This window comes from Vitis vinifera, chromosome 5, assembly GCF_030704535.1.
Source record: "Vitis vinifera cultivar Pinot Noir 40024 chromosome 5, ASM3070453v1".
Lineage (NCBI taxonomy): Eukaryota > Viridiplantae > Streptophyta > Magnoliopsida > Vitales > Vitaceae > Vitis > Vitis vinifera.
The window spans coordinates 22,529,427-22,745,051 of record NC_081809.1 but is presented as its reverse complement, the minus strand read 5'-3'; the positions used below and the strand labels follow the sequence as shown (position 1 = coordinate 22,745,051).

At 36.3% G+C, this 215,625-nt stretch overlaps 8 protein-coding genes and 2 pseudogenes across 15 annotated transcripts; 7 read left to right on the top strand and 3 right to left on the bottom strand.

The window, feature by feature from the left end:
* The first annotated feature begins 20,755 nt into the window (after nucleotides 1–20,755).
* On the top strand, nucleotides 20,756–28,528 carry LOC100244603 (protein SAMBA). 2 transcript variants are annotated; one of them, XM_002272830.5, is made up of 3 exons: nucleotides 20,756–21,082; nucleotides 25,701–25,811; nucleotides 28,079–28,528. In XM_002272830.5, the coding sequence occupies exons 1-3, from the start codon at nucleotides 20,935–20,937 to the stop codon at nucleotides 28,138–28,140; spliced, it is 321 nt and encodes a 106-aa protein (XP_002272866.1). In that variant the 5' UTR covers nucleotides 20,756–20,934; the 3' UTR covers nucleotides 28,141–28,528. The 2 variants fall into 2 exon arrangements, with proteins under 2 accessions (XP_002272866.1, XP_059593086.1); XM_059737103.1 differs by lacking the exon at nucleotides 28,079–28,528 and adding an exon at nucleotides 27,380–27,432 and having other exon boundaries at nucleotides 20,830–21,082.
* A 2,087-nt stretch (nucleotides 28,529–30,615) lies between these two features.
* On the top strand, nucleotides 30,616–56,273 carry LOC100244691 (plant UBX domain-containing protein 11). Of its 5 annotated transcripts, none has more exons than XM_059737102.1 (10): nucleotides 30,616–30,721; nucleotides 32,884–32,983; nucleotides 41,386–41,438; nucleotides 41,549–41,630; nucleotides 48,348–48,413; nucleotides 48,532–48,599; nucleotides 49,825–50,043; nucleotides 50,177–50,690; nucleotides 52,453–52,728; nucleotides 55,750–56,273. In XM_059737102.1, the coding sequence occupies exons 2-10, from the start codon at nucleotides 32,884–32,886 to the stop codon at nucleotides 55,998–56,000; spliced, it is 1,629 nt and encodes a 542-aa protein (XP_059593085.1). In that variant the 5' UTR covers nucleotides 30,616–30,721; the 3' UTR covers nucleotides 56,001–56,273. The 5 variants fall into 5 exon arrangements, with proteins under 5 accessions (XP_059593085.1, XP_010650479.1, XP_002268984.1 ...); XM_010652177.3 differs by having other exon boundaries at nucleotides 50,174–50,690; XM_002268948.5 differs by having other exon boundaries at nucleotides 30,618–30,721; nucleotides 32,864–32,983; nucleotides 50,174–50,690.
* A 3,615-nt stretch (nucleotides 56,274–59,888) lies between these two features.
* On the top strand, nucleotides 59,889–105,840 carry LOC100249820 (2-isopropylmalate synthase A). Its single transcript, XM_002268906.5, has 12 exons — nucleotides 59,889–60,796; nucleotides 70,355–70,568; nucleotides 70,656–70,736; nucleotides 87,760–87,852; nucleotides 87,948–88,034; nucleotides 91,664–91,764; nucleotides 95,265–95,298; nucleotides 95,398–95,472; nucleotides 102,347–102,430; nucleotides 102,531–102,665; nucleotides 105,170–105,315; nucleotides 105,395–105,840. Exons 1-12 carry the CDS (start codon nucleotides 60,093–60,095, stop codon nucleotides 105,525–105,527), a joined length of 1,887 nt encoding a protein of 628 aa, XP_002268942.2. The 5' UTR covers nucleotides 59,889–60,092; the 3' UTR covers nucleotides 105,528–105,840.
* Nucleotides 105,841–114,285: 8,445 nt separating this feature from the next.
* Nucleotides 114,286–119,910, top strand: LOC100249750 (PTI1-like tyrosine-protein kinase 3). 3 transcript variants are annotated; one of them, XM_010652176.3, is made up of 8 exons: nucleotides 114,286–114,518; nucleotides 115,556–115,749; nucleotides 117,824–118,077; nucleotides 118,212–118,338; nucleotides 118,445–118,718; nucleotides 119,052–119,184; nucleotides 119,319–119,405; nucleotides 119,503–119,910. In XM_010652176.3, exons 2-8 carry the CDS (start codon nucleotides 115,656–115,658, stop codon nucleotides 119,620–119,622), a joined length of 1,089 nt encoding a protein of 362 aa, XP_010650478.1. In that variant the 5' UTR covers nucleotides 114,286–114,518; nucleotides 115,556–115,655; the 3' UTR covers nucleotides 119,623–119,910. The 3 variants fall into 3 exon arrangements, with proteins under 3 accessions (XP_010650478.1, XP_010650477.1, XP_019075746.1); XM_010652175.3 differs by having other exon boundaries at nucleotides 114,506–114,518; nucleotides 115,575–115,749; XM_019220201.2 differs by lacking the exon at nucleotides 114,286–114,518 and adding an exon at nucleotides 114,676–114,802 and having other exon boundaries at nucleotides 115,575–115,749.
* Nucleotides 119,911–128,479: 8,569 nt separating this feature from the next.
* LOC104879429 (uncharacterized) lies at nucleotides 128,480–129,934 on the top strand. Its single transcript, XM_010652200.3, has 2 exons — nucleotides 128,480–129,356; nucleotides 129,726–129,934. The coding sequence occupies exons 1-2, from the start codon at nucleotides 128,480–128,482 to the stop codon at nucleotides 129,932–129,934; spliced, it is 1,086 nt and encodes a 361-aa protein (XP_010650502.1).
* Nucleotides 129,935–134,649: 4,715 nt separating this feature from the next.
* LOC100260062 (uncharacterized) lies at nucleotides 134,650–157,710 on the top strand. The gene is made up of 4 exons (XM_002268828.5): nucleotides 134,650–135,765; nucleotides 138,729–138,966; nucleotides 155,734–155,911; nucleotides 156,946–157,710. The coding sequence occupies exons 1-4, from the start codon at nucleotides 134,769–134,771 to the stop codon at nucleotides 157,504–157,506; spliced, it is 1,974 nt and encodes a 657-aa protein (XP_002268864.3). The 5' UTR covers nucleotides 134,650–134,768; the 3' UTR covers nucleotides 157,507–157,710.
* Nucleotides 157,711–158,483: 773 nt separating this feature from the next.
* Nucleotides 158,484–159,397, bottom strand: LOC109122685 (fatty acyl-CoA reductase 2, chloroplastic). Its single transcript, XM_019220217.2, has 3 exons — nucleotides 159,286–159,397; nucleotides 158,802–159,193; nucleotides 158,484–158,722 (listed from the first exon to the last, which is right to left on the bottom strand). The coding sequence occupies exons 1-3, from the start codon at nucleotides 159,364–159,366 to the stop codon at nucleotides 158,557–158,559; spliced, it is 639 nt and encodes a 212-aa protein (XP_019075762.1). The 5' UTR covers nucleotides 159,367–159,397; the 3' UTR covers nucleotides 158,484–158,556.
* Nucleotides 159,398–159,399: 2 nt separating this feature from the next.
* On the bottom strand, nucleotides 159,400–161,386 carry LOC100265271 (fatty acyl-CoA reductase 2, chloroplastic-like; annotated as a pseudogene).
* Nucleotides 161,387–183,901: 22,515 nt separating this feature from the next.
* Nucleotides 183,902–191,621, bottom strand: LOC100242978 (fatty acyl-CoA reductase 2, chloroplastic-like; annotated as a pseudogene).
* On the top strand, nucleotides 191,516–215,246 carry LOC104879428 (uncharacterized). Its single transcript, XM_010652199.1, has 9 exons — nucleotides 191,516–191,562; nucleotides 199,558–199,711; nucleotides 206,387–206,444; nucleotides 208,033–208,227; nucleotides 209,348–209,424; nucleotides 209,512–209,550; nucleotides 214,170–214,256; nucleotides 214,373–214,434; nucleotides 215,012–215,246. The coding sequence occupies exons 1-9, from the start codon at nucleotides 191,516–191,518 to the stop codon at nucleotides 215,244–215,246; spliced, it is 954 nt and encodes a 317-aa protein (XP_010650501.1).
* The last annotated feature ends 379 nt before the right edge of the window (nucleotides 215,247–215,625 follow it).

The following is a 215,625-nucleotide window of genomic DNA, read 5'->3' as shown; positions in this document are numbered from 1 at the left end:
GGAGGAATGGTTCCATAAGTCTATGCCCCGAAGTTCACTTAGGGGCACCATATCCCTCTTTGAAATACTCCCAAGCATTTGGCAGTGATGGCATGCCTTACAATGGTTGTGGGCATCCTTAAAAATGGTTGGCCGATAAAATCCACAATGAAAAACCTTTGCATTTGTTTTCTTGGAGGAAAAATGACCTTCACAGGCATCCTCATGGCAAAAGGCTAGCACATTAGGAATATCTTCCTCAGGTACACATTTTTTTAAGTATTTGATTGGGATAATATTTGAAAAGGTACGAATCATCCCAAAAGAAATTCCTCATCCCTAAAAGGAACCTTCTCCCATCTCGAGTGTTCTAATTTTGAGGCACGTAGCCTGAGGCTAGGTAGTCCATAATATTTGCAAAATAAGGAAGTATTGTCCTTGCAAACAACTACTCATCCAAAAAATTATCCTTCATAGGCGTTTAAGTCTCCTTTTTCTTCAAAGTTGAATTGAGATAAATGATCCACAACTTCATGCTTAACCCCCTTGTTATCCTTGGTTTCTATCGAATTCTTGGAGCAACAACACCCATCTAATCAAACCTTGGCTTGGCACTTTCTTGGCCATCAAGTGCTTCAAGGCTGAATGATCTGTGAACACCGCTATAGGCCAAACACCACAGTTAGGAGCTTCTTCTTAGTGGTAGTATAGTGCATTTGGGCATTGTCAAGAATACGATTAGCATAGCATATTACATAAGGCTTTTTCTCCTTTCTCTACCCTAGAACAACTCCAGTAGCGAAGTCACTTGTGTCACACATCAACTCCAAAGGCAACCTCTAATCCGGAGGTTGCATAATGGGTGTAGAAACAACCTTCTCTTTCAGCATGTCAAAGGCCTCTTTATAATTGGATGTCCATTCAAAAGGGGTGTCTTTGGCCAACAACTTGGACAAGGGCCTAGCAATGGCACTAAAGTCTTGAAGGTGATGTCCTCTTGGTCCTCAAGAGATAATTCAATCTAGTTATACCCAAAATTATCATAATAGAGCCTTTAAAAGTATGACCTAATGCAATAAATTTGGAATTTATTATTTACTTAATTATATTTCAATTTCACTTTTATCTATTCATATTTCATGCATTATATTTTGTTAGTATTTTGTCGGATAGCTCTTGTATTATACATGACTTAGATGCAATAAAAGTTGTATGGAAGATCTAAGTCATGGGTCCCTAACAAGTTGATGATTTGTTCATAACCAATTTGTGGACTTAGGCAAATCCATTTGAGGTTTTAATGCATTATCTTTTTAATTAGATGAATGATTGATTTTGGCCATTGAGATGGGGTTCTCATGGTGAGTGCACTAGTGTGTATGGTTAATTACACATTGGACAGAACCTACGATGAGTCATGATGTTAGGTTATCAGATAGTCATGATTTTACTAAACTACTATATAGTATTATCTCTCAACCGTAAAAGAATATTAAGTTTATGTTAAAGTTAGTTGTGACTTTAACTTATAGATGAGATCCTAGAGTATCCATATATTCTTCATAGATTGGATCATTGTTGATGGAAGTTGGTAGCAACATGTATTTTCAATAAAAATATTATGATATTTTATAGACTATGAGACTGTTTCCTTAGGTGATATTAAGGACGTGTATTCAAGGATTGAAAAATAGAGAAACGTCGCCGATATTTCGGAGAAATATCGGATATCGGACGGCGCCGAAACGATAATCGTCACCAATTATCGATCGACGGAAAAATCGACAAAAAATCGGCAAAATCGCCGATATATCAACGAAATATCGTTGAAGCATCGATTTATCGGAGAAAAATCGTGAGTGAATCTGACGAGCGGAGCAACCGGAGGAGAATTTTAAAAAATGGTCGAAAATATCGCTGATATTTCGGTATTTTTACAGATTTTTCGGAAAATTTCCCGATATTTTCCTACCAGTCCAGCCCGCGCACAGGATACAAAATCTGGCTCAAAAACCGTGGATTTAGGGTTCGTGAAATTTAAATCCAATGGCACAACAGCAAAGAAACCCTTAAAACAGATCCAGAAAACACAGGGAGCAAAAGAAAAGCAAATTTTTTGGTTTTCTTTGGGGGTTTTGAATGGATTTTCTCGGAAATCAAACGAGAATGAATTTTCCCGGAAATCAAATGGGGGATGGATTTTCTTGGGAATCAAACGGGGGTTGCAAAAAAAATAACATCAACGTGATTAGATTAGTACCTGCGAGGATTGAGAGTGGCAGAGGAAGATAGGTTTTTTTTAGGAACTCTCTCGGCTGGAGGGCAGCTTCAGAAAAGGGGAAAGGGGAATTCTCTCGGCTGGAGGGCAACTTCAGAAGTGGGTGGCCCTTTTAATTTTTAGATTTAGTAGAGGTAAAAAAAAAAAAACAAATCATGAGAACAATTTTCCTCTATCCATATAAATAATTATAAATTATTGAATTTTATTTTGATTATTAAATAAATTAATATTAATAAATAAAAAATTGTTACTATATATTTTTAATAAAATTTTAAAAATTAAATCTCAAATAAAATATTTATATAAATTAATTTAATTTTCATTTAAAATATAATAAAACATGTTTTAATAAAAGTATTTTAAAATTTTTTAAATAAATATTATCTTCAACAAATTGGGTCATCTTCATCTAACAATATAATGAAATCACATCGATCTCTTCCTTAGTATAAGGACTATTGTAATATCATATGTATTATATTTATGTATAAATTGTTTTTATTCAATAAAATCAAATATTTTTTAATTCAATTCTAACTCTATATACTTTCAAAATTCATATATATTATTTTTAAAATTCAAATATCGAATCTACCAATATATCTTTGTTTACGATATTTTTCTTCTTAATTATATATATGTCAATTACACTTACAAGATAACTTTAAAATGTGTATTTTTACTTATTTTATCATTTTTTGAAGTTTTTTCAAGCATTCCTATTAATTTTAAATAATTTTCACTTTATCGATATTTGTGAAAAAATATCCATTGATATTTCTCCGATATTTCCGATATATCCGTAAAATCGAAGTACCGATATATTCGTAAAAACCGATATTTCAATCCTTGCGTGTATTTAAGTAAATTATGATATAGTGGTTTTTTAAATAGAACTTGACATTAACTCTTAGTGAGCTAAAACTGTTGGGAACTCTAGATTACGTTGTACCTTGACCCTAGATCTACTAGTGTGCATGCATCAACCCTAAACTTATCTAGAAAATAACCCTGATGGAAACATGACTTCAAAAACCATTGAGATTAACAAATCTAGAGAAGAAAGTAACTTTTTTTTTTTTTTTTTACTTAATTATTATTTCAAATTGAACTGCTTCATTGATAATGCAAAAAATTACCTAGTAAATTCTTGGTGTCATTGAAAGTTACAAGTCTCATATATTATGCAGAGTAGATTGTATATCTAGCAAAACATGGGCTACAAGATTTCTTTTTTTAATTTATAGATCAATCTTTTGTTATATAAAAATTTGTTTTGAACAAAGTTCAAAACACTATAACAACACACTGTAGATTTTGTAAATTTATTATTAATTACTTATATATATGTTTTGTTGTTTTAAAATTTTCTCAAAATTCAATTTTTTTTCATTATCATTATCATATCATATTTTGTTAAACGTAAAATATGAGTGACCCACCATAGTTGAAATAAACAAATCCCGGATAGTGTTGTAGAAGGTCCCCAACAACATTGCAATAGGTCCTAATGACATTTTTTTTAGAATTAAATTTTTTATCGTGATTTTTCTTAGTCATTAGCAATTATGTATAAAATATATAAGACAATTTTCAAAATAGTCATTATATAATTATAATGATTGAGAAAAATATCTGGTGAGCATGAAAAATAGTTATTAACGAATAATAATGACATGTTAATGGACATTATTAAAAGAAGATGATCAAAAGAAATATGTATCATTAAAAGATGATCGAAATAAACTATTAATGAATGAAATAATGATAGTTAAAAATGGGCATTTTTAACAAAAGATGAAATTGGAAAGAATAGACATCATTAAGAAAATATAGCCAGAAGAAACAAACATCATTAAAAAAAGATGCCTCGAAGAAATAGTCGACAAGGCCATTGATAATGGCAAGAAATATGACTCTTTTTTATAAGAGTTATCCTTAACAAAGATGACTTGTTTTCCCGGTCATTGTTTCCTTTTTTCCTTGTCGTGAACGTGGAGATGAGGAAGTACTTCCTATCACGGACTAAGCACTTCATTTGGGATACTCGTATTTGGATAAGTAATAACCAGACTAGATCATACGAAGTTGTGTTCTTAAGGAGGAAGAATGCATGCAATATTTTGAGGATGTGCCATGAGGAGGTTCGAGGTGATCATTTCGCCGCAAGGGAAACTTCAACAAAGACATTAAAGAATTAAGTCTACTTTGTTTATGGAGTTGTTGAATATTTATTTGGATTCATATGATGCATGTTGTTGAATGATAAAATTGATCCTATTTGGGGATGGTTCGTTTGCTGGTGGATTGCATTGTTTATATTGTTAGGAGAGTGCTAATGTAGCCATTATTGCATGTGGTTTTGATTGTTAAAAATATTGGAAGAGTAAAAAAAAACATAGGGTTTTGATAATCTTTCTTTGGAACCATGGATCTCTAAGTCGATAAAAACAACTGTTCACCCTCGGGTGTAATTCCTAACTAAGATTCAATGATTCATTCACAATCGAGCATCTGAAATCCCTGAGTGTAGACCTGACGAGAATGTAAACATCATTACAATTTAAATGTGAGTTCCAAAGCCGGACTTCAGGCCCCCGTAGAATGCAATAAACATTGCAAACAAGCCACAGTAGGTTAATATAAATCCAGTAAATGAGAGGCACTTGACGATAGCCAAGTTCTTCCTGATACCCACGTTCTTGTTATGTAACGCCATTACAAAGTATGAGAGAACGGCTAGAACAGAGAACGACACGGCCAATACATCAGAATAATAAAAGATGTAAAAAAATATTTGCCTTTCTGAATCCCAGCCCATACTGTCCTTGTACCCATCAGCCATTGTGATGCCCTGGTCCTTGCCTTTCTTTTCATTATAAACATCAGGCAACTTGAAGCCATTTGCAAAGGTTACAGATGCTACGAGTACGGCCACTACCAAATGAATCTTAGCTGTGTCCATGATAAGTGATATTTTTTCCTCTCTTTTTGTTCTACGGCCCTCAATGTCTTCCTCGATGACTTTCTGCCAGCCCAGTGGCCCACTACTAGCTTTGGCACTTCTCAGTCCTCTTAGAATTGGACCCTGAAATTTTATCAAATAATAATTTTTTTTTAAAAAAAAATAGAAGATGAATTAATATCTCTAGCCTCCCGACTTAGTCTTGGAATAGCTTGGCTTCAAAAGAATCCGATTGTTCACTGTTGTTTATACTGTAGCGTCAAACTAAATTCTCCCAAGTGGTTAATTGTCAAAGCTAAATTTATCTTAATTTGGCAACATTTAAAAATATCAAATAAAATAAAGGAAGCCATTGATGCTCAGAAAATGACGTACTCTTGGCATGCATGCAGTTGTTTTTACCTTTTTTCCATAGAGGTCCTCGGCCGACAACATTATGTCCATAGGAGTTGAGTTTTCATTGTCAAGTACCATCTTATCTACCATTTTGTGCTTCATGAACCTTCTACAACCAAACATCTGGTAATCTGCAAGCAGATGGAGAGGCGTTTTCCCTTCAACATTCTTTTCATTCATAAGTCCTCTGAAACTCATCCAAGGAAAATTTAACAATCCAGAACAAAGAAAAATTCCTCTTTTGATCATGATCAAGTGAAGAGCATTATTGCCATTATCATCTACTTGCTCGCAACAATCTGGATACTGTGATACTAGCAACCTCACTATTCCCGTATGGCCACGGCTAGCTGCAATGAGAAGAGCTGTCTTGTTGTGATCATTTTTGACAGGAAGATATACAACGCATTCCTCAGATGTCTCTAGTAATTGCCTTGCTATTGAAGTATAACCCAAATATGCAGCACAATGTAGCGGAGACCATCCATTTTCATCGACTTCTTTGGTTAGATGTGACTTCCACTCCAATATTTTCTTCGTCATTTCTAACAATTACATAAAGATGGATTAGCTCAAAAAGTGACAAAAACAAAAGACGAATATCTATGCAATCCACTGAACATTGTTCAAGATTTATGAACCAAACAGATAATTATCTTTACAAAATATTAATGCTATGTTTGGCTCTTAAAAATTTGAATGAAAATGTGAGGAAAAGAAAATAGAAAGGAAAAGTGAAATAAAAAAAAAAGATTTAAAATTAATAAATTATTTTTATATATTCCTTTAAACTCAGTTAATTTTTTTTTTTTCATTCTTTAAAGATTAAATAATTTTAAATACATACATTTCTAATTAATTTTAATAATATTTTATTTTATTTGGTATTTTTATGAAACGAAACGTGAGAAAACCATTTTTTTTTTAATAAATTTTTTTTTTCTTTTCTTAGTACTTTCAAGAACCAAATATAATTAAAATGTTGATAAAAGAATTAATTTGTGAATTAGTTGGTCCCTTGTTTCATTGAGACGTGCAATTCAACACCTATATTAATTATACTTGTTAAACTAATTGGGGTGATCTTTCACAACCAATTGAATGGATAATAAATTAACAAAATAGCAATCTAGGTTCCAGAAATGAATCAGCACATACCTTCATTGTTGCAGATTACGGCAGCATGCAGAGCTGTCCTACCCGTGAGGCCACTATGAGCTGGTGAAGTGCGAGTGTTGTCTATGATTATTTGCACCAACTCATGGAATCCTCTTTCGGCAGCCATATAAAGAGGGGTTCCACCAGAAAAGTTAGCACCATAGATGAAATCTGGATCTTTCAGGATCAATAACTTCACCACATTAGAGTGATTATATCGCACTGCCTCGTGCAAGGCTGTATCATTCTCATTATTTGTCATCCTTAGCATCATCTTATCTGCTCCAATCCCACTTCCACTGGGAAGTGCTTTTGCAGCTTCAATAAGAGCTTGTGTGACCATCCAGTAGCCTTCCCTTGCTGCAAGGTGAAGAGGAGTATCCCCTTTCAGATTAGGTTGCAGCAGTAGAGATGACAATGGACGAAACTGAAGGATCCAATTAACACAGTCGATTTGACCAAATTGGGCTGCAATGTGGAGGATTGTGTTCCTTTTAGGGGTTAATTTATCCCGCATATAAACAAAGGACATATTCCATAGTATGTTCATATTGCCTTCTGCGGCAGCCTCGTAAAATCTAGCATCCATGTGTCTGATGTCAGTCCCAGTACCATCTTCAGCTGCCGTCTGGTTTGAGATCTCAGTTTGGCTAATATTGTCACCTGCAACCTCTTGCGTGATCTCGGTTTGGCTACCACCTTGAGGAGCATCCTGGTTTGAGATCGGGGTTTGGCCAGCATCTTCAACCTGATTGGAATTGGAATCAAAGTTAAGGGTACGTGATTCTATAGCTTGAGCCATCCGTCTTCTGAGCAATACCACCTGTTGGGGCTAGCATATTTATCTTGTGCATCGAGTAAGTCAAGGAAGGTTTGAAAGTCACTTCGATCCATTATGTCTTAAATTTTTTAACGAACAACATAATTTTCTTTGTTCAACTTGAGAAGTTGGCTATTGTTTAATGCAAACCATGTGGCTATCCACCAAGTCAATAAAGGTTTGAAAGTCACTTAGATCCACTAGGTTTTAAATTATTTCACTAACAACTACGTACTTTTCTTAGTTCAACTTGGGAAATTGGTTATTGTTTAATGCAGACCATGTGGCTGAATGTTTATTTGTTGATGCGAGTGAAGAGTCAAAATCTCTTCCATGTTCCATGGAGTTAATGTTGCATCATTCTCCTAACTCTAAAAAAGAACTTGCCCTTGTGTTTGATTTGACAATGTTTATAAATTAGAACTAACCTATATGACTTGGGAAAATCTTTTAGGCACATCTGTCTTATGGATTTGAACTATTGTTAGCCTTAATCATTTTGTGCCGCTAGTAAAATTTGTATGTATAATTGAATGTTCTACGCTATGTTCCTCTATCAATAGAACATGATCTTCGAGATAGAGATGGAATCTTGTAGAGAAATGAAAAATAGGAAGCTTCCTTTTCAAATTAACTATAGGTTGTGGAATAATTAATAATGTGGGTGTAAATGCCCCCACCCCATAATAATGTTGAATTAAAGGTTGTTTATGATTAGAATATTAAGAGTGACTTAATATTTTTATATATAATTAAGTGATAAAGAATACCCTTTGTCTTCTTTGAAAAGTTTTGTATAAGACTTTTCCAAATCAATGGAATCTTGGGGTCAAGCATTAATGACAACAACAACCTTTCATCCATTGTTTATGCCTCCTTGCCATCAAAAAGAACATATTTGTGAGTATAGTCAACTTGAACATTATTTAGCATTTTTGCTAATAATGTTTTTTTAAAAAAGAACTTGAATGGACAATCCATCTGTCAACTGTCATAATAGAAATTAGATTCAAAGAGTTTTCACATGGTATAGGATACCTTGAATAAAATTTTTGGGGGAGAAATCAAATTGTGTCAAAAATACTAGTTATGTTCAACCTTTTTTTAATAATAATTGAATTTTCATATATAAGAAAATGGAACCTGGTATACTAAGTGGATGTTTAGTAAACCAACTTAATAATTTAATTTAAGTTATTAAGTAAATTAAGTATATTTGATAAAATAATTTAATGATATGATTTAAAGTAAAAAAACTATTTCAAATAATAAGTAAAAATTAACTTATTTTTAAGTTCATGTTTTCATTTTACCTTTTTACCCTTATTTGTTTTAATTACTTTTATGATCTTCTTTATTATTTCACCTCGTTTACTCTAATTATAATTTATGAAAATAAATATATCAATTTAATGATTTAAAATAAATTTTAATTTAATTTTATCAAATAACTTTAATATTAAAATAAAAATTAAATAATAAATTTTAACTTAACAACCGAAGTGTAATTTAACTTAAAAATCAATTTACAATTTAAGTTATTAAATAATAAATATTAAGTTCTACCGGATACTCAATTTAGTCAGCAACAATGTTGAATCACTCGTGAATCTGACCAAATGCTTGATTATTTACTCTACTTGAAGCAAAAAAAATTGGAACTGGTAAAGAATTTTGCTTTTTCTTTCCGTCATTCACTCGGTAGAACACTGCAGCCTCCAAAACCTTTGGAGAATGGTCAATATGTGAAGTATTACCTCAAGTATCATATGCCTATCAAGTGCCCCAGAACACTATTGTAGGGACCCCTCCCCTTGGGAAACACGTGGCACGCAACTCATAGTGACGCGTGGCACGTGTTATCAGCCGGACCATCATCATCCGGATTCCCCTAAGGATATGCATGGTGCAGTTATCCTATCCGGACCGCCTCAAGGAAAGGCAAATGACGTTTCAGCTTCTCATATCCAAGGAAGAGCAAACGACGCTGGCAGAGCGTAGACATCCGGATAATCTCCACAACACATCCGGATAATCAGCATGAGTCACCCGGATATAAATCGTCTGAATGGTCAAATAAAGTAAAGCGAGTCTTACACGCAATCACAACAAGCAGCCATGGCCCACATCTTGTCACCTGTAGAGTGAGAAGACAAGAGGAAGCGACAGCAAGTCACTTCCCACGATCATTCTACATAACCTCTTCCCACGATCTCTGACAACCGCATCACCTACCATGGTCTCTGACAGCCATTCGTAGGATGATAATGCTCCTACTGACACCTATTATCATCATTACAACATAAAATATCTCCTCACCATTAATGAAAGGAGCAGTACCCCTGAAGTTGTATATATATGTCTTCACACGCGGAAGAAGGGATGGCCCCTGGTAACCTTTTGATACTTAGTAAAAGGCCAACTGATTTATATATCTCTCTCTGACCATGGCTAACAAAACCATCGGAGGGTGTGTCCGGACACCCTGTCCGGATGCCTTTTTGTAGGTACAACCGCTGAATCAAGAACCCCTTGTGTGTTGAGAATCACGTGTCCATCCATCTAGCAGCAACGTGGACCACCGGATACGCGAGGCGACAACATTGGCGCCGTCTGTGGGAACCTTTACTTTTTATTTTTGATTCAGTCACTAGCAAAGATGGCCACACCTTCCCAAAGTCGATCATCCGGTAGAGGGGAGGAAAATAATCTCGAATGGCGTCAGGCCATCGAAAAAAGACAGTTGGCGAGCGAAAAACAGCTAAGAGCTCTCCTTCAGGAGACGGTGAGGTTAAGGGAAGAAAACGTTGTGTTACGCATTCAAGCCTCAACGTCAGGTCCTCCTCGTCGTCAGCGTTCAAGAGGTCAGGTGGCAAACTCAAGGCCAGAGCCAGAATCAATATATCCTGGGTCAACAGGAGCTGTCCCAGGAGCATACAACGCAAGGCCCCATAAGCCACGTACACCTATGCCTCGAGCTCCCCGTGAGGAAAGCTCAGATTCCACTCATTTTTCAGCAAAGAGACAACGTGATAGAAAATCACAGTTGTCAAGTTCTATGCGCGCAAGACTAGGCCCACAAGAGCTTGGGAGATCAAGGCCACCAGTAGCCACAACCCGGGCACCACGCCCCGATCCTATGATCGCTCCCATGGTGCAGAACGTACCTCCGCATCGTGACCCCATGGTCACCCCAGCGATGCGGAACGTTCACTCACACCTAGCGGAACGACCAGCTGGGAGAAACCTCCCAAACGAGCCACCCATTGGCTCCATCAGCAAAAGGTTGGATGACATGCTCTCCACGCCCTTTTGCTCTCATATCACCCATTACGAGCCCCCAAGGGGATTCCTCGTACCAAAGTTTTCCACATACGATGGGACCAACGACCCCTTCGATCACATCATGCACTATCAACAGCTTATGACGCTCGATATTGGCAACGATGCATTGCTATGCAAAGTATTCCCCGCCAGCCTTCAAGGGCAGGCCCTCTCATGGTTTCATCGCCTACCTCCTAACTCTGTTGACAATTTCAGGGACCTCTCTGAAGCTTTCGTGGGACAGTACTTGTGCTCTGCTCGACACAAGCAGAATATCAGCACCCTCCAGAACATAAAAATGAGAGACAACGAATCCTTGAGGGAATTTGTGAAACGATTTGGCCAAGCCGTACTTCAAATAGAGGCTTGCAGCATGGATGCTGTCCTACAGATCTTCAAGAGAAGCATCTGTCCAGGCACTCCATTTTTCGAATCGCTGGCCAAAAAGCCTCCTACAACGATGGACGATTTGTTCAGACGTGCTAACAAATATTCAATGCTCGAAGATGACGTACGTGCAGCCACTCAGCAAGTTTTGGTTGCCGGACGGGCTTCTAGAGATGACGCGGACAGACATGCCAAACCTCCGGACCGGCCAAAACCAGTTGACCGGAGGAAGGACGGGCCGAGTCGTCCGGATAGGCCGCCCATCACACCCCTATCCGTGTCATACGAAAAACTTCTTCCAATGATCCAAGGGTTGTCCGACTTCAGGTGGCCTAGACCCCTCGAAACGGACCCATCCATGAGAGACCGCAGCAAGAAATGCGCCTTCCACAAAGACCATGGTCACACAACAGAGACATGTCGGTCCCTCCAGTATCTGGTTGAAAGGCTCATCAAAGCAGGGCATTTAAAACAGTATCTCAGCTCAGATACTGGAGGAAGGGACGCATCTCAACATCATAACTCTGGGGCCCCGAGGGCCCCAGTCGCCCCCAAGGCTGTCATAAACTATATCAACGGGGGCCCATCTGACGAGGAATACGATTCCAGGCGGAAAAGGCAGAAATTGCTGCGAGCCGCGTCAATACGTGAACGCATTAATTCCATCCGGCCAGGTCTCACTGGAGAGGGCCCTCATTTTCCCACCAGTAGATCCCACCCGGACGCTACAGCCACATCGCGACGCCCTCATCCTCTCCCTAGAAATAGGGGATTTCGATGTAAGACGTATCTTGGTCGACCCAGGCAGTTCAGCCGATCTGGTGCAAGCATCAGTCGTTGGCCACATGGGACATAGCCTCGCAGGTCTCGAAAACCCCGGAAGAATCTTATCCGGATTCAACGGGTCATCAACCACATCCTTAGGAGACATTATACTGCCGGTCCAAGCTGGCCCAGTCACTCTCAACGTGCAATTCTCGGTGGTACAAGAGTTATCACCCTTCAATGTCATCTTGGGACGCACATGGCTTCACTACATGAAGGTCATCCCTTCCACATATCATCAAATGGTGAGTTTCCTCACCAACGAAGGGCAAACTGACTTGTATGGCAGCCAGTTGGCCGCTCGACAGTGCTATCAAATAGCACGAGAAGCGGGAACTAGCCAGGAGGATGCATCTCCCCCTGAACCCAGCATTGCACACGACCAATAGCAATTATTGGGTCCGGCGGACAAAGATCCCCCGGTAGCAGATCCCTTACAAACAATCCAAATTTCGAAGGAAAGCGATCACCTCACGAACATCAGTTCCCTCATGACACAAGAAGAAACTCAGAGCATACAAAATATCCTTCGAAGCAACCATGACATCTTCGCATGGACACATTCGGATATGAAGGGAATTCATCCCTCTATTGCCTCTCACAAGCTTAACGTCTTTCCAGCAGCCAGACCCGTTCGACAGAAGATTAGACGCTTTCATCCGGATAGACAAAAAGTTATCCGAAATGAAATTGACAAATTGCTGGAAGCCGGATTCATCAGAGAAGTATCTTACCCGGATTGGTTGGCAAATGTAGTGGTGGTACCAAAGAAAGAGGGCAAATGGCGAGTCTGTGTTGATTACACCAATCTCAATAACGCATGTCCAAAAGACAGTTTTCCATTACCACGAATAGATCAAATTGTGGATTCCACTTCCGGGCAAGGGATGCTCTCTTTCTTGGATGCCTTCTCCGGATATCACCAGATTCCCATGTCTCCTGATGACGAAGAAAAGACAGCATTCATAACACCACATGGCCTCTACTGCTACAAAGTCATGCCATTCGGACTCAAAAATGCTGGCGCCACTTATCAAAGATTGATGACTAAAATCTTCAAACCTCTGATAGGCCACTCAGTAGAGGTATATATTGACGATATCGTGGTTAAAAGCAAAACTCGAGAACAGCATATCCTTCATTTGCAAGAAGTTTTTCACCTCTTACGAGGGTATGGCATGAAGCTAAATCCTTCTAAATGCGCCTATGGCTTGAGTGCTGGAAAATTTCTAGGATTTATGGTCAGCCAAAGGGGCATAGAAGTCAACCCGGATCAAGTCAAGGCAGTTATGGAAACACCTCCTCCCAGGAACAAGAAGGAGATACAACGTCTCACAAGCAAGCTCGTTGCATTAGGACGTTTCATAGCCCGCTTTACCGATGAGTTGCGACCCTTCTTCTTGGCAATACGAAAAGCTGGAGCGCATGGGTGGACGGACAGTTGCCAAAGCGCTTTGGGAAGGATTAAGCATTGTCTTATGCAACCACCCATCTTGAGCAGCCCCATCCCAAAAGAGAAACTATACATGTATCTGACAGTGTCAGAATGGGCAATCAGTGCCGTTCTATTCCGCTGCCCATCACCCAAGGAGCAGAAGCCCATCTACTATGTCAGCAGGGCATTGGCAGACGTAGAAACCAGATATTCAAAAATGGAGCTAACAGCCTTAGCCCTTCGAAGCGCTGTCCAAAAGCTCCGGCCCTATTTTCAAGCTCACCCGGTGATCGTGTTGACTGATCAACCCCTTCGCAACATTCTGCACAAGCCAGATTTAATCGGGAGAATGCTTGGGCCATCGAATTAAGCGAGTTTGGAATTGAATTCCAACCAAGGCTATCCATGAAAGGCCAGGTAATGGCTGACTTCGTGCTAGAATATTCCCGAAAACCCGGCCAGCATGAAGAATCAAGTAAAAAAGAATGGTGGACTCTGCGAGTTGATGGAGCCTCACGTTCATCAGGATCTGGAGTCGGGCTCTTATTGCAGTCCCCAACTGGGGAACATCTGGAGCAAGCCATCCGGCTGGGGTTCTCCGCGTCTAACAATGAAGCAGAATACGAGGCCATCCTGTCCGGATTGGACCTCGCCCTTGCTCTATCCGTCTCCAAACTCCGGATCTACAGAGACTCGCAACTAGTGGTAAGGCACGTCCAGAAAGAATATGAGGATAAGGACGCACGCATGGCGCGATACTTGGCCAAAGTAAGAAGCACCTTACAGCAATTCACCGAGTGGACAATCGAAAAAATTAGGCGAGCTGACAATAGGCACGCTGACGCTTTGGCCGGCATAGCTGCTTCCCTCCCTATCAAAGAAGCCATCCTACTGCCCATACATGTGCAAGCCAAATCCTCTGTCGCAGAAGATTCCACTTGCAACACCATTGAGGCAAACCAAACGGATGATCAAGAATGGACGCATAATATTGCAGAATATCTCCGGGCAGACACTTTACCCGAAGATCCTAAGCAAGCGCACAAAGTCCGGGTGCAAGCTGCCCGTTTCACCCTGATTGGGGGGCACCTGTACAAGCGATCCTTCACAGGGCCCTATCTTCGCTGTCTTAGGCATTCAGAGGCCCAGTATGTGCTAGCTGAATTACATGAAGGAATATGCGGAAATCATACGGGAGGACGATCCCTGGCACATAGAGCTCATTCACAAGGATACTATTGGCCAACAATGAAGAAAGACGCGGCAGCATATGTCCAAAAGTGTGATAAATGTCAACGATACGCTCCTATTCCACATATGCCATCAGCAGCATTGAAATCGGTCTCAGGTCCATGGCCTTTCGCGCAGTGGGGCATGGACATAGTCGGACCCCTCCCAGCAGCACCTGCCCAGAAGAAATTCCTCCTTGTCGCCACTGATTACTTCAGTAAATGGGTAGAAGCTGAAGCATATGCAAGCATCAAAGATAAAGATGTCACCAAATTCGTATGGAAGAACATTGTTTGCCGCTTTGGAATTCCCCAAATCATCATAGCTGACAATGGTCCACAATTTGACAGCATTGCATTCAGGAATTTCTGTTCGGAACTGAATATCCGGAATTCATACTCCACGCCGCGTTATCCTCAAAGCAATGGGCAGGCGGAAGCCACAAACAAAACTCTAATCAATGCCTTAAAGAAAAGGCTTGAGCAAGCCAAAGGGAAGTGGGTGGAGGAGCTGCCCGGCGTCCTGTGGGCCTATCGAACCACACCCGGACGGCCAACAGGAAACACTCCTTTCGCCCTCACATATGGAATAGATGCAGTCATTCCCACTGAAATAGGTCTTCCTACTATCCGGACCGATGCAGCAAAACAAGAAGATGCCAACACGGAACTAGGAAGAAATTTGGACTGGGCAGACGAAGTCAGAGAAAGCGCGGCCATCCGGATGGCAGATTATCAACAAAGGGCATCAGCGCATTACAATCGAAAAGTCAGGCCCAGAAACTTCAAAAATGGTACGCTAGTACTTAGAAAAGTTTTTGAAAATACTGCTGAAGTAGGCGTTGGAAAGTTCCAAGCCAATTGGGAAGGACCCTACATAGTGTCTAAGGCAAACGAAAATGAAGCCTATCATTTACAAAAACTAGATGGCACTTCGTTACTCAGACCATGGAATGTGTCCAATTTAAAGCAGTACTATCAATAAAAAGTAGACACAAGCGCAAATGAGAAAGAAATATGTTTTTATTGATATGAATAAATGTAATTACAAAGAGATCTCCAGACCACAAAAATACAGAAGGAAAAATTACAGTAGAAAAATTGCAAAAAGAGATAAACTATCAGGGAGCGGGCTTCTCGTAGAGCTTCTTTTCTTCACCCGGAGGAATCGAAGGGGTATCTCGCTTGATACCGTTCTTCTTCATACAGCAGCGATACCCAAAGATAAACGTATCATCAACTTGTTGCTAGTAATCCGCTGCAAGTTCCTCCCTTTCCACAGCAAACTCCCGTTCAAGTTCTTCTTTTTGCACATCCAGGCGCAGCTGCAAGTCTTCCTTCTGTTTCTTTTCATTCGAAACTTCTGTCCGGAGTTGACTCACTTCATCCCTTAGCCGGGCTGCCTCACCTTCCGCCTCATATAGGCGGCCCGCAGTTGATTCTTCTCGACTCTTTGCCTCAGCCAACTCCACTCGGAGGGCTTCATTTTCCTCTCGCATGGTGGATAGATTGGCCTCAGCCTCTTCCATTCTCAGACGCAGCTGATTTTCAATCTCTTGGCGCCGAGACGAGAAGGTCCTCATATAGTCTGCAGTCTGCAGCAGCTGAGTAAAAAGATCGTGTTGTCGAGCCATGCCGCGGAGGCCCCTCACCAGCTGACACGCAAACAAGGAAAGCAAAAGACATAAATCATACTACAACAAACACATCAGCGCAACAAAGAGTAAAAAAGCAAAAGCACAAGACAACGGTATACCGTTTCTATCATATCAAACATCTTAGCAGAGGGCTTGATGGCTTTCCAGTCGGGTGTAATCTGTTTTAGCTTAACTTCCAACTCCGCGTAGCTGAAAGGGCTAGCAGGAGCTGCATCGTCAGCAGGTTCCTCCTCAGATGAGGAAACAGAAGGTGACTCTTGTCCCGGATTCGGGACCTCCACATCTTCGTCCGGACTCATCTGTCCGGATACATCTTCAGCCGGAATTATTATCGGGGCGGCCGAAGTCTCAGTTGCCATCTCCACCTCGCCTCCATCCGGATGAGCGTCATGGGCAGAAGCGCAGCTAACTTCAATCTCTTGCTGCCGCTCTTGAAGCCGCCCAAGGAGTCCGGACCGTAGATCGCGCGTCGAACGCGGCTTCTTTGAAGGAGGCCCTTTCACCGAGACTATGGCCAAGCGATCCGGGTCGTCGGAAGGCTGACTTTGGCTCTCTGCCCCCGCTTCCTCCAACGGGGCCGTTTCAGCTGCATCAGCATCCGGATTAAGGTTGCCCGGACGGTTGATAGATGCAGCTTCCTCAGCCACGTTAGCCAGACGAGCAATCGCGGCCAAGGAAGTGCCCGAATGGTTCAACCCCGAGATGTGTCCGGGGCCGCTTGAGATAGAATGCGGAGCAGCGTTTACTGGCTCCTCTATCATTACTTCCCCCTCATAGGTAATTTGCGGGGGAGGAAACTCCTTGGGAGGAGTGGGTTCCTTCACATCCTTCCCACTCTTCTTCACCAGCTTCCTCCTTTTTGCTGGAGCTTTCTTTGGAGGAGAATCCGGACCCCGCTTCTGTCCGGGAGCCTTCCGGATAGTTCCTTCATTTTTCCTCTGATCTCGATCCTCCAGGAGCTTTCGCCGTCTCTCAGCATCAGCCTCTTTAGCTTCCTGATAGAGGGGGAGCTCCTTCAGAGTATAATGCTCCCCAGGCACTATCTCATCCTTTGCCAGTTTCCTGGGGAGAATATTGATAACATATTCCTGGGACTCCCGGACGACCGCTATCAAATTTCGCGCGGAAAGCAATGTCTTGTAGGCCCTCTCCTTGGGATCTATCTCGAATAATTTGCAGACACAGGCGAAGGACGCCTTTTCCACCCAATCCACAAGATGGCCCCTCAATTCCAGACCTGCATTAACAGCAACAAAAGGTGAGAATTCCGTCCGGGAAAATCAGCAAAAAAAATCAGCAAAGTAAAATCCGGACAAATAATCGCAAAACAAGAATACCCGGAATTTTTAAGGTATAATTTGGAGAAAAGGGCCTCGACGCACACTCCGGTAGCCCCGCCCATCCACCCCGGACCGCCACCAGCCACCAGCCCCTCCCTTTGTCGAATCTGGCAGCTCCGTCACCACTTGAAGGGAGGGCAGGTGCGCGGACACACTGAAGATATCATTTTTTGCTTTCTTTAGGGAATAGACAAAGAACACTTCCAGTAGCGTAAGGTCGAGGCTGTACAGCATGTTGATGATGCTGCATCCCATCAGCACCCGGACAAGGTTGGGATGAATGAAGATGGGTGGAACCTGAGAGAAGTGGAGGAATTCCTTGAACAACGCCGGCAGAGGAAACCGGAGCCCCGCGTTGAATTGTTCCTTTGTGAAGAGGATAACGTTTTCTTCACCTTTCTCAGTAGGCATAGCCGCCTCCTCGTTCACCAAGTCTGTAGATACGTCATTTGGGATGCAGAACCGCTCCCGGAATTCCTTCACATCTAATTTGTCTATCGCCTTTTCGCCAGCCTCGCTAACCCCGGCAGATGAAACAGTCTTTTTTGGAGCCATTTCTTACCACAAAGCCAAACCAAAATCTACATACAAAAGCAATGCAACGATTCAAACCAAGCAGTCAGAAAATACACAAACCCTAACCCAAAGCAGTCAAAAAAACCCCTCAAACCCCCCCCCCCCCCCCCCCCCCCCCGAGCATCAACAAAATACCAACATTCAACAACAATTGCAAGCGACTTGTCCAAAACAATGCCCAAGCAAGCCAGAAACCAAGTTTAAAAAACCAGCAAACGCAACCAAAGGAATGACAGTAGCAAAGAGGTACGTACCAAATAAAGCTCTGAAGAAGAAGAACGGTTATTGTCTCGGTACAAAATCACCAGCAGCAAACAAACGAAGTCGCGATACAAAAACACCGGTACAAAAGAGCTTTCAAAGTTTTTTCTCAGAGAAGCAAAGCGCGCAGGAAAAAGCAAGAAGAAGAAGAGGCTCTCAAAAGAATGCAGTAGGAAAAAATGCAAAAAGAGGTACAGTGCCCTATTTATAGCAAGACAGTCATGTTATCATTGAAACGACATATTGCCTGGGGATACACAGGGTCGACGGCTCGTTATAAATGCCTTTTTGGCTTCCGCACCCCCACTCGCCACGTGGCCCAGTCAGACAAAGGGACCTCTTCAATTTTCAAAAGCCAGTTATTTTTAACCCGCCCATTTTTCGGGCAAAATAGGCAAGTTAAAAAGGGGGGCAATGTAGGGACCCCTCCCCTTGGGAAACACGTGGCACGCAACTCATAGTGACGCGTGGCACGTGTTATCAGCCGGACCATCATCATCCGGATTCCCCTAAGGATATGCATGGTGCAGTTATCCTATCCGAACCGCCTCAAGGAAAGGCAAACGACGTTTCAGCTTCTCATATCCAAGGAAGAGCAAACGACGCTGGCAGAGCGTAGACATCCGGATAATCTCCACAACACATCCAGATAATCAGCATGAGCCACCCGGATATAAATCGTCTGAATGGTCAAATAAAGTAAAGCGAGTCTTACACGCAATCACAACAAGCAGCCATGGCCCACATCTTGTCACCTGCAGAGTGAGAAGACAAGAGGAAGCGACAGCAAGTCACTTCCCACGATCATTCTACATAACCTCTTCCCACGATCTCTGACAACCGCATCACCTACCATGGTCTCTGACAGCCATTCGTAGGATGATAATGCTCCTACTGACACCTATTATCATCATTACAACATAAAATATCTCCTCACCATTAATGAAAGGAGCAGTACCCCTGAAGTTGTATATATATGCCTTCACACGCAGAAGAAGGGATGGCCCCTGGTAACCTTTTGATACTTAGTAAAAGGCCAACTGATTTATATATCTCTCTCTGACCATGGCTAACAAAACCATCGGAGGGTGTGTCCGGACACCCTGTCCGGATGCCTTTTTGTAGGTACAACCGCTGAATCAAGAACCCCTTGTGTGTTGAGAATCACGTGTCCATCCATCTAGCAGCAACGTGGACCACCGGATACGCGAGGCGACAACAATTATGTGGCGACTAATGTGTTCATAACTGGCTTTTTGATGAACCAAATGTACAGGATTTTGTGCTAGAGTCTGGACCACTTGGACTTCATAGTATTACCTGCGGCATCAGACTGCAGTAACCGGGCATCAGCCAGTGATTTCGCCTGGCTCTTACTCTTAGCAGTAGCAGCACAAGAAATGGAAATAGCAGGGACGATGCCAGTGGCAACCAAGGCAAAGATATGTAACAAAGCAAGTGGTGCCCGCGAATAACTTGAAACCATCTGACTCTACTGAAGATGATTCCGTTGGATATTCAAAATGAAGCCTAAATGGTATATCATCAACAATTTTTAAAATCTCATTTGGATATTTTAAAACAAATAAAATATTTAAAATTATTATTATTATTATTATTATTATATATCAATAACTTTAGTCTCAAATATTTTTAATTATTTTTTATAAGTATTATTCAATGAATAAAAACAATTGATATTTTTTAATATATAAAATCAAACTACTTAAAATGAAGAAAATATAATAGCCTGTTTGAAAACTGTCTTTTAAAAATAATTTTTTGTTCTCCAAAACAAAAAATACCATTATAAACATGTCTATAGCAAAAAATTATTTTGTGTTTTTTTATATTATTTTTTATTATTTTTATTTGTTTTCAAATGGTTGCTCTAAAAATTAAGTTTACAAACATGTAGAATAATTAAAAATAAAACACTATATATAAAAATTATTTTTAAAATATTTTAGGTTTTTAAACAAATTTTTATTTTATAAAAATCAAATAATAATTTTCGAAAATAATTTTAAAAGACTATTTTTTAAAATTATTTTCGAAAATAGCTATCAAATAGAAGATATTATTACAATTAGCTAAGAATGAAGAAAAATTAAAGGAAAATTTTTAAAATATTTTTTAAAAAGTTCTTTCATGAAAAAATAGTTGAAATAAGGGAAGAGAAAAAAAAAACTTGCCATTATTATATTCAATCTTCAACGCAACCACTATCAAGGAAATAAATGATAAAACCATTTTGAAACTTTCTGAAACTTCATAGTTTTCCTGGAAAAGTAAATGCGATGAATAGTACATCACCAGCTCACTCTGTGATATCAGGCTCGGCTGTTGTAGGAGGAGGAAGTAGTAGTACTGCTTTGGCATCGGAAGATTTCCCTCTCCCTTCCGACCCCATCTCCATCCAAGATCGAAAGGACGAGGCCCTACTCGGTTAGTTCTTGTCACACTTCGATTTGTTGAAGTATTTATGTGAATTTGTTTAATTTCGGGTTTCTGGGTTCTTTAGTCTCTCTGTAATCTTTGTGGGTTGTAATTTGTTTATGAATTGTTTATCTAGAGTTTGTAGTCTTGGTGTTGGGATCATTATTGTTTGGCTGCTGAGAAAACTAGGAAAAGGTGGGAATTTGGCAAATGCTCCTGTTCTTAATCTTGTTATGATTTAAAATCGAGCAAACAACCTGTTGCTTTAATTGAGGTGAGATTACATTTTTTGAAATTAAAAGAATATAACAAATGACATTCAAGAATTTATTTACTTATCTTTTCCTTAATTATTTTCCCAGCAAACTAATAGGGGGTTAGAGGGTATTGTAGTGGTTTATTTCAATGTTTTATGTGGTCCGTTCATACGCGTGCCTCCAGAGCATTACAGGTTTCTAGAGATAAATTTACAGCTATTTTTTTTCAGATATCATTGTGGGTTTTCGGGAAGATGAATTAATAGAAAGAATAAAAACTATGAACTAACCAGACCAAAGAGCCGTGACAAGCCAAATTGGGATAAGATTGTCTATCTATAGGGGAATTCTAAGTTGAAGGGCTAAAACAAACAAGCTAAGAACCGACGAAGGTCATTGTGAGCCTCTCTAGACCTCAGAAAATGGGTCAAAATGTTTCAAAACTTATAACATTTTAAAGAAGGAACAATATTCGTGTTTTCAAACTATTGACAAAACCCGCACTATGACATGTGACAGAACATGAGTGGTTTTGATTTCTTACTTCAACTTGAGCCATAAACAAAATAAAGATGTGTGCTCTTTTTGAATTTTCAAAATTTCTATCGTATGTATATTCTAAAAGAATTTTTCATGCCTAGTCTCCTTCCCAAACCCAGAATGCTGATTTCTTATAATTTAAATTCATATATTGGTGTTCATTAGTAAATTCCATGTTGTTTGGACTCTATGACACACAAAGGAACATACTTTAAACACATTCTGCATAACCAAAGTGTCTTCCATCATCTCCCTATTTCAATTACCACATAATACCATTACTCAACCATCTTCAAACTACAGCATACTTAATGAAGAGAATAGTAAAGGACTTTCTCCAGAAACCCCTTTAAACAGTGTGTAAACACCCAACTTGTAAAATAGGAGATGGGCTAAGCCTATCAATAAACGAATAAATAAGTAAACTTTCCAACTTCTCATTGCAATAGGTATATATTAACTGGTAGGAGTCTTAACTACATGTGCAATGCACATGTCAAAAATTCTACATGGCAAAATGGCAAGCATTTTGCACGTTTTCAAATAAAAGTTGCAAACTTAGATTGCATAAGAGCAGCCCTACATATGTGTGATCTTTTAATGATTCATCTAAAATTTTGTTATTTTTTTCAGTTTCTGTTTTTTCATTTTTCTTTCCTGTTTTCATGAGTGGGATTTTTTATATAAAAAGTTGGCTGAGGATGACAACACAAGATAATGCAGAGCATGATAACAAGAAAGTGAAAATCGAGTTTATTTGGGAATTGGCTTAGCTTTGTATTTGAAATAGTACAATCCAAAATTAGTTAGGAGTCAATATTAGTAGGTTTGGGCAAGTTTCATTGAGAAGTCTGATAGCAGCAGTATATTAATATGGTTATATTTTTATTTTTATTTTCTTGTGATTTCTACTTTGATAATTAGAATCTTTCTTGGATTGCAAATTAAAGACTAGGTGTTTGATAAACCTTTTATTTGAAGATTTTCAGGGCTTACTGGTCATTCTATTGGTTAATCTTCTTCTAGGACTTGTAAGGTCAATATTTCCAAATAAAATAGGGAATTTTTTGAATTAAGAAAAAAAAAGTTGTTTATTTCTATGAGTTTTCTTGTCTCGGAAATACTAGAGTTTATTTCTACGAGTTTTCTTGTCTTGGTAATACTAGGATTGCTTAGTTACCGTCTCTTTAATATTTTTTAATAGGATATTTTGTATGTAATCTTATTCCTCTTTTCTCAGTCTTCTCTCAAGGGACCTCCCACTTACACTCTTGCTAAACCTCTCTCCTTATTACACATAATTCACTACCTTCTTTTTGCAAGAGAGCCATTAACCTCTAGTGTTCAGAGGTTGTCCTACATTATTTTTAATGCCAAAGGCCTTTCTCACCTCTCCAGCACTAAGATAAGTTGATGGTGCTTGTTGTACATGCTCTGTGACTTGTGGCCTGAGAGAAGTGTGATTAATATTTGGGTTTGAGGTCCCTGAAAGGAAGGATTGCCATCAAACTTGTTATTACATTAGCCAAAACTTGCTTTGTGCCCTGCTAGAATTGTCTTTTATTATGATTAGGTCCCATACTACTGTAGGTGATCACTGTTGTGTATATTACCTTTGCTATGTAGTTATTAAAGTGTTTGCAGTAAGCTCTAAGGGGAGGTTAACCGTGTGCAAGAACAAATATTTCAGCAGTTTTCTGGTATTTCTGTTCCGAAGACACATAGACATGCTGAAATTCTATTTTTTAGCATGTTATCTATATTGATAAAATAATTTCAATATATTGATTTGTCAGTATACTCATAAATATCCCCAAAAATATGGTCTCCAAAGAGATGTATGGGATGTATCTTTGATATTTGCTAATACATGCCAAGGCGAACTAGATTATAGGGTTTTTCAATCCATTGATTGGTCAATAATGGAGAAATATGCTAAAAATCATGGTCTATCCAGAAATATGTGAGATATATCACTGATATGTCAATGATGTATCATTGATACATAACCAAAGAGAGAACTAGATTAAAAAGTTTGGAAGAGAGGGAGTTCAAGCCTTCAATTATGATGCTTTCTTAAAGAATGAAGTGTGAATAGTGAGAATATAGAGCATTCTGTTCATAGACTAAAGATTCCTTCCTTTGTAATCTTTGGACTTGGTCTAAGTTGTTTTTAGTTTCTAGTCCCTAGTCAGTAGTAGATTTTGTAGACTGGTTGGCTCATTTTGAGGAGGGCGGTGTTTTTGTTGCCTCTTTTTGGGAGGCGCCTTGAGGCGGTTGTTGTATATGTCCCGTGTACTTTAGGGTGCTTTGCAAGCGTCTTTTGTTTTTAATAGATCATGCTTTATTCATCAAAAAAAAGAATGAAGTGCGAATAGTGAAGGAGCTCTTTTGAGAAACATGGAAGAAGTGTCAAATAGGGAAGAGAGACAAAAAAGAGACAATAGTGAGAAGTTTGATGGATTTCTCACCAAAAATAGTTATGATGTATTGCATGATACCATAACGATTGTGTATGGCCCATCCAAGAGTACAAATATATTAGAAAAGGAATGAAAAGTGATTGCATGCAGATTGCTTTTTTTTTTTTTTTGGTGGCAATTGTTTAATAATTCAGGATACATTATTGTTTTATTAAAAATTCTCAAAGTCCATTTCAAATTTCCATTTTTTATAGAAATTTTGTATTTTTAAATAAAAAATGATATTGATATTTTATCAATATTTCCACATATATAAAAGATCGATATCAATATCCTCATCATTGCCCATGTGGATGATGATTGGTGATGTCTTGGCTTAAGGAGAGGAGAGTGACCTAAGATGAGGATGAGATAAGGGTTAATGGCAGTAGACTACGAGGGAAGAATCTCTAGTCTCAAGTTTCCATTGCGAGGTTCCCAAGTATTGGCTGATTAGAGCTCCCTGTATACTTTGTGGCTTTTTGGCCTCTTTTCATTATATTCAGCGCTTATCTATCAAAAAAAAAAAAGTATTGGCTGATTAGAGCACTTCTTATGTGACCTATTATGCTTCTATAGGGTCATGGAATTTGCAAGCCAGTCGGGATGTAGGCTTCAAGCCAATGAACACTCTTTAGGATGCCTGATGTGTACAAAGCATGCAAGCCCAGTGGCTGAAGCATGTAATCCTCACCTGATGCTGATTGGTTAACTACCTATCAATATAGCAGTTCATCAAATTGAGGTGACACATGTTTAAATGGTAAGTAAATATCCTGGCTTCCCTTCCCCTTAAGTTGGCTGAGAGGGTTTGATACAGCTCATACTCGTGTGATCATGCCCACCACCAAGCCAAGATCCTTTATCTATTCTAATAACTTGACAGTAAGAACCTGACTCTCACATTGGCAAGAGTGGAGCTTTGGTCAAGCTACCTGAGTTTTCAGCACCATCAAGAGGTTTCTTTGAGGGCTTTGAACCAGTAAGGCTGTAACCATCCTTGGAATGGGCTTCCACTATAGTAGGAATTTGCATTGAAGTGTCTTTAGACATGATTCCTTCCTCAATGATAAAGCTTATGTGGCTCATGCAGCTCATGCCACATGTTGAAAATATACACTACATTTTATAATACTAATGGTAATTGTTGAAGTAGGACACACAAACTAACAATTTTGAAGTTGCTTAAACATGCCTGTAAAATTTTAATTTTTGTTTATGCTTAAGGAAATTTTTATTTCAGTTTAATAATTAATAAAAACCCCTGCTATTTGGAAGTCCCAATTTTTAAACCCAAAACTAGTGCACTTCATAGGTAAACACTCTGTTGTGTTCATGACCAAAGACTGGTTGGTTTCTGCATTACAGTTCTGAAATCTGATTTGATGGCTGCACTTAACAAGGAAGTTAAATCCTTGGATGAAGATAACTGGAAGTTTGATGGTCCTCGCTCCCGTATTCACCTTTTATCAAGACCAGGTTAGTTCTTCAACCTGCAATTGCTACCTGTTGCTTTTCGGTTTTGTGGAATTTATTTTTTCCTTCGTTTCGGCGCATGGCATAAAGTTTCTTTCAGGGAGGCTTTTTTTTTTTATTTATTACATCCTTCTTAATTCTACGAGTAATTGACCAATCAAAAAAAGAATGAAAAGAAAAAACATCCTATCACCTACTTGCATGAGGGCCTTTCAAAACATGGATCAGAATATATTTACCGATACTGATTATCAGTAGGGTGGGACTGGCAGTGGCTGCAGGCAGGAGAGCACTCAACCATAACCAACTTGATTACATTCTTATTGAAATTAATAAACTTCGAAACAGAAGAAGGAAAAAAAATCCCAGTTTTTCATTTCAAAATACTTGTATTTCTTAATTCTACGAGTAATTGACCAATCAAAAAAAGAATGAAAAGAAAAAACATCCTATCACCTACTTGCATGAGGGCCTTTCAAAACATGGATCAGAATATATTTACCGATACTGATTATCAGTAGGGTAGGACTGGCAGTGGCTGCAGGCAGGAGAGCACTCAACCATAACCAACTTGATTACATTCTTATTGAAATTAATAAACTTCGAAACAGAAGAAGGAAAAAAAATCCCAGTTTTTCATTTCAAAATACTTGTATTACCATGCATGTATATATATGTAATGGCAAATTACTTATATTATGGTTCTATATTATTGTTGAACCTATTATTATTATTATTTTTTTTATTAAGTGATTATTGTCAAACCTATTATGCTTATCATATTTTCATTTTCTGCGTTGTGGTAGCAATAATATGGAACTGATAAACTGGTAATATCCTCTCAAAATACTCTTGTCTACTTCCTTTCCATAACATGTGAAATTAACAATGTAAAAGTTCTGTTATGAAGTAGACAATATATGCTTAAATATAGGCCATGAGAAATGTTAGCATTGACCATAAAATGTGTTTCTTCTATCTTGTTGCTTCCAATTGTAACTTACCTTGAGTTACTTGAATGTGTAAGTTATTGCATGTTAAAGGTTCTTAAACAAGGGGAAAGGAAAGGGTTGAGGCCAACAAGGTTGGTCATAAAAAGTTTGAAGTTCCTTTTTTCCTTAGCATGCTTTAAGCTTGACAACATTTGTTAAAAAAAATCCTGAATCTAGGGCATTTAACCTATCCGTCTATGGGAAAACTTCTTTCTATTTTTATGCTTCTTCTATCATTTATTTTGTTTTTATTATTGTAATTATGTAATTGTTATTGTGTTTACTAATTATTGGAGTGGCTCCTAGAGAGAGAGAATGTTTATATATCATAGAAAACATTTCCTAGTTTCAAGGTAATTACATGATGTTCTATGAAAATTGCAATTACAGTTACAACAGTATCTCTAGAAGATATGCACCCAAAGTGGACCGATAATTGTCATTCTAGTTTTATCAAGTTGTTTCCAAATGCACCCTAATGTGATAAAAACAGGTTGATTACACATGCAGCCCTGATGTAGAAAATAAAGAAAGTTTGCAAATGCATTTTTGACTTTCATGAATATTGAGTTGGTGCAGGTGGAAGGTGTTTGATGGTAGCACGGGGAAGGCCAAAATGACTTCATTTTAAAGTAATTAAAAGAGATTAAAAATGTGCATATCTAGCTTCTAATCATGGCTTTTGAGCTTTGGTGAATTGAGATTCATGTTGCCTTTGTCAAATGCTTACACTTGCAAATGACATAAAGAGGAAAATTAGGCACTTCATAATACAAGAACCCACTAGTCTCTCTGTGCATGACCAGGGAAAACCGGGATGCCGAACCCATTTCCCAATGCCAAGACTCAAACCTGGGATCTTTTGATCCTGGGCAAGAGTGCATGCCAGCTGAGCTGCCTGTTGGGGGGGCTCTGAACGCTGTATAATAATAATTATTTGTTTTGTTTGATTTTCTATTTTTGGTAAATCATGAGTAATGTCTCATGGTATAGTTTTATTATTTTTAGACAGGCTAATATGAGAGGGCTTTGAATTCCAGGTCTCATAACATGAGATCACATAGTAGGCCTGAGATTTCATTGAGCTAGAAGGCTCATGGTCTCTTTGAAGATTATTTTACTAATTAGTATCAAAATCCAAGTCACATCTAACATCAACTTGTACCCTTTTCTAAAAATCTATGTAAAAAATTCCACATCTCTGCTTTTTTATTTCTTTTATTTATCTGTATCATACTAATTTCAGTTAATTGTTTGCTCTTGTTGATTTCAATTCAGGTGGTGTTCTCCACAAGCGGGTGGAAAGTACAAATCATCGCAACTTCCCCTTCCCAAAATGATTGGAAGTTCTTCAAATAAGCAGCATCTTAGATGTGTGGAGTATCATTAAGAGGTTCTGCTTCTTTGACCATCAGAAATTGATCCTAGCTACTCATCTGGTGGGTTAATCTTAAGTAGCATATGGCTGTAGATCGTTTTAAGGACTGAGACCTTTGGGTCTGTTGCTTTCATACAATTTCATGAAAAGTCTCCTCCCTTTTCTTTTCTTTTCTTTTAATTATTTGGAAAAAGTGAGTAAAACTTATCAAGAAGCAAATTGGTCAATGTCTAATTTTCTGCTTCTCCTGACTGTTAATAGCATACATTGTTATTTTGTATTGACAGACAGACATCTAAAAGAAAAAAAAAAAAATTGTGAAACACAATGGTCTGTTACATTTTGGACAATTTGCTGAAGTGATTGCATCACTTTATATTGCTCTTGACCTACTTTGTTACTCTGCCTTTTGTCCATTCTCCCCCCAAGTGTCTGGGAACTCATGCCATTGTGCTACTAATGGAAATAGAGCTAGTAGAGGGCAAAGAAGGCCTCCTTTTTGGGGGTCCAAGCCATCAGTGAGATACCGCTCTAGAAGAGCTAGAATTCTAACCTTCTCTTTTTTTGTATATGTAATATTTGTATTCTGGTCTCATAAAGTCTTATTCGTAATTTATTTCGGCTTCAATTTTGTTCTTTTTTGTTTCTAGCTTTTGAAAATATATATTTTCTTTTACCTTTTTAGGAAAAATTTAAAATTATCATATTGGTATTTTCTTTTTTTATCATTTTTAAGCTCCATTTTCTATAAAATGAAAATAAAAAAATAACATCAAAATATGTTGATAACAAAAACAGCCCAAAAAAACATGAGCCAATGATACAAAAACCACCATCATTCATATGTTATTATAAGAGTCAGTAGTGATTTTACAAAGCATTTTTAATCTATAAAATTTTTGTGAAAAAATGTTAGATGTTTGGTAAAATTTAAGAAATACTTTTAAAATTTTTAAAAATCACTTATAATATTAAAAAATCATTTGGTTGTGTTTTCAAAAGAAACATTTCAGATTTTATTCTCTTAAAACCACTTCTTGAGAAAACATTTTTATTAAAAACATTAAAAAAAAAAAAAACAATTTCAAACGCATTCTAATAGTATGTTTGATGGTGATTTTAGAAAACGTTTCTAGTTTTTCTAATATTAAATGATATAAAATTTTAAGTGTTAAAAAAGTTATAAATATTTCCTAAAATCATTGTCAAACGAGCTTTAAATATATTTTGTAATGATTCTATAAAATGTTTTTAACATTTCAAACACCTTAATGATTAAAAATTTTAAGTATTAAAAATATTATAAATACTTTTTAAAATTACTGTAAAACAGGTTCTAAACCTCAACCTTTTACTATAAAGTTTTCCTCATACATTATTATAATAGTATCAAAAGTTTTTTTTTTTTCTTTTTTTTTTCTTGTGAGTATAAATATATAAGATTGGATATAAAGAATTAAATCATGCTACAAAGTAATGATATCGAGGTACAAAGCAAGAAGATTGATAGAGTTCATTTGATAGTGATTATAAGAAGCGATTTTAGTCTAAAAAGTGTTTTTTTTTTAATTTAATTGATAAATTTAAGGAAACACTTTTAAATATATGAAAAAAATAGTTTGTTGTGTTGAAAAATTATTTGTAATGTTTTGTGAAGAAACACTATTACTATATTTGGTTCTTGTAAAATTTAATGGAAATTGCAAATGAAATAAAATATAAAGGAAAAGTAGAAGGAAATAAAAAGTAAATAAAATAAAAAAGAAATTAAAATTGATAAATTATTTTTACTTGCTACTTTAAACTCATTTTACTTATTTGAACTCATTGATATAAAAATTAAATAATTTAAAAATACATAAATTTCTAACTAATTTTAATTATATTTGATTTTCTTTAATATTTTTCATAAAACAACCAAACATGAAAAAATCATATTATTTTATAATTTTTTTATTTTCTTAATATTTTTTGAGAACCAAACATAACCTATAAATATTTAAAAAAAAAAACATTTCCAAATAAAACACTTGTATTATAAATAACTTGAGTATAAATATTATCAAATGTACTTTTAGAGTCCATTTGACAATGATTTTAGGAACCATTTGACAATGATTTTAGGAAACATTTTTAATATAAAAAATATTTTTTAAAAAATATTCAATATTTGGCAAAATTTAAAAAACACTTTTAAAATTTGTAAAAATCCCTTTATAATGTTATTATATTGTTTTTTGAAGAAACATTTTACAAACAATTTTCTTAAAAACACTACCCAAGAAAACATTTGTAATAAAAATGCTTCGCAATGTTTAAAATAATAATGTGATTAAAGGGTGAAAAACAAATTTATAGCCTTTAGATACTGTTAATGATGAAAGTGTTTTGATGAAGTGGGACCCACTATTTTTCTATTTTTAATTTTAACGATTCGGTTTTAAACATCACGAAGTAGAGAATTAATACAAATATCTAAATCCAGAGTCTTCTGCAGGAAGAGAAGCCTTTTTCAAGACTTCAAAATTTCTTCGTTCTCAAAGGTAAAATCTCTTACCTCCGTGATCTTTCTGGTTTCTGATGATACGTTCTGTTTGGTTTCGGATGATACCTTCTGTTTGGTTTCATAGAAAAGGTCTGGAAAATCAAAGAAGCCTTTTAATTTTCAATTGCAGTGTTGTTTTTGACTGTCAGGAGAATTAAACCGAAAGAGAGAAAAAAAAAAGAAAAAAAAAGAAAAGGGAAAAAGAAAATCATCATCTATGCAGCCTTGTCTTGCTAGGCTTAATTGAGTGCGGGTCTTTATTTTCTTTGGAGAAGTCTGAGATTCAAAATTTTAATTTGTGTTTTTTCCCTGAATTTCATCAGTAAAAAACGGGTGCATTAGGGTTTAATGTTGCATATTATCGACATAAACTCCTCTTCATAATTCTCGTGATTTATTTAACTCTAGGGTTGAAAATTTCCAGCGGGATTTCTGGTCTTACTGAGTGGACTAAGAATTTGAATGGATGAGTTGGAGAACATCCAATTGACAAGAAATGAACATATTGGGACGCTTAATTTCTGATACTCGAAATTGTAGTTCATTGTCTTCTTACATTTACCAACAAAAGGATAGGGTTTAGTATTGCACTGTGGTTGAAAATTTCCATCCGATTTATTATTCTCTAGTAGGTGGACTAAAAATTGAATGGATGTTCCTAAAGTAGAGAAATGTGAATCATTGAAAAGAAATTGGGACTTTTCAGATAGTTTGGACAAATGGGTTGGATTTAGGCTGTAAATTATTTGCATTATATACTTCACAGACTTAGAATAACATGCCTTCAAATTAGGCGACCTATGAAGTAATTTTCTTTTCTCAGTCTTCCCTTGAAAAATTAATTTTTCAGTGCAGTTGCAATAGGGTTTAATTGATCTTTTGACAACTGCATGAAGTGGAATTGTTTTTAATTTGGATGTTTTCCTACCTTTCTGTTTTTTCTTAATTGAATAATTAATTATTTATTTATTTATTTATTTTTTGTAAGACAAAGTTATGTAAGTTTATTTCTAGGAGATGAAATAAAAGATGCATTGTTTCCCCTTATTTTAAAAGCTTGGATCCTTTTGAGGATAGGTAAGTCTGGTATCTATGCCATGAGGAAAACAATTCAAATAAGAAATCTGTCCATGCGGTATACATGCAGTGGAAGATATCTTAAAAAATTCAACAAATTCAAGAGAGGAAATGATCTGGGCAAGTTTCACCCTTTCCCACTAAAGGACAAAGGTATCTAGCAAACACATGACATGCACATGCAACAGGGTTTTTCTTTCTTTCTTTTCCTTCCTTTTTAAGTTGGCCGTTCTGCTGCTCTGTAGAGCAATTATCCTCCATTAGATCCTTGCTTGCCCAACTATTTATGTGTATGATAGGCATTTTCATCACTTTAACTGAAAGGTGGATTCTATTTCTTTCCGGATATGCTAGAATTTCTATGGGCAGATGATGATTCTGATCAGTTTTAGAATGTGCATGTTATCATTATGACATGGCTCTTAATCATATGAATTGATGCATAATTGCTGCTTTCTTCGAACCACTAGCAGGGTCAATGCATGCCCAAGAGGGGCAGGCCCCACACCCCCTCCTCTTCTCAAGTCATTTTCTGCCTCCGCTACTGCTTTCAAACAATCAGTTTTTAGCTTCAATTTCTCTGCAGCTTGAAATTATTAACTGTTCCTGCATCAGCAGGTCCTCTTCAGGAATTAATTCCCAGGAACTAATTTGGGGTTTTTCTTTTTCCTAGTCCTTAGGCTTAGGCAAACTAGGCTAATTTCTCGATATTTGCTTTGTCCTCTTTCATATGTTGCATTGGAAGTAGGTATGAATCGTATGATGACTTGATCCCATGTTTCCATCTATGATTTGTTTCAGAATAAACATTTAGTATGCTCATTGGAGCCTTATCCAGATTATTTTTTAAAAAAAAAAACCCCAAAAAAAAAAAGAAAGAAAGAAAAGAGAATTATGTTCATTGGAGTTTTGGTTGCATGCCTTCATTTAACAAGTGTTCAAGCTTATTGATATTGAAATTTGGATCTTATTTATGTAAATATGCTTCTTAGGTCAGTTACTGCTTAAATTTGAGCTTCATATACGAATGCAATGATTTTTCTTCTAATCTAAGTTTTGGCAGCAATTCCCTATTTCAAATAGATGGAAAGGTCTCTCCCTTCTCTCACATTCAAAGGCTCTATTTCTGAAGCAATTGTTGAAGCCAAAAGGCAGAGGAAACTTTTTGTAGTCTACATTTCAGGTAAATGCTCTTCATTGGGTTTATATTATTTTTTTGTTGGAAGTCCAATACCTGTGTCTAATGCATGCTTCATTGATACTTTTCTTCCCATAATAAGTTTTAAAGAGAAGCACCCTGGTGAAGAATTCACTCTTATTTAGTTTTTTATCCTCATGGACATAATAATGGAAAAGCATCTTGAATTCAAATCCTTCCACGGAGTAAGAAAAACGTAGGGAATATGGAAGGGTGAAATGCTTGGAATTAGTAATAATGAGATTCCTTATTGGTTTCCATTTCTGGATTTAAATGTTATAATTAGTAATTTGTGGTTATGTCAATGTCTTTCTCGTTGAAGAGTTGCTCAAGAATTTCCGTTTTATGTACTCCTTTTCTTTCCTTTATATTTGATGCTAATGGCTCCTTTCTGATGAATAACATATAGGCATTCCCGTATTTTTTTCTTAGGTTAATTTTTTTTATTTTTCCCTTTTATTCCTTTTCCTTTCTTTTGTCTCTTTATCTTTTTTCAACAAGACTTCCAAAGTTTAGTAGTTAATGGTGAGGGAGTCCTTATCTTTAGTTAGGGTACCTTTTGTAAATCAAATTTGGCATCTATTAACCATTTACTTATTCATTTTTCTGGAATAAGAAACTGAGGAATTTTAAAAAAGAAAAGGAATAATCCAGCAAAGGATGGACAATCCTTTTAAGTAAATGAAAGAACAAAAACATCCAAGTCCTAGACCCCAGCCAAAACAAATACATCATTGTGAAGCCACAAACCAGAAACCTGGTCCTAGAACATTTAGAGGGAAATATCCCCAACACACTCAACAAAGGATGAGGCTTCCTCTTAGTCAAGTGATCAACCTCTCGATTTGCCAACATTAGCAATTAAATGAAGGATGGAATCATGCCCTTAGACAAATTTTGAAACCCTTACATCCTTTGATGTATCTCCAAGGCTCTCTCCTATGGTCCCACCCGTGGATTCTCAGGAGATAGTAGTTGTGGAGCCCTTTCCGCCAAAAGGTTTTTTTCATCAAGATAGGGTTTGAAGTATTGGGCGAGTCTGGTACGCCTTGGCCTTATCATATTTGCCTCGGCTAGGTCCAAGATGATTCCAATACCCAAATTACGATTTATAGCATTGAACATTGATTTGGTGCTAACTCATTTTGAATCGTCTAACTCACTGTTTTTTTGAATAAAAACCTGTTTGACTTGACCAAGCTTCGGATTCAACCCCAATACCCCAAGTTATGTCACAAATCCCTCATCTTCTTCTTCATCCACAAAATTGCCCTTCTTCTTTGCCTGCTAATGCTATTGTGGCAATTGAAAGTTAAGAAGCAACGATCCGACGCTAATGTTCTCTCTTCCTTCAATTATTGTCTTCAAATTCTTTTTGCTATTGGCTACATCTTCAACAATTATGTGGATTTTTTGCTAGCGACGACATCTTAGTGGTGCCTTCATTTTTCTTGCATAGACATCTTCGACTATACTTCATGGACCTTGAAAGCTTGAGAACAAAGATTCACCCTTAGTTGGAGAAGAAGATTCAGATTTGGGAAAAGAATGGGTATTGGGTATTTTTTTACATACCAATAATATATATATATATATATATATTTTTGATAAGTAAACAAGATATGCATTAGAAAAGGCTAAACGCCACAAAGCATACAGGGAGTATACAAGACGGCTACAGCCTCAAAAAGAGAAAAAGGACCAAAAAGAACTACCTCCCCTTAAGTGGAAGCTATCCACTCCAAAAAACCTATAAGGGAGAAAGACTCCTCACCTAAATACACTTTGGCCCAATTCCATAAGTTACAGACAAAAGAATTCTTTAATTTCTGAATATTCAATGCACTCCCCCTAAAGGCTAACCTATTCCTCTCATTCCAAACCGTCCAAAAAATACACAACGGAATGGATTTCTAAATCTTTTTCTTTTTCTTCCCTACAAAAGAACCCCTCCAGGAGATTAAAGCTTCCTTTACAGTTTCTGAGAGGACCCACTTAATATCTATCAACCCAAAAATAATATCCCATAGGGGGCTCTAGTCACTATACAGTGTAAAAGAATATGATTTACATTCTCTTCTTCACAACCACACAAAAAGCAACAATTTGGGAGTTGCACCCCTCTTATCTGGAGTCTATCCAAAGTGAGCACCTTCCCCCACGTAGCCTCCCAAGCAAAAAAGCAGACTTTAGTTGGCACCCTATCCACCCATATTCTCCTTGTGGGAAACACTGTGGCATTAGGCTTGTCCAACAGCCTGTAAGCTTCTTTAACCCTGAAAAGACCATTTCTTCCCTGCCTCCACTTAACTGAATCATCCTCCAAGGAAGGCCTATGACCCCTCAAAGTATGGAGCAAATCACCAACCATATCCATCTCCCAATCATTGAAGTCCCTCACAAAAACAAGATTCCAATCTCCTTGGCCCGAATCTTGGTCCCACATCTCCTCAATCGTAGCGTCCCTATGCGCGGCAAGGACAAAAAGATGATTGAAGCATTGGGACAACGGAGTGTCAATGCACCAACTATCTTTCCAAAATTTGATTTTGGAACCCTTCCCAACTAGAAAAGCCAAATTTTCCCAGCACCATTCAGATTATTTCATAATCTCCTTCCAGACCCCTACTCCAGCCGCCCCACTAGCCTTCTTTGACCTCCAACCATATTCCTCTTGCCCATATTTCGTAGTAATCACTTGTTTCCAAAGGTTATCCTTTTCACAAGCAAACCTCCAAGTCCACTTGCCCAGCAAGACTCTATTCAGAGTGGCTATTCTCCTTAATCCTAGCCCTCCATTGAGTTTCTCTGTACAGACCACATCCCATTTAACTAGATGAACTTTTCCCTCCAAGTTTCCTCCCCCCCATAGAAAATCTCTTTGGGTTTTCTCCACTCTTTTAGCAACGGACTTGGGCATTCGGAAGATAGACATTTGGTAAATTGGCATGCTAGCCAAGGTACTTTTTATGAGAGTGATCCTCCCCCCTTTGGAGATGTACTGTCTTTTCCAAAGCACAAGTCTCCTCCTGACCCTCTCTTCCACTCCATCCCACATAGAAGTAGCCCTATTGGGGACCCCTAAGGGGAGACCCAAATAGTGAGAGGGCAGAGACCCCACCCTGCACCCTAGCTCAGCTGCCATCTAAAGAATCTCCTCCACTTCTCCAACTGGAATGATTTCGCTTTTGGCTAGATTAATTCGAAGACTCGAAGCCGCTTCAAACCAAAAAAGAATCCAGCTTAGATGAGAAACTTGCTCTTTGCTCGCCTCACAAAACACAATTGTGTCATCAGCAAAAAAATAGGTGGGAGATATTCAATGAAGTTCTACTACCACCCCGAATGTTGCATCCTGATAGATATCCCCCCTCCACCGCTCTCCTGATAAGGACGTCCAGAATCTCCATTCCCATAACAAAGAGGTAAGGGGATAGAGGATCCCCTTGACGAAGCCCTCTAGTGCTAGGGAAAAACCCAGCTGGCACTCCATTAACAAGAATAGAGAATTTAGCAGAAGACACACAGCTCCACATCCATTCCACTCACTTGGTCCCAAAGTCCATTTTTTGAAGGACCTTCATTAAAAAATTCCAATTGATGCCGTCATAAGCTTTTTCTATATCCAATTTGCAAATAAGGCCCTTTTCTTTTCTCTTTTGCCATGAATCTATCACCTCATTAGCAATTAAGGACGCATCCAGGATTTGTCTTCCCATTACAAAGGCATTCTGAGCAATAGAGACTACCTTACCAATCACTTTTTTTAGCCTATTAGCTAAGACTTTAGCCAAAAGTTTATAGAGCCCCCCCAACAGACTGATAGGTCTAAAGTCTCCCAGATCCTCAGCCCCGTTTTTCTTAGGTATCAACACCAAAAAAGTATTGTTGAGGCTCCTAACAAAGGAATTATACTCATGAAATTCTTTAAACATCTCCATGATCTCCTCTTTGGTAAAATCTCATGCGTTTTGCCAGAAGGCTACAGTAAAACCATCCGGACCAGGGGCTTTATCCCCATTCATCTCCATCAACGCCGAGTGAATCTCAATCTCTGCAAATGGGATTTCCAGACTCTCTGCTTCTTGCTGGCTGATGCAACCCACCTGAATTCTACCAATATCCACCTGCCAAACCATATCTTCAAAAAGCATCTGCTGAAACGAATTCACAACTCCTTCTCTCACCTCCTGCTCCTCTACTAGCCACTCCCCATTAACCTTAATTTTGTCCATAGCGTTGTTTCTTCGATGAGCACTTGCCATTCTATGGAAGAACCCTGTGTTTCTATCCCCCTCCCTTAACCAAATCTCCCTTGAGTGCTGTCTCCAATGGGCTTCCTCCAACAGGACCCATTTCTTAAAGGAGTCTTTAGCTTCCTTTTTTAATTCAGCTTCCTCCACAGTCAAGATTCTCTCACTTTCCACCCGATCCCAAAAATCTACTTGTTGTAAGGCTGAAGCTTTATTAGTTTCCAACCTCCCAAAAACCTCTTTGTTCCAAACTTTCAGATTCTTTTTAATTTCCTTCATTTTAACAGCCAATCTGTAGCTAGCGCTGCCCCTGACTTCAATTCCCTGCCACCAGGTTCTAACAATGTCTTTAAACCCCTCGACCTTCAGCCACATATTTTCGAATCTAAACGGGGTTGGGCCTCTTCTAATTCCACCCCCCTCTTAACACGATTTGGAAATGATCAGAAATTGGCCGAGACAACCTGCTCTGAGTGACTCCACTAAACTGATCTAACCAGCTAGGGGAAACTAAAAATCTGTCTAGTCTCGCCCACGCCTGATTATTAAGCCCCCCATTCCAGGTGAAGTCTCCCCCCTGAAAAGGCAGGTCCACCAGCTCTAGATCCTCCACAGTCTCTGCAAATCTCCTCATGGCTGAGCTGATTCTTCTTTGGCTGCTCCTTTCTTGTTGAAACAGAGTGATATTGAAATCCCCACCGAGACACCAGGGATCATCCCAAAGGCCTCTTATCGCCCCAAATTCCTCCCACATACCCTCCCTTTCCACTTTGGTAAAAGGACCATACACTCCCGTAAATACCCAAGTAGCCCCATTTTCTATAGTCTTGAATCTACAAGACAATGAGAAATGACCCTCCTCCCAATCCAAAATATCCAAGACCCTCTTGTCCCAGCATATCAAAATGCCACCCGCAGCCCCCTCCGCATTTAGGGCTCTCCAATCTATAAATCTCCCCGTGCCCAGGCTTCTCACAATATCCTCCGACATCTCCTGAATCTTGGTTTCCTGAATACACATTAGATCCACCCTCTGGTTCCTTATATAGTTCTTAATAATTTTCCTCCTAGAGCTGTCATTAGCTCCCCTCACATTCCTACTTATAATCTTCAGCTTCATTAGGCAACTATCAACTGATTCCCTTTGCCCTGTGAAGGACCTTTCTGCTTATTCCCCCCCCCCCCCCCCACACATAATTGACAGAGCATTCCAACCTCTTTAGTTCCCTTTCAAACTTGGACTTCTCCAAGAGCTCTTTGCTGTGTATCTTTTCCCGCCTCTTTCTGATTTTAATCAGAAAATTCAATATCTCCTTTTCCAGCTCCTTCGTAGAGAATCCCAGAAATTGGCTAAATTTTGCTAAGCTACAATCCTCCCATAGTTCCTCTTTCTCATTTTCGGTATCTTGAGATCCAGATGCACCAGTATTCCCCTCCTTGCCCCTAACCTTGTCTTTGTTTTTGTTGGCCTCTCCCAACTTCCAAGATCCATTCTCGTTCTCAACGTTCCCCTCATAGACTGTTAACCAAGTTGACTTGTCCCCCTATAATTCCTCCTCTATTCCCCCTAGACGATCGAAAGATTCCCCCTCTAGAGCCCGATCAGAATTAGAAGAGAGAGGAAGAGATGTCCCCATAACCCGATTTCCTTTAGGATGGGAATTCAGGACATACCTCTTAGCTTCCTCTTCAAGCGCTCGGTCAGTCATGGAGAAGCCATCATCCCTTTGTTCCCTTCTAATCTCCTCTGGCACCCAGCTCGTCAAGGGATCCTCTGGAATGGATCCTTTTCTGGAGATAAAACGGCCCAAAAAACCAGCCTTCTCTTGGGTAGCAGTTGGGCCATCCCTTTCCAAGCCTTCCACCTCAACTAAAGGATGGCAGCCCAGTTCAGCAGCCCAATTACTAGACGATGGGCCTACCTCTGACTCACCAGCCACCTTTGACTTATTTTTTAACTTTCGGCCCAAAGGCCCGTCTATCTTAGCCAGCCCACCATCCTTCTCCAGCTCTTTAAGACCCATATTTGGGCCATATGAGGTCGACCTAGCCACTTTTCCATCTAAATGGACCCAATCCCGGGGCATCGGGCCATGGATCTGGTTCCTGGGCTCTAGACCCAGCCCATTCTCCTGTAGAAGCCTCCCATCATCTGGCATATGCCTTTCCTCGGTTCCTGCGACTATCAGTTCCTTCCCCACACGCTTCTTCGCGCGTGAGTACGTGTCACCCCTGACCTCGGTTCTCCTTCTGATTTCCGCCGCAGAGAAAATCTGTCTCACCACCGGCCTAATCTCCCACCACAGCGCCAAAGTGTAAACCTCCTCCTCTACCTCAATTTCTAACATACTCGGTCTAAAATCACCTCTTATTTTGACCAGTATCCTAGCCCATTGAATCTCCCCCATCGACCTTGTCCGCTCGTCAATTTCAACAAATCCCCCACATTCCTCCCCTATTTTCTTCAGAATCACCGGGCTCCATAACGAAATTGGAAGACCGAAAATTTTAACCCAAGCTTCCTGTACCATCTCCTCCTCTACCCAACAACCCGACTTTGGATTCCAGAGATCCAACCCTAAGTGGGCTCCTCCCATCACTCTGCTCCCCGATGAGACCACACGGTGAGCCTCTCTTAGATCTTCAAATTCCAACAATGCCCTACCTCGTTCCAACTTGGCCAGCCCTAACTTGCTTTTTAGGCCCCAAGAATTCGCCCAAAGACTTCCCAGCCTCTCCAAGTCTTCTTCTTCCTTTTTGTTGGACTTCCAGCTCGCGACGAGGCAGTACTCCAGCTTCTGTAAGTTTCCAGCAATCTCCTCCCTAGTAATCTTCATCTTGATTGCATTTGAGCCTTTCCTATTTGTACTCATGACTGCTTCTGCGTATGATTTCGCCGGAGTAGCTTTTCCGCCGACCCTTACTTCCTGCAAATCTGTTCTTCTACCAGCCAGCTCTTCCATTTGACGAATCATCTCCACCATAGTCGTCCATCCTCTTTTGTCCCTCCTACCTCTCGGTATGAAGATACAGAACCTTTTTCGTTCCAGATCCACAACCCCCAACCTTAAAAAGCCACCCGCCCTATTGAATCCCCAAGCCAAAGTGTACCGCTTGCCTCTTTCTCTCCACTCCTTTTCCCATCTCCCTTCTTTTTCGTCTCGTATACAGTGGATTAGCCCCTCCTTGAAAAGCCCTAAGCTTTCCAGCCCTAATCGAACCCATGTCGAGACCCCCCGCTTCTTCTCCACAATGAGGATCTGACGTTTCCCTTTCCTTTCATCCAGGTCAAGCTCGAAAGTCTTGGATTCCACCGTGAAGCTTCGCTTTCTACTCGCCTCGCCGGTCTCATCGTCATCGTCGTCGCACGCGCTTTCACTCTCCCTAATGCCCTCTCTCTCTCTCTCTCCCATCAGTCCACTTAAAGTGCTCAAGTCCCCAAGTGTTTCCTTCTTTCCTTCACACCTTTTCTCCTTTCAGCCCCATCTCCACGTTTTCCATTAAAGATCTACAAATATTTATAGAGTTCCTAATACATTCCTTATTTACATACCAATAATATATGGTATTATATTATAGTATTATCTGGTATTATGCATTATTGATTAGATGTATGGCCCGAAGATGGGATTTCAAAAATATATATTGAAGGTAAATGAGGATATTTGTATGGCTATGGGCATAAAGGTAGGAACATGAATATTTATATGGTTATAAATATAACGGTTGATAGATTAATTGATTTATAATTGAGTGTATTATACTTATAAATTGAGAAAAATAATTAAAAATGATAAATTTCAATATCAATTAATATGTTTTACTAATTAATTAATAAAAATATAATTGTTTTATCATATTGATTAATCATTATTATTATTTTTTTTAATTTTTTGAGCTACTAAATTAACTTATTTGTGTATTGTTTGATATCAATCCGAGTTATTGACACCGATGTGCTTTGGTACCTTTTTGGTCAATGACTGATACTACGACTTTTGAATCATGCAACAAGATGCTTATTCTATGACTAACTTTGATCAAGTACTAATTTTTAGTGAATCACATCAGTTTTTTTCTCCTTAAATCATTGCCCTTTTCTTCTTTGTTTTTTTTTTCAATCTGCATTTTCAGGTGAAGATGCAGAATCAATTCGTTTAGAAAATTCAACATGGGCAGATCTGAATGTAGGTTTTTCTATTTTACAATTATTTCCTTATCTTCTTCTTCTCTTTTGTTTTTTCTATTAGTCATGACCAGAATGACCATGATGTTTATTGTCATATCTTGCCTCCAGGTGGCAGAAAAGCTATCAAAGTACTGTATTCTATTACACATCTTGGAGGGAAGTACTGAGGCATCACATTTTTCTGCAATATGTATCCTCTGCTTAAATAATGTTTCTTGACATATGAAAATGACACTTTCCAATTATCACAATTTTTCACGGGATATCAATCATGGGGTATCCTCTATGGCAATTTGGCATTCAGCTCTACAAATATCATATATTTAACATGCCAAGGTCTAAAGATACTAGTTATGGTAGTGTGCAGTAAATTTTGTTTGACTTTTATTTAGGGTGTGGGGTTTTGTGCATCGTTAATTTTCTGAATTGCTATGTTGTACTTATTGTCAAGGTGATTGGTTAACACTGCAAGCATTTTCTTTTTTCTTATGCACAATTTGTATGGAGAATACATATATTTATGATAATCTAATTTATGTACTGTGGGCATCACCTTTTAGGAATTAGCATGGATGGTGTTTTGCCTCTAGTTTTGGTTTTTCTTTTCCATATCTTTCCTTCAAGTATTGTAGGCCCCAATCTTTGTTTTTCTTTTCCACAGCCTTGCTTCAAACCATATTTGGTTATCTCTTTTACACTCCTACCATTGTGAGTTTCTAGAGCAATTAGAAATGGGTTTTCCCTATATTTTCTACCTTGGAGTTTTGGAGCTCAAATATAATTTTGATTCTTTTATTGCAACCAATAAAATGCATGTGCTGGAAACCTAAGTTTGTTTTTGTGGTTGGATTCCCAAAGCGTAGCTGCAAAGAATTATGAGCTATGTGTCTTGGACTTAGTCTTTTCCTAAGCTCGTGCGACACCTAGACAAGCCAAGACCCTTGATCTTGCTAAGTCAGCCTGATGGGGGAAAGCCTTTTAAAGTTTATTCAAGGAAGAAAGGGAAGACCTAAGTAAACTTTAAGTAGAATTAATATTAATTAGAATTGAATTGGGATTAGTCTTTGTTGGGGTCTAATTAGGATTAGCTAGTTGAGTTATAATATAATTAGAATTTGAGTCATGATAGGTTATTAGAGTCTTAGTAGACTTTGGATGTTATAATTAGAATTAAAATTAGAATCATAATAGGTTATTAGAGTCCTAGTAAACTTTGAATTTCTTAGAGAAGCCTATAAATAGGTTAATCAATGTAAATCAAAGGGATGAATTGATATGAATAATATTATATTTTCTTTCATTGTAAGGTTGCAACTCTCAATGGTGAGACTCCATTGATTTTCTTCTAGGTGAGACTCCTAGAAGGCCTTAGTGAGACTTTAAGGTTTTCCATCTTTTCTTCATTGTTTCTTCTTTCTCTCTATTTCTTATCATATAATTTTCTCTACCATAAAATTTATTCCTTATTCCTCTCCTTACACCCTAAAAATAAAACCCTAGCCCACCTACCCTTGAATGTAGGCAACCATCCTAGGGTTGTCCTACATCACATCCTTACTCCCGATACTTAACTTGTCAGGCTAAGATGCACACGGCTTGGAAGCTTTAGAAGGTATAATAGGCAACTCTTGAAGAATGAAAGCTTTCATTACTCAAAGGAAGTTTTACAAGTGCTTTGGAACTCACTTACTTGGTGTCTTAGCCAAATGAGACCCTCCACCAATGGAACTCTTTGGGACCTTAAGGGGTTCCTTACAAATCATGAATATTCTAGAACACCCTATACAATTCTATATACAAGTCTATGTATATACAAGAGATCTCTAGAATTCTCTAGAAAGCCTTGGACTCCTCTCATGCTTTCCACCATAGTGTAGAGATGTGTGGACATCTCTAGGCATCTCTAGAACCTTCCACACTCTTCCCACCAATGGTTAAGTGTAGGAGTATTCAAAAGCTTCCTGGGCTCTATATAAACCCACGGGGAGGCTCACTTGAAGCATCTTGTGACATATGACTTTATTTTCCTGTTGGAATGAGTAACCATTTGCTCTTATGTATGTTTAATTTGCTATTGATAATGTCTTTGTTTCAGTTTTCCATCTTCAAAAAAATTCAATTTCAAGTTTTCTTGGTAAAATAAGTCCCTAAAAAAAATTTCAGATTTAGCTTATCCAACTGTGCATGGTAAGCTAGAACAGTGATTTCAATAGTGTTATTCCAGTTTTCTTCTCTTAAAAAAAATTGGAATTCCTAGTTATTAAGCTCTCCTTCCTGGTTTCCTATGGAATCCAATAGCATTGTGTTGAATGCCTAATTATCGCATTCTCCTTTCCCTTGAAATACCTCCATCCTTTGCCCAAATTGGAAAGGTAAGGACCTGTTTGAGAACTTTTTTTTTTAGAATAGTTTTCTATTCTCCATAATAAAAAATATAGAAAAATGTTTTACAACCAAAAATTGTTTTCTATTTTATGTTCTTAAGAACAGAAAACAGGGTGTTTTCAAATAATATCTTTTAGTTGTTTTCTATTATTTTCACTTGTTTTTTTAGGGCTGTTTTAAGAAATAATTTTATAAACGTGTAAAATGATTATAAAAAAAACACTAGATATAAAAATTATTTTTAAAACATATTTAAAAATATTAAAAAACAGGTTAAAAATATTTTAAGTTTTCAAATAGACTTTTATTCTACAAAAACCAAAGAATAATTTTCAAAAATTGTTTTCAAAAACTATTCTTCATAATTGTTTTTGAAAATAGTTACCAAATAGGCCTTAAATGTCCATGAGGCATTTTGATTATGTGATGAATGGTTGAACTTCAACTTGTAGTAGCATCTCTTCTATATTTGCTACGTGGATAGACATGTTTGCTTTGTCCATAACAAGAACTTGTGCACATAGGGAGAGGGTTTGGGCTAGTTACCACATAAAAGTTACAAACAAGTCTTGGGCACATGGGAGTGGTCACTTTAGTGCAGTTATGAAAATAAAGTCATATTGAGGGGATGATTTTAGACATATCATAACGACATATAGGAATGGAGAACAAAAAGTGGCATGGCTTAATTTTTTTTGATAGGCAAAGAGTCTTCTAGAGGTAAAAGTGCCTAATAAAAAGGGACACGCCCTAAGAACAAGTGGGGGCATAAAGGGTGCTAAAATGGTGGAAAGAATAAAAAACAAACATCCTCAACAATAAATCGCCATCTAAGCTCTAGACAATTAATGAAGTCTAACAAAGATGAAGGACCATCAATAAAAGGTTGTTGAGACCATTAGGAGAAGTGGCTAATAAGGGAGTTCTTGAGCAATTAATTTGAGCACTCAACACCACTAAAAAAATATATAATTGCATTAACAATCGCAAAGGGGCTGCTTTCTAATCTTTCTTCCTCCTCTTCCTTACGGAACTCCCATTCTAGCCATGAAGAGACTCTCTCATTGAATTGGGGAGAATCTAAGAGATACCGAAAAGAAAAACCAAATAAAATACCATAATCTTCTTGCTTTCCCATAGTGGATGAGGATATGATTAGTCGTTTCTTCTTTTTTCTTCCACTTGTAGCAACAATTTGTAATAGGTCACCCTATTCTTTTAAACTAATCTAAGGTTTGCAACCTTGCCTCAATGGGATCCCATGCAAAAAAAAAAAAAAAAAAAAAAAAAAGACAAAAAAGAGGTCCACCTTGGAACGGGGTTAAAGATCTCCAAACCTCCTCCAAGGTGAAAGCCTCTCCATCACCCAACACCGAAGCATGATAAAAGGATCTAATAGAGAAATTCCTGCCCTTATTACCTTCACAAACTAACCTATTGTCATCTTCTTTGAGACTTTTTCTTCTCAGGAAGGCTTTTAAGCAAATCATCGTCACCGTTCAACTCTCAATCATGGAATGCCTTAAGAAGTATGGGTTTTAAAGCCCTTGCCCACTTGTAGCCTCCTAAACAGAACACAAAAAAGGGAAAACATCCCCCAAAATAGAGTTGTCACCTCAAATATCTAGGCAAAACATCACTTTCCTCTATTGCTCACCTTGAAGTTGGTTTTAACATGGAACACCCTTTATTGTCTTCTTATTTGTTTCCATAAACCAACACCATAGTCCTCCCTTTCTTTGTAGGATTCAAGAAAGCCAACCTCCCAACTCTTCCTTATACCTTCCTTTAATGACTTGCCTACAAAATATGTCCCTTTTCAAAGCAAATCTCCAATACTATTTTTCAAGCTAGACTTTTTTGAGAGTAAATGAGGCTTCAAAACCTAGATTCTATTTCTTTTTATACCTTTAATACTCGCCTACAAAAGATGTCCATTTTCACAGCAACCCCAATACTATTTTTCTAGCTAGGCTTTTTGGGGAGTAGACGGGGCTTCAAAACCTAGATTCCATTTCTTTTTATCCTTACAAATGGATGACCACTTCACAAGGTGGAGTTCCTTCTCAAGGACTCCGCTCCCCTATGGGTAGTCTAATTGGATTTTTTCCAATCTCAAGGCCATCGTTAAAGGGATAATGAACAAGGACATGAAGTAAATAGCTAGACAAGAAAGAATACTTTTATGTAGAGTGAGTTTCCCACCCTTTGATAGGTATGTCGCCTCCACCTTGACAACTTTTTATGAAATTTCTCCTCCACTACATTCCAAACTATCAAAGACTTAACGAGGCTCCTTGAGGTTGACCAAGTACTTGGCAGACAAGTTCCCTACCCCATTACCCACCAAGGAAGCTAGGTCCTCTATATTAGGGATCTTGCCACAAAAATTAATTCACTTTCTCCAAGTCAACTTCCACATGATGGGATCCAACTCAAATATGTCAACAGTTTTGAGCATGGCTCATAGAAGAGGAGGGTATCGTTAGCAAAAAGGATGTAGGAAACATCCACTCACTCTCTTTCCTTCCTACCTTGAAAATTGAAATAAAACTACCTTCCTTGCCTTCCCTAAAAGAAAATTAAGAGTCCCTATTAGGGGTGGAACTTGGACAGGTTGGCCTGACCTAACCCAAACCCAACTTTATGTTTGGACGGGTTTGGGCAAATATTTTCAACATTTGAGTTTAGGTTAAGTTTTCTCGACCTGTACTTAATTTGGGTTAAGCTCAAGCGAAGGTTTGAAAAACCTGAACCTAACCCAAACTCGATTTGATGTTTTTATAATACTTATAATGTTTATTATTGTATAATAATATTCATTTTCTTTTTATATTTTAAAGAAAGAATATCAAATTATAAGTATATCATATGTTTTCTTATTTTTTTAGAAGGATATATAAGTTCGTTTTTACTTTTTTATTGTTATCTTGAAATATGTCTTATTATTTAAATTTTGGTATAAATTTATAGAAAAAGGTTTTTTAAAAAACATTATGGATGGATTTTGAATCATGCAATCCAATCAATCCGATCAACTCGAGTTTAACCCAATCAATTTGAGTTTAACCTTACCAACCCAAGTTTAACTTGACTAACTCAAATTCAACCCAAGTTTTAAATAAAAAAGGTTGCATTAGATTTGAGTTCGGGTTAGAGGTCGGGTTGGTTTGAACTTAGGTTGATTGTTTCTTAATTCAGGTATGACTTGAGTTAGCCATCAAACCAACCAACCCACCCAAGTTGCAACCCTAGTCTCTATCACCAAGACAAACAAATAAAGAGAGAGGGGTCCCTCTTGCTTTAGGGCCGTTGAGCTTAGGAAAAAACCTATAGGGGTGTTGTTCACTGTGACAAAGTACCTCACTGTTAAGATAAAAAATTGAGTCTATTCAATCCACTTTTGCCAAAGCCCATTTTACTTGACACCTCCAAATGAAAGCCCTAGTTAACATAGTCTCTAATTTACAAAATATACTACCACTAGAAGTCCTCATCCTTGCATCAATGGCTTCGATGGCAATCAGAGCTGCAATTGAAATTTGCTTGCCCTATATATGCATTATAAGATTCTGACACTACTTTCCTAACCACTTTTACCAAGAAGCTTCTACAAACCCTCCACTATAGTTGTTGCTGTGTTTCAGCTCTCCATTCCTTCCTTTGGAGCAACCCCAAATAAAGTAGCATTCAAACTCCTCTCAAACATCCATCACTCCTCTATGACCCCTAAATAACTCTAGCATGCCACCCTTAAAAAAATCGTAACCTGCCAAAGTGCCATTGAGAAACTATGGCCTAGGGGGCTTTACACCCCCCTAATAGTGGAGCATGAACTTCCTTCTCACAAAAAGGCTCCAAATTTAGAGAGTTGTCTCTACAAAGTCTTAAAAATGCAATCCACTAGTGCTAGGTCTTGAATCAGTGGACCTGTCAATAAAAGTTGGAAGCAGTTCACTACCCCTATAGGACTTCCTTAGCCAAGCCCTGGTTGCCCTCAGCCTCCTAAAGAGATTACACCTTTGGTGAGCAAATGCCATCCTGTGGAATAACTTCTATTTTTGCCCCATTCTTTGAACCACAGTTCCCTCAAAATCTACCTCCAAGATGTTTCTTCCAAAATAGCCCAGTTGCTGAACTCTATCAACGCTGTCTTTCTTGCCTCCTGATCATCTAAAGACAATGGGCCTTCTTGTTTTACTATAATTGTTTGTTTGAACAAATAGTGTAACAGATATTTAGCCTTGTGGCTCTTGGTAAAATTTCTCCTTGATGCTAGTTTTCTTCTCCCTCTCATGCCCATAATTTGACCATAAAATTCTGACATATTGTTCTTATTGCTCTTCCTTAATAGACTTCAACTTGGGTTTATTATGGAGTTTTGTTCATTTAGAATTTCAACTCGTACTTACTCACTTTGTGACACTTGTGTTGCAATTGTAATGTTTTTCTTGTTCAGTAGATAGCTAATTCTCTCTAATATATGATGAAATCAAGAATGTCCTTACATCAACCTGTACAGACCCGCAGAAACCTGCCCCTTGTATAACAGTTATTGGGTACAATGGCGTGCAACTTTGGCAGAATGGTACAACATTTGCATGCATAGGATATATATATATATATTTATTTTATGGAAAGCATAAATGGCAACCTGAAACATATTCTAAATCGTTAGTTATTTTTCTTTCTACTTGAATCTCCAGAAGGCTTTGTTGCTGCTGAAATTCTGGCATCAAATCTTGAAAAGACATGGCTGAGTCTTCATATTCAGGTATAGTAGAACAGGTGTCACTCACTATGCATTGACATAATACCAACATTCCTTTATCATGGGAACTACTCCTTTCTTCAATCCTTGTGCTTCTATCTTTGCTCAGATGCTTCAGGAGCTGATATTTGTTCCGACCTTTTTTTATTAATTGTAATTATCATTCTGGTTATAAGCTAATAAGACATATGCATAATAGATATACTGCGTACGTATGTCAAAGAACAATGGTTTTATTTTTTTTCTTTAAATGTTGTTTCGGTTGAGAAGCTCCAAATTTCATCTAAACCATATTTGGAGTACCAAAATTCTGGAGTTTCAATGTGTTTCCCTGCATTCTGATAAGTTTTATTGTGTTTCAACTGAACAACATTGTTTAAAGGAGGAAAATTGAGCAGAACTATATATATAACCAATGGCAGGAGTTAATCTTAATTCCAGTTATGAATCTGGTTTTTTTCTCCTCTCAGCATCAAACTCATAGAAAGTGATATCCATCATAGAAGGGAGATTGCATGTAAAATTAAGGTTTAAATTGAAGAAATGCATCTAGAGTTTGTGCGATTGTTGAATTCCCATGAACTTACAAGCTAAAATTCTGAGGCTCTAAATGCTATGTAGTTAAAACTTAGAACACATGTTAACAAATGAACCTAGGTGAAATAACGGCATTAAGATGGATGAGTGGTAATCATTCCTCTTGGAGGGGGCACAGGGTTTTGAGGATGAGATGAGGAAGAATTGTGTTGGATTATATGGACGGGTGCAATGGAGACTAATGAATGTACCAGTGAGGAGAAGTTACTTAAGTTGAAGATGCTCAAAGGACGTGAGGAGGATAGAAAAGATCAAAGTAAGCTTGTCTTCGGTAGTGGTAAATTACATGTTGGTGTGTCATAATGGAGGACATTGCCCTACATAAGACTGAATGGTAGACAAGGATTCATGCAGCAATCTCTAAATAGTTTGGATGTAAGGTTTTGTTGCTCTATATTGATGTAATTGATAAGTGTGCTTTTCATAAGGTTTTGTGCAATCTCAAAATAGATTATTGAGTGTAAATTTACTGTTTTGGTACTTGCATAAAAATATACATCTTCTGAAGCACTCTGTAGTTTCCATCAATTTAATGCTCTGGAACTCCAGTACCTGCTTCATGATATTGGCACTGGAGCATATCCTGAACTTAACTCTTTCAATTGTTGCATTTATTTATAATGTGTTGCAGGAAACAACAGCAACTGTCTTAACTGCGGCCCTTGCATCGAAGAAATCTGATCCATTGGCTTCTGGGGCTCCTAATATTGCCTCACTTCAGCCAGGAAGTTCTTCAAGCATGGATGTTCCTTCATCTTCAATAAATAAAGATGTTAAATCCTCAGAGGCTAGACCCTTAGTTGCTTCTGAGATAATAGAGGAAAATAAAAGTTGTGAACACCCAGTTAAGGTAACTTTAACTGCAGCATTCAGTCCTTGAATATTTTATTCAGAGTTTTTTTATGGTATGGTTGGCCTATTACAACATATATTTAGCCAAAAAAGGATATTAGCCTATCATGTGTATTTTTCATGGTCAGGAGAATATTGAAGTAGGTGATGCCACATCCTCAAAGGTTCTTCATGCCAATGAGTTGGACAGTGGTGAGAATGAACAGCCAACCTCTTTGAATGCAACAGCAAAAGAATTGCTTCCTATAACAGCAGATCACAACAATTCTGAAGGTTGTCCTATATCTCCCACCGTTAAAGATGGATGTCCTGTCCCAGAAGAAAACAGCAATTTCACCAATCCTCATCTAGAAGTTTCCGAAGGATCTTCACAGTCTATTCCTACTGAAGTGAATCAAGCTGTAGTAGGTACAAAGACTGAAAATGTAGAAGATCAGAAGGCTGGTACATTGGATATTTCTACAAATAAATCAACTGATGTTCATTTGAACATCCGATTGCCTAATGGCAATAGTCTACAAGAGAAATTTCCTGTGACAAGCACCTTGAGTATGGTTAAAGACTTTGTGGATCAAAACCAAGCAAGTGGTATCGGCTCTTATGACCTAGCTGTTCCTTATCCTCGGAAGGTATTCAAGGGTCAAGGTATAGTAAAACTTCAGTAAATTAATAACCTCATTTAAATAATAAAATCTTTTGGTCCTGATTCGGGTCAATTTACTAAATTAATAACCTTGTTAAATGTATAAGATAATAAATATTTTAGAAATCCTTAAGGGGCTAAGGAAATATAAATTAATAGTTGATGACATACATAACAAAATAGCAAACAAAAATTCATGATACAATAGAACTTTTTAGGACTTTTATTTTCTCAATTCAACTCTTTCTCAAAATATGCATGTCTACCTTTTCTTTGTACCTAAACTGAACTCAACCTCAACCTTAATTTTTTGTAATGCATACACTACATTTGGTATTTTTTTTAATGTACAAGTACAGTAATAGAAACATGATGCTCTTTGTAAATTGATAAATATTCATTTATTGATAAATTAATAGATTATTTACTTATTGATAAATCAATTACCCCGCTAAGATAATAATTTCTTTTGGCCCTAAGAAATGTTATTTTATTAGGGTTTTATTGTATGAATATTGCATACTTAGCTTGCCTACTTGTTTTGATGGGTAAATTAGCTTGACTGATTTAACATTGACCAGCATTACCCATTCTTTTATAGGCAAAGATATCCTTGTTATTCCAATTCACTGCTTTCTTTTACTAAATTCTTTTGCATTCATGAAGGTTTTTATGGATAATGTTACTTCAGACAATCAATATTTGTGGTTCATAGTACACCATTATGCTATAGGTTACACATATGTGGACATGATGGAAACATATATTAGTTTTAATGCAAGTAATCCTATTTGATTGGAAAAATATTTTTTTTGTGTCACAATAGATTATGCCTCTAAAAGTAGATTTTCAAGAGATGAAAGTAGCCTTATTTAATAGATGGCCCATACCAATTTTTTTATATTTTTGTTATCAAAAACAAGCATACTCTTTGCAATGAAGGGTAAAATACAAAGAAGGGTGACCAATGTTAAGGAGCATGATATGTATATTGAGCCTAAATCCTATAAGTTTAAGCTTTTAGTACAATTGGTAATTCAACATAGTATTAGAACTTGGTTTGGCAAGAGGTTCTAGGTCTCCAATTTGCATTTCCCTTGTTTGTTGTTTGTTGGATATGAATCTAAATTTTGCCTATCTCTGTCGGTTGAATATGAATCCAAATTTTGTCTGTCTCTCCACGTACGAGTATGGGGCTGCATGTGAGGGAGGGTGTTAAGGAGCATAATATGCATATTAAGCCCAAATCCTATAAGTGTAAGCTTTTAGGAAAATTGGTAGTTCAACAACCAATCCTTCCAAAATGTGCAATTGTTGATCACAAAGTAGAAATGTATACTATGTTCCATATAAAACTTAAACGATCTCTATAAACTCCAGATAAAAAAAATTAGTGTACCTACACTATAAATCTTCTATATGTTTAGGGAGGAAAAAAGCCTCCAACACAAGAAATTAGGTTCTTTTCTTTTGCTCTTGCTTGGTTAACTTGTCTGTGACTTGATTAGCTGAGTAAGGAACATAAGAGAAGGAGCATCCCACCTCACTAGAAATATCTATAATTTTGCACAGCCAACTATTTAAATTCCAGCTCCTTATTAGATACTTGAGAAATAACGACAGCAAAATCTCCTACATTTAGGTTGGATAGACACAATGTTTTCTCTCTATAGTATGAACTCATTCAATTCACATGTTGATGAAAAGAATACTATTTTATTTTTTGTGATTCATGACTTTGTCTTGCTTTCAAAATTGGTGCAGATCTGAGCAAATCATTATCAGACTTGGGATTGCTCAATAGACAAGCACTGATGGTGGTTCCACATCAACGAGCTGTGGCTCACCGTAGAGGAGTGTCTTCATCCAGAGATCTAACAAATTCTACCAATGATTCTGGTTCAGCAAATGACAGCAATGGAGGATATTTTGCACTCTTGAGAAGTTTCCTATCTTACTTGAATCCTCTCTCCTATCTTGGTAGTACTGCCAATTCATCAAATTCTGAACAGGAATCCCAAAACAGCATGTGGGAATATCGTGAGTTTCAATATCCCATCATACCATTAGTTAATTTGTGCTGGATTTAAAACTTACAAGTTGATTACTTTCGATTGCAGCTTAAGATTAGTCCCATAATTTCTCCTAATGATTTTTCTGATTCTGCCAATAACACATTCAATATAAACTAAGATGGTGTTTGTTTTTTTGGCTTTTTACCGAAAACAATTTGTTTTCAGAATTTAAATTGATTGTTTTTCTACTTTTTTATAACTTATTATAAACTTTTTACTAAATATAAAGAACCAAAATATATAGCTTTTTCTAAATAGAAAAAATAACATATTGATTTTTCTTTACTTTTTAATACTTAATATAAATAAAATACTACAAAAACAAACAACCTAATATTTAACACTATTAAGCATTAAGGTTCTATTTAGAATTAAGTAAAAAAACAAACACCACCTAAGTTTAAGTACTGTAGCTACTTTTTCTTGCTCTAAAAACTACTACAAGGAATTTTGTCTAGCATTAGTCAATCCCCTGTTTTCTTAATTTCCTGCTATCTTAAACCTTCAGTTGTGTATTACCTGCTATACTAAATCTTTAGTTCTTCAAATGAATTGGAAACTTCTCTTTTTTCTTTTTTTCAAATCTTTTTTTGGTGGGGGGTAGGTTGCAGAATGGTATTGATGACATCTCATTTTAGACATCTTTGTCAGGATGGATCTTAAATCAGTCCAGACATCCCTGTGTTATTCTTCTTTACTTGAAGTCATTTCAGTTTGAAAGTAAATACAGAGAAGAGCTTGATTCCGGTTTGAGGAAGTGGAGAATGTTGCTAGAAGAGTTTGTTGTTGGGTTTTAGGACCAGTTCCTGTCTGCCTATCCACCTTGTTTTCCTACTGGGGTTTCATTTGAGGGGAAGAATGTTTGGAATGCAGTAGTAGAAATCAAGGAGGCTATCAGAATGGAAGAGAAATATCTTTAGATAGAGGGGGATCAACTTCAAACAAAAGCACTTTATTGATTGTCCCTACCATATGTTGCTTTTCAAAATCCAATATTTGGTTGAGAATGGGCTTCTAAAGATTTATAGAATTTTTTTGTTGAAAGAAATGGAAAAGAAAAGGAAATGCCATTTGATGGGTTACAATGAGATATGCTCTCTAATGATGGTAAGAGTCTTGGAATTAGAATATTTGTTGAATTTGAACAAAGGTTTGATGGGTGGGTGGTGTTAGAAGTCTGCTACAGATAAGGAGTGTCCATTGAGAAGAGTCATAAGGGACAAGTTTATAAATAAAAAAAAGTACAACAATAAAATTGGGGGATGGTTTTTTGAGATGTGTGGGATTCATATGGAGTTGGAGTTTAGAGGATATTGGGAGAATGGGAGGATTTTTTGAGATCTCCTTGTTGTTTAGTAGGGAGGGGGGATTGAATGCACTTTTGGAAGGATGTTTGTGGTTGGAAAAGTAACTTCGAGATTTCAGCTTCCTGGTCTATAGATTTTGTGATAATGAGGTTCAGGTGGCAAACTCTCAGGAGTAGAATAGGGACTAATTGACAGATTCATCTAGGAGCATAACACCTTCCCTTCAAAGGAGGTTTGGATTCTATCGGCATTTGATTTCTGTTCATTTTGCCAGTTTGGGAGAAAATTCTTACATGTGATAGATGCGTTAGCAATATGGGAAGCTAGACAGATGGTTTCCCATGTAGGAGATTTTATTCCTTTGTGAAATGTGGCTAAATTTGACTTTTTGAACTGGTATACAATTGTCTGCTTTTTTATCAGCTGTAGAAAAAAAAAATTGTAGGGAAGAAACGATGAAGTTTTGGTGGAAGACTCTTTGCTTGATGTGGTCCATTTGAAAAAGTGTGATGGAAGATGTTTCGAGGGAGGGGAGAACTTCAAATTGGTTTTATGAAATTTCTTTGTCCATTCTTTATACTCTTGGTCTCCTCTGATCTTAGATTGTAATTTCTGATCCATTCTTGATTTATGAACGATACAAGGACTTAAGGTGACCTTTATCTTTGCCTTGGCACTCTTTGTACACATCTTGTGTACTTGTACTACACCCATTTTTCCATGTTTAGGAGGGGGGATACTGGGCAGCTCTTGGAAGGTATCAGGTGAGGGGGAGATGAAATCAGGTGGTAGTTGTCCAGATGAGGAGCAGTTGTTAAATATCATTATTGGCCTTTATGCCCTAGTGTAGAGGTTGGATATAGGTGTCCTTCAAAGAAGATTGAAAGCCACAGAGTGTCTTTGCACTGGCACATGCTAAGCATTCAATTGTGTAGAGGAAAAATAATTCCTAATTAATGCTGCATGTGTAGGAAGATCAGGAGGCAGCAATGCTCTGCATGTTAAGTAGTCAGTTGAATCTGTTGCCTTCATGCTACAGTCAATAGCGTGCTTTTTTTGGGTTGGGGTGGGTGGTAACAAAGTCAGTGTTTATGGTGTGTGATAGGAAGCATGCATGAGTGATGGTGCCTTGTATGTGATGGGTTGTAATTTAGAGGCAAATAATTAGGAGAAGCTTTCAAGGAGAGGAGCTTTCTATTCGAAAAGTTGAAGCAAATGATAATGAATTTGGTTCTCTTACTGGCCACATGTGAGTAGTTCAATGCCTTCCCTTAATTGGGCCTTGTTCAGCTGAGATTTGGGTTGTTTCTGTTCTTTCGGATGTAGCTTGGATGGTTCACTCGTACATGGGTGATGCTCCCTTTGGCTATTCCAATGTTATTTCCTTTCCTGCCAAAAAGAGAGGAAGCAAGGGAAAAAGTGCAAAAAAAAAACTCCCACATTCCTGTTTGCAATGCTTATTCTATACTTAATTTCTGTTTTTTTTCAAAATGTGGTTGGGATTTGTTCCTCTGATTGGTACTACTTTTGTGGCTTCTGGTATTTGAGTCTCTTGGTTTATCCATATTATTAATGCCTGAGCAGCATGAATTAGTGATTTTGCAGTTATTGTCTTCGACTTCTTTAAACAAGGATATCTAGTTTTCCGTTCTCACCTATTCTGTTTTTGACTTTTACAGGACCAAACCCTGCACTTCAGAACAACCTCAGAGCCAGAGGAACAGAGAGACCCTTTACTCGCCCCTCCCCAGATCAAAGCGGTTCTACCACCAGCAGAAGTGATGAAAGGAGCAAGCAACCAACAGCCTCCAGGTATGGGAGCAACATTCACACATTGAAGCATGATGAGGATGATGATCGGTTCAGTGACAGAAACGCCTTCTGGAATGGGAACTCTACACAGTATGGTGGCAACAACAACGACAACTGAGATGTCAGGAAAAGCATTCTACACAACCTGCCCTTTTTTTCTTTTGCTCTTCCTCCTCTCCATCTTCTAACCATGAAACTTATTCCAATCCCAAAAAAATGAAGTCGATATATTATCAACTAGAAATGAATAAATCCTGGTGGATATCAACACATAGCTTTGTTTTTGTGATGCATAATCGGCTTTTGCCCATCGAGGGAATGGTAAAATGCTTCATTACAATCTTGATGTATGAATTTCATCCAGTTTTATCATGTAAATGTGCTTCCATAATTCTGTGTTTGAAATGTGTATCTCACACATTTCCTTGGGCCATGTCCTTTAGTTAAACAATGCATCTTTCATAGTACTTATATTTTATTGTTTAGTCAATCATGAAAATAGTTCTCAAAACAAGTTTTTGAGAATTGTTTTGAAAATATTAAATACAATATGGGACAGTCATCCTCTCTTTTTAGTCTAACTTTCCTCATCTAGGTATCGCCCTCGTCTAATTAAGATTGCAGCTAGAAGGGAATGCATCCACCAAACTATTTGACGAAGTGGTAATCTTTGAAACAAGAGGTAGTCCAAGGAACATCTAGTTTTAAGATAGGATTGCTAATTATTTAAGGTTTTGTTCACTTGATAGGATATGATAAGATAAGATACAGGGGGTGTTTGGTAAAATTTATTATTTATTATTTAATGATATAAGTTGATTTTAAGTTAAATTATATTTAAGTTGTAAATTTAAAACTTATTTCTTAATTTTTATTTTAAGTATTAAAGTTGTTTCTATAAAATTAATTTAAAACTTATTTTAAATCATTAAATTGATAAATTTATTTTCATAAGTTATAATTAGAGTAAGGTAGGTTGAGTAACAATAGAGATTATTGAATGGTAAAGGAGATCATATATGAGAGTAAAAAATGTAAAATGAAGATGTAAGCTTAATAATAAGTTAATTATTTCTATTTATTACTTATATTAAGTTATCTTACTAAATAACTTAAATTAAGTTATTAAGTTATTTTAAGTTATTAAGTTGGTTTACCAAACAATTATATAAAGTCTATCTTAAGAAATCGTTTCAAGCTTAATAGGCATATTATATTCAATGAGATATATTATACCATGTTCGAGTTTGGTTTGTATAAAGAGTAAAAAATGAAATGAAAAACATATTATACTTTGATATTTGATATTTTTTGAAATGAAAATTATATTGCATCATAATATTTGTTATTACACAAATGAAATATCTCTTATATTTAATATTATTTGAAATTCTTCTATTTAAAAAATGAGTAAAACAAAAAATTAAAATTAAAGAAAATGGTGATAAAAATAAATTTATAATAAATGATATATGTATACTTCACACATCAATTTAAGATCATATAGTGGTTATAAAAAAAAAAGTTGATAATGTATTCTATTACCTTGAAGAGGATAATATATCTTACTAATGCTTAAAAGCAATTATTTTGTGACAATTGATTTATGTTATTTTTCTAAATAAAGTGAGTGATAGGCTCTTTGGTAAGAGATGTACTTTTGAGGTGACATGAATCTCTTTCTCGCAAAAGAAGAAAAAAAATGGAGGGATTCTCATTTGTGCTTTCTAAACAATTTGGAGGAAAATAATTTGATAATACTGAAAAAGTCATAGACCAAACAAATAAACAAATTGTAATGAATGATTTTTTTGAGCAAGTCAAAGTATATATTAGAGATTGTTTCTTGTCCATGATAAACTTCTTAGAATTCATTTGACTATGATTCTAGCAAATGTTTGATAATACTAAAAAAGTCAACCAAACACATAAATAAACTATAATGATTTTTTTTTTAGTAGGTCATGGTGCATATAAGATATTGTTTTTTTTTATCTATGATGAACTTTTTATAATTTGTTTGATAGTGATTAAAAGAAATGTTTAATGACGCTGAAAAAGTTGTAGAACAAAAAAATAAATAAATCATAATGAATAATTTTTTTGGAATATATCAAAGTGTAAACAAGATATTGTTTTTAGTCCACGATGAATTTCTTAGAGTCTGTTTGCTAGTAAATATAGGAAATGCTTCTAATATTTCTAATATTTAAATTTTTTTATCTTTTAAGTATTAAAAAAAAGATAGAAATGCTTTTTAAAAATATTGTCAAAGACACTCTTGACTTGTTAAGTTCTAAGTGTGAGTGGTGTTTTTGTGGAACTTGTGGTTTCATTTTGGCCGGATAGTGTCCTTATAGGCTATCCCATGTTAAATTGAATATAAGATGATGGATAACTTATCATATTTCATTATTAACAAAGTATGGTATAAGAAATCTTATATCTCATACTATATTTAATCAATTAACATGTAAAGCTACATTTGTTTAATGAGATAATATATAATGAGGTATCAACTACTTTTTTTGTAATGAAAAATAAGACTTCTAAATTACCTTCTAAAATGTCAAAGAATCTTGATTGATTGTTTCGCAAACCAATTTTCTTATTTTAAGTCGTGAATGGAAGTACGAATACAAGAAATATTTTTTTTCTCATAGTACAAAAGTCTTGACATTCGTTTTTACATAGAAAAACAAGAAAAACTTCGAGAAAATACTTTTTTTTTCTTAGAAATAATATGTTTCTTTTGTATTCAAATAGAGAAAAAAAAAACGCATCTCTCTCTCACACTTTAGTGTTTTATAGGGAAAGACAATTCTCTAAGAGAGAAAAATTATTTTTTTCTTTTTATTTAATGGTGGCAATGGGTAGTTTTCGAATTCTTATAAATTGTTTCCCTTATTTCTCCTATTTATTAGGTCAGGTTAGCCTATTTGGGCACTCAAACCCAACTTCAACATTGTGAAAAAATATTTTTTATTATTTTCCTAAAAATTCTCATCTCATATGATTTGATTAATTTTTTTAATTCTAGGTAAATCTTAATATATTATAGGAACTTAATGATAAGTGTTATTTCTTTGGTAATAATATTTATATTTTTAGTCATTTAAAGAGGGGCAAAATTTCCATAATGATATTTATTTTTCTAAAATTTCTTAACCATGTAAGGGAATTTTTTTATTTTATTGGAGATTTAACATGCTCATAAGCATTACATGTTGAATATAATATTCTTAATATTTATTGAATTAATTGGTTAAAAGGGATGTCCCTATATTTGTGGATTTAACATCTTTTATGCTTTTGCTTAAAGAGTAACCCATTTTTTTTGACATAAACGTCCTTAACTATTTTAATATTTACATATAGGTTTTAAAAGAAATGATTATTTTTATAAGAAAAGAATAAAAATATTTTTATCAAAATGTGATCAAAAAATGATGAAGGATTAGATTTCCATTCCCCAATTGCCCAAGTTAGAAAAACATTTTAATCAAATAACCCATATTTATTCTACCTTCTCTCCCCGATGACTAAATATGCGCAAGTTTAGGTATTGAAGATAAAGATTATTTATTTATTTATTTCTATCAATCATTTTGTTTTCCATTAAAAAAATAAATAATCCTAAGGTTGGGAGACATCACATTATATTGCCCAAGTTGGAGAAACATTTTATGATAGAATAGGAGTAAATTGTCATTCAAGCAAAGGATTTTGCGTCACCTACAATGATTTTAGAATTAATTGATTAAAAAATATAAAATAATGATCGTATTTATAAATTTAATCTTTTGTTTAAAAAATAATATATAAATATTTTTAAATTTTAAAATATTTATATATAAATTTAAGAAAAAGTTATTTTTATGATAAAATAATAAAGATATTTTGGTCAATACGACAAAAAAAAAAAAAAAATGATGGGGTCAAAATTTTAAAATGGTTTTCAATTGTTGTTTTAATAAACTAACCCATAATTTGATGGTTTCCAAATATTGCTTTTTATAATATACATTTTGTTTGGGCAAGTGTTCAGAGAAATTCCGTGACGCTAATGGTGGCGGCTGGCCCTGACAGGGTTAAAAGGCCAATATTGTCTGGGCCCACTTTGGTATTTCAATTTTATCCGTGTACTCTCTGCCAGTCCTCCTCTCTGCTCTAGGGTTTAAGCTCTTCTCTCTTTCTTCAATCTTTTTCCATGGCCTCGATCTTGTTAAACCCTACCTTCTCCACCACCACCGCTGCTACCACTACTTCCAAGCTCAACCACCCTTCCTTCTCCACCACCCCCATTTCCTGTTCCAAAGGCATTCTCAAAGCCCCCATTCCCTCCACCCTCTTCTTTAAACCTCCTTCCCACTCCCTAGCCACAAAAGTCCTCTCTCACAGGTTGCCAGTCCGCTCTGCTCTCCGCCCCGAATACATCCCCAACCGCATCGATGACCCCAACTACGTTCGCATCTTCGACACCACCCTCCGAGACGGCGAGCAGTCCCCCGGCGCCACCATGACCAGCAAGGAGAAGCTCGACATTGCCCGCCAGCTGGCGAAGCTCGGCGTCGATATTATCGAGGCTGGGTTTCCCGCGGCGTCGAAGGATGATCTTGACGCGGTGAAGATTATCGCGAAAGAGGTGGGCAATGCGGTAGATGAGAATGGGCATGTGCCGGTGATTTGCGGGCTGGCGAGGTGTAATAGAAACGATATTAGCACGGCGTGGGAGGCAGTGAAGTATGCGAAGAGGCCGCGGATTCATACTTTTATTGCGACGAGTGAGATTCATATGAAGTATAAGCTGAAGAAGAGTGAGAAGGAGGTGATAGAGATTGCAAGGGAGATGGTGAAGTATGCCAGGAGTTTGGGGTGTGATGATGTCGAGTTCAGTCCTGAAGATGCTGGCAGGTTTGATTTTATGTCTTGAATTTTTATTGAAAATTGGTGTTTGTTTGGATCTTGAGACAATGTAGGAAATTTGAAGAAACTTATTCCTCGTTTGGTAGTGCAATCATCATTGTTTCAGAGAGAAAAAATTTTGGGCATTTACTTTTGGGTCTTTATGGTTAGGAGCCTGAATTTTTATGAAATTAGGGATATCAAATTCTACAAGACATCTAAGTTTTAGGATTTCCTTTTGGAAAACAGTTGACATTCAAGATACTTTTGGAGACTGCTTGAACATTCCAGAGTTTCTTACAAAACTCTGGTGATGGGCATTTCCATTGATTCTTGCTGAGAAATTGTAAGAAAATAGGAGAAACTCATTTCTTGTTGGGTAGTAAAACATCATCATTTCAGAGAGAAAAATTGTGGGTATTTACTTTTGGGTTCTTTATAGTTAAACTGCTAGAAATATGAATTTAAATAGAGGTATAAATGCAAACATCTCATTTTTAGTGTTTTCTTTTGACAAACAGTTGGTGGTTTTAGCATTCCAAATTGTTCTGGACAGTGCTGGAGCATTCTAGGGTTTCTTGTGAAACTCTGGTGGAGGGCATTTCCACTCTTGCAACTTTGGTGGCCTGATTGTGACAATCGGGAATGGGGTCTAGTGGACAAAGAAAGAATGGGAAGAGAAAAAGAGGTGGGTGAGGGGAAGGAGGGACCTATCCTTATGACTTTCTGTGTTATTTGGTTGGAAAGGACCAGGATCTTTGAAGGTAGCCCAACGGCAGTGAATGCCATCTTTCTGGATGTTAGCTACTAACTAGTTCTTGGAAGCTCCCTTTAGCATCATGTAACAAGAAGATTGGATTTCGTTTTGCCTACCAGATAGGAGACCTGTGGATATATGGGTTGAGTGGGTTGCTCCACCAGTTTCTGTTTCTAAATCTCAGTTTTAATGGGTGCTGCTTAGGCAATTCAGGTCACAGAGGGGCATTGGTGGACTGATAAAGGGCCTTTTTTTTTTTTTGATAATCAAGGAACCTTCCATGGGAACCTAAACCTCGGGGTGTTGACCCTCCTGCAACAACCAACATCGGGTAAATTCGGGGTATCATCAGTGGTAGGATTCAAACCCAAGACCATGTGCTACTTACTGGGATCACACTTCCCAATGTTCATTTTGACCAACTGGGCTTCCCTAGCGGGTTGTTGGACTGATAAGAGACCATGAGTGAAACCATTTGAGCTTTCTCAAAGAAATTCAAGTTCTGACTAGTTTTTTAGGAGAAAAGTACTTGCTTAAGGGTTTCAAAGTTGGAAGAGTTAAGTATGACAAATTTACTTGTGGAGGGGGAATTTAACCATGTTCTTTTCTTGGTTGCTAGCAGTTCTGGATCTTGGAGATATATGACCATTGGGTACAGAGGATTGTGGACCTTGGAAACCTTGATCAACTAATCGGAAATGTAATTGGGTTGCTTTGTCTTGTGGAGCATAGATTGACAAACTAGAAAGATACACTGCTTCCATTAGGGTGCAAAGCCAAAGGTTTGGTGCTGTGGGGACTTTTTTTTTTTTTTTTTGATCAGAAACGAAGAAAAATATATTAAAAGAAGAAAAGATACAAGAGAAGGAAGAGATACAAGAGAAAAAGAAGAAATAAGAGAAGGATGAGAGACCATTCCCACAAAAACAAAACTGAACAAAAGAGAAAACACCCAACTTTAGAAAACTAAATACAAAGAAAAACCCCAACACTCAAACTTTTGAAACGTAAACTATAGTCCAGTTGAGTTGTAAAACACTAAGAGGAATTCCACTAAAAGCTGTAGTACAAGAGGCCCAAAGAGAGGAATAGAAAAGAAGCAAGTCCCATAACATCTCTTCCGTTCTCCCCTTATCCTAAAAATTCCTATTGTTTCTCTCTTGCCACACCATCCATAACAAAGTGAGGTAAACGATTTGCCAAAGTGTCTTGCCTCTTAATGAATTCTCAAAACCTTTAAAGGCAATAACCATTATGTCCACAATACTCCTTGGAGGGACCCAAGCCAACCCTGCTAGATTGAACAACTTGTGCCAGAGTCCAATGATAATAGGACAATGAAGAAAAAGGTGGTCGATCGATTCTCCATTTCCTTTGCAAAGAATGCACCATTGAGAACAGAGAGATTTGTAGGGTCTTCTCAATGACAACTTGTCATTGGTGTTTACCTTCTCATATACTACTAACCAAGTGAGGGCCTTAACCTTTGAGGGGGCTTTTGAACTCCACAAAAACTTGGCCGGAAGGAACAAGATAGGATTTGAGACTTTTTTTTTGATAAGTAAAAAGATATGCATTAATAAAGAGGCAAAAAGCCACAAAACATACAGGGGGTATACAAGGCGGCTAGGACCTAAAAAAAACAAAGACAAAAAGAAACACCTTCCCTTAAGTGGATGCTACCCACTCCAAGAAGCCTATAAGAGAGAAAGCCTCCTCACCTAAGTACAATTTGGCCCAACTCCACAAATTACAGACAAAAAAATTCTTTAACTTCTGAATATTCAACACACCCCCCTTAAAAGCTAATCTATTCCTCTCTTTCCATACCGTCCAAAAAATATACAACGGAATGGATACCCAAACCTTTTCTTCCTCACAAAGGAGCCCCTCCAGCTAATTAAGACTTCCTTTACAGTTTCTGGAAAGACCCATTTAACATTTACTAACCCAAGGACAATATCCCACAAAGCTCTAACCACTATACAATATATAAGAATATGATTTATATTTTCTTCTTCACATCCACACAAAAAACAACAATTCAGAAGTTGCATCCCTTTTCTTTGGAGTCTATCCAAGGTAAGCACCTTCCCCCATGTCGCCTCCCAAGCAAAGAAGGCGACTTTAGTTGGCACCCTAGCCACCCAAATACTTCTTGAAGGAAAGCCGGTATCATTAGGATTGGTCAACAAGCTATAAGCTTCCTTGACCCTGAACTGACCATTTCTTCCTTGCCTCCAAATAACTGAGTCTTCCTCCAAAGAAGACCTATGACCCCTCAGCACATGGAGCAAATCCCCAATCATATCTAGCTCCCAATCATTGAAGTCCCTAAAAAAATTTAGGTTCCAACCTCCTTGACCAGAATTTTGGTCCCACATTTCCTCAACCGTTGAACTCCTTTAAACAGCCATGACGAAGAGATGAGGGAAGCAATGGGACAGCGCTGTATCAGTACACCAAACATCTGTCCAAAATCTGATCTTGGTGCCCTTCCTAGCTTGGAATATCATGTTATCCCAACACCAATCTGATTCCTTCCAAATCTCCTTCCAAACCCCTACTCCAACCGCCCCATTAGCCTTCTTTGGCCGCCATCCAAGACCCTCTTGCCCATACTTCACCGTAATCACTTGTTTCCAAAGATTATCTTTGTCACAAGCATACCTCCATATCTACTTGCCAAGCAAGGCTTTGTTCAACATGGCTAGCTTCCTAAGGCCTAACCCACCTTTTTCTTTGTCTGTACAAACCACCTCCCAATTAACTAGATGAATTTTCCCTTCCAAATTTCTCCCTCTCCACAGGAAGTCCCTTTGCACTTTCTCTAGCCTTCTAGCAACAATCTTGGGCATTCTGAAAATAGACATTTGATAGATTGACATGCTAGCCAAAGTACTTTTTATTAAAGTGATTCTTCCCCCTTTGGAGATATATTGCCGTTTCCAAAGCGCAAGTTTCCTCCTTACTCTCTCTTCCACCCCATCCCACATATAAGGAGTTCTATTAGGAACCCCTAGAGGAAGTCCCAAATACTGAGAGGGTAAGGACCCCACCCTGTAGCCTAACTCAACAACCAACTCTTCAATCTCCTCCACCTCTCCAACTGGGATAACTTCACTTTTGGCTAAGTTAATCCTTAGACCTGAAGCCGCTTCAAACCAAAGTAAAATCCAACTTAAATGAGTTAGATGCTCCATACTAGCCTCACAAAACACAATCGTGTCATCAGCAAAAATAAGTGGGAGATGTTCAAAGAGGATCTGCTGCCACCCCTAATGTTACACCCTGATAAAAATCCCCCCTCCATGGCTCTCCTAATAAAAGCATCCAACACTTCCATCCCCATGACAAAGAGATAAGGAGATAGGGGATCTCCTTGTCTGAGACCCTTAGTGCTAGGTAAGAAGCCAACAGGCACCCCATTAACCAAAACTGAGAATTTGGCTGAAGACAAGCAACTCCACATCCACCCCAACCACTTAGACCCAAAGCCCATCTTTTGCAAAACCTTTAACAAAAACCTCCAATTGATGCTGTCATAAGCTTTTTCTATGTCCAATTTGCAAATAAGGCCCTTTTCTTTTCGTTTCTGCCATGAGTCTATCACTTCATTTGCAATTAAGGAAGCATCAAGAATTTGTCTTCCCATCACAGAGGCATTTTGAGAAGTGGATACCACCTTTCCAACCACTTTCTTAAGCCTGTTAGCTAGCACTTTAGCCAATAACTTATAAAGCCCCCCCAGAAGACTAATAGGTCTAAAATCTCCAAGGTCTTCAGCCCCACTTTTCTTGGGAATCAAAACCAGAAAAGTATTGTTGAGACTCTTAAGGAAGGAGCTATGCTCGTGGAATTCCTTGAACATTTCTAGGATCTCCTCTTTAACAAAGTCCCAACAACTTTGCCAAAAAGTCATAGTAAAGCCATCCGGACCAGGGGCTTTATCCCCATTCATCTCCATCAAAGCCGTATGAACTTCATTCTCTATAAAAAGACTCTCCAGATTCTCCACTTCTTGCTGACTTATTTGATCAAGCTGAAGCCTCCCAATGTCCGCCTTCCACCTCGTATCTTCTGAAAGCAGCTGATGAAAAGCATTAGCAATTCCTTCCCTAACCTCCTGCTCCTTTGAAAACCAATCCCCATTGATCTTAATTCTGTCCAAAGAATTGTTTCTACGATGAGCACTTGCCATACGATGGAAGAAACCCGTGTTTCTATCCCCCTCTCTCAGCCAGATCTCCCTTGAAAGCTGTCTCTAGTGAGTTTCCTCTAGAAGCACTCACTTTTTGTAATTTTATTTTGCTTCTTTTTTTAACTCTGTTTCCTCCATAGTCAGGCTTCTCTCGCTTTCCATCCAGTCCCAGAAATCCACTCGTTGCAGGGCTGAAGATTTGTTGCAGTCCAGCCTCCCAAAAACTTCTCTATTCCACACTTTCAGCTTCTACTTGATTTCCTTCATCTTGGCAGCCAATCTGAAGCTAGCACTACCCCTGACTTTTATCCCTTGCCACCAACTATGTATAAGATCTTTGAATCCCTCAACCTTAAGCCACATATTTTCGAATCTAAATGGAGTCGGACCTCGTCTTATCCCACCCCCCACTAGATTGATTGGGAAGTGATCGGAAATCGGCCGAGGTAGCCTACTTTGAGTAACCCCATGAAATTGGTCTAACCAGCTAGGGGACACAAGAAATCTATCCAATCTTGCCCCAGCCTGGTTATTGTGGCCCCCATTCTAGGTGAACTCTCCCCCCTGTAAAGGAAGATCCACCAGCCCTAGATCATCCACAATCTCAGCAAATCTCCTCATCGCTAAGTTTATTCTCCTCTGACTGCTCCTTTCCCTTTGGTACAGAGTGATGTTAAAATCCCCCCTAGGCAGCACCAGGGGTCTTCCCAAAGGCCTCTAATCGCCCCAAACTCTTCTCATAGTTCATCCTTTTCCACTTTGGAGAAAGGGCCATAAACTCTCGTGAACACCCAAACAACCCCATTTTCTACATTCCTAAATCTACAAGATAAAGTAAAATGACCTTCCTCCCAATCCAGAATGTCCAGAGACCTCTTGTCCCAGCAAATTAGAATTCCTCCTGAAGCCTCCTCCGCATTTAGAGCTTTTCAATCTAAAAATCTCCCAGAGCCTAAACTTCTCACAATACCCTCCGACATAGATTGAATTTTTGTCTCTTGAATACAAAGTAAATCCACCATCTAGTTCCTTATAAACGCCTTCATAATTTTTCTTTTGGAGCTATCATTTGCTCCCCTCACGCTCCAGCTCAGGATTTTTAGCTTCATTGGACAGCTACAATTTGACTCCTTTTGCCCTGTATCGAGCCTTTCTGCTTACTCCCCCCCTCATAGTTTACAGAACACTCCAACCTCTTTAACTCCCTTTCGAACTTTGACTTTTCCAGAAGCCTTTTACTATGTATCTTCTCTCGTCTCTTTCTGATTTTAATCAAAAAACTCAGAATTTCCTTTTCCAATCCCTCCGTCGGGAATCCCAAGAAATGACTGAATTTTGCCAAACTACTCTCTTCCCATTTTTCCTCAGGCTCATTTCTCACTGCTTGTATTTCAGGTGTGCCAAAGGCCTTCTCCGTCCCCCTGACTTTATCACTGCTTCTCTTGGTTTCTCCCGAGTCCCTACAGCCACTGACCTTCTCCTTGTATCCCTCATACACTGTTAACCATAGTGTTTTATCAACCCGAATTTCCTCCTCTATATCCCCAAAACGATCGTAAAACTCCCCCTCCAGAGCCCGATCAAAATGAAAAGGAATAAGATGAGAAGCCCCCAAAGCCCTTTCTCCCTTTGAACAAAACCCCGACCCATACCTCAAGGCTTCCTCTTTGAGCGCCCTGTCTGTCACTGAATAACTAGCCAAAGTTTGCTGCTTCCTTAGATCCTCTGACTCCCATGCAACAAAGGGCTCTGTCTCTGAGGAGTTCCCGTTTCTAGAGGTGATGCCTTCCAACAGATAGCCCTTCTCCTGAGAGTCATTGCTTGAGGCTTGGGCTGCTGTTGAGACTGGGCCAGCCCTTACCTTTCCTTCTAATTCAATCAACTTTTGGCAACCCATTGAAATAATTGGGCCTTTGCTTGAGGCTTAATCTTTTGACGTGACTGGGCCTTTGCTTGAGGCATGGCAACCCAGTTCTTCAGCCCACCTCCTTGACGATGGGCCTATTTCTGGTCCATCCTCTCTAGTTGCCACTCCTTTCAGCTTTAAGCCCAATGATCCATTAGCCAGGCCAAGCCCACCAGCCCTCCTCGCCTCTTTTGGGCCTAAGGAAGACGACCTAGACAAATAACTCACCGGTTGAGACTTTTGACAAGGCCAAGAAAAAAGATTTCACTGAAAACAAGCCTGATGATGACAAAGACCAATCTCTTGAATCTGCCAAAGAAGGAGAGAAAAACACTGAACTAAGGGAGGACATGATTCTCTGAAGGAGATCAATTTCTGTATCAGTAAGATTACGACGAAAATTAAAATTCAAAGACAGTGGAAAGGAATTGCTAAGGACATTTGAGACAGTGAGGTTTTTCACAGAAATAACTCTATAAAGACCAGCAAATTGAGAGCACAAAGTTTGGTTGCCCAACCAAAGATCTTCCCAAAAACGGATTCTCTTCCCATTCCCCACCACTAGGCGGACAAAAGGGGAGAAATCCTGGAAAACTTGAGCAATAGCCTTCCAAGGACATTTATGTGACCATCTAACCACCATGTGGGCATCCCATCCATTAGGATGTGTCCCATAAATACTTGCAATAACCTTATGTCAAAGACCACTCATTTCTCTAGGGAACCTACAAAGCCATTTCCTTAAGAGAGCAATATTTCTCAAAGAAGTCTTCCCGAAACCCAAACCTCCCAACTCCTTTGGCCTACAAACAACATCCCATTTGATAAGATGATCCCTTTGCAACTTCTCAATCTTTGAGGCTATTGATACTGGGATTTTGAAGAGGGAGAGGAAGTAGCTAGGGATGTGAGACAGACTTGACTGAATTAAAGTAATCCTCCCTCTCAAAGACAAAAAGGCCTTTTTCCAACCATCCAGCCTCTTCGATATTCTCTCAACCACTAGATGATCCCAAAAGCCTATTGTCTTTGGGTTCCCTCCCAATGGAAGACCTAAATAAGACAAAGGCCACTCTGACACTCAGCAATAAAAAATCAAGGCCAAACTAGACAACAACTCCTGCCTTGTATTAATACCTGAAATTGTGCTTTTTTCTAAGTTGATTTTTAATCCTGATACTTGCCCAAAAACCAAAAGGATAATCTTGAGGTTTTGAAGATGTTCCAGAGAGGCTTTAGAGAAAAAGCTGGTGTCATCTGCAAACTGTACCAAAGACACTCTAGTCCTGTCCCTTCCCACAAAGAAGCCCTCAGTTAGCCCAGTTTCCTCTACTGTGATCATCAACCTACTTAGAACATCTGCTACTAAAGTAAAAAGGAAAGGAAAAAGGGGGTCTCCTTGTCTCAAACCTTTAGAGGCCTTAACCCAACCCTTTGCATTCCCATTAACTAGGATTGCAAAACTTGATGAAGACAAACAACCCCTCATCCAAGATCTCCATTTCGGGCTAAACCTCTTCCTTTCTAGCACATGATCTAAAAAGCCCCAATTCATGTAATCATAGGCCTTCTCAAAATCGATTTTGAAGACCACCCCTTCCTCTCCTGACCTTCTTTTCTTATCCACCACTTCATTAACTATCAACACAGCATCCAGAATGTGTCTCTCTTCAACAAAGGCTCCTTGAGAGCCAAAGATTGTTTCATGGAGGACTTTGCGTAAATGCCCTGATAAGACCTTAGCAATTATCTTATATAAACTTGTAACCAAGCTAATAGGTTTAAAATCTGAAATTTTAATGGTTTGGCTTTTCTTAGGCACTAGAGCAATGAAGGTCGCATTTGTATTTTGATTTATTATCCCATTGGTGTGGAACTCTAGAAACACCCTCATGAGGTCCTCTTTGATCACATCCTAACACTCTTGATATACTGCAATAGTATAACCATCAGGACCAGGGGCCTTTTCCTTATTCAATTGGAAAACTGCCAATTGTACCTCCTCTTCAGAAAAAGGCTGTCCAGTCAAACCGTACTCTCTCTAGAAATAGGGACCCAATCTAACCCTTCAACTCTCCAAGAAGCACCTTCAGGTTTGGATTAGAGTTTCCCAAAGAAATTTACAATCTCCTCTGAGATAATCTCAATGTTGCTTAAAGTCACCTCCTTCTCAGAGATCAAAGACTTAATGAACTTCCTGCTTTGCCTTCCATTGACCATTCTATTTTTGATTTTTCTTTTTTCTTTTCTCTTGGTGATTCTCCTGTGATTTGTTTTCTCTTTGTCAAAGATTTTTAATCATTCTTACTTTTATATAGTGTTGTTTCTTATAAAAGAAAAAAAAAAGGGTAGTGGAGAGGTAAAGATAATTTTTTGCTTCTAGGGTGGAGTGATCTTCCATCTTTTAGTTTTCAAACAAAAAGGAATTGATATTCCATCTTTTTGGCCAGTGAAATAGATGGTTTCTATTCAGTTTCAGACAATTCAATTATGTTAGCTCTCAGTGAACAAAGAAAGGGAATAAAAATCTTGTAAATTGATTTTTGTTTTACTGGCCTTGTTTTCCATACATTATTAATTGATTAAATCATGAAATTTTATCCCCACTGAATATTGGGCACTTGCAGTGAGAGAGACATGAACTCTATTGCCTATCTGCTTCTAGTTAACTCAATTGTTTCTTATTCTTTTGGTTCTTACCAGATCTGAAAGGGAGTTTCTCTATAAGATTCTAGGGGAAGTTATCAAGGCTGGTGCAACAACACTGAACATTCCTGACACCGTGGGTTATACCGTGCCTAATGAATTCGGACAATTGATTGCTGACATAAAATCCAACACCCCTGGAATTGAAAATGTGATCATTTCAACGCACTGCCAAAATGATCTTGGGCTCTCTACTGCTAACACAATAGCGGTGCGCCATGGGTTTTCTGCTTTTCCAATTTACTGCTTAGGTCACCTTAATCATTTTGAACTCACATAGTAGTTTGTCTATATTCAGGGGGCATGTGCAGGGGCAAGACAAGTAGAAGTAACTATTAATGGAATTGGTGAAAGAGCTGGAAATGCTTCACTGGAGGAGGTGTGTTTAATCTATAGACTAGCTCCTGGATTGTATATGTGAATTATGCAGAGTTAAAACATAAAATTAGTTTTCTTGAACATAATACGGTGTGTATGAATGAATATGACTTTATATCAATTCATCTACTTTTTTTGGTGTTTTTTCTGCGAAGAGCCATAATATAATTTTTTATCAATTCATCTACTGTGGCAAAATGCTTGTATGGCTTTGATTTGGGTTGTGTGGCGTGAAAGAAATGCCAGAATTTTTGAGGATTAGGCAAGGACTTTAGAGGTTCTTTGGGATACCATTCATTTCCTTGCTTCTTTTTGGGCAACTTGCATCACAACTTTCAAGGGCATTCCCCTTAATGTGATCAAACTTGATTGGTTGTTGGTGTGTAAGTCCAAAAGGTGTGGGCTAGTAAGGAGAGGTTGTTTTGTGTAATTGCCTTATTGAGTATAGGTTTTTTTTTTTAGTATTTTGGGGGTGCCACTTGTTTAGTTCTTTGTTTTTGGGAGGATTTCTCATCTTTCCTTTGTACCGTTTAATCTTTATTTAATATATTACTATGTTGTTTCTCATTTTTTTTTTTAAAAAAAGCCTATGTGTTTGTTCAAATATTCTTTTTCCATACTTAAAAATTTAGATGTTAGAGCTTGCATTGCTTAATAAAATTTTCTTTGCCCATCGAAAAGGAAATATTGTTAAATGTTTGAGTTTAAATATCACTGCCAATATGAGCCCAAAAAACATCGAGAGATGTACAGATACACAACTTAATGGAGTCATAAATCTTAGTATGAATTTATGTTCACTACGAAGCTCTCTCTAGTACTATGTCTTTTATTAAATTACAAGCCGTCTCTTTGTAGTCGCATCCTTAACACATGTTACATTTACTCTTCCTTTTGTCCTTGTAGTACCTTGAACTTTTATTCTGGTGCATTCAGTTGGTGTGATTGTGCATGACATGACTAAAACTACCTTTAATACTATGAGCGAGAGAGCGAGAGAGCGAGAGAGAGGGTTAGTGTGAGAGAGGGTGAGAGCGATGGAAGGGAGCGAGGTGAGCGGCGAGCTCCAGAAGGGCTAGAGGGCGAAACAAGGTTAGATGCAGAAGGCGACGGTTTCGTGGGGGTTAGGAGCAGGGCCAAAAAGGGAAGCTTTGGAGTGGAGTCGAAATGGTTTGATGTAGAGGTGAGGGAGCAGAAAGGCAAGGTACAAGCCTCGATTGTAGAAAGGAAAGGAGGTGTCTCCTCGTGGATCAGGTTGGGACTGGATAACATTGGGTGCTTCATTGATGGTCTGGAGTCTTGTATTGAGAACGCAGGATCTGGAACCTGGGAAAGGAAGTGGAAGGACAGTGGGAGGTCTTATCTTATGGTGAGGGATCAAAATAAGGGGGGGCTGTTCATACAGTTAGGGGTTACGGGTTTGGAAAAAAAAGGTTTAGCATTTATATCCCGAAGGGCAGAGGAGACAAGAGTGGCTGGGTGTTAATGGCGGAGATGCTACGTCGTCTGGGGTGTTATGTCAGAGAAGAGAGCTTACAAAAAAAGGGCACGATGTTGTTGAGGTCATCAATGGGGAAAACCTATGCGGAAGTAGCGATGCAGTCAAAAGGAAGAGAGACCGCAGTGGTGAGGGTGGAGCTATGCAAGAGGGAGTTGAGCCGGAATATGGAGAAGCTGGATCACTGCTTGGTGGGGAGCTGGAACCCTAGCTGACCTGAGGGGTTGGGGGACAAACTTGGCAAAATTTTGGAGTTTGAAGGGTAATTTAGGAATAGCGATGCTGGAAAGGGGCAAAGTCCTATTAGAATTTGAGGTTCTGGCTGAAGCAGAGAAAGCCCTAAAAATTGGGGGTTTCTTGTGCGCAGGGTCTCCTCTCAGTCTGGAAAAATGGAGGCCTGAGAGGGGGTGTCTGCTGGAGGGGGAAAAGAGGAGCGAGGCTTGGGTGCGTATCGTGGGACTGGCAGTCTCACTATGGGAGCGGGATATTCTGAGGAGAATAGGGGATGCCTGTGGGGGGTTTCTCGATATCGACTCTCAGACAGAGACGTTGGAAGATTTGCAGTGGGCAAGGATCTTGGTGAAGCTTAACGAGGAGAGGCCCCCTAACGTAGTGGAAGTTTGGACCGAAGAGTTTTGCTATGAGCTTACTCTTTGGTGGGAAATCAGACTTGCTGTGAGAATGGAAAGGGAAAGAAAGGGTAAAAACAAGCTTGTCTCAGAGGGCGAGGTTGGGGGTGAAGTCATTGCACGTGCGGGGGGGCGCATGAGGGGGTTGGTAGGTGGTCCAAGTCTCGAGGTCCGGCTGCAGTCTAACGATGGGACGAGGGGGCAGTCCTCTGGGTCGGGTCCTGCTGCGGATCCGGACTCGGGCTTGGTGTTGGATGGGCCCCACGAATCTTGTGGGTTGACGCCGTAGTGGGCCCTTGGGCCTTTTGATGCCTCTGGGCCCTTCCCGCCCACGGCCTCTCCTCGCGACTCTGGGCCGTATCATCTTAGGCTGACACTTGATTATGGGCGGGCCTCGAAGAAGCTGATCGGAGGGGCTGGGCTGGGGGTTCGAGGCCCGGACTCGTCTATGGACTTTAACGTGGACGACGCCCATCTGAGGGGGGCCCGTTCCCTAAATGGGTCAGGCCCAAGCTCTGTGGGGGGCCTTGATCAGTCCTGGTCGTTTATACTGGTGATGGAGGGACTGTGGAGGCCTTCGGCTGAGATGCAAAGCTTGGAGGAGAACTCGAAGACAGATGACGCTCTAATGGAGGAAGCCTTGAGGTATGGGAATGCCTCTAACTTCTTTGGGCCGTTGGTGTGTGTTTCTCCTTCTCCCCTTTCTTCTTTTTCTGGTCGGACTCCATCGGGGGAGTATTACGACCGTTCTGGGGCGGTTTTGAACGCATCCCAGAGGGAATTTCTGGACCGCAGGATGATTGGAAGGATGTCTTCAGCGCTGAAGACTGTGGACCGCTGGGAGCTATTGGAAGATAATAATGGTGCGATTGGAGGGAGGCCAGTGGAAAGGATCTCTGTCTTGCTGGTGAGTCGGTTCCAGAAGTCAGGGATTGGAGGGAGGCCAGCTGGGAGGAGAGTGAGTTGGCAAGGTTCAGTCAGTTCTTGGGGTTTTCAACAGTGGGATTAGAGATGGATATTTTGGATTTCATGGTCAAAATCAGAAAAAGAAGGGAAAAAGTGCACAACAAATCTCTTTTAGAAAATTCAAAATTTGAGAGGGAACTGAAGAGACTTGAATGTTCCATCAATTATGAAGGGGGGAGGAAGCAGAAAGGTATTGTGCAAGGAAGAGGGGGCCAGTCTCCAGCTGTCTTATGAAGTTAAGATTGGTGAGTTGGAATGTTCGGGGAGCTAATGATAGCTCCAAAAGGAAAGTGATCAAGGCCATGATCAGGAGTCAAAGGGGTTTGTATACAGGAGACGAAAATTCAGACTATGACAGAGGGGGTGGTGAGGAGTCTGGGTTCTGGGAGGTTTCTCAATTGGGGAGCTATGGGAGCCCAAGGCTCAGCGGGTGGTATTTTGGTTTGCTAGGATAAGAGATCTTTAGAGCTGTTGGAGATGGAGGTGGGTAATTTCTCTATATCGTGTAGATTGAAGAATGTTGAAGATGGATTGGTTTGGATCTTTACTGGAGTTTATGGGCCGTGTAACAGGAAGGAGAGGGAGGCTTTGTGGGAGGAGTTAGGAGCGATAAGGGGAATATGGGACGAGCCTTGGTGTTTAGGAGGGGACTTTAATGTCACTTTATCTCAAAGGGATAGGAGCAGGCAGGGTAGCCTTAATGGAGCAATGCGTAGGTTTGCTCAGGTGGTGGATGATCTTGCTCTCATTGATCTTCCTTTGCAGGGGGGTGTGTTTTCTTGGAGCGGGGGCAGGAGCAACCAGACTTGGGCTAGATTGGATCGCTTCCTGGTAACCCAGTGTTGGCTAGATATTTTCAGGGGGGCTGTTCGGTGTAGGCTTCCTAGGCCTACCTCTGACCACTTCCCCATATTGTTGAAGGGGGGCGGGATGAGTCGGGGACCCTCTCCGTTCAGGTTTGAAAACATGTGGCTCAAGGTGGATGGGTTTAAGGAGCTCATTCGGGAATGGTGGCAGGGAGGGGCAAGAGGAGGAAGGGCTAGTTTTAGAATGGTTGCTAAAATGAAGGAGATGAAGGAGAAAATTAAAGTGTGGAACAGAGATGTTTTTGGTAGAGTGGAAGTGAACAAAAGCTCAGCCCTTCAGCAAATTGAATTTTGGGATAGGGTGGAAAGTGGTAGGGACCTCTCAGAAAGAGAAACGGATCTGAAAAATGAAGCTAAGGAGAACTTCAAAAAGTGGGTTCATTTGGAAGAAGCCCATTGGAGACAAGTGTCTAGGGAGTTGTGGCTTAGAGAAGGGGATAAGAATACAGGGTTTTTTCACAAGATGGCTAGTGCCAATTGGAGAAATAACTTTTTGGACAGAATTAAAATAAATGGGGTGGAACTGGTTGAGGAGCAGGAGGTGAGGGAGGGGATTGTGAAGGCCTTTCAGCACCAGCTAAGGGAAGACCCAGGGTGGAGAGCCGACTTAGAGGGTCTGCATCTTAAAAGTCTTGACCTTAGTGAAGCTGAAGCTTTGGAGGTCCCCTTTACTGAAGAAGAAATATTCTCTGCTTTGATGGATATGAATGGCGATAAGGCCCCAGGCCCGGATGAGTTTACCGTGGCCTTTTGGCAAGCTTGTTGGGACTTCGTTAAGGAGGAGGTAGTAGAGCTATTCAAGGAATTTTACGATCAGAAGTCTTTTGCCAAAGGTCTGAATTCTACATTCTTGGTCATCATTCCAAAAAAAGGTGAGGCTGAGGATCTAGGGGAGTTTCGGCCTATCAGTCTATTAGGGGGGTTGTACAAGCTTATGGCCAAAGTGTTGGCCAATAGGCTGAAAATGGTGTTAGATAAGGTGGTTTTGGCTGATCAGAACGCGTTTGTGAGGGGGAGACAAATTCTAGACGCCTCTCTTATAGTTAATGAGGTGGTTGACTATTGGCAGAAGAGGAAAGAGAAGGGGCTGGTGTGTAAATTGGATATTGAGAAAGCCTACGACAGCATCAGCTGGAGCTTCCTTATAAAGGTCTTGAAAAAGATGGGCTTTGGGTCGCACTGGATGGAATGGATGTGGTGCTGCTTTTCAACGGCAAAATTTTCTGTCCTTATTAACGGGGTACCAGAAGGCTTCTTCTCCAGCTCTAAGGGCCTGCGTCAAGGAGACCCAATTTCTTCTTATCTTTTTATCTTGGGCATGGAAGTGCTGAGTGTACTCATTAGGCTGGCAGTGCAGGGGAACTTCATTTCTGGTTGTAGGCTAAGAGGTAGAGGGGATGCGGAGATTATGGTGTGTCATCTGCTCTTTGCAGACGACACTATTCTCTGCGAGGCTAGTAAGGATCAATTAACTCATCTTGGATGGATTTTGGCGTGGTTCGAGGCGGCTTCTGGGCTTAGGATCAATCTGGCCAAGAGTGAGCTTATTCCAGTTGGGGAGATTGATAATATTGAGGAAATGGCGGTGGAATTAGGCTGCAGAATTGGAAGCTTTCCGGTTAAATATTTGGGGTTGCCCCTTGGGTCCCGGCACAAGGCCTTGTCCACGTGGGACGGGGTGGAGGAAAGAATGAGGAGAAGACTTGCCCTTTGGAAAAGACAATGCTTGTCTAAGGGCGGGAGAATCACCCTTATTAAGAGTACCTTGGTCAGCATTCCCATTTATCAAATGTCCATCTTTAGAATGCCTAAGTCAGTGGTTAAAAGGCTTGAGAAATTACAAAGAGATTTTCTTTGGGGAGGGGGAAGCACGGGTAGGAAAATCCATTTAATTAATTGGAAGGTGGTGTGTACTCAAAAGGAGAAGGGGGGTCTTGGTATTAGGAGGATGGGGTTACTGAACAAGGCCTTATTGGGCAAGTGGATTTGGAGATTTGCCGTTGAAAAGGACGTCTTGTGGAAGAAGGTGATCGGGGTGAAGCATGGGTTGGAGGGTTGTGGTTGGAAATCTAAGGAAGTTCGGGGGCCCTTTGGAGTGGGAGTTTGGAAGGAGATTTTGAAGGAGATGAGCTGGTGTTGGAATAACATGAAGTTCAAGGTGGGGAGGGGGACAAAGATCATGTTCTGGACTGATCTTTGGTGCGGCAACGAAGCGCTGTCCCAAGCGTTTCCCCAGAGTTTTGCCTTGGCAGTGTGCAGTAATGAATTGGTGAATAATGTGTGGGACCCAAGGCTTGGCCAAGGAGGGTGGAATCTCAGATTGGCTAGAGATTCTAACGATTGAGAGCTGGTGTTAATAGAAGACTTGCTCTTCTTGCTAAGGGACATCAGGGTAACCCCAGAGGAGGACTCAGTGCTTTGGAAAGGAGGGGATTCTGCCAGTTTTCGGATTCGGGTGGCTTACAATCTGCTGGCAGCCCCTAATCCTCTCGTCTTTCCGGGAAAAAATATTTGGGTGGATAAGGTCCCAACCAAAGTGGCTTTTTTTGCGTGGGAGGCTACTTGGGAAAAAATCCTCACGTTGGATAGGCTGCAAAAGCGTGGGTGGCAGCTTCCAAATCGTTGTTTTTTGGGTGGTTGTGAAGAGGAAAATGTAAATCACATTCTTTTACACTGTACAGTGGTTAAGGCCCTATGGGAAATCGCCTTTGCCTTATTTGGGGTTCAGTGGGTGTTTCTAGAGAAGGTCAAAGAGGCGTTGTTCTGTTGGCGGGGCCCTTTTGTGGGTAAAAAAAGGAAGAAGATATGGAAGACCATTCCGTTATGTATTTTTTGGACGATGTGGAAGGAAAGAAATAGGTTAGCTTTTAGAGGGGGTTTTTTGGCTATTCAGACTCTTAAGAATTCTTTTGTTTGTAGTTTGTGGAGTTGGGCTAAGTTGTATAGGGGAGATGTGTCTTCTTCACTTTTAGGCTTCTTGGAGTGGGTAGCAGTCCCCTAAGGGCTGGTGAGGTGGTCCTGTTTTTGTTTTTTTGGCCTTGTGGCTGCTTTGTATACTTCCTGTATGCGGTGCGGCCTTTTGGCCTTCTTTAATATATATTCTGCTCTCGCTTATCAAAAAAAAAAAAAGACTAAAACTACCTTTACTTTTATTTTTTATTTTTAAAATTCTCTTCTGTGCTACTACTCATTCCTCTTAACATGCTAATCTTTGACTACTTGTTTGTGGATGTTGTTTCTTGATTATTGTAAAATTCTCTAATGAAGAATTAGTGAACTCCTAGTTGTACTACTAAATTTTCCGTTTTATTTTTGTCACAAGGTTGTGGAAATCTAGTCAAGTTGCAGATTCAGGTAGTGGAGGAAGGAAGGTCTCTTAGATTTTGTTGTAGGAAGATAAAGAATTTATTTAATTGGTTTAAAGCAAGTAGAAATGTAACATAAGATGATCGTCTTTTTTTTTTTTTTTTGATAACTAAAAAGCAAATATAATTAAAGTGCAAGAAAAGGTGCACTAGGTACACATGAAGCATACAAGGAATGCCAAAAAGCAAAAGAAAGAAAAAGAAACAACAAGCCATCCCAAAACTAGGGGCCCAAAACAAGGACAAAGCTTGTGAGACTAATAGGCTCCCAAACTACTTAACCTAGTCCAAAGCATCAACTACTTGCTTCACCAAGGACCACTCCCCCAAGCCTCTACCTAAGGCAGATGCACAAGACCCCTTGCAAAACAAACCAAACTACGAAACCCTTACAAGTAGTAGTAGACAATGAGAAAACAACCTCTTCCTTTCCACCTACCTCTCCACCTTCCAACCCCTCACCTTAGCACTAGCTAGGACACTCAAAGACCAACTCCTACCCACCCTTCCTGCAATTGCTCCCTTTTCCACTTAACTGATTGAAATTAATGGAGCACTTCGAAGCTCTCGTTCAGTGTGAGAGGCAGAGGAAGGTTTTCTCTTAGCAGTTGATTCCACCACTTTGCGACCTTTGTTTTTTTTGATAGGCAAAGACACAGAAAAAGTATATATTAATAAGAAGAGGGTGCCTAACGGACAACCCAAAGCATACAGGAAGTATACAACAACATACGCCAAAAGACAAAAACTAAAGAAAGAGGGGTTCAAAAAAACACACTTGCCCTCAACTAGAGCTCAACCAGTCAAAAAAGTTGATTAAAGAATTAGACCCTTCATCTATACACGGCTTAGCCCACAACCAAAAGTTACTAACAAAAGAATATTTCAACATTTGAATCGAGAACTACTCATTTTCAAAAGCAATCCTATTTATTTCCTTCCAAACCATCCAAAAGAGACACAAAGGGGCTGCTCTCCAAACCTTTCTTCTCTTCTTGCCCACAAAAGAGCCATGCCACCAAAGGACCTCTTTAACTGACAAAGGAAGAACCCATAACACACTAAAAAGGGTAAACAAAAAGTCCCACAAAACCTTAGTCTTGGTGCAGTGAATTAGAAAGTGATCAATGGTCTCTTCAGCAGCACAACAAAGGAAACATCTATTTGGGAGTGACCAACTCCTCTTCTTTAGTTGATTCAAGGTTAAAACTTTACCCCATGGGGCTTCCCAAAAAAAAAAAGAAAAACCAACCTTAGGGGCAGCACAAGAGCTCCAAATAATGCTGTTCGGAAACGGGACTATACTGCTGCCCTCTAAAGTGCTATAACAGGCTTTAACAAAAAACAAACCATCCTTGGCCTCTTTCCACTAAACCCTATCCTCCATATTAGTGTGCACCTTCTTCCCTTGTAAGGTGACAAGGAATCTCTCCACCGTCTCCAACTCCCAATCATTAAACGGCCTAGAAAAATGTGGATTCCAGCCCTCCTCCTCCCCCGAAGCATCCCACAACGTTGCCACCCACTCCTCTTTAAATGCCACCAATGCAAACAATGAAGGGAAGGAAAGGCTTAATGTGTCATCACAACATCACCTATCCTCCCAAAATCTCACTCTTCTACCATACCCCACGGAGAAAACAAGATTGCTCTTCATTAAAGGAAAGTTCAGTGTTAAATCTTATTATAGGTCTTTAAAGGTGGAGAACAACCCCTTATTTCCAGCAAAGGAGGTATGGGGTTTGTGTGCCCCTTTAAGAACTCGTTTTTTTGCTTGTGAAGCTGTTTGGGGTAAAATTTCTATTGTTGATATGTTAATGAGGAGGGGTTGGTCTATGGTTAATAGATACAATCTTTGTAAAGAGAATGAGGAATTGGCGGATCATATTCTAATTCATTGCGGTAAGACAAGGGAGCTTTGGACTGTGGTGCTCTCTTCTTTTGGGGTGGTGTGGGTGTTCCCGAACTCAGTGAGAAATTTGCTTCTTGAATGGAAAATTAAGGGCCTAGAAAAGAAGAGGAGTGTAGTTTGGAAAATGACGCCTATTTGTTTGTTTTGGTGTATTTGGGGAGAGCGAAATAGAAGAGTGTTCCAAGAAGAAGAGAAGTCAGATATGAGCTTGAAGAATCTCTTCCTTCGGTCTCTTCTTGAATGGTCTCAACAGTTCATGGACGTGGACTATCTCTCTTTTATGAATGTGTTGGGTGTTTGATTTGTTGGTCATCTTTAGCATTTCTAGGTTTTTGTTTCTCCTTTGTTGCCTTGGGTGAGGCTTTCTTTGTATACTGCCGGTGTACATAGGGAGCACCCCCTATTTTGGCGTGTTTTAATATGAATTCTTCTCTTGGTTTATCAAAAAAAAAATTCCTTCCTTATTTCTTTCCAAAACCCCACACCATATCCCTTCCTTACTTCTTGGGTACACCACCCCCCTTCTTCCACTTCATACTTCCTACTAATCACTTGTTTTCATAGAGTCCCCCTTTTTTCCGTGAAACACCAACTCCACTTACCCAAAAGGGCTCTATTGAGGTTATATAGATTTCTAACATCCAAACCACCCTTCCTTTTATCAAAACAAACAATCTCCCACTTTACAAGATGAGGCTTCTTCTCCAACCCTCCCCCACCCCAAAAAAAGTCCCTTTGAATTTTCTCTAGTCTCAATCTAACCACTTGTGGCATACGCAAAAGGGACATGAAATATATGGGCATACTTGACAAAGTGCTCTGAATGAGGGTGATCCTCCCTTCTTTAGAAATAAATTGTCTTTTCCACATGACAAGCCTCTTTTGGAATCTCTCCTCCACCCCATCCCAAACCATCGCTGATTTATGAGCAACCCCTAAGGGGAGCCCCAAGAAAGAGGATGGCAGTGCCCCCACCTTGCAGCCAAGTTCAAGGGCCAACTCCAATACATTCTCAACCCTTCCTACCAGAAGGATTTCACTCTTGTCCAAGTTGATTTTCAGCCCTGAAATGGCTTCAAACCACATTAAAATCTAGCTCAAAAAGACCATTTGCTCTGTGGAAGCCTCACAAAACACCATAGTATCATCAGCGAATGCCAAGTGGGTAACTTGAAACCCCTCTCCTACCCATCCCCTAACCCTGCAGCCTGATAAGAATCCCCTAACCACTTTGCGACCCTTTCTAACTTTTGGCTTTCTCAAAAGGGACTCAACTTCTTTCTCGAAGCCTTCCATCGACAACCCCAGAAACTCGCTGAAGGAGACGAACTTTTGGAAAGATTGATTGTTAAGACTTTCATTGGACACAACCTTCACACCCTCTAAATCCTTGTTGGGCAAGCCCTCTCTTAAAAAGATCCCCTTCATTACACAAAGTTTGGTTTGCTCCCTTGACGCTCTAAGAAAGAGACCTTGGGGGAATTGAATCCAAACCCTTATTGGGAAACAAACCCACACACCCATCACCTTTGCCCTTAACTGAAATCCCCTCGATCAAGTCCCTTTGCGAAGCAAGGCTATTAGCCACAACCAGGGTAACGCCCCCCTCTTTGATCAAAGAAGAAGAACAAGATGGAAGCAGAAGATTTTTCCCTCACCACCAATGCACAAGATGGAGACTTACCTTCAAAACCATTCGAAAAGTCATCCGCTTCCACCAAAAGAGTTATCTGCAAAAGGCGAACCTATCTCAAGGCTCTGATCTTTTGATAACTTGTACGAGTCTAGAAGGAGCCCTTGGAGAACCTTAACCTCATCAGTTGGCAAAGTGGGCCTCTTAAAAGTGCTCCTAGGAGGCTAGGACCGCTAGCACAAGAAACCTCAATTGAAAGCCCCAGGCCCAAAATAGGGAGATTTTGGCCCAAAGAGGATTGGCCCAAAGAGGATGGGCCAAAAGAATCAAAGCAAGGCCTATTGTTCATAGGGCCTCCCACCTCTCAACCCAAAGAGTCAAGAGGGCTCGACTCTTTGCCCACTAACCCAACAAGGGCCAAAGGAAAATAGTTAAAGGCCAACTTCTCTTTTAACCCCACCTTGACCAACCTTTTTTTTTTATAGGTAAATAAGAGAATATATTAAAAGTGCAAAGGGCACATCAGAGTACACAAGAAGTATACAAGAAGGGCCCAAAGGCTTACAAGAAGAGAAAGAACGAAACAAGGAACAAACCCACCTTAATAACCCAGTAAGCGAAACCTATGTCTAACCACCTAATCGACCCCCACTAATCACAACACCCTAAAACAACCCTTTTCTAGAAAAAAAGCCAACAGAGCCAACAACTTAAACCCAATAAAAACCTCATGCAACAAGATTAGTGACTCAACTACTCTTACTCAGTCATGGTGAACAGAGTCCCAGTTGGTTTCTTCTCAAGCTCGAAGGGGCTGCGCCAAGGGGACCCCCTTTCCCCCTATCTTTTTGTCATGGGAATGGAAGTGTTGAGCGTTTTAATCAGAAGGGCCGTGGAAGGGGGATTTATTTCGGGGTGTAATATCCAGCGTGGTAGAGGGTGGGTTGTCCACATTACACACTTGCTCTTTGCCGATGACACAATTGTTTTTTGTGAGGCAAAAAAAGAGCATTTAATGCATTTGAGTTGGATTCTGTTTTGGTTTGAAGCCGCATCAAGGTTAAGAATTAATTTGGCTAAAAGTGAGATCATTCCGATAGGGGAGGTGGACGAGATGGCAGTGCAGTTAGGGTGTAGGGTGGGACAGCTGCCTGCAGTCCACTTGGAGCCTTTGGGGGCGCCAAATAAGGCTGTTTTTGGGTGGGACGGGGTAGAAGAGAAAGTGAGGAGGAGACTTGTCCTTTGGAAAAGACAATATATTTCAAAGGGTGGGAGAATTACTCTTATTAAGAGCACAATGGCAAACATGCCAGTGTATCAAATGTCCCTTTTTCGCATGCCCAAATCTGTGGCAAGGAGGCTAGAAAAACTGCAAAGAGATTTTTTGTGGGGAGGGGGAAATCTGGAAAGGAAAGCTCACCTTGTTAAATGGGAGGTGGTTTGTGGGGATAAGGAGAAAGGGGGGCTTGGAATAAGGAAGCTAACCCTCTTGAATAAAGCTTTACTTGGCAAATGGACTTGGAGATTTGCTTGTGAAAAGGAGGCTCTCTGGAAGCAAGTGCTTATGGCGAAGTATGGGCAAGAGGATTTCGGTTGGAGGACAAAAAAGGCTGTGGGTGCGTTTGGAGTGGGGGTTTGGAAGGAGATTTTGGAGGAAGCTGGATGGTGCTGGGAAAATTTGGCGTTTAAAGTGGGGAAAGACAATAAAATTAGGTTTTGGACTAATATTTGGTGTGGGGATACAGTGCTGTCCCAAAGTTTCCCGCACCTCTTTACTTTGGCAGCTCATAGGAATGCGACAATAGAAGAAATGTGAGATCGGAATTTTGGAGGAGGATGGAATTTGAGGTTCATTAGGGATTTTAACGATTGGGAAATGGATATGGTAGGCAACTTGCTTCATGAGTTGAGGGGTCACAGTATAACTTTGGAGGAAGATTCGGTTTTTTGGAAGGAAGGAGGTAATGGGCAGTTTAGAGTAAAGGAAGTTTATAGCCTGTTGGATAGGCCTTTGACGGTTGTTTTTCTGAAAAATAAAATTTGGGTGGAGAGAGTTCCAACTAAAATTGTGTTCTTTGCGTGGGAAGCCACTTGGGGGAAGATTATGACTCTTGATAGACTCCAGAAGAGAGGGTGGCAGCTCCCCAATCGCTGTTTTTTGTGTGCTTGTGAAGAGGAAAATGTAAATCACATTCTCATTCATTGTACAGTGGCCAGAGTGCTGTGGGACTTAGTTTTGGGTTTGTTTGGGGTACAGTGGGCATTTCCTGAAACTGTAAAGGAGGTTTTATTTAGTTGGAGGGGTTCCTTTGTGGGGAAAAAAAGGAAAAAACTTTGGAATTCCATTCCGTTATTTATTTTTTGAACGGTTTGTAAGGAAAGGAATAGACTAGCTTTTTAGGGGGGGGGGGTGTTAAATATTTTTTTGTATGTAACATTTGGGGTTGGGCTAAATTGTATATTGGTGAGGAGCCGAATTCTCTTATAGGATTTCTGGAGTGGTTAGCCTCCAGATAAGGGGTGGTGGGTTTATTTTTGGTTTTTTGCTTGTGAGGCCTTAGTAGCCTTGTATACCCCCTGTATACTTTGTGGCTTCTTTGCCTCTTTTTATTGAATTCTGTGCTTACTTATCAAAAAAAAAAAACTACTCTTCCCCCTTACCCTAACTAACAAAGGGGAACTTTTGTAATTAACCAAACACTTTTAAGTTTCAAATCTCTCTCTTGAAACAGGAAGTCAAGTTTAGCTTCCTTATCCCCCTTGAGACACAAGCACCATGCCCCCTCCTTTTCTACATCTTCCTCTTCCTCAAAAGGGAGAAAATCTCATTTTCAAAACCCTCGACCGACATCCCCACAAGGCTATTCAAATTAGCCAACTTAGAAAAATGTTCATTGGAAAGAACCTCCTCCCTCACCAGCCAATTGAATAACTTCAACTTTGAAGATACCCGCTCCTTAGACCTGAGTGCCAAATCTTGGCCTAAAGGGCTTTCCACGACGTTCTTCGGACACTCCAAAAGAGATTCATCTTGAAGCATCGTCTTGAGAGGCCGACATCCTACTCCCACAGGACCTTCACAAAACCCCACTTTCGACTAAGAAAACTTTTCCCCATCATGATTTTCTCATGAGGATTGAATCAAAGCCCTACCATCGCCTGACGACCCAACCATAGATGCAAGAAGAGAAAAGAAAGAGGAAGTCCCTCCCTTATGATCCTTAAGACCTTTCTTGAAGATGGGATCATTAAAAAACCCTCCTCTCTCATTGTTGCCTCCTTTCTCTTCGTTGGTCAGAGGATACAAAACACCCTCAAAGGCACTTGAAAAGGACCTTGGCCCAACCTTGGCAAGCCCACCAGCGCTTCCATCTAAAGAGGGCAACCTCTTAGATTTGGGCCGACCTAATAGTTTGGGAAGGCCAAAAGGACAACTCTTATCTGTCACACCTAAGCCCACTTTGGAAGAGCAAGGTTCCACCTCTGCGTTATCTTTAGGAATCAAGAAACCCATTGACCCATCAAGAGCCTCAACTGGATTCATAGAGGACTTAGAGCCCACTTCCCCAACTTGCTCCAATAGAAAGCTGCTGGCACTATTTCTAAAGAGCCCTTTTGTCGTCGTTGTGTGCACAAAGGGACTCAGCCCCCTGCAATTTTCCTTCCTGGAAACTGACGAAAACCATGGAGTCTCCCACCATAGCTGAATGCCGATGACCCTGCCACCACATGTAGGATCCCTGGCACCTACCTCCCATTGGAGCTGACTAGAATTCTAGCCCACTTTGAATGACGTCTCTCCGCTATATCCATAGCCACAACCTCCACAAGCATCCCCCACTCTTTTGAAGAAATCCTTTCCCCACAAGTGCACAGACAACCCAATCACTCGTACTCGAATTTCTTTAGTAGAAGCCCCCTTCCTTGAAACAATCCTTCTTGGGGCACCACCGATCCAGTTGCAACCTCTTTCCATCGAAAGAAAAACACCCCATATGCCTTACCCTTTCAGCATCCTTAGCATTCTTGAACTCAGACAAGATCAAAGCACCACCCAAAAACAGTAGATTAAAGTTCCCAACCAGATTCCGGTTTTTGCAGGCCCAAGCTTTGAAAGAACCGAACTCTGGAGCTTCACCTGCAAAGTCTTCCCACCTACCCACAAGATAATGCTTGAAAAGCTTCAAATTTTCCTCTAGTTCCTCCTGCCCACTCTGGACCCAAACAGCCTCTTCCACTTCCCCCCTTGCCTCTGGTTTGCATCTGCAAAAGAAGCTCCTTCATGAGGTAAAACTGCTGCACACTCCCTTCTTTGGCCAACATCCCCCTGAGGCAACTTCGAAGGACTGCGCACAGGAACAACGCCAATGCTCCTCAACCTGCTTGCCCAAATCTTCCAACCCCATGCACCACCCCTTCCTTTTGGAAAGATTAAGGAAAACCTCTTCCCCTGTGCTGACACAACTGAACATTGCAAAAAACGACCTGCATTATTGCCTTGAAGCTCTAGCTTAAAAACTCTTCTTCCTTCCTTCAACTCCAACCTAAAAGGCCTTCTGTTAAAGTTGCCACAGCAGAGTTCAACCCCCTCCAACAGCAAAGCAAGGCCTCTCTCCCCAAATCCGATCCAAGAGGAAAAACTTTGACCCCTCTCTACAATCAGACCAACTTCCTTTCTCTTGACCATCTCCTTTGATATCTCAAAAGATTTCAACTCCACCCCAAACCAACACCTTCCCCCATTCCTGCCCCTCTCTCTCCTATTTTCTATGCTCTTGCTTCATTGCTTCATTGCAGCTTTCATTACTGTTTTAATTATTCTGTTTTACATCTTTTTTAAGCCAGAATAAAATTATTGCAACCAACTGATTAATTGAGATCAAGAGCATCTCACCAAGTTTCTTCTTGTCTCTCAGGATAAGAGCATCCTCTCATCTCCTTTATTCATTTGTTTTATTATTTGATGTACTCCTATCAGGATAATAATGGATGGTTTTGAGGTGGAAAGGTTGAAATTAGGATTCCCCACCTTTACTTTGCAGATTATATCAATTTAACTTGCAGGAACTGGCATGTTATATCAATATTGATCTGCTGGACCGTGTCTTCAGAAATTCACTATTTTATTTCTTCTCTCTCTATCTCTCTGCCCATTTCTGTCTCTCTTCTTTATTTCTAATAGACATTTTAATTCAATGAGAAAAGAGGAAAACTGATTGCTGCTGAATTTGCTTTTATTATTAACAATAGAATTGCACTGGGAGGAGGGATATTATGTCCGTTCATTCCTAAAAATTGACACTGGATAATCATAATTCATAATTAAAGAAGCAAATATTCAACAGTCACAAGGTAGCCAACCAAAGACAAATTCTCAGCAATTTTATCTTTGACACACTTGCAAATGTTCAACTTCTTCAGATAATTTCTACTGGTGGGCTTTTGATGGGGATCAACATTTAACAAAAATGGTTTAGCAATTATAGTATTTCATAACTTTAGTTGGAGTTCTTCTATTTATTAGAACTGGTTTTAGCTGATTATTTCTCAGTCAAGTTTCTATTTGTTTTGGTTTCTAATTTGATTAGGAAGAAGAGTCATATTCCTACTACTTTAACCTATATGGTTTTTCAATTTTAGTGAATAGAATTTATTGAGAACTGATTGGTTATGCAACTTTTTAAAGGTGTGATTGCCAAGGATATATTTTTTTTTTTCTCTTCTTTTCACCTAAGGGTGATTACTTAGGAATCTTGAGGTGATTGCAAAGGATCTATTTTTTTCCCTCTCTTTCCTAATCTTGTCTTCTTTGATATTTCATCTCATTATGCATAAAGAAAATCTTCTATATTGCTCAAATTTTTACCATCCTGCATCAAATTTTCACCTGATGATGTGTGCTTTTGTGCTGACATGGGATTTTGCAGTTTTTGTTAGGAAAAATGACTTAATTATGCATGTTTAAAATCAGACACACTATGAACAGTTTTTTTCTTTGATATTGGTGCATCATAAATTCCAAAGATTTTAGTCTCTTCTTTTTGTTGTGGTTATATTCCCTTGTAATATTCCTTGCATCTTATCATCATCTTTATACATTGGCTACTGATTTATGTCTTATTCATTTTGTTAAAAATTTTGGAAATTAAATATAGGTTGTAATGGCCTTAAAATGCCGTGGAGAAAAAGCATTAGGAGGCCTTTATACGGGGATCAATATACGACATATTGTTAAGACAAGCAAGATGGTATTCTTCATAGACTTCTTTGCAACTTTTGACCTTTATTCCTCTTGGTTAGATCACTTCTATTGGACTTTATTAATTGGCTTTTATTTCTCTAGGTAGCAGAGTACAGTGGACTACAAGTGCAGCCACACAAGGCTATTGTTGGAGCCAATGCCTTTGCTCATGAAAGTGGCATCCATCAGGTTCATGTTGCCACACTGATTAGCATACAAGGATTTTTCATAGCCATCAGCCTGATATCCCAATACTTATTACAACTATTTTTTTTTCTGCCGTGATGGAAAATAATTTTAATATTTGAGGTAGACCAAAAAAGGAGGGTTTTTTTTGTGTTTTTTGTAAGCACAAGGTATATTTATAATGTATATATAAAAGAGAAGTTACTAAAAGAGTTACAGCAAGGGCACACCAGAGTATACAGTGGGTACAGAAACGGCTCTAAGCCAAAAGAGTAGAAAAATAAAAACATAGAACCTTCCCATGTCTGCTTCGAACCTAATCAATCAACAAAATCTAACATGGACATGGATGTCTCTTCTATACAATGCCTAACACAATGCAAAAAACTTAACACAAAAAGGGATTTTGCATTCGTTTCAAATTTTCCATACTTTCAAATTCCCTTTGATTTCTCTCCTACCAAATTTTCCAAAGAAGACACAAAAGGGCAGCCATCTACACTTTCTTATGCGTCTTCCCTTGAAGTGCCCATTCCAACTTAACAACATCAGTCTTATTGAAGAGTCTGCCACTAGATCCTGGCTGATGCAATGTAGAGAATGCAATTAACAGATTCTTCTTCCCTTTTACATATATAACATCTGTTCCTTAAAGACACCACATATCCATCTAAAACCTTACTTTCCTCCCATGCTCCATAATAAAGTGAACTCTGCTTTTAAAAACCTCGTAATTTCTTCTAATGGCCTAACACAATCTTGCTCTAAGACCTTCCCTTATTACTACAAAATACCAATCTCTTCCCCCTTTGAATTTTTGCAATAATAACCAGCTTCCATAGAGATTCTCTTTCTGAGGCAAATCCCCAACTCCACTTGCCCAGAAGAGCAGTATTGAGAACAAAAAGATTCTTGATGCCAAGACCCCCCTTCTTTCTTAGCCATGCACACAATTGAGCACTTGACCAAATGAGGCTTTTTCTGTACGGCTTCACCCTCCCACTGGAAGCTTCTTTGGATCTGCTCTAGCCTTACTTTACCTTCTTGGAATCACCAACAAGGACATGCAACAAGCTAGAAAGAGTACTTCTAGTTAGTGCGTGTCTCCTCCCTTTCAACAAATACCATTTCTTCCACTAGCACTTGAATCCATGCAACATAGGATTCAACCAGTTGTCTCTATTGACTGTTGGCAATGGTGGCTTTTTCTGGGAATCAACAGTTCGAATTATTAGATTTTTCTTATATATCAAGTCTCCTCATTCCTAAGGGGATTGGCTTTTGAAGTTTGAAGATACCCCGCTTTAGCTGCCTCTTTCGCTCCTGTCTTCTCTATAATGTGCCCATCAATTAATCTTTTCTTCCTTATTTTCCTTGTTTTCCTTGTTTTATTTGTTTGCTTGTCTTTCTTCTTCTATGGCCTTTTCTCTTCTTCTGCACCTTCTATTTCAAGTTGGGAGTCATATTTAAGTATTGAAGTCTTCTTCCTGTGCACCACATCTTCTTTTTCCTGTGGAAACCCATTCAATGATCTTCCTACTTCGAATCCCTATACTTCCTCTGCCATCTGGTTTCTAATGCTCCAAGTAGGTTTTGTCTTGGCATTTGATGTGGATGCCTTAGCTTGATTAAAGGGCTCATCTTTGTTTCTTTCTCTTTGTTTTTTATTTTCCTCTAGATGCTACATTTTTGACCTGTGCTTTTCTTTAGTATGTCTTGCACTCAGTTTTGATGTTGTTTCTTTGGGTAAGTTGGTTTTTTTTTTCTTTTCAATTAATTAGTAATTTCTTATGAAAAAGTTATAAATGAATAAAATAATATTCATGTGGCTATATGTTGGTTCTTGTCCTGCAACATAGGTCATTGGGTAATGGTGGAAAAGTTGACCCCTCTCTCATGATGATGTTTTTTTTTTATTTGATTTTTTAATAGGGAATGGAGATTGGAATAAATGGATCAAATTTCCCATCATTACATAGTATTGAACCAATTCATAAAGTGGATAATTCATTCGGATGAACTTCTCATGATGAAATGATAATAATGTTGATTGAGGGAGTCCAAAATATCTTGCATGCTTATTCTTTTCAGCAACTTCTTAGAATACTGTGAACTGTATCTCCTATGGTGATTTTTGGAAGAAGGGAACATGTAAATATGGATGGCACTGTCCAAAATAATTACCGATTCCTGTTTAGTCGAGTCAAAATTACTACAACTGATGACCATGATTCAAATAATTAATTGAGTGTAAACCAATACATTGAACTGTTTCTGATTAAATAAAATAAAATAAACCAAAACATTGAACTAGGTTAAGTTAATTAGAATAAAAACATCAATGATATATTTTGGTCTAATTTGTTTATTTTGATCTAAACAATGGTTGCAAGCATTACCTAATGTAGACGATTTTCTTACATAGAAAACACAAGTGGGAAAAATAATGGGACCACTTCTGATGAACCATGGGAGTTAATATTTCTGGTTACTAAAACAAACAATGTTACCCACTAAACTCCAAATTTAGAGTCTGTTGAACCTTCAGTTGTTGATCATCTGTGTCCTTGTAAAATTGAAACGTCACTCATTCTATGATTCTCCATCATTGATTGATTCCGTGTTTTTTTTCACATTTACACAATCTAAACTTCATCAGACTGATCATGCACCAGCCTGCAACATGCTTGCTCTCTCATACCAATTTTCTAACACTATAGGGGAAGAAACCACTCATATTCTTTCATATAGAGTTTACTGGGGCTGACTGCTAAGTTTTCTCATATGACAATGCGGATTTGTAAAGCTCTAAGGGCTTGTTTGGCAAAGTTTTCAAAAAGATTTCTCAAAAATGGGTTTTTGAGAATAATTCTTAAAAACAATTCTCAGTTATTTTCAGGCACAAAATTATGTTTGGGAACTGAAATATGAAAAACAATTTTCTTGACCTATTCTCCATGAAGGTATTGTGTACTTATGTCCAAGATAAAAGTTCCCAACATATTCTCCTTGTTTCTAATTGTTTCTTAGGATACTCTATAAGAAGCACTTGAAAACACCTCAAATTTTTTTCTGAAAAATCACCTTGTTTTCAAAACAAATTATCAAAATTCTGTTTTCAGTCTAAAATTTATCAAATGCCTTCTTGAAGTTGAAAAAGTCCTTGATTAGTAAAAGAAACTGTACTGACCACCTCTGCTTGATTGATCCTGCAGCAGTTTCTCACACAATGAACTAGGTTCTTTTTAAGTCATAGTTTATATGGTTAGTCGGGGATTTGTGAGGCTTAATTAGGCAATCTAAATCAACTGTGTCCTAAGATTTCCATGTCAGTTACCATCCCTAGTGTGCGTTGGTAGTGCCTGAAAGTCTCCAACAATGTGTTCTAACATTGTCTTCACGACATCAAAGTGTGAATCCATCAGCAATCTTCCGATGCTACCCTATCAAAGTGACTAACTTTATAATGGATTATCAACACTAAAAATCTTAACACGTGCTAAATATTATATGTTTATCATTATTATCTTTTAAATTTTTTTTTCATGCCTGAATTTGTCATGTCTGTTATCCTTTCTGTTAATTGTGATTGACAGCTTAAAACTTATTTTATCATGCTTTCTATTTTGTAGGATGGAATGCTTAAGCATAAAGAAACATATGAGATCATATCTCCAGAAGATATTGGTCTTTTTCGATCTAACGAATCTGGTATTGTCCTTGGAAAACTTAGGTATGCTGTATGCAGTATTATATTCTGAATATATTCAACTATGTGGTGGTTTGATAGATTAGTTAGTTGTCTACGTTTCTTGATAGAGTTGTTGGTTTCTATGTCTAACAACTTGTTATCATTATATATATATTCTGATTATAGTGGGCATATAAGTATGCGTTCTTCAGATTCTAAGGTTTCCCTTTGCCTCATGTGCGCTTGTGATAGATTTCATTGAATAAATGAGATTTGGGATTGGATTTGTGCATTATGCATTTGTATCACTTCAGAAATTGTCTTGTGGGAATGGGGATATATTTGGCATTCGCACATTATTATGGTGTAGAACCTCTAATCTCCTGAGGCAACTTGTTGTCTCAACTGTAGAGGGATTTATTTTTATGTGTTTGAAGCAGCTGCTAGTTTGCCACCAGATGGTTAAGACCAGATCTTATGGCATCATGCATCTGTAAACCACCAAAACTTAATAAGATCCTTGAGCTTTCTTTTTAGCCCCTTCCAATTCTCATTTTGAACACAAAATATCATTATTCTTATTGACAAAGAGTTGATTGTTGAATGTGGTATGACCCTAGACACGAGGAGGGATGTAACTGAAGAACCAAATGTTAATGGTGGGCAAAATTTTTTAGAGGCCGTGCAAAAAGGTATTTTGAGAAGAAAAAGGAAATTTATAGCACCATCAATCTGCACCATGTCTAACATTGTGTGTTCCCACATTTTCCTTTTGAAAGCAGATTGGTTTATTTGAGGAGCAAAAAGATGATGCCTTGCAGCATTCAGAGTGATGACTAGATAAGATCAAGCCTGGTGGCTTGAAGCAATGTCTGTGTTTGATATATTTAATTTGGCAATGCTTAGGGAGGTTGGGCTTGTCAGCTTTCTTTCTTTTTACGAGTCATCATTTGGGGATAACGAGCAAAACATTAGATTTAAGGCTTTTAGGCCTGCTATACACCTCTGTATGCTAGTCTCTCTTCATTAGGGAAATATCTACATAATGAAAAAAGACATCAGATTTTAGAACAAAGCCTCTAGGAACAGATGTCCAAGGCTCTGAATACTATCCTTTCTGCCCTTAAGGAAAAATCTATTTAACGGTATTTGGATGATTTCCAAACTAATAATTACATGAATTCACCAGGACTGGACTTGATGAAGTATACTAACTGGAAATGAATATATGTTGTATGCTGGGCCAAAAACCGCTCAAAACATAGCCAATCAGTTGAATTTGGTGATGTATCTTATAGATCTTGTAGGCACGCCTTTGTTGTAGTTGGTCTTAGATGGTAAATTTTAGATTTTTGCCTGAATTTCACCTTTGGCTGAAGAATGAATGCAGTCCAATTTCTGGACTTCATCGCTTCTTATTTTGGATGACTTTTTTTTCTCATCACATCGTAGTTGCAGAAAACAATTTGGATTAGGTATTGGAATAATTTGAGACTCAGCAGTTTGTTGTAGTTAGGCTTAGATGGTAAGTTTTGGATTCTGACCAGAATTTCGCCTTTGGTTGAGGAATGAATGCAATCCAATTTCTAGGCTTCATCGCTTCTTAGTTTGGATGAATTTATTTTCTCATCACATCATAGTTGCAGAAAACAATTTGGATTAGGTATTGGACTAATTTGGGAATCAGTAGAAAAATTAAACTGTATACAAGGATGAACCCAGAGTGCATAGAAGGCCTTAAGCCAACTGTGAACTCTTAATGAAATAAAAAAGGTTAAACTCCCTTTCCCTAAGGAATCCTTTAAGCACATAAATTCATAGACCAGTAAAAAATAATGACCTTGATGTAAGGAAAAAGAGAAATTAAGCAAGGAACTTTCTATTGTCATTGTCATTGTCATTGTCATTATTCTATCAACTTGGAATTTGGCAATTTAACATATATGAAGTGTTCAAATAGGAGTGAAGAGTTCGCTTGTTCTTATAGATCAAGCTCATCCACACAGATTAGGTTTGAGTGGCTGTGACATGGTAGCGTATTTATACCTGACTTAGTCTGTAGTCTAGGTTCCTGATTTGATCCATAGAGCTGTGTGTGCACACTTTGGAAGGCTCTATAACTTGTTTTCTATGATGTCTGAGATTCTGCATTGTTGACTTGTGAGAAAGCACTAGGTTTCTGACAACCACATCCTTGGAGAAGTTTTGATTGCTGATCCTGGTGCCGTGCTAGTTGGAATCATGGTTTGAAATATCGGTAAACATAGATATATCGATACTTGGATTTTACGGATATATCGGAAATATTGGTGAATATTTTGATATAAATATTGATAAGATGAAAATGATTCAAATTCATGGAAATATTCGAAAAAAAACTCTAAAAAAGGATAAAATAGGTAAAAATACATATGTTAAAGTTATTTTGTAAGTGTAATTGACAAAAGTATGGTTAATGAGAAAAATATCAGTAAACATGGATATATCGGTCTTAATATATAATTTATTATTTATCTTATCAAATTAATTTTAATTTATAAAATATTAGAACTTCATTATTATTATTTTTATATTTTAGTATTTTTTTTGAATAAATTTATATTTTTAATATTTAAAATAAAGACATTCAAAATTAAAAGGATAAATATAAAAAATTTAAAGGTGAAGTGATAGTAATTTTTTAAAATATGATTAATGAGATAGATGATGATACATTTAATATTAAAACTATAATTTATTTAATTTAAATGCAGTCAATAATGTAAAATAAGTGATGATGCATATATTTTTTTTAAATTTAATTATCATATAAATAATATAAAAAAAGACTTGTCAAGAAAATTATTATAATGGCTTTTAGATTTTTATTCATTAATTAAATAAAAATTAAAATAAAATAATTAGAATTAATTTATTTATTCTTTTTATAATGAACTTTAAAATATTTATTGTGCATGTATATTAACAAACATACACTTGGCCCAGTGGTAGATAGCTTCAAGTCCAAGCCTTTTGCTTGGGTTCGAATCCTCTTGGGCGCAGGCCTTGGGTGTTAAAAAAATTTGAATAGGTGTTGTAGGAGCAAATCCCTTGACGCAGGCATTGCAGGCGCGGTCATTGACCCGCGTTGATTTCTTGAAAAATCAGGAAACCCTGATGTAGGCGTTGCAGGTGCGGTCATTGACCTTCGTTGACTTACTGAAAATTTGGTGAATTTCCCAAAATATCAGGGAAAGCGCAGAAATATCGAGGAAAAATCAGCTGACCGACTTTCGTTGTGAAATATCGTGTTGGCTGTCCCTGATAACCGAAATTTCGGCAATATATCGCTGAAATTTCCCGACATTTCAAACCATGGTTGGAATGGATAGGGAGATGTCCTCACGTTCTTGATATTTTGCTGATTCAGAGTAGTGTGTGTGCTTTTGTAATGATACATATTGAAGTTGCACTAGTAGATGATTTATTTATTTATTTTACTTCTTTATCAACTTTATATTTCTATAAATATAAAGTAACATTTTCTTAATATGTTATTATAGTGGACGGCATGCTTTGAAGAGTCGACTTTTGGAGGTACACAACATCCTCTTTTTTATTTTTTATTTTTTTTAAAGGACATATGGTTGTTAAGTTACTGTTCTGCATTAAGATTTTTCTCTTTCTAATTTTCAGCTTGGTTATGAGATTGAGGGTATGGAACTTGATGATATCTTCTGGCGATTCAAAGAAGTAGCTGAGAAGAAAAAGGTAATCTCCTTGAAGTTTTCAATATTCTGAAGTCTACGATTTTATTGTATCTAAAAATGCAACAAACTTGCTTGGCTTGAATCTGAAGGTCTTGCATACTCAAATTGTTAAGTAGCTTGAATTAATGATGGTAGCACAAAGTTTTTCTTATATATATATATACAGAGTGAGAGGGTGAGAGAAGAAAAGAAAGTAAAAAATGCTCATATACTGGTATTATTTTCCTTTTGCCATTCTAAATCACCGGTAAACTGTCATTTAGTAGAGGGTAGCGTGCAAAACCAAAAATAGTGAAAAGAGTTGTTATCTGGACCAGTTTCTTGTAGTTCTGTTTTCCTAGCAATTCTGATCATTTTTTTTTTCTAAACTTTTTATCGTCTTGAAATTTATTCACATTCATTGCTACTCCCCAATTGAACTGGGTCAGTTTTCTATTTATTTATTTTCAGATCTTACTGCATCAAAGTTGTCAATTATGCTTTGTTAGGTGTTTTGATTTTTCCATAAGAAGAGAACGTTTGTTACTGGATTAATATGATGTTTTAGTTTCTGGTTATAACTGCTAGGAAAATAAACTATTAAAGATTTGAAATATAAAACCATTTTTTTCTTCTATAAGTGAACAATGTAAGTTCAACTAAACATGTTTCCAGAGAGGAAAGCATTAAAATCTAAGTATGAAAATGCAAAAACAGAAGAAGGTGGGGAATCAATCAAAGGTCAAGTAGACCAAAATAGGACCAGTAACATGCCTAAATGACTGGAATGGTTTGAATTTTGGTCTGTTGAAGATTGAAGCTGCATTGGTTTTGTTCTAGTTTTGCTCTAACGTAAAACGTGTTGGCCAAAACAGGATGCAAGGGAACCAAATTGATTATTTGAGAGCCAATTGCCAATTGCCTTCTGATATAAGAGCAGAGTGAAGTTCTGAAAGGATAGGTGGATGGGGAGGAGCCTTTGTATGTCTCCTTTCCATCTCTATTTGCTTTGGCCTCATCTAAGGAGACTTGGTTGGCAGATTTGTGGGAGTAGACATTTTTCTTGATGGGTAAAAAAGCAATATATTAGAACAAGACGCTCCAGAAAAGTGCCCTAGAGCACATAGAAAATATACAAAGGATGCCTAAGAGTGCCACAAAAAAGGGAATTACAAAAAAACAACACCCCCTCAAACTAAACCCAACCAATCCACAAAATCAACAATGGAATAAAGGCCAAAAACTAAATACAGCTTAGCCCACTCCCAAAGGTTACATAGGAAAGAAAATTTAATCCCTTGGATTAGACGCCCCTCATTTTCAAACGCCTTGCTTTTTTTTCCTTCCACACTATCCAGAAAAGGCAAAAGGGAGCAGCCTGCCACACCTTTTTCCTCTTCTTACCCACAAAAGGTGTTATTAGAATCCTTGCTTCACTAGAAATCTTAATGATAGGGAGCTTGATAATGTACAACATTTTTTTGCTGGACTGCAAGATATGTTAGTGAATCGAGAGGAGGAGGCTAGGGTAGGGTGGATGGTTTTGAGGAAAGAAACATTCTTAATGAAGTCTCTATATGTTGTCTTGAGCCAAGGAACTTAATTGCCTTTCCAGCAAGGGTACATCTAGAATCCATAGGCTCTCTCTTAGGCAAATTTCTTTGTGTGGGAAGTTTGCTGGGGAAAAGTTTTGACTCTTGACCAACTCCAAAAAAGAGGGTGGACATTGGTTAATAGATGCCTTCTTTGTAAAGTGGATGAGGAGTCAATTGATTTTATCCTCCTTCACCACCGCATGGCAAGGGTTCTTTTGCTTTTGTTTTCTTTGTTTGAGGTTTCTTTGGTTCAAGTGGTCATAGTGACGAAGACTTTGCTAGGGTGGTATGGATTTGTTGTTTGAAAAAAAACAGAAGGTGGTATGGAGAGTTGCTCCTTTGTGCATTTTTTAGACTTTGTGGAAAGAGAGAAATGAAAGGTCATTTTAGAATGAGGAGTTGTCTATCCAGAGTCTGAATAGCATGTTCCTTATTATCTTATCTTCTTGTCAAATTGTACATAGGTGGCAACTCAATGTCTCTAATCGATTTTGTTGAGTGGTTGGATTCTTAATAGGGGAGGGAGGTGTTTTTTGTAATCCAACCTTGGTTTCTCCTTGGCTCTTTTTTGTTGTTAGCTTTGGTGCGCTTTGTATACTTATGGTGTACTTTGTTGTCTTTTTGCTATTATTAATGAATTTCATCATCCCAAAAAAAAAAGAAAAAAAAAAGATGGAAATTCCTTAACCATGATTGATTTTATCCATTGGTTGGGGTTTTCATGAAGGGGATTTTGTTTTCTCTACTCCTTCCCTTCTGTCTCTTGGCATCCTTTGTATACATTCTATGTACTTTGATATGCTTTTTGTTAAGTGTTATTATCATAGTTGTGAAAGGCGCGCCTAGGCTCCGGGCGGCACGACGCCACCCTTCGGCGCCTCGCCTGAAGGGATGTGACGCCCCTTCACGAAGGCGCCACTTAGGTGCGCAAGGCGCAACGTGGTCACCTCCGGCTAGGTACGCCCTCCTCATTCTCCTTCTCCTTCTTCTTCTTCTTCTCTTCAATCACCGCGTCGTGTTGCAAAGGGCTAAGAGCTGAGAAGCCTTAATTTTTTTTTGGATTTTTGGGACCAAAACGACGTCGTTTTGGCCCTGTTTTCCTTTCCAAACCCTTTTTTTTTTGGTATTTTTGAACTCGACACCACTCCCAAATCGTGCCCTAGCCTCAACAATGCGGTGGAGAAGTGAAGAAGACGAAGAAGAGGAGGAAAAATAGTCACGTACCTTTCCGGGACCTCGGTATTTTTCTCTTTTCTTCACTTTTCTATATTTTTTTCCATTGTTGTCTCATAACTCTCATTGACATTTTTTTTTAATTATAAATATTGTATTTTGACATGAAAATTTTACTAAATAAAAATAAATAAACAAAAAACATTCATGTGCATATTTTTTGTTAATATGATATGCATATTTTTTTTTTTCAATTTTTTTCTTAATTTAATTATAATTTTTTATTGTAGTATAAAATTATAAATTTAAATATTGTATATTGTAGTATAAATATAAATATTGTATTTTGACATGAAAATTTTACTAAATAAAAATAAACAAACAAAAAATACTCATGTGCATATTTTTTGTTAATATGATATGCATATTTTCTTTTTCAAATTTTTTTCTTAATTTAATTATAATTATTTTATTGTAGTATAGATAATTTTTTTGCGAGATGGATAATGAGAGTGAAACTCAAGTGGACTCTAGTGCAAGTGGAAGAAGAGATCCCAAATGGAAGTATGCTCGTTTGGTTAATGAAAAAGATTTAAACACCGTCATATGCAATTTTTTGTGATAAAGTAACCAAAGGAGGCATATATAGACACAAACAACATCTTGTTGGTGGATATAGAAATGCTAAAAAATGTAGAAAATGTCTGGAACATGTTAGAGAAGAAATGGAAGAGTATATGAGTTCCAAGAAAAAAAAAAAAAAAAAGCAAATGAATTTGGGGAGTGAAGATGTTAATGAAGATTTGTTTGGTTTGGAAGATGAAGATTTTGGTGAGGAAATTAATAGTAGAATGAATGTCACCAACATTTCTAGTGAAGGTAGTAACCGAGGAGGAAGTGGTGGTAGGATGTTTTCTTAAAAAAAACCAAGACAACAAAGTCTTATGGATCATTTTTTCACTCCTAATGCAGAGATGGTTGTTCAAAATCAAAGGAGTAGGAAGATGAATTAAACTACCATCAATGATGCCTACAAAAAGGAAGCAAGAGAAAGAGCTTGTATGCTTATCACAAGGTGGATGTATGAGGTTGCTATTCCATTTAATGCAGTCACATATCCGAGTTTCCAACCAATGATTGAGGCTATTAGCCAATATGGTGTGGGTATGAAGGGACCAACTCTTCATGAGGTAAGAGTTACTAACCTTAAGAAAGAATTGTCTCTCACAAAAGATTTGATGAAAGATCATATGGTGGAATGGGGAAAAAATGGATGCTCAATTATGTTGGATGGATGGACCGATAGGAAAAAGAGAACTTTGGTGAACTTTTTGGTTAATTGTTCAAAGGGAACTATGTTCATGCAATCTATTGATGCTTCTTCAATGATTAAGATAGGAGAAAAGATGTTTGAGTTACTTGACAAATGGGTAGAGCAAGTCAGTGAGGAGAATGTTATTCAAGTTATAACAGGTAATCACTTAAGTTATGTGATGACAAGTAATAAATACTATTTCTTGAATTTTTATTTACTTTTAAAATTTGAATTATTTATCTCGAGAACTTGTGTAAATTTATTATCTACAATGTCACATAGGAAGGTTGTTAGAATTAAAGTGCCCGCATTTGTATTGGACACCATGTGCTGCACATTGCCTTGACTTGATGTTGGAAGATATTGGAAAGCTACCAAACATCAAGAAGACATTGAAGAGGGCTATATCACTAAATGGGAATATTTATAATCGCTTAGGGCTACTCAACATGATGAGGCGGTTTACTAGACAACGGGAATTGCTTAGGCCTGCTAAGACTCGGTTTGCAACTGCTTTCATCACATTATTGCGATTGCATGAACAAAAAAATAACTTGAGGAAGATGTTTACAAGCTCAGATTGGTCAGATAGTAAATGGGCAAAAGAGCAGAAGGGGGAAACTATAGCCAACATAGTTCTAATGCCTTCATTTGGGAACACTATTGTGTTTTGCTTAAAGGTTTCGGGTCCCCTAGTTCGTGTGCTTCGTTTGGTTGATGGTGGAAAAAAAACTCCTATGGGATACATCTATGAGGCCATGAATAGACCTAAGGATACAATTGTGAGAAGTTTTAATGGAAATGAAGAAAAGTACAAAGAAATCTTCAACATCATTGATAAGAGGTGGGAGATTCAGCTTCATCGGCCTTTGCATGCAGCAGGGTACTTTTTGAACCTAAAATTCTTCTATGATAAACCAGAAATAGAGCGTGATGCAGAGATTATGAGTGATTTGTATAAATGCATCTTAAGGCTAACAAGAGACCCTGCTAAGCAAGAAAAAGTTATGGCTGAAGTGAATTTGTACACAACTGCCTAAGGACTATTCGGGAATGAGTCAGCTGTTAGGACAAGGAAGACTAGAGCACTAGATTAGTTATTTAGTTTTCTTTATTTAAATGATTGGATTGTATTTTTGCTAAAATAGGTGAATTGTTTCACTAAAATGTTAATATCTATACTACAGTTGAATGGTGGGCTGCATATGGAGCTTCAACTCCAAATTTCCAAATGTTTGCAATGAAAATCCTCAACTTAACATGTAGTGCATCAGGTTGTGAACGGAATTGGAGCATCTTTGAAAATGTAAGTGACCAAAATAATTACAAGTAATAGTCTAATAGAGTATTGAATGTAACTTAAAAGTTAAAACTTTAAAATATATTTATGAGCTTATGAATTTTTGCAAGTTCATAGTAAGAGGAGAAATAGATTAGATCATCAACGCTTGAATGATTTGGTATACATTAAGTATAATTGAGCCTTGAAGAGAAGATACAATGAACGTAACACCATTGACCCAATTTCTTTGAAAGATATAGATGATAGTAATGAATGGTTGATAGGAAGAATGGAAGATGAGGATTCTTATGGAGGTGCACAAGATGATTTTGTATTTGATGATGATAATTTGACATGGGGTGATGTTGCTAGAGCTACTGGAGCTGAGGAGGCCAGGTTTGATACTAGAGCTAGAGCTAGAGCAAGCTCAAGCATAATACCACCAACGAGGGGGATAACTTCAAGTTCTAAAACTTTGCCTTCTCATTCACTAATAGATGAAGATAAACATGGAGACATGGTTGATTCAGTAGATGAAGAAGATGGGGAAGGATACAAATGTGATGATGGAAATGATGATGATGATGATTTTGTTGATTTAGAGGAGGAGTGATGATTGCTTGTGGAAAAATTTGTTATTTAAGTGTTTTTTAATGATGTTTTTGAATTGTGGACAAATTTCATGTTTTGGTTTGGAAACTTTGGATTGGGATATGTATTAGGCTATTAGCAATATGGATTTGGATTTGTTTTTATGCTTGGAGTTATTTATTTTTATGCTTTTTGTTGATTAAATTGAAGTTTTGGATGATATTTGATGATTTATGTGTTTAGGACAAATAAATGATTGTTAAATTTGATTATATTATATAAAAATATATATGTAAATTAGGGTGCGCCTCACTTCACTAAAGCCCGCGCCTTAGGTGCGCCTTGCGCCTCAAGCTCCGGGACTACTTTGCACCTTGAGCCTTTTAAAACTATGGTTATTATTATATTTTTTATTTGCCTATCAAAAAACTAAAAAAAAATAAAATATTGGCGGTATTGAAAATGATGATAATTCCAATAATGTTTAGTTCATGAATGGTTTTAGTTGAACACATTGTTTATGTGCATAATGTACCTTGGTGTGGGGCCTTCTTTTTTAGGTACAATATGGTAGGCGTCAGGTCATAGTTTATCTTGGAAAGGAGAGAATTTCTTTCCAGTCTTTTAAGGTCCAAATTAAATATTTATTAGAGAGAGTGCTCATATGATCTGTCCTTGTCAAGTTGCATGCTTTTTCCTGGGTATATCAGGGTTTTGGTGCCTAGGTTTTTATTCTCTATGTAAAGCTTGTCTGTATAAGTATAGTATTTGTGAATTTGTTGCACATGGACAAATTCATCCTCTTAAATTTCATTCCTTAGAAGCTGTTTCTTTTGGGTCAAACATACATAAGCAGAAACGATCTTTGTGTGCATGTTTTTTATTTCTTTTATTAAGATGACTTTTTGTTGATTCTCTATTTTAATTAATGGTTTCCCAGAATCTGACTGATGTTGATGTAATAGCATTGGTATCGGATGAAATATTTCAGCCAAAAGTTTTTTGGAAGCTTGGTGATCTGCAGGTAAATCAAGACTTCATTTCTGATTTTGTTGCTTCTTAAATGAGTGTTCTTGTTTTGTAATGAACAAATTGTCATCAATCACAATGGATGTAACTTGCAGGTGACTTGTGGCACTCTTGGTCTTTCTACAGCGACTGTTAAGCTCATTGATGCTGATGGGCAAAAGCATGTTGCCTGTTCAGTCGGGACTGGGCCAGTTGATTCAGCTTACAAGGCCATTGATCTCCTTGTGAAGGTTTGAGAAGCTTTATGATCTTTGCCTTTATGATCCGTTAGAAAAGTTAAAGAAAATTGTGTACGAACACCTATTAAAAAGTATTCACTTATTAAATATCATCTCTTTAGCCCCTAGGCTGGTTTTGGTGGATTGTGATAGAAGCCATAGAATAGAATGGTTGTGTCCAGGAGTAATATCCAAAGTACAGGAAGGGAAAGAAAACCTATATGATTGTCTATATTCAACATGGGGTTGCCATATCTAGTAGAGATGAGGAAAAAGATGTAAAGAAGAAGAGAGGGGAGGGGAAACTATCATGAAAGCTTTAAACAATTCCATGAAGGAGATGGATTTTGAAGTTGGCATCTGTCAGGAAAGTTGTGGACTCCCTTGCAGGTTAGGGTATTGTTGCTGACAATAAGAGTTTTTGAAGATTTCATGTAAAGAAGTGCATGCTTTGTGTTGATTTTATTTGGAAGGAATGAAAGAAAAGAATCCTTAAGGATGTAGTGTTCCCTAGTAAAGTTGAAGTTAGTGTCAAGTTGCTTTTTCCTTTGGATTAGATGGATTAATGTGAGATGGTTTTGTCGTTTTTTAAGTTCTTAGATTCTTTAAAGTTATAGGTTTTCCTTTTTAGCCTTTCTCCCTCTTGTGTATATCTTACATAGATATGAGTTTTTTGGACCTTGCTTGCATTAAAAGGTTACTAAAGAAGATTTTGTAACGCAATGCTCCCAACCCTATTTTTTAATTCATATCAAGGATGTGAAATACCTGAAATGCCCTCTAAATTGATTATTTATATGTTAATGTCTTAGAGCATTTCTTTTCCAGTTATTGCATGTGTATCAGACATGCAAACCTATGGAAAATTGAACCAACTGCTTCTTTGGAATATTGGGAGCTGATCTCCAGTTCTCACAAATAGGTTGCATATTTGTTGAGCCTCAATCTTGTTTTGAATAATTTACCTTTATCTATTTTAATATGTTTAGTTTTATCATGATTGGGTGGGATCTAGATCAGTCATTGATGAGTTCCTTTGTTATAAGTTTGTCATTATAAGTAAGCATGTACATAGCAGAAAGATTAGTGTCTTTAATCGATTTTGTAGATTGGGTGGAATTGAGATGAGGAAGGGAGCAGTTTTTTGTATTTTCCCTCTTCCGGGCTATACCTTTTGATTTCCCTTTGTATACAACCTGCATACATTGGTCTATTGCTCTTTTTATTAAGATGTATCTTACCATTGCTTGCTTATCAAAAAATAAAAGTTTTATCATGATTAGCAGTTGGGTGCAGCATAGACTAATAGTTGTCATAGGCTATTGAAATTAATCCCATCACTTTTTACAGTAATCTTTTACCACGTTAGTTCGATCTCCTGCCCTCTTTGACATCCCACCCATAACTATATATTATCTTGTGTAATGGGAAATTAGAAATCAAAAGAAACATCATGGGCATCCTAAAAGAAGGCAATTACACAAGTATTCTCTAATATCTCTTGTTTTACTGGGTATTCATTGGATGATGAGCACAAAAATTCACTTTTGGGAGGATATTGGTGGAGTGATTAACTCATGGTTCAGTTCCCAAATCTCTATAGAGTGGTGAGGTTGAGAAATTCCTGTGTTTCTTTAGTTCTAAGTTCATATCATTCTTCAGCAAGAAATTTCACTTTTCAATGCAATATTTTTTATCATGAATTTGAGGAATTCACAATCCATGTATCGACTCTAGTCTGTGTGCATATACATCCACCTTTCTAGGTATAAACTTCAGAAGTTTGGTCCTTGACAGTTGACATCCTTTGGTATGTTCTCAATCAGTTCATTTGTTAGTGCCCCCTCTGGTTCCACCAGTTCAAGATCCTTTCTTCCAGCAAACTTCATTTAGAACTTAGAAGACCAAACTTTCACCTAAAGTCAAGACCTTTGCGTGGCTGGTGGCAAGTAAGAAGTTTACAACCAATACCATAATTTAGAACATCAATATTTCCCCTGCTCCCAGATTCTTGCTCCACATTCTTTAGAATATCTTTCTACAAACCTAATACTGTAATTTGCTTTTTTATGAAATACTTTCATAACAAGCCTACTTATTGAATACACTGCCTGCTCTAGATACTCTGTCAGGAATTACCTTTTGTTTAATTCCAGACTGTGCCACTTCTCCCAGAAGAGCCCAGAGACAAATGAACTTCAGGGAAACAGTAACCCTGACTGGAACAACGCTTGCCCCACTCTCAGGGCCTTTTCCCCATTGTCTAGGTTCATTAGCTCATTCAACCCAATTCAATGCCTTGAGTGCCCTTCTATCCATTGCTCCTTACAGGCTCTAATTATCTCTATAGAAAACCTACTAACCTCTCTCAGGAAGGGAAAATCCCACATCAGAAGCTTGTCTTCTTATTGTTGGACTTTTTTCTTGCTCAGATGCATCCAATTTACTAAGATCATGCCACAATAGTTTACAATGGAGAAATATTGCTGAGTTTTCTTTTCTGCTTTGATATGCAGGAACAAGTTACACTTCTTGAGTATGGTTTGAATGCTGTCACAGAAGGTATTGATGCAATAGCTACCACGCGGGTTTTAATCCGTGGGGAGAAAAATCACACCTTAACTAATGCTTTGACAGGAGAGACTGTTCATCGTTCATTTAGGTATATTCTTGATATTTGTTTCTTCCATGTTATGTTTACCTCCAAATTCACAGTATCTAAAATGTTCTTTTGGTTCCAGTGGGACTGGGGCAGGAATGGATATTGTCGTCTCCAGTGTTCGGGCCTACATTAGTGCGCTAAACAAAATGTTAGGTTTCAAAGACCAATCCAAACCAAAGGTTAGTGCAGACAGATCTCAAGACTCTGTTTGACAAGTGACTCCTCAAGTATCTTGTGGCCCTCGACTTCCAAGCTGTCAAAGGTCGAAGTCTCGTACTTACTTATTTATTGTACAAAGGTGGGGGAGGATTTCAAGAACGTCACTGTTACTGCCAAGTTTGTTTTTATTTTATTTTTGTTTCCCCTTCTTTTTTCTGTTGGTTTGTTACTTGTTATGCATTTGGAGACAGAAGATGGGTCTATTTTGCTTGAAAGTACAGAAGGGAATTTTGGTGGTAGACAATTGAATATATGTGTTGTTCCTGAAGAATAACTGAGTGAAATGCTAAATTTGTGATTCATAGATGAGTGGGCTCCCCTGAGCCAAGTATCTTGATTGCTGAGATGTCAGTGTCTGACTCATAGATCTCTTCAGTCAATATTTAAAATTGCTTCTAGTTTTGCTATATCATTGGGAAAGTTTTAGTTTTCCAAAACTCAGATTCTTGGTATGTGTAGTGTAAAGGTTCTTTTATATGTTCGTATTTAGGGCAATCTATTGTAATCGCCCAACTCATGTATCTACCATTTCTTGGAATGCTTTATTCACTGATAAATGTAGGACTGCTTATGAGGCTGATGATAAATGGTATAAGGTTTAGCTGATCTCCCATGTTTGAAATGCTGAGTGCTTGATTCCTTTGAAAGAGCAGGAAAAGGGAAGAAAATGAAACTGATTTTTCTGGTATTTGATCAAGCATTCTTTTGAACAGAGCCATGGCTGCAGCAGCAGCAGCAGCTCTGGTTTGGTGGCTGCTCTGGTCATACTGGTGGTGATGGCAGTTGTGGCTGGTGGCTGGTGGTGGTGAGTCTCTTAACAATGACCCAGGTAACTGTTTTCTACTCATTTTCTTTCCAAGTTGATTTCTTCTGTATAGGGTAGTTTATTACTCAAATAGAAGTCAGTTATTGACTTCATATTTTAGATAAAAGTTAATTTTTTTTTCCTATTAAAACAAAATATAAAAAGACAAACAACAAAATATAAAAGTTGACCCATCTCTCTCAACATTTTCTTGTTCAAGCCAATTTTTTCTCTTCAATTCTTATGAAGATTGGTCAACTTTATTTAATACTGTTCCTATAGGACAATTCAGTATTGTTCCCACCTACCATAGAAGAAATTTCCCTTTATTTATTATTTGTAGGGACAGTGAAGCTAAGAGCACCAAATGGTACATGGGTGCACCTAGATATTATAGCAGTCCTAGCTGTCCAACCCACTATTCTAATATTTAAATAAAATAGGGAGCATCTAGGATAGGAGGTATCAAAAGAAAAGTCAATTTCTTAGTGAGAGTGCTTTTTGACTGATGGGTGTGAATTTGAATTTAAAAGTGATGATTCTGTGTGGTGGGGAATGGGAATGGGAATGGGAATGCGACTGAGATGAAAATCTGTATTCATTATGAATGCTTCCACCATGTGTGATATGGGAAGCTGGTGGGTATGCCATTCTGTTGTTTCTTTTCCATTTTTAACTGCCCTCTTTCTTTATCAGTTTGTTTTGGCACCAAAAAGCACTTTTCGATTCCTCCAAATCTCAATGTGATTAACAAACTAGAAATTGGATTATATACATATAGTTTGGAAATAAAGGAAATGTTTGGAAGTCATTTTCAAAAACAATTTTAGATTTTTAAGAACAAAAAACAAAAACACATATTTGATAACAACTTAAAAATATAAAATAAAGGTTTTTTTAAGGATGTGTTTTGCTTGTTTTCATTTATTTTTTTTAGAATTGTTTTAAAAAATAATTATATGAATATGAAGAATAATTGAAAATAAAACACTATCAATAAAAGTTATTTAAAAAAAATATTTGAAACATAAAAAATAAGTTAATAATATTTCAAGTTATCAAACATATTTTTGTTTTAGGAAACATCATAAAACATTTTTTTGAAATAGTTTTAAAAATCGTAAGAGTTTTTTTTTTTTTCTAATATTAAATTATTTTTAAAATTTAATAGCTTTATTTGGTTGTTTTTAATTTCTAATTTTAAAAATAAAGAAAAATAGATAAGAAACAAAGTGAAATAGCAAACATAATTTAGAGAGTATAAATAAAAGTTGTTTTCATTGTTAATTAAAAATAAAAGAAAAATTAAAGAAATTGAAAATGATTTTGTTTCCTTCCTTCTCAACAGTTGAATATTTATTCCAAAATCTTCAGATATGATATTTTCTTAAATTATGTGTGTTTTTGTTTGAAATTTTTTTTTAAATTTCTCTAAAAATTTTCATTAAGCAAATAATTATAAATCAAATTATACTTGATATATAAAATTTATTAATTTTTAAAATAATTGGAAACTCAAAAACTAATTTAATTAAGGTTAGAAAGTCATAAATCAAAATTCAGTTTGAATGACTTAACTAGTTTCTTATTTATAAATAATCATATTTTTGTAATTTTTTTACTAAATAAATAAACTCTAAATCAAGTAAAACTTAATATATTGGATTCATTAACGAGTTTACTTTTTTTTTTTTTAAATAACTTGAAATTCAAATAGATAGTTAAAAATAATAATTTATGATTTGATTATACCATTATTATTCATATTTTACTAAAACTATTTATTTTTTAATTTATTTATAATTATAAGAACTACCTCATTGAAAATCTGGAAGATGGTAACACTCGCCTTTATAAGGGCGTAAATATCCACTCATTTGAGGATAATCAACATCAACAAATAATATTTACCTACAAAATAAAAACAAAATATATATATATTAGATAATAAAAATTTGATCACAAAAACAAGTTTGATATTGTCATTCACAAACCTCTAGGTGGATGAGGAAAACCCAATTCTAGCCTTCTTAATGCCTCTAAAAAGACATGTGCATCATGAGCAGCACCTTCCCATTTAGCCCATGCAAATGTGAAACACATTGAAATCACATATTGCCATAACATTTTGGGTAGTCATGCCTTTTCTACCAATATATGGTGTTTTTCTATCTCTAGGAACCACAATAGGCATATGAGTTCCATCAATTACCCCAATACAATCCTTAAAATATGGCCAATATCGATCATCATTTCTTATTTTATCAAGGACTTCCTTAAACTGTGGATCACTTGGTTTTGTAATATCCATAGCCATAAGACAAACAACATCCAATACAATCTCAAACTATCTAGATTCAGATTCATCAGAGTGTCGAAATCTTTCTTGAATCATCATATTACTTAGTCCATGACCTATTGTAGTGAGAAACATTACTAAGGCCTCTGTTAAGGGCACATAAAAAAAGAACAGAGGAACTACACATTAATAAAATGAAAAACAATACCAATTTTATAAGAAGTTTACCACCAAAGCTCATCTAACAGTCACAATTTTTAGAGAAAAAAATAATAAAAAGTATCAAACAAGGGCATAATGACTTTTCAATTCACACACAAAGCAAACTAACATCTCATTCCTCCCCTCAACCTAATAACTAAACAATATTAGGTAGCAAAAATATGTTTCCACATACGAATAAGAAACAATTCCAACAGTCAAACATGTTTATGTTTAAGCCATGCAATCTGATCAGTTGGGTCTTCTAATGCAACAAACATCTCTCTATTTTCCTTTACAACCATGATATCTGTGACTTTCATATATAACTCAAAGTCATTCTTCACTTCAGGCATGCCATGTATGATTTTCATTACTTCAGCAATTAGCTTATCTGCTCTTGATGAGATAAAAGACCTATTCTCCACAACACTACAAATGGGCTCTAACTGGATAGCCACAACCTCAAGATTTGGTTTCATCTATTTTCCTTTTCCTTCTTCCCTCATTCTTTTTTTCCATAGAAGGTTGGGTAGTAGCTTCAAATCTATGGGAGATAGTATCAAGTGACGAATTGCAACTAGAGTCATCTTGGCCTTCTATTATATTATCTTTGCATTCCCCCACCTTAGATGAATCATCAACAACTCGTCCTACAAAGCCTTGTGATGGTGCCCAAGCTCATTCACCAATAACAATAATATCTTCGAAAAGTATGTCCAATTGCTCAACATTTTTCAAGCCTTTTGTTTTAAACTTTATTGCTTCAGGATTCTCCTACAAGAGTATTTAATTTATCATATTTCATAATTAATATATAAATTAATCAAATAAATTTAATGAATAAACAAAACATACCTTCAATTTCTTATCCCACCGTTCATTGATTGCATTGATGGTTTGTCTCATAGGATCCCACCTAAGGTCAGTCTCTTTCCCAATCAAGGTATTCCAAAGTTATCAATCCTTTTTAAGAGAACTCCATTTATTCTTAAGTTGCTTATATTGATAGTTTCTTCCAATCAAATTGTTGAAGACTTTTATCACATTTTTCCATCCCAACTTGCTAAAGTGATTATTTGGTCTATTTCAAGCCAAAGTCTCAGTCACACAAACTTCAATAAAAGCATCCATTGTAATATCATCCCAAGAACACTTGGTTGTTGTAATTGTTGAACTATATTGCTAGACATCCTCTATTTAAAAATATATATATTTTAGAGAAATAATAATTTTCAAATAAAGAATCACACAATTAAAATGAAGAATAAAGAAAGAATTAAGGAACAAAACATCAAGAATATATGGCTATCTAGTGTAAACAATGCTTGGAATGATTAAATTTTTTAAATGTGAACTCGGTATTGAGCATCATACAGGCATATTTTGTAAAACATAATAAACAAATAAGAAAAAGAAATCCTCAAGTGCAATATTCTTAGTTGAAAAAAATGATCATTCCTCTAGGAAAATAGGTCCTTGATTCTTAAATATCCAAATCAAGGTTTGCCCAAGCAATCAGATGTGAGTAATGTTCTAGATATGTATAATTTTATCCATTTTTTTTGTCTTATTTATACTTCAAGGGCCAAAGAACATTGGCAAATGTGGTCAGAATTACCTACCAAGGGTACTCTAGTTACGAGGAAGTAGCGATGGAAGTTGAGTCACCTAAGGATAAGAAAACAAAGTCTGAGAATTTCCTCCCCCAAGAGAACTCAGCTTCAAGGCCTGAGGATCTCTGCCTTCAGAACCTTGAGATAGACTTTAGATTTCATTTCTTAGACCAACAGACCCATAAAGAAGAAACCATATTTCCATCAGATGGTGGAATAAAACCTTCTGGGAATCTGAGCCAAGTAGCTTTCTATGCAGGTACTCAATCAAACCCATGTAGACGCATGTTTTAAATTTTTGTCCAAACTTTTCTTTTTGTGGGCCTAAAATAAGATTATTTAATTTATATAAAATAATTAAAAAGAACAAAATGTCATTTTTCTTGTAAGGCATTGAAATGACCTATGACAATAATTCTTTAATCTATTATTTTAATAATTTTAATGAGTCGTGACTATAATAATTATTATAATACGAAATGTGGAAAGATATATCAATCAAATAATATTTTCAGATATTTTAATGATATTTTACTGATTTTTAGGAAATTAATTTTAAAAGATTATCTATTATATTTTCTCTAATGTTTCTCCTTGCTTTAAAAATATTTTTATAAAAATGTTTTTCATGGAAATATTATAAAAGAAAACACTTCCAATAAAAACACTTCTACTAGAATCACTGTTAAACAGACTTTTAGAGTGTGTTTGACAGTAATTCTAAAAATGTTTTTTGTATTTTTAATACCTAAAATTTTTTATTTTTCAAGTACTAGTAAAACTAAAAACACTTCTAAAAATAACTACCAAACACACTCTTATTATATAAACAATGTAGACAAAAACACTATAAATAAAGTGTTTTTACTAAAATCACTTTATAATTTTTATAAAATGCAATTCTAGGTATTACAAGTGCTTTTAGAATAAGTTTGACAGTGATTTTAAAAAGTATTTATAATCTTTTTAATACTAGAAAATTTTTATCTTTTAAGTTTTAAATATGCTAAAAATATTTCCTAGAATTACTGTCAAATACACTCTTAACTATTTTTAAAATCACCCCCAAGTGTAATACTTTTTTATCGCATTGTAGGAGTCTAAGAGCCCGTTTGGTAGTGATTCTAGTGGAAGTGTTTTTATTTGAAGTGTTTTCTACTATAGTGTTTTTGTGAAAAACACTTTTATGATAATCAGAAAAAATGATTCTAAAGTGTTTTTGATAATATATTGTATAAATATAAAAACACTCTTAATATTAATAAATTACCAAAAAAGACATACAATTTTAATTAAAAAAAATGGTAGGATAAACAAAAAAACTTTTTATTAATGAAAAAACATTTAAATCACTAAAAAAATAACATTGAATAAAAGATAATTTTAAAATTAAAACAATATATGATTACCTATTAATTTCTAAAAAAAAGAAGACTTTTCTAATTAAAAATAATAATTTTTTTATCACTATACTAAAATTTTAAAAAATATTTACAAAAAACATCTAAATCAATAAAAAAAAAAGAACATTTAATTAAAGATAATTTTAAAAGTAAAACAATATATGACCACCTATTAATTTCTAAAAAAAAAAAATTCTAATTAAAAATAATAATAAAGGAGAGAGGTATGAACGAAAGAGAAGAAAGATATCGAGAATCACTGGGGGGCATTTTTGGAATATTTCAAAAAAATTAAAGTGTTTTTTTAAAAAAAACACCTGTCAAGTGATTCTCTAAAAATCACTTCAAGTGTTTTTCCAGATTTTCAAAAGTGTTTTTTAAAATTTGCCAAACACTTTATTTTTATCCCAAAAACACTTAAAAGTGTTTTTAAGGGTAGAAACACTTTTAAAAATCACTGCCAAACGGGCTCTAAGAACCAATTTGACAATGATTTTAGAAAGCACTTTTAACATTTTTAACACTTGAAAAATTTTATCATTCAAATGTTAGAAAGGCTAGAAACATTTTTTAGAATCACTATCAAACACATTCTAAAAAATGAAAATGGTAGATCACACTTTTCATAGATATGATGTTGGGAAAATATCAGGAGGGATATTTTTGTTAAACTAAAACCATAATGGAATATCTATGTAATGTTATCTACCTTTATTATAGTATATGTTCCATATCTTTCTATATCTTGCTATGATTCCAACCATCTCTTTCTTTGTTTTCCCTTTCCTTATAGTTTACCAATTGACATCATATTAATACTTGGAATTGAACAAGACAAGTTATGCTCATGTCTTGAATCAATGGCAATGCTATTTTTCTAACTAAAATAATTCTCATACACCCCATTCCTTGCTATGATTCCAAGCTATCTCTTTCACTTTCTTCCCTTTTTCTTTGGCTTTGGCAAGTGATATCGTACTAACCAATCTTTTGAGGGAGATGGGCCATGCATGATCAATTATTGTACCCTACTAAGGTTATAAAATGGTTGATATGGTATAATGTTGCCAAAAAATGATTTATTTATCAAATAGATTGTTCCATGTATCTTTTTAACATGCACACTCAATGACACACCATGCAATTTATAGAATTGTAAAAGAAATTTTATTTCATGATTGGTTTTTTGATTAATTAAAAGTATGAGAAAATGGTCGAAATTATTTCCATAGAGTTATCTTTGGCTAATGACTTGTTTTTTTAAGTAATGATATTCAACCATGTATCTTAATTCGAGGAAGAGGGTGTTTTAGTCATTTCACTCTAGACTTTTCTTCTTGTGGGTCAAAAATAAGATTATTTAATTTACATAAAATAATTAAAAAAAACAAAATGTCATTTTTCTTGAAAGACGTTGAAATGACCCATGACTATAATTCTTTAATCTATTATTTTAATGATTTTCTAACGACTCGTGACTATAATAATTATTATAAGCAAGTCTTAAAATATTTGAATATATCACCCCCATTTTTTTTATATCCAATATTCATGGATTCTGATATGAAGTTCATAAAAATATATAAAAAAAAATAATATTTTTGGATATTTTATTGATATCTTACCGATTTTTCATTTCACCAATATTTTCAAACAATTTATGGATATTTTGATTTTAGATTATTAAATAAATTAATTTGAATTATTTTATAGATATTTTTTTTTAATCATCTATCTTAATTTGAGGCAAAGGGTGTTTTAGTCATTTCACTCCAAACTATTTTTTTTTTTGGTCTAAAATAAGATTATTATTTATTAACTTTATTATTATTAAAATTAATAATTTATATGTGAATGAATCTAATAACTAACTTCTCTCTTCTATACTTATGTTATAAATGTTACTATTAAACCCATACTTTATTTTATAATTGTTATCATTAATGCAAACTTTCAGTTACATATCATATGAATTTAAAAAATAAATCATAAAAAGATTTCAATTAGACCTGAGGGCTTTTGAAATTCGAGAATCTCAATCCACTAATTTTACTACAAATAATATGATAACTTATATATAATTATGTTACCAATCATTTTTGTTAAATTTTCATCCCGTGTTTATTGTTTTAGTTTTTTGATAAAAAATAACTTATTATAAATTTTTTATTGAATAGAAAAAATTAAAATATTTAATTTTTTAAATAAAAAATATTATATCGATTTTTATTTTTATTTATTTTTAATGTTTAATAAAAATAAAATATTACATTATATTTGGGAGAAGAAAAAGGTAAGGAGAAGTAGGATTTATTAAAAAATATAAAGAAAATTTAAAATATAAAAATAGTGAAAAAAAAAAAGGAAAAGAAAAGAAAAGGAAAAAGTGGGGGAAATATTGGGGTGGCAGCTGGAAGACACAGAAATCCACAAAAGAAGAATTCCAAAAACAGCTCCCACATCCACCGCCCCTTCCAATGCTTTATTGTTTTTTAGAGAGAGAAAATTCCCCCAAAACGATGTGTGAGAGAAGAGAGAGGGACAGATAGACTCCATTGGCTTCTTCCTTTTTGCCAATCTGTCTTCTCCTCTTCCTTCTTCTCCACCACCACAAACCCTAACCCTATTTCCAGTTTCTCCCCCAATTCATCATTTGCCAGGTACTTCCCTCTCTTTTCTTTTCTGTTTTAATAGTAAAGATCCAGCCTTTTTTTGCTTGTCTTTTCATTGTTTTCCCCTCTTTTCTAGGGCTTATTTGTTATTTATTTCATTTTTTTTAAATCCTTTTTGGCTCATATTCTTGCAAGGATTTTTTAGGGTTTCTGTCTGGGGATCGGGTTTTTGGGTCAATTTCTTGGTGGGATGTGTCTTTGATCTGTAATTCGATCTGGGTTTGGGATTTTTTGAGATGGGTGGGGGCGAGTTTCGTCGGCCCGGTTTGGTGGTAAGAATTCACGTGCGATTTTTGGGAATTCTTATGTTTGTTTGTTTGGCGGATTTGGTTTTCAGTGGTGAACTTTGCCTGATTTTTTTGTGTAAAAAGATTACATTTGCCTTTTGAATTCTTGGGAAGATTCTTAATTTTTCGTGAAGCTAATGAATCCCTATTTGTCTGGTTTCATTTTGTTCTCTAGGTTTAGGAAAAAAAATTCCATATTTGTTTTCAAAATTCCCAAATGATCTGAGATTCTGAGTTGCTTAAATGTCAGATTTCTTGAATTTCCTCCAAATTATTCCTTATAATTCCCAATTGAATTGCCAATTCTTAAATTATCCCGCCCTTTTGCAATAGCTTCATTTAATGTGGGTAATGCATCTAATGCGGGTCTCTTTAGGTTTTTATTGTTCTATATTATATAACAACTTGCAGCATGTAATATTTTTTATTTTGGTATATTTTGTCAGTTAATTTATTTAAAGAAAGAAGTTGATTCAAAAGAACATTTTCTTCCATACTTTTGGGATGATTATTTGAGATCAAGTCTAGAATTATTGGAAATGCAATTTTATCCTATTCTTCCCCTAATTTGGGCTCCTTCAAATTGTCTTTTTAATTTGTATGCATGCTGGTTTTCACATATGGGTAATTTATAAATCCTTTGGTATGGTTAAATTTATTTGATTATCAAACATTTGTTTTTCTTATTGTTGGAATGCGTCGGATTTTGTTGTTGCATGGTTTTGAGATGTTCAACAGATTGACTGTAATTACGCAGGCATATGCTCCTCCTCCTGGCTACTTCGTATTGGAGAATAACATTACTCTAGAGGATATTTCTGTGACTAAAAGAGGCAGGATGCGGAGGTGGCTCTGTTGTACTTGTCACGTGGAAGAGCCTTACCAGTCAAATGAAAGCGAGCTCTTGAAAAGCCCCAGGAACCACACAGATGGTATATTTCCTTGATTCCTGTTGCTTCCTGACATATGCTTTGAAAGTTTTGAACATTAGTCTGGAATTACATATTGGTGAAATTTAATGGTTTTAGAGGAAAATTATAATAGAATATTTAAAAGGAGAATGTTCTATAAAATTTGTGAACATGCTTTTATGAGTTTGTGTTGGATTTGTGGATTCGAAGGGGGCTGATTTAGATTTTGAGTCCCTCAAAATTCAAAATCCCCTCTTAAAATTTGAAATGAAAATTCAGATAAAGATCTTCTCAAAGTCCATAGTGACTTTGACGTGATAATTTCAACTAAAAAGGATTAATTATTCTGACTTCCAAACAAAACTAAAGATTTGCGTCCTCTCTAAACCACTGCCAGCCACCGAGTTTTTTATCATACCTTAACAGTGCGATGGCCACCTCTGCTGTCATTATAACTGCTGCCTCCGAACAGTGGTCTCTCTCTCTCTTTGACTGTCACTCCCTCTTCCTCTCTCTACCGTCCTTCCTTTTCTTTTCCAACCCAACCACCAGCACAACCACCTCCAAATTGATTTTTGATATTATGCATCTTTCCTCTGCATTAACCCACCTCACCCCGTTGATTTTTCCCCTTTTTTTTGAAAAATTCGGAAGAACAATTCTTTATTTAGATGCATTTCGTTGACTAGTGAGGAGAATCCAATTAATTCAAAGTTGTTACTCTTAGGTTTAGTTGTGGCCATTTAATAAAGATATTTTGAGATGCTTCAAAAATCACTTCAAAACCTTTGTTGTGAAAACTTCCAAGGAACATTGATGATATCCACCTAGGTCCACTCTCCTCGAGCTCCTAACTAAATGAAAGAGAATCCTCAACAACCATGATCGATCTTGTATTTTAATAAGTACCAGGAAAGTGTGCTTACTTCAGGTAAAGTCCATCTTAAGACAATCTCTTGTTGCATTGTCTCCATATGCACACAATGGAAGCTACTGTCTTACAGTGCTGTTTTACAGTTGTCTCATTTTTCATATATTCTGGGAATTGGGTTCATTATGTTCTTTGCTTCCTTTTCTCTCTCCCTCTGTCTCTCTCTCTCTCTCTCTATCTATCATTCTATCTATCTCTTTCTACCATACCCCTCCCCCCTTCTCTCTCCTCTCTCTAAACACCCCCCCTATTTTTCTTTTCAAAACCTATCTTAATTGATTTTTGAGGTTATTTCCCCCACATAGTCTCTATATATTTTTTGACAGGAAAATAAGCAAAATATATTAGAAGCACCCAAGAGGAGGTGCACCAAAGAACGCATGAAGTATACAAAATGCGCCTAAAGGTAAACCAAGGGAAGGGAAAACAAAAAACAAACTCCCTCTTGTAACTCGAAGCTTACCTAATTTACAAAGTCTGTCATGGACATTGTATGTTCCTCTATATATGCTTTAACCTAGTCTCAGAAGAAAAATAAATAAATAAATAAAATAAGATTTGATTGCTTGGTTCAATTGTTTGACATTATTAAATGACCTCCTATTTCTTTTGCATCCATGAGTTGAATAACAAGCACAAGTGAAACAACCCTCCAAACTTTCCATCTATATATGAATATATGAAAGCTATTGTCTTACAGCACGGTTTTACAGTATTCTCATTTTTCATCTATGTTGTTAATTGAATTTATTGGGCTCTTCCTTTGTCCTTTCCATCCCAACCACCAGAAGCACCACCTTCTAACTGGTTTATGGATATTTATCTTTGCCCTGCATAATCTCCATATGCATCTAATGGGAGCAATTGTCTTGCCCCATGTTGTTTTATGGTTTTCTCTTTTTTCCTTAAATGTTTTGAATTGGATTTATTAGGCCCTTCCTCTTGTCCAGTTTAGGCTGGTATCAATTAGCTTAAGAAAATATTTTAGTATTGTGTTCATGCTGAGTGCATGCATTGTGGGATATTCTGTGTCTATTGGCAAGAAATTTCAATATGTTTACATTTGCTTTTGTTGGATACTCTTACCCAACCTAATTCCACTGTATTAATTTTTATGCTGATATTCTCCTAATGTTGTTTTTATTTCTGTTTTGGGCAATTCAGGAAACCCAAAAGGCTCAAAGGTGTCAGCTCCTGTTAGAAGTGAAGTGCAAAAGACAGCACCCCCTATTGAAGTACCTGAATTGTCTCTGGAAGAACTAAAGGAAAAGACTGACAATTTTGGATCAAAGGCATTGATTGGGGAAGGATCCTATGGAAGAGTATATTACGCCAGCTTGAATAATGGAAAAGCTGTGGCTGTAAAAAAACTTGATGTTTCATCTGAGCCTGAGACCCCTGTCGAATTTTTAACTCAGGTACAAATGCAACTTTATTGAATTTATTAGGAGTTGATCTCCTAAGTTTCTGCGATCATGCAATCCAATTCATAGTCATCTGGTTTCTTTTCTCCCCCCCTCATACATGAGTAACATGATGTTCTCTGCTTCAGGTTTCCATGGTTTCAAGATTGAAGCACGAAAATCTGGTTGAGTTGCTTGGTTATTGTGTGGACGGAAACCTCCGTGTGTTGGCATACGAGTTTGCAACCATGGGATCTCTGCACGACATTTTGCATGGTATGAGAGACCAATTTGTCCTCCTTGATGAATTTAAATTCACCAGTTTAAAAGTTTCCTTGCATAAGGTCTGAAGCTGTTTTTTTGATTTATTATCATAATTCAGGCAGAAAGGGAGTCCAGGGGGCACAACCAGGTCCTGTGCTTGACTGGATGCAACGGGTGAGAATTGCTGTTGATGCAGCTCGGGGATTGGAGTATCTCCATGAAAAGGTTCAACCTTCCATAATACATAGAGATATCAGATCTAGCAATGTGCTCCTATTTGAAGACTTTAAAGCCAAGATTGCAGATTTTAATCTTTCAAATCAGGCTCCTGACATGGCTGCTCGCCTTCATTCTACTCGAGTCCTGGGGACCTTTGGCTATCATGCACCAGAGTAATGATTCTGTAACTTATTTTCCTTTGTTTCTTTGACTATTATTATCTTATGAGTTAATTGTTTGGTAAAATTATTTTTATAAGATTGCCTTCTTGTAGCCTTTAGTTCTTAAAAGAAAATAATTGAGATGAAAACTTATTGTGCCTGCAAATGTAATGTGGTTGGAAATGTGATTTCCAGGAATATGTTTTTTGTCCAATTTCTATTGACCTTTTATTTTACTTTCTTGAAAAATTATTAGTTGCTTGCTTTCAATTGTCTAGGAAGTATTATAGTAAATTACTAAATCCTGACTGATTCACATTTGGTGTGTGTAAAACCCTTCTTTAGGTATGCAATGACTGGACAATTGACTCAGAAGAGTGATGTGTATAGTTTTGGAGTTGTTCTGTTAGAGCTTCTAACTGGGAGAAAACCTGTTGATCATACCATGCCTCGTGGACAACAAAGTCTGGTCACCTGGGTGGGTTTTTTCTTCTTTTTCTGCCTATTTGCTTAAAAGCCTTTTGTTCACCCAGTGCCTTTCAAGTTTCTCTACTCCAAATTGCTTTTCTTTGATATATATCTATAATCTAAAGTGAACATTTCTCATCTTAGGCTACTCCAAGACTGAGTGAAGACAAAGTTAAACAATGTGTAGATCCCAAACTAAAGGGAGAATATCCTCCGAAAGGAGTTGCTAAGGTCTCTTTGCCTCTCTCTCTCTCTCTCTCTCTCACCCACACACACACTCACAGAAAAATAACTAGTAGCTAACTCTGTGAATTGGTGGGTGATGCAGCTGGCAGCTGTGGCAGCATTATGTGTTCAGTACGAAGCTGAGTTCCGGCCAAATATGAGCATCGTTGTGAAGGCTCTCCAACCGCTTTTAAAGGCTGCTGCCCCAGCTCCTGAGGTTTAAGGGGGAAAAAATATAATGGCATCTCTCCTTGTGTTTGAATTTCTGGGCATCTTGCACAGTTTGGTTTGATCTTCTTCATCTTGCAGGCGAATTTCTTCCGGTCAATGGATATATATATTTTTTTATTTTTCGGATTTGAGAATGGATGTGTAGGGAGTTGGATTGTGGCCCATTTCATGTAGCGCTAAATTCTGTCTCATGCTGGTAATTTCAACATGGTGTGCTCTAAAAGTCTTTTGTTGATTCACATATTTGACAATGGGGATTGGGTTGTGTGTTGTTGGAGAAGTATCGCCAAAACTTGGTATTTGTTTGCTTTCTCTTCTTTTTCTTTTATCTCACAATAATAGTTCCAAAATGAGTCTTTCCAAGGGAAATTGAATTCTGAAAAATCACATGTTTAGTTGAGTTAATAAAACAAGTTATTAGAAGCAGTTTTTAAATGTTGCTCACATGAAAATTTTTCTCTACTGCACTATTCTTTATCTTCCTTACTCTCTCAAATCTCTCTCCCAAAAACCCATATAAAACCCACAGAACCAAGCCAAGGAGCCCCACCTTTCTTCCTTTTTTCCCCCACCTTTTCTCTTCTCCAACACTTGAGCATAGCTGAAAGAGCGCCCAAAACCCGACAGAGAGAGAGAACCCTAGTATGCTGCCCCCCCAGACAAAGTCATAATAAAAAGCAATGTAAGTGACATCAAGTAAAATAAAAGCAATGCGTTCATCCAAACAAAGTTAGGTGTGAAAAGCAATGTAAGTAGCACACATCTTGTTCATCCAAACAAAGTTAAGGGGGGTGCAAGGGGTGGCATACCTCCTCTGCAGTAGAAAGAGTAAAATAAAAGCAAAAAGTAATGTAATTGGCCACATCGTGTTCAACCAAAGTTAGGGGTGCAAGACAGGGCATCATACTTTCTCTGCAGAAGAAAGAAAAAAAATAAAAGCTAAAAGTAAAAGTAAAATAAAATAAAATAAAAGCAACGTAAGTACTGAATAGCCCACGTCATGTTCATCCGAACAAAGTTAGGGGTGTAAGGGGTGGCATACCTCCTATATGAAGAATTCGATAAAAGCTAAAAAGTAAAAATAAATAGGTGTTTGTTTTTTTTGCTTTTTACTGAAAGTAATTTATTTTCAAAATTTAGATAATTTATTTTTTTTTATTTTTTTATGACTTATTATAAATTTTTTACTAACTAAAAAAAGTTAAAATATATAGTTTTTTCTAAATAGAAAAAATAACATATTGATTTTTTTTACTTTTTAATACTTAATATAAATAAAATATTACAAAAACAAACAACCTAATATTTAACACTATTAAGCATTAAGGTTCTATTTAGAATTAAGTAAAAAAAACAAACACCACTTATAAAAGCAATGTAAGTGGCCAACATGTTCATCCAAAAAAAAAATTAGGGGTGCAAAACCAATTTGTGTTTATTTTTTTACTTAATTCTAAATAGAACTTAAAACTAAATAGTGTTTAATAATATTAAGTATTAGGTTATTTATTTTTATATTATCTTATTTATATTATAAGTATTAAAAAGTAAAGAAAAACCAACATGATATTTTTTTTCATTTAGAAAAAGTCAAGTGTTGGTTTTTTTATTTGATTCTAAATAGAACCTTAATGTTTAATAGTATTAAATATTAGGTTGTTTGTTTTTATAGTATTTTATTTCTATTAAGTATTAAAAAGTAAAGAAAAATCAATATGTTATTTTTTCAATTTAGAAAAAACTACATATTTTGGTTTTTTCTATTTAGTAAAAAGTTTATAATAAGTGATGAAAAAGTAGAAAAATAAACAATTTAAATTTTAAAAACAAATTGCTTTCAACAAAAAACCAAAAAAGCAAACACCACCGATGGTGTTTGTTTTTTGGCTGAATAAAAAAAGTCAAAATATTTAACTTTTTTTATTCGCCTAAAAGTGACTTGTTGACATCATCCAACGTAACTAAATTGAACTTATTGATAACAAATTTACTTTAGTTATGTTGGATGATGTCTACAAGTTACTTTTAGCTGTTTTGGTTTTTTTTTATTCAACCAAAAAACAAACACCACCCAAGTATTTTGACTTTTTCTATTTAACAACAAAATTATAATAAGTTGTAAAAAAAAAAAAATGATATAAAGTCTAAAAACAAATTATTTTTAGAAAAAAAACTAAAAGAAACAAACACTCTCTTAGTGAATAAAAGCAACTTCGAGAGCTTCCTTGACTTACTCAATTCGGATTTTTTAAAATTTTAAAAGATGGTAGTAGTAAAAGTATTCAAGAATCTACTAGTTTCATATTAATCATATATTGTAATAAAAAATTAAATTTATATTAAAAGTATTTTGTTTTCCATACAAAGTGTAATTACTTTTCATAAAAAAAAAAAGAAAAAAAGAAAAAGAAAAAATGCAGTTACATTTTAGAAAAAGACACATTTTATATCACTCTCTATTTGTTAGGAATTTGAGGCTAATCCAAACTATGGTAATCACCCTAAAGGGGGGGGGGGGGGGGGTAAATAGGGTGATGGTTTTTTTTTCACAAATTTAAACTATGCAAAAATAAGAGACAATTATATGCAAATATATAATAAACAAAATAAACACAATTGCATATAATTTAAAAGAGTTAGGGAAGAGAGAGTGCAAACACGAGAGTTTATAGTGGTTCGGCACTTTCTTGCCTACGTCCACTCTCCTCAACCTCTTAACAGAGTGAGTGTTCCACTATCTTGAAGCTTCAACCAAGCTTCCAATCTCTTTACAATTGGATTATGGTTCCAATTCACCCTCTTGGACTTTTGGCTCCAAGCACCCTTTACACTTCTTCAAGAGATACCCCTCTCTTTAATAACCTCTCAAGTGATACCCTCACTTGAGAAAATTCCTCACAAAGATATTCAAATAATGATTTCACAAAAATCCTAGTAATAGAATTTTAGGCTCAAAGATACAAGAAAAACTAGGATTGAATGGTACACTAAAAATATGCAAGTTATGAAACAATGGTGCACTAAAAAACACTCTTCCAAGGCTCAAATATAATAAAAAATGATTTGGGAAGGTTAAGTTCTTAAACAATGAAGATTGGAGCCTTTTTATAGAAGAGAAAATCCAAACTAGCTGTTTGGGGGTTCGTCCAGTCGAGCTATGGGTCGATCGGTTGACTAGCCGTTAACATTAAATGCTTGGCAGGTGACCGTTGGGCCTCAGCCGGACCTCGACCGGTCCTCAACCGGACCTCGACCGAACCTCGACCGGGAAGAGAAGGCCACTAGGAGAGAGAGAAACTTTTTGGCCTCCCTCGATCGGACGAGCACAACCGGTCAACCGGTGCCTCGACCGGTTGAACCGGTTGAGCCATTTTTTGGCTCAACACCCAACCTTTTTCAACTTAAAACCTTTTAACACAAGTTTGAAAATTATTTAACACAAGGTTTTAGTTGAAAACATGAAATCATCCAATTTTAAAGATATTTAAAACATTATTACTCTTGGATGATTTTGATGCATAAATAAAGAATGAAAGGCCTGAAAGTCTTAGTGCACCAACAATCTTACAAAAAGATCTTAAGAAGCTTTGGTATTGAAAAACTCTTCTCTTTGAGGTGGTCTTCTTCTTCATGATTTCTCCTTGACTTGATTTGTCTTTGGATTGCCACTTTGGAAATTGTCTTGCCTAATCACACTTGAAATATGATCATTAGTTCTAAACCTTGTTTTGTTATCATCAAAATCAAGATTAACCAAACCTTGGTTTCACACTATTTATATATATAAATGAAAATGATTTATATTGAAAATACTTTTAAACATTTTTAATTTAAATTTAATTTTTTATTTTAATTTATTATTGATATAAAAATAATAAAAGTTGGATCGAATCAAAAGTGTCGTAGATTTCTCGATACCTAACCACCCCTTTTTAAACAATATTTTTTTTCGATTTGCTGTAGATGTTATAAACCCCCTAATTCCAGACACAAAATAAATGTGCTCCAACACACGGTATTGCTTAAAATGCAGATAGGTCCTTCCAATTCCAACTAAGCTCTACAAGCACATATTGTTATGCCAGCAAAAGCTTTGATGCCAACAATGTTAATTTAAGAACATAAAGATAAAACAATCACACATACGGTACACGAGGTTTTAACATGGTTGTTGAGATATTAGGAATGCTTTCCTTATATCATTCTTTCCTTATATCATTTAGTGTTGAGATATTAGGAATGTTTAGATATTAGGAAAGTTGAGATATTATGAATATTGAGATATTAGGAATATTGAGATATTAGGAAAGTTGAGATATTAGGATATTAGTTGTTATTTCCTTATATCATTCTTTCCTTATATCATTCTTTCCAATTCTTAGAATGGTGATTACCCTCTATATATACTCTGTACATGAACGAATGAAAGTATGAATAAAAAAACTACCATTTATCAATTTGAAGATGGTATCAGAGACATGGAACTGAAATCCTGGATATTTTGTCGCTATGGTAGTCCGACAGTGATCAACCATCCTAAGACAAACCCTAATATTGATAAGTCAACCTTCAAATGCACTCACTGCAATAAGACTGGTCCCACCAGTCTGGATATCCCACAATTTCAAAGCAATGACTCTTGGTATGACTAGGAAAACAATGAGGAACCGAGGGTTTGAACCATGGACCTTTAGATCATGTTTAGGCTATCAACACTTTGTTATTAATGATAATAATCGTGATCAACGGAAGAAGGATTCCAAGAAAACCTCGACTGCAACTATTGCCGAAATAAAAACAGAGGCTAATGTTGCTGAGAAAGCCTCTGCATTGGTAGCCGCTACTGATCATGGTGGTAAGTTTTTAAATACTTTTACACCTGTTATTAATAGTGCATGGATAATTGATTCTGGTGCTACAGATCATATGACTTTTGATTCTAGACAGGTTTCACCCCTTAGACCTTCCTCACAAAAAATTGTTTCCACAGCCAATGATAACACAACCCCAGTCATTGGGGAAGGATCCTTAACTCTTACTGATACTTTGAATTTGGATTCTATTTTAGTTGTTCCATCTTTAGATTACAATCTTTTGTCAATTTCTCAAATCATTGCAGTCTTATCTTGTATTATCATTTTTTGGCTTGAATTTTGTGTGATTAAGGATATCCAAACAAGACAGACGATTGATTGTGGTATTAAGCGGGGAAAACTCTATTACTTGGACTTGCAGTCAAATGATTCAAATAAGTTGCAACAAGCCTTGATGGCAGATGGATCTGAGGGGGAGAAGAAAAAGTCTGAAATTTGGTTGTGGCATCGACGTTTGGGACATGCTTTCTTTGGTTATTTAAAAAAATTGTTTCCTAGTTTTTTTGCAAAGAGTGATATTTTTTGTTTCCGTTGTGATATTTGTGAATTGGCTAAAAGCCATCGTGCTTCGTTTCCGTTAATTTTGAATAAAAGTCCATTTCCTTTTATGGTTATACATTCTGATGTTTGGGGCCCATTCAAAGTCCCAAGTTTGAGTGGCTCACGTTGGTTTGTTACTTTTATTGATGATTGTACCAGAATGACATGGTTATGCTTGATGAAGACCAAAGATGAAGTGAACTTGTTGTTTCAAAAATTTCATAAAATGATTGAAACTCAGTACAATGCAAAGGTTCGGGTTTTGCATAGTGATAATGGTGGAGAATATCAAAGTTCTGATCTTCAAAAGTATTTGGAAGGACATGACATCATTCATCAAACTACTTGTTCCAATACACCCTAGCAAAATGGAGTCGCTGAACGAAAAAATCGGCACTTGTTAGAGGTTGTTCGTGCTTCCTTGATAGCAGCAAAAACACTGATATCTTATTGGAGAGAAGCAATCACATCTGCCGCATACTTGATCAATCAGGTACCTTCTAGCTCAATTAACTTTCAAACACCTCTCCAAGCTCTTACTAATGCCGTAGTTGCCCCAACCGTCCCAAATCTACCTCCTCGTGTTTTGGTTGCGTGGCATTTGTGCATCTACACAAGCACCAACGCACCAAGTTAACTTCTCATGCATTGCAATGTGTGTTTGTTGGATATGCATTGCACAAAAAGGGATATCGATGTTACCATCCTCCAACTCGACAAATGTATATTACAATGGATGTGGTGTTTCATGAAGATTTGATGTATTTTTCATCTGAGTCTGAACTTCAGGGGGAGTACCATAAGGAAATTCAGACTCTCGATTATGATTATCATATCTCTGAGGAAGATGAATCTAGACAATCTGAACTAGTGAACCAGGAAGCGAGTGAATTGGATATGAGTGGTCAACAATTTGGGTCCGAAGATGTCTTCACTGAAATACCAAACCGATTGTCGTCTGTTGAGGGTGTTCTTAATTTGGAACCTGATCCATTCATGAAACGGTTACCACACCGTCATAATAGAGGTATTCCTAAACCCACATATAAACCTGAATTGTCTACCAAAGTCAAATATCCCATGAGCAACTATGTGTCTAACCATCGTTTGTCTGAATCAAATAAGTCATTTGTAAATTAATTATCTACTGTAGTTATTCCTAACAGTGTGCAGGAAGCCTTAGCTGATCCAAGGTGGAAAACAACCATGAATGAAGAGATGAAATCATTGCAGAAGAATGAAACATGGGAACTCGTAGAATGTCCACTAGGAAAGAAGCCAGTTGGGTGTCGTTGGATCTATACTGTGAAGTACAAGGCAGATGGTAATATTGAATGATTTAAAGCAAGACTGGTAGCAAAAGGGTACACTCAAACTTATGGAATTGACTACACAGAGACATTTGCACCTGTAGCTAAGATCAACACAGTTCGAGTATTACTGTCTTTAGCTGCAAACCTAGATTGACCATTACAACAATTTCAATGTGAAAAATGCCTTTCTGCATGGTGAGTTATTTGAAGAAGTATATATGGATCTTCCACCAGGATGCATGGTGTCAGAAAAGCAATGTCAGAAGGTGTGCAAATTGAAAAAGATATTGTATGGGTTGAAGCAATCCCCGAGAGCATGGTTTGGAAGGTTCACAAAGTCAATGAGAGCTTTTAGCTATCGTCAAAGTAATTCAGATCACACTTTGTTCCTGAAAAAGCAACATGGTAAGATTACGACACTCATCGTATATGTGGATGACATGGTAGTTACAGGAAATGATCTTGAAAAAAGAAAAGCTCTATAAAATTATCTATCTAGAGAATTCGAAATGAAAGATCTAGGTCATCTGAAATAATTTCTTGGGATTGAAGTTTCTTGATCAAGTGAAGGAATTTTTTTGTCTCAAAGAAAGTATGCCTTAGATCTTTTACAGGAGACTGGAATGTCGGGATGTCAACCTATTAATACACCAATAGAAGAAGGTCTGAAATTGTGTGTTGAGCCTAATCAAGTATCAACTGATAAGGGAAGATACCAAAGACTTGTGGGGAGATTAATGTACTTAGATCATACAAGACCAGATCTTGCTTATGCATTGAGTGTAGTGAGTCAATACATGCATAATCCTGGAGAGCAACATATGAATGTAGTCATGCGTATTTTGAGGTATTTGAAGAATGCTCCTGGGAAGGGAATTTTGTTCGCTAAAAATATTGATCATCAGAGTATAGAAGTATATATTGATGCTGATTGGGCCGGTGCAGTGGATGATAGGCGATCTACATCTGGTTACTTTACCTTTGTAGGTGGTAATCTTGTGACATGGAAAAGTAAGAAGCATAATGTCGTCGCTCGTTTAAGTGCAGAAGCGGAATTTAGAGGTATGACTCTAGGACTTTGTGAGACATTATGGCTAAGACTCCTCTTACAAGATTTAGGTTACCTATCTAGGCAACCAATCCGATTGTTTTGTGATAATAAAGCCGCATGTGACATTGCTCATAATCCAGTACAACATGATCGTACAAAGCATGTCGAGGTGGATAGATTCTTCATTAAGGAAAAGTTGGATGATAAGATTGTGGAATTGCCTAAGATTCGATCAGAAGATCAATTGGCCGATATCCTTATCAAAGCTGTCTCAAGTCAAGTGTTCTCAAAATTTTTAGACAAGTTGGACGTGTGTGACATCTATGCACCAACTTGAGGGAGAGTGTTGAGATATTAGGAATGCTTTCCTTATATCATTCTTTCCTTATATCATTTAGTGTTGAGATATTAGGAATGTTTAGATATTAGGAAAGTTGAGATATTATGAATATTGAGATATTAGGAAAGTTGAGATATTAGGATATTAGTTGTTATTTCCTTATATCATTCTTTCCTTGTATCATTCTTTCCCATTCTTAGAATGGTGATTACCCTCTATATATACTCTGTACATGAACGAATGAAAGTATGAATGAAAAAACTACCATTTATCAATTTGAAAAGGTTCGGCCAACCATGTCTACGTCCACAGATGAGAGAAAATGATTCCACTATACAATAGAGAATATTACAGAGGACAGAACCAAATACAATTATTGGGTTCCCGAAACATCACATGTTTCCCCACTCCTTGTATCCATATCCTACTACGAGCCATTTCGCTTCACAGAGTACCTTCTGTTCTTCCTCACATCTCTATCCACCTCGTATAGTCTCTACAGGTCCATCTCCATTTCATAACTTTTTCTCTTCATGACCTAGAATATTTATAGAAATATTTCCAATAATCCTCCTTATTCTATAAGGAAGTCTAATATTACAATAATATATCAACCTAGAAATATTTTATATAATATTCTTTACAAAAAAATGAATCTATACTAATTAGGAATTTGGGACACTTCCTAACACATACCCCTAACTTTGATTCCAATTCCATTTAGGTTGAAGATGATGCTACCCAACCCAAGATCTCAAACCATTGTTGCTGCTGAAGGAGCTAGCCAAACCCAGATCTCCAACATTGATGCAGCAGAAGATGATTTCTCAAACCAGGCGGCAGCTGAAAATGGTAACCAAACTGAAAACTCAAACCAGACCACTGATGAAGGAGTTGTAGCTGATGATGGCAGCCAAGCCCAGATTAGGAACCAGGTTTCAGGTGAAGATAGTAGCCAAACTGAGATCTCAAACCAGGTGGCAGCTGAAGATGGTACCGGAACTGAGTTCAAACTCATGGATGTTAGTTTTTACAGGGCTGCAGCAGAAAGCAATATCAACATCCTAAAGCATATTTTAGAACAGGATGGTCCAGTAGTTCAGTTAACCCACAAAAAGAACACAGTCCTCCATATTGCAGCCCAATTTGGTCAACTCCACTGTGTTAATTTGATCCTTCAGTTTCCTTCATTTTCATCTCTACTGCTACTGCCTAATCTGAAAGGGGACACTCCTCTTCACCTTGCAGCAAGGGAAGGGCATTGGGTGGTCACACAAGCTCTTATTCAAGCTGCAAAAGCACTTCCCAGCGGAAGTGGGATTGGAGTAGATAAAATGATACTGAGGATGACAAATAATGAGAATGATACAGCCTTGCATGAGGCAGTGCGATATAATCACCCTGATGTGCTGAAGTTATTGATCCTGGAAGATCCAGATTTCATCTATGGTGCCAAATTTTCTGGTGGAACCCCTCTTTATATGGCTGCCGAGAGAGGATTCCACGACTTGGTGCAAGTAATCATAGACAACACTCGCACCTCACCTGCTCACAGTGGCCTCATGGGTAGGACGGCTCTGCATGCTGCTGTGATTTGCAATAATGAAGGTATGTGCTGATTCTTTTCTTGAACCTAGACTGCTATTTTGTTAATTTCTTGGGCTCTAGAAAGCATTTTCAAAAACAGCTTTTAAAAACTGTTGTACTTATTTTCGTCTGTTTGGAACGTAAATGTTACTTATTTAAGAAGCAATTTTAAGAAGTGTTTCTAATATTTTTATATGCTTGAAATATAAAAAATTTGAAGTGTTAAAAGGAGTAGAAACACTTCTTAAAATCACCACCAAACGCACTCTTAATCTTTAATTATCATTTTAATGTTTCACTTGAGCTGATATTCGATATGGTTCATATATATTAAACAACAATTCTTGTCTTTTTTTCTTTTGAGATAATCCATCTTTATGCAATTCTCAGATATGATGAAGAAAATACTTGAATGGAAGTCAGATCTAACAAAAGAAGTTGATAACAATGGGTGGTCTCCACTACATTGTGCTGCATATCTGGGTTATACTTCAATTGTGAGGCTAGAGAAATGTGACAAGAGTGTAGTCTATCTTAGAGTAAAAAATGAGAGCATAACAAGACAACTCTTCATATTGCAGCCAGCTGTGGCAATATAGACATAGTGAAGCTGCTATCACAGCATCCAGATTGTTGCGAGCAAGTAGATGATAATTGCAATAATGCTCTTCACTTGATCATGATCAAAAGAGGAATTTTTATAGTTCTGGATTGTTAAATTTTCCTTGGATGAATTTCAGAGGACTTATGAATGACAAGAATGTTGAAGGGAAAACGCCTCTCCATCTGCATGCGGATTACCAGATGTTTAATTGTAGATGTTTCATGAAGCACAAAATGGTAGATAAGATGGTACTTGACAATGAAAACTCAACTCCTATGGACATAATGTTGTCGGCCGAGGACCTTTATGGACAAAAGGTAAAATTGCATGCCCTAGGGATCTCTTTGTGAATGTTTTTGAAAACATTTTTTTTTTAATTTAAAAAAAGAGATTTCCCTTATATTTTCTAGAATAAAAGTTTGTTTAAAAACTTACAATTTTCTTAACCTATTTTTTTATGTTTTCAAATTTGTGTGCCAAAACCCACTTTTTTCTTTAATTTAAATATTTTCATATTTATATAATTATATATTAATCCAATGCCTAAAAAATAAGTGAAAGTAATTAAAATATATTATTAAAAAAACACTTAATTTCCATAATAAGTTCTCAAGAAAACTGTTTTCTATTAAAAAAACTACCAAATATGTTTTTTGTCTTTTTATTTCTGGAACAAGTTTTCAAAAAAAAAAAAATTTTCTATTTAAAAAAATTACTAAATGTCTTTTCAAGTCCCTAAAAATATTTTTGTATTCTTAAGAACAAAAAAAGTTTCTAAAAACAGTTCTCAAGCATATTCTAAATTTTTTTAAGCAATAAAGACTTCTTTTAATTTATTTTATATTTTTGAATGTTGCCAAAGATATATTTAGCTTCAAAGATTACAAGATATTGTAATTCTTGACAATTAACCAATTGGGAGGATTAGGTTCTATTTGGAAAATATTTTACAAAACAGTTGTCAAAAAATAATTTTTGAAAACAATTTTTAAAAATTATACTTTAATTTTTGTAAAACAAAAGTTTTTTTTTGAAAACTTAAAATATTTCTAACTTGTTTTACATGTTTTTAAATATATTTTAAAAATAACTTTTATATGACAATTACTAAACAATACCATAGTCTTCAAACCTCATAATGCAATGAAGCCAAGTTATCCTAAGACTAAATCAGAAGGCTAAAGATATTATTGGGCCATTGGGTTGGCAGAAAGTCATCAAGCAAGACAATGGGGGTCGATGAAGAAAAAAAGGAGAACAGGTATCACTTATTAAGAAAGCAGCTAAGACTCATTTGATAGTGGCCACCCTGATAGCAACTGTAACCTTTGCAGCAGGTTTCACGCTGCCTAGTGTTTATGATGATCAGAAAAAGGGCGAGGACCAAGGCCTCACAGTCCTAGCGCCGCCGCCTGATGGGTCCAAAGACAGAATGGGCTGGGATCCCTCGAGTGATCTAGGTTTCTTCTTTTTCGTTATCACAGATATGGTGGCTTTGTTTCTCTCCTCCTTAGCTGTTCTCGCATACTTTCTAATGGCGTTATGTCACAACGTGGAGGTAGTCCGCAAACTCATAAATATGGGATATCTATTCACCTATAGTGCTTTGGTAGTAATGCTGTTGACATTCTTGTTCGGCATAATCTCTGGATTTTCACTTTAGTCCGGCATGTACTCTGACTTTTCAAATAGTACTGGATTGCGGATGATTATCTGTCATATAAACTGAATACATTCTTCTATTGTCTCTTTATTCTTTTCATTGAAACTTAAAAATATGGAAAAATGTAAGACAACAAGTCAAATAAAGTTAAAAAGATCAGCTCGCCTAGCTTGGTGTCCAAAAGTTGCTATCACATCCATACGTGTGGTGTTAACTAATGATGGTCTGTTCAAAATACAATCCTAATCATTGGTTCACAGTAAGACATGTCAAAGATTATGAAAATGAGAACCCAAGAAAAAAAGAAGAAGAAGACGATCTCTATAATATATATAATTTTTTTTTTCAAAAGAAAAAAATAAAAGAGATGATGGTTGTCTAAGTCTCAATTATCTCACAATTCCATGCATGAAATCCAACCTGACGACTAGAAAAATAAAAGTCACTAAATGTATTTGACTTTTAATGTAATAAACGTATAATACCAAAAGGTTAGCCTCTTCCTTTTTGGTAAAAAGGAAGTTTTAAAAGAGAGAGAGCTCTCTGCCAGCAGGAAACCTCCACTATTCTTTCCTGGGAACCCTTCTTTCAGCCTCCTCTTTTGTTGAAAGACAACTCAAAACAATCAGAGAGAGAACTCCCCCAACCTTTTCTCTTCTCCAAAACTTAAGGATAGCTGAAAGAGCGCCCAAAAGCCGAGAGAGAGAGAGAGAACCCCTAGTATATGTTGTATGCTGTATGCTGCCCCCCAGACTAAGTTATAATAAAAGAAATGTAAGTAACATCAAGTAAAATTAATAAAAGCAATGCAAGTAACATCATGTTCATCCAAACAAAGTTAGGGGTGTAAGGGGTGACATATATACTGATATTAAAAAATTGGATACAATGGAGAAAAAAAACACTCTCAAATACTCTCTTGATACAATAAAACTCTCAAAGTTACAAAATAAGAACAAGAAGAAGAAGAACACAAGAAAGACTCAAACAAGTTCTTAGAACTTTGTCCAAAGACTCTATTTCCTCCCACCACTAAAAATCCTTTGGGAACTAATGGAAATAGTCTTGAGATTGATCAAGCCTTTTCACTTTTCTGCATAAGATTTCAAAAAGAAGAAAAGTCATATATAACACTCTTAGGGTTGAAAAATTGTTACAAGGATGAGAAAAAACTCATTGTCTTCCTCAATCTCTTCATCTTTGTAACATTCAAAAATTAAATCATATATTTAATTCACACATTAAACATGATTTAATCTCAAATGTGTAACTCTCTTACACTTAACCTCTTAAGTTTTATAAAGTTATAAAGATGAGAAGACTCATTGTCTTCCTTAACCTTTCAAGTTTTGTAACATTTCAAAACTTAATCATGTGTTTAATTCACATATTAAAAATGTAACCCTTCTTACACTTTATTTTCAAAAGTTATTTTTCAAAAGTGTAACTCTTTTTACACTTTATTTTTAACCAATAATATATATATATTTATATAAATATAACATATACCTTCTCTGTAAAAGTAAAACTAAAATCAAATCAAAGTAATATTGTAAGTGGCCACATCATCTTCATCCAAACAAAGTTAGGGGTGCAAGAAGGGGTGGCATACTTTCTCTGTAGTAGAAAGAAAAAAAATAAAAGCTAAAAGTAAAAGTAAAATAAAATAAAAGCAACTTAAGTACTACTAAGTAGCCCACATCGTGTTCATCCAAACAAAGTTAGGGGTGTAAGGGGTGGCATACCTTCTCAATGAAGAATACAATAAAAGCTAAAAGTAAAAATAAAATAAGATAAAAGCAATGTAAGTGGCCCACATGTTCATCTAAAAAAAATTGGGGTGAAAAACCAACTTCTTATACTTAGTTGGTGTTTGTTTGTTTGTTTTTTTTTTAAATAAAATTTAAAATTAAATAATACTTGATAATATTAAAGTATTAAGTTGTTTTTTTATAATATTTTATTTCTATTAAATATTAAAAAGTAAAGAAAAATCAATATATTACTTTTTTTTCATGGAGAAAAAACTAAATATTTTTGTTGTTTTTTTATTCAACAAAACATTTGTAATAAGTTATAAAAAATAGAAAAACAAATCACCTCAAATCTAAAAGTAAATTGATTTCAATAAAAATTTTAAAAAATAAACACCCTCTTAGTGAATAGAAACAACTTCCAAAGCCTTTTTGACTTACTTGATTTAGGTTTTTTTAACATTTACAACACCTTCTACTGATATAATTTACATTCTATTTTTTATGCAAAAGAAAAAAAATATATATTCTATTTCCTCTAGAAAGAAAAGTTAGTCCTCCAATGATAATCATTCGTAAACTACAATTTGAAAGATGTAGTTTGATGTATTTATGTATAGATTAGACTCATCCTATCAACAAGTTGTCTAAATAAAAATAATAGTCAATATTGCAACTGAAAGAGACCATGATATATATCGCTTTAGTTTGTAAAGTGAATTAAAAAAAATGAAATATATGTTATTTTTCGATGCTTAAAATAAAAATTATATTGCATTCAAATATTTGTTATTTAAAAAAAAAGTATGAAAATTTCTTATAATAATATTAGTACTATTTTATAATATATTTTAAAAATATTTTTTGAGCTCTTTTTTCACCAAAAATTTTTATTTTGAAAAAGAAATAATAAAAAAATAAAAAATTGATAAAAATGAATAAATAAATAAATTTATGGTGGGTATTATTTCTTCTTGATAAAAATTGATAAAAAAATGATAAAAATAATAAATAAATATATAGCAAAAAAAATTTCTTCTTGTTTTCAAAAAGTGGGTGTTATTTTTGTAGAATAGAATCATATTTTGACTCTTTTAATCAAATATCTCTCAAGTAATTAACCCTTAAGCAATACAACTCATACAAGGAGAGCCAAGTATTTTTTGCTATGTCAATACCGGGGATGCTGAAATGATCAGCGGTATGTTTAGACGGCCCAAATTATATGGGCCCTGAAAGCCCATGTTCAAAGCGGGCCGAAGCCCACTTCGCATTCTCTAAAATCCCAACAGAAACTCTAGGGCATTTCCGCTTTACTCTCTCTCTCTCTGCATTTCTCTCCCTCTCCCTTACGTTCTCTGTGGAAGTTGCTTTCGCTTTCTCTCTCTAAAAGCAGGAAGTTCGAGAGTGGAATGATCATGGATGTAGATTTTGATTGCGTTGAACGCCGCTCCAGTTCAACACAACAAGAAGAGGTTGCAGGAATTGCAGAGGAAAAGCATTTCAAAGAACAGCAAGAAACTGAGGTTGATGAAAATTTTCTCGAACTTGAAGAATCTGGGAAACTCAAGAAAATTTCTGGGAATGGAAATGGAAGTAAAGAAAATCATTCAGCTGGTGTTCAAGTTCAAGATTGCACAGAAGGCTTGCCCACCTCGTCTTCTTCGGTTGTAGTTGTTGATGAAAATCAAGAACTGGGAAACGCATCGAAAATTGAAGAGAAATGTTTGCTTGGGTCAGTGGACGAAGCTGAAGAAACCCGTTTGGTGAAATCGGCTGATTCTGAGAGTTTTTTGGTTGGGTCAGTGAATGAAGCTGAACAAAACCATTTGGTAAAATCTGATGATTTGGAGAGTTGGAATGAAACTGTGGTCAAATCTTTCAAGACCAATAGCAGACATAAAAGTGTGGAAGCTGGTGAAAAGATGGTGCAGAATGGTGATGGTGGAAAGGTGAAACCTCTGAGAGGGAAGCTGAAGATTGAGGTGATTGATGACACTGCAGTGATTGATTCTACTTCAATCCCCAGAAGTGGAAATGGGTGTAGTAGACAGAAATCGAAACAAGAAACGGACGAAAGGAGGGATAAACGGACCCGAAGAAAGGCAAAAGGCGGGAAGCAGGGTTTGGAGGCAAATGGGAAGGGAAAGATTGTAGCACAGATTGTAGAAGTGCAAAATAATGAGAGTGGAACGAAGAGGGTTTACTCGCGGGAGGAGATGGAGGTACTGAGGTATATCAATTCTGAAGAACAGCGTAAAATGTGGATGGAGATTCGCTGTAGTCTGGGCCCTGTGGTGCTCAAGGAGTATGATGGCCTGGAAAACTGCACAAATCACAAGCACATCCGTGTTAACTTTGATCCTCGGCAACAGTCTGCCAAGAAGGAAAAGGCCCCTGCAATTCTCAGTATGTTTTCTTTTGGTTACTTTCATGTTCATAATCGATCTTTAGTTAACATCTTGGTTTGAATTGTTATTTATAGTCGTAGTCCATTCCTCCTTGGAAGTTATTGGATGACATTGGATTTCTTGTTAGTTCTTTGTGATACTGTTATTACATCTGCTGTCTTGAATTATGGTAGACTACTACTTGTTATATAAGAATTGGAATGAACTATCAAAGCGCATCACCAGCATTGTTCAAAATATAAAATACAATCCTGCTATTACTTTGCTCTATGACTATGCAATCCTGTTTGCAACTTCTCAATGTAGTATTGAGGCTAAATATGCCGGTTCGGTTTTGTTGTATTTTTACATACACATCTTACAAGTTCGCAGTCCTCTATTTCTCTCCCATCCAGCTGCTGCATCTCCACAGCACAATCTTCCAATGGGAAAGAATCATTCTTTTGTCTAAATCATGCAGTCTATAGTTAAGAATTGTTTGAATTCTGTAATACTTCTTAAGATATACACTTAACAGTGCATCAAGGTTTCTTCAATGTGCTTGAAGACCACTTGAAATTCCTAAGCACCTTGTCTATGTATCTGATAGGTTTTTCAAGAGGTATATAAAAATCTAAGTACACATATTTCTGTGATCAAAATTTCTGGGTTGAATTAGGCTCCTGATCCCTCTTTTATCCCTCTTTCTGTGAATGTGGTTTTTTGTTGGCAATCCTGAAATGGTTTGGACTAGGACCTTGGATAACTACTGGAAGAATAAAGCTGCTTTGAAGAAATTAGCAGTATGGACTTTGTGTTTGTTTGTGTGAGCACGGGTATGTGGAGGGAGGGAGGGCGAGGGATCCCTTATAGGACTGGAAATTTGGGTTTCTATTGGCAACCTTGAAATAGTTGGGATCTTTGTAATGTCTGGGTTATGTTAGGCTAGGGATCCCCAGTATGACTGTGAATCTGGGTTTTCATTGGCAATCCTGAAAGAGTTGGGGTTAGGGCTCTGGATAACTACTGGCTGAATAAAGCTGGGATTGACAACTTAGTCTGCATTTTTTCCTCCAAAATAGTTATCAGAACTGAAGAACCTCTTATGGTACTGCTAATGTATCTCAATTCTTGCAGATTGTGCGTTGTCTTGTGAAATTTTGAAATTATCTTTGATATTCTTGTTCTCATCCAATTGAAGTAACAATTCATTCTAGGAGGGGTATGGACTGTTTACTTAGTTGTGATGTGAAAGTATATTATACTGCAAACTGATTGAGTTATAGTCAACTACAGAAAGTGCATTGACACAATTCTTAAAATTGAAGTTCATTATGTTCTAGTGAGCTGCAAGAGTTAATATGTCACATCAAGAAAAGGATAAAAAAAGGGTGCTGTCTGGTAATTGAGTTTCATGAGTAATACTAATTTTAGGCAGTGGAATGTATTTTAACTGCTTCACTCCTTGGAAAATTAAATTGCATTCAACTAAGCGTGTTTTCCTGCTGGGTATATGCTTTTTTTTTTTTAACTCCTCTTTCATTTAATTAATGCGATTGTGGTTCTTGCTGAGAGATCCCATAAACTATTGATATTCCAACAAACCACTGGAACCAAAAACATACGTGCTGTAAACCACTAGAAGCAAAAACATTTTATTTAAATTTTAGTAGAGGTCTCGCAACTTGCAATATAGAGAACATCCCAAATAAGTTGGGGAGGTAAATTTTGGAATGGTGGTGTGTTTTTTTTTAAAGTTATTCTACTTCATTTTCCCCAATTCTATTACTTGTAATGCTTGAATTAGCCTTTTTATTTTTTTAATGATTAAAAGTTTTCTTGTCAGCACCAATAGAAGTAGGAATCTCTGTTTCCTCCATGTTATTTTGACTTTTTTCTTTTCTTTTTTTTTAAACCCAAAAAGATTCAGCAAATTGTATTTTTTGTGTATATGCATATATGTAGCTATCTTCATAACAACAAATGCATTGTGGATTAAATGGTTTATCTTCTTATTGGAAACATTATTGTCTTTTTTTACCTTTGTGGAATTACACTCTTTTTACCATCTTTTGGTATCACTTTGTCAGTGCTTGTTTTGTTTTATAAATATATAATTATCAGTTCAGCTGATCCATTGAAAGTTATGTGCTACTTATTTTTTGGATTTCTTATTATTGTTGTCATTTATTACTATTATTACCACTTCTACTGCTATTATTACTTCTATTACTATTTTTTTGTTATTTATTTGGGTGGGGATTTGGGTTGTGGTTTGGTCGGGCTTGGTTTGGCATTGTTGTAATTTCTCTAATCCTTTTTGTGGAGCTTCTCCTGAAGTTCTGGGCTTTCTAGAAGTGTCATTAGTATCTTTTGAAGCTGTCCGAACCAATATGTCAATTCTAAATTCTTTTCTTCACCTATTCTTTCCCTATTCCTTTTCTTCGATATCTGGTTCTCCTTGTGTCAACTTGATGTGTTCAATTCTGTTGTGCACAGGTATGGTGGCTACAAAGGGAAGAGGGAACCATCTGAAAATCTATGTGCATTGAAGATGCCTAGAGGAATATGTGAAAGAACTTATGTGCAACATACCTGACACGCCTCTTGTTTTTGGATGCTTAGGAACATGATAGTTCTAGTTTTGTACACCACTTGTATAGTATCCCTCAACATGGAAATTCTTTCTATTGGCTAGTCTAGATGCTATTCTTTACAACTCATACTGATGTTGTTATACTACAATGCATTGTATATGAAAAGGAATAAAGGGAAAATAGTACTCATCAGATAAATCTGATTTTTCAGAAACTTGGTGCCTCAATTACAAGAGATATATTTTTACCCTGTGCTGCTAATTACAAAGACTTCTCCATTGATTGCTCCTCCTTTTGGTTTTTATTTTTCATTTTATTGGGGTATTGAGACCTCAGTGTTGCTAGAATTTGTGTGGGAAATCTAAAATTTTCTGACCTATTTCAGGGGAAGTTAGTTCTTCAAATGTGGATGATGAGATGCAAAACTTGCATCCTCTGGACCCAGCTTATGGTCACAGTGTTGGTGGCAAAGACAGCTATGCTGATCCAGAAGAGTGCAGTGAAGATAGTGACAGTGATGAAGATTATGGTAGCATCCAGAGGCCAGCCTTTTTGGTAGAAGGAGAACCTGATTTTGATTCTGGTCCTCCAGAAGATGGATTAGAATATCTTAGGCGTGTCAGGTATTACTTTGCATTCTTCATTTCTTGTCTTTGTTAGTGTTTTTTTTTTCCCTGTTCTGCCTTCTTAATGGTATTTCTATTTTATTTTATATTTGTTTTTGGAGGAGCGAATCTATGTTTACCTTGGGTTGGTTGTAAGTCTTAACATTCTAGTAGAGACACTGTAGGCATCTAAAGGAAGTGCACAACGGATTCCTTTGTTTGGGAAAGGAATTCATTCTTATATAACAAAGTGACAATCTAATTTATATTTGAATTTACAAGAGTCACATATTTCACTAGAAAGAATGTACTAGGCTAACTATGCTCTGGATAAGCATATTTAGTAACCAAAATATTTTTTTGATAGATAAAGGGAATTATATTAAACGGAAAGAGGAAGCACCAAAACAATGCCCTCTAAGTATACAGGGAGTATACAAAAGCAGCCCAAAAGCTCGAAACCAAGGGAGGAGGAAAGAAATCACCTACCCTTACTTAGAGCCTAGCCACTCAAAAAAGCTAACAAGAGAAGAAGGGCTCAAAACTATAAGCACCCTAACCCAAGACCAAAGATTACATACAAAAGAATATTTCAATCTTTGAAGCGAAAACTCCTCATTCCCAAAAGCTAACAAATTCCTTTCCTTCCAGACTGACCAAAAAATACATAAGGGGGTCATTTGCCAAACATTTTTACGGGTTTTCCCCCACAAACGCTCCATGCCACCCAAGGAGAGTTTCCTTCACTGAACCAAAGAGAACCCAAGCCACACCAAAAAGGGAGAAAAGAAGATTCCACAAGGCCCGCGTCTTTACACAATGAAGTAAAAGGTGATCCACCGTTTCTACTTCAGAAAGGCATAGAAAACACCAATTTGCCAAAGAGTACCCCCTGCTCTGGAGTTGCTCCAAAGTTAAGATTTTACCCCAAGAAGCCTCCTAAGCAAAGAATGCTACCTTAGGAGGCACATTCGCCCTCCAAATACTAGCACAAGGGAACAAAGGAGAACCTCCGGGCTCCAAAATAGAATAAAGCGACTTGACTGAGAAAGCTCCACTCTTAGATGCTGTCCACACCACTTTATCCTCGTCCTCCCTTTGCACCCTAAAGGCTTGGATCTTAAGTATAAAACGCTCCACCATCTCAATCTCCCAATCATTAAACGCCCTTGAGAAAAGAGGGGTCCAACCATCCCCAACACCGTTTGGGCTCCAAACATCCAATACCCAAGCATCTTTAGCCAAGGAGATGGCAAATAAAGAAGGGAATGACTCACAAAGAGGCTCATCTCTACACCACTTGTCCTTCCAGAATCTCACTCTCCTTCCACAACCCACTCGGTAGGCTAATCTACTGTTCAGACACAATTGCTCCTTTTTAATTGCTTTCCAAAGCCTGACACCATGCCTCCCACTTACGGCCCGAGTGCACCATCCCCCCTCCTCTTCACCATATTTGTGGCTGATGACTTGCTTCTACAAAGCCTCTCTTTCAATGGCAAAGCCCCAATTCCACTAACTTAAGAGAGTTTTGTTCATCAAAGCTAAATTTCTCACCCCCAAACCACCTTTCTTTCTTTCCAAGCAAACCAAGTTCCACCTAACAAGATGTGGCCTCTGCACAAGAGCTCCCCCACCCCACAGAAAATCCCTCTGAATCTTTTCCAATCTCAACCTTACTTTTCTAGGCAAATAAAAGGGAGACATGAAGTAAATAGGCATGCTAGAGAGAGTGCTCCGGATTAGAGTGAGTCTTCCTCCTTTTGATATATACTGTCTCTTCCACATTGCAAGCCTTTTTCGAAACCATTCTTCAACTCCATCCCAAACCACCTCTGATTTGAAGGGCCCCGCCAAAGGTAGACCCAAATAACAGGATGGGAGACCACCCACTTTACAACCCAACTCCAATGCCAAATCCTCTATATCATGCACCCTCCCCACCGGGATTAACTCCCTCTTCTCCGAATTAACTCTCAACCCTGAGCAAGCCTCAAACCACATGAGAAGTCAGCTTAGATACATCAACTGATCATGAGACTCCTCACAAACACCAAAGTATCATCCGCAAATAACAAGTGCGAGATCATAATCCCCTCACCTATTCGACCTCTCACCCTTCACCCAGATAAAAAACCCCCATTGATAGCCCTTCTCAATAAACAACTAAACACCTCCATGACTATCACAAATAGATAAGGGGATAGGGGGTCTCCTCGTCTCGAATCCCTCGAACTTTGGAAAAAACTGGAAAGAGAGCCATTTATTAGAATAGAAAATCTCACAGTAGAGATGCACCACTCTATCCACTTTATCCATCTCTCCCCAAAACCCATTTTTTTAAGCACTGCCAACAAGAACTTCGAGCTGACATGATCATAGGCCTTCTCTATATCCAACTTGCACAACACACCCCCTTGATTGCTTTTCAACGTAGAATCCACAGCCTCATTTGCAATCAAAACTACATTTAAAATTTGTTTACCCTCCACAAAGGCATATTGGGGCTCCGAAATCACTTTCCCCATAACCTTCTTAATTCTATTTGCCAACACCTTGACCAACAACTTGTAAAGGCTTCCCACAAGGCTAATCGGTCTGAAATCTTTCAAATCTTCTGCACCTCCCTTTTTTGGGACTAAAACCAGGAAGGTAGCATTCAAAGACTTTACAAATCTGCCTCTCTCATGAAATTCTCTAAAAAACCCATAATCTCAACTTTCACCACATTCCAACAAAAAAGCAAAAAAACCATGGTAAATCCATTCGGCCTGGGGGCTTTGTCCTTGCCTAGATCTGAGAGAGCTGCAAACACTTCTTCTTCCGAAAAAGGAATCTCCAGTCCCTTAGCTTCACTGCTGACTGACCCCAAAAAAGACAGCCCATCGATACAAGGGCACCACCCCTCTTCTTCTGAATACAGCTTTTGAAACGCCTCTACCACACTGTTTTTTAAATTATCCTCCTTTGAGTACCAACAACCATTCACTTTCAACTTGGATAGCCAGTTTCTTTTACCGTGAGCATTCGCCATCCTATGAAAAAATATGGTATTATTGTCCCCCTCCTTCAACCATAACTCCCTAGACTTCTGTCTCTAGGAGATTTCTTCCCTCAACACCCAAGACTTATAATACTCCCTAGCCTCTTTTCTTGCTTCACACTCTTTTAGATTTAAAACTGAACATTTCTCCTTTTCATCCCAATGCACAACCTGCCCGAGAGCTTCTCCCTTTTTAGTCTCAATGAGACCAAACTCTTCTTTATTCCAATTCTTCAAAATATCTTTTAAGGTTCTCAATTTTGCATCTAAAATAAAGCTGGGTGTCCTTATAAAATTTAAACTCCCCCACCATGTCTTGTCTTTGAAACCCTTCTCCTCCAACCACATATTCTCAAATCTGAAAGGGGAAGGTCCCCTCTCCCCTCTTCAACCCTCCTCCTTCTAGGAGAACGGGGAAGTGATCAGAGACTGGTCTGGGAAGAACTCCCTGCACAACCCCATTGAAAAGGCTATCCTAGTTGTTTGTCACTAAAAACCGGTCAAGCCTAGTTTGGGCCTGGTTATTCAAACCGCCTCTCCAGGTAAAAGGGCCCCCCTTCAAAGAAAAATCCCTCAACTTCAAATCCTCTACCACTTTTGAAAATCTCCTCATTGAAGCAGTAAGCCTTCATCATCCCCTATTACGCTCCTCTGGATATCTTACCAAATTAAAATCCCCTCCCACACACCATGGGTCATTCCATAAACCTTTTATTGACCCAAGCTCCTCTCAAAAATCCTTTCTATCTCTACTAAAAATTGGCCCATACACTCCAGTGAACACCCACACCAATCCATCCACACAATTTTTTAGCCGACACGAAATTGAGAAAACCCCTTCTTCCAAATCAACTAACTCCACCATTCTGTTATCCCAAAACACCACAATACCTCCAGTTGCACCCTTAGAATTGACTACTCTCCAGTCTAGATGTCTTCCCACCCCTAGACTACGAACAAGCCCCGTAGTCATTTCTTTAATTTTAGTTTCCTATAAGCAAACCACGTCCACTCTTTGGGATTTTATGACCGACTTAATGATCTTCCTTTTATCTCTGTCATTAGCCCCTCTAACATTCCATGATAAAATTCTTATCTTCATTTACACCCCGATCCTGAAGCCCCTCCAGAAATACCCATACTAGTACCCATTTTAGCTTTTTTATAGCTTACTGTCCACTCTAGCTTCTTGAGTTCCTTACTGGTTGAAGATTTTAAATTCGTCTTCCTAGACACTCCGTCCTGCCTCTTTTGATCAATTCTCTCCTTCATCCTCCTCAAGAGGTACAAAATTTCCTCTTCAAAACCTTCCGTCGGCATACCCAGGCATCGACTGAACTTCGCAAGACAGCTTGAGCTCCACCCTTCATCCTGCCCCCCTATTCCAGGTGACAGTCAATCCTTTCCTCTAAAGGACTCGCATAATCCGACCCAACTGGGATAAGTGCTATCTCATTCGCACTAACAATGTCAATCGAACCCCAAAGAGGTTCATTCTAGCCACCGAGAATCGAAACATCTTCAGTTTGCACTACACGCAGCGGAATCCGGCCCATCCCCCCTTCTGCTCCATTGGAAACCCCCTTTGACACCACTAAAGCTTTGTTAAGCCCCCAGAGAGGAGAAGAAGAAGAAGAACCCCGAAGCCCCAAAGAAAAAGAAGAGATTTTGGGAATAGCGGGATACCTGGATGCTTCCTCCAACAAAGCCTTGTCGGTGAACTTCAGACGACCAGGCAACGACTCCTCGGCGATGACATCTTCAATGGCTAGGAGCTCCATTTCCAGCCCCGCAACACCCCCCGTAGGTTCAGAAAGAGCCCTAGAAGAGGAAGGTCTCCCCAATATGCTCATGAAGGCCTTATTAAAAGTGGGCCCCAGAGGCCTCGATGAGTTGTTGCCTAGGCCCGCCTCCACTGGACTAACGGGAATTGAGCCTTTGGCCCATTCCACTCCACCACTTAAGCCCATATAGCCTCTTTGTAAGCCTCCCAACCTGCTGTTCTAGGCCTAAGCCCATTCACGGTTGAGTCTAGCTCAGTTGCACTAGCTAGCCTGCCCCCTGCACCCGCTACAGCCTTATGCCTTCTGCCACACTCAACCTGCTCATCTGACTACCAAGACTGATTTCCAATTTGAAAATCCCGCATGCTAACACCAGCGCGTGCATCACCCCCACCTTCATCCCTAACCTCCCGCCCCTCATCTTTATGCTAGACGGACCTTGGTACTACCTGAGAAACCCAAGGGGGGGTTTCCCACCATAGACTAACCACCCAACAAAAATTCCCGGCTACTACCTGCAATGAACTTGGCCTATTCTTCCCAAAGGCTCTCACCAAGATACGAGCCCACTGCAACTGTGAAAAGAAAGTTGTTTCCTCATCAACAACTATGAAACCCCCACAACTCTCTCCAATTCTCTTGAACACCTCTCTACTCCAAAGGTGAAATGGAAGTCCTATGACCTTCACCCAAACTTCCTTGACATGGCTCCCATTCCAAAAACACCCCACTTCAGGTCCCCATTTCTACAGGAGAAACTCTCTCTCCTTAATACATTTGTTGCCCCTTAAAAGCACCAAATCAACTTCACATTTATTTTCAAATTCGAACAACACAAGGGCCCCACCCAACCTGGAAAATTTTAAACCTCCCTTAAGAAACCACCTTTCAAGCGCCCACTCCTTCAAGGAGAACAAAGGAGGAACGAACTCAAAATTGTCTCCAAAGTAGCCTACCAGGCAACGACTTAGCTGCTCTTCCCTACTGAGCAGGTCATGGTCCCCTACATGCACCCATAAAGAATCCCCTGAATCCCTTGAATCCCTTGTCTTTACTCTCGCGACTTCTGCATACACTCCTTTCCCTTTCTCTTTCCCTTTGACACTATATCCATCCTTTTCAGAGTTGGAAGTACCTAGATCACCTTTGCTTAAAGCTGGAGTGGAAATTCCAAGGGCCCTTAACTTCTGAGCCAACAGAAACCACCCCCCTACTAAGCCTTTTCCTTATGGAAAAACGAGACAAAACCTCTTAGCTTCCAAATCTCTCACCGAGCAAAGTAAAAACCTACTACCTTCATTTGAACGACACTCCAGCCTAAACTTTCTTCCTCCTTCCCAAACTTTCAAACACCTTGAGCTTGACTCTCTTCTACACCAAGCTTCCACACCTTCCAATAGATAGCTTAAGCTCTTTTCTCCAAATCTTATCCAAGAGGAAAAACCTTTACTCCTTTCCAAAATAATCTCTCTCTGTTTACCTCAGACCTCTTCAATGGAGATTTCGAACGTCTTAGATTCCACTGTAAACCAACACTTTCCACCTTGTGAAACTCCTTTCCCCTCCGAGAAAGCAATCATAACATATTTCATCAATATATCGCTAACCTTTTGTAGACCTAACCAAGGAAGAAAGAATCGCAAAATATCAGCGATATTTCATCAATATATTGTCTATCAATCAACTTCGACATGGTAAATAGAGTGGATATGTCGAGCACTCGAAATTTCGATTTTTTCCCTGTTTATCAGCGATTTATTAGCAAAAACACCGATATTTTGCCAATATTTTCAATTTATTGCCAAAACTTTCGTATGCCACATCAGTTCCATTGCCTTTTTCTTGCTTTTAAAAACCAAAATTGTGGGCCTGGCCTTAATGCACCATTTTCTTACCTATCTTAACATGCCCAGCACATGCTGCACTGCCTGGTAAGGGAACCGCCTATTAAATAGGGTATTTTTTTCCTTCCCACTTTTGATGTAGGATCTGTTCGTTAAAGATATATATTAAGAAACATAAATGCCCTTTTCTACACCACGAATCGAACCTAGGACTTGCACATGAAATGTTGGACCCCCTACCACCAAACCAACCGCTTTTCAATGTTCTAAATTAACCTATATATATAAATATTTCAATTATTTTATTATTTTTCTATGTCCTTCAATATATCCAACCTAATTGTTTTTAAATTATCTATATATATATATCAAATTTCTTTAATAAAACAATTTCAATGTATGTATTGTTACTTATTTTATCATTTATTGAAGTTTTTATAATATTTCCGAGTTTTGATTAATTTTCGTTTCACTGATATTTTGTGTCAAAATATTCACCAATATTTCCTGATATATCTGTAAAATCAAGTTACTAGTATATCCATCAAAACTGATATTTTCATCCTTAGACCCAACTGGCCAATTCAACATCTGAGAGTTTGGTTTCAATTGATCTATATGGACCTACAACATGACTTTCAAGCAACTGTTAATCATAGATCTTGGTTTGGTGGTTTCAGATGTGAGAGTCTTAGCAATAAGAATGACATAATAGTGGCATGAGTTGTCATTGCATATAAACATGCCACTTTAACAACTAATAAATAATGCATTTAAGAGAGAACATTTTTTTTTTTTTGATAGGTAAAGGATAAAATTGTATTAAAAAACCGCCAAAGTAGCGACTTAAAGATTACAAAGAAGAAAACACCCCCCACTCCCCAACTAGATGCCTAGGATGGAGGTGTAGCCTGAACCCCACCCTCAACTGGTTCCCACCCAATCAATAAAATCAACTAAAGTCGAAGGACCATCTTTTATAAACAGTTTCGCCTCCGACCAAAGGAAATATACAAAAGAATTCTTAAGTCTTTGGATTGATAACTCTTCTTCCTTAAAAACAACTTTGTTCCTTGCCTTCCAAACCGTCCAAAAAAGACACAATGGGCTTGCTCTCCAAACTCCCTTTTTTTTTTTTTCCACAAAAGACCCGTCCCATCCCAGAAGCGTCACCTTAACTGTGGCTAGCAGCACCCACTGCACCCCAAAAAGAGAGCAAAGCAACTCCCAAAGAATCCTTGCTTTGGAACAGTGGAGAAGAATGTGATCTATTGATTCTTTGTGCTTTTGACAAAGGTAGCATCTGTTCGCTAAAGGTCATCCTCTTTTTTGAAGTTGATCCAAGGTAAGAGCCTTTCCCCACATTGCTTCCCACCCAAAAAAACTCACTCTAGGCTGCACGTAAACTTTCCAAATGGCCGACGAAGGGAAAAAGGTTGGAGGACCTGAGACTAATGATTTGTAGAGAGACTTAACAAAAAACTTTCCATATTTAGTCTCTCTCCAAATCACCCTATCTTCCATTGCTTGTTGAACTCTCTTCCTATTAAGGCCCAAAAAAAACCTGCACACCTCATGCATCTCCCAATCATTAAACGGTTTGGAGAAGTGTGGGCTCCAACTCCCCTCGCCCTCATTGGAACACCACACATCTTTCACCCAAGCATCCTAAAGCAAAAAAAGAGGAAAAAAAAAAAAAAAACACAAAAAAGTTCATCTCCACACCATCTATCTTTCCAAAGTTTCACCCTTTGCCCATTCCCCACCACAAAATAAAGCCTACTACTTACAACAATTCACTCCTACCTAAATTTTTTCCACAAACCCACACCATACCCACCCCTCACTTCCTTAGAACACCAACCCCCTTGCTTCTCCCTATACTTTCCCCTAATCACTTGATTCCAAAAGGCCTCTCTCTCATTTGCAAATCTCTAGCTCCATTTACACAAAAGTGCCTTATTGAGGGTAGAAAGGCACTTTACCCCTAACCCCCCTTTGCTTTTATCTAGGCAAACCAAACCCCACCGAACAAGATGAGGTTTCCGCTCAAGGGCCCCACCTTCCCACAAAAAATTCCTTTGAATCTGCTCTATCCTCAATTTGACCTTTCTGGGCATAGAAAGCACAAACATGAAGTAAATGGGCATACTCGCCAAAGTGCTTTGAATCAAGGTGATCCTTCCTCCTTTGGAGATGTATTGACTCTTCCATCTAGCCAATTTCTTCCGCATTCTCTCCTCCACTCCATCCTACACAGCCACAGATCTATGATGCGCGCCTAATGGCAATCCCAAATAAGTGGACGGAAGACTTCCAATCTTACACCCAAGATTTGCAGCCAAAGCCTCTACGTTTTCCACACCACCCACCAGGATTAGCTCACTTATGTCTAGATTAATTCTCAACCCTGACATGGCCTCAAACCACATTAGAATCCAACTTAAATACAACAATTGATCCTTAGAAGCCCCATAGAAAATCAAAGTATCATCGGCGAAAAGTAAGTGAGACACCTAAACCCCCTCACCACCTATACTCCTCGCCTTCCAGGCTAACAAAAAACCCCCATTTACTGCACTTCTTAGGAGACAACTAAGAGCCTCCATAGCCATCACAAATAGGTATGGAGAGAGGGGATCCCCCTCCCTTAAACCCCTAGAACTTTGGAAGAAACCTGAAGGAGACCCATTAACCAAAACAGAAAATCTGGCTGTGGAAATACACCACTGCATCCATCGGATCCATTGCTCCCCAAAACCCTTCATACTCATGACTGAAAACAAGAAGGACCAGTCTACATGATCATACACCTTTTCTATTTCCAGCTTACACATCACTGCCCCTTCATTGCTCTTCAATATCGAGTCTATAACTTCATTAGCAACAAGGACAACATCCAAAATTTGTCTTCTTTCACAAAAACATTTTGAGCCTTAGAGACCACCTTACCCACCACTAGCTTTAGCCTATTGGCTAGAACTTTAGCCAGCCACTTATACAACCCTCCCACCAAACTAATAGGCTTGAAGTCCCTTAAGTCTTCTGCTCCTCTTTTTTTTGGGATCAAAACAAGGAAAGTTACATTTAGACTTTTATCAAATCGACCATGGTCATGAAACTCCTTAAAAAACCCTATGACTTCCTCCTTCACAAAATCCTAAGAAAATTGCCAAAAAGCCATAGGAAAACCATCAGGCCCTGGCGCTTTGTCCCCATAAAAGCCCTTAGGAGCTTCCAGCACCTCCTGCTTTGAAAATGGCTCCTCCAGTCTAGCTACCTCCATAGCCTCCAACCTCTCAAAGGACATCCCACTTAAGCTGGGTCTCCATTTTCCTTCAGCAGCCAACAACAACTTAAACTCATTCACCACCCCATCTCTAACCTCATTCTCCTCTGTTAACCAAGAACCATTTATTTTGACCCAGGACATCATATTTCTCCTCTTGTGAGCATTAGCTATCTTATGGAAGAAACTAGTGTTCCTATCCCCAGTTCTCAACCAAACTTCCCTTGATTTCTGTCTCCACGAAATTTCTTCCAGAAAAACCCACTTTTTAAAGTCCTCCTTTGCTCCTCTCCTTGCTTCCAATTTATGAACAGCAAGAGGCCAGGTTAAGTCTACTTTGTCCCAGAAGTCCACCTGATTCAAAGCCAAAGCCTTATTCACTTCCATTTTACCGAAATCCAACCTATTCCAGTCTCTCAATAACGACTTCAGAGCTTTTAGCTTAACTGCCAACACAAAGTTAGCAGACCCATTAAAACTGAGACCTTCCTACCAAACTTGCACCTTATCCTTGAGCCCCCCTCCTTCAACCACATATTTTCGAATCTAAAAGGCATCGGGCCTCTCCTCACTCCTCCCTATTGGAAAGTGATCCAAAACCAGCTTAGGAAGAACACACTGCACAACCCCTGTAAAGTGACCTTCCCACTCATTCGAGACCAAAAACCGATCAAGCCTAGAATGAGACTAATTATTCAACCCACCCTTCCAAGTGAAAGAGTCTCCCTGCAAAGGTAGGTCCCTCAACTCTAAATCCTCAATAATCTCCGAGAATATCCTCATTGAGTAGGTTAGTCTGCCTCCCTTATTGCTTTCCGCAGGGAACCTAACCACATTAAAATCACCTGCCATGCACTAAGGGTCACCCCATAACCCTCTCACCGCACCTAATTCATCCCATAAATCTTCCCTCTCTTTCTTCAACATGGGACCATAGACCCAGTGAAGTTCCAACAAAAATCATCCTCACAGCTTTTAAATTGGCAAGACACTGAGAAAGTCCCCACTTCGAAAGTCCCCACTTCTGCTTCCAATAACTGTAACACCCTATTATCCCAGAACACCAACACTCCACCAAAGGCTCCCCTCGAGTTGACGGCCCCCCAATCTAAACATCTTCCCACGCCAAGTCTTCTAACTATCCTCTTTGACATCTCCTGCATCTTAGTCTCCTGCAAGCACACCAAATCCACCTTTTGATCCTTAATCAACGCTTTGATCACCTTTCTTTTCTCACAATCATTAGCCCCTCCTACGTTCCACAATAACATTCTTAACTTCATTACACAAACATAGAAAAACCCCGCTCACCTCTCAGCACCAACAAGACACCAACTTCAGTTAGCAAGCTAAAGTACCCCCGCATTCCTCCCAGCACCACTGTAATTCATTGAGCACTTGAGTTTTTTCAATTCCTTCTCTGATCTAGAAACCTTTTGCATATAAGAGAGAACATTAATTCCATCTTAGCATAATCGTTCACAACATGTATCCCTACTTTGCATACCAAGTTGAACGGGAAAATTTATGTGATGGTTGTAAGACTAGCTAGGCTTTACTGTACCAAATTCTATTAGGAAACAACATTTCGGAAAGCATAGTGGAAATTAGGGTGTTAATAGAGATGAGTCTTGAAATACAAATTGAGAAACAAATGCATTTGTCAGAACTAGGGTAGAGGTAGGTAACACGAATTGGGGAAAGGGTGAAGGAAAGTCGTCTAAGTTGGTTTGAAATGTGCAATGACAAGCTTTAAATAAACTAGTACAGAAATATGATTTGATATAAATTGACAGCATTAAGAGGAAGAGAGTGAAGCAAAAATGATGTGAAAAAGACTAGAAGTGGTGAGAAAAATGATTTCTAAGAATTAATGGAGGAGGTGGCTCTAGATAGATTAGAATGACTGAGAATGATTCATGTAGCGAACCTTGAGTAGTTAGTATTGATGATATTTTGAGTTGAGTTATGTATGTCCCCATTTCTGGGCACTTATTAGCTTACTTTAGAAGGAGAAATGTCATATTGAAAAAGAAAATGTCCCCACTCACTTACCTTCCAACCTCTACCTAATTGAAATGTTATTGTGTTTGGCTTTCTAAGAAAACCTGGAGAAATGGAGAAAAAGTATTGAAAATATTACAAAAGTGCAGTAAGAAGTAAGATTCTCAAAATTTATTTCTTTTCACAAAAATTGCTAGCAGACTTAGTGTAGTGTGTTTTGGTTAATATGTGAAAAAGACTTTCATTCTTCATTCACAAAAACTGGTTGCGGGAGCCTGTTTCCTGGAATTCTAGGAAGATGGGGGTGGGGGTGGGAAAGAGTTTAAATGTAACCTGGCTGACCAAGGCCTGGTACCAGCAGATTAAGATGAGGGAGGTTCCTGGGGGCCTGACTTGTGTGGAAAGGGTTGGGATGGAGATGAAAAGGTTATAGGTTCATTTCCATGTGTAAAAGAAATTTTTCCCTATTAAAAAAAAAAAAAAGGTTAAGAATTCTAGGCTTTAGTGATTTAAAGCACTGATTGCAAATTGTTGTTGGTGTTTTGTAAGGAGCTGGATAGATTTTAGAGTAAATTATTGTAGCTAAATATAGCTTAGTGTGTTTTCTGGTTAGACAAGGTAAAGGCCCCTGGTCTCAATGGTTTCACCATTGTAGTGTTTCAAGAGTGTTGGGTCATGATTAAGGAGGATTTAGCAAGGGTCTTCTTGGAGTTTCACAATAATAGGGTAATAAACCAAAGCATCAATGCTACCTTCATTGGTTTAGTGCCAAAAAAGAGTCAAACCATTGAAATATCAGATTTTACACCAATCATCCTAACCACTAGCTTGTATAAGAATATTGCTAAGGTTTTATTAGAGCGTATCCGAAGAGTCCTCCATGAAATCATCTATATTTCTTAGGGTGCCTTTATTGAGGGAAGACAAATTTTGGATGTTGTTCTAATAGCAAATGAATTGGTGGATGAGAAGAGATGATCAAGTGAGTAAGGGGTAGTTTTCAAAATTGAGTTTGACAAAGCATATAATCATGTGGATTGGGGTTTTTTGGATCATGTACTAGAAAGAAAAGGGTTCAGTACAAAATTGAGGTCTTGAATGGGGGTTGTTTGTCTTAGGCATGTTTTGCTACCAAAGGTTGGGTTGAGGCATCTAGAGGTTTAAGACAAGAAGATCCTCTTGCCTCATACTTGTTCATTATTATAGTTGATGGTTTAAGTAGGATGCTAGTGAGAGCAGAGGAGAGAGGTTTAGTTGAAGGTTTCATTGTGGGCAAGAGTAAGACTACAGTGTCGCATTTTCAATTTGTAGATGACACAATCTTTTTCTTAAAATTTTTATTTCAAATCTACAAAACCTGAAACTAATCTTAGTTTTTGGGCACATCTTAAGAATTAAAATCAACTTAGAAAAGAGTATTCTTTCTGGTATCAACTTGAGCTAGGATCATACCGCCAATTTAGCTTTGATGCTAGATTGTAAAATATCAAACTGACCTTTAACTTGTTTGGGTCGTCCTTTAGGAGGAGACTCGAAAGTAAATGCGCTTTGGAATCTAGTGATTGACAAAATTTTGAGGAGTTTGGATGGATGGAAGGAAGCATTCTTGTCTTTAAGCGGAAGAATAACGCAAATCCAGTCTTGCTTGTCCCATATTCCTAGCTACTTTTTATCCCTTTTCAAGATTCCTTCATCAATGGTGTAAGGATTGAAAAATTGCAAAAAGAATTCATGTAGTCAGGGGTTAGGGAGGGTAAAAGATACCATCTTATTAGTTGCAACCTAGTGTGTAAGCTTAAGGATTTTAGAGGTTTAGGGTTATGAAGGGTTTCTCTAAGGAATCATACTCTCTTAGGGAAATGGCTTTGGAGATTCCCTAGGTAAAGTTTCACCCTTTGGTATCATGTCATTTTGAGCAGTTATAGGGCACATCCTTAGAAGGCTAATTGCACATATGTTTCAAGATTTTTCTATACACACCCACTTTGTGGTGGGTAAGGGGGTGAGAATTTGTTTCTGGAAAGATTTGTAGTGGGGGCATCAACCTTTGTGTTCTTAATTCCCTAGACTTTTTAGAGTAGTTACAAAGAAAAACTTTCCATCTGAGCTATCCTTGACAACTCTTCCTCTTCTTCTTTGAACTTTATTTTTTATCAGAAATTTAACTAGTTTGGAGATCAAGGACCTTGAAAGACTTATGTCTTCCTCAATTGTATGCATTTGTCTTCAACCATCTTGAATGCGAAAACTTGGTCTTTATCCCTCTCATGTTTGTTCTCAATAAAATCCTTTTTTCTAGTCTTGTACAATCTATCAAACTTATGCCTCTTTTCTCCAGCCAAATTGATATGGATGTCTAAAATCCCATCTAAGGTTAAGGTCTTTGTTTGACTTGTGGCACATAAAAAGGTAAATACTAATGATATGCTACAGTTGAAAAGACCTTTCAAAGCCTTAGACCTAACCAGTGCATTTTGTATCCGAGGAGAAATGATTGATCATTTGTTATTTTTTTTTTTACATTGCCTAATGACTATGAGGCTATGGTACCATCTATTCAGACATGCAAGATGGAGTGGGTTCCACCCTGGAATATATGTGACATGATTACCATCTCATATAAGGGTTTCAAGAGTTCCCTAAACAGTAAGATCTTGTGGCACATTGCTTGTCGCAAATTGATATGGATTATGTGATGGGAGGGAAATGCTAGTCTTTGAGGATAAGTAGAGTATGGCGAAGACATTGTAGGATCTAATCCACTTCTATTCCTCTTATGGGGCTTCTTGTACACCTCCTTTTAAAGGCATTCCTCTCAATGTTATTCTGCTTGATCGGTCCTCGGTATGTAGGAAAAAAAGGGGTTGAATAGCAACTAGAGGAGTTTTGTATGGGCTAGTGTAGAGGATTTTGTATTTCTTTTTACTCCATACTGGTGGGCTAGGTCTCCTTGTATTGTGGTAGGGTTTAGCCATGTTTGATAAGTTTTTGTAACTTTGGGGATGAGTTTTGTATGGGCTAGTTGTAGAGGCTTTTGTATTTCGTTTTAGTCTGTACTGGTTGGCTAGGTCTCCTTGTATTGTGGTAGGATTTAGCCATGTTTGATAAGTTTTTGTAACTTTGGGGAGGACGACTCATCCTTCTCAAGTACTTTTATTCACTTTTAATACAATTTTGTATCTGAGAAAAAAATATGGCTCGGTGATGCAGTTGGATGGTTCAGCTATAGGAATACCCATCTCTAGCTGTTATGTGTTGAAAGCATATCAAATGTTTGAAAAACTTTTTGAGTGGGAGAGGATCCATAGTGGATAAGCTTTTTATGAGGATAGCTTGTATGATATATGGTCTCGCTTTTTTAAAACTGTTTTGGCATAGAGCTTTATGGTGAACCATGCCATGAACTTGAAGTTACATCAAATACTTCAAGTCACAGAGTCCCACCAAAACTAGATCTTAACCACAAGGCACAAACTGGTCACTAATCTCTGAATTCATTTCCATGAGCATTCTGAAATCCCTTCAGATTCAATTGTTCAATCTTAAATTCATGAATCTTGAGCTATCCTTCAAGGAGAAACTGGACTCGAGATAAAATCGCTTCATACATACAAGACTTGGATTCTTCACTCACAAATCTTAAGCTCCCTCTCAACATAGGAACTCTGAAATGATCTCAATTAATGATGAAGAGTTCTCTCTCAAGGCTCATACAAAAGCTCTTGCCAAAATGATCTATGAGGTCATATTTGTAAACAATGAGACATGAGAATGAGTATGTGGCAAAGTCTAATTGGACCTTTAGAACTCCACAATTGAAAGTCACATGCCAAAGAACTTTAAAGATGTCACTTACCTGCCAATCCATGGCTTGGCCATTTTGAACTGCCAGGAGGTTCTAGGCATAGACCAACTATGGCCTCTTGGTGTCAATTCACCTGGTGCTAGTACTACAAACTGCTGGGCAGTTTTTCCTAAACATGGAGTCATGCAATATGCCCAAAGCCATTGGGCAGTTTTGGACCCTAGCCAAAATGCAGTGTACTGGATCTTTTTTGCTCATGCACAGGGCACAACACCACAGTGCCAAAACTCTGGGCATTTGCTTTCTGCCCCCCAAATCACCCTCCCTGGGTGGAAAATTTACTGTGGGGCTGTTTTGCACCATATGGTTCTGTACTATTCTAATCAACCCTCCTTTAGCAAAAAAAAATCGCAGGGTGGTTTTGAACCTCTTTTTCACTCTTTTGCCCTCTACTTCAATCCTATGCTTTCCATCTCCTGGGCAGATTTTGGCATTCCCAAAAGTCTTAACATAGATATACAAAACATACCTACATGCAATCAAGATGCAATGAACCTGGTCTTGGGTGAGTTTGAAACCAAATCACCTTGAACATGCCTTGCCTTCGATTTTCTTCAAAGCAAGCTTGAACCTCAACCAAACTTGATCAAATCTTGAACAAAAACCTTCCCATGTCTTTATATGATTGATCATGTGGGCCCAAGATGGTACTAAACTTTTTCTAACACTTACATTAAAACCTGTCATGGAATTGCTAGCAAATATAGTTATTTATACCCATACGTTGACATGTTTGATACTTGTCTTACATATTAAATGGACTTAAAATTACGATGCTTATGTTCCATCATAATGTTTTGTTTTCCTGTGTCATGTTGATTGGTTTGAGTATTTTTCTGTGTGGTATTATTGTTAGTGATTTCGATAAGCTTTGCAGTAGCTTGCATTTTCACATGGCTATACATGTAAATCTCTAGTTTGCTATAGTAACATTTAGTGTGCTTTCTTCTGCTTAGGTGGGAAGCTGCACAGATTCCAGAGGTGACAGTGGCAAAGCTTGACATGAATAAATTGAACAAAGAACAGACTCTTTATATGCCCAAGATTCCTGATATTGCAAAGTGTCCGGAACACTTAGCACCATTGAAAAAGTGGGAGGATGCATTCTTAGCTGATTTTGCAGAGCTGAGAGCGGTATGTTTTCTTGACCAATTTTTTAAGGTTCTCAATATTGGCATTAAACCATTTTTTGTGGTGAAGGAGCATCATGGGCATTTATTGATAAATTAACAAGAACTAGGTATAACTCTCTCTCTCTCGCATCCCTCTTTTGTGCCTTATCCCTTTGACTCACTTCATCCTTCTAGTAAAAAAACATTTAATTAGAAAATTAACAAGAGCTAGGTACATCTCTCTCTCTCTCTCTCTCTCTCTCTCTCTCTTTGACACACAAACACACACACACACACACACACACACACACACACACACACTTTCTTCCTCTCCATCATAAAGAGAGGAGATTCCAATAAGAAAGGATGAGACATCCTTCTTGATTAAAAAGGGGGAGATCTGACCTCAATCTTACAAACAAAACAAGAATAAGGAAAATCTCTAACCAGGTCACCAACTAACACATAGGAAGATAGTACCAACATGAGAAACTAAGAAGTGGCTCAAGGTGGATAGCAAAGCCCATTAATGTTATCCATATGGATGGCTCCATGCTTGGCTAAGAAGAGCTCAGTTTGAGTAATGGCCGAAGGTTAACCCATATCACGTGTAGGAGACCTATAAATAAGTTAAGTCTTAAGCAACTATGAATGAAGCTTCGAACTGCTCTATGATTGTGGAAAAGCATCATTTCTGTGAGTACATTTGCCATTGCATGTCTTCCATGTCTTCACTTGAAAGGATGTTAAAAATGGTTTTTGCCTAGAATTATCAGAATTACAAACACACACACACACACACACACTTCTGCTGAAATATTATTGGAAAATACAAAATCTTATTGAAAAAATGCCTTTCTTCTATTTATTTATTAGTTAGTTCATTTTTTCTTTTACATGCATGCACTCATACTGAAATAATATATTGGAATCAAGTAGAATATGGTGATTCAAAGTTCTTGTTTTTGGAAGAATACTACCTGCATTTTATGGTTTCCTATGCGTATATGAAGAGCACTGACCTTATCTCTACCTTTCCTTTTTCCTCAATCTCAGGCTCTGTCCCATCTTGAAGATTCCAGAGTTGAAAATTCTGATAGACAACACCCAGTATTTAGTTTTCATGAAGATTATTCATGTCAGGTTTTGGAGAGCACTTTACCAGAAAATTTTGATAACCTTACAATTGATTCACAGCCACTTGATTGTTCTAACCCCAAAAACTCTGATAAACGGCTGCCCTTGTCAATCATAAATGAAGATGATACCTCATTATCTCCTGAGAATTCCAGTCCAAGAACAGAAAGTTCTGGTAACTACCCTTTGTTGTCTGTGATTCTAGGCATGGACTCTGTAGCTAGAGTATCAATGCTGAGGAAATGCATAAATTCACTGGAGACAAAGAGTACCTTGTCCAGGAGTGATTGCATGTGGCTGTTTGCCCTCTGTGCAGCAATTGATACTCCACTGCATGCTGACACATGTGCTGCTCTTCGGTCTCTGCTCAGAAAGTGTGCAAGCTTGAGGGCTGAAAAATCTGAACTAGATGATGAGGTGGTAATGCTGAACATTCTAGTGACAATTGCAGGCCGGTATTTTAAGCAGTCGGAGAATTGAAGAATGTCTATCAAATAAAATTCATTTTAAGAGTTGCGGCTTATGCTGTTTGAAGTGGCAATATTTCTTCAATGTTGATTTATGAAAGGCGCTTGTAGAGCAATACAGTTTGTTATATATTTGCTTTCACTATAGAACTTGTTGAATGTACGAATGAGCTTCGGCATTTGGGGGTAAATTCAATGGAAAAGAAGTATTGTGTGACCTATGCTTGTAGGGATTTGAAGGAAGAGTACATCTAACTTGCAGGGAAAAATATTTGGCCATTTGTAATGAAGGGCTGCTTCAAGATTTAAAATGTCAAAATTAGTGACATTGCTTCTGAAATAGAAGCAAATAATACTATAAACAGTTACCTACCATAGACTTTCACAGTATCTACTTTCTCTATGGAATTGCAATTTAGTATTTGCTAACAAATGAGATAGTGACCAAGACATGTGATAAAAGTAGATTCCCAGATCCAATATTGGCAAATATTTCATGTGTTTGTAGAGCAAATGTAATCCCATGTAGTGATCAGCTGAAAGTGTTGTGCAAAAGTTGATCCCGCTTTATGTTGATGAGGGGCATTAACATATGATAAGATAGGCACAAAGGACCTACAGGCTGCGACTTAGCAGCAACACAGAGGGTCAAAGGCTGGTTTTGTGGCACTATATATTTGTTTATTACGGTTATATAGTTTGTAGAACTGTCAGAGTTGCCATGAGGTAATTGGGCCTATAACAATCAACATGACCATACATTAAAAGGCCTCTTTTTTTTCTTTTTGGCTATTCCTTTTATCATCTACCCTTTGAGATATTGTTTTGAAAGTCATGTTGGTCTGCCTTGGTCGATGCTTGTAATGAAGGAAAAGGTGGACTAAGTGGGACATAGTGCCACAAAAAAGAAAGTTCTGCTAATGGAATTGATGATCAGTTGTGACACCTTCCAATATAATAAGTTGCAGTTTCTCTCCATAATATTCATGGGGGATCATCATCCAAGGTGTTTTATTACTGGAAACAGATTGAAGATGCAAATACAAGGAGATTAGATCAGTAATTATTTAGGCATTCCTCTACCCTTCATAACATGCTTCTTCAGCCCTGAAATGTGAATGTTGGTGATATAGTCTTCCCAGTCCACATTCTCCACATCAAGTCGAAATCTCTTCATCTCTTCTTCAGACATGCCTTCCATTAGATTATGGGTGTTGCTATTGTCAAACCTACAAGTAATTTTCATTTGTATCTAGCTTAGTAAACATTTGCAGGTGTATAATTGTGTGCTAAAGGTTAATATCTTACCTTCCTCTAAAGAACATATAGGGCTGGTATACCCTAGCCAAGTTTATAGCATGTTCAACTATCATTTTGCACTTTCTTTCGAGCCTTTGAGATGCTTTATTGCCTGAAATCGTCAACCTCCTTTGCTGAACTATCTCTGTTTGCATATGAGAGGAGAAGTCATCCATTGGGCTGAAAATTTTCATTTCCTTCATGTCCACTGTCTTCCCTTCTGTGTCCATATTAATAGGGGAACAAATGAAGTGTTCATAGGAGTGCTTGAACAAGTCACCAAGCGGTAGCGGATTTACAGCCGAAGAACCAACATGGTAGACTTTGATGCCTGGTTTCCCTGCAATCCCATGCTTTGCCATTGCTGCTATGATTGCATTCACAACCATAACGACGGGAATCTGCATTGATCCATTTATAGTTATCTCATGATTAGTTCAGAAATTAATCCATTGGGGTGAGATAGATCAAAGGAAAAAGAAGTCCTACTGACCATATCAATGACTGCTTCAGGATTCACTAAAAAACTTGGGAGGTTGACTCTTCCATAGGATAAAATCAATGGGTCTGCCATTCTGATGTTTTACCCAAACAATAATAGATGATCTTAGAAAACAAAAAACTGATTATTGCTGAAAAAATGGGATTTAGTGCAAGGGCATGAAAATGGCAGTGATATAAGATATCTGTTTCCTTGTATCCATCCAGGGAAAGGATCATCGAGGGTGCTTCCGATGGCGGTTGGACGAATAATGACCAGAGGTATGTCTCCTCTCATGCTATTTATCAGCATCTCACCCATGGCCTTGGTGAACTCATATGGGTTATGCCATCCATGAATTCTTGCCCTATTAGAGAGAATTTTCTGTCCAACTTAGTAAGGAAGAAATAATCAAATATTATGATTCCTACTGTGAAGAACTCAGAACATGGATATATGATTAAGGCTAGTGCAAGAGTGGGAAGTACTTAATACTTTTTCTTAGGACTATCACATATAGTCCATTTTTGAAGTTTTATTTTCCTCCACGAGATTCTAAATGGACATTTATAGGGAAATAAAAGGCTTTGGCTTTACCTCTCCAAACCCAATGCTTTCATCTTCTCATCTTCTAAGTTGCCTTCAAAAGCCACTTTTGAATCCAAAGCTATCTCTATTTCACCATCAACATCCAACACAGGGTATGCTAATGGTGGGAATTCAGAGGCGGCCTTCTCCCTTGCTATCCTCTCTCCCATGTGGAAGGGCTTCTCCATGATCATCCCTTCTCTTTCACCACTAACATAAGCTGCATGAGAAACAAAGCTACCTCCATGATGTGTTTCATTTTCCTAGTTCATTTCTTAACAATCTAGTGCGGGTTCAAAGATCAAGGCTACTGACCGGTTGATACATGTAGGAAAACTCTAAGATTCTTGCAGTACTTGTTTGTGAAGTCCATGAGTCGACGAGGTCCTAGTACATTTGTACTGAGGGAAACATCGTACCTAGAATTTGGAACTCAATTTGAGTCAAATAAAATTAAACCATGCGCTTCTTGTATAAAAATGAAGCATGTCTATATATTCAAGTGATGAATGAAGTGGAACCTCTCCTCGAAATTTGTATTGGCTGCTGAATTTATTATAACATCAACTTCCTCTGCAATCTCAGAAATCGAATTTGCATCGATGCCAAGATCAGACTCACACAAGTTCCCAACAACAGGAGCCAGTTTGCTTAGAATGAAATCTTGATAATACTTCCCATGCCTTTGTTTCAAGCACTCAAATAGCTCTGAATCTATGATCTAGATAAAAAGAAAAAGTAAATCTTGTTCTCAGCACCACCAAAAAGAACCAAAAAAAAAAGAAAAAAAGAAAACATTCCAATTTTTAAGAAAGCTACCTCAGTTTTCAATCTGTCCATTGCAGCTTCCTTGTTCTTTGCCTTGATCAAGACAAAGATTTTACCGACATCAGGTGCTGTTCGTAGTATCTTCTCAACAACAGCTGAAAATTAGAAATGAAAAACATGAAGTCATGCAATAGTTAGGGTTCTTACCAACTTTTAACACACTGTTTTTTCTTATGTTTTCATTCAAATTGAAGCGGGGGTAAGTTGAAACCATTTCTTAAATTAGCATGAAAGGCTGGATGATCTCTTTCATGTATACGTCTGTTTAACAAACTGATCAAGAATGAGCCATACCTTTGGCTAGGAACCCAGTTCCACCAGTTATAAAATAGGTCTTTTCCTGGAAGGAACTGAAGAATTCCAAGACCATTAGTGATGGAAGTATTGGTGGTGGTGGTGGAAACTTCCATCTCTTTCAAAGTTCTAACTTTTTGAGTCCTCGATTGCTGCATCAAAGCTCTATCACTTTCACCACTTTGGCAACAGAAGATGCCGGTGTTCTTCCTCTCCCACAAGGAAGTAATGATGTTAGTGCCATAACCATGGTCAATTGTATGGAGATGAGAAGATTTCTTCACTGCTTTCAGTTCAACGACTGAAGTTTTGAAGAAAGAAGTCATCATAATTGCACCGGAGAATGAAGAAAGAGATTAGTCTTGAGGGCGAGGTTATAAGAAAAAGAAGGCGATGATTGATATATATATACTTAGCAGCTAGCTATTCTTATAATGTACTAATCATGTCGAATATGTTTGGTTACCAAAAATACTAAGGAAAGAAAAATAATATTAAAAAAATAATTTTTTTTATATTTAATTGTCAAATAAAAAATATCAAAGAAAATCAAATATAATTAAATTAGTTAAAAACTTATGTATTTTCACATTACTTAGGGGTGCAAGAGTTAAAATAAATTAAATGAGTTTGAAATAGGATATAAAAATAATTTATTAACTTTAAATATATATATATATATATATATATATATATTTCACTTCTTTTCTTCTAGTTTTTGTCTTTATTTTCTTTCCCCCACATTTTCCCTCGATTTTTCATAAACCAAATATAGTCATAGATTATATATATACACGTGGTTCTCAAAAAATACTAAGGAAAAAGGAAATATATTAAAGAAAATGTATTTTTTATATTTTGTTGTATATATTATAAAAAATAAAAAAGAAAATTAAAATTAATTAAAATCTTATATATTTGCAAATTATTTAATCTTATATTAAAAAAATTAAAATAAATAAAATGAGTATGAACCTACACATAAAAATGATTTATTGACTTTAAATCTATTTTATATTTTTCTTCACTTTTTTTTCTACTTTTTCTCTCTAATTTTTTTCCCTTATATTTTCTCCCAAACTTTCCTCCAAACCAAACATAGTCATTGAGTAAGGAGAGAGAGATATGAGAAACCAGGGTGTGCATGCAGGAGAGTAATTCCCAAAGGATTAGATGTGTGGTCCTATTCCTAACCTGTGATGTTTGAGAAAGATTTAAAAATTAATTACTTTTAAAATTTTGACAAATGACATGACTTGATTTTTTATTGTAAGATATCAAAATTTACTATTTTTTATTATTTATATCTAAATATAATTAATTCTCCTTCAAAAAAAAAAGAAAAAAAGAAAAAAAGAAAAAAGAAAAAGAAAAGGCACGCTATCAATAAAAGTATTTTAAATTAAATATATTTTTTATGAAAATAATTCTCCCAGATAAACTTTTGAGAAAAGTCAACAATTGTTTTTATAATAAAATTTTGTTAGGGACTCAAATATGAATATATATATATATATATACCTGATTTTTATAACAAATTCTCAAAAAAAATTATTACTCTAAGTTTTGCCACCAAAATATAAACAGGTTTCAAACCTGCATAGCTTGCATAATACAAGAAAAGTTCCTCACAAAATTGACCATGTCTAGAAAGATATGATAAGCCTCAAAAACACTATATAAAAAGAAAAAAAAATTGTATTCTTCATCTTTTTTAAGAATTCTCTATCTTTCAATTACTACTATATAATACCCTATAAAAAATAATTAAAAATATCTTAAATTTAGAGTTCATGTTAAGAAGTATTTTTAGTGCAAGTAGTTTTCTCTGAATTTTTAGAAGAGTCGCTTATTAAGGGTTTCTCCACATCTAAGGAAGATTGACCACGGTCGATTCCTAACTACTTCGAATAACTATCTTTCATACCGTCAAAGGTCTTGTCTTCAAAGGGGACCAGGTCAAGACCGATTCCCTGCAAAGCATAAGGAAATGAGGAAATAGCACTTTGGGAGGTTCCTATCGCCATTGACAACAGCCTCAGAGAGTGAGGAACCACAACAAGAGCTGGACAAACTAACCAGGCTTATGGCTTCGATCAGAATAGTCCTGGTCTTGGGGACACTTCAAGTAATTTTTTAACACTATAAGTGAATTTTTAGATTTTTGAAAGTGTATTCTAAACTTTGCCAAACAAGTATTTTTTTTTTTAAAAAAAAAAAAACACTTTTAAGGCTAAAAATGCTTCCTAAAATCACTAGACTCCTATTCTAAGAAATAATCTTTTTTAAATAAATTCTAAAAAAAAAATTATCAAAAGCCTGTAAAAAAAATATTTTCTAAATTAGAAATTTGTTTTTCAAAATAGTTACTAAATATATATTTAAAATTTTGACAAGCTTATTATTTCATATATATATATATATATATATATATATATATATAGAGAGAGAGAGAGAGAGAGAGAGAGAGAGAGAGAGAGAGAGAGAGAGAGAGAGAGAGAGGACTATGGAAGGGTCACTTATCTCAAGAATTTCTAGAGGATAATTTTACCCTTAAATGTGTTTTCTAGTATATATATATATATATATAGAGAGAGAGAGAGAGAGAGAGAGAGAGAGAGAGAGAGACTATGGAAGGGTCACTTATCTCAAGAATTTCTAGAGGATAATTTTACCCTTAAATGTGTTTTCGATACTATCTATAAATAAATTTGAGATTGTCAATAAATAGGGCCTAATAAGGGGCCACACATGATGATAAGTACAATTAATTAATAGTGCATATCTTGTGTCCCAAAAAATTGTTTTTCACTTTTGAACAATCAATCGATTGTTTAATAAAGTCTCACTTATAAAAGTTAAGGATAAAGATAATTTTATTATTTACTTAAATGGACTTGCAAATGATAAGTCCAATTTAATGTCAGGATTTTTATAAAAATAATCTAATAAATTGTTCATTATAAGAAAAAAAAATTGAGATTTTTTAGATAATCCGGTTTTTTTTTTTAAATCAATATATCGTAAATAGAAACTACACCCTAAGATTATTATGTCATTTTACATATGTAACATATAATAAAAAACTTTATTACCCTAATAGAATGAATAATTATTTTTTATGAGCACTCATCAATTGAATGATATACAAATATTCAATTGAATAACACAGTTATTCAATGGAATAATATGCAACTATTCGTTGGATAATATAGCATATGAAAAAATTAAATAAAAATCAATTAAATTATGTTGTAATATATTGTAATGTTAGTGTTTGTATTATAAGTATAATGTATTTATGTCATACATATATTTTATTATAAAAATAATAATGCTTAAAATGTTTATTCATATCATATTAATGTTAACACATATTAACACACACACACACACACACACACACACACACACACACACACATATATATATATATATATAACTACGAGTTTCATGAATTCAAATTAGTACTTTATTAGGTTTAAAAAATTATTCATAATATAAGTATGGTATGATGTATGGTATAATCATACAAAATTATCACTTCTAAAAAAAAAAAAAGTTCAAATTTTTTTCAATTAGGTTTTATTGTAATATAAGTGTACTTATATTGTACTCATAATATATTTTTGTCATACTTGAATTTTATAAAAAAAAAAGAAGTAATAATCTTAGAGATCACTTTTTATACCTCATTAATATTCAACATATCACATGTATTAACATCATCAACTCAATGCATTAAGAAAAAAAATTGTATATAAAAATTAAGGGAAAAAAAACACTATACAAAGAAAAAAAATTTAAAAAATCATATAATTTTTAAAAATTATTTTATTATAAAAAATAAAAAATGATTAAACATTCCCATCATTTTCTTTTTTCCTTTTAGAAAATTCTAATGAAAAAATAAACATTTTATCTTCCTTGAATTTAATACAAAAACATTATTTATCAATTTAAAATTTTTAAAAATATATATGAAAAATTCATCATTTTTATTATATAATTATGAAACTTGTTTTTGTTCGTAATAAAATTAAAAATTAGAATGAAAACAAAAAAAAAAATACACATTAAATGTTGTTTTAAAAATATTTCTTATAAGTATTTTTGTTTTAAATAACAAATTATATTATCATTATATGTAATAATTATAAGTGTTAAACCCTAAATTTTGATTTAAAATTGGAATGTCAATAATTACAATAAATGCAATATCATTATATGTAATAATTATAAGGGTTAAACCCAAAATTTTAATTTAAAATTAGAATGTTAATAATTACAATAAATATGCACCATAAGTGTCTTGACTAATTAAGTTGAGTGTGTTATTTAAATGTCGTCCCCAAAAATTGTCAAAAGAGATCACCCTCTGTTGTCTTTATCACACCCAACCCATCATCCCTATATGCTAATTGTCCCAAGAAAAATGAATTGATCAAATATGCGCTGGAGGTGAAAGCTGTCAAAATAGTACCACATGGAATTTATTAACAACCCACGATTTGGGACGAATGGCCTTGAGTTTTCATCACCATTTGAAATTTGCATTTGTTGCTTCCAACCATATCATATGGGGTAATAATAATAATAATAAATTGCTACCCTCCTGCTGCACAATGCTATAAATGAGGTGAACGTGGTCCATATATATGGTTAGCTGAGGGATTTTGAAAAAAGTACAGCAATTTTAAAAAATATTTATTAAATTGTAATAATTTTAAAACTACTTTCAAATTTATGATATTTTCAAGGAATCTATTGAAAATTGTCTTTGGAAGAGTCAATTTCCGATGAATTTTGAAGTGTCTTTTGAACTTCTATATTTAAAAACAATTTTTATATTTAAATAGGAGTTTTCTCTTTAAAAGATAATTTTTAATTGATATTATAAAAAATTTCATGGATTTGGAAATAATTTTACAAGAGTTATATTTTAATAAATATTTTTTAAAATTGTTGTGTTTTTTTTCCCCAAAAGTCTACCAAGAATGAAAATATCGATAATCATAAATATATTGACACTTCGATTTTATAGATATATCGATATATATTTTGAGAAAAAAAAAATTGGTAGACCTAAAATTGATCAAAACTCATGGAAATGTAATAAAAACCTTATAGCAATGTAATTAGAAGTATAATAAACATTTTAAAGTTGTTTTATTGAAGAATGTGATATATTTATGATATGATTTGCGATATTAGATTTAATTATATCATATCATTTGATAAGAAATGTGACTTTTGTAATTGTACACTCATGAAGCTACATGAAAGACTTGATTTCAATAAATATCAATAATTTGTACATATTATATTACATTGACCCTTTAGTATCAAAATGAGGATCGATGTGGTTTAATGGAATTGGTAGATGAAGGAACCCTATCTTGTTGTTGAAAATAATATTGGTACCAACTCATTGAGTCTCGATAATATTGGTTAAAAATTCTAACATGTTATGTATATATCTCTTGAGTCAGGCCCACTTACTCTACATGGAGAAAATACTCGAGGTTCGCCCATGTGTTCATGTCAAATTCTCTTTGCATCTAATATGGAACTTGGTATGACATTCGTGCAAAAGGAAAGTAGCTCAGGATACCATACTCTTCATCAATTGAACTTGAAGGTTGACAATAACTCATCACATAAAGAGGGTAGACGTTAGCCTCATTCGATGAGTCACTAAATTGAGTCCTTATACTCATAGATTCAAAACTCTCTAAAAGTAACTCCTCATTATATGGTGTCATCGTCCATTCTCTTCCTCTATAGGGCTTCCAAATAGCTCTTATGTCTCAACCAACTCTTCTAGAGTCATGGTCTTCATCCTATGTGCAATAAGTGTTGACGGGTCTAAATGTCGCATACTTTGAGATTTTCGCATCATCAGTGTACCACTAGGGCTTGACAACTCCCTTGTTTTACGCTTGCTTCCCACAACGGTTTCATATTGTTGTTGCACTCATTCTATTACCTTCGATACACAAACTACAACTCAATAAGCATCCCGCTCATCCGAGTGCATATATGTTGGATACATGTACACTTCTTCATCCTCATCCTCATCCTCATTCTCATTGTCATCCTCCTCCATGACATGTCTATGTTTGGCCCCCATAATGCCACATAATTGGGCTCGAATCTCTTCAATATCTATAGTTTTCTTTGTTTTTGCTTTAGTTTTTTCATACAACATATCCCGTATTTCTTCTTTCACTTTAGGTGGCACTCTAGGACATTTTTTTTGGTGTTGTTCTATGGGTCTCTATGCGCTAAATGATACTTAAATCGAGTAATGCCTCTACTCTTCATCAACTGTCCACAATAATTACAAATTGTCTTATTTCGGTTCCCCTCTATTGGTAAACAATACTTCCAAGCTAGATCTCAGTCGAGCATACCACTCCTACCACCTCTACCTCTGCCTTCACTTCCACTTGCGCTGGTCATTGCAAATCTCTTGACTTTGTACTAATTAATTACAATCGAATAAAAAAAATAAAACTAAACAATTAATTAAAAATGAACTTATTGCAAATCTACTAATCATGTGAATCAAATATAAAACTAATTAATTGAAAATCTAATAATTCAATCAAGAGTACTAATTAAATACAACTCAATAAAAAAAATTAAGATTTAAATTGAACTTACTGCAAATATACTAATTCATTCAAAATGTACTAATTGAATACAATTCAATAAAAATAAAATAAAATTGAAGAATTAATTTATAACTAACTTATTGGAAAGCTACTAATATTGTTAATTAAATTAAATAATTAACTAAGCTAAGTTAATTTATGAAAATCTACAAATTTATTCAAAGTGTACTAATTAATTACAATTGAAAGAAAAAATAAAATTGAAGAAATTGGAAAACTACTAATATTGTTAATTAACTAAACTAAGTTAATTTATGAAAATTTACTAATTCATTCAAAATGTACTAATTAATTACAATTGAAAGAAAAAATAAAATTAAAGAAATTGGAAAGCTACTAATATTGTTAATTAACTTAATTAATTAACTAAGCTAAGTTAATTTATGAAAACAACTAATTCATTTAAGATGTACTAATTAATTACAATTGAAAAGAAAAATAAAATAAAATAGAAGAATTAAAAAATATAATAATTAATTACACTTCGATACAAAATAATTAAAATTTAAAACAAACATACTTTACAAAAAATAAGCAACCTTGGATTGGAATTTGGACTTCAATTTAATCCACATACTTCACTTATAAATTCTCAAATTTATAAGAATTTGAGAATAGTAAAAATAAATAAAAAATAAAAAATAAAATAAAATAAATCATGAGCAATGAGATATCAAAGATGAAATGTGGATGAAATTGGTGAAAAATGAGCCAAAATAGTTGGAATCTCATTTTATTGTCGAAAAACAATTTTGGTTGTTGGATCGAAATCTAGGTGAATTATGATCATTGGATCATCATATAGTCGTTGTGTTGGCCTCATAGTTATTGGATCATATCCAGATTCAATATGGGCCATTAAATGCACAACCAAGTGACCGTTGGAGCTCAGACGTGATCTAAGTTGTCAGATCAACACGAGAGAGCTCACAACCATTGGATTAGTGCAACAAGGACGCGACGATTTTTTTTCCAAAAAATTGCAACAATTGACAATTTATTGCACATTTCACTTATTAATCGCCAAAACCGGAAATTTTGCCAAACCATGGCGACTTTTTTAGATATTTTTGCTCTCCAACATTTTGACCCCCTATTTCGTTTTCACAATCCCCGAAACGCTATATTTCGATGAAATTTTACCAAAATTTATGGAAATTTTCATCTATGAAGTCTATTAGGTAGTCTCATACTTCTTGACTGAGACAACATTTAATTACTATTGGGATTGGCACATGGATCCATTTATTGGATGGGAGAGGTAGGATCGGTATTAATTGTGTTCAAATTTTCTAGGTTGAAACTATTAGTGATTTTTGACAAAAATTTCATTTTTCATAAAAATATTTATTAAAATATGATAATTTCAAATTTATTATTAAATTTAACAAATCCTTTTTTTAAGGTATCAATTGAAAATTATGTTTTTAGAAATTTGAAAATTACTACATTTTTATCAAAATCCCAACTATGAGATTACGATACTATTTATCATATATCAAAAGGAACTAAAGGGAATTTTGCACTAGTATGTAAAACATAGCTAATTAAATTAAGTAAAACACCTAAGAGAGGGAGAGGGTTGAATTGAATTTTAAAACTTTTTCAAAAAGTACACTTAACTAAATCAATAAAAATACAATGCATGTAAAGAGATAGAGATAGCTAGAGATATGCAAATTCGATTTTTATAGTATTTCAGTAATTCCCACATATGTCCACTCTCTCGCCAACCTCATTTCGGACAAGGGTTCCACTAAATCAAGGCTTTCAACCCAAGCCTTCAAGTCTTATATTTAATGGCTCCAATGTACACTTACAATTAAGCTCTTCAAGTTTGATCATAACTTGAAGCTTTAACACTTTAACTTCACTCATTCCTAGCTCAATAAATAAATAAGTATAAAGAAGGTTAGGATGAATTCAAAGGGTGAACTAAAATTGATTTGCAAGTAAAAGATTATTACACAAAGGAATAATAGCTTTGAATAAGGGAAAATGATACTTCGGCAATTCAATGCAAGTATATATTTTTTTTTCAATAAATACGTAGGAGCTCTTTATTTATAGGTTTCTAACCTCAAACACCCAAAAAAACATAAATAGGTCTCGATCGGTTAAGCTCAAATTCGACCAATCCACTAGTCATTAGGCAATAAATGCACAACAGATGATCTTTTGTCCTTTCTAAAGTTTGACCAGACCTCGACTAGGAAAGGGATAGCCTAGATCAGGAATGCAAGATCTCTAAAAAAGAAAGAAGATTTCTTACACCCTTGACTGGTCCTTGATTACTACTCAAAAAGTACTCTTTTATAGCTTGAAACTAACTATTTTAAACACTTTTGAGTAGTAGTTAATACCTTTTAATTCAATTGGCACATTAAGGAACCTAGCAAGGGTTACTAATCAGTTATTGCCAAGTTTTAGTGTTTTTGGTAGCTATATGATCATTGAAACAAGCCAAGAATGAGGAAGAATTTTGTGAAATCCATGACAATGCAAGTTAAAGCTCAAATACATGAAGAATCCAAGCTTTGGAGCACTTCATAGCCCTTTACCAAGCCAATCAGAGATGCAAGGAAGAAAGCTAGAGGAAGAAATCCAACAACCAGCAGTTTCACATGGCTATGCGAAATTTCGCACACCATGCAAAACCACTTGAGGCAGCCAAAGAATTTCGCATGGTATGCGAAATCTTCTTATGCACCGACCCTGTTAGATTTTTATCTCCAGATATTTTGTGTAATTTCCTATTTTCTCCTTGTAATCAACTTAGATATTTTCTTTTATATTTTTATATATTTGTGACGTGTAACATCTTTTAAAAAGAGGATGAAATGAGAAAAGACTTGTAAATTCCTCGTAGTAAGAAATATACAAAGCTTTTGTTCTGCCTTTCCTTCTCATTTTTGTTTTCACTCTTCTTTATAGCCAAACAACCTCTGAGGATGAATTCTCAGGGGATGAGTGGCTAGGTTTTACATTTCTTGGAGTGAGGGAAGCTAGGTGAAAGACCCGAATGCAAAGGTGGGAGTTGTCCTTGCTTTAAATGAAAGTAGTTGTTAACCATTAATGGTTTTTATTTTAAGGTTTAGCTTTAAATCCCTTAAAAGCACCTTGAATGGCCAATACTTGGTAAGCTTTTCGGATTCTATGGATGCTTATTGCTAGATCCATGGATGTCTATTAGTTATCATTTACGAGCTATTGGAAGGTGGTTCAAGGTGAGGGTCTTTAGTGTTTGAAGCCATTAATGGGAAGCAACTAGCATTTTCCATGAACCCTTTGGATCAAATCTTAATTGCTAAATATAAAATTGGTTCAGGAGATAACCATCCTTTATGTTATTATCCCCAACGCAAGGAAAAAATCTGGAATCTCCCCTTTTGCCTAAGGAACCCAATCCTAATGACCTAAAACTCCAAGAGACCTTTTCTTTGTAGCTAACTTCACTTATTATTTTTGTTTAACTTAAAATCAATCTCTGCAACCACAACTCCATTTTCTTTAAAAGCTAATTTTCATAAGGAAAAGCATCATTTTATTTCCTTCACTAAAGCCAACTGTACGATGAAAACTCATCCCTGTGGACGATCCTAGAGCCACTATACTATGTTAGCTATGCTACCTTAGTGTAAGGTGATTTAGGTTTATAAATTTTGTTGATAACACCCGTCTAGGCTAGAATCAAATGGCATGACTGCAATGGGGACGAATCAGTCCTCGATTGTGAAAGGACAACCAATTCCTAACTAGTTAAGTCAATTCAAGCTTCCCTTGTACCAATTAGACCTAAATGCCCCAAAAACCTTTCTTTTTCAATCTTGAAGCTATCTAACACTTGCACAATGTCTTCAAGCAACTCTATAAAGCATTTTCTTATCACTTTGCCTAAGGTTTTTTTAAGTTTAGCTCATTTTTAGATCAAAAGTAATCGTTTAAGCAATTTTTAGAAAAACTATGTATAAATGAATGCATGAAAAAAGTTTAAATCCTAAGTACACCTAAAGGATTCATCTTATAGTGATTTCCTAGACTTCACTTTCCTTAGATTCTTTCAAAGTACACTTATCTTTTCTTTTGATATAATTGAATAATACCTTAAACTCATTAGCTAATTTAACCTTGTTTTGTTATCATCAAAACACACTTAGAAAACCCTTGGGCTAACACAATGATTTTTTTTAAAATCATTCTACCAAAAATAATTTTAAAACTATCACAATTTAGGATTTTATGTGAAACTTGTCTTTTGAAAAGACCAATTAAATAAAAAAAGATAAAAATGCGAACTCATTTTTTTTAAAACAAAAAAAAAAAATTGATAGAAAAACTAAACAAAGAGTTTAATATAAAACTTTTGGTATAAAAATTGAATTCATATTTTTTTTAAAATTTGAATTTAATGTAGAAAGCATTTTTGTCTAAAATAAATTTAATGTAAAAATAAAATAAATGGTTAAAAATATCATATTTTTGTATTTATTATTCATATGATATCTTTTAAAATAATATTTCTTTAAAAAAATTCCTAAAAAACAGTCATGTTATCCTGCTAGTCAATAAAAATCTATTTGTTCCACATCTCTTCTTTTCAATCATAAAGCTCATTTACCACAAAATTTTCTCTCATCCTTTTTTGTACACCATCTCACTCATATACCGAATGTTGATTTCCCACACCATCTCACTCACATACCTTATGTTGATTTAATGTTTGCACATTTAACGTGAAAAATAATTTTTTTACAAAAACATGAGAAAAAAAAAATGCCAACCACCAACCACTCACTTTTCTCCTAACACACACACACAAAAGAAAAATGATCTTTAAAAAAAACACACAAAAACCCTTTCTCTCTCTTAAAATAAATTTTAAAAAATGAAAAAAAAAAAACCTCTAAACACACACAAAAGAAAAAAAATTAAAAAATATATATTAGATTCTTCACTTCTTAATCATAAGAAACACTATTAAAATTTTGAAAAATCACTTGTAGAGTTGAAAAACCACTCATAGTGTTTTCTAGAGAAACATTTGATAGGTGATCGATTCTCCTAAAAATATTTTCAGAGAAAACACTTTAATTAAAAATAATTTAAGTAAAAATGCTGTCAAATACACTCTTAATTATCAACACTTAACCTTTTGTAGGCCTAATGAGTCAATTCAACAACTGAGATTTTGGATTCAATTCATCTCTATGCACCTATAACATGACTTTCAAGCAATTGTTGATCACAAGTCTTGGTCTAATAGTTTAATTCGAGTCTTGATCGCAGTGGTAAATTCGAATGAAAATAAGTAGGGTTATTTGGATAGGTGACTCAAAATAAAGGTAAAATTGTAAAAGTAACCTCACTAGTTAATTGTTTTGAGAGATGACCTAATTTTGACATTTTTACCCTTATTTATTTCCCTCTAAAAACACATAAGATCCCCCACTAAAGACATGATATCCCTCCAAAAGCATAAATCTCTCTCATCGGTACTACATCTCTCTCACCTACACTATGAGTATGTCTTCATACACCATTTCAGTAACCCACCAATAAAAATGAGCTAAGAGAAGCAAAAAATAGCAGAGAAATAGAGAAAAGTAAGATCCTCCACCAAAAAAATGATATCTCTCCAATAGCAAAATATTTTAGTTTTACATCTCTCATCGATACTACATCTGTCTGGATATCTCTCACCAACACTGTGAGTACATCCCTATACACCATTACTGCAACCCACCACTAAAACTGAGGTAAGAAAACAAAGAAGATTAAAGAAAAACATATGGAAAGGTCAAATGAAGGTATGTAAACCCATTTGGGAAAAAAATTACCTTAGTTTTTCTATTCTCAACATTATTTGGTTGTAGGGAAAAAAAATGAAATTTTTAGAGTAAACATGAGTGAGATTTTTTGTTAAATAGATTTGTATGAAAAGAGTAAAGTTTGTATTTAACATGTAAAAAGTGGACGTAACTAGTATTATGTTCTTTATATATAAAACTTGAAGATAGTTTAGTACAATTCAACATGTTAATCAACAACTTTGCGGGATTGACTTACTTATCCAAATAACTACTATTTTAATATTATTTTTTTGAATCAATAATTCAATTTATTTATTTATTTATTCATTTATTTTATAGTGATTGATGAAATGGGAATAATGCTTCTTTATGAAGAAAATTGGGGGCAAAATGGAAACATGTACTACTTTGAACGTTGCCAAGGTAAGGGTATTGAACCTAAGAAGACTACAACATATGAAGAATTATTGAAGATTGTTTGTCACATTTTGAAAGTAGATCCAACAAAGCATAATCATTTGATGAAGTATGTATTCAATGGAAATATACCAACCACTCCTATACAGCTAAGAGATGATGGAGATGTGAAAATTTTCATTCTTTTAAATTGTACTAATGGTAAGTTGCTAGTTCCATTATGTATCACAATAAAGAAAAAAACGGCAATCATAGATATGAATCAATCATCAACACTAATTTTGGCTCTCATACTTTGTCTAAGGTTGAGAAAGAAATTAATATGGACCTAATATGCATAAATAGTAGTGAATCTTTAAGTGGTTTTGATTATAAAAACATAACAAAGTTGAGCTATGATCCACTTAATTGTTTTGATTTTCATAACTTGAATATAAACAAGGATGATGAAAATGGTGGAATGAATGTCAACCCGAACGAGGATAGCCAAGTGATGCAAATTGATGTAATGGAAGAGGCAATAATGGAACCATTTATAGTTGGTTATAGTGAAACTGGTGATGACTATAGGGAAGCGCACCAAATATACTCTAATAAGAAAGAATTGCAGAAGAAGTTGTGCAGGATTGCTTTGAAAAGAAAGTTTCAGTTCAAAACATTAAAATCTTCGACCAAGTTATTGCATGTTGGATGTGTCGATAAAGAATGGAAGTGGCGACTTCGTGCAATCAAGTTGGGAAATTTTGATTTATTTCAAATAAGGAAATATCATTCAACACACACTCATAGCTTGGATATGATATCTCGTGATTATTGTCATGCAAGTAATTAGTTGATTGGTGAAAGCATAAGAGAAATATATCAAGGGGTTGTGGTTGATGTGATGATTATGGTCATAATCGAAAGTTCTGCAAACGGCCAATCCCCCTGCATTATCAGAATGATGATAGTAGACACACTGAAATAGGAATGCAAGATTGCTCCTTATAATTAGAGAATGAATGAAATTGTCACTAAGCCAATTTTATGGTGAATTTTTTGTTGTTTTTTGTAGATGATGATTGGGCATATAAAAGATTTGATATTGTAATTTTTTTTATATTATGAATAGGGGGCACAAAACATGTAATCGTACTTTTATTCAATCCTTTTTAATTAAATGATGAACTTAAAGCTTAAAAATGAAGTTTAAGTTCATCCCTCAATACCAACTCATTTGATGAAATGACAAGTGAACTTTTTATTTTTTTGGAATACTAGTCTCATTAACATTTGATCATACATATTTAGAGATGTTTTAATCATTTATTGATGTTAAGATCAAACACATTATGTATGTTGAGATTATCCAATATACAACATTAATTGAGGATATTCACCTTAACTGCATTAGGGTTAAGTTTCTTTTACAAAGAACTTAACAATGATTAAGTTTAAGTTACAAAAAATTACCTGTACAAAAGTGAAGTTAAATTTTTTTAATAAAAAACTTAGTAAGAGTTAAGTTTTAAGTGAGGATATTCAACTAAACTGTACTCGGGTTAAGTTTATTTTACAAAGAACTTAACAATGGTTAAATTTTAGTTTAAAAAAAAAATTACTTGAACAAAATTGAAGTTAAGTTTATTTAATAAAAAACTTAATAGGAGTTAAGTTTTAATTGAGGATATTCACCTGAACTGCATTAGGGTTAAGTTTAATTTACAAGTAACTTCACACTCGTTAAGTTTGAATTAAAACAAATGTCTTGAACTACACTAAAGTTAAGTTTTTTTAATAAAGAACTTAGTAGGAGTTAAGTTTTAATTGAGGATATTCATTTGAACTGCACTAGGGTTAAGTTTGTTTTACAAGTAACTTAACACTCATTAAGTTTAAGCTAAAAAAATATGATATGAACTATATTGATATATAAGTTTTCCTTATTATGCTTACTACAATAAATTCAAACCTATTAACAATCATAACACAGTCACATTTATAAAAAAAAATTGCAATCATTCATTTCTTTGGATGTATGAAAAACACGTAACTGTTTAAATACATACTATAGCATAGGAATTTGCTAAACAAAAAACTTCAATGTTATTACATAGAAGTCTCTTCCACTATCCATTTACAATAGTGGGATCGCACAGGAAATTCTTTATGGAAAAATAACTTCACTATCATCTCCTCACGAAACCAATTCATCCACTTGCCTGTTAGTGTATCCATTGAATGGTTGTGCATCAGGTATTCCGCAAATTTGATAAAAAACATACCACAATCACCACTGCATGAACACAAAAAATGTGATGTTAACGAAATTAAATATTATTGTATATATAATAAAATATGTGTGTTGACATGGAAAATATTGTACTTATTCATATACAAGAATCATCAACACATTAACACACCAAATAGTACCAAAAATACAAACCTTCTCATTAGATTCTTCAATATTTGCCGTTAAAGATGAGTTGTTCACTTTCTAGGATAATCACTTTTGGAGTTATACAAGATTGCAAATCTAAGTTTTTTTTTTTTTATTGTCCCTGAAAAATAAATATAAAAAAATTCAAATAACAATTATGAATCTACTTATTAAAATCCTTAAGTTTATACTAAGTATATATATATAAAGAGAGAAAGAAATAGAGACCATTGTACAACATTCTTTTACATCACCTTAGAAACAGTTTTTAGAAATTTGCATTTTGATAAAACTTACACTACATTTTTCATTGAATTCTTTTAAACGGATTATTGATAAAAGAGATTGCATAATGCACATGATTTTCCAATGAGTTCAAACACTTTGGTTATTCATGCCTAAATTTTAAGAACTAATCATGAGTCCATGTCATATTACTTTTCCTTGCATTTATATCTAGGTATAAATGAAATTCTAAAGGACCATCCTTACTTACAGAAAGCATATGGCAGAAGTATTTTGGTTGTGCATATGCATCATCTCACTCAATATTTTAGTTGTGAGTAATATTTCAACCCTCAGTTGGGATCATTCTTTGCCATGACTTTTGTTGGAGATTACTATTTGAATGTTGTGGTTTGCATTACAAGACCAACTGGGTTCCAAATTTGGCAAATGTCACTTATGATTTAGTAAAAGAAAACTGGGTTCAGACCTTGATGGGGTGCTTCTTAATGTTGGTTCACCTCCAAGGGAAAGCAGAGCTTTTCTTCTCAATCTATACAAGCAAAATGGAAACTGTAGATATGTAACAGATGCAAATTGTTTGATGAAAATTAATATTTTCAATTAAACCAACTTCCTATCCCTTAGGAAGAGAACTAAAAATAGGAAAGTATATTTTTCCCAAACTGTTGAAAAACTAGATACTTGATTAGCAAAGGCTATGATAATCTCCAATTTTGTCATTAATAAAAAAGAATGACTATTCATGTATATTAGATTGGTTCCATTACTTAAAAGTTAAGCAGCACGAAAGGAGAATAATTGACATGAATGCTCATATGAGAAGTATTGTTTTCACTTTATGATAGAAGCCAAAACTACTCTGAAAGAGGGGTTTTGAATTTTGGAAAAGAAATCAAAACCATTCTTCTAGCACTACTCACGGAAAAAGACTTCAATAGGTTCTCCAATATCTCCACTTGGGGGGTTCAAGGAAACAAATTCATTTTCCATTGTGAGACAAATGGAATGTTTCTTCCAATCACCAAGGAGGAGAAATCAAAATGGGGGCAAATTCTATTTCTCTTATTCTGATTCAACTCTTTAGAACACCAAATTGGTCAACACATTTGTCACTTTTCCACTAGATTTATGCTTAAAAGTACATATGCAACAAGAACCACAAGAACGGTTTTCTACACCATAGAAACAAAGCATTTGCCACAAAATCATGCTTCAAAATCTTAACAAGTAGAGAAATACATTAAAATAAAATAGCCAAGAAATCTAATTAAAGACAATTTTTATTTTTTCAATTCAACTAGATATCTTCTTTGGTAGACCAATGTGTTTTTAGAGTTCAGAATCAAAGAGGAATAGGCTAACAAATTTAAGAAAAACCCTTATATTTATGCTTAACAAAAAGTGAACATATAAACCCATTACTTTCTCTCGCATTTTTTCTGAAACCATGCAAAAAGAAAACACACACCTCAAGTAAATGCATGAAATCAACAAAAAGAAAAATCTAAAAAAACAAACTATTTCAAAGTAATAAACGTACTTTTCAAGATCATTTTCTGTTCTCTTCCACTTCATTTCATTCTCTTCCTTTCCCGCAATTTTTCAAAAACTGGAGAAAAAAATTCACACTTCAATAAAATCAATAACCTTTTAGAATCCTTTTAGATAGATAATCAACAACAATACAAAAATCTACAAATATATATATATATATAATAAAAAAAATTCAAAAAACCAAAGGTTGGGTTGTAGTCTACCATTCAAGAGAACAACCCTTCGTTCTGCTCTCTTTCTCTTCCTTTCTACACTTTTGAATTTCAAAGGTTTCACTTTAATTTTTTTTTTCAAGGGTAATTTAGTCCAAATGGGTCATTTTTCAAGTTTTAAAAAGGCAGAGGTCATTTTTTTTAATACCAACTTATTTTGCCCCTTTTAACCAAATAACCTAAAGAGGTATTGTGCGACCTACGTTTGTAGGGATTTGAAGGAAAAGTTAATCTAACTTGCAAGGAACAAAAATTGGCCATTTGTAATGAAGGGCTGCTTCAAGATTTAAAACATCAAAATTCTCAAACAACAGGAGAATTGTAGAAGCAAACAATGAACTATAAACAGTTTCCTACCATAGGCTTTCACAGTGTCTACTTTTTCTACGGAATTGCAATTTAGTATTTGTTTACAAATGAGATAGTGACCAAGTATATGTAATAAAATACATTCCTAGATTCAATATTGGCAAATATTCCATGTGTTTATAGAGAAAATGTAATCCCATGTAGTGATCAGCTAAAAGTGTTGTTAAAAAGTTGATCCCTTATTATGTTGATGAGGGGCATTAACGTATGATAAGATTGGCACAAAGGACCTACAGGCTGCAACTTAGCAGCAACAAAGAGAGTCAAAGGCTTGTTTTGCGGCACTATATATTTGTTTATTATGGTTATATAGTTTGTAGAACTGTCAGAGTTGCCATGAGGTAATTAGTGTTATTTGTCTTTGATCTCCATTATCACCAAAACATATGCAAGATATATTTATCAATTCATTTAGAACATGCATTTATTCACATGGAACATACCCGAATCCATTTCTGAATTCTGGTTGAAGATGTATAGATCTTCTAAGGCTGAGGAGGGTAACCACCGTCACTAGATTCTCTCTGGCAATGGGAAGCGGGAAAGATTAGGGTTCTATTATATTCAAAAATGTGATATTACAAAATGAACAGACCCTTGACCTTTTATACACTCCTGCCTTAGGGACCATACCCATTGGGCTATTGGGCCTCACGAGTCTTAGGCCCATCATCTAAGGCTCATGATGGTGTTTGAGCTCTACACATAGGTGGCCCATACTCTTGAACGAATAGAAAACAAATAGAAAGAGGTGAATAGCTTAGTCATGAATTATTGTTAGATATGTGAGTCCATATCTTAACAATTAGGCCTATAACAATCAGCACGACCATACATAAAAAGGCCTTTTTTTTTTTCTTTTTGGCTATTCCTTTTATCATCTACCATTTGAGATATTGTTTTGAAAGTCATGTTGGTCTTCCTTGGTCGATGCTTGTAATGAAGGAAAAGGTGGACTAAGTGGGATATAGTGCCACAAAAAGGAAAGTTCTGCTTGTGACACCTTTTAATATAATAAGTTGCAGTTTCTCTCCATCAAATTCATGGGATCATCATCCAAGGTGTTTTATTATTGGAAACAGACTAAAGATGCAAATACAAGTAGATTAGGTCAGTAATTATTTAGGCATTCCTCTACCCTTTATAACATGCCTCTTTAGGCCTGGAATGTGAATGTTGTGATAAGATATGGACTCACACATATTTAACAATGATACATGACTAAGCTATTCGCCTTTTGATATTTATTTTGTATCAGTTTTCTATAGTATGGGTCACCTTATGTGTAGAGCTCATTGCCATCACGGGCCTTAGATGATGGGTCTAAGACTCGTGAGGCCCAATAGCCAAAGGGTATGGTCCCTAAGGCAGAAGGGTATAAAACCAAAGGCTAAGTGTCTGTTTAGTCTAATCACATCATTTGAAATAAAAACAAACTCGTTTATCTCCCGCTCCCATCATCAGAGAGAATCCAGAAATAGGTGGTGCCCTCCACAGCCTTAGAAGATCCATACCTTGTTCATTCAACACTCAAAATGGAATCAGGTTAGTTCATATTCTGTATGTTCCCTTTCTATAGAAATGTTTGGCATAATTTCTTCATCTGATTCAACATGCGATTCCTGTCTAATAATTGGATACAAGCAAAATGGAGTTCCAACAATTGGTATCAGAGCAGAATGTTGAATCATTTAGAAATGGTTGTTGATTCAAACAATCATGTTTTTACTCCCATATGGCATATTAAGGCAACGAATCACTTCACAGAATCTATAAATTTTTCAGGGTTCATTTTCTGAATTCTACAAAATTTTCAATAAATATCAATCCAGAAAATGAATTACTCAGAAAAAATTTTATGCTTGAATAAGAAGCCATACTTACTCTTTATATACAGAGAATACTGGGTTTGTATTTCTCTTTGTTGACTCTCAAGGCAGTTATTCTGCTAGTGTTGAGAAAAGAATCTTAGGCGGGCGAGACGCTGTTACAAGCGTCATTCTAAACAGCATTCTAGGCGCCATTTTTAGGCGTTCCAGATAGCGTCCCAGGCGCCATTTTCATGCATTCCAGACGGCATTCCAGGAGCCATTTTCAGTTGTTCCAAACGGCATTCCAGGCGCCATTTTCAGGCGTTCCAGACCGTGTTCCAGGCGCCGTTTTCAGGCATTCCAGATGCCGGTGAGAAGCGCAATCTCCATGCGTTGTTGCGTCGTTTCTAGACGCCGGAGAGAAAATGCCTCCTGGTGCAAAGGGATGTCGACGCCGTTCTTGGCGTTTCGATTGGGGATCGGAGCAATTCAGACACCGTTTTGGCGTCGTCCCTGCCGGCGCCGTTTTGAAGATAGCTCCGGCGTCGCTTTGGCGCTGCTGCAGGCGTCGACCCATGATGTCACCTGGATAAGCCATTTTCCACCTTGCGCTGATTCGTCCCTAGCAGCGGCAGTGGCAGTGGCAATGGCACCATTTGATTCGGGGTTCGATCCCCGGCAACGACGCCATTTAATTCGTGCCCAATTGGTGTCTCAGCTGATTCGTGTACAGCTGGTGCTCCTTGATTGAGGGAATAATCAACAAAATTTATAACCTATAACACCATATATTAGGGTAGCAAAGATAAAGCTACTATAGCATAGTGGCTCTAGGATCGTTCACTGGGATGGGTTTTCACTTTGCAAATGATATTAATTCAAAGCTGAATTGGTGCCTTTTCATTTCAAGGTTAGCTTTAAAAGAAAACATAAAGATGTTTGAATGAAAAAGGTTTAGATTTAAACTAACCAAAAATAGTAACTGATTTTACTTACAAAGAAAAGTGTTTCTTGGAGTTCAGATCATTAGGCTCAGGTTCCTCATACAAAAAGGGAGTTCCGGTCACTTGTTTCTTTTCCTTGTATTAGAGAATTAACATATAGTTCCTTCTCTAACCGGTGTTGTACAGATGCTTCCCATTAATGGGTTCAAACACTAAATCCCTCTCACTGATGCATCTTGCAATGGCTCATACCTCTCACCTAGCACTTGCCATTCAAGGTGATCTTTAACCTTGGATTACCCGTCAAAAGCTCGCAAGAGATAATGGATGTCTCCTTGGAGTCCAAAAGCTTACCAAGTGTTGGCTATTCTAGAAAATCCTACCTTCAAGTCACCTCCCAAAGGCTCGCAAGGGGTAAACTAGTGCATTTCCATGGACGGAGATCACTTGCCTTACCAAGTGTTGGCCCAGGTGATTTAAAGGCGTTTTAAGTTAACTAAAAAGATAAAAACCATTAACGGGTTACACTTTCTCTTCATTAAAAACTAAAACAACAAAACTTCCAAATTATACATGTGGAAACTTACCCGGCTTTCCTTACTCCAAGAGACAAAAAGCTTAGCCTCTCATCCTCTTAGGAAAAATCCTCAGAGTTTGGTTGGCTAGAAAGAAAACTAACGAGAAAACAAGAATATATATGAAAAGCAGAGCAAGTGCTCTGTTCGTTGATTCTATATATGATATTACATATATCTCACATGCCCCCTTTTACAGTGGATGTAAGAGAGTTTATATAGGAAGGTAATTTACCCTTCCTTGGATACTTCCTAGCTAAGGAATTACATGAGAGGCTGAATACAAGGAGAAAATGGAAATTTATACAAAAATATCTGAAGAAAAATATCCAAAAGAGTCGGTGGCAAATATCGGGAAGCACTAAGGACCATTTCGCAGGAGAAAAATGGTGTCTGCGAGATTTCGCAGACACTCAAGAGGGCTGCGAAATAATTTCGCAACACCAAGCTATCTTCACAGGGCTGCGAAGTTGGCTTCCACCTTGAGGTTCTCAGCTCCCAGCTTGCGGCATATATCGGGTAACTTTAGGAGGAAATCCACAACACTGTACAAAAAGGCTGCGAAATTCTCGCAACAAAAGGCTGATTTAGCAACACTTTGCAAAATTCTTCCTTCAGCTTGGAGTGATCGGCTTGCAATGGCTATAACTTCTTCATTTCAACTCTGAATTGCATACCGTTTGAAGCATTGGATTCTTGACTTCCTGAGCTTTGAAATGGTATATAGTATGTAGAAAATGGACTTCAGAAAGTGCTCCAAAAGTGCGCACGAAGACTGCAGCTGCTGTCCTCTGTTTTCTTCACTCTGTTTTTCCTTTCTCCAGTGCTCTTTCCTTGCATACTTTGAACGACTAAGGCAAAGGGCTATGGAGCTCCAAAGCTTGGTTCTTCATGAATTTGAGCTTCCATAAGCTTTTCCATAACTTGTTCAAGTAGCTCCTCCATCATTTGGCATGCTTGAATTGATTCATAAGCTGATAAAAACATGTAAACTTGCCACAAAATGGTTAAAACCAATTACTAAGGACCTTAATGAATTAATTGGGTTAAATGAATATGATTACTACTCAAAGGTGCTTAAAACCATTATAATTAGATCTACAAAATAGCACTTTTTGGTAGTAATCATGCGCCACTGCCGGCGTCTTTAGAGGAGCGCTACTGGTGTTGTTCCATGGGTGATCGCTACGCTTCGCTCCGGCATTTGCCCCATTTTTCTCCCATCAATTATTATTAAGGCTTGTATATATACATAGATTTATGCATAAATAATTTTGATTGAATTATTGCTTGCTATATTTATGTTTAATATTTTTAAAATAAATGAATTATGCATATTTGTTGCCAAAGTAACTTGTGTTACATAATTTCATTTATTTTGAAATATATAAACATGTTATTATTATATAAAATAATCAACCCAAAGGAAGATTATTTTAATATAATGATAAATAAAGTAATCATAAATATGTGACATATAAAGTTTATCTTGCATTCGATATGTTAGTCCAAAGACGAGCATATTGTTTTCGGTTTTATTGTCAATATCTATGAATTAATTTTGTATAAAGATGCTAATTACAAGTTGATATTTCTGTCCAAAGATTGAATATTGATGTTTGTGCTAGGTATCTTGTTATATGTCCACATGCATATACATATATATGTTAATTATTTATTTATTTATTCATGTATGTGTGATGATTATATGACTGATTGTGAGCTTTATTATTATGAATTTACCATCTTCTATATCTGCAAATGTCAATAACATTCCTGTGCTTAATGGCACAAACTTCAAGAAATGGAAGGAGCACGTTATAATTGTGCTCGAGTGCATGGATTTAGATTAATTGTGCTCGAGTGCATGGATTTAGACTATGCATTAAGAGATGATCGCCCTTCAGATCTTACTAATGCCAGCACTGCTAAGCAAAGGTCTACTATGGAAAAATGGAAGCGATCCAATCGCATGAGTCTAATGATAATGAAGCACTCAATTCCAGAAGCTATAAGGGGTACAATACCTGAGGAAACCCGAGCCAAGGCATTCTTGGACCAGATAGCAAACCGATTCGCTGCAAACGAAAAGGTTGAGACAAGCACTATTCTTAGTAAGCTTGTCTCCATGCGGTATAAAGGGAAAGAGAATATAAGGGAGTACATTATGGAAATGTCTAATCTTGTGACTAGACTCAAGGAACTAAAGTTAGAGTTGTCAGAAGACATACTCGTGCACTTGGTCTTGATCTCTCTACCTACATAATTCAGTCCATTCAAAATTAGTTACAACACTCAAAAGGAGAAATGGACTTTGAATGAGCTTATTGCTCAGTGTGTACAAGAGAAAGAAAGATTGAAACAAGAGAAGATAGAAAGTGCTCACTTGGCTTCCACATCTCAGGGATTTGGTGCCAACAAGAAAAGAAAGAGAGACAATAAAGGAAAACAAACTGCAGTTTCTGAGACATCAAAGCAGAAGGTGCAGAAGAAACAAGATAAGGAGATCACTTGTTTCTTTTGCAAAAAGACTGATCATATGAAGAAGACATGTACCAAATACACTGCTTGGCGTGAAAAGAAAGGTACACTTCTCAACTTTGTTTGTTCAGAAATTAATTTAGCTGTAGTGCCTACTAACACTTGGTGGATAGATACATGTACAACTACTCACATAAGTGTCACTATGCAGGGTTGCCTAAGGAGTCGAATGTCAACTGATGATGAAAGATATATCTATGTGGGAAATGGCAACAAGGTAGCAGTCAAGGCTATTGGTCTTTTTAGACTACAGTTGGACTCTGGATGTACTTTGGATTTGGAAGAGACTTTTGTAGTACCGTCGTTTAGACGGAATTTAATTTCTATTTCATGTCTGGACAAATTTGGATATTGTTGTTCATTTGGAAATGGAATGGTTAGTCTTTATCCAAATTCAAAGGTTATTGGTACAGGTAGTCTAACAGACAAATTATACAAATTGAACATAAAGGCCACTAATGGAAATGAAACCTTACATTCAAGTAATTATGGCACCAAGCGAAAATTAATAAATAAGAATTCATCAATGTTATGGCACAAGCGTTTGGGTCACATTTCAAATCAACGGATTCAAAGGCTTGTGTCAGAAGGAATTCTTGATCCACTTGATTTCTCAGACTTTCAAGTCTGTATAGAGTGCATTAAAGGTAAACAAACAAATATGAGGAAAAAGGATGTCAATAGGTGTAGTGACATCTTGGAATTGATACATACGGACATTTGTGGTCCATTCCCTACAGCTTCTTGGAATGGACAACAATATTTTAGCACTTTCATCGATGATTACTCGCACTATGGCTATCTTTATTTGATTCATGAGAAATCTCAGTCATTGGATGTGTTCAAGAATTTCAAAGCTGAAGTTGAGAACCAACTAAGCAAGAAAATAAAGGCCGTCAGATCTGACCGTGGAAGTGAATACTATGGTAGATATGACGGATCAGGTGAACAATGTCCAAGGCCATTCGCCAAATATTTGATGGAGTGTGGTATCGTTTCTCAGTACACCATGCCAAGGACTCCAAGCCAAAATGGTGTAGTAGAGAGGCGAAACCGTACTCTTAAAGATATGGTAAGAAGTATGATCAGTCATTCCACCTTACCAGAATCACTTTAGGGCGAAGCTATCAAAACTGCAGTTAACATTTTGAATAGAGTACCAAGCAAAGCAGTAGCCAAAACCCCATATGAGTTATGGACTAGCAAGAAACCTAGTATTAGGCACTTGCATGTTTAGGGTTGTCTAGCTGAAGTTAGGCCTTACAAGCCAAATGAAAAGAAATTGGACTCTAGAACAGTGAGCTGCTACTTTGTAGGGTATTCTGAAAGGTCGAAAGGTTTCAAATTTTATGACCCCTCATCTAGATCCTTCTTTGAAACGGGTAATGCTAAGTTCATTGAGGATGTTGAGTTAACTGGGAGAGAACCATTAAGAAAGGTGGTCTTTAAAGAGGAATCTGTTAGTATTCCTACGACTGGACATGGTCATATTATGTTTGATGACACTATTCAAAATGTATAGTCGATAACATAGATTCAAAACACACCTGAGATTCCTCCTGCTCAAGTTATGGAACCGATTCAAGTTCATCAAGAGGTAACTCAACAACCTCAAGAACCTGAAGTACAAGTGTCATTGAGGAGATCCACTAGAGAAAGGAGAAGTACAATTTCAGATGATTATGTTGTATATCTCCAAGAACATGAGTTTGACATGGGTTTGGAAGACGATCCAATTTCAGTTAGTCAAGTCAAACAAAGTTCTGACTCTGAAAAGTGGATAGAAGCCATGAAGGATGAGATAAAATCAATGAAAGACAATGGTGTTTGGGACCTAGTAGAGTTGCCTGAAAGTGTAAAACCGATTGGTTGTAAATGGATTTTTAAGACCAAACGGGATTCAAAAGGTAACATTGTTAGGTATAAAGCACGCCTAGCCGCAAAAGGTTTTACTCAAAAGGAAGGCATTGATTATAAGGAGACTTTTTCACCGGTTTTGTCAAAGGACTCCTTTAGAATCATCATGGCACTTGTAGCTCATTATGATTTAGAGCTACATCAAATGGACGTTAAAACTGCGTTTCTTAATGGTAACATTGATGAAACAATATACATGGTGCAACCGGAGAACTTTGAGTCTAATGATTCAAAGCAACTTGTATGTAGATTAAAAAGGTCCATATATGGTTCAAAGCAAGCATCCTGACAATGGTACCGAAAGTTTGATCAAGTGATTACTTCATTTGGTTTTAAGGAGAACACCGTTGATCAATGCATATACCTCAAGTTCAGTGGGAGCAAATTCATTATCTTGGTGTTATATGTTGATGATATTCTACTTGCAAGTAGTGATGTGGGACTTTTGCATGAAACCAAGCGATTTCTATCTAGTAAATTTGATATGAAAGATCTTGGTGATGCATCTTTTGTGTTGGGTATACAGATCTATAGGGATCGTCCAAGAGGTATACTTGGGTTATCACAAAAGGCCTACATTGATAAAGTGTTGAGTAGATTTGGCATGAGCAATTGTGCACCAGGAGACACGCTTGTAGCAAAAGGCGATAAATTTAGTTTGCACCAATGTCCGAAAAATGAACTTGAGAAGAAGGATATGGAGAGGTTTCCCTATGCCTCGGCAATAGGAAGTGTCATGTATGCACAATTTTGTACGCGCCCGGATATTGCGTACATTGTTGGAATGTTAGGCAGATATTTGAGTAACCTAGGTATGGATCACTAGAAAAAAGCAAAACGGGTTATGCGATATTTACAAAGAACTAAAGATTATATGCTCACATATCATAGATCCAGTCATTTAGAGATCGTGGGATATTCGGACTCCGATTTCGCGGGATGTCTTGACAGCAGGAGATCCACTTCAGGCTACATCTTCATGTTGGCTGGAGGAGCAGTTTCATGGAAAAGTGTTAAACAAACACTTATTGCTTCTTCCACCATGGAGGCAAAATTCATAGCTTGCTACGAGACATCAAACCATGGGATATGGCTGTGAAATTTTATCACTCAGTTGCGAATTGTTGATGGGATTGAGAAACCATTGAGAATCAATTGTGATAATAAGGTCGCAGAATTGTATTCTAAGAACAACCGAAGTTCGTCAAAGTCCAAACACATTGACATCAAGTTCTTGGTTGTGAAAGAAAGAGTTCAGAGTTTTCAAGTATCGATTGAACACATAAGCACAAACTTCATGATTGCGGATCCGCTCACTAAGGGTTTGCCACCCAAAGTATATCATGAGCATGTCACACATATGGGTGTTGTACACATTGATGATGTGCTAGTATAGTGGGAGTTTGTATTTAGATTTTGTGTTTGTTTTCTTGATGTGACATTATGTTGTGTTATTTTTACAAACCTTAATTTTAAAGACTATTGTATTTGAATTCTCTGAATTGAAATGATGACTTTCAGAAGCAGATTAGTATCAAGTGTTGAAAGTGGAATTTGACTAATTTTTAGTCATAAAGCGGGATCAATTGGAAATAGACATATTAAAGATCACATTCTATGTAATTTCCATGTTACACATCCATACTTGATCCATGTTGCTAATTTTGTTAATGTTGCGATCATTGATGGGTCTAGTTATAATTAAGATTAACGAAGGCCGCTTTGATCCTATGTTAGCATAACTAGTAGACCGAATTGTTTAAGGATATTAAGTTAGAATAGCAAGATGAGCTCAATAAAGTACTATCATGAACATTGTTTTGTAATATATGTGGTCCAAGTGGGAGATTGTTAAGATATGGATTCACACATATTTAACAATGATACATGACTAAGCTATTCGCCTTTTGATATTTATTTTGTATCAGTTTTCCATAGTATGGGCCACCTTATGTGTAGGGCCCATTGTCATCACGGGCCTTAGATGATGGGCCTAAGACTCATGAGGCCCAATAGCCAAAGGGTATGGTCCCTAAGGTAGAAGGGTATAAAACCAAAGGCTAAGTGTCTGTTCAATCTAATCACATCATTTGAAATAAGAACAGACTCGTTTTCTCTCCCGCTCCCATCATCAAAGAGAATCCAGAAAGAGGTGGTGCCCTCCACGGCCTTAGAAGATCCATACCTTGTTCATTCAACACTCAAAATGGAATCAGGTTAGTTCAAATTCTGTATGTTCCCTTTCTATAGAAATGTTTGGCATAATTTCTTCATATGATTCAACATGCGATTCCTGTCTAATAATTGGATACAAGCAAAATGGAGTTCCAACATGTTGGTGACATAGTCTTCCCAGTCCACATTCTCCACATCAAGTCAAAATCTTTTCATCTCTTCTTCAGACATGCCTTCCATTATTTTATGGGTGTTGCTATTGTCAAACCTACAAGTAATTTTCATTTGTATCTAGCTTAGTAAACATTTGCAGCTATATAATTGTGTGCTAAAGGTTAATATCTTACCTTCCTCTAAAGAACATATGGGGCTGGTATACCCTAGCCAAGTTTATAGCATGTTCAACTATCATTTTGCACTTCCTTTCGAGCCTTTGAGATGCGTTATTGCCTGAAATCGCCAACCTCCTTTGCTGAACTATCTCTGTTTGCATATGAGAGGAGAAGTCATCCATTGAGCTGAAAAACTTCATTTCCTTCATGTCCGTTGTCTTCCCTTCTGTGTCCATATTAATAGGGGAACAAATGAAGTGCTCATAGGAGTACTTGAACAAGTCACCAAGCGGTAGCAGATTTACAGCAGAAGAACCAACATGGTAGACTTTGATGCCTGGTTTTCCTGCAATCCCATGCTTTGCCATTGCTGCTATGATTGCATTCACAACCATGTCGACGGGAATCTATACCATTTATAGTGATCTCATGATTAGTTCAAAAATTAATCCATTGGGGTGAGATAGATCAAAGGAAAAGGAAGTCCTACTGAGTACTGACCATATCAATGACTACTTCTGGATTCACTAAAAAGCTTGGGAGATTGCCTTTTCCATAGGATAAAATCATTGGGTCCAGCATTCTGATGTTTTACGCAAACAATAATAGATGATCTTAGAAAACACAAAACTGATTATAGCTGAAAATATGGGATTTAGTGCAAGGGCATGAAAATGGCAGTGATATAAGATATCTGTTTCCTTGTATCCATCCAGGGAAAGGATCTTCGAGGGTGCTTTCAATGGCGGTTGGACGAATAATGACCAGAGGTATGTCTCCTCTCATGCTATTTATCATCATCTCCCCCATGGCCTTGGTGAACTCATATGGGTTATGCCATCCATGAATTCTTGCCCTATTAGAGAGAATTTTCTGTCCAACTTAGTAATGAAGAAATAATCAAATATTATGATTCCTACTGTGAAGAACTCAGAACATGGATATATTAAGTAAGGCTACTGCAAGAGTGGGAAGTACTTAATACTTTTTCTTAAGACTATCATGGTCTATTTTGAAGTTTTATTTTCCTACAAGAGGTCCTAAATGGATATTTATAGGGAAATAAAAGGCTTTGGCTTCACCTCTCCAAACCCAATTCTTTCATCTTTTGATCTTCTAAGTTGCCTTCAAAAGCCACCTTTGAATCCAAAGCTATCTTTATTTCATCATCAACATCCAACGCAGGGTATGATAATGGTAAGAATTCAGAGGCGACCTTCTCCCTTGCTATGCTCTCTCCCATGTAGAAGGGCTTCTCCGTGATCATTCCCTCTCTTTCTCCATTAACATAAGCTGCATGAGAAAAAAAGCTAGCTTCCATGATGTCTTTCACTTTCCTAGTTCATTTCTTAACAATTTAGTGTAGGTTCAAAGATCAAGGCTACTTACCGGTTGATACATGTAGGAAAACTCTAAGATTCTTGCAGTACTTTTTTGCAAAGTCCATTAGTCGACAAGGTCCTATTGTGTTTGCATGGAGAGAAACATCATACCTAGAATTTGAAACTCAATTTGAGTCAAATAAAATTAAACCATGGCCTTCTTCTATAAAAATGAAGCATGTCTATATATTCAAGTGATTAATGAAGTGCAACCTCTCCTCAAAATTTGTATTGGCTGCTGAATTTATTATAACGTCAACTTCCTCTGCAATCTCTGAAATCAAATTTGCATCGATGCCAAGATCAGACTCACACAAGTTCCCAACAACAGGAGCCAGTTTGCTTAGCATGAAATCTTGATAATACTTCCCATGCCTTTGTTTCAAGCACTCAAATAGCTCAGAATTTATGATCTAGATAAAAAGAAAAAGTAAATCTTGTTCTTAGCAAAACCAAAAAGAAAAAAGAAAAAATTCCAATTTTTAAGAAAGCTACCTCAGTTTTCAATCTGTCCACTGCAGCTTCCTTGTTCTTCGCCTTGATCAAGATGAAGATTTTACCGACATCAGGTGCTCTTCGTAGTATCTTCTCAACAACAGCTGAAAATTAGAAATGAAAAACATGAAGTCATGCAATAGCTAGGGTTCTTACCAACTTTTAATACACTGTTTTTTCTTATGTTTTTCATTCAAATTGAAGCGGGGGTAAGTTGAAACCATTTCTTAAATTAGCATGAAAGGCTGGATGATCTCTTTCGTAGTATACGTCTGTTTAACAAACTGATCAAGAATTAGCCACACCTTTGGCTAGTAACCCAGTTGCACCAGTTATAAAATAGGTCTTCCCTGCAAGGAACTGAAGAATTCCAAGACCATTAGTGATGGAAGTATTGGGGGTGGTGGTGGTGGACACTGCCATCTCTTTCAAAGCTCTAACTTTTTGAGTCTTCGATTGCTGCATCAAAGCTCTATCACTTTCACCACTCTGGCAACAGAAGATGCCAGTGTGCTTCCTCTTCCACAAGGAAGTAGTGATGTTAGTGCCATAACCATGGTCATTTCTATGAACAGGAGAAGATTTCTGCACTGCTTTCAGTTCAATGACTGAAGTTTTGAAGAAAGAAGTCATCATAGTTGCACGGGAGAATGAAGAAAGAGATTAGTCCTGAGGGTGAGGTTATAAGAAGAGGAAGGTGAGAAGAGAAAGGGAGGGTGAGAAGAGAAAGGGAAGGTGATCATATATATATATACATGGCAGCTAGCTATTCATACAATGGATAAATCATATCGGCTAGTTTGGTTCCAAAAAGCATAGAAAGAAAAAAAAATTACTAAGAAAAATGATTTTTTCACATATGGTTAAAATTAGTTAGAAATTTACTATATAATCATTATATGGAAAGAGTTAAAATAAATTTAATAAATTTAAAGTAGAATATAAAAATAATTTATTAACTTTTAAATATATTTTTTATTTTTCTTTCTATTTTTATTTTTTTTAAATTTTTTCTCTCTATTTTCTTTCTTTTATATTTTCCCTCAAATTTTTCGATTATTTTGGTTTTCAGAAAATACCAAGGAAAGAATAAATATGTTAAAAAAAAATTGTTTTTTTATACTAGGTTGTATTATAAAGCATACCAAGGAAAATTAAATATATGTCAAAATTAATTAAAAACTTATATTTTTGCAAATCATTTAATCTTTATATCAAAAAAGTAAAATAAATAAAATGAGTATAAAGTAGCACATAAAAATGATCTATTTAACTTTAAATCTATTTTCTATTTCTCTTCACTTTTTTTTCTTTCACTTTTTCTTTCTATTTTCTTTTCTCTCAAACTTTCCTCCAAACCAAACATAGTCATAGAATAAGGAAAGACAAATAAGAGAAACCAGGGTATGCATGCTGGATAATAATTCCCCAAGGATTAGTTGTGGTCCTATTTCTAACCTCTGACGTTTGAGAAAGATTTTAAAATTTTGAGAAATTACTTGATTTTTATTTGTAATATATCAAAATTTCATTTGAAATTTTTTATCATTTAAGTGTTATAAACACTAAAAACGTTTTCTAAAAACAACATCAAATGCAGTCTAAATTTTACCACCAAAATATAAACAAGTTTCAAAGCTGCATAGCTTGAATGATACAAGAAAATTCCCCCACAAAATTGACCATGTCTAAAAAGATATGATATGCCTCAAAAACACTACATAAAAAGAATTGAAATTTGTATCCTTCAACTTTTTAAAGTATTTTCTATCTTTCAATTATTACTATATAATACTCTACAAAAAATAATTAAAAATATCTCAAATTTATGCCAAAAATAACCTTTTTTAAATAAATTCTAAAAAAAAAAAATATTTTTTTGTCAAAAGTTTGTAAAAAAAAAAAAAATCTATATTAGAAATATGTTTTTAAAAATAGTTACCAAATATATACTCAAGCTTTTGAGATCTTACATTCACCTTCACTTTGGTTTCAATTAAATACTTTTAGTTCCCATAAGTTTGAAATTTCATCAAATACCTCTCTTATCATTATCATTTCTTATTTTTAATTGTCTCCCCCCTCATTCAAAATAAGAGAGATACATGATGAAATTTCAAGCTTATGAAGTCTAGACATATTTAGTCAAAACCTCAGGAAAAATGAATTTGCTTATTCTGGTCCTATCAACCTAGAAGAAGAAAAATGAATAAATTAATAAAAGCAACACCCGTTGACTAAAAACATGGAATTAGTTGGGAATTTATGAAAATATTTCATTAATGAGTTTGCACAAAATTGATGAAGATTTAACGTGAGGTGAAGGTGAAAGGTGTTGTCTTTGTCTTTAAGCGTTAGAGAGCTTTCAAAGACATTGCATTTGTTGCTTCCCAAAGCTATCTAACAATTAGGCAATATCTTTAAGCAATTCCTCAAGTTATTTTTATACCATTTTACCTAAGGTTTTTAAAGTTTAACTCAATTTCAAATAAAAAGTAATTGTTTAAACGAATGTTTAGAAAAACCAAGTATAAAAGAAAGCATGTAAAAAGTTTAAATCTTAATTAAGCCAAAGGATTTATCTTACATTGATTTCCTAGATTTGATAAGTCTTCATCCATCCTCGATTTCACTTTCCTTAGGTGCCTTTAAAACACACTTTCTTCTTCTTCTTTTTTCTTTTTTCTTAAATAATATATGAAACTTAAGTACTTGATTTAAACTCATTAATTTACTTAACGTTATTTACTTATCATCAAAACATACTTAGAGGAACCCTTTGGCTAACACAATAATTTTTTTAAAAAAAAATCATTCTACCAAAAATAATTTTAAAACTATCGCACTTTAAGATTTATGTGAAAATTATCTTTTGAAAAGGCCAGTTAAATAAAAATAAATAAAAAAGCAAACTCTTTTAAAAAAAATTGATATAAAAACTAAATAAAGAGTTTAATATAAAAATTGAATTCGTCTTTTCAAAAGATGAGTTTAATATAAAAAAGAATTTCATATATTGAAAAACGAATTTAATATAAAAATAAAATAAATGATTAAAAATATGACATTTTTTATTTATTATTCAAACAATATTCTTTAAAATAATATTCCTTTAAAAAAATTCCTGAAAAACAATGATGCTATTATACTAGTTGGTAAAAATCTGTTTGCCCACATTGCTTCTTTTTAATCATAGAGTCCATCATTTAGCACAAAATTTTCTCTCATCCTTTTTCGTACACCATTTCACTCACATGCTTAATGTTGATTTCCTACCCAATCTCATCCACATACTTTATGTTGATTCAATGTTTGCACATTCAATGTGAAAATTAAATGTCCTACAAAAACGTGAAAATAAATGCCAACCACCAACTCTTCCCCTGACACACACAAGAAAAATAAATTTTAAAAAAACATGAAAAACAAAAACCTCTCTGCCTCTCAAACTAAATTAAAAAAATATGAAACAAAAAATGTCAACCCCTAACGACACACATCTATGTTAGATTCCTCACTTCTCATTGAAACTTTGCGTAGAAGCAACCACCTCAAGAAGTGCTCCAAAATTCACACAAGCATACAAAATAAATTAAAAATGAAAAAAATGCCAACCCCATAAACACACACACATAAAATTAAAAATAAAATAAAATAAAATTGGATTCCTTCTTGATCTTTAAAAGCATATGTAACTTGCTTCAAAATAATCTAAGAAGTGCTCCAAAATTCACTTCAAATTCAAGGTATTTGCAACTACCAAATTTTAAGTTCCAAATTTCTTATTAAATTTGACTGCATTTACTTCAAACCTCCTCCTTCATAGTGGCTTGCATTATATCTCACTTCATAGCATTCATTCTCTATCTTGTATATTTATGACTTACTCATTTTGACTATACTTGGAGTCTCTCCATATTTCATAAGCATCAAAGTTTTATTTAATCGTATTTGACCCTTTACTCTACCATGATTAAGAATGGCTCTAACAATTTTCATTCTTTCCATCCTTTAAACTTAATATTAAGCTCAAAATAGAAGTTAAATCATATCTAGAATCTTAGCATTAATTTGAGTTAAATTGGATTATTTGAGTTTTTTATATTACACAACTCATTATTTATGTTCCAATCATATCTCTTTCAAAGTTAGTGGATTTGTTTATGGTCATTCAGCCTCCCATAATAATTTAACATCTATGAAGAAACTCTATAGGTGGTTTTTCTATGTTAAACTTGATGTTTATTTGTGTGATTGATGTCACTTGTGCATAAAATTAATCAACTTCTAATCAGTATTGATATAACTATTGAAATAATTGAATTCTAAATATAAAAATTTAACTTTGGGGATATCTCACTAAAACTACATATTCACCCCCTCTTTTGGTAGTTCCATCAATTAAAACAAGAACTTTCAAGAAATATCAAAGTGGGTTGAATTTTAAAAATTAAGTTTGTTTGTGAAAAGTGAAGTCCCTCTTTAGTGTGTTTCACTTGGATACCCAAGAAGTAATCCACAACACCAAGATAATTTTAAGGCAAATTTATGATTTAGGCTAGTTATCAATTCTTGCACCACTTTAGCATTGCTTCGAGAAATGAGAATATCATCTACATGCACCAAAACAAATGTGGAATGTTGAGAAGTTATCCAAATGAACAGTGATTGATCTATCTTGGCCGATTGAAAACCAAAACCAATAAGGGCATTGTATAACTTTTCAAACCAGGCCTTTAGGGCTTGTTTAAGACCATAGAGAGACTTATGAAGTTTACAAAAATATTGAGGTACTTTTGGATCTTTGAAGTTAGTTGGTTTTTCCATATAAGCCTCCTTCTATAAGTCATCATTAAAGAAGGCATTGTTGAATGGTTATTGGTTTCACAACAAGGTTGAAAGTCTCATTAAAGTCAAATCCAACAACTTGATAAATCCCTTTGCAACAAGCCTTGTTTTGTACTTGTTTATTGTTCCATCAGGATTTTCCTTCACTTTGAAAACCCATTTGCACTCTATGGCCTTCCTTCCTTCTGGTAGAGGTACAAGAGACCAAGTGTTGTTTCTTAATAATGCTAAAAATTCATCCGTCATAGTTTGCTTCCAATGATCAAGCTGCAAGGCTTCTTCAACAGAATCAAGTTCTTTTGTGGCAGCAAACACTTTAGGCTTAAAAATTCCACTCTTTGATTTAGTTATCATTGGGTGTATGTTTGCAGCATGTAACCTGGTTGACATTGGGATAATTGCATTGTCTAATAATTCAGCATGTTGGTCAGTGGTGTTTTCTTCAAGAATAGATAGACCATGAGACCCATTTAGACTCTGAATTGGAGTATAGGCAGAATGTGGACAGGCTGGAATTGAATCACTATTTGGAAGTAAATTACTATTAGTATTTGACGAAGGATGCTGAAGTAACAAGGGTAGAAGTATTAGTGAAAGTACAAGGCTGTGAGGAAGAAATATCAGTTAAGAAAGAAAGAAAATTATGGTCAGATTGAATTTCTGAAGGTTTAACTCGTGCAGAAAATTGTTGGGCAAAATGGAAACAATGCTTATTGAAAATGACATCTCAAGATATGAAAATTCACCCATTGTTATTGAGACACTTGTAACCCTTATGATTCAAGCTATAACCAAGGAAGGTACAAAGAGTGGACCGAAACTGCAGCTTGTGCTGATTATTTGGAAAGCAGGCACAAATAATCTAGTGAGACATGAAATAGGACTTCAAGTGGAGACTTATTATCAAGAGCAAGTGTGGGCAATCTGTTTTTGAGAAAGACGGATGTTCAAAAAGCCTCATCCCAATATTTTAAAGGCATTGATGCATGTGCAAGAAGAGTAAGACCATTTTCCATTATGTGACGGTGTTTTCTTTTAGCTACACCATTTTGCTCATGAGTATGGGCAAGAGATTCTATGAATGATACCATGAGAATGAAGAAAATCAGTGAATCCCTATACTCTCCACCCCAATCTATTTGAATGGACTTTATTTTATGATCAAGTTGAAGTTCTACTTGATTTTTGAAGTTGATGAATGTTTGAAGTGCCTCATACTTATTTCTAAGCTTATAAATCCAAGTAAAACTTGAGAAGGCATCAACAAAGTGCATATAATAACGATAGCCACTTGATGAAAAAGATTGTGATGGACCCTAATGGTCTGAATGAACTAACTAGAGCAGGATTGTGTATTCTGAACCAGAATATGGAAAAGGAAATTTATGGATTTTATCCATACAACAAGGCGAACAAAAGATAAAGTCATTTTTATTGATGATGGAAGGATTACATTTAGAAACAATGGATCTTATAACTCTTTCAGAAAGGTGGTCTAATCTACATTGTCAAAGACTATGCTGAAACAGAAGAAGACATTGGTGTAGACTTTGAATGAGAGATTGGTACGGAAATAGAAGAAGCAAAAACAGCATGTGATTTTCTAGCGACTTTTTCTGAGGCAAATTCGAAAGAACGAGGCTGCAACTGGTTTTTAGATCAATTTGAGTGCAGTCAAACACATAGAGCCCATCTTTTAAGTGTCTCTTGCAACAAAGTTGTTTTGGTGACCTGGTCCTTGACAAAACATGAAGATGGGTGAAATTTAAATAAACATTGTTATCTTTTGCAAACTTTAAGACATTGATAAGTAGATTTTTTGTTATCTAAGGAACATGTAACAAATGTTTTAAAGAAAGAGTTTCGGAAGAAAAGTAGGGAGAAGTAAACATGGACTGACCAAATATAATTGATTGATAAACCCTTACCATTGCCCATGTAAACCTGATCTAGCCTAAAGAATTCTGTTTTGCTCATTAGGTTTCCAACATTTGCAATGTTTGTCACTCCAGAATCTGGATACCAACTGTTATCATACATGGTTTCTAGAGTTGCAATCATAGCTGACATTTGTGATTGGTGGGTTTGTTTGAGTTGTGAGGATTGTCCTTGAAAATGCCTTTGAAATTGAGATGGTACTTGTAAAGATTAATCAAACCGATAGTAGCATTGCATCACAACATGTCCCATCCAACCGCATAGCTGACATTATGGTTTGTTATTATTCCAATATCCTCCACAATCATTAGAACCTCCAAAGCAACCTTTTCCCCTATTAAAGCCTCCTCTATTATTAGGAAATCCACGAAAATTAGGAAAATTTGTTTGTCCAAAAAGATTGGAATTGTAACCATATCCTTGACCATAGTTTTGATTATTTCCAAGATTGTTATACTTTTCCTTCCCTTGCATGTGGTGCATCTTGCACAGAGCCCACGTTAAGATTTGCACTAGGATTGGCTGAATCAAGAGCCTTGTTGTTTTTCTCAATTCGAGTCTTTTGTGTCAATAGAAGATATTCAATATCATCAACACTACATGGATCAATATGAGAATTAATCGACATTATAAAGGCATCATACTCAGAGGGCAAACCATCAAAGATTGCATCAATATGGTCTTTTGCAGAGAGAGAATAACCAATTTGGGCAAGTAAATCAACAAAACCCCTAATTTTTAAGAGGTAATCATTAATGGATAAAAAGACTTTCTTAGTGTTTTGCAATTGTGTCTTAAAAATTGAGTGGTTTTAGCTCGAATTTGAGACGGGATATATACCTCTAGAATACTCAAAATCTGAGCTAAGGTCTCACAATTTACCATTCAAGGAAGAATTCCTTCTGACATGGAGGAGAGCAACCATGGCACAATCAATTGATCCTATTGTTCCCAATCCAAGAAATCTGGATTAATTTTATTACTTGCTTCATCTCCAAATTCCAAGAACTTCAATGGAGGAGTTTTGGTGCCAAGAAGGAAGTGTTGAAGCTTGTGACCATGAACTGCTGCAAGAATCTGTTTATGTCAGATGATAAAATTGTTGTTGTCCAATTTCGAAGAAAGAGAATGAGTAAAAGAAACAGGTGGAAATCTGGAGGAGGATTAAGAAGTTGTCATGACAGAAACTAAAGAACTTTCGCTTGGAGGAGAGTTTGGCTCTGATACCATCTCAAGAATCTAAAGAAAATGAGGAAGCTTCTTATCTAAAGAAGTGATTTTCATTACTATATATATATATTAGTTGTATATAAGATGGTTTAACTAGAGCTGATTACTAACTAATCTTCTAACAGAGTCCTAATCAACCTTCTAACAAATTTCTAAGAACTCCAATATCAAGGCAACAAGTGGCCTGGTTGTTTTAACAACTTAATACAAGTTTAACTACTTGCCTTAATAATTCTTAACTTTAAATCAAAGTTGAAGTCGATGTTACAATCATAATTTTTAAAGGGTAATATTAAGAAGTTCACGACAATATGTATATATATGTAGTGGACTTCTGATAAAATCATTAAGGTTCATTGATTTCATAATAAACAACATCTACTAATTAAATATAAAAAAAATATGAAAATTAATATTTTTTGAACTTTCATATTAAATTATTTTTTAAGTTGTAAACTCTTTTAATAAAATTAGTCAAATATGAAGTCCAACTCATATTAAATTTTAAAAAATAAAAAATAAATAAAAATAAAATAAAAAATAAAAAACCTTATACTTTCTTAAAAATCAATCCAACTTTAATCACTAAATTTAAATTTTTCATTTGAAATCATTGATATAAAACATTTTTCAATAAATTGACTAGTTTAAATTCATGCATAAATTATATAATAAGATCAAAACACCAATCTACCACATCATATTTCAAACTCCAATCACTAAATTTGAAATATTTTAAAACATATTCAACAAAATTACATACATATTATCATGTTCTCTTGGCAATTGTCCATGGAACCACTATGATTCTCCAAAAGAAAGCTTTCAAGGTTGCTCTCTATGATTCACCTCTTTTTTCTCTCTTTCTGTCATTGAATGATATGATTGTTGGTGCTTTCGGATTCAAATAAGTTTATTTATTTGATGGATTTTTAGATGATGAAACTATGAATATCCATAATCGTTGTACTCTAGTCATGTATAAACACCATGTCCAGAGTCCATATTTACATTTATCTCAGCTTTTGCCCATCACATTTGAGAGTCTTGGCCTTCAATTGGTGATGTCTGGGTTTGTGTTCGGTTAGTCTGAACATTCAATATGAGATTTTGCTTAGGCGGCCTTCATAGTCATGGCTTTTAATAGGTGTCTTTTAGGGCTCCTTTTTGGCTGGTTTGAAGTTCCAATATGGTTTGATTAGGAAGTCTTCAAATTGGGATAGGTTAAAGCCAGAAAAGGATTAAAGATATTTCACATGATTCCATGAATTTCAAAAGAAAAAGTTCTATATACAATTGTCTGTTCAGGCTGCTAGGCAATCTGCATGCACATAGAGGATACTGCATATTATGGAAACAATTGTGTCCAAGTGACCTCATAATTTTGTATCCGGTTTTTCTGTCTGAACTCTACGGCTATGTTTGGTTCCCGGAAAATTTGAGGGAAAATGCAAGGGAAAGAAAATACAAAGGAAAAGTAGAAGGAAAGAAAAAGTGAAGGAAAATAAAAAAAATAGATTAAAAGTTAATAAATTATTTTTTTTGTTACTTCAAACTCATTTTATTTATTTTAACTCATCAATATAAAGATTAAATAATTTAAAAATACATAAGTTTTTAATTAATTTTAATTATATTTGATTTTCTTTGATATTTTTTATAGGACAACCAAACATGAGAAAATCATTTTCCTTAGCATTTTTTTTCTTTCCTTTGTACTTTCCGGGAACCAAACATAGCCACATATATGGTGCTTTCATTGCGATTAGAATCAGTTTTCGGGCCAAAAACAAATATGTTGCATGCAAGTTGTTCTAGCCCATACGATCAGGCTGGAGTTATGGTTGATATTTTCTGGAAGAGACCAGAGAAAGACTGTTTTCATTACCCTATGTGCCTCTAGTGCATCCTAGGGAATTTCCACTGGTTGCAACAAGGTAAGTGACATTTCATCAGCTTTATCAGAAACTTCACAGGATAATTGTAACAAGGATGTGATGACTGATGACTGGGACCATGAGAGCTAAAACATGGAGTTCATCAAAAAGAGAAAGGTGTGGGCTGTTGTCTGCCTTTGTCTGGGAGGTGCATGTGGAAAGGATGGAATAAGAAAATCTGTGAAGGGACCAAATTCATGGAGGGGAATCTGAAAGAATTAATTCTGCAATTCTTATATACTTGCGACATGCTTTGGTCAGGACCCCCTTCCGCACTCATATACTTTCTGTGTCCCTCATTAGGCCCTTCATTGGCATTCATTTACTGTTATTCGTGTATTAACAAAGAGATGGTACAACAAATTACCCCAAGTGATATAGACAGGCATGGTTCAAATCTGTTTAAAGGACATTATGCCCATGAAATGCAAGCTGCTGTGAGATATGTAGGGAATTAAACCGAATTCCCAACCCATGAGAAACAAAAAAAAAATTAGAGAAAACACACGCCAAAGAAAAACAATCACACGCACAAGACAGTATTTACGTGGTTCGGCAATTTGCCTACGTCCACGGAGTTGCAGGGATATCACTATTATCAGGGAAGAATACAGAGTACAACCTAGCGGCTACAATATTCTCTCTATATATATAACACGGCAACCCCACCACACTAAAAAACCCTAATTACAAAAGGTGGTTCCACAATGGGCTAAACGAGCCCAACAGGCCTCAATAAATCTCCCATTAAAAAGCCATGCAATATTATTCGGGTCGAGTCGTCAAATCGGATCAAACAAAACTAGGCTCCACAAAGCCCAACAAATCTCCCACTTGGAGACTATTCCAATCACCAACATCAAACCACTATCCTCCAAGAAATAATCCCTCATCCCTACAACTCATCCTCCTGTCCTCAAGCTAGAAGACCAATTGAAGTTGCGCACAGCTTCAACTTCTCAATAGTGACACCCTTAGTCAACATGTCTGTCGGGTTCTTAGATCCACAAATCTTCTCAAGTATTACCAGTTTATCTTCAACAAGATAACGGATAAAGTGGTATTGTGTTTGTATATGCTTGGACTTTGAATGAAAAGCCGAATTTTTTGCAAGAAAAATTGCACTCTGACTGTCACTGTGTAGAATGCCCATCTCCTGCTTCTTACCCAATTCATCTAAGAAACCATGTAGCCAAATCATCTCCTTTCCAGCTTCAGTTGCTGCAACATACTCAGCTTCTGTGGTAGACAAAGTAACAATCTTCTGTAGATTTGAAGCCCATGATATAGCTGTACCACCTAGAGTAAAAAAAAAACCCAGTAGTACTCTTTCTACTATCAATATCACCAACAAAATCAGCATCTACATAACCCTGCAATTTCAAACTTGCACCTGTGAAGCAAAGATATGTATCTAATGAACCCTTCAGATATCTTAAAATCCACTTAACTGCCTCCCAATGCTGCTTTCTAGGCCTACTCATGAATCTGCTCACAACTCCCACTGCATGTGCAATGTCTGGCCTTGTACACACCATAGCATACATCAAGCTGCCAATAGCTGAGGCATAGGGCACCTTGCTCATATGGTCCCTTTCTTCTTCTGTCTTTGGTGACTGTTCTTTGCTTAGTTTGAAATGACTACTCGAGGGTGTGCTCACTGGTTTAGCTTCATTCATGTTGAACCTGCTGAGAACTTTCTTCACATACTCTGACTGTGAAAGCTTCAATGTACCATTAGCCTTGTCTCTAATGATTCTCATACCAAGGATTTGCTTTGCAGCTCCTAAATCCTTCATTGCAAACTATTTGGACAATTGCTTCTTCAGATTATTAATCTTCTCAATGTCAGACCCTACAATAAGCATATCATCCACATACAACAATAATATGATGTAAGAATTGTCAAATGACTTAACATAGCAACAATGATCAGCTTCACATCTCTTGAACCCAATTCTATGCATAAAATTGTCAAACTTCTTGTACCACTGTCTAGGAGCTTGTTTAAGGTCATACAAGCTCTTTCTCAATTTGCAGACTAGATTCTCTTGTCCCTGAACAATGAACCCTTCTGGCTGAATCATGTAAAGGTCTTCCTCCAAGTCACCATGAAGGAATGTTGTCTTCACATCTAACTGCTCAAGATGTAAGTTTTCTATAGCCACCATTCCAAGTACAAGTCTAATTGTTGACATCTTCACAACTGGAGAAAATATCTCTGTGTAGTCAATGCCCTCCTTCTGTTGGAACCCTTTAACAACTAATCTGGCCTTGTAATGTTTGCTACCATCATGATCATTCTTTATTCTGTATACCCACTTGTTGTGCAAAGCCTTCTTTCCTACTGGCAATTCAGTCAGTTCCCATGTCTGATTCCCCAACAGGGAATCCATCTCATCCTTCATGGCTAACTCCCACTTGCTTGAATTCTCATCTTGCAAGGCTTCATCATAACACTCTGGCTCACCACCATCAGTCAACAGGAGATAATTTAAAACAGGTGAATAACGCTGCGGAGGTCTAATGTTCCTAGAAGATCTGCGAACTTCAACTACAGGTGTACTCAGATCTACCTGTGAATTTACATTCTCCTTATCTTCTTCACTCCCTTTTTGGACAGTACTTTCAGTTAATTCATCTAAGTTGACAAACTCAGATTTCCTTTGATCTATCTCTGTAACATCTGACACTACAGATGACCTGTCCTTGTACATAACCTGTTCATTAAATATCACATTTCTACTTCTGATGATTTTCCTGTTTTGTTCATCCCAAAACCTATAGCCAAATTTCTCATCACCATAGCTAATGAAAAAACATATTTTTGACTTTGCATCAAGTTTACTACGAGCATCAGAATCAATATGAACATAAGAAATACAACCAAAAACTTTTAAATGTGAAAACTTCACCTCTTTACCGCTCCAAACCTCCTTAGGAAGTCTGAACTCCATGGGAACTGATGGTCCTCAGTTTATCAGGTAAGCTGCAGTGCTAACAACATCAGCCCAAAAAGTTTTTGGTAGTCCAGCATGCAACCTCATACTTCTAGCACGCTCATTGAGAGTTCTGTTCATGCGCTCAGCCACACCATTCTGCTGTGGTGTCCTAGGAATGGTCTTCTCCATCCTAATTCCCTGTGCAGCACAATACTCACTGAACCCTCCATCTATGTACTCTCCTCCATTATCTGACCTCAAACATTTTACTTTCAAACCTGTTTTTGTCTCAACCATGGCCTTCCACTTCTTAAAAGTTTCAAATACATCATATTTATTTTTCAGAAAATAAACCCATACCTTTCTACTTGAGTCATCAATAAAAGTGATGTAGTACCTTGAACCTCCTAGGGATGCAACCGGAGAAGGCCCCCACAAATCAGTGTGTACTAGTTCCAATTTTTCAGCCTTCGGTGTCCTGCCAGTTTTCAAGAAGCTCACCTTTTTTTGCTTTCCTAAGATGCAACTTTCACACATGTCAAAATCAATGGACTTCAATTCTGGTAGTTTTCCTTTTGACAACAACATCTTCATCCCTTTCTCACTCATGTGACCAAGTCTGCGGTGCCATAGGCTTGTATCAGTACTTGCATCAGCAACTGCAATTGTGTCTCTTGGACATGAGGTCATATACAGAATGCCAGTCTTCTTTCCACGAGTCAATACCCTAGCTCCATTTGTAACCTTTCAAGTACCACCAACAAATAGTATTGCATGTCCTTCATCATCAAGTTGTCCAACAGAAATCAGATTCCTCCTCAGGTCAGGAATATGTCGAACCTTCTCCAGTAACCAAACAGACCCATTGGGCAACGATATCCGAACATCTCCCAGACCCACAACATCCAAGGCTGAACCATCAGCCAAATACACCTTACCAAAATCACCTACAACATAATTCTGTATGATTTCTCGGTGTGGAGTGGCATGAAACGAAGCTCCTGAATCCAAAACCCAATCATCAAGTGGACTGTCTACTGCAAGAAGTAATGCATCTTGTAACTCTTCTGTTACAGCATTAGCAGAATTATCTTCATTCTTCTTCTTAGGGCTTTTGCATTGCCTTTTAAAGTGACCTGTTTTCCCACAATTCCAGCATTGTACTTGTTGGCCTGATCTAGATTTGCTTCTGTTCCGATTAGAATTTCTGGAATTTGATCTACCCTGATTTGAATTTCTGTTATTACCTCTGCCTCTTGTCTCAAGGTTTAGGGCAGAACCAGATCCTGAGGTTTCACCTGCATCTCTTCGGCGAATCTCCTCAGCCAAAAATAAATCTCGTATATCATTGTACTTGAGCTTTTCCTTTCCCGTAGAATTGCTTACTGCCATCCTCATTGCCTCCCAACTGTTTGGCAAAGAGGCCAAGACGATCAGAGCACGAATCTCATCATCAAAATCAATTTCTACAGACGACAATTGATTTGTGATTGTATTAAATTCATTCAGATGTTGTGTTACTGATGCATTCTCTGCCATCTTCAAATTGAACAATTTCTTCATCAGATGCACCTTATTGTTTGCGGACGGCTTTTCATACATACCGGACAAAGCCTTCATCAAATCTGTTGTGGTCTTCTCCTTTACAACATTGTGTGCAACAGACCTAGACAGAGTTAACCTAATAACTCCTAGAACCTGTCTGTCAAGATGCGCCCATTCATCATCCTTCATACTCTCAGGTTTTGTCCCCAAAAGAGGCAAATGCAATTTCCTCCCATAGAGATAATCTTCAATCTGCATCCTCCAATATGCAAAGTCTGTGCCATCAAACTTTTCTATTCCAGACGCCTTTCCTGCTTCCTCTGCCATTGCTCCCACTCAAACCTAACCCTAGGCTCTGATACCAGTTGTAGGGAATTAAACCGAATTCCCAACCCGTGAGAAACAAAAAAAAATTAGAGAAAACACACGCCAAAGAAAAACAATCACACGCACAAGACAGTATTTACGTGGTTCGGCAATTTGCCTACGTCTAGGGAGTTGCAGGGATATCACTATTATCAGGGAAGAATATAGAGTACAACCTAGCGGCTACAATATTCTCTCTATATATATAACACGGCAACCCCACCACACTAAAAACCCCTAATTACAAAAGGTAGTTCCACAATGGGCTAAACGAGCCCAACAGGCCTCAATAAATCTCCCATTAAAAAGCCATGCAATATTATTCGGGTCGAGTCGTCAAATCGGATCAAACAAAACTAGGCTCCACAAAGCCCAACAAGATAGAGGTGCACGAACAGTGTGAAACACAGAAAATATTCACTGAAGTCATATAATTAAATTCAATGGAAGGTCCCATCTGTGATGCGGGAATTTGGGCACTGTTAACTGTTAAGTGATGTATTCAATAGTCAGTCTGTGCAACACTATCATGGGTATGATTTGCTGTATCAGTATGAAGGATATATCATCCTTCAATGTACTCAGTTTTTCTGTCTATAAATTTCATGGAGTTCTTCTAAGTTTATAAATATCTTATTTTGTTAAAACTCATACCTGGTTAGATCTTTTTCATTGTTGAACATATGTTGATTATCTTCTTTTGGAATTTCTGCAGGCAAAATGGTATTATTGCATAGCTCTTGCATGGGTGGATGTAGAAGCCAATTTTCTTGGTGAGTATGCAATTGTAAGAGGAATTTGTACCTTATAATCTGCTCTGTTTTACTGGTTCATCCTTTATTTAGGTAAAGCATGCTGCAAGTTTCCTTTTAAGTTGAGTTTTCAATTTAAGTTCTATTGAGATATTGACTGGGATTCCTCTATTGTGCTCCTATAACCATCTTGAAGCACAATCTGACATGATATCTAGTTGAATTAGGGTTGCTTTTCATTAAGCTTATCCCAAGAATTGTGTGCTTGCTCTTTTTGAGGCTCCATGCCCTTGTTCTGGTGATTGTATGATCTTGTGAATAAATAACCACATTGATTCAGAATATTGAAGGGGCATTAAGCACTTGTCTTCTTTTATGTTGTTATCTTGCATCCTATATTCTATTTATCTTGAGGAGTTATACGTAAACAATACATAATGCTCATAAAAATTACAGATTAAAAAGCACATCTTATGATTTCCGCTTGTACTATAAAATCGCAGGTGGCTCTGAGCTCTGTCACATTTTATTCTTAGAATGTACCATCCCATATAATGACTGATATGATCTCATTGTGTTTTCTTTTTGTCCTTTAACAAAAATTTACAGATGAAAATACAATTAAATTTTGAAAATATGGGCTTGGGATATTTTCTTATAATTTTTCCTGGGCGATTATGCTATTTTTAAGGAATCATTCCTGCAGGAATTTAATGAGATATAGATATAAAAAACTTATGGAAAAATATAACCAAATGTTCACTTAGAAATAATTATTCGTAGAGTTGCTATTAACTAAAAGCCTTAGATACAAATCATGAAAAAGAGAAAAGTATTTTATTTGGTTCTTCACAATCCCATCCCTTGTTAGCAAGGATGCTTTATCTGTGTATAAAGGAAAGTGGCGATTTTTCTTTTAATCAGAAGGAAAGTGACCCTTTTATCCAAGCACCCCATGCTCTTCTCTGCTCTTAGAATGGAATGCTCAAGTTATAGATTTTTCTTTTATCAATTTTCGTTGTTTTGTTCGAGTTCTTAATTCTTATATCATAATGTGTCTATGCCTCGCTTTGTGGAAAGAATTCAGGTGGTATGAACCACTCTGGTTTCTGATTGTTTTAATTTGAAAGAAACGATAAAACATGAAATAACTTGGTTCTTTAATTCATAAAAGCTTATTGTCAAGGACCTTAACAGAAAAAAATATTAGGTCCCTTCCAGGAGGGAAAAAGAATATTGTAAACAGTTAATAATGGAGCCTTTACAGTTCGGTTGGGGTCTTAAAACCTACATAATTTTCACCGTGCAAAGACATGGTCAATCTTGAAACACATCTTGCCCACTTGTTCTATACACTAGCAATGGATGTGAAATTGTTGACAACTTGACATTACCAAGTAAGTTTCAGATACTCTAACAACCACTTGGGGTTCTTTTTTTTTTCTTTTTCAGAAGGATCTATACATGTATTTCCAGGTCTCAGGGTGTAGACTGATTTTCATTGATTTGCACTGTTCCTAAGGACTCTTATTCATGTATTTTCGGGTCTCAGAGTGTAGACTTTCATTGATGTGAACTATAACTAATTTAATCCTTATTGCATCTTCAGTGGTAAAAGCATACCATTACACTTCTATAACAAGTGTCATGCTGCTGGATTGTTTTACAATCCCGTGTGCCATAATTTTTACCTGGTTTTTCTTGAAGACAAAGTACAGATTTAAAAAATTAACCGGTGCAGTGATCTGTATTGCTGGTCTTGTGATTGTCATCTTTTCAGATGTTCATGCAAGTGACAGAGCAGGTAAGCATACTATTTTACAAAGTTGATTTTAACTTTGTGCTGTTCTTTTACCTGATCTAAGCTCTTTAAATGTTGCACACATAATTACACTGTGTGATCAGTGAAGACCAAGAAAGTGTGTTTGCCGGATTTGATCTGATAAAGGTTGTTTGTGGCTATAAAACTTATATGGTTATGCTATAATTGCTCTATATTTATTCAAAATTTCAATAAAATATTTTGCTTATTTTCCAGTTCAAAGTCATGGGTAGAGAGAGTTCTAAAAATATTTCTTAAGATATATATTTGTTGTTTTGCCACATTGGTTTTTGTTCCTGTTATTTGATTATCCGAAGAGAATGTGCCATGGGTAGTCAGCATAAGATGATAAGCAACTTCATATCCAAGGAATTTTTCATGAAAGTGATCTTCAGGGGAAATAATGGTTTCTAAAAGGGCCTTTTGAATTTTTTTATCCCTATTTATATCCTTAGATCATAATGAGTACTCAATGATTGAAAAATGTTGTAAGATGTTTCTCTTATGGCCTTTTCACACCCGGAAGATGGAGAAAACGAATTTTAAACTTGTACCATGTCTTTATTAATTAAATTCTATTAAAAGAAAACATACATATCCTTCAATGGTCTCTTGAGATGTAGAGCCCCATCAAGTTAAGTTATTCATTAAATTTTCTCTCATGAGAACTTTCTGGCCCATCTTTCTGGCATGGTCCAGATTCTTATTTGACCAGAGGATAAACTGATGGTAAGATTGAGACTCATACAATCTAACTTATCAAAAAAATAAAAAAAATGATGCACATACAATCTGCTTTAACTTCAGGTTGCATGCTATGAATGTAATTGTTGCAGCACTCTTGTTAGAATTGCATGTAAAGGAAGAATTCTGGATGAAATTCTTGCATAATACAAATTTTCACTATGAAAAAAGTGATTTGCTATAATTACTAGGGAACTTGTAGATATTAGTCAATATTTATGAAAAAAATGCTTATCTTATTGCTGTTTATTATAGATACCGTCTTTCTCAACTTACAAATCTTACAGTTACATCAGTAGCAGTATGTGTATATAATGCGTATTTCTGGTTATGATACACTCTGTAACGTGGCTTGTAGGAGGGAGCAGCCCTCTGAAAGGGGATTTGTTTGTGATTGTTGGGTCTATTCTCTATGCTGCCAGCAATGTTAGTGAGGTATGAATAGTCTTTTTCCTTCTTTTTTTTTTTTTTTGAATTTATTTCAGTCCACATTTTTGGCTGTTTTGTATTTCATGTGATTAGTTTGCTCTATGGAATGTGATTATTTTGTCCTATGGAAAGGTATGTGTCTAATGAGGCCTTTGTACCATACCATAAATTTTTATTTTAAAATAACATTTTTCTTTCCTATTAATCTTATTATATTTATATTCTTGAAATCCTACCATACTTCAGCCTTTCTTTTCTCATTTTCTCCATTCCTTGATGTCTATATATATATTCTTGAAATCCTACCTATACTTTGGCCTTTCTTTTCTCATTTTCTCCATCCTATGATGTCTCATGCCCTTTTTTATCTCTTATGCGTATCCTTCCTCTCGTTCAACTCCCATCTCTTTAACCTCTTCTTTTTTTTCTTTTCCTCCCTACTTTCACATCACCTCTTTGTTCTCCTTCTCATCATCCTTTCTTGGTTATGGGACTGTTAATTGTTAAAATCCAGCTGAAGTATACTTCATCAAAATTCCTTTGGCAATAACATGGAATGTCTATGGAAATTTCAATTCTTTGGCTAGAGATGTTTTTTTTTTTAATGGGTAAACACAGAAGAGAATATATTAATTAGAAAAAGGAAGCCCGGAGGACAACCCAAGGCATACAGGAAGTATAAAGCAAGTGCCATAAGGCTAAGAAGAGCAAAATAGGAGGGAAAACAAAAAACCTCACCCACCCTCACCTAGAGCCCAACCAATCAAAAAAGTCGATTAAAGATAAAGGGCCAACATCTATATACAATTTTGTCCAAGACCATAAACTACACACAAAAGAATACTTCAACCTATGTACTGAAAACTCTTCATTGTCGAACATTATCCTTTTCTTTCTTTCCACACCACCCAAAAAAGGTATAAAGGAGCCAGCTTCCAAGCTTTTTTGCGCTTGTTGCCCACAAAGGACCCAAACCAACCAAGGAGAGTCTCCCTTACCGAGCAAGGGAGAACCCAAGTCACCCCAAAGAGAGCGAATAATAACTCTCACAAAACTCTAGTCTTCGTGCAATGGATTAAGATGTGATTAATTGACTTTTTTTCAACTAGACAAAAGAAACATCTATTAGCAAGGGTCCAACCCCTCCTTTTAAGTTGATCCAAAGTTAAAACTTTCCCCCACAAGGCTTCCCAAGCAAAAAAAAACCCACTTTGAGAGGAATATAAGGACTCCAAATTATTTTTCTTAGAAACTGAACTGTACTTCCCAGCTCCACAACACTGTAAAGAGACTTAACTGTGAAAAACCCACTTTTTGTCTTTTTCCAAATCACCTTATCCTCCACTTCTGCACCAACTCTGTTTCCTTGAATTGTCATGAGCAACCGCTCCACCAAGACTACCTCCCAATCATTGAAAGCCCTAGATAAACGAGGACTCCAACTCCCCCCCTCTCAACCGAAGGGTCCTAAACCTCTGCCACCCACTCCTCTTTTGAAACCGCCAAAGCAAACACAGAAGGGAAAGAGTTACACAAAGCCCCATCTCCACACCAAGAGTCCAACCAAAATTTGATTCTTCTACCATTACCCACGAAAAACACAATGTAGTTGCTCAGCCGATAACCTTCCTTCCTAATCTCCTTCCACGACCCCACACTAAATCCCTCTCTACCTTCCCGGGTATACCACCCCCCTTCTTCCACACCAAACCTCCTACTAATAACTTGCTTCCAAAGAGCTTCCTTTTCTACCATAAAGCGTCAACTCCATTTATCCAAAATAGCTCTATTAAGAGTAGAGGGGCATTTTACGCCCAATCTCCCCTTACTTTTATCCAAGCATACAACCATCCACTTAACAAGATGAGTCTTCCTCTCCAAAGCCCCCCCACCCTAAAGGAAATCCCTTTGGATTTGCTCACATCTCAATCTAACCGATCTAGGCATACGCAAAATTGACATATAGTAAATAGGCATGTTGGACAAAGTGATTCGAATGAGAGTGAGTCTCTCTCCTTTAGATATATATTGTCTCTTCTACAAAGCTAGTCTCCTCTGAAACCTCTCCTCCACCACATCCCATACCGTCGCTGATTTGTGAGGTGTACCCAAAGGAAGCCCTAAATATGAGGAAAGGAGCATCCCCACCTTACACCCAAGCTCAAGGGCCAACTCGCCCAAATTCTCCACCCTCCCCACTAGTAGGATCTCACTTTTGTCTATATTAATTCTTAAACCAGATATGACTTCAAACCACATTAACACCCAACTTAGGTGAGCTAGTTAGTCTTGCTTAAGGTATGGACCCTAGCTGTTTAAGATTTCGACATGCCATCTTCTCTATTTGTTCCTCCTAATTGTGACAGAATGTCTCTTAGGATGAAGAACATTCCATATTAGGTGATGCTCCCATTTCAAAACCTCATTCCATATAACTTGCTCAAATTCTTGTAAAACTTGCAGTTCTCTGGGGATGGAATCTGATGCAAATTAAGCATGATTACTAGAAAGGAGCAAATTGGTTAATTTGAGATATCCTTCATGTTGGAATAATTATAACCAGAGTTTACTAGTAGCATGAACTATACCTTACTGCTACACTATTGGTGTGTTTTGATTTTTTAAAAGCTCTTTTTGTTTTATTCCATAAGCAAGGTACATTATGTTAAAGAGCTTTTACCAAAAATTTTCCCAATTGTCATTATATTCTTCTTCCTTAGTCTTCAAGGCGAGGTTTGTGATGATTTTCAAATCTTTTCTACTAGGTAATCTAGTATCACTATGCATGAAGATAATCAATTCAGTCATTGGGGTACGATCAGTTCACTGGGAGGATTGCCCTCCCAATTCGAAGTTTTTTCCTTGAAGTTTCAACCTCGTTGACTATGACAACAAATAGAGCATAGTGACATGGATAGAAGTTCTCTTTTTGGAGTATGAATCTGAGAAACATTGCCATTACACACTTTTTAATAGTCAAAAACACCCCAATACCCGCAGTTCTACTGCAAAACTTCTTTAAACTAAGTTTGCTTCAAGCAGCCTACACGAACCCTAATCATATATCCCAATCAAAAGCTCTAGATATTGAATCAAAGGTCATTTTGTATCAGAATCATCAGTCCATCATGACAAAACCTCCAACTAAGTTAAGGCAATTTCAAATTATAAGGAAAAAAGGAATACTAATTGCAAAACTCGCTATAGAAATTTCAAAAACAACTAAAGTAACTGCCTTTTTAGCTTTTAGCTTGATTTTATGATTAGGGAAAGAAAAGCCATCCTCTTATTCTTCATATAGAAGTGAGTTGACTGAAAATCTGTATTCATACACTTGATTCTAGATATATCCTGTACAGAAGTTTTTTCCAAAAAGATTATAGTCTTACTTGCTTCCTTTATGCCCCAAACTTTTGAACCTTAAAAGAAAAGTACTTGCTTGCCAGCTTCCACAATTTGCTCCTAGTCCGTGCTTCTAAGCTGTGGCCCACATTGGAGCTAGAAGGAAAATGGTTGATTGTCTATCAATCTTACTTTAATGCAAAGGACTTCTTTCCAACTTTTCTTTTTCTTTTGTCTCCTCATTTAAGGTTTTAGTTATCTTCTTGGTGCTCCTTTTTTTATTTCTGGTTTTGGTCCTTCACAATCTGAAGTTTATCACCAGTTTTGCTTCTTCTTTTTTTTAGCTTACATCACAACCTGAGGTTTTGAGAGAGGGCTATGCAATACATTTGAAAACACATGGAAACAATTTACTGAAGATGAAAAAGCCTTTCAAATAAAAGGTTGCGGAGATTCCTAGAGGGCAATAATTGTTCTGCAATAGATTTGGAGTACAGTTTTGCAGGAAAATGGGCAACATACCAACTTTCTCAGAGAGACTCACCGATTCGTCTAGAAAACTGTATGACTTAAAAATAACATGATTTCCTCCTTCATTCTAGATTCCTTATTGGAGATGGATGGAAGACACATTTCTGGAAGATTTTTGGTGGGAGGATCAATCCTTTAAATTGGATTTTCCTTGCCCTTTTAAATAGTCCTGGTGGTGAAATGTCCATTTGGTATCCCTTTTATATATTTCTTTCCTAAAATTTTAAACTTTCTAACTAGTGAATGATTAGCAATTGGAAGAGCATGTTTTTTTCAACTGAATTTTATCCAATCCCTCTTCTAATTTAAGGTGTTGGTTCTGGACAATATTGTTGTCCCATCTAGTTTTTTCTTAGCACATGTCTAGTAGTGAAAACCCTCTTCTCTCCCTGGCAGGCTGGTTTAGAAGGCCAAGGCTCCTACCAAGTTCAAGATTTAGCATAGGCAGTAGCCCATATGAATATTGATGCCAACAAGATGTGATAGATAAGGAGGCCCTGTGAAGCAATTTTTCGGATTAGCATATCATGCATATGCCATTTCATGGACCATTATCTTAGTTATCAACATTCTTGATATTTCTCCTACTTGTGATATTTAATAACCATTTATGGAACTTCCAAATTTGTCACTGAGCTAGTTACAGAATCCATCGGTTTCCTGCAAAATATGATACCATTCCATGGTCTGAATTGTAGCTTACCAAGGTCAATTCTGTTTAGATCATCTATCAATAATGGCAATCTTGGATTTGATTGAATATTCCTGCATACTTTGCATACAATAATACAGGTTTATGTATGCTTTGAATAGCTCTTTCCATTCTGACTCCTAATAGTCCAATTACTGAACTTTTATATCTTCTCTCTTTCTTTCAGCTCAGTGGGTCTGCAATGTTAAACCTGTCTTTGTTGACTTCAGATATGTGGGCAGTTCTTATTCGCATCTTTGCTTACCATCAAAAGGTTACCAAGAGATTTTATTTTACAATATTAATAAAGATTCATCACATTCCAGCTTAAAAAGTAAAGCTAGAATTTATTAGAATTAACTGCCCATTGAAACCTAATATCTTTTTCAGGTTGATTGGATGTACTTCATGGCATTTGCTGCTGTTGTCGTTGGACTCATTATTTATTCAGGGTATTTCAATTTCAAATTTTTTTGGGTATTTTCTCATACTGTAGACAGGGCACATGAAAAAGAAGTCCTACTTGTGGATTGTTGGCAACAAGCTCATAGTAACTAGTGGGCTTGAACCTGTGCCACCGCTTAAAGGCATCAAACTCATGGTTTGATTTTAAGTATGGTTGCTCAAAGATTTGAGCTTGAGCAACATTAAGCTAGGTTCCTTCAGCTTGTAGATAATTGAATTGGAGGAATCGATATTGTTCTAGAATGTAAAGGGAAATGGAATTTTCTGAAATGACATGAGAAGCTCCAACTTATTTGAAAAACAGGCTTCTGATATTACACAAGCTCAAAAAAAAGATGCTATTGCTAATCATCTTACCTTTCTACAAATACTAATTAAAAACTCTTTAGTACTACTAACATGAGCCAAAAGCAGAAGAGAATGACATGCTTTCTTTTGAGAAACTAGCTAGATTGTTTGCAGATATAACGGATGAAAATTGTAAAACCAAGATTTTGTTTCTTGTTTGTCTGTTTTCTGCCAGCAGACTAATATACATTTGCATTGCCTTTGGTCTTACTGCAGGGGTGGCAAAGGTGATGAGCAACATTATGCTGAGATTGCTGATGAAGATGCTGAGAGAAGCAGATATTTTGATGAGAAGGCTGGTCTTCTTGGAAATTCCGACCATAGTTCTATAGTTGGGGGCTCGAGGATTGGCGATAGTAGTAAGCATGGTTCTGCTTCCTCTGGCATTGCAAGACAGGATGATTCTGATAACAAGAGGATGGAGAAAGATGCACAATGGAAGACAGGATAATCCATCCCAGTTGGCTGCACTCCACAACAAAATGAAGTATCTAAAAGGAAGAATCAAACTATGATGGAGACGACAAAGTCAATGTTACATGCAGGAGAAGAAACTTTCTGAAGCTTATTGGGCTGAAGCAGTTCATACAGCAGTGTATTTGATTAACAGAGGCCCAGTAGAGCACTCTCACAACTCACATGATCACTTTGTGGAAATTAAAAGGTGCAATCCACACTTTTAAATAAAGAAAAAAAAACATTAAAAATTGATTTTCTTACAAAAAAATATAAAAATAAAAATAGAATATAATTAAAATTAATTAAAATTTTACATATTTTCACATTATTTAATTTTTATATTGAAAAATTAGAATAAATGAAATAAGTTT

What these genes read in the sequence shown, in the direction of transcription:
- LOC100244603 (XM_002272830.5), top strand. Translation starts at nt 20,935, where the DNA reads ATGAATAGTACATCACCAGCTCACTCTGTGATATCAGGCTCGGCTGTT. An exon ending in AAAGGACGAGGCCCTACTCG is followed by an intron (nt 21,083 to 25,700) that starts GTTAGTTCTTGT and finishes TCTGCATTACAG; the next exon opens with TTCTGAAATCTGATTTGATG. An exon ending in TCACCTTTTATCAAGACCAG is followed by an intron (nt 25,812 to 28,078) that starts GTTAGTTCTTCA and finishes ATTTCAATTCAG; the next exon opens with GTGGTGTTCTCCACAAGCGG.
- LOC100244691 (XM_010652177.3), top strand. Translation starts at nt 32,884, where the DNA reads ATGGAAAGGTCTCTCCCTTCTCTCACATTCAAAGGCTCTATTTCTGAA. An exon ending in ATCACATTTTTCTGCAATAT is followed by an intron (nt 41,631 to 48,347) that starts GTATCCTCTGCT and finishes CAACCTGTACAG; the next exon opens with ACCCGCAGAAACCTGCCCCT. An exon ending in GAAGGTATTCAAGGGTCAAG is followed by an intron (nt 50,691 to 52,452) that starts GTATAGTAAAAC and finishes AAATTGGTGCAG; the next exon opens with ATCTGAGCAAATCATTATCA.
- LOC100249820 (XM_002268906.5), top strand. Translation starts at nt 60,093, where the DNA reads ATGGCCTCGATCTTGTTAAACCCTACCTTCTCCACCACCACCGCTGCT. An exon ending in AGTCCTGAAGATGCTGGCAG is followed by an intron (nt 60,797 to 70,354) that starts GTTTGATTTTAT and finishes GGTTCTTACCAG; the next exon opens with ATCTGAAAGGGAGTTTCTCT. An exon ending in CCATTGATCTCCTTGTGAAG is followed by an intron (nt 102,666 to 105,169) that starts GTTTGAGAAGCT and finishes TTTGATATGCAG; the next exon opens with GAACAAGTTACACTTCTTGA.
- LOC100249750 (XM_019220201.2), top strand. Translation starts at nt 114,767, where the DNA reads ATGGGTGGGGGCGAGTTTCGTCGGCCCGGTTTGGTG. An exon ending in AACAAAGTCTGGTCACCTGG is followed by an intron (nt 119,185 to 119,318) that starts GTGGGTTTTTTC and finishes TTCTCATCTTAG; the next exon opens with GCTACTCCAAGACTGAGTGA. An exon ending in CTCCGAAAGGAGTTGCTAAG is followed by an intron (nt 119,406 to 119,502) that starts GTCTCTTTGCCT and finishes TGGGTGATGCAG; the next exon opens with CTGGCAGCTGTGGCAGCATT.
- LOC104879429 (XM_010652200.3), top strand. Translation starts at nt 128,480, where the DNA reads ATGATGCTACCCAACCCAAGATCTCAAACCATTGTTGCTGCTGAAGGA. An exon ending in TGTGATTTGCAATAATGAAG is followed by an intron (nt 129,357 to 129,725) that starts GTATGTGCTGAT and finishes TGCAATTCTCAG; the next exon opens with ATATGATGAAGAAAATACTT.
- LOC100260062 (XM_002268828.5), top strand. Translation starts at nt 134,769, where the DNA reads ATGATCATGGATGTAGATTTTGATTGCGTTGAACGCCGCTCCAGTTCA. An exon ending in AAAGGCCCCTGCAATTCTCA is followed by an intron (nt 135,766 to 138,728) that starts GTATGTTTTCTT and finishes GACCTATTTCAG; the next exon opens with GGGAAGTTAGTTCTTCAAAT. An exon ending in GAATATCTTAGGCGTGTCAG is followed by an intron (nt 138,967 to 155,733) that starts GTATTACTTTGC and finishes TCTTCTGCTTAG; the next exon opens with GTGGGAAGCTGCACAGATTC.
- LOC109122685 (XM_019220217.2), bottom strand. Translation starts at nt 159,366, where the DNA reads ATGGCAGACCCATTGATTTTATCCTATGGAAGAGTCAACCTCCCAAGT. An exon ending in CTGAAGCAGTCATTGATATG is followed by an intron (nt 159,194 to 159,285) that starts GTCAGTAGGACT and finishes GGATCAATGCAG; the next exon opens with ATTCCCGTCGTTATGGTTGT. An exon ending in TATATGTTCTTTAGAGGAAG is followed by an intron (nt 158,723 to 158,801) that starts GTAAGATATTAA and finishes AATTACTTGTAG; the next exon opens with GTTTGACAATAGCAACACCC.
- LOC104879428 (XM_010652199.1), top strand. Translation starts at nt 191,516, where the DNA reads ATGAAGAAAGAGATTAGTCCTGAGGGTGAGGTTATAAGAAGAGGAAG. An exon ending in TGTAGAAGCCAATTTTCTTG is followed by an intron (nt 206,445 to 208,032) that starts GTGAGTATGCAA and finishes TTGCATCTTCAG; the next exon opens with TGGTAAAAGCATACCATTAC. An exon ending in CTGCCAGCAATGTTAGTGAG is followed by an intron (nt 209,425 to 209,511) that starts GTATGAATAGTC and finishes TCATGTGATTAG; the next exon opens with TTTGCTCTATGGAATGTGAT.